The sequence below is a fragment of the Micromys minutus genome, assembly GCF_963924665.1.
Source record: "Micromys minutus genome assembly, chromosome: 27".
Classification (NCBI taxonomy): domain Eukaryota; kingdom Metazoa; phylum Chordata; class Mammalia; order Rodentia; family Muridae; genus Micromys; species Micromys minutus.
The window spans coordinates 23,131,736-23,420,093 of NC_137962.1; the positions used below are offsets into that span (position 1 = coordinate 23,131,736).

Below are 288,358 nucleotides of genomic sequence, written 5' to 3' on the forward strand. Positions count from 1 at the left end.
AGGACAGAGTCTCATATGCCCAACTGATAATCTCTCTGCCTACATTTTTCTCTCCTTATAGCCAGAACTGTAAACACAGAGATTTGAGGAAACTGTGTTTTACACAAACATCTGTAAAATAAGAGTTATCTGGGCTGGAGAGATGGCCCAGCGGTTAAGAGCTCTGACTGCTCTTCGAGAGATCCTTAGTTCAATTCCTAGCAACCACATGGTGGCTCACAACCATCTGTAATGGGATCTGATGCCCTCTTATGGTGTATCTAAAGACAGCTACAGTGTACTCACATATATATATGAGTTATCTGTCTGTTTAGAGTGATAAACAACTGTATAGAGGTATGCTCCAGGAGCCTGCAATATATCTAAATGATACTTTGTGATCAAGTAAACAAAGACTGTTTGAAGACCTGTACCCGTGTCTGGATGCGTTTTGTGGCCTTTTGCTTGTGTCTACAGCTACCTCGGGTGAACCTTCTGCTCCACATAGCTCAGGCTTTGGTTTTCTTATCCACACATGATAAATTGGGAGCATTTTGTCTGATATGATGCATGCTTTAAAGAGGCAGCATTTTGTCTTTCAGACGTCCTGATTTGTCATCCATAAAGACTACAGACAAGATAGTCTTTAGGAGACAGATGCTGCAGAATGAATTATTGATCAAAAAACCATGAACAAATTAGAAGATAAAATATGTTTACTAAATCCTTAAAAAATATGTTTCCTACCTCAAACTCAAGAGATCTGTCAACAGTAGAGGAAAATGTATACAGGTGAACAATGCTCAGGCTAATAGGAATATTCAATGGCCTTAAACTTTAGACAGTGGTTCCCAATTTTTCTAATACTGAGATCTCATTATGATTTCCAAATAGGCACTGTTAATAGTTCATTTATATCCCCTCCCCCATATATAGATGACTAACCACAGTCACCTATAATTGTCAATCATGGTGTCCTGCTAGGAGAAAAAGCATTTTCCAGACACTTTTACCCCTCCCTTTGGGCTATCAGACTTTTGAAATAATGGTCCCCAAGGAATTAAATTTCCCCCCAGAATCTCATCCTGGGAGAATGCTTTGCAGCAGTTTCTTCTGAGGGCAAAACCTTCCATCTTGGGAGGAAACTTCTTAAGACACAGGATGTGAAATGAGAAGTGAAACAAGAGCAGGTTTTAAGTCAGGTATAGGGAGTGAAACAACAGGGTGGTCGAAGGAGAGTCAAAACCCTCAATAAGATCGGAAGTCAACAATTCAAACAGCTTCAGGAAGTCCCCGAAACTGACCAAATTCACTAGGCTTCTCTCCTCCAGAGTATATAAGTAGCAAAGATTGTTCAAGTTACTCTCTGACAAGCTAAATTGCCTATAAGATCCCAGACAAGCAGAAGTGCCTAGAAGACACTCAGAGCAACTGAAATTTCTGCTCAGCACACCTCCATCCTCTTGATCTACCTGCAGGCTATGCAGTGTGCTCCATATTGCCAGCTTTCATGGGCTGTCACTCACGCAAGCATGGGCTTTGGTGATGGCAGCTGTCTGAATCATTTCTGCTTCTGTAAGTGTTTTAGTGTTCTATTGCTGTGAATAGACACAATGACCAAGGCAATGCTTATACAGGAAAGCATTTAATTAGGAATGGCTTACAGTTTCAGTGGCTTAGTTCATTTTCATCATGGCAGGGAGCCTGGTGGTACACAGGCAGGCATGGTGTCAGAGAAGTAACTGCAAGTTTTACATATTGATCCTCAGGCAGCAGACAGAGGTCTGGTGTGAGGTTTTGAAGCCTCAAAGTTCATCCCTAGCAATGCACCTCTTCCAACAAAGCCACCTTTTCTTTTCTAATCATCCCAAACAGTTCACTGGCCAAGTAGGCAACTATATGGAAGCCATTCTCATTCAAACTACCACAGCAACCTTAATAAACTCACTGGTTCACCAGGTTGGACTTTGGTGGTATCTTCACTTTGGATGGCCCTGTTAGGGGGTGAGTGGATATCTGTTCTAGCCTCCCTAAGAACAATGTCACGAAACATACTAGGAAAAGGCCGAGGCCTGTTGCCAGCCAGAGGATAAATTTGCCTCCCAGGAAGAGACTTCACACAGTTGACGACTTGTTGGACCAACTGGCAGGAGAGACGGAGGTGAGCTGGACCACACCTTGACTGGTTCTTGCTTAATTATTAGGACTTCATGAGTCTTACTTTAACTCAAATCTTCAAGAAGGATCTGAAGGCAGAGCACCTGTCATGAGTTCCCCTGGACCTATAGACTCCTGAAGGTTGTTCTCTGACTTCTCTGCCCCATCCCCGGTACCCATGTGCCAAATAATACATAGAAACTTCTATCTCAGATCAGTGTTCCATCCTTGGGTTGGGGAGGGTGTCCTAGATCTCCTTGTTTGCTTCTCTTCCTAACACGACCACACTGGGTACATCTCCTTTCTGTTGACTGGTGACTACATCTTTATTTGGCCTATTGAGGACAAGTGGTGGAGCCCAGCTTGTTAGGGCTGCTAGGACCTAGGCTTCAACTCCGTTCGGGTACAGAACGAGACAGCCAGAATTATTCCCCTGATGTATGAGAATTCCAGCTTAAACATAATTTGAGCTCAAGAGTTATTTTGGGTTTTGTTGTTGTTTTGTCTTTAGATGAAACCACCTTTAATTAGCAAAGACAGTTTTCCCTAGTGATGGGAAGATTGGGGTCTTGTGTATGTGGCTCAGTAGTGATGGCTAAGCATTTGTGAGACTTTGGGTTTAATTCATACCATCAAATGACCGAGAGTGACAATTCTGACATCCCTCAGTTTACTCCCCTGCTTGGCAGAATAATGGCTTTTCAAAAATGTCCCCTTTCCCACTCTCTCTCACTACCAGCAAGAAGGTTATCCCCTCATATGGCCCCTTCCCATTAGGCTAGAACCATGAGCCAGGATAAGCCATTTGCTTTTGTATGTTTCCAAGCACTTGGTTACTCTGTAACACACTTTTCTGTCCTACTTCTGAATTCTTGTTCACATATACCCTCATTAGGATGAGGCCACCACATGGCAGGAGAGGTCAACCTTGTCTGGTTTTGACAAGGCAGAGTCGCAACCTGTACTGTCCCTGCTTCTGCCCTTACACGTCAGCTTCCCCTCCCTTAGATCCAGGTACTGTTGTAGATATTTCTCTCACCCAGGGCCGTTCACTTTGTTGTCTGTATTAAAGGCAGTGTAGATCTCCTCCCCTTCTCCCCCCACCTTCGCCCTCTCCCTCCGTCCCTCTGTCCCTCCCTCTCTCCTTCTCTCCCTCCCTCCTTCTCTCCCTCCCTCCCTCTCTCCCTCCCTCCTTCCCTCCCTCACTCCCTCCCTCCCTCCCTCCCTCCCTCTCTCTCTCTCTCTCTCTCTCTCTCTCTCTCTCTCTCTCTCTAGGCACATACATATTTGGCAAGTGCTCTATCACTGAGCCATAATCCGAGACCTTTATTATATTCTAAACTCCTGACAAGGACCATCTTTGACTGAGCCCTAAATCTACAGGACTTGAGACAGTTTATTTCCTATGAACTTGACAAAGTCTTTTGTGCATGTGTACATATACATGTATGTGTGTATGTGTAGAAATCCAGAATAACCACATGCCTTCTTGTGAGAATAAGAGGATAAGAGAAAGAATACTGGAGTTGTTCTGCATCCCGTCATTGTCTTGGGGGGGGGGAGGGGACTGAGTACCAGAGCAGCGGCTGAGGTGACTGGAGAGGTGTATGTATCTGAACTGTGGAGAGCTGCAGCTCAGGAACCTCTTGGATCCTTTTGTTTGAGCTCTGGTCATGAAACACAGATGCAATATGTTCTATATTTTTTCTAGGCTCACGTTAGACCCTAACTTTCTGGAAAGAAACTAAGAGCAAAGCAAGCTGAAGTATCTAATGCTGCGTGCATACCTGCTTATGTAATGCAATTCAAGGCTTTTGTAGCTCTGTTCTTTCTGGGCCTTAATGCGGTTAGCAAGCTTCCGTGAATGCGGCTTGCTAAGGCAACTGCCCCGGCTGTCCTCTAGCCTCTCTAAAGTAAACATCTGACCTTAAAATCAGTGAAGGGCTCTAGCAGGTCTCAGCATGGCAGACATGGCTCTGGCAGGTCCTCCTCTTTCCTTTGCTAAGTCATTGATCCCATCCCTAAAGCTAGCCACGAAGCCACTAACCTGTCCAATCAAAATGAACCAACTCATCCTAACAGGGTTGCCCCTTTTCCCTTTATAAATGGAATTTGCTGATTGGCCAGTGCTGTCTCCTCTCTATCCAGAGGCGGTCCTTTGTTCCTCCAGGGCAAGTATCCTCTCCCAACCCTCCTGTTCCTTTTCCCTTCTCCCTGGTTCCCTGTCTCCTGTCTTTGTCCCTTATTCCTACTTCCTGGGGCAAAAAAATCTCCTTTGTGCTGAGACCTTGGTTTTGGTGACTGTTAAGCCAACTCAGGTCCACTTAGTAAACTGCCTTTTAAAGATGCTTCCTAGTCCAGGACACATTTGGTTGACCTTTTCTTTTTAGAATCTAGGAAAGACAAACCAGAGGTACTTTTAAAACTGGTTATATTTTAGTTGAATGAACCAGTTACTGTGTGCTCAGACACTATACTAAGTACTTTCCAGCTGTTATGCCATTTACAAGGAACAATGCCAGGCAGTAGACTTAATTTAAAGAGTTATTAGTTATTTTTTAAGATTTATTTATTATTTATAAGTACACTGTAGCTGTCTTCAGACACACCAGAAGAGGGCATCAGATCCCATTGCAGATGGTTGGAAGCCACCATGTGGTTGCTGGGATTTGAACTCAGGACCTCTGGAAGAGCAGTCAGTGCTCTTAACCAGTGAGCCATCTCTCCAGCCCGAGTTATTAGTTTTGAAACTGTGTGTCTTTGAGTGCAGGGAATCCAGAAGAGGACACAGGATCCCTGGAACTAGAGTTAAAGGAGGTGAGAGGCTCCTGAGGTAGGTGCTGGGAACCAAACTTGAGTCTTCCTCAAGAGAATTACTTATTCCTAGTGACGGAGCCATCTCTCTAGCCCTGGTACTGTCATTTTATAGTTTTGATGTCTGTGCTGGGTAATTTTATGTCAATTTGACACAAGCTAGAGTCATCTGAGTGGAGAAAGCCCCACTTGAGAAATGCCTCTATAAGATAAGGCTATAGGCAAGCCTATAGGGAATTTTCTGAATTAGTGATTGATGTGTGAGGACTCCATTGTGGGTGGGGCCATCGTGGGCTGGAGGTCCTGTGTTCTATGAGAATGTGAGCTGGGCTCTGTAGTCAGGGCTGGTTCTGAGCTGCCCATTCTCTTCCTTCCATCTCTTAAGTACTGTGATTTCCTTTGTTGTTTTCTTTTATGGCAAAAAATCTTGCTTGTAAATCCAGGCCACCCTGGAACTCAGCCTGTAGGCCAAGTGGATCTCAAAGTCCCTCTATAGCTGGTTCTTCCTCCCAAGTGCCAAGATGGCAGCAGACGGCACTAAGTCCAGCTCTGCAGATCTCTACAGCATTAACTGTATAGCAGTCACTGCTCAGGGCCCCTTCTGGTTGCTGGCATTATGATGAACTGAGGCCTAGTACAGTCTAATGAGCACTGTAGCACTGAACAGTGGTACCCACAACCGGCAGCCCCCAGCCTACAGGGCTGACGGTCTTGACTCAAAGTTCCTAACACCCAGAAGGGCTGGTTCTATCATTCTTCAAGTTTATAGATGATTTTATAAATCATTCTCCTAATGTATAAAATGAATCCAACAATGTTTTCAAAAAATAACTTTTTTTTAGTGTGTGTGCACCACAGTGCACATGTGAAGTAAGACAACGGTTTGCAGTTGTCAGTTCTCCCGTTCCAACATATGGAAGCAGGGGATTGAATTCAAGTCATCATGCTTACAGACAGATCACACCCTTTCCCATCGAATGCCCCCCACCACTACATTCATGTAGTATTTCATCCAACATTTGGAGAAAGGCATTATTACTATTTATAAAGTAAATGACATTACATGAAGTGAATACAAACTTTTACTTAATGTTTTAATGAGGCTTAGAATCAATTTATTCTTTGGTAAACTGTGAAGGTTTAGTGTGCTTTTTAGTCACCTGCCATGCAGGTTTCATCTCCTTATAATTCCTGTGAGAAGGTTCCAGACCTCAGTATTAAGAAATTACTTAGCAGCAGGGTGTGATAGCTCCCTTTTGGTGGAAGCAGAGACAGGAAGAATACTCAGAATCCTCCTTAGCTAACGGCTGAGCTTGAGGCTTGCTACATGAGCCTTGGTCTCAAAAACCCAAACCCAACCCAACCCAAAAGAAATCAAAGGAAAAACATAAAGAAATGTTTTAGTAAGGTAGACTCTTTTTCCCTCCTTCCTTAATATTCTTGTATAATGTAGGTTTCTTTTTTTTTTAATTATTTTATCGGATATTCTCTGTATTTACATTTCAAATGTTATTCCCTTCCCCTCCCACCCATGTAGGTTTCTTATCTAGACTTTATGAATCTGTATTTCTTTATATCTGTAGCCATGAGAATTAAATGTCTTTCTGGATACAAAATAATCTTTTTCAAAAATTGAGTTAACAAATATGCCTTTGCCAATAAACTTGTAGAAGACTAGCCCCAAGAGCTGGGCCTCCTGTAGGGCACATGACCTCAATGTATCAAGGCATTGAGAGATTGAGAGAGACATTGTCTTGTGTTTTCTTCTAGAAGTACAAGATTTCAACAGCCATGATAGTCACTAATCATGGGATCCTTTACTGGCTTCCACTTTGAAAAGTGACAGAAACCATTTTTGAGGGGGTGTCTTTCTTAGGGTTTTACTGCTATGAACAGACACCATGACCAAGGCAACTCTTATAAAGACAACATTTAATTGGGGCTGGCTTACAGGTTCACAGGTTCAGTCCATTATCTCCAAAGTGGGAGTATGGCAGCATCCAGGCAGGCATGGTGCAGGAGGATCTGAGAGTTCTACATCTTCATCTAAAGGCTGCTAGCAAAATACTGGCTTCCAGGCAGCTAGGATGAGGGTCTTAAAGTCCACACCCACAGTGACACACCTACTCCAACAAGGCTACACCTTCTAATCATACCATTCCCTAGGTTGAGCACATTCAAATCATCATCAGGGGAGAGGGCAGGATTTCAGATGCTGTCAGCATTGATGAGCACATTCAAATCATCATCAGGGGAGAGGGCAGGATTTCAGATGCTGTCAGCATTGATGCTGTTAGACACAGTATTAAACTTATGCTTATGTAGAAAAACACCCTTATTTACATACATTTATATATTTTATATTTTAGGAGGAGGGATGTTAAAAGAGGTGGTTTTGAGCATAGTCCTCTTCTGTGAACTGCCTAGATATCAAAATTCTAGGGTTCCACTCTGGAATTTAAGCTTGGGGTCTTGGGAAGGCCTTGTAACACACTAAATAATGTTGAGAACACTAGCATCAAAGGTGGTATAGATCGCTGACAGGGGTGGTCACTCTGGTGGTGAGACATCATTGCTGAGGTAGAATACACAACCAAAATTTACTTGGCAAGGAGCTAGAAAGACAGCTCAGTGGCTAAGAGTACTTATTGCTCTTGCAGAGAACCTAGGTTCGCTTCCCAGCAGCCACATGATGGCTCACAACCATCTGTGATGAGATCTGATGCCCTTTTCTGGTGTGTCTGATGACAGCTACAGTGTACTTATAAATAAATAAATCTTTAAAAAAAAGAAAGAAAATTTTAATTCTACAAAACAATGTGAAAAAAAAAAAAAAAAAAAAAAACTCAAAAAACCAAGTCCTGTATTGGCCAAGGCAGATGCTGATGAGAACATAATGGTACTGCCCCCAGAGCCCAGGTATGACAATCAAACCATATGGCTTTGCAGAGAAGCTCTGGGGTGCTCTTGGTTTTTTAAGATGAGCTTTGGCTGAGGACTGGAGTTCTACTCCTAAAACATGGTGTCCTGTGTTTAAAGAGGGCATTGCTGCTGACTGACAACTGCTTTAGAATGCTGTTCATTTTCACTTCCCAATACCATGTTCCGTTGTGATGCATCTTGGGATATTCTGTGACCCTGAACAGGTATCAAATGCCTGGGATACTGTGATGGTTTGGATATGCCTGGCCCAGGGAGTGGCACTATTTGGAGGTGTGGCCTTGTTGGTATCGGTGTGTCACTGTGGCATTGGGCTGAAGACCTAGGTGCCTGGAAGTCCCTGCCACTAGTGCCCTTTAGATGAAGATGTAGAACTCTCATCTTTGCTGCCTGCACCATGTCTGCCTAGATGTTTCCATGTTCCTACCTTGATGATAATAGACTGACCTCTGAACCTGTAAGCCAGCCCCAACTAAATGTTGTCCTTTATAAGACTTGCCTTGGTCATGGTATCTCTTCACAGCAGTACAACCTTTACTGAGACAGATACACACCACACTCTGGAAGCTGTTCTAGTAAAATCTGGCACATGGTCATGTTTGGATAGTGTAGGATACAAGAAGAATTTTTATCTTGGAATCATGGTGTATTAGCCAGGGTCCTCTAGAGAAATAGAACCAATAAAATGAATATATTACCTTCTTCTCAATTTCAAGCATCTGTCTACTCTAGCTTTCAGGGCAAATCTCCCATGCCTGACTATTTCCCAGAAATCTCCCCCTTGCTGAAACTCCCACCTTCTACTTCCTGCCTCAGCTCATTAGCCATAGGGTTTTTTGTTTTTGTTTTTGTTTTGGTGTGTGTGTTTTTGATTGACAGGTGATGCTTCCATACAGTGCAGAGAATTGCTTACAGGCTGAGGTCTAGCTAGTTCAACAATGGCTAGCTACCAAACAATGAAAGGTCAAGAATCCAGTAGATGTTCAGTCTACAAGGCTGACTGTCCCAGCTGGTCTTCAGTATACATTGGGATCCTGAAGAAGTGGGCTCTAATGTCGGCGAAGGAATGGAACTGCTAAAAAGCACATGAGCAAGATGGCAAAGAGAGCAAGCTTCCTCCTTCCACGTGCTTTATAGAGGCTGGAAGAATAAACTGTGGTTCGGATTAAAGAGAAGTCTTCCCGGGCTGGAGAGATGGCTCAGCAGTTAAGAGCACTGACTGCTCTTCCAGAGGTTCTGAGTTCAATTCCCAGCAACTAATGGTGGCACACAACCATCTGTAATGAGATCTGATGCCCTCTTCTGGTGTATCTGAAGACAGCAACAGTGTACCATATACATAAAATAAATAAATCTTTGAATGATTTAAGAGAAGAAAAAAAATCCCTCACAAGTACACCCAGCCACTTGAGTTGAAAATATAAGCAGATTGTAATTACACCAACATGATCTAACAATCCCATGTACAGTCACAAACACACTACATATTTTAGCACAGGTGGCAATGTCTCTTAAAGGACATCCTTCTACCCAAACTTTAATCATCACTGATATTTTCTTGATGTTTTATAATTCATGATAGGAGAAATTGAGGAAAAAAAAACACCTAATACCTATACAGGCACATTCTCAACAAAATATGGCAGAAACACTCCTGTCAATCAGTGTCCTTTGTCTGCAACTGGTCACGTGACCTTAGCTGCTATTTATCACTCCTTCCACCACTACCTATTCTGTATTCCTCCACCCACAGCCAACACCTCAGCAGGCCTTGGCTCTTTTCCTGGAGGAGGGACCCATACCTTCACTCCTGAAGGGTCCGAGCTCTTTGTCATCCTACCTGGATTAGGTTGTTGTAGTTTCCCCCTGGTTTTAATCACAGGCCATGGTGTTGTGGGGTAAAGATCCCAAGGACCGCCTGATAAAACCTGGGCCTGAATCTGAGAGTCTTTATTAAGCTGACCAGCAACTGCTTGGAAACAGATTCACAGATTGGTGAAGCTTTTAAAGACCGACACCACATCCTTGTTGGCTGTTGCAGAGAGAAATAGAGCAAGCAAGCTGTTTAACAGAAGCAAAAAGTGGCAGTTAGCTAGGGCATCTTGACTCTGAGTTGGACAGGTTTGGGTAATTTTCTAAGAGACTTTACCATAGCAGGGGTGTGAATAGGGGATGGGGTGAGATCTCAATCAGACCTTAGATGTCTGCAGCATGGGCAAGACAGAGTGATACTGACCTTTTCACAATAGTAGTAGTACCAACAGATGCCCTAAAGAATGTCCTGCGTTTCAGACACAGTGCTTTCTTATCTCTACTGTGGAGAAGCAATCCAATTTCCCCCTTAGTAATCTGGATCACTTGGTCCAATCAGCAAAATGTTGTCCATGTGGTAAACCAGTGTCTTATTTTGTGTAAGAAATCCCTTCTAAGTTAGGACATAGAGCTTGAGAGTTCATATCATATATCTCTGAGATAAAACTGTAAAGGCATACTGTTAACCTTGCCAACTGAGAGCGAATTGCTTCCAGTGGTCCTTTTGGACGGGTACCAAGAAAAGCCATTTGCTAGATCCCTATTAGCTGCACACCATATGCCAAATGAGCTGTTCTGTTCAAGTAAGGACACCGCATCTGGTACAGCAGCTGCAACTGGAATCTCTACTTAATTCAAGTTTTGAGAGTCAACTGTCATTATCATCCACAAACGTCTGACTTCTGTACTGGCTCAATAGGAAAATGGAAGGGAGATGAGGTGGGAACCCACCTTTTAACTCTTTACACATGCAACTCAACTATGTAACGTAGGGCGGACCAATACCTCTGTGTCCTTAGCAAAGAATCCATCATCACGTGTCTTTCATGAGCCTTCTTTAACAGAACGTCTTCTCCTGTGTCTGCTTCAGGGAAACATTCCTTCTGGAGTTTGCTGTAGACTTTCACCTGTATCAATGGGACTGGCTGGCCTCTGCCTCTGGGGCACTGGGATTAAAAGCATGGCTACCCTCCTGCCCTCCCCCCTCCCTTGGACTGTTCCCTGAGTCTCTGCCCCTCCATCCTGTTGGGGGGGGGGCAGAGTTTGCATGGCCAAAGGCCACACAAAAAAGACTTCTGGAATCCTGGCCTGGAGTTGCTAGGCTACCATCTATTTGGATGGAAGGTTCTTCCCAGAAAGCGCTGGCTGCGCCAGGCTGGCCGGGACCAGCAGTGTGGAGACCACAGGAGTCACTTGGAAGAGCGAGCAGAATGTGATACTGGTTTTGACTCACCGTTTTCCGTGATGAAGGCAGTAAATTTTAAGGCCCCAATTTAGCTTTTCAAACCATAGTAGTCTTTGTCCACAGGTCAGGGAACCAATGTGAGAATTCTGCCAATGTCTGAGTGTATCTGTATCCCAGTTCTGAATTCTGGGATTGAAGAAATAACTACAGGATAAGTTCATGGACACACAACCTACTGTGAGTCAGACTTCAGCCAAAATTCTGTTAACCGCCTGACCTCCCTAAGTCCCTGCTTTAACTGCAGGGTCATGATGCTTCTTGGGGTGGGGGGGAGGTCTCCTGGAATCAGCATCAATTCAGAACTAGTATCCAACTGACCCCCGATTGTTTCCCTCCCCTCGGTATACAGATACCTTGTAAAAGGACAAAGGTCCCCTTAATCCAACGGAGCAGTAGCATCTTCAACCCGAAGGTCTGGCTCAAGGAAAAGGGCAATAATAAAACTCTTCAAATGTGCTGGTGCCCCTCACCATTCTGTATCCTCTAGGATTCGTGAAGGGCAATGTCTTCTGGGACTGGAGGATTGTTTGTTTGTTTCTATGAATGCTCCAGTCAATCGAAAAACCTGTGACACCTTTTAAAAACTGGGTGAGCTTCCATAACATGTATGTAAATAAACCTCAGCCTGGTCCAGTCTTATGTTCCTCCCACCATTGTCCTACACCTTTAATGTCTATTCCCACACACGTCCCCCAGACCTCTGCTTGAATGAATTAGCCAACTCATTAAGCTCCTTAGTACATGGCTCACCTACCCAGGAGCTGCACTTTCATTCTCGTCTGCTTAGCCTTAAGTCTGGTCTCAAGTGGGCCCCAAGAGACATCAGATTGCCTTGCCTGGTATTTCCCTCAGAGAAGAAAACACTGCTGGTTTAGCCATCAATGTAGAATTAATGTCTTCAGTCAGGAAGATGAGTCAAAGGGCTGCAGAGATGCTTCAGCGGTTAAGAGCACTGGCTGCTCTTCCAGAGGTCCTGAGTTCAAATCCCAGCAACCACATGGTGGCTCACAACCATCTGTAATGGGATCCGGTGCCCTCTTCTGTGTGTCTGAAGACAGCAACACTGTACTCATATAATAAATAAAAAGTTTTTTGGTTTTGTTTTTTTGTATTTTTTAAAGACAAGGCAACAGGGGTGTTGGGGGAGTACAGTAACTTCTGCTGAGGTTGGAGAGACTACTTCCAGATCAGAAACTTATATTCCAGCCTCAAGATCAGGATCACAGGTGAGCCTTCCAATTCTGGATTGTAGTTCATTCCAGATATAGTCAAGATGACAACCAGGAATAGCCACTACACACACACACACACACACACACACACACACACACAAAGTGGATTTATTAGAATGGCTTACAGCCTGTGGTCCTGCTAGTCCAACAATGGCTGTCTACCCAGCTGACTAGGTTTTAGATAATTGCAGACATGGTTGAGTTGACAACTAAGAATAGCTGTCACACGCGTATTTCATATTTGTGACTCTCCAAGGTGTCAGACAGCATGGCTGTGTGGGAAAACACTACCCACAGTTGAGAAACAACTGTCAGTGACCGGCTGTGACCATTAATCCATAACTTAAGAATCTCATCCCCAGATCACCTCTCGGCACTGTATCCAGCAACTTAGTTCATCAGCGCAATGAGAGGAATGACGATCAATACTTACCAATTCAGCTCAGATACCCGAACACCAGTTTATTGGCTTACCCCTGAAAACTCGAAAGCTCAGCATGACTCAGATTGGAAGTTACATGCTGTTTGGGAAATACACCCAGAATCTAGGTCACTGAACACTGTGTGGGTTGATAGTGCCAACCCACTGCCTGTCACTGCCCCCTCCCCTCCTGAGTCTGAGACAGAATATCCTAACAAATTCTGATTTTTTTCACATTTCTAGGGTCCTCAAAGAGTGTTGCTTCAATGATACTCCACCAGACGTACTATACAGGTCTAACAGTTCTCGGGGTCTCTAGAAACTTGGGGTATAGTTATAACCACACCTTTGTAAAGCACATCTCAATATTCATCATGGGAGTGTTCGCTATTCCCAGGACCTCAGATACTGGGACCCCCTAAGGTAAAGACCTTTTCCTCCAAGAGTATGTTCTCTGGGGGACAGAGTGCTACTGTATATTTATGAAACCATTTGGTCTTGATTTCTGGTGTTATCATGAATTCAACTCTTGAGGAATAACCTTATTACATTTAGAGACCGTGGGACCAGGGACCTGCAAGCCTCAATAAGAAATCCCTGTCACTCAGATTTTACTCACATCTCAGTCGAGCATTTTATCTGAGAAGGGGCTTTGCACTTAAACACTTGGCGATTTATACTTACATATAGAATACTAGATGTGGCCATTTCTCAAAGCTGACCCCAAAAGGGCTCACAACTGGGAGGGAGTTCTTACAATCTGCAGCTTTATTTTACAATGGCAACTCACATTACTAAGTGTGGCTAACCTTTCCAATGTCCTCGCATCCAACAACCAGGACTAGTCAAGGGATCCCCAGGCAGAAGGTAAGCCTCCCCTCGAACATACATGGCTTGTTGCTCATCAAAGGACTTATCATGTCTGCCTCTGCTCTTCCCTTCCGGGGATGGCACGGCTGTTGTGAACTCAGTACTAAACTAGCAAAGTTAATGGAGGCTAAGGACATGGCTTACTTGGTAGAAGGCTTGCTTAGCATGCATGAAGCCCTGGAGTTTGATTCTCCGTATCCCATAAACCAGATGTGGTAGGACATGGCTTACTTGGTAGAAGGCTTGCTTAGCATGCATGAAGCCCTGGAGTTTGATTCTCCGTATCCCATAAACCAGATGTGGTAGTGCCTATGTGTAATCCCCAGAACCCCGGAAGCAGGTGGGTAAGTTCAAAGTCATGTTTATACCTTGAGACTGGTCTTACATGCCTGAGATCGATCTCTCTCTCTCTCTCTCTCTCTCTCTCTCTCTCACTCACTCACACACACACACACAATATAAATGGTAACAAGTACAGAGTAGGAAAGACTAGTAGTAGAGTACTTTGTTTGGATTTGGTTTTCTTGTTTTGCAAATGTTTTAACTTTTAACACGTTTAGCTTTTCTGGTTCTAAATGGAATGATTCTTTGAGAAAATGGAATCCTCTACACTGTCAACTGTTCTGAATAGCAGCTTTCAGAGCTACCCATTTAGTACATGCAGTCCTTGCTAAGAGCTAGTGCTTTAACAGCAAGGAGAGCCTGCCATTAAAAAGGAACACGAGTGCACACACACACACACACACACACACACCAGGCAGAACCACTTTTGGAAACAATTTCTGTATCTCAGGTTTTATTTTTACAAAAAGGCAACAGGAATTGCGCCTATACACAACACACACATATACACACAGGACAGGCAGAACCACTTTTGGAAACAATTTCTGTATTTCAATTTTATTTTTACAAAAAGGCAACAAGAACAGCGAGGGGGAGGTAGTAAGAATGCTTGCTTGGTCACTTAGGGTGAATAGATGGCCTCAGGCAGCAGGAGTGGGCCAGTCTGCTCTCCCCGATTGTTTCTAACAGCAAAAAAACAAAAAGAAGTCCGAGACAAGACTATCCAGGTTTAGATTAGCAAGGTTACTCACTGAATTAAACCAACAACGAGACAAAAAGACAGACGTCACGTGGCCCCATCCAGAGGTAAGGCTTGGTCAGAAGACTACTGGGGCCTTGACTCTAGGCAGGCGGGGGCGTGTTTTTGTGATCTCCTGGGCCTCTCTCTCCAAGGCGTATAGGGGCCACGAGCAAAATGCCTTGGGAAGCCCCTATGGACTACTGGGGCGTGGCGCTGATGACAGGGTGGGCGGAAGTTGGGCACAGGTGGCTGGGGATAAAAGCTAAAGTCGCCCTCAAAGGCATATCCAGTGTGGGTAGGCGAGGGGCTATCTGAATGGATATAGAATTCATCTGAGTGGAAAACGGGGTCTGAGGAAAAATAGGAAACTTGTGGATAGAGCGGTAATGGGGGCCTCGGCTGGGGTTGGGGGATGGGACATCCTAGTAGGGGTGGGGGCCTTGTGGGCAAGCCAGGGGATGGAAGCAGGGGAGGTGGCCTGGGAAAAGGACAATGTGGAGACATGGGAAACACCTGAGGACCTATGCTGTCTTGGGGCTGCCTTTCCTCTACCTGGCCTGAACTTTCCCATGCCTCAAAACCATGCTCCCATGGTTCTCGGTGGGGTAATTCCACACCCCATGCATCGGCCATGTGGGCCAGCAGCAGGTAGGAGAGCTTGCGGTGCGCATGCTCATTCCAGTGTACACCATCTCCCTGCAGGTGCTTTCTGGCTTGACGGAAGTGGAAATTTAAGTCCAGCACATCGAAATAGTGCTTTGTTGCTTCCGCATGGCTGTATAAATTGGCTTGGGTCACTTTCTTTTTCAGGGTGGCCACCGAGATCCGGGGGTACTGGCCCTTACACTTCTGTGGAAGGAAGGCCGCCTTAATCTTGTCACCCAAAGGCATAGCCGTGTTCCACACTAGCAGGCACGACTTGGGCAGCACCTGGTCCATGCGCCCAAACAAGTTCTCCAGGTTCTGCCTGTAGCTACTCAAGGAATTCCGCCCATACCTGGAGACGTCCCAGAGGCAAGAGTTCATAATGATCACATCTGGGGCGTGATGGCCAGACTGCAGCTCCTCTAGGACGCTCTCCATGTATTCAGAGTAGACCCGCGTGAGGAAGTAGAAACGCACCAGATGGTGGTCAGAGCAGAACTCGCGCACCTCGCGGTAGTCCGTGCGGTTGTGCAGGGTATCCAGCTCACCTCCCATCATCAGCTGGTCCTTTTCAAAGCTCAGCTCCCCCTTGGTTCTGAGCTGCTTGTTCGTGAGCAGGCAATCCTTCTGCAGCAGGAGCACCAGGTCCTTGTACACCGCCCTATGCACAGAGTCCCCAAGGACGACCACAAACTTGTTGTGGAGTAGCTGCTGTACTTCGGAGGCCAACAGGCGGACCATGATGCCCTGCGGTGTGACTCAACTCCCTCTTTTGCACAAGCTGGGTCTGGGAACTGCTAGAACAGAAGAGAGAGCGCTGGGAGGGACTCACCCTTAGGCAAGAGCAGCAAGCTTTAAAAAAGGTAGGGGAAGTAGAGTTTGGAGCTGTTGCCCGTGGGTGTGCCGCCACCCAAGGGGTGGGGGATGGGGGGAACTACTTATCAGGCTCCAGAAGGCTGAGCCTGAGGGTTGGGAGGAGTTAGGTAGGGAAGAGGGGGCGGGAGAAGAGGGAAGCCCTACTAGATATGCAATTTCATTGGACAGCTCTGGACTGCCCAGGCTCCGCCCAGCCAGGAGGTCACCAACATAAGACAAATTAAAGTGGAGATCCTGTGGGGCGTATATTTCCCGTCCCCTCCAATAGTGACCATTTCTTGAAGCTCAAACCATTTTTAGTATGTTAAAGATCCAAGCACTTGGTTCAGCGGGCAAAAAAATCAAGACCTGTGTATGCGAGAGGTTCTCTGCTCAAATTCCCAGTACAGACAAGCAGATCCCAGCTTACCTGTCAGCTTGCCTGGCCAAAATGGCAGGCTTCGGGTTCAGTAAGGGAACCTATCTCAAAAAACGAGGCGGGCAGCTGTGCCTGGTGACGGCTACCTTTAATCCTAGCATTTGGGAGGCTGAGGCAGGCAGAACCCTCAAAGGCTAGCCATGTCTACTGAATTCCAGATGGGCCAATGCTACATTGGGAAAGCTTGTCACAAACATGGGTGTGAAGGAGTGGAAACTCCTAAGGGGAAGACACACCTTTGCACCAGAAAGACAAATAATATATGTCCTCTAAAATAAATAAATAATCAGGAAGAGCCACAGGATTGTGCACAAACCACCCACACACCAATATCAATAAAAGGCTCTGGAGATGTATGCATTGCATATAGAAAGCTCTAGCTAAGTAGTTTATAACCAAAGGGAAACCTCTGATGACACAGTGTCTTGCCTTTCTCCCAAGTGTGGTGTGTTCTGTTGTTTGTTGGGCATGTAAATATCAAACTTGATTTTTCTTTGCTCCGGTCAATCTGCAAGTCCCCAGGGACAGAGCTAAGGACCGGAAAGGCTTTTGTTTTGCTAAACACTGTGGATGAAAAGCCAACAGACTCGGCTTTAGAACCCTCAAAATTAAAGTGAGATGGTGCACGCCTCTAATCCCAGGGTGGCAAAGGCAAGAGAACCTCTGGGAGTTAAACAGCCTTGGTTTCCATAGCCAGCTCCAGGTCGGCCATGGCTATGATGTGGGACTTTTGTCTCCAAACTCACAAAAACTGCAAGTTGCCTCCATTCAACCTGCCGATTAGGATTTTCTCCTATGAAAAGGCAGAGACACCATCCTACCAACAAACCAACACCCACTCAAGAGCCGTGGGATCCCATTCACTAAGCATGATACGCAGGCACGCGTGGGTAGCTGGCATGACACTGTAAATTGTCATTTTCTGAGGAAGGTTTGGCTGTATATTCTAGGCTGGCCTTGAACTCCTAATCTTCCCCTGTTGGCCTCTGGGTGCTGGTGTCAGAAGTATGCACCACTACATCTGAAGCTTTTTTTTTTTTTTAAACAGGGTCTTGCTACATAGGCCCTACTATCCTGGAATTCGCTATGTAGACTAGGCTGACCCTTAAAGAACTCAAAGAGATCAGCTGCCTCTGCCTCCCAAGCATTCAAGGAATGGGACCACCAGGCCCAACTAAAACATTAAAATGTTAAGGCTAAGCAGCTTGTGCTTTTAAGTGGTTTCAAGTATAAACTATGCAAACAGGGAGAACAGTGAGTTTGTATAGAACAGGTAAAAACACTATCTTGTCTTTACCCATTTTCACTTAAATATTGTGGTCAGAAAAATGTTTTGGGGGGCAGTAGTACGCCTTTGTTCCCAACACTTGGAAGGGACAGGCAGGGGTCTGTGAGTTAGAGGCCAGCTTGGTCTACTCAGTGAGCTCCGGGGACAACTAAGGTTACGCAATGAGACCCTGTCTCTGCAAAACCGAGAAGTTCAACAACAGCTCATCCTCACGATGCAGCAAAGGAGGCAGCATTCCATGACATCACACACACACACACACACACACACACACAGGGCTGCAGAAGCGGCTCAGTTCACAGAGCGCTCACCTAGCACACAGGGAGCCAGGAGCTGGACCCGTTTCCACATAACCAGGTGTGGTGGCACAAAGCTGCAACCCCGGTGCACTGGAGGGACAGAGGTAGGAAGGTAGCTCAGGGTCATCTGAGGTGATAGAGTCTGAGGCCAGCCTAGCGAACACAAGAGACCCTGTCTAAAAAAGACACAAGTGAGCAAGCAAACAAAGCAAACAAAAAGAAGAGAAAGAGGAAAAAAAGGAAGAAAAGGGAAAAGAAAAAAAAAACTGAGTTAAACATTATTTGTCCTCTGAGCTCACACACACTGATTAACTGGGCTTGGTAGTATAGGGCTATGCAATGCTAAGCCTCTTGGAGGCAGGGGAATAACCCCAAGCTCTAGGCCAGCCTGGTCTACATAGTAAGTTCTTGTCTCAAGTAAAAGGAGGGTAGGGAGAAGAACCTCACTGGCAACTGTAATATAAACCCAGTGTGGTGGTGCCAGCCTGTTATATCATACAGGGGTTCAAGGCCAGCCTTGGAGAAATCCACACAAAAATACTAGAGGACACTTCTTTGGAACCAAGATACCGTACAGGGTGGGACACTACTCTGTTTGCTTCAGCTAAGTTACTCAGCCTCTCTGTGAATAGAACCACAGCACTCACATCAATTTGCCGTGGGGGTGGAGTGTTGAGTGCTCAGATATTGCTCATTCCCCTCAGTCTGCCGGTCCTCACAGAGACCAGAGGGCCAGATCCCCTGGGGCTGGAGTTCCAGGCAGCTGTGAGCGGTCTGAGGTGGGTGGGTGCTGGGATTGCAACCTGAGCGAACTCTCCAGCCAGGATGTACAATGTGTATCAAGCTCTTCAGCATGGGTTAGTGATCACTGATTCTCCCTGAGCAAGCACAGAACAGCAGCTTAACCATGAGAGAGGAAACTGCTCATCTGCTGTCGGGGGTCTACAGGACCGAAGGAGACACCGGGCAAGGGTTTTGAATAGAATGCTGTTATGTACAGAGTGGCTCTTGGGTGACCCACTGAAAACATTCCCTCTGTTCCTATTCTGGAGAAAAGATAATAGGGAGGATGGAATTAAGATTTACTTGTTCTATTCCTGGGCAATTAACTAGCCAGGGTAGATAGGTGTGTGTACGGGGGGGGGGGGGTAGGTATGAATGAATATACTACAGTCATTCAGTGTCAAGCTTAAGACACAGATATTAAACCGGGTATCGTCGTAACCCAGGAAGACAAAGCGCTGGAAGTTGCGACTTCCCTGTGGGGAAAGTGTGGTTCTTGGTATCTTCACTAGGGAACCTTGGACCACACGCTGCTCCCAAGGCACAGGGCCAAGTCAAGCAGAACTGTCCACCAGAATTCTCCATTGTCCTCCAGGGGGGAAGAAGGTGCAGATAGCATCGGGGAGAAAGGGGAGGAGAAAAAGCAGCATTCCAGAGAGCAACTGCAACCAAAACTCGGAGAGGAGGAGGTAACAACCAGACGGACAAAGTCAGACACCCTCTGCACGCACCCGCCCTCCCCCCCCCCAGTCGTGAGAAAGAACATGCTATGCAAAGATGACACTCAACACAGGACAAAACCTAAATGCTGCTTTTAGTGGACCGAAGGAACAGTGAGAAAGGGTGAATCATCTCAGACGCTTAACTTCCGGTTCCGGGTCCTTACAAGAACTGAAACAGGAAGGATTTGCATACAGCCAGGTTGGAGAAATCTGCTAAGCTCCATTATTAACTTTTGGAAGCTATCTGAATGAGAAGGGAACACACTGGGTCAGCTGTTGTCTCAGCTGATGTGGCGGCCAAATACCTACAAGTCCAGCACAAGGGGCCAAGGATGGATTACTGCAAAAGCAAAACTAAAAGGAGTTGGCCTCTTCCCTCCAGGGGAGAGGAAAAAAAAAGGCTGCCAAGGACAGATAAGCGCGGAGCCAGCCGGGACGTGTGCACAAGTGCCCAAGGCTGTCCGAGGAGGGGGCAGGGCTAGAGACCGAGGGGCACAGGACTGTCATGGCCGTCTACGATTCTACTCTTAAAATGTGGCCCGATTCCCCAAATCCTAATTACTTTGGGTTTTGCTGCACGATCTGGGGCTGGTATGCTGCAGGAGGGATATGCATTAATAATGGTCACTGTGTTAAAAAAAATGGCTTTCAAGGAATTTGCTTGTATTTCTCAATTTGGGGATAATTAATTTTTCAGTAGCTTCATAAGGCATAAATTATAAATCTCTGACTATTACTTTATAGCTGTCCCATGCCAAACCCGGAGCACTTATTTTTCATTAATCAATGGTTTGTAGTAATTAGGTTAGTTTTGGAAGACTGACAACAAACTAGGCCAGTTGCCCTAGAGATGGGACAGAGGCCTTAAATCATACAGACAGATCTAACAATAGGATGCTGCCTGCCTGGACTTCTTGCAGGGAAAAAAAAAAAAGTGCAACCAGTTAAATGATTTCATGCATCTGACCAAATACCCATTGTAACACTATACTAGGACTATAAACAGCTTCTTTCTGTTTAAAGTCATTTTGGGAGAATCAAATTTATTGTCTGTCTGTCTATCTGCCCACCCACCCATCCATCCAGTTTCTTAAGACTGGGTCCAACTGGAACTCCATGATCTTTAAATCAGGTTGGCCCTGAACATGGGAGACCTGCCTGCCTCTGCATCCTAAATGCTGAGATTTAAACATGCCCATCTCAAAAAAAAAAAAATCAGTATTTTTTTTAATCTTTCCAAGATCTCCTTCAATTTTAAGGTACCGCATGTGTACAGACAAGAAAATACTTATTTCTAAGGGACTCACCTACCTGACCTTCCTATGTTCTGGTATTAGTTTAGCTCCCTAAGTCAACTAAATTTGTCAAAAATTACATGACCTGCAATGGGCCTAGGGTAGTTTGGACCGGTCCTACTAAGACAATTATGGATCTGAGGTCGGCCCCCAAAGCCTGCCTTCGAACCACTGGCTTACTGATAAACTGATATTCTGGGGGGACTCAATGAACTCTGAACTAGGAACTCACCATAGACTTTGATTTGAGGTAAGTTAACATCCACCAAAAGTGGTAGAAGTTAACATTTTAAAGGTGGTTTTAGGGTAACACCAAATACAAAAAAGAACTGTGGTTACGTGTGGCCTCATAGAAGCCTCTGCTGGGGAGTCTCTGGGAAGGACAAGTCTTCTCCCAGGCCAGGTGGCGCCACCTCCTTAACAGGCCTCAGGCCTTCGGCCTAATTAGTTCAGTGTAAAAAAAAAAAAAAGTTTCCAGCGTGTGTCAGGGCCTCAGTAGCTGTCACTGCACATTTAACTTGGTTGTGACTTGTGACATAAATGGAAATTTGAACCACAAAGATGCTCACCCTTCAAAGTGGGTTCCAGGAGATCGAAGGTCCTGCTTAGGCAGGAGACGGACATGAACTCGTGGGTTTGTGATCCCTCCCCACTAACGCCTAACGCTGCGATTCTTTTGGAAAAGTATCAATTACATGCTTAAAAATTACAAGCTTAAAAATCCCTTAAAGCAGTTCGAGGCCAGCCCAGACTACAGAGTGAGTTCCAGGATAGACAGGGTAACTCGGTGAAATCATCATTATCAACAACAACAACAAAACAAAAACCTTTCACATGGGCTATATAAAGAAATATAAGGAATAAATTTGAGAATGAAATGGAAGCCCCTAATACTTGCTATTGTCACTTTTTAGAGACAGATAATCTTTGGACAATTTGGAGTGTCTCTCTCGCTTTGTTTTTCGAGACAGGGCGTCTTCTCTGAGTAGCCCTGGCTGGCCTAATTGGCTCTGTAGACCAGGCTGGCCTGGAACTCGGAGAGAGTTCCTGCCTCTGCCTCCCGAGGACTGAGATTCCAGGTGTGCGCACCGCCGTGCGGCTCCCGATCGGATCTTTTAAACAATTCGTGAGGATTTCCTTCCAATCGCATACAGCTATGCGAATTTTAACCTTTCCACCTCGAGTCCTTACTTCAACTTCCCCTATAATCTAACAGGGGAAGGAAAATGCTCCAAGAAACATCATTCGGAGCCTCGGTTTCCCCTCCGGTAACAGAGGGGATGGGGAGACCCGGTGTCTCAAGGGCCTAGTCACGATTGCGGGACACCGGGCCCACTCAGCACAGCAAGGTGGCCCCACTCGGGATCTAGAGAAAACCCGAGGACCCGAAGCCCCCACCCCACCCCACCCCCACCCCGCGGTCCCCCCTTCCCACCGAGCGCAAAGGCAGACACGTACCTCCTGGGTCAGGTCAGCAGCCAAGTCGCGCCGGGAGCTTCCTACATCTCAAGCTACCTCCCCGAGGGCTGACCCTGCGCTCTGCACTCGAGTCACTAGTCCTAAGGTTAGCCCCCACCCTTCTAATTTCTCGCTGCTCCGGAAAAAAAGAAAGGTAACTTCGCTGGCTCCACCTCCAGGCCTGTCCTAGCGCCTGGCCTTCAAAGCCACGTTTTTTAAAGCGCTGTTTGCTCAGCCCGTGTCCGGTCCTCTCCCTCCCACTCACTCCTCCTTTGACTCTAAGTTGGCTCCCAATCGCATCAAACCCGAAGACGTTTGTCAGTAAATCACCACTGGCTTCTTGGCTTCCTTTCAAAGGCCGATTCTCGTCCTTCCCAGCTGCTGTTGAGCGGACTTCTGCAACGCCCTCCTGAGTCCGTGTCACCGGCCCCGCTGGGTCCTGGCCTCCCTGGAGCCTTTGCCGTACCTCTCTTCTCTCCTAGGACTCCCTCAAAGTTGGTCTTTCTCAAGGCCCTCCCCTCCGTTCTCCAGCCCTCTTCCACCTTGGTCTCAATCGCCCCCAAGCCTTGGAGCAGCCCCTATTTTACCCAGAAAGTCCTGGCTTTGGCCCGGGTCCCCAGCCAGATTGTAAATGGCTTCTTCCCTAGACCTGGGAGGAGGAGGAGGAGGAGGAGGACAAAGGACCACCCATCACCTTATCAATACTATTGGTATGCAGATAGCTCAGATTTAGGCAATAAAGCCACCAGGCTGGGAGGGACCCGCCCGGATTCGACCCTGAGGTGGGATCCAGCTGGAGTTCCCGGACTGATCTGCACCCTGCCTGCTTTAGGCCTTCCGGCCCAGTCTCGTGAGTAGAATTACTAGCGATTTCTTAACCTTGGAGGGCCAGCAAGATACTGCCACAGTTTAAACCAGCCCTTTCTCTACCCCGGACTGCTCCGGCTCCAGGCATTCAGGTGTGCAAAGTTCCTTCGTGGGGGAAGGGAGGGATAACAATACCTTTCCAGATACTTTGGGGTTCCTTATCCTCTCACCAAACTGACAGTTCCTAAGACAATTCCCTCTTGACCTTTGGACCGTCTTCCTCAAGGTAAACAGTGGCTGTGGCTTGGAAAGAAGACAGCCTGCTCTTGGTGTTTCGAACTTCACTTCCGGATGGAAGTGTACGTCTGGGTGGAAATAAACTCCATCCAAAAATCTGGCTGGGCTCATTTTTTATTTTCCATAAGTGGCTTTTAACACTAGTCTTGAAACATCCAAACCCTCTAAATGACAGCTCAACTCAACTATTCCTACCTTTCTGGGAGAGCTACGGATCCAACCCAAGGTCTGACTATTACTAGTCCTGACACGCGCATCTACACTATATATTTGTAACAGATTGCACGTTAATATACTATAATATACTAATCATACATACGAGATGATAAATGGGTATACATTCTGTCATATATGTAATGTGTCAGACACACATGCATATTGAAAACATGCTTTAGGATTCTGTGACATTTTTCAGAGGCTGATCAGTGTTCAGTTTTACTTCTGGTTTAGCATAGTTTCCATGACTAATTTTTGGTGTGTTTTGTGTGTGTGTGTGTGTGTGTGTGTGTGTGTGTGTGTGTGCGTGCGCGCGTGCACCCCTCGGTCATCCGTCTGGGGTCAAGCACAGGACTCTTCCGTTGTCCTTCAGACTGGTGTCCCCTTCCTCCTTACTCAGCCACAACAGGGCACTAGCCTTGTCCTCAAACACAGTTTCCTCCTGCCTCCACATCCCAACAGGTCTCAAGAGTCTGATCCTGGTGTCCTGGGTGTGCCCTCTCTCTCGCCATCCATCACTCCATGCCTCCTTACAGAGGACATTCAGGGAGACACTCTGGCCGGCCTGCTGGATCCTCACAGACCAGTCAGGTAAAAACTTGTTTCTATTTACAGAGAAAGCAACAGAGGCAAGCAGAGGTTATGTCAAACCGCCCAAGATTGCTCAGCCAGCAAAAGCCAGAAATGCTATGGATAGCAAGTCTGATGAATTAGACCAGCTTGGAGCTTAGGTTTCCTTTCTTTGGGAATATGTGTATATATATATATACACACACATACACACACACACACACATATATATAGTTTCAAAACCCCAGCTATAAATATTTGCTCAAATTAATATAAAATTATCTAGAAAATGTTGTTTCCCTCCTGGTTATTCTCTGCCGGGAAAAGTATTTTCCACGAGGAAACAAAGCAGGTACAGGGGTTTATCTGGTTTCATTTCCACCACCCAGGGTGTTAGTTAGCTTTATCACTAATTATCATTATTACTCGAGGTGAAATGGAGCATTCTGCTTGTTGGTTTAGCAACACCAATCAGGTAACATGGCTCTGGGCTCCTCCAGCGATCTCTACGGGTTTTACTTGCTTCTCTAAGCGTTCCTCTTAAGCCTAAGAAATAGGTGCTTTTCGGTTTTCTTCATTTACACATTCAAAAGTCAGGGTTGAAGATATGGGCTTCCCAGCCGCTGGCTTATGAAAAGCAGGGATGGGGTGCCAAGCCTCTGTGGTCAACCACAACAGGCGAGATTGCAATAGGCAATGAATAGATAAATGCCGCACCTCCTTTTCCCTTCAGCACCGAACTGACTCTTTTCCTGTACCTTTTTTTTTTTTAGAGAAGTTTAAGTGTTTACCAGTGTAGACCACATAACAGCTTGTCCTTTCGTGCTACCAAGTCTGGTGGCTGGAGTCCCCCATCCCCGCCCCCCACCTGCCCAGTGACTCCTTACAGTCGGGAAGCTGAGAAAAGATGATCAGAAAATTTAAATGTATATTTTAAAAAAAAAGCGGGAAGCAGGGCTCTGGAATCTCTCAAGGTCTTAATATCTCAGTTAAGTAGGGAGAGGGAGGAGGAGGAGGAGAGCCTGGGCTACTGGAGACCCATTAGCAAAAGAAAGAAAACAGAAAGCCGGGAGGTACTTACTTCTGGAAACCACGGTGATTTTTTTTTTTTAAAGGTGTCTCTGTAGATTCTAGATCCTTCCCTAGATAGAGTCCTTTCCTGGCTGTAGATCAGAATGACCCAGACTCTGTCTTTGGGGTAAATAAGTTCAGGGCTGGGTGCTGTAACTTTCAAAGCCAGTGTCTGGGGAGGTGATGCCATTTCCGGTGGCCTCTGAGGCAAATGACAGGATATACAGCATTTGCTCTCTTGCTTTAGGAAGAATGACTGACCGACCTTTAAGACAGCGTCGTTAATGTGGGTGGAACCTGACATGGTGCTTTGGCTCTGAATTCATTTTCAATGTTGCCTTTCTCAGTCATTTGAATGTGACCCTTCCTGTTCTTTAAGAGTTTGGTTCCTCCATTTTTCCTATCCCGGTATGGCGATTGCGAAGCAGAAAGAGTTAGGCATGGGGAGAAGTTGGGGGAAGAGATTTGGGGAGATAAGAGGGATTTCTCCCCTTATTTCTTACGTAGTAGGCCTGCTCCTGCGTGGGGGGAGGGGAGGGGAGGCTCTGTTATTACCCAGCCTCCCAACATCCCCCTCGGGTAGCAGTAGGTGGGAGGGAAGCCCCGCTGCTGGAGTCACAATATAGGCCCAAGGCAGCTCAGAAAAGGGCCGAGCTGTGAGGAGGAACCAGGTAAATGCGGTAAAGGTCAGAGCCTGCCAGGTCCCTTCTACTCCCTCTCCCGTACTCCCACCGGAAACTGTCAACTGCTCAGAAAGAAAAGGACCTCTGATTCCACAGATAAGCACCGGCCTTGGGTTCGGGGTGGGATGATCTCATTTGGGGGAGGGACTCTCCTACAAATAACAAGATGAAAGGAGGAGGAAATGAATCAGAAAAAAAAAAAAAAAAAAAATCAAAACCTGGGAGAAGAGAGTCTTTAAAAAAAAAAGCTTTAAAAAGAAAATAGTAACTCTTTCATAGGTGTTCTGAACACTTCAGCTTAAGTGTTAGAATGAAGACTACTGTTTCGTGTGTGTGTGTGTGTGTGTGTGTGTGTGTGTGTGTGTGTGTGTGTAAAACTCAGGCCCTGCCCTCTCTCCCTCTGAACTCCAGTCCCAGCCTCCAACTCCCAGCCCCAGAACACTAGGCAGGAGAGAAAAAGGGGTGGAGGGAAAAGGAGCCTACAAAATCCTTAGACTACTTTCTGCTGGTTAGGGGCATCGAGTTCCGTGGGGGCAAGTTTGATCTTCGATGTCTGATTTCTTCTTCTCCTCTCTTTGCATAAGCTACATAACGAACCAACAGTATCCAGCCGCCAGCCAACCAGCCCTTCTATCTGGACCCTTAAAAAATCCCTAGAATTCCAAATGTCACACACTAGCAAAAAAAAAAAAAAAAAAACTATCTTCAGCTGACAAAACCGCCCCCTCCCTGCCAGTGCATAAAATAAGTCATCGTCAGCAGCCCCGGATCCCATACCTAAACCAAAACACATTCTTATAATATTTCTGTGTTAATCAAAACCAAAACCAACCAAACCCAAATTCTCACTACACAGGCCAGCCTGAGCTATAAACAGAGACCCAGCTTCAGTAGAAACAGCAAAAATCCGAAGACCTCCCCCGGAGGCTTTGCTTCAAGTCTTGCTTTTTTCCGCTACAGCGTTATACGGTAGTCTAGGCTACAAAATCAGTTCACTGTCCTTTCTTAAAAACATTTTATCTCCTCAACTAACCCACGTGTGCCTTAAAGTTTGATCCCGCACCTTTGGTCTTCTTTTCATCTTGACTTAACTGTTTCCTGTTTCAATGAATTTGAAACAGGACTCTGCCCTGACCTGGTGCCAAGGGTTCTGCGCATGTGCAGATGTTCCCGAGGCCGGCGTTCCAGCAGGTCTGTGTGCTCTGAGCGCTAGATGGGGGAGGGCACCATGTTTTCTGTATTCACCAGAGAACAGAGGAGCAATGCTCTCTTTTCAGGACAGACATTGAGGCACACTCTCGTCACCTTCAATTTACAAATGGTGAAACTGAGGCTCTGCCAGAACGTAATGACTTGTTGCCGTGACGGGGCGGGACAGACGTTTTAGAGCCAGTCCTTCCAGGTGCACGGCGGCCATCTTTGCTGCCAGGTGGGATGCATACCTGTCATTCTTAAATTATTTTGCCTGTGCCAGGTGTGGTGGCGCATGTCTTTAATCCCAGCACTTGGGAGCCAGAGGCACCTGATCTCTGAATTTCCAAGGCCAGCCTTGTCTACAAACAAGAGTTCCTGGACAGCCAGGGTTACAATGAGAAACTCTGTCTTGAAAAACCCTAAATAAACAAGCAATCAAAGATTATGTTCTTTAGTTTTAGAAAGAATACAAAAGTTGCGGGGTGTGGCGCACTTGGTAGAGGGCTTGCCCGCATGCGGAGCAGAACGCCACGGGTTCTATTCTCCACATAAAACTGACTGGGCGTGGTACCACATTCCTGCAATCACAGCAATACCGAGGTAGAGGCGGGAGGAGTAGAAACTCAAGGTCAGCCTAGACGGTATGTGTGAGTCTGAAGTGAGCCTGAATTACATAAGACCCTGCCAGAAAGGGGCAGGGGAGAGAAGGGAGGGAGGAGAAGAATGTGTTTCCAAGTCTCTTCTCTAGAAACAACTCTACCTACTTTGTCAGAAACATGCTATACAGATATTCCATAGCTGAAGAGATTCTGTATTCTCAAGTCAGGATAGAAAGCAAGTAATCATCCTGCTGACAGAGTTAGGAGGCTCTGGGAATCACCAATAAAGCCAAAGTTGCCTACAGAGGTGTCACGTGCTTTCCTGAGACAGGTATGTCAAAGCCGATGAATAAACTATGCTTACACACTGCTAAAACAACCTGTTTTATATAGCAAAGGCTACGTATACAAGGCCTTTGCTCTCGATCCTAAAGGTGGTCAGTAACACTCCTGTGGATACTCTGCAGTTGTGCTTCTGAAAGGAAATTCTCTTAAGCCTAGCCGTGTGTTCTACCCTTTGAGCTACGCAAACCCCCAAACCCGCAGATCTTGTACATAGTCACTGTGGACACTAAAGGTCCACAGAGGTGTGGCTGAGTGGGTAAAGTGTCTGTGCTAAAAATCTCCATTAAAAAAATATATTGTCAGGCTGGAGAGACGGCTCAGCGGTTAGAGCACTGGCTGCTCTTCCAGAGGTCCTGAGTTCAATTCCCAGCAACCACATGGTGGCTCACAACCATCCGTAATGGGGTCTGATTCTTCTGATGTGTCTGAAGACAACTACTTATAGACATAAAATAAATAAAAGTAAATCTTTAAATATTTTTTTTTTGTCTTTTAATAAGCTTAACTCTACTTCATACCATCCTGTCTTGTTCTTTTCTACAAGCAAAGTGAAAAAAGTCTGGGTTTGTCTAAACTGAGGTCCCTAAGGCTCAAAGGTCCTGGCTGACAATACTGTTCAGTGGTAAAGCCTGTCAGACTAGTGGCCTGGAGCAATAGGCAGACAAAGCTATCCTGTGGTGACTCAGCCTGGACTTAGAGCATGTGACTTGAACATGTGACTGACCCTGGTCTAGGGTCTTCGTCTTCCAGTGTGGAGAGCTCTGAAACTTAGGCTCAAAAGTTACTTGGTGACTTCATGTCCTCTGGTGGTGTGGACGGAGAGCAAAGGTACCGTGTGGGTTAAGTGAACCTGAGATCTCTGGCTTTGGGGTCAACGGAATGGACTCCAATTTGCTTCCATACCTTGGTGGTCAGCGAAGTTCTCGGAATCTACTTTTTCATTTGTAAAATGGTGGCAATAATCTCCACTATGGGGGAGCAACTGAGTGAGAAAATTAACGTGGCACAATATGTCCATCAGAGTATTTAGGGAGGGCTGGAGAGATAGCTCAGTGGTTAGAGCACTGACTGCTCTTCCAGAGGTCCCGAGTTCAATTCCCAGTAACCACATGGTGGCTCACAACCATCAGTAATGAGATCTGATGCCCTCTTCTGGTGTGTCTGAAGACAGCTACAGTGTACTCATATGCGTAAAAAATAAATCTTTTTTTAAAGAGTATTTACATTTTTTCTCTATTTTTCTTTTTCCCCTCCCTTCTCTCTCTTCCCTTCTCTCTCTTCCCTCCTCCCCCTTCTTCTCTCCCTTCCCCTTCCCCCTCTCTCTTTCTGTCAGTTACAGCCACAGGCTTGTATGCTTTAGAGAACTGCCCAGTCACCAGGAGAAAGACGATACAAAGAAGAAGGGGAAAGTTGGCAGGCAGAGCCAAGTCCTTGCCCTGGCAAAGGGACAGGACATCAGAGAGCAGAGAGAGAGAAAGAGAGTCACAGACACACACACACACACACACAGAGAGAGAGTATGTGTATGTGTATGTAGCTGCAAGAAATAGAAAGTGAAACCCTCCCCCACCTTGAGGAAGAGACTGGCTGTACCTCCCAAGCAACACGCAGAGAGCTCACCAAAGCTGCCGGCTTGAGTTCTTTGGTTTTTCTCTGATCTGTCTCAGCAAGGTGGACACAGAACAGGCAAGGTGCATGTTTAATCAAGATTGGAGCTCAATCTTCTGTTTGAGACCGGGTCTCAATATGTAGCCCTGACTGACCCGGAACCCCCTATATAGATCAGGCTGGCCGAGAACTCATGGAGATCCTCCTGAGTGCTGGGATTGAAGTGCACCACTATTCTCAGCCATGTGTTTGTTCTGAGACAAGATGTCACTATGCACCTCTAGCTTGCCATTCTCCCTATGCAGACTAGGCTGGCCTCTGCCTGCCTCTGCTTCGAATTTAGAAGATTATTATGAGCTGGAGAGATGGCTCAGAGTTAAGAGCACTGGCTGTTCTTCCAAAGGTCCTGGGTTCAGTTCCCAGCAACCACATGGTGGCTCACGACCATCTGCAATGAGATCTGATGCCCTCTTCTGGTGTGTCTGAAGACAGCTACAGTGTACTTATATACATAAAATAAATACAACTTTTTAAAAAAGTAATATTATTATCATTATTACTTTACTGTGTGCACGTGTGGAGGTATGTGTTTTTGCACAGGAGAGGCCAGGGAAGGTTACCAGAGGCCCCAGTGCTTGAGTTCCAGGTGAAATTGATACAGGTGCTGGGAACCACACTCACGTTTTCTGCCGGAGCAGTGTGTGCTCTTAACTGCTGAGCTGCCTTTCCAGCTGTGGCCGTCTTTCCAGCTGTAGGCTTTGCCTTTCGTTTTTCATTCAAGTAGACTGATATTAAAAATTCAAAATTTACTTAAAGTTCTGGCTTACTTGAATCCAAGCACATAAAACCAATACTTTAACTCGACAGTGGAAAAATATTTTTAACGTAAGGGCAAAAATAATGCGCTCTACTCCCCCCCCCCCTTTTTGGTGGTGTTGGATATTGGATTTACAGTCTCATGGAAGCTTGGCAAATGCTGTACTCTGCCCAGTAATGTTCCTTCAACATCAACAACGCCTTATTAAGTTCCAGCCACAGAGAAATTAAAGCTTATCTGTTTCACCCACCTTCTCTGTTTGAAGGGACGGTCATTTTTTTTCTTCCTTTCTAGGAATTGAGCACTCTGAGTGGGACAGACAGACAGACAGACATCAGCCCATTCAATATTTACATACAGATGCATTTATTCAGCCGATGGATGTTTGCATTCAGACTTATGTTGGGCTACCTTTAAGTGGTGGGTGGATTTAGCAAATTGAAAAACATGCTTTTTTTTTCCTTTCTTTCCTTGTATGGATATAATGACCCGCCTGGTTTTGGTTATTTCTCTTTAAGAACTTGTGAGTTGTGCCTTCAAGCACATGAGTAAGTCAGCTGTGCACTACCAACCCAGTTAACTCAGCACTAGGAAGCTTAGGTACAAGGGTTGCTGAAAGTTTGAGGCCAGCCTGGTCTACATAAGAGTTTCAGGCTAGCCAAACCTGCATGTTTAGATTTTGACACACACACACACACACACACACACACACAAACAGAGAGAGGGAGAATAATAATGAATAATCTGTCTCTTCAGCTGTAGAACGTGTCTGGGGCCCTGGGTTCAAATCCCCAGTAATACATAACAAATCCCACCTTCCTTTCACATTTAAACCTAACATGTTAGTAGACTAGGTCGGCAGTTCCAGAACCCAGGGGTTCTGAAGGAGGGGGATCTCCATGAGTTTGAAACTGGCCCCGGACTACTTAGTGAGACCCTGTCTTAGAAAAACAAAACAGTAACAAAAACTTTTTTGAGGAGTCTGTATTGGCGGGTGGTTCTAATGTTTTGTCTTAATTTGGCTCCCAAAAGCACACAGGAATCTGCATGTCCAGACGATGATGAGGTTCCCAGCCCCCAACTGGTTAACCAATAAAGAGCCAGCGGCCAATGGCTGGGCAGAGTGAATGAGGCAGGACTTTTAGGACTTCTGTGAAAAAACTCAGGGGACAGGAAGAAGGTATTCCACCATGAGAGGGGCACAGGAGGACCACGCCATGATGAGGAAGCAGAGAGATCAGAATGAAGAGCCCTCCAACTCTTAAGAATCCAGAAAGTCACCCTAGGGGTCACTGCCTGGGGCCACTCCCCCGATTAAGTCTGAGGCAGCAGAGAGGAAATATCGATTTTAAAAGGTGTTAACTAAGAAACCCGGAGGGGAGTGTGTGCTAGCCATGAGGAGCTTCAGGGAGTACCTAGCCATTGAGCTAGTAAGGCATATTAAAAATAATGCTCTCTCTCTCTCTCTGTGTTGTGTTGTGTTTTCATTTGTGAATCTAGAGAGCTCTGCCTAGTAGTTAAAAGCACGACTCACCAGGACCACAGAGTGGATTAACAATTCACCTCTACAGGACTGAAGAAATGATTGAAGAAATGATGCTGCAGTGCTTAAGACTGTGCACTACTCTTAGCATTGGTTCCCAGAACTCTCTTCAGGTAGTTCACGACTCCAGCTTCGAGGGATTCCAATGTCTCTGGCTACTTGGGCACCTATACGCATGCATGCATGAACAATGTACACACATGGGCACACATGCACACATGCATGTACACACATGGGCACACATGCACACACAGACATGTCAAATAAATCTTTCTTAGAAAACCTAAGACTTTAGAAGCCAGGTGTGGTGGCAGACATCTGTAACCCTAGTTCTTGGAAACTTAGACCAAAAGGTCACGAGTTCTAACCCAGTCTGGACCATCTGGTAAGACCTTGCCTATTCACAAACAAAGCAAACTTTTGAGATCCAGATTAAAACATCTCATGAGTTCTGCTTTAGCGAGAGAAATAAATTTTGTACTGGAGACCCAAGACCCTAGTCTGTTGATACGCCTCAAGTCTGTCTCCAAGCTACCCTGGAATCCTTTTGTGCAAAGTCTGCGTGGGCATCGCAGGCCAAGCGAGTCCTTATCGCAAGAGCCATGCGGCTGGCTCAGGATGTCTGACTCTTCTAGACCCATTTCCGGTGTCAAAAACCGAACGTGTCGATTGAGCGGCACAGTTTCCAGTTTGCTTGGATAGTGGTATGTGCCAGGGTGCAGCCCCACACAAGTTTGCCTACTGGACAGTCCTGGCAGAGATCCCAAGCCCTATAGCAAACAAAGTTGTTAGAATAGTCAGCCGAGCGTGGTGTGCCAACCACTGATGCCCGGATTGTTCTTAACTGATATTTTGAGAAAGGACAAAACATCCCCGTTGGCCACAGCCCACCTCTGTGATGCTCATCACGGAGATACGGTCCTTGAGCTTTACAGTGTAGGGATCCTCCTGCCTTGCTGCTGTTCATCCTGTGCCCTAAGTCTCCGGTAAAGTATGATTTGTGCCATCTGGACTGTTGGCCCCTTCTCTTTGGTGCCTTAGGTCCCTTCTGTCTGTGGTCTCAACTCTAAACAACTGAGAGGGAGGTTTCAAAACAATATAGATGTCCATCCATGCCCTCCTCATACATAAGGTAATGCTTTGAATGATTAGCCACAGGTAAAACACAAAGGCTTGTAGGCGCCCTGCGTTATTGGCTGTCATGGTTTGTATATCCCTGGCCAGGGAGTGGCACTATTAGGAGGTATGGCCTTGTTGGAGTAGGTGTATCAGCATGGGCTTAAGACCCTCATCCTAGCTGCCTGGAAGTCAGTCTTCTAGCTGCCTTCAGGTGAAGATGCAGAACTCTCAGCTCTGCCTGTACTATGTTGCCTAGATGCCGCCTTGATGATAACAGACTGAACCTCTGAACCTGTAAGCCAGCCCCAATTAACTGTTGTCCTTATAAGAGTTGCCTTGGTCATGGTGTCTGTTCACAGCAGTAAAACCCTCACTAAGACATGGGACCAGCTCTGGGCTATCCTGAGAATATCCAGTAGGAAGAGACTGCAGGTGGGCAAGGATGATGTAGGCTGGGGAGACTGAACAGGGTTCCCTACCCCCACTCCAGTCAGGCCCAGCAGTGAGCCTGGACCATGCTGCAGGCTTTCTATGGCTCGTTATAATCACTGTAGTCCTTGGGCGACTCCAAGCCACTTGCTTAGTGTGTTCTGATTCCAGTTGAGAGGTTCATTTGTATTTGATGTCATATGGTTCTTTCTTATTATGCCGATCTGAACCTACACATTGCATTCCCTCTCCCTGAGGCCCTTCCTGTGGGGCCTCACATTGTTCTCAGCTCACCCTAGGAGCTCAAACACGCCTTGCTCTCAATAGCTTTCTGCTGTTCCCAAATGACTTGACTATTCCTCGATTACCTCAGCCTTTCTTCCGCAGTCCACCCACACTAGCTTTGTCCTAGCCAGGGGCCATGGCACACGCTTTGACCCCAGCACCCAGGAGTCAGAGGCAAGGCGGGAGGTCAGGAACAGCCTGGTTTACGTAATGAGTTCAAGATAATCTAGAGGCACATAGTGAGACCTTGTGTCAAAACCTCAAAAAACGAAGCCACTTCACTCTTAGACCTAAAGGAACACCCAGGAAGACACCGGCAACAGGAGCTAGTGAAGAACATTCCAATACTTTCACATTCCTAATTTGTACTTTAAACTTTTCTCCTAAAAATGTTTTGTTAGCTAAGCAGAGGCAGCACACACCTTTATTCCCAGGACTCAAGATGTAGAGGCAGGAAGTTCTCTGAGTTTGAGGCCAGCCTCGTCTACGGAGTGAGTTTGGGGGTAACCAGGGCTACAGGGAGAAACCCTATCTTGAAACAACAAACCAAACCAAGACTTTTAACTTCCATTTTCCTATTCAAGCCCTCTACTGACAGTTTTAAACGTCTGGATATTCAAAAGCGCAGCACTTTTAAGTGGCATTATTAATTAAGCCTACCGGCGGCAATGTCGTTTTTCCCAAAGCCAAAATGCTCAGCCTTGACTTACTGATCCCATACAACAGCATCACAAATGCAGTCGTTTTCAAAATCCTCAGAGTCTGGTAATACTGTCTTCCTATAGAAAAGCCTCCAGCATTTCCAAATGCTATTCACAGCTAAATCCCGGGATGGGAAGCTTCTCTGTTCAGGAAGGAGATAGCTTGTGTTCTATGATGCATACTGGTCTTCCTTTCTCCTACTAGATAAACATCCTCCCCAGGGCCTCTCACCTGCCACAGTGCTTGGCAGCAGCGTTTAAAAATACATGGTTAAAAAAAAAAAAAACAGCAAAGAACAAAGAAACGTTTCTTATAAACTCCGAATTTACAAGGACCTGACTTAAACGAATGATCTCATTTTCCAGGTCTGACGTCCACAACCACCAGACTGTCTCCAGTTTGAGGCCTCCAGTTCCTCTTAGCTCTTTCCTCCCAGCCACCTAGCACGGGCAGGGAGACCGTGTGACAAGCTGCTCTGACCAGTCTACTCTCTGGCCACTGCCTCTACCTCTGTTCAAAGCAGGAATCACGGTGTCCCTGACTTCCCTCCTCTCCAGTCTGTGTTCAAAGATGCACATTTTGCCATTTGACTGCGTTTCACAGACTGAGCGTGTGTGAACCTCAGTAGTGTCTGAAGACATCAGGCCTCTTAGCAACCTGGGAGCCACCCCGCTGAGAAGCCTGCAGGTCTCAGCCCACAGGACCTCCCTATTCTTTTAGGCTGCAATAGTCTTTCTGAATATTCTAGCTCGGGTGCCTCTGATCGACAGAATCAACTATTGCAGCAGCCCCGTTTCCTGTGAATGACGTCCAGACATCTTAAACCCACTGTTACCTTTAGTGCCACCTACAGACTAGGAAGGAGTGTCCGTGGAGGAAACTATTTCCCACAGGACCTCTGTTTATGTCACTTGCAAGGCTTGCCTCGAGTGGCATCTAGTAGGAAAACTGAACCCTACTCCATGCCCACAGTGATGTCTACAAAACTTGAAACACCACAGCAAAGATAAGAGGCTGTTTTGACTTTTGATTTGGAGGGGAACAGAGGCTGCCCTCGGTGACTGCCGTGGTTTCCGGTATGTCACGGGCCAGCATGTGTCTAGGGACAATGGGTTTAGAAATCCATGAAGGAATGGAGGACTCCCATCAGAATCAGAATGGTAGGAAACCTCATTTATTTAGGGCTGTCTTATGAGTACATTCCCGGGGGAACCCTACTAAACCCTGGGGACTTAGAGAGCGGTGTTAGCCGGTAACGTCTGGGGGAGAAACTGTCTCTTACAGAATTTGATTGACCACAGACTAATATTTTAGGAGGAAGTAGGCTAAGAAACTGTAACCCTGGCCCACTACAATGTTAGCAAAAATGAGAGCAGGTGCTTATCGCTCTGAATGGAAAGAGGCCCCGCTTGTGTGTGTGTGTGTGTGTGTGTGTGTGTGTGTGAGCTTCATGGTGGATAGCACAGGTCTGAGCCCCGCTTTGTAGGTGAGGGCTGTGCCTGGTGTGCGCCTGTCTGTCGTGGGGAGGGATGCATACTTACATGTCCGCGCAAGGAAGATCCTGGTGTCCAGTCCCTCCATCGCTGGGCGCCGAGAAGGAAAGAGGAAGGAAGGCAAGAGGAGAAAAAGGTGGTGATCTCCGCAGCGCCTCGCTCTCATTGCGGAGTCATCCTGGCCCTGTGGAGAGAATCAGCACTTCCTTCAGTGGCAGTGGGTGGTACGGCTCTGGGGCCACCGGGGGCAGCGGTGGGGCTTCTTTGGTGAAGTTCATAAGGTGCCACTTGGCTCTTCTCTGGACCACAGGATGAGCCTGGTGCCAGCTTCCCAGTTCATCTCAGTCAAGCCAAGGCTGGCCATGCCAACACAGATCAGAACCTGTTTTACACACGTGAGACGGAGACCTAAGCTAACTCAGTTCTCCAATCACCTACCTTCAGGCCAAGGCCGTTTTGTTTTCTAGGGGCCTGAACCATAGGCATCATTAAGGTCCCGCTGACCATTTGGGCTCTCCCACACTCCGGCCCTACTGAGAGGCCAGAGCCATCAGACTGCCAACAGCAGTTCCAGAGCCTGGCAGAGACCTCTGACACTGAAACCAGGGATACTGGCTCTCCAACTTCTCAGGGTGAGTCTGTGGGGTCTATCTATGATCATTACGAAGCAAGTGACTTCTGGGGTGAGCCGACTCCGGGTAAACCATCTAGGGTTCCTTTCTGTCGTTTATGGATGCCACCGTTTGGAGGCACGGAGGGGAAGGGTAAACTGGCGCACCATTTTGTCTACATCCTGTTTATTTCTTTTGCAACGCACAAGGTCAGTGCTTTAAATGGCTACGCTGTTTTTTCTTTCTTTCTCGTTTTGCTTGATTTTTGAGACAGGGTCTTACTACGTCGCCCTGGTTGGTCTGGGACAAACCATGTAGACTAAACTGGCTTCAAACGCAGAGATCCACATGCCTCTGCCTCCTGAATGCTGGGGTTAAGGCTGTGTCACTGGGCCTAGTCTCTTTCCTTTTGTGGTTGAGAACATTTTTGTTCCTCGGAGGACCGATTCCCAGCACCCACACTTCAGCTTCCAATCATCTATAACTCCCGTCCCATAGGGTCTAATAACGTCTCACTTCCATGGGTACCAGGCACACATGTGGCACACAGCCATACATGGGAAGGTCATATACATATAAAATAAATCCTTAAAATTTTAAAGGAACTATTTGTTTTTACTGTGTATAAACTCAAGTGAGCTTTGTCTTTCCATCACGTGCGTTCTCAGGACCAAACTCACATCTTCGGGTTTGGCAGCCAAGTGCTCTTACCCACCGAGCCATCTCTGCCACCCCCCCCCCCCCGAAGCTTACAGTTTTTATTGTACTGGCCCATGCTTGGTTCACACATGTTTCCAAGCAGTGTGGAGACCAAGGTAAGAGGACCATGAGTTCGAGGCTAGCCTGGCATATATGAGTTGCTGTCTCAAAACATCAACAAACCAAACCCTGATTGTCCCCACAGACAGAGTCTCATATGGTCCCCTGTGGAAGTCACTCAGTCGCCAAGCCTTGAATGCTGATCCTCCTGCCTCCATCGTCTGCCTCCCCTCTCCCTAGAGACAAGAGCCCAGATAGCTGATGTTGGTCTTAAACTTCTGATCCTCCCGTCTCCAAGCCTTGGGATTATAGTCTTGTACCAACTCACTCAGTTCAAAAATCTATCTCCCCTGAAGCCCCATGTACCAGCTTATTCTGCCCAGATAGCTATTCATCCTCGTCTCAATTTTGGTGGGGGTATGGATTCAAGACAGGGTTTTTCTTTGTATACCCCCACTCCCACCCCATGTCCTGGAATTTACTCTATGGGCCAGGCTGGCCTCAACTCTGCCTCTGGGACTGAGGGTGTGGGCCATTACCACCTGGCCAAATCTCTTATTTTGAAGTGACTGATTCTGATAAAGGAGGCTAAACAAAGGGGTGGGGGGGGACTTTTGCCTCATCCCATAAGGTAAGAAATATTGCAGCAGAGAAGTAAGCAAAGCACACCTGTCCTGACACTGACTAGGCACCGGCTGATGGCCACAGCCCTCCCCCCTTCTACTCCCTCCCTCCTCTCCCCTCTCCATCCCTTTCTTTCTTCTTTGTTTCTTTTTCCCTCTTTTAAGGTAATTGGTTAAATTAGTTCCTGGTTACACAGCCTTAAGGAATAGGAATTGGTCAGGGAGCAGCCCAGCCAGGGTGTTCTGTGCTTTTACACGAAGAACCGCGGTGCAGACAGATAATGGTTGTTATTGAATTAGCCGTGAACACGACGGCCCATGTGTAGACATCAGAAATCAGGACTGGCGTAGAGAGTGAGGAGGGCATTAAGCAATTAATTAAGAGCCGCCTGGAACCCTAACAGCCAGATGCACGGCAGGTAGGTTAGGAGGCAGCAAGCTAGAGCGGGAGTGAACCCAGAGTGTAACGCACACGCCAAGCGCACAGATACAGAAGAACAGACGTGGAGCTCGAAACGCTGTAGGGAGAGGAAAGGAGGCCATTGGTCAGTGGCTGGCCTCACGCTGCACACTCACTCCAAGAGTGATCCCTTGTCCCTTTAAACAGTTTCACGGGTAGCCCTGGCTGGCCTGGTATTCACTGTGTTGACTTGGAACTGCAATCTTTCCTTGGCCTCTTACGTGCAGGTATTACCTTGCCTGCCTTGATATGACGCTTATTAGTATCAAGGATGGAACCCAAGGTTTGCGCAGGCCAGGCAAGCATTCTACTACCGAGCTGTATCAGGGGCTGATTTCCTGCTTCGTATTTTGAGACAGATTCCACTTCGAACACACCCTCCTCTGGGTATATGAGTTTATGACCTGCTGCTACCACACCTGACTTCTTAACCTCACAGGTGGCCTGTCTTCCTCTCCCACTTCTCATCCAGAACGCTTCCTTTGTCCCAGGAAGGCACATGGGAGGGCAGTGCTGGTGAATGGAGCAGCAGGGAGCAGTCCCTGGCCTTGCTGGCACAAGAGGTCACGACAGTCTCACAAGACAGAACATGTGCCCCGTAAGCGGTAGAGTAGCATCAGATCTGTTGTGGTGATTACCTCATGAGATACAGCTTCAGTACCACCAGGTCTTACGGGGGAAAGGCTGAAGTTAAAGGTTTTATGAGAAATAATCTGATTTTTAAACATTGGCTAAACATTGGCTTCAAAACAAGCATTTAAAAAACACAAAGCAGCAAGCGCAGGTGAAAAACTAAACACTTAGAAGCTTTGCTGATACTGCTTTGTGTGTGTGTATATGTGCATGTGTGTGTGCGTGTGTCTATGTGCATGTGTGCATGCATGTGTGTATGTGCATGTGTCTATGTGCATGTGTATGCATATGTGTATATGCATGTGTGTATGTGCATGTATCTATGTGCATGTGTATATGCATGTGTGTATGTGCATGTGTGTGTATGTGCATGTGTTTGTGTGTGTGTGTGTGTATCTGTGTGTATGCATGTGTGTCTATGTGAGTGTGTGTCTGTGTTTCTGTATGTATGCATGTATACCTGTATGTATGTATATGTGCATGTGTTTGTGTGTGTGTCTGTGTGTGTTGTATGTGTCTGTATGTCCGTGTGTGTCTGTGTCTGCCTGTGTGTGTATGTGCATATCTGTGTGTGTCTGTGTATATATGTAAATATATGTGTGTATAAATAAAATAAATGTCTGTGTGTATGCATTTGTCTGTGTGTATGCACATGTGTGTATGTGCATATGTATGTCTGTGTGTCTGTCTGTCTATGTGTGTCTATGTGTGTGTGCATGTTTGTATGGGTATGTGTATGTGCATGTCTGTGTGTATGTCTGTATTTATGTGTGTATGTATGTATGCATGTGTGTATATGTATTATGTGTGTGTGTATTTGTGTCTGTGTATGTGTGTATGTATGTGTGTATGTATATATGTATATGCATGTGTGTGTGTACAAATAGTGGTCTGAACTATGCAGAATCAGATCAAACTGGAGCAGCAGATAGAAGAGAAGCAAGCAAGAGGCCTGTGAAGCTACCAAAGCCATTAAGAGAGGATTCTGAGATGGCCCTCCACTTACCATTGCTCTTCTTGCTAAAGCAAAACCCAATAATGGTTTCCTAGGTAACAGACAGAGTGGCACAGACTGACTGGAATCCCTCGTGCTTCTGCAGTACAGCATCAGTTTGACAGGTGAGTTTGAGCAGGATTTCTCAGGGTCCCCCCAGTGCAGGAATGGGTACTGACATGGGGTTACCTCCTAAATCGTGGCAAACTTTACACTTCTATCCAATATGCAGAGCCCTTAGTAAATGCTCATTTGACTTTGTAACGCACTGAAAGCATTTCTCCCAGGTACCTACCAAGTATACTTTACTATCTGTTAATCAATTTTATGTGTGGTGACTTTGGCGACTATAAATAATTGAGTGCTTGTAACACTAATATGGTGATCTGGTTATTGATCTTGTGGCTTTTAATTTTTGCAGCTGGGCAGAGCCTAGAGGTTTAGTTTCAAGTTGGTACTTGAAACTAAATATGTGGGTTTACTCATGTTAGTCTCTGAAGACGAACTTAAAATATTTTGCTTCCTGATGCTGGGGCAGAGAATCTTTTGAATTGAAGAAGTCTTGGCTATGGGGATAGAGAAAGAGCTCAGTGGTTAAGAGAACAGGAGTTTGATTCCCAGCATCCACATGCCAACCCACATCTGGCTGTAACTCCAATATCCAAAGATCTGACTCCCCTTTCTAGCCTCTGTGGCCATCACACAAACACGTGGCATATAAACAGACATATAGGTGAAACACTCATTAAATAAAATAAATGTAAATAAAAATGACACAAGAAGACTTCCTGGCTAGGTTGGGTAATGCATTAAGACCGTGTTTCAAAAACAAGGTTTATAACTTGAACAAGAAGGACAACAGAACGGTGTTAGGACAGTACCAATAACCCACACTTTCTATAGCTTTAGAGATCCAGGTTGACGTGACAACAATGTTCATTGTAACTACTATTCTGCCACCAGGGTGCCCCTGGCCTTCCCAAGCTTGAAGGACATATTATTAGCCAAAGATCAGAATTTACATTAGGATTCATGCTTTGCGCTAGCCCTGTGGTTCTCAATGTTCCTGTCACTGCAACCCTTTAATACAGTTACTCATGTTGTGGTGACCCCCAGCCGAAAAATTATTTCCATTGCTACTTCATAACTGTAATCTTGCTACTGCTATGAGTCACAATGTGTGTGTTTATAATATAAATAAATAAATAAATATATATATATATAAAATTTCTCTTCCTTTTGGGTAGATAGAAGTCTGTCAAAGGAGTCGAGACCCACAGGTTGAGAACCACAGTGTTGGAATAATTTCTTTTATAAATTGTCAGTCTGTGTGTTTTGTTATTTTTCTATTGCATCTAAGGATTAATAAACATTAGACAGATTAACCAGTTGGCCTGTTGTATACACTGAGAGTGATTCCCCCAACCCCCAACCCCAGCCTTTTTTCTGTCCAATCTCACATTTGAGATTAGAAATCTCCAATCATTTGTTTTTGAGAATAAGTTGAGGACCGGGCTGGAGAGATGGCTCAGAGGTTAAGAGCACTGACTGCTCTTCCAGAGGTCCTGAGTTCAATTCCCAGCAACCACATGGTGGCTCACAACCATGTATAATTAGATATGATGCCCTCTTCTGGCCTGCAGGAGCTGAGCTTACGGTCATTTATCTTCCGTGTGTGGATCTTCCCCCCTCTGCCCCCACCCTGGACAGCTGAGGTTCCTTTGGAGGTCCCTCCAGTGTTGCTGGCTCCCTGCATCAGGCTTAGCGTGTTGTCAGGGAGCCCTGTGTATATAATAAGAACAGTGGCCCACAGCAGAGAGCCTTCTGTCTACTCTGCCACAAGCCATCAACGGGAAGAACAAGGAAACATGGTAGGAATCTAATGGCTCTGACAGTGGCCCATAGACATGAAACTTGAAGTCTTTCTGTCCTTGGCAGCCAGGTATGCCTGAGAGATTGGGACCGGAACACTAACACGGGTTCTTACACCTCCAGAGCTGGTGCTGGGGTTCTACATAACGGGAATGGGGGTTCTAATTGGGCTGAATATGTGGAGAGGACCTACAGATGTGTCATAGGCTGGCTATTCTGGGGCCCTGCACATGAATCATTGAGGCTGAGCTTGTAGTGCCCCAGAGACACCCTGCAAACCGCTGAACACATACATGTACGACACGTGTGCTTTTCCTGAGGGGCCTCCCTGCCCGTTGGAGCACTAGGTACTGTATGCTGCAGCTGTCACGGATTTTAGGAAGTACTTGTAACATGAATGGTGAGTAAAGTTAGATGCTCAGAGAAGAAAGTGATAGATGATAAACTGATATCAGAGACTGCAGAAGCAAAGTTCAGTGGGTGGTGGGGTGGTGATGGGATGGTGGGGTGGTGGTGGGGTGGTGGTGGGTGGTAAGGTGCACAATTGGAAATCAGATGTGCAGAAATGGTGTGTGGGTCACAAAGGTGTCTTCATTTGCCCAAGCCCCACCACACGATGTAAGAGGCACAGAGCATCTAGGGCAGGGCTTCTCAACCTTCCCAATGCTGTGACCTCTAATAGTTTCTCATGTCGTGGTGACCCCCCCAACCATAAAATTGTTTTCATTGGCATTTCATGGCTGTAATTTTGCTGCTCTTATGCAGTCAGAATGCTGTGTACTTAATAAATAAATCTTAAGTAAAAAAAGGTAAGTTGAGGACCTTCTTTCAGATACATGTGAGGAGGGGCCAGGACTGGAAACCACTCATTTTGGGGCTGGGTCCCCAGCTCATGAATGCCACTGCTTCCTGGCAAAGTGTCAATCTTCTCCTTAGACACATGTGCCTGGTCATAAACATGCTCACAACCGAGATCATAGTGCTATATAAACCCATTTATCCAGAAAATGTATTTGGTATGCTATCTTGTTAAATTGATCTTACGGAACACTGGACAGACAGGATATTGGAAGATATGGAAAAACTATAAAGAAGGGATTTGAAAAAAAAAAAACCATGCAAACTTGGAAAAAAATAAATTGGATGTATTCCTTTTATTGTATGTGTATTTTACCTTGCACGTATGTCTGTGTACCACATGTGTGCCCGGCGCCTGAGAAGGTTTGAAGAGGGCACCAGACACTCTAGAATAGAAGTTGCTGGTGGTTGTGTAGAACGTGTGGGCACTTGGAATTGAACCCTGGTCCTCTGCAAGAGCAACAAATGCCCTTAACCACTGAGCCATCCCCCCATCCCCAGCAGATGTCTGAAGGGCGATTCCTGATTAAGTATTTCTTGAGCCTAGAGTGCTTTGAAGTTTCCGAGTTTTGGAGAACTAGCTTACGTGCGCATAATGAGATGTTAGAAGACAGGATTAGAGATTGGGTAAGAAATTCGTATGTGTAATATAGTCAAAGCCTAAAGGACATTTTATACAATATTTCTGATGATTTTGTACATGGAACAGATTCTGCAGTACTGTCTTGTCTACCGAGGCATCGTCTTAGTCTCCAAAGAAGTTCTCCAGTTTTAAGTTAATGACGCCTAATCTGCATCTACTTCCGGGAAAACAAAAAACAAACAAACAAACAAAAAAAGAAAGTAATTTTTAACAAAATCTTCCTGTAAGGCAACTTTCATGCTAAGCAGCGGTTACTATACACACAGGCACAGTAAAGTGAACAGTGACTATTTAAATATGCACACACACACCGTACTGACGATGAATGGAAAGAGAAACCAAGAATGGAAAAAAAAAATGAGACCAAAGAACCCGGTGTGGCAGTACATATTTAATACAGCGCTTGGGGGGTAGAGGCAGGAGGGTCAGAAAGACAAGGTCATTCATTTTCAGCAACATAGCAGGTTTGAGCTAGCCTGGGCTACCTAAGACCCTGTCTCCAAATAAATAAATAAAACACCCTTGTTGAGTCTAGTGGATGGAAGTCTATTTTCTTAGCTCTCTCTGCCTTGCCTCAGTATCTGACCATACTCTCACAGGGGCCGTGCTCTCACGGTAGCTACACTTCCCATAGTTCAGCCTCTACCACACTAGCAGAGGAGTCACTACCTCTGTGTGAATTCGGAGGATATCAGAAGAGGAAAGGCGGACGGCAAGAGAAACCGACTCACGGCCAACCTCACAGCCAACGATGGTGGTGATTTGAGTAGGAAACTTCCTTTTTTCTTTTTTAGATCCTCACTGGCTTTCTTGGGACCGAGCTCTAACTTTTGGAGCTATTTCTCAAGACGATCAGCAGGGGACTGAAACAGGCTTTCCCTTATAGGAACACGCTCTTCATTTAACAAGTTAAATATAGAACACGAATAAATAATTCACGGCACTCAAGCTGAATCCAATAACTTTAAACAGAATTTTCAAACAGGGCAAATGGCCAGCGTTGTTTCTGAACACAGCTCCATTTCCTGTCTTAACTTTTGCCACGTGGCCACCTTCCTTGTCCTCAATGAAAACCCTGGCCATACTGCACTGCTTCATCTTGTGTAAGGACTATTCTTTAAAAATAGTACACAGAACTCCCTTGCCAGGGAGAACTTCTTCTTGGCAGCTCATCTGAAAGTCTTCAGCAGAGAACTTTGTCCCAGGGTTCCCAGAAGAGCAGGAAATCTTAATATTCTGAGAAGTCTCATTGCTGAATCCAAGGAGTTTGCCCAAAAGAATTGGTTTTCTTTGCTCTGTAGAGGTTTGTGTGGGTAGGCATCCAGGGGTCATCTGTGGTTGACACTAGTTCTAATACGTGTAAAGAGACCCAGGCTCACCTACAAGACCCCAGGAGACACACCTATGTTGGCAGTAAGGGGTGGGGACTATAGGAAGGATTGTCACAGCCTACTGCAGGTAGCCCTGTCTGCAGGGACCAGTCCCTGCCTTGGAACTGAACCCAGGGTCTCACACCTGCCAGGCAAGTCCTCTAAGGCTGAGCTACACCCTCTGTCCCTCCCTCCTTTTATATCCGGTCTCCCTGTGCAGCTCAAGCTGACTTAGAATTTGGTTTGACTCCAAGGCCTGCACCACTAGGTCTGGCTCGCTGGGAAGTTTTAACACAACATGGCCACATGTTTCTACAAGAGGCAGGACAACAGCCCTGTGCACCAAGAGCACAGGGCTTATTCAAAGTCAGAGGCAGGGTTCCGACACAGGAAAGACATCGATCAGCAGGATCAAGACGGAAACAAGGAGGGGGAGACTGTGGTTGTCAGAACTGGGGCCAGCCTGGTACATCCTGAAATAAGCAGGTAAAGTGGTACCAAAGCAGACAAATACCAACAAAAACCAAACAGGGCCAGACTCTGGGAGACTCTCTGGCTGCCTAACGTGGTTGGTAGGGCTATAGTAACGTGTGCTCCTTAATCTGCAATTTATGTCCAAGGACAGAAATCCAACTTTCTAAGGAACAATGAATGAAGCTACTGTGGGCCAGGGGTGTGAGGTCTGTCTGTATCCTTAAGAAAAGTCAGAAATGCTTATACATAAAAGCCACCATTTTAATCTTTGGTTTTTCTGGGTCTGTCAATACTGCAGACTTTTCTAGCCATTGTATTGGTGATATGCCTGACACATGGGCTGGTGACAGTGGGGGTGGGAGACCAGGGGGACACAATGATGACAGAAGGGGGGGGGGTCCCCAGGCTAGAACTGGAAGCAGGGAGGCACATGAGTTCCACAGGTAGCTGCGGGGTGTAAAATATGGCTTCCTCGTCACTTTTCTCTGGGAATTGAGCCAATTGCTTAACCTTTCTGAGCTCTTATCTATAAAGCTGAGAAGAGGGTGACTTTACAAAGCTGCTGCACAAAGTCTAAATGAGGACTCGTGTAAAGGGTCACACCTTGACACATTAGCTCCTGACCGCGGACCCCTAGAGTAAGTGTGAGAGTAATACAATCAGTCAAACAGCTCTGGATAGTCTGTAAGCCAGGAGAGAAAACCCAGGACACAAGGGGGGGGGGCACCCAGTGTCAGGATGCCTCAGGTGTCAGAGTCGTCCCAAGGCATGAGAGCTACACGTACAGGTGGAGCCAGGGAGAGGTGTAAAGTGGAGGAGGGGAACGGATATCAGCTATAGCTAAACTGGTCCTCTTCCCACGGCACCCTCAAACACCCATCTCTCTGAGATTCAGTTTTCCCAGTTGGGGATGACGGCAGACATTCTCAAGGAATGGCTCTGAGGATTAAGTAAAACCCTATATGAAAAGTGTTCATATATTCTTGTGCCCACAGTTCTGGGCATATGTTGTCCTTGCAGAGGACCCTTGGGTCAGGGACCGCTGCAGGACTCGGTGACATCAGTGGTTAGTTATCCTGTGCTGCACAATCAAAATTGCACACTGTATTCATCTAGCCCCACTTCCTCCATGGAGCCTACACTGCGTGTTTTCAATGTGTAGGAGAGACTCCAGTGAGTCTTCCTGAAGGAAATTCTGAGTGAAAATGAGTTCAGTCCTAACAGACCCAGTTCCATAGAGCTAAGCAGCCCTCCACATTTAGTCACTTCATTGTTGTTCACTGAACAGCGCTGGCTCCTCTTGCCAGCTAAGTTAAATATTTCTCTCATTTCACCCCTGCAAATACTCTGTTTTTAGCAGTGTATTAAGGTTTATATCAAAGGAACGTGAAAGCAAAAAAAAAAAAAAAAAAAAACTTAAAAAATTAAGTTCTGGAAACACCCTGTTGTTCTTGCAGAGAACCCAATATCAATATTGTTGGGATTCTGTAAACCCCACCCCTCAGTTACCTAGCAACAGCCAGGTTTGCTCCGCCCCTGGCTGACACTATAAAAGGGGCTGCTTGCCCACTCCTCTCTCTCTAGTTCTCTTGTTCTTGCTCCCTTGCTCTTCCCCCTTGCCCCTCCTCTTCCCCTTACCCTCCCCCCTTCTTTCCACATGTTCATGGCCAGCCTCTACTCCTCTATTCCTCTCTTCTCTCTCTCCCTCTGCCTCTACTACCCTCTTAACTCCCCCATGACCTGGATAAACTCCATTCTGTACTATACCGTCATGTGGCTGCTCCCTCAGGGGGAAGGGATTCCCAACATGGGTCTCTCAGAGGCACCTCCCTTGCCCCCAGGCCTCGCCGCACCTCCATGAGCCATATCCAACCCCCCACCCACTCTCTTCATCCTTTTCCTAACATTGGTGCCGAAACCCGGGCCGTCATGCCGTCATTTTTTAACAACAAATGTGTGGTACCCATTCCTTGCAGCTCACAACTGCCTGTAACTCCAGCTCTAGGGAATCCAATACCTCTGGCCTCCTCGGATGGACACATGGATACACACACACACACACACACACACACACACACCACAACCCAAAAATATCTTTAAAAACAAAGAAAAACCCTAAGTTCTATTTGTAATCAACAAACCTCTCTACTGCAGGCCAGACAAGCAAATGAACTGGATCTAGGTAAAATGCAATGGCTCCTCTTCACTACAGTGCGGGGACTTTTCTCACGACGGTTAAATTGTGTTCTCCAGGGGTGAGCTAAGGAAGACAAGGAGGAGAGAGCATGCGTTTGTTAAGCTTCCTGCCGGGTGTTCTGTGCGGTGTCATGAGAGTCAGCTCGGGGAGACAGCATTAGTGTGAACTGGCAAAGAGAAAAGCAGGTGCTAGTTCTCACAGCATCCCCAGAACCTCATACAAACAAACACCCCCAAATTAAAACACCTATGCTCAGGCCCAGGGATGGTGCTGCAGTCCGAGGGATGTCACTTGATGAAGTTCCAAGCTCAGTCTAAGGTTCTAAGAGAACCTCTGCTTTGGGGCAAAGCTCAGACGGTGAATCTTAGCTAGTCCTGTAAGTTGAGAACGGCAGGCTTGGGCGTACTAAGGCACTGAGCTGTGGCTGTGTAACATGCCTGGGATAGATTAAGGGAAGGCTTGGGGGAGAAAGTCCTCCAAGGTCCCATAGCAGAGTTGCTGATGGCTAACGGTGGAATTCAGAAGTAAAAAGCAATCAGAGATTTTAGATTATGGCACCGAGAAGCTTTCAGGACATAGAAAAGAAGAATGAAAGCAGATAGCTCTGGGCTTTGGGGTTAGTGGGCTGCCCCTGGTGAGGTTCACCTCAGGCTGCACCTGTGAGGGGCACACTTCTCATGCCATCTCTGTGTCACAGAGATGCCCACCCTGCCACACACAGAGTAGCATGTGAGTTTACATCACTCTCCACATCGGGGGAAGGTAAGGGTTGGACGCGATTAGAGTACAGGCATCTCAGACTTAGGGTTTGGGTGTCTGCCTGTGAAGGGGGATTCTTCCAGAAACCAATGTAGACACAAAGGCCTGCATTGCTAGTACACAGAGAGAGTTTAGAACATTCCTTTCATCCTCAGCGTGCAGGGAGTTGGAAAAAGCACCACCTTAAAAGGGACCAGAGTTAAGGTTGGAAGCTTATTGCTGGAGACCAGAGCGGGAGGGAGGAACTCAGAATGGACAGAATTGGGGTGGGTCTGTATCTACTCTGAGACTGGGATGGATAATCCTTCACTTGTTCCCTTAAAACCAATTATTTGTGTGTGCAGGTGTGTGTGTGCATGCATGTGCATGAGAAAGCATGCATGCGCCACATATGTTCAGGTGCCCTCAGGGACCACAAAAGAGCACTTGACCCTTGAAGATGGAGCTGAAAGCCTCTTAGTTCTCGCCTCACAGGAGCAATAATTACTCAGGTAAAAAACATGGTAGGGTTGACAGCTTCAAGGATAACTTGAATTATTTTTTTTAAAGATTTATTTTGTGTATTAGAGTATGTGGTTGCTGTCTTCAAAGAGGGTATCAGATCCCACTACAGATGGTTGTGAGCCACCATGTGGTTGCTGGGATTTGAACTCAGGACCTCTGGAAGAGCAGTCAGTGCTCTTAACCACTGAGCCATCTCTCCAGCCCCCCTGTTTTTATATTTTAGATGGAAATTCCAACTCAGAACTACACAAACAAATACATCCCAAAACATTTTCTTAACAGTAAGAATATGTATGAATAAAATACTGTTCTTTTTCTCTGTAGAGCTGGTAAGGAGGGGGAGTGATGTTGGTCCAGGGATGTGCTGGATGGGCTATTGGAACTGACTTGAATCATACTTTAGCCTACAGCAATAGGAAGCTACACCCCCAGGAGTAGACAGCGATTCTGAGGCTAAGGTCCTGTTCCTCAATTGGTTCTTGATCTATCAATAAAGACACAAGGGACCAATTGCTGGGCAACAGGAAAGAAGCGGGACTTCTGGTCTCTGGAGGCAGGTGAAGGGACGCAGGAGAGGAAGAGGATTTTTTGACACACTTTGGAGTGGGAAAAGTCAATCATACATGTGAAATGGAGCGGAGCCGCCATAGGTTGTTTACCCAGAGAGGGAGATTAGAAGTACCCAGCTACTGAGCTAAGAAGGCAGGCTGAAATTGATCACTGTGTGTGTGTGTGTGTGTGTGTGTGTGTGTGTGTGTGTGTATTTCATCCATGGATCTGAGGGAGTCTGGGTGTGGGCTGGTAGTGCAGCCTGTTCCTGGAGCTTAAAGCAAGGTAGCAAAAGCTACATGAAACACCCAGGAGCTCACTAGATATCCCTGGAACATTTTGCTTTTAACCATCAAGGGTCTACTGAAGGGCTAGATGCAGTCGAAATGCCCAGCTGGAGAGGAGTAAAATATCAAGGGTCTGGCTCCAAATCCATGGTTAGGAATTGTTTGCCAAAATATAAAAGTGAGACAACAAGCAAGCATCACAAAGAAATGGCTTTGAAGATAAACCCACGGCACGTTGGATTTAATGCTCTTCACAGCGGAAGACAGCTGTGTAGCATTATGTGGTTTCTAAGGACCAGTAAGCCATTGAAAATCGAATAAACAGAACGGTGTTCAAGATCGCTGTTAAGAATTTTTAAATTGTGAAACACTTTGCGGGAGGTAATGAATTGTTTAAGCAAGGCCACAGGCTCTTCTCTAAACAGAGCACCTTTGGGCCAGGTGGGATATCCATGGCACAAGAAAGAGAGAGAGAGGGAGAGGGAGAGGGAGAGGGAGAGGGAGAGAGAGAGAGACTGCAGTCTGCCTTCCCTGTTTTCCAAGCCTGGCATGCTAGTGTGGAGCTGTATCTGTCCAGGTAAAGGGACTATTAGGAGTGGCACTATTAGGAGGTGTGGCCTTTTTGGAGTGGGCATGTCATTGTGGGTGTGGGCTTTAAGACCCTCATCCTAGCTGCCTGGAAGCCAATCTTCCACTAGCAGCTTTCTAATGAAGACATACAACTCTCAGCTCCTCCTGCACAATGCCATGCTCCCACTTTGAAGATAATGAACTGAACCTGTAAGTCAGCCCCATTTAAGTTTTGTCCTTAATAAGACTTGCCTTGGTCATGGTGTCTTTTCACAGCAGTAAAACCCTAACTAAGACAAATGAGTTCCACACGACTCACACAGACCAGGCCCCTCACAGGTCAGTGGCAGCACAGTTTCAGACGATCTACTAACAACAGCGCTGCTCATCTGCTTAGATGACTTCCTAGGGAGATTTCCAGACTCTGGGGTAGAAAACCAATCAGTGGGGAAAACAACAGAGACGCTGGAGGAACTGTAGGCAGGTGATGGAGTGGAAGCTGCCTCTCTGGGACTGAAGAGACCAAGCAAAGGGGTTGCTGTTGGGGACTGGGGTTGGTTCCCAGTGTGGGTGGCTCTCAATCACCTGCAAGTCTAGCTGCGGGGAATCTAATGCTCTCTTCAGGACTAAGTCAACAGTGGCCTGCCTAATTTACAGCAGAGATGAAAATGGAGTCTGGAAATGTATTTTTCAATAAAGGCATGAGGAAGGTGACATACAACACTCACGTGTCCGGGGCTGAGGAAGGTGCTCTATCACTAACCACACAGTTGTTCAAGGGCAGAACAAGTAATAGCTAAGGGTGAACCTCTGAATTCCTTTTCGTGACCATCCCAACCCCCTCTGCCCTCTGCCTGTCCCGGTGTCTTCACAGAGAAGACACAGCAGAGCCTTATACCCCACTGGGATGGCAAGAGCATCCTCCATTTCCTCTGCCAAGCTCCATCTCCACTCTTGGTTGCACCTTTCCCTTTCAGAAGCACACTCAGATTTCAACTCCCAACAAGCCACTTAGTCCTAAAGCAACCTAGGAAATGGCTCCGATCTCAGCTACTCAGGATGCTGAGGCAGGAGGACTGCTGTCTTGAGTAATGTTTTCCCCTCCATGCCGGATTCATTATCATGCTCACATGTCTCCTTAGCAGTGGGAAAATAAATACACGAAATACGCTAATGTAAAGGCGTGTGGCAGGAGGCTGAAATTTGTGAGTTCAAAGCCAGCCAGCCTGAGCTACAGTATGAGTCTCAGCTTCTCTCCCTCTCCCTCACCCTCTCTCTCTCTCTCTCTCTCTCTCTCTCTCTCTCTCTCTCACACACACACACACACACACACACACACACACACACGTGGGGCTGGAGAGGCTCAGTGGTTCAGAGCACCTGCTGTTCTTTCAACAGGCAAAACCTTGCTGCACACAGAGGAAAAACAATAACATTTAGGGGAAATTTTTTATCTGTTTTGATTTCACAGACTAAAGGTTAGGAATGTCTGCAAAACCTCCACCTCAGATTATGCAAATGCCACAGGTCTCTGAATCTGTCTGTCTGTCTGTCCATCCGTCCATCCATCCATTCAGTGCAGAGCCAGGAAGTCTGTCCTTGTGAGGATAGTGACTGAACCTCACTCACTGGGTGGCTCACTCAACTTGGTTTCTTACACAACCCAGGAATGACCATCTGTCCAGGGCGGTAACACCCACAGGTATGTACCCTCCCACAGCCATCGGTCAAGAAAACGCCCCCACAGACTTCCCTCTGGGCCAGTCTGCAGGAGGTACGTTTTCAACTGAGGTCCCCTCTTCCCAGGTGATCCCAGCCAGTGTCAAGGTGAAGAAAAGCAAACAACAGTCCTGCTAGGTAGCTTGGCTTGTCTGCCAACCCTAAGTCCTCCAGCCTCAGTCTCCAGACTGTTAGTATAACAGGTATGTGTCAGCTAAAATACCGTTTCTCTTATAAAAAGGTGATGTCCATGGATTGTAATTTGTTTTTTAGAGGGAAGGGGGGGGGTGGGGGCAGAAAAATCCTAGAAATCAGCTTTTCTCCAGTTTTTAAATGAACTTTTGCTCTGCTCTTGACATTCAGAGTTCTGTGTGGGGCAGAACATCTGCCGGACTCACCTTGAGGGACTAGTACAACGAACGCCTGGGCTGCTAGCAGCTGCCTGCAAGAGCGGATGGTTCAGTTTCCAGGAAGTGGCTGTGCTGCTGGAAATCTGATGTGGTGGGGGTATTTGCATCACGAAATCCACACATGTTAAAAAATACCCTCCTCCTGCTGCTGGCTGTTCACCAGAACTCTGCTGCAGTGAACCTGTATCCTCACACTAGGTGGGAGGCACTCAGGCGGCTCCTCCCACCACTCGGGGCCCACACAGAGGCTAATGCGGGCTCCACGCACGACGTATGAATGTATTCTGAAAATATCCTCGCGCTGCTGTCGAACCATGGATGGTCCATTTCCCTCAGGAAAATGTCTGCTCTGCCTCAGCAGGAACCGGGACTGCCTAGCGATGACGTATCTGCCATCGGCGCAGCACTGAGTGGGTGCAGGGTCCTTTCATCCTCCTAGGAGCCACTGCCGGAGATTCCATGGTCATCATACCCAGGGAAGGAAAAGCTATGAGAATATCAAATCATGAACGCAAGCCAACAGAGAGCCGAGACCACCTCCTTGCCTGGGCAAGAATGTCTAACGTAATAACTAACATAATAGACGTTGGGGGCTCGTGAATGTAACCTCAGCGCTAAGGAGGCTGGGGTGGAAAGGTAAAATGTTCAAGGTCATCTTCTATGCACCAAGTTTGAGGCTAGCCTGGGCTACAGAAGAGTCTGTCTTCAGAGCGGGAGGGGGAGCTGAGAACTTGGTCTTGGGCCTCCTGCGCCTGTTACTCTTTCTCTTCCTTCGGTTTCCTACCCTCCCCCACCCCTCTCCTTTCCTTCTCCCAGCCTCTCCAGTTCCCTTCCTAACTCCCACATGTGAACGGCCCTCCCCACTCTGACAGACTGTAGGTCTGAACTATGAACCCTACAAACCCTCCCTCCTCCCTGTCCTCATAGCAACAGAGAAACAGACAGACTGACAGACACAAAGGGTTCCCTAAGCTTTCGTCACTTCAACTGGTCTTTTCCAAGTAAAACATAAAATTAAATTAAAAGAAAAAAAACACAGTTGAAAATACCAACTCCCTGGAAACACTGATGTCTAGAAAGATGCATTTCTATGTATGTGTGTGTGTGTGTATGTGCATGTATGTGCACACACACACACACTCGTGCACATGAGATTACTTCACGAGGCAGTCACAGAGGGGCTTTCATTTCTGTTGTACTTTCCAAGTGCAAAATTATAGATGATTCTTCGCTTTTCAGAATTAACTTCACGGCTACTTCCGGGTTCTTTATGTCATGTGATGCCCTCTTCTGTCCCCAGTGTGAAGAGAGGTGGTTCTCAGACATGACGCTGTTCAGTTCACTGTAGTTTGGGGGTGTTTTCACCACTGTATGGTCTTTGCTCCTTTAGCTATTAAACCCTCTAACTGTGGCCACGTAAGCCTGCTGCTGTCAGCTGGCATCTTCGGTGGCAGCACCCCATCTTCTAAAGTAGGAATTTAGGGACTCCCCCCCGCTCCTAAACATTCACGCTGAGACCAGTGCGGGTACTACAGATTCTAGGCAGCATGAGGCCCATGGTCATGTGGACCATTAAGAAACGGATCTTTTATAGAGCCTTCTCCATCCCAGCTGGCCTTCATTCTATCTTGAGCTCATGAAAGTAACCCTGTCAGCATTACTCCCTGCCCAGAGCCTCCTAGGACATCAGTTAGGCACAGTGCCATAATTCCCGCCTGTCTTCCCTCCAGCTCTGTTCTATGTCTCATTCCTGAAGCAGAAGGCTGTACGTGCATTCACCGTCCCTAAGGTTAGGTGTGATGGTACCAGGAGTGCGGTGTGTGAACAGGGGCGAGCCTTAGTTCACACATCCATCCTCCTGCCTCGTGAGGACACAAAGAATGGATGACTCTTTTAGGACGATGTCCTTATGCAGCAAGGTGGGTCCAGCCTATCACTGGATGAGAGGGAAGGGTGGGTGGGGAAAAGTCTAGGAAGGAGGGAGGAAGAGGAGAAGAGAGAACAATCAAGATGGCAGCCGCCAATCATCTTTTATTTTTGCCACAACAGATCCTCAACTTACAAAAGGAAAATCATCCAGGTGAAGGCATAGTGAACTGAGATTCAGTCAAGGAAGAATGCGCCTAGCACAGTGGCCTCCAACATCCTATACCGGCCTACCTAGTACTTATTAGCACCTACCTAGCTCACAAGAGCGCCACACACCAGCCAACACCTACCTAACATACTAGGGTACGGCATGGTGTGTACATCCGTTCCTTACACTCACCAAAGCCACCCGTAGAAAGATACAGCTGTCTCTTGCTTTCCTCATCACCAAATAAGAACCTGGTGTTCTATCACTAACCTGGGAAGAGGATTGAGTATTAGCTTCTGCCAAATTTGTGTCAACCTCACGTCAGCAGAAAACTAAACGAATGAATGAATGAATGAGTGAGTGAGTGAGTGAATGAAAGGAATTGCATTAATTAGACCCCACACCCATCGTGGGGACCATTTGTAAGTCCTTCGGTACATCTGTTATCCAGGTAGGCCCTGCCTGCCTACCCATGCCTGTGGCTAGTGAGCCCTCCTTAGCATTTCCTCCCAAGACCCTAGATGACTGTGGTGGTTAGGTACCCCAAATCATGTTTTACCCCAGTATCCCCTTTGGCATCTGAACATGTCTCCAGCTGTTCGAGCTACCCCAAAGGGACAGCCACCTCCCCTTCTTTCTTACCCAGCCACCATTTTCCTGCTTGCTGATCTCATGGGAGCGTGTTTGATTCTTGCTTAGGGAACAGAACGATCTGTTTTTCCTCCCATGTTCCTTGCTCTCAAGCTTCTGTGAACAGATTCGCGAGTTTCCCAACACCAGGCGGCTGCTCTCCAACTTAATTCTGACACAGGGGTGGTGTGTCAGGGCTACTTGTCAATCACGAGGAGAGGGGTCTCAGACTGCCCACAGCTTCTGTCCAACATGGCTATAAATCCGAGGCTCCCACAACTTGCTACTTGGGCTCCATAATTTCCTAGAGGGCTCAGAAAAAGGATTTGCTTCCAGCTGCTTATTTTGTATTTGTGCATCCACGTGTGCGAGCGTATTGATGTGAGTTGCAAGTGTCACGGTGCACGTGTGGAGGTCAGAGGACAACCTCAGTCTGTCTCAAGCACCGAACTCTGATTGTCAGAAAGACTCTTTACCTGCTGAGTCATCTCACCAGCCCTTGGTTGTCAGCTTACTACAAAGGATCTTTTAGATTTTTAATCGCATGTATACGTGTGTGGATATGTGCACACAGAAAGAGGTGTCAGATCTCCTGTGAGCTGCCATGCGGGTGCTGGGAATTGAACTCAGGACCTCTGGAAGAGCAGCCAGTGCTCTTAACCGCTGAGCCGTCTCTCCAGCCCCTGCTACAAAGGAAAGGCAGATAGAAGAGAGGCACATAGCAAGCTATGGGGGTGGGGCATGGGCCTTCCATCTTTTTTTCTGGACAGCTGCCCTCAGTAGCCTTTACGTGTTTAGTAACGGTGCTGGTTAGTTTTCTGTCATCTGGGCACAGCTAGAATCATCAGAGACTATGTTTTCCTCAATCAGGAAAATGTCTCCATCCCACCGGCCTGCACATTCTGCCTTGACTCCCCTTGGTGATGGACCGAGAGCTGGGGTGTGTAGGTCAAATAGGCCCGTTCCTTTCCAGGTTTCTTCTTTTGGTTGTGGTTTTTATCGCCTAGAAAGCCCAGTGGCCAGATATCAGGATGTATTGACAGTGAGAGATTTTTATGGAGGCTTCATCATGCAAACATGATTATTGAGTCAGTCCCTGCTCCTCCCACTCAGAGGATGGGGTAGAGCTAGCTGCAGTCTTTCTGGTGACCAGCCCCACCAGGGAGCCACCAAGGGTTGCCCCACGAGAACAGAGGCACTCCCATCGCCTAGAAAATCTGTGTCAGGACCCACAACCAAAGGAGCATTCAGCACCTCAAATGCTCAGCGAGATACAGGGACTTAGGAACAGTACACTGGGGACAAGAAAGAAAGATGAACACATGTTTCCTGTCCACCCAACATCACACTTTACTTCCTCATATGGTTTCCTTTTAGCTGATCCTAAATCCAGTTACTTTAAAATTTTTTTATCTTTATTATTTTAAAGCGGTGTGTGTGTGAGTGTGTGTGTGTGTGTGTGTGTGTGTGAGTGTGTGTGTGTGTGTGTATTCGAGTGAGTGCATCCATGTGACTATTGCGTGAGAGCACAGGTGCCTACGGAGACTGGATCCACCTCATGTGGGTGCGGGACACTGAACTCAGGTTCTCTGAAAGTGCTCTTAACCACTGAGCCATCCTTCCAGCCCCAAGTCACTCTTAAGTGAAGGATCAATTAGTTAATATTGAAAGAAATGCTGAGGCTCTACACCAATAATGGGAGGAACAGGCAAGTACATCTCTAAATTCCAGAATGGGAGGCTTCATATTCGAAGGAGCTGATTCTAATTCCTCAGCACAGCGGGCGAGTGTTGCTCACAACGAGCCTTACACATTTTAGAAAAAAAACAAAACAAAACAAAACAAAACAAAAAAAACCAAAAGGCACCAAACAGAAACAAAGGATGAGGTGTTTGACGAAGAGTACACTGTTTTTTTTTTTCTCCTGGTTTGTTTGTTTTGTTTTGTTTTTGCAGAGCTTAATAATATATGCCAGGGAAGTTCTCTATCAATCATCCACATCCTAGCACTAATCATCCTAATTTATATGCGTTGACGGAGCACAGTGAACCCCACAAATATGACAAAATTATTGTAGAAATTTCTGTGATGTGACTTTAAAAAAATCATAATAGTTGAGGTGATAACGTAATAACATTTATGATAAGCCGTGGCTCCTCTGGAGAAAGCCTCGAATAAATGTAACACACGGATATGAAAATACAGTGCAAATGGATACTGGTTTCCCAACTTGAGTAGACACGAGAGCCCAGGAGAAAACTTGTTTGTATTTATTGTTTGCATCCGGATAGAATGATAGTGCTTTGTGTCTAAGATAATATGATATTAAAAATATTCTGTCTATATTTCCTGCATGAAACTCCTACCATATCTTTACCACAATATTTTACTTAGCCAGAAATTCAGTTTTCTACCATACAATTCAATTTACATACATGAAAAGCCAAAAGGACAGAATGACAGATTGGAGGATGATTAGAAAAAAAGAATATCAGAGAGCTTTTAAGAACAGAATGGACATTAAAATTGCACGTGTGTGTGTCTCTCTGTGTGTGTGTCTCTGTGTGTGTATCTGTGTATGTGTGTGTCTGTGTATGTGTCTATGTGTGTGTGTTTCTATGTGTGTGTGTCTCTGTGTGTGTCTGTGTATGTGTGTCTATGTGTGTGTCTGTGTGTGTTTCTATGTGTGTGTGTTTCTATGTGTGTGTGTCTATGTGTGTGTGTCTGTGTGTGTGTGTCTGTGTATGTCTATGTGTGTGTGTCTATGTGTGTGTGTGTCCCTGTGTGTGTGTCTGTGTGTCTGTGTGAGTATGTAGGTATGAGAGACTGAGCTAGGTTGTCAGGCTTGGTGGCCAAGTCCCTTTACCACTGAGCCATCTCATTACTCCAGGTTTGCCCATTCTTCAAAGTTCCCACGTTTATCTTCTTCCTAGTAGGCCTTCCCAGGGCTAGTTCCAGTTTCTACTGTCCTCCAAAGTACCTGAAGAGGTGCTCCTTGGCCCTCATTTTATAAGTCCTTCTGTGGCTCCCTCTCCTGTGTTGGATGCTCCCCGACAGGTAGGCCTGGAGAACTGGGGCAGAACATTGAGCTCACTTGGTTAAACCCAGAAATCTGGCTACCGGCATGGGGAGTTTGTCCTATGATCCGAATCATGGCTGACTGCTAGATCTGTAGATTTCTAGTGGCAACAGATGGCACCCGCATATGTGGGTATCCTGAGAAGGCATTTTGCTCTTCTTTTTACAGAAGACGTGCCAAGTTGGCCTTGGTCTTTGTGGCCAAGAGGACCATCAGAACAGGGAGAACCTTCCCATACCGGGAGCCTGCAATGTGCTGGACTTACCGAACACTACCCATCTACCTGACTAGCCTAGCTTGGTAGGACAGCCGGTATCCAGATTTGGATCTAAACAACATCGTTCACTGTTCTACAACCCAGCAGTGCCTCACCAAGACTGGCTTGAAAAATATTCAATCATCTCCCATGCCATCTTAGGAAAATCAGACGGGCGGGGTAGGTGGGGCTAGTATCTGCCTCTAAGGCAGAGGTTCTCAATGTGTGGGCCATGACCTCTTGGGGTCGAATGACCCTTTCACAGAGGTTGCCTATGGGACATCCTGCATACCAGATAAATATATCTGCAATCCATGACAGTGGCGAGGTTACAATTATGAAGTAGCCTCAAAATAACTTTATGGCTGCGGGTGGGGTGGTGTCACCACAAGACAAGGAGCTGTGTTAAAGGGTCACACCACCAGGAACTATTATTGTTCTAAAGTGGGACACTTATGCCCCTCCCTGGAGTATCAGACCATTGAGACAATGGTTCCCAAGAAATTGGAACTTCCTGTGGAATCTCATGCTGGGAGAGGGGAAAGACTGGGAGCCCTGGTGCCAGCCAGGGTGGGATTCATCTCTCAGGAAGGGAGTCCACACAGTCTGGCAGTTTGTCAGATCACGTGGCAGAGGGGACTGAAGCTAAGACAATGAAGGGCCAGATAGGAGCAAGGGCCCACCTTGACCAGGACTGCCCAGTTTAGCATACCAGCCCTTCTCAATGTGAACCTAAACCCTCCATCAGTAGCCTGAAGCTGGACTTGGAATGAGGAGAGCGGAGTGGTACTGCTTCATTTTCCCCATGTAGCCACACTGAATAAATCTCTGTTCTCTGCTTTCACAGTTACTGTTCTCTGTGATTGGACTATGAAGAATGGACAGGCTGACCTAGCCTGTTAGAACTGGCTCCAAACGATGCTGTCCAGTCAGCCAGGTGTGCGTCACCAGGACTGGGTCAAAAATAGTAAACCAGCTTCCGTTCTGTCTTAGGAAAATCAGAGTGGAAGGGCAGGTGATAACGCTCAAAGGTGGTGGGCTCTTAAATGAATCGATGCTAATGGGCGGGAGTGTACCATAGCTAAGTAGATAGGTCTTCAGCAATAGGAAGTTGCTGGTCTAGCTCTTGAAGGTGTCTGGGGGTGGGGAGGAAGGGATTTGTGCTATTTGTGCAGAGTAAGCCAGGTCTTGTGAGAGGGGATTTTCACATAAAGAGCAAGACTCGTGTCTTGGGGTTTCACTGCTGTGAACAGACACCAAACCAAGGCAACTCTTATAAGAACAACATTCCATTGGGGCTGGCTTACAGGTTCAGAGGTTCAGTCCATTATCAAGACAGGAGCATGGCAGCGTCCAGGCAGGCCTGTTACAGGAGTAGCTGAGAGTTCTACATCTTCATCTGAAGGCTATTAGATGAATACTGGTTTCCAGGCAGCTAGGGTCTCATAGCCCATGTCCACGGAGACACACCTACTCCAACAAGGCTACACCTACTCTAATAAGGCCACACCTACTCCAAGGCCACACCTATTCCAACAAGGCCACACCTATTCCAACAAGGCCAGACCTACTCCAGCAAGGCCACACCCACTCCAACAAGGTCACACCCACTCCAACAAGGCCACACCCACTCCAACAAGGCCACACCTCCAAACAGTGCAACTCCCTGGGCCAAGCATATACAAACCACCACAACTAGTCTCTGGACTCGTGTTACCATAGAACCCCTCACTCTCTCAGCTGCCCCTATGGATGCTTGAGTGCCTGTACTGGCTGGTGTGTGTCAACTTGACACAGGCTGGAGTTATCACAGAGAAAGGAGCCTCAGTTGTGGAAATCCATGAGCCTCCATGATATCCAGCTGTAAGGTATTTTCTCAACTAGTGATCAAGGGGGGAGGGCCCAGCCCAATGTGGGTGGAGCCATCCCTGGGTAATGGTGGGGGAGGGGATGGTATTGGCAGTGGTGGGGTGGGTGAAAACAGACCCTGTCCCCTCTTGCCCACTGCTCTGACCTTAAGTCCCCTTTGCAGAATCACAGTCCAGAACATTTCATTCTGCATCAGACATAGCAGGGAAACAATAGTTTATGTCTTCCAGTCTTGACACCATTTCCTCATGAAGGCTTCTGCAGAGGTATATAATAGTGTTAATAACTGTGTGGGCTCTCCTTTTGTTCTCTGTTTTTTGCTCTGAGGGCCTCAGCCAACAACTTAAAACTGGAGGAGGGAAAGGTACTTTTTCCTCCTATTTTAAACTGCAAGTTCTTAGAAAGTACCAAGTAGAAAATATTCATACTTTCTGTACGCTCAGGCAACATGATGAAATTCAGTCATAGTCCCCATTACGAAAAACAAAAGAATGATTTTTCTTAAAGTCAGATGCTGTAGACGAGGCTTGCTGACAGATATGAAAAGGACTCAGGGTCAGTTCCCAGCATCCGCACAGCAGCTTACAACCATCTGTGACTCCAGTTCCGGGTGATCTGATGCCCTCTTCTGAACTCGGTGAGCACTGGGTATGCACGTGGTGCATATACATGCTTGTAGGCAAAACACTCAGATGTATACGATCAAAATTAAAGCAAGATTGGAGCAAAAAATTGGCCAAACTGTAATCAGTGTTTGTTTCTTAATTTCCTCAAAATTAAGCTGATGTTCCAGGTGCTGGCTACCTCGTAACAGTGCTCTCTCTCTCTCTCTCTCTCTCTCTCTCTCTCTCTCTCTTAGGTAGAAAAAGAAAAAAAATTAAAGTTAAATAAAGCAAAATTTATGAACAGAAAAGCAATGAGGCGAGTACAGTAGTAGAAAGGTAAACCAACAGGAGCTTGGCGAAGGAAAACACGGGAGATGGAGGATGAGCCAGGAAGCGCTAGAAGCAGCTCCTAGACTTAATGCCAACATGTCTGAAAACCTACAAGTCCTTACTATTTCCTGCAACAGACAAACTAACAAAACCCACGAAAGATGTCTCTACAGTGTTCTAACTGCTGTGACGAGATGCCACCACCGCAGTACCGCATAACCAAGCATTTCCCATGACCACAGTACCTTATAAACAGGCATTCAATTGGGCTTTAGAGTTTCAGAGTGCCAGTCCATGACCATGACCAGGAAGCATGGCAGCAGGCCGGCAGGCAGGCCGGAGTGGCCCTGGAGCAGTAGCTGAGACTTTACCCCTGATCCGCAAGCTGGAGGCAGTGGGGAAGGCAGACTGGGCCTGGTGGGGGATTTGAAAGGAAGTCCATGCCCTGGGACACATCTCCTGACCCTTCTAAAACAGTTCCACCAACAGGGACCAAGCATTCAAACACATGAGCCTATGCGGGCCATTGCCATTCAAACCACCACAAACAGATAAAGCGAACAGTTAAAATGCACAGAAGGAACTGAGAGGGAGTTTAACGTCGAAGGCCAACCAACCAGGTGGTTCAAATATAGACCTTTCCAGACAGAGCAAATGGAAGGTCCATTCTAACTCTCTACCTTTTACTAACCTGAGACTACTACCCCACTTCATCCCTAACACACACAAACACACACAGAGACACATACACACATACACACTCTCACAAATACACATACTCACACAGACACATACATACACAGAGACATATACACACAGACACATATACACATACACACTCTCACACACATGCACACACAACACACATACACACACACAATCACCAAATGCTGAATTCTTGGCTTCAAGGTGGCTTCTCCTTACCCTCTCCCCAACCACTTTTCCTCTTAAAAATTTAACCTCCCTCTGTGAGCATGACCAACCCCCCCCCCCCCCAAGGTGGCTTTCTTGAGCCATGAGGTCTCTCTTTCCTTCTTAAAGGGTACAAACTCCCTCAGGGCTGTATCTGCTATTAGAGACCTTGACAGAATCCCACATAGAATCTTTTCTCAGTTAAGATGGTTTTGGCTTCTAGTTAGAATCCCAATTCACAGTATTGCTCTCAATGGTGGCAAGCTGTCAGAATGAGTGATTCCGGGCCACCCTTCCTTAACACTGTGGTTAGGATGACTCCCAAGTTCTCCTCTGGCTAGTGTTCCCCACTGTTCTCACAAGGCCACCAGCACAGCCAGGACCTCCAGCAACCACATAGCACACACCAGTCCCGTGCCAGGCAGGGCACCAAGGGTGTTGACAATCGGAGCAGAGTCGCATAGAGCAGCCTACTGATGGTCTACATCTGGATTCCCATCTTCCTTTGTGATCAGCCTGGAAAGCCAGCTGGGGTCTCCCTGGATGCCCACAGAGAAGAAGGTGACTATTGCCTGAAGCTTCTCATCCCATGGTGCACCTTTGAATGGAGAGGCAGCAGGAAAATCTCTCCCCACAGCTTTCTTATGAAGGAAGTTCTTTTATTGCTTTGACTTTACATGTACTTGTGTTTCTCCCACAGGTATGTCTGTGAGGGTGCCAATCAGGTACAATCCCCTGGGACTGGAGTTACCCAGAGTTGTGAGCTGCTATGTAGGTGTTGGGAATTGAACCCTGGACATCTGGAGAGGAGTCAGTGATCTTAACCACCGAGCCATCTCTTCAGTGCCTTGTGGTCCTTTATAACTCCCCGATCTTAGCAGAGAAGGTAGGTGATAACTTTCTCTTTCTCACCATTCTGGAACTTGCCTTTCCTGCCTAGAAGCCCAAGCTACTCTTTGTTTAGCCTAATATGGTGCACCGGGCTCAATCATGTGGCTGAACCAGCAGGCCACATTTTCTCCTTGAATTCATAGGTAAGCACGTAGGTGGGTGGATAACTTAAAGCGTTTCTTTTTTCTTTCTTTTTTCCTTCCTTCCTTTTTTTCATCTTTCATCCATTTGATCTGTGGGCTCTAGTCGTGAGCTTAAAGTGGGGTCCAGAAAAAATTCACACCTACCTTAAGGCATTCTACAAGGCTGGCTGACTAAAATTTCAGTGATGGGCCCAAGAGAGATGGCCCAGAGGTTAAGAGTATGCAATTGCTCTTGCTCAAGACCCAGATTTGGTTCCTGGCACACACATGGTGGTCCACTATGCCCTCTTGTGGCCTGTGTGGGTACCACACATGCACAGGGTGCTCACACACAAAGGCATATATCACACATGAAGTAAATGCATCTTTTTTAAAAACTTTTTTTAAAGTGAAAATTGTAATGCTTCTGATCTAGAACGAAATTATCTTGGGTTAACTTAGCTTTTTTTTTTTTTTTTGCCCCCTGTATATGTGAACCAATATCCTTGTGACCACTCAGTATGCCTAGCTTCCACAATCGCAAAGGCTGAATGTGTCATTGGAAAGTGTATGAGGCCCAGTAACAAATTTCCTGTTTCCATCTTGCATTTGAGAAGTGCCTGTCTTAGGGCTCTCTTTGCCTTGTTCACTACAAACTCTGTGAAACTGTTTGGACGTTGGAACACAGTATTCAGGTAAACTGCAGCTGAGTTTCTGGTTCATGGTCCCTCAGCTTTGGCTCCAGAAGAAACCATTTCTTGATTCTTTGAAGTGACAGCTGGGTTTTCTTGTTGATAACGGGAAAGTGGGCTGAAGGTAGGGGCTGGAGAGATGGCTCAGTGGTTAAGAGCACCGACTCTCAGAGGTCCTGAGTTCAAATCCCAGCAACCACATGGTGGCTCACAACCATCTGTAATGGGATCTGACGCCCTCTTCTGGTGTGTCTGAAGACAGCGACAGTGTACTCGTATACATAAAGTAAATAAATAAATAAATAAATCTTAAAAAAAAAAACATGCTGATCTTTCAGGCCGATTAGAGGCGGTAAAAGCTGCTGAAGATTTCTTTCATACTGCACCCTCTTCCCCTGTCCCTTCCCTGACTAACACACCTTGGTTTCCTTATCTTTTTCTGTTCCTGGGACTGAATCCAGGGCCTCACACATGCCAGATAAGCACTCCACTACTGGGCTATCCTACCCCATGATAATGACACTTGTAAGTCATAGCACATGCACATGGGCACATAGCTGGCTTTGGGTGGCTCTGAGTGAACTATCTGGAGTGACTTTTTTTTTTAATGAAGGAACAAAATTTTTGTGAGCGCATAACACAAATAATTAACTTTTATCCAACTTTATGTGTTGATCAAAGCATCAAGAATGCAGTCATAAAAGCCTCCGCTCACCAACCCTTGAAGATGGAAACATAAGCTGAGACTGACTGTTCAGCCCTGTGGACTTTTTTCCCCTAGTTTAGAAAAAGTATCAAAGCAGTCAACGATCCCTGTTCTCTCCGGAGCTGCTGAAAGGCTGTGTGTCAAATGAGTTGCAGAACATCCCTGGAAATACGTGCTTGAAGATGTAAAAACCTCCACGAAGCTGACAAAGATGAAAAGCAATTTTGGTAAAATGCCCATCATGCAAGTAACACTGAGGACAATGGCGTCCTCTCTGCAGTCCTGAGCAGCCCGCGTGGAACAATACTCTGGGGCATGGGGTGGTTTTCTACATTGTACTCCTCTGGTGAGGTTACTTCAGTATGATATGTTGAAAGACCAAGAATGGGGAAAAAACCATCTTATTACAGACTGTAATTGGGCTTGGAAGATGTCAGTAGATCATGATAATGAGATTTGTAGACTCAGAACCAAATATTTGGTCCCTGGCATGCAGAAAGCATTTGGGCAATGTATGTAGATGGAGTTTTTAAGATGTATATTTTAGTCACGTGCAAACAAAATGTTTCAGATACTGAGCAATAGTTATGTTTTAACTGGTGAGGTTGCCACTGTATCAGTATTTTCTTTTTAAAGGGATGGCAAGAGAAAGAGCTGTTAGATTGCTCAGTTACAAAGAAGCCAAGTTGATGCCTCCCTCCCCCTCTGACTCTCAGACAGACCAACACAATTTTATAGGATGATTCCAGTGCTAAAGCTCCCCTGGGAAGATGTAGCTGAGCTGAAGACAGAAGCAAGAAGATCAGTAGGGTGACTCCTACGCTTTTGCCATTAGGTTTACAGCCTTCAAAGTCAAAGCTGATTTAAACCTCATTTAGCACAGGGCTTAATTTTGTTTATTTGGTTTCTATGCCAATGAGCTAGCAGGACTATACAACACTAATTCCCCAGGGTAGACTCTTGAAACAATCAGGCTTTACGAACTGCTAGATCCTACACTGGAACTTTGAGGCTGTTTCCTTCTAACCCGGTCTTATCTCTGTGCTTCTCCCTGGATCCCCAGCTGATGCCTTTGCCTGGTTGTTTGTGTATCTCGCTTACCACGCCTTATTAATATTTATATTTCTCTTTGCTTCAAAATCTTCCCCGAAATCTTTGAAGTCTAGGCAGAGAGCGATGCTAGTTGAACACAATGAATCAAAAATTGGGGGTTCGGAGGAGCCGATGGTCTGTGGAGGCTGACCATGTGGGAAGAGTCGGACATCAAAGGCTCAGCACGAAGAAAACCACTGGCCACCCGGGACCTTCAGAGCAAGGACAAAGAGGCTCCTAGAAAGAGCCACAGAGGGCTGCTCAGAAGACTGTGCCCAACTACCAGAAAGGCTTAAATGATGTGCTGCAAGATCGGTTTACACAGGGAGGGGGAAAATGCTTAATCTACAAGTGGGCAACGAGGTTTCCGAAAGAGAAAACCCAGCATAAGCGCACGTCAGAACGGCTGTGTTCATAAGTTGTGGAAGATGCTGGACATGGAAGACACTTGGGACCAAGATTCTATGATGGTGACAGTCACACCAGTAAAGGAGGACCTCACAGATGGTAAACGTCACAAGCTCTCAGGAGGGATGCCAGCGCAGGGTTTCGCCTTTGGCGGCAGGGCTGGAGTGTTTCTGAGCGGTCACTGGTGGTACCACAACAGTCAGATCTACATGAAGATAGGAAAGGAGGGTCCCCCAGGCTGATGGCATCGAGCGTGAGGTCCAGTGACCTTCTCACAAGGAGCTCAAGGTGGAGCTTCAGCTCCTCACCGCTTTGCAGGGTTCCTACTAAGGCCCAGTCCTGTCAGAATTAATGCCTAACAAAGGGTGACTGGCTAAGAAAGAGGTACCAAGATGTGTGCCACAAAGATTGCTGTGTTAACCTTAGTATACATTAAGAAAATGCCAAACAATGTGAAAGGATCTGACCTCTCAGTATGTATAGTTTGTAAGGAAACAGAATCAATACACCTCCCCCACTCCAAGTTTAACAAAATCTCTGGACATAATGCGCTCCCCCCTCCTCTTCTTAAACTTTTCTACTCCGCCCCCTCCCCCCCAGAAAAAAAAAAACCTTAGGAAGAAACATTTCCTAATTCATCATAGCCTGATGGAAGACCCACAAGGAAAACAAAGGGCAATGCTTGTTCATAAATATCAGTGCAAATGCCTTGGAAGCTGAGAGAGGCTTGTGAAGGACTCATCAGCATCACGCCAGGCCTCTCAGCAAGAGTCCCCATGGACAGGACCAGTGACTGACACACTTGACACACTTGGAGCCCTATGAAGAAATACCGAAGCTACACTATTCAACACAGCTTTTTTTTTTTTTTTTAATGATAGAAAAGTAAAGTTAGTACAAATAAAAGCAACTTGGGGCCACCAACCCAGCACTGCAGAAGACACTCAGAAGGAATGTTATGCACAGATAGGGGTGGGGTGGGGTGGGAACCAACCACAATCCTGACAGACAGTCAGAGGAGACGCCTCATACACCTCATAAGAGGAACGGATGAACAAGAGAGGACTAGGAAGGAAACACACCCAGTTCAGCAACTCAGCAAATCCTTCACACGACCAAGGAAGGAAGGTTAGAACAGCAGAAAACCAGTTCAAGTGACACACAGTAACTCTAAATGTAAATGATCTTGAGCGTGAACTGAAAGAACGACCAGCAGGTTGGATGAAAATACAAGACCCAAGTGACTGTTCGACGTCAGCAACACAAACACCTGAGCAGCAAAGACCCAACACCGACTGTAAGAGAGGAGAGAGAAGAGCATTCTGGGAAATGAGATCCGAGAGCCAGGGGCAGAAGGTAAGACTCCCATCCCGCACAACCGAACCCAAGCCAGACGGAAAAGAAAGCTCCTGTATTAAAACAGAGAAAGCAACCCACCAAGGGGTCTCGATCGTCAGAACATAGTTATCAGACACTGGGCTAGTTAAAGTCCAATTTCACAAACTAGACAGAGTAAAGGGTCAGAGAAATCCAGATACATTAGCAATGAGAGATTTGAACACCCCATACAAATTAACAGACAGATCGTCCATACTCAGGCGTACAAGATTAACTAAGAAACTTCAGAGTTAAACTCTACCATAAATCAAAAGGACTCGAACATCAACAGACAACTGTAGCATTCCTGTTCTCTGTTGGCCATGAAACTGACTTCAAATCCTTACATTTTAGGCCGTGATATAGGCCTTTTATTTACTTGAGGCAGAGTCTCATATATCTTAAACTGGCTTTGAACCTGCTACATAGCTGAGGATGACTGAACTTCTGACCCTCCTGCTCCTGTCTTGTGGGATTTCCCACGTCTTCTACAACACCTGACTTTTTTTTTTTTTTTTTTTTTTTTTAAGGGCTGGCGGTAACTTCCTATGTGCCAGGTAACCCCTCTACCAACCAAGGTATACTCACAGTACCATTCTAAATTGTGTCTTATCAGATCATTATAGAATGAAACTAAAACTCAAACGCAAGAAGAGAAAGAACTACAGGAAATATACAAAAAGATGGAGAGATTCAGTAGTATTGTTTTGAGTGCCCAGCGAGCGGGTCACTGAGACAGTCAGAGGGGAGATCTAAAAAATTCCTAAAACAAAATTGAAACAGCACTTACCAAGATCTGTGGGACACAGCAAAGACAATTCTAAGAGTTTACAACCGTGAGCGTCTACATTAAAAACTCAAAAGATTTCAAATAAATGACATAATTGTGTAGTTCGAGGTTTAGAAAGGCATGCTAGGCTAGGATGGTCAGTCTTGGCTAGATCTGAAATTAACCTTGAGAAACACCTTATAAGCAGGTCTCTGAGGGCATTGGGAAGGACCCTCCCACAAATTGAGTAGTACTTGCCAGCAACAGTTCAGACAAGAAGGGGTCCGATGGAGAAGCAGTGTTGGTTTTGCCTGTCTGACTTTACTACTTGTCTGTGAGTGCATCTAACTTGCTGTTGCTGCGGCCACCAACTTCCACTGTTAACACAACTCAGCAGATCAATATCCTTGATAAGCTAAGATGTAAAAAAAAAAAACCTCACAGAAATACTTGAAAGTAGAAATCAAATATCACACCACAATTAACCTGATTTCATACTAAAATTGTAATCATGGCTTGACATGTGAAAATCAGCAAACCTATAATAATACATACAAAAGAATCAAGGACAAAAAAAAAATCACATGATCATTTTAACAGATGCAGTGAAAATCCTTTGGCAAAAATACCACACAAAATGATAGAGAAACTGAGATTGAAGCAATCAGACCTCCAAATAACATAAACCACATCCAACAAAACGAGTCACCAGTTAAATGGGGGAAAGCTAAAAGCATTTCCCCTAAAATCGGAAAGAGACGGGTCTTTATTTACTCTCATGATTCTCCTTCAGTCTCGAGCCTGAACTCCTGGCTGGAGGGATAAAAACAAGACAAAGACATCAAAGAGAAGCAGACAGCAATGGGAGAGTCAAACTATCCCTGTTTATAGGTGGCACAATATTATACTTAAAGGCCCTGACATTTTACCAGAGCACTCTTGGATCTGATAAGCACGCTTAGCCAGATAGCAGGATACAAAACCAGAGCACAGAATAAATCAACAGTGCTCAACTCGGTAAGGAGGAAGCCGGGAAAACAACCTCATTCCAAAGAGTCTCAAAATAAACCCCCAAAGCTCTCAGCATAGACTCAACCAAAACTGTTAAAGGTCTAGGCACTGAAAACAATAACAAAACACAGTATATGTGTGAAGACATGGTGCTACATGAAATAAGCCCATCACCAGATGACAGGCACTCTATAATCCCACCCACAGAGCTTAAAAATAGTTGTGGGGACGGATGGATGTGGTGGTGGTTGTATTCTGTGGGTTAATCTATGACTAGAGCTGCAAAGTTACTGTGATCAATCTTATGCTAGGTCCATTGTATTATAATAAAAGGTTTGGGGCTGGAGAGATGGCTCAGTGGTTAAGAGCACTGACTGCTCTTCCAGAGGTCCTGAGTTCAAATCCCAGCAACCACATGGTGGCTCACAACCATCTGTAATGGGATCTGATGCCCTCTTCTGGTGTGTCTGAAGACAGCTACAGTGTACTCGCATAAAATAAATCTTTAAAAAAAAACTACAGTGTATTCACATAAAATAAATCTTTAAACAAAAAAGGTTTGAAGAGTTAATTTAGACTATCTCGATGTGATATGAACAGATACATAGACAGAGGCAGGGGTGAGAGGACACACACCTATGGCATCACAAGTGGTTTTCCTTTCTATAATTTATAAAATGTTAATCAAAGGATATGAATTACTTTTTCAATCAAGAAAGGCTCTTCTCTTGTCTGTGTTAAGGATACACATTACCTATTGGAGAATTCACTTGACTATGGAAACCCATTTCTCAACCACTGTGTGTTAGGGATTCAGGGACAGTTAGTCCTCTTATGCCCAATGTCAGGATCTGAGTTCCCCAAAATCAAAGACAAGGCCCTGGAACATGGGCTGAGTACACACTGGGCTGCTTTTCAGTGTGAGCGACACCTTGAATCCCGCGACTGCAGTGCAGTAGATGACATCACCTTACACAGAGGAAGCTGATGCTGACAGATGCTCGGGGCTTGTCTCACACGAGCGTCTGAAACACAGCAGCACAGACAACCCACGCAGGTGGCCCTTTCTCTCCTTCCCAAGAACGCCTAGGACAACTATAACGACGGAGCCGTTTGCCAAGGCAGAGGTGAACACAGGGTGCTGTGTTCAACACACACACACACACACACACACACACACACACACACACACACACACACACACAGCCAGCTCTGCGTGGTAGGCTCTCTGGAGAAGATGGAGTCTCCACAGAATGGAATGTGGATGGGCACTAACCAGTGTTGAGGCACAAGCAACTGCATGTGCCTGTGTTCAGAGCAGAGAATCAAGAGACGGGACAGTATGGGTTGGAGGCTGTGATGCAGAGCCTGGAGCAAAGTTGGACCCCTCATCAAAGAGGCTTTTGTCTTACCCAGCAGTATTATGCAAATGAAAACCTTCCCATGTCTTCAACACGGTGTGGGTAGAAAAAGGGTTAAGTTTTAAACCTCCCATTCCAGTTTGACTGACTACTGCCATGGTAACCCAGCAGCCGCATCCTGTGTCCGGGCGCTTCCTATGGGCACAGTTATAAACAGTGATAAAACATTACCTCGGGGCTTTATACTTTTGCCATCAGCTAGAATCCTGCTCTTGGCTACGGTGAAGACTTAATAGAAAAAGCAAAGTGCTTCTTCCCCCGGAAAGGTAAAAACCTCTGCACCTCGCAGCAGAGGCACAAACCATTAGCTCCGAGTCTGCAATGATTTCTGCGGAGAGAGCGGCCACCCCCTCGCTGCTCCCTTTCTGTATGCTAGAAGAGATGAGCAGTCTCACAATTACTGCTGTGTGACGGCTGCGTGATGGGTGAGAACTTGTTTCCTAAAACAATCCACAAATATTTAGATGTAGTACCGCTCTCAGAACCACGCTCAACTCGGGCAACTCCTTCAAAAGCGAGCGATTCCTAGAGTAGCTTCGAGGGGGATTCAGCTGGGTTCAGATCTCAGGAGCTCCGCTTGGCTGTGTGAAGGGGGATTTTATACCGACCTCTTACAGCCTGTCTGACAAGGCCTGAAGCAACGAAGGCAAATGTGCCAGGCACCCATTATGTGTTCAACAGCTGGTAGCAATTGTCCTCGTTTACCCATGGTCACAGACATAAAAGATAACCAAGATCAGGAAGCTAGTGAACGGAATGGCTCAAGAAAATAAAAAATCGATCCCCAACTTACACTTTGTGGTGGTTGAATGAGGAACACCCCCATAGTCTTATGCATTTGAACACTCGTTCCCAGTTTGGGGGCACAGCTTGGGGAGGTTTGGAAGGGGAGTGGCTTTCCTGGAGGAAATACGTCACTGGGGGCGGGCTTTGTGGATTTAAGGACTCCCGCCACACCCAGGATCAGTTTGCCCTCCATGCTTTGTCCCTGTTGCTCAAGAGGTTAAGTTCTCAGCTGCTGCTACTCCAACTGTCATATGTGCTGCCCGCTGCCTTTTGTTCCCACTATCACAGCCTCTCTGCAGCCATAAGCCCAAATAAAACTATTTTGTCCGGAAGTTGCCTTGGTCACAGTATTTTATCCCAGCAACAGAAAAGTAACCAAGACATCATCCGTCATCAAGTCTAAAACACAGTGCCAGGTTTTTATATCTCCGGATGTGGGACGTGTCTTGCAACGGATGCTTTCCCATCGCTGATTAGACGGCATCTTTTCTCTCTTCATCGATCCTAAAATAATGAAGCATCTTACAACGGAGGGACTCATGGAGCAGAGAGCCTGGGGTAGCTTCTTCCATCAACCAGAACACTAGGCTCTGGCTGCAGACCGACATTTAAAAGAAAGAGCTAAGATCCTATTCCTAGCCAATTCATCTTTGACAGAAAAGATAAGGCTCCTGTCAGGTCCCCATCTCATCTTTCCAGACTGTCACAGCCTGGCAGCACACCTGTTCACGAGAGCCAGTGGGTCAAAATCATTCACCTACTCGGGTCCTACTGTGCCATCTGCGTGTGTCACCTGGGGCCACCTTTCATGCCTCCTCAACCTCTCCTTGCTACATGGGTTCCTTCTAAAACAAGGTAGACGAAACAAAAAAACACGTGTGCTTTTCAAAGTTATTTCTAGAACAGAAACAGGAAAGAATGTAATGAATGTAATTTTTGAGGCTTGTAGAAACCTGCTGGTGTTCGGAGAGGAAAGAGGAAGGTATTGAGGGAAGGGAGGGAGTGGTGAACCCAGAGTTGCTGGTATCACTTGCTTGTGAACAAAACACTCTCTCTCTCTCACTCTCTCTCTCTCTCTCTCTCTCTCTCTCTCTCTCTCTCTCTCTCTCTCTCTCTCTCTCTATGACACAGACAGCAGAATCTGATTATAAAGCAGGCTAGAAGGCACTTGCCTGGGGACCTCATCTCTAAGAGCACTGAAATATCAAATCCATAAATCAGAAATACAGTGCCAGCCAACAGTTTCTGAAAACACTTCTCTGTGGTGGCTGAGACAGGGGTTGGTTTTGTTCCCATTAAAGGAGACACTGACCTTTTTGAAAAGTAGTTTAAAACCAAACAAAATAAAACCCCAACTCCCTAGGCCTATTTCAAGTGAGTTTTCTGCAGTGCTTGTAAGCATCACATAGTGTGTGCCCAGGGGAGAGGCCACAGGTCCTAAAACCTGGACCTGAAACCCACAGTCATGGTCTGAAAAGGGTTGTGAGCATCTGCCCAGGACCTAAGCTCTGCCTTGATGTCAAACTAACAGGATGTCTGGCAGGAGCACAGATATTGGTAGAAGACGTAAGTCCTTGTTAGACGGTTTAGAACCAGGTACTATCAACACTTTGGTTACACCATCTGCAGAAATGTAAGGAAGCCTAGAGAACTGTATGCCAGCAGTGAGGTCCTATGTTGAGCTCATGTGTTAAAGTAGTTGTGATCTCCACTTTACTGGAGCCGCACACAGAAGCACATATAGAAGAAACACAGTAAACAGGGTCCCACTCCAACCTGCAGCACTGTGTGTTTATTCCTGGCTTGAACTGAAAGCTCAACTCAGAGAAGGAGATGGGAAAAAAGAAATGAGGAATAGCTTTTTTTTCTTTGTCTGGTGAAATAAATATTCGGTACTTCGTAATTCGGAGGTGAGAATAAAATTGGATGTTTAAATGGAGTTGGAAAAATCTTTCCCTAAAGGCATTCTAAGAGTTCAAGATTTAGTTATGGAGAGTGGGCCCCCTTCCCCATCCACTCCTATTTCTGCACAGAGACCCTCCCTTTTGCTTTTGGCTATGATCTCAAACCACCTTCTCCATATACTTCAAAGTATTCAACAGTTACCAGATCTCATATGAATAGAACTTGATGCATTTTGAATTTAAACCGATTGGGAACATTTTGCATAAAGTGTGTAATTCAGATAACTTGAATTTCTCAGTCTTTAGATTTGGAAACAGTCTTCTTTTTGCTTTTTACAATGTTATATTAAACTTCATAACTGTATTCATTGGCAGGGGAGTCTATTTTAGAAAGTAACATCAACACAATACTACTAACCAATTTTATACTTTGTGAATCTGTCTGGTTTAGTCTAGGGTCTTCCATTGAGTACAACTTTGTGACGTCTCAGACTCTTCCATTAGGAAGATTTCTTAGTCTTTATGTTTTACAACTTTGGTTTTTGAAAAGATCCTTTAACTGGGATTTGTTTGTTATTTTCTTGTGACTAATACTGAGCATCTGTTGAATTAACCTGATTCATATTTCTTTAAGAAATATCTTAGATGTTTTAGATGTCAATGGGAAGTGTTGGCTGATAAAAAGCCACAGGCACGTGGACTGCCAATCTGTACTGTCCCTTGCTTCTGTATGACAGTGCCAGCAAGCACAGAGTATGACTCAGTCTAATCATGACAATGTTTGCCTGCAACATGCTCCCTACACCTGCTCCGATGGCTGCGAGCTCTTACGTACAGGGCACTTGTCTCATTCCTCCTAAACCCTCTACAATGAGTATCAGTTTCATAACCAGAGAAAAAGCAAAAACCGTTAAGCAACAAGTTCACACCTTAGAGTATAACCAGGCGCCCACTGTGAGTTACTAGGATACTGATCCCATACCGTGTCCTCTCGAGGGGGTTTCCACATCAACAGGCTCCAGAATCAGCTTTTAAAGCATCTCCTTGAGAAATATTTCAAGGCGTATTTGTACCCACAAATAGGCCATGTGTTCTTATGTAAGCCAATCTCAAAAGGAAGTTATACCAAGTCACTTAACAGGGGAGGTGGATGGAAATGAAAACAGCAAAAAGCGCTCATTCTTGGTAAGATTTTGATAACGAATGGCAAGGCTCTTTCTACATTTAAACCCGAGGACAGATTGAAGGACAGGAATGAAGTACTTCAACACGTGACATGCATCGGCCGCAGGTTAGAGATGGAAGACAGGCACAGAAGTTACAGACAAAGCTATGAGGGCAACCGAGGAACGCCTACGCTGAGAGATAATAGCTAGAAAGTTGCTTCTGCCAGAGCGTTTCTTATTCCTGCTGATTGAAAAGACTGAGAGTAGCCGAAGGGATTTTTAGATTAATGGATGGTATCCCAGTGAATTGGCTGGGGAGAAGCCTGGGCAGTCAGTGCCACAGAATGTCACAGTGGAGGAGGAAATGGGCCCCGGGCAGGGGTGGGGAGGGTGGGGAGGGTGGGGAGGGTGGGGAGGGTGGGGAGGGTGGTTGAATGAGAGCACTAAGCAAAATGTGGAGAGATGGAGCTTCTGTGAACATCAAACACTGTTCTTCAGGCCTTTGTTTTTGTGTCCTGGGAGCCATTTATTTACTCTAGGGAGCCCAGGCATCAACAACCCCCCACCCCTGCACCCCTGAGGACTAGAAGTTTCCCAGCATGGTGGTGAATTCCTATGAATGCACGGCGGTTGGCATCCTGGTTCCTGCTTGGTCTCTTTGAAGAGCGGCACATTATTTTTAGTATCTATTCCAAGGTTTCTAGGAAACCACAGACCTTAGGAACCCCCACCCCACTGCCATGCCCAGTGTTGATCCGTGACTGTACTGCCCAGTGGTCAATGTTTCTTCCCCATGAACATCTTGACAAGAACAGTTCCGGCCATTCGGACTGGGATGAAACTCCTAGGGGAGGCTTCTGGGAAGGGTGTGTGTAGTGGCTATTCCTGGTTGTCAACTTGACTATATCTGGAATGAACCACAATCCAGAATTGGGAGGCTCACCTGTGATCCTGATCTTGAGGCATAGAGGCTATGAATCTTAGGACTAAGGCAAGGAGATCTCTGAGCTCAAGGTCATCTGGGATAAAGCAAGTCCCAGATCCAGGCATGATGGTTCACATCTTTAATCTGGAACATACATTCTGCTGGAGACCTACATAAGGACATTGGATGAAGGAAGGCCCTCTTTGCCTGCTTGCCTTGTGGGACTGAGTAACTGCTAGATCCTTGAACTTCACAGTTGGGGAGTTGGACTGTAAGTCACCAACAAATTCCCTTACTATATAGAGACTACTCATAAACTCTATGACTCTAGAGAGCCCCGACTAATACAGCATCCTTGCTATTTAAAAAAAAAGGAAGAAACAGAAGAAAAATCTCTTTTTCTATGTCTTTGTTTCCTGTATAGGGAAAATGAAGACAACAATTCCTGCATTTTTTTTAACCACAGGGAAAAGCTGCCACCCTTGGGGGCTTCGACCTGAATGGTAGTGACCCCACCCCACATGTCATATTTGAAACACTGCCCTAAGATGAAGGTGATGAGGTTAAGTCGTGAGGTCACCGCCCTCCTGAAAGGGACCAGTGCCCCAGGGATCCTTGCCATTTCAGCAGGGAGTGTACACAGCAGGAAAGCCCACCTTGCCTGTGAAGCAAACAGGCTGACTCACAAGGATGCCTGGCTCTGCTAACAGGAGAGTAACCGAAAAGCAACGAGTCAAATCTCGAGCTTAGTTTTTGAGCTCAGATGCTTCCAGAGCTCTTGAAGATGTCCAAGGTCTATGCTTGCGTGGGCTGTAAAGGGTGAGTTAGCAGATCTGGGTGCTTCAACCTTGCACATTCCAAAGACAATTCTGACACTTGCATGGATCCCTAGAGACAGCATCTGAATGTCCTGAGGCCTCAGGCCACGGCAGATTAAAGCAGCTAAACACAACTCCTGGCAGCTGCTACTTAATTGCCAACACCTAGAGCCAAGCTACAGTGTTTTGTTCTGAAGATACCTAAACAGAGCAGTTAGGCCAGCCAGTCAGTTGTAGCACCTCTTCCCGACTGACCCTCAGAAATGGCTCTCAACATCAAAGCGTCCTACTTGGTGACCGTATCTTGAATGTGGTCTCACACTTGCTCCTGGGGATTAGCACTTACTTATGGAACTATCCCTCCCTGGTGGGCAGTCTTGTGCCTGGACTCTCCTAGACTTTGCCCTGTGCACTTTTGCCAGTTTGAATCTGACTCCCATCACTGCTATAAGTCTTAAGAGTGTGTTTCAGGCTTTCTGCATCTGGTGAGCCCTTTGGGGATCACTGAATGTGGCAGTAGTCTTGGGCTCCCAATGTGGCTCCTACAGGGCAGCCTGTTGAGTCACATGAGTTTTATGCATAAAAGCCCTTTTTATCATACCTGAAGTTTGCCAGTATTGACTCATGTCCTGGGCATCTTATTTTGTTTGATGTACAAAAGATAATAGCTTGATACCGTTCCAGCTGTTTATTTTTGTTGGTTGTCTACACTTTAGGTACTGTATTTTTTAAAAGCATTACAAGGGGCTGTGGAGGTGGCTCAGTGGGTAAGAGCACTAGCTGCTCTTCCAGAAGATATGGGTTCAATGCCCAGCATCCACTTAGAGGCTCACAAATGCACCCAACTCTAGTTCCAGGAGAACTGGTGTCCTCTTTTGGCCTCACTGGAAGGATTTCTGACTGGGAATTCCACTTTCTGCCCCCAGCCTAATATGGCTGCCTGCCAGTTACCAGGTTGTCTCTGGTCTTTGTTGGATGCTCTCTCCCTGCATGATAGAGACTCTGGTAGGATGAGGAAGATGAAGGCCTCCTGAGACTCTGGGGATGAGAAAGATCTGCTTGTAATTTCCTTAACTTGTTAATATTCTCTTTGAAACGGTCCCAGTAGAGTCTAATCCAAGAAAAGCAGCCAGCTGAGTGTGGTGGTTCTAGCACTCAGGAGGCAGAAGTGGGCAGATCTCTGTGAGTTCAAGTCCAGCCTGGCCTACATACTGAGTTCCAGTACAGCGAGGAATACATAGTAAGACCCTGTCTCAAATGTAAATAATTAATAGCCAATTTTGATCTTGTCATTCACCTGGAATTGTTAGGAACAGACACTTCATCTCAGCTTTCCAGACCCTGGTCACACACCTCCCTCCTCTTCTTCCTCCTCCTCCTCCTCCTACTCTTCTTCTTCTTCCTCCTCTTCTTCTTCATAGGTCTCATATGGCCTCAAGTTCAAACCATGCACTCCTGACCCTCCCGCCTTTACCTCCAGTGCTGGGTCTGCAGGTTCGAGGCCTGCACCCGTCAGTTACTTTGGCTCCTTCTCTGTGGAGAGCTCAACTAACTTATTTCCTTCCTCTTCGGCTCCTTCTCTCACAGGTATATGGCTTATCGTTTTTCTGTTCTGATTCTTTCCTTGCTAGCACAGGGATGGACACCGTTTTGCACTCAAGATGATGTTGCACTAATATGCCCAGGCAGACCTTGCAGATGCTCCTCCGCAGTCCAAGTAAGCAGCGAATGTGTGATCTTCCTCCTCAGCCTGTGTATCTGGGAGTACAGGCTTGTACCAGTAGCCTTGGCTTGCAGGATCTAGAATTGTTCCAAGGCTTATTAAATAAATAAATAAATGTTTATATAAAAATTATTTATTAATATTATATATTATATAGAAATTGTTTATTAATATTATATAATGTATATATAAGTATATTTGTTTATTCCTTTGATTCTGTTAATATTTGCTTCTCCTATCTAGATTCTATAGCATTGAACATATGTTTCCACTTATTATTATACTCTCTATTTGAGATACAGGATCCCACTATATAGTCCTGGCCATCCTAGAACTCAGTGTTGTGAAGATTTGGCCTCGAACCCACAGCAATATGACTGCTTCTGACTTCCAGTAGCTGAGATTAAAGGTCTAATGTCACCATGTTCAGCCTACAGATTCTTGGAAGTTATGGGATGGTAAGATCAGACACTTCCCCCTTTACTGTCTAGTTCTCTGTATCTTGAATGGACCATCAGCGAGGAGGAAATTAAGCAACTTTCTCTAGGCCAGTGTTTCTCAACCTGTGGGTCATGACCCCTTGTTCAAGATTGGGGGGTCATGTGACCTTTTCACAGGGGTTGCCTAAGACCATCTGCATATCAGCTCTTTGCACTATGATTCACGACACCAGCAAAATGGCGCTTAGGAAGTAACAAGGATAACAACTCTTTCGGAAGGTTGAGAATCGCAGGCCTTGGCTCTGCAGCTGCTAAGGAGCAAGGCTGGGACTCAGTGACTGATTGGCCACTACTGACGTAGTCCACCTTTCATTTTGTACTTCTGTGAGTTTGGCATCTTACATGCGAAAGCTCTGAGAGAGAGGTGTGTTCTGCCAGCTGGAAGTCCTGAGTTCTAGAGTCTTGGAAACGGACCTCGTCTTGAGGCCACTTAGGGAAACACTCACCTCGTGTTCTGTGTTGGTTTTGTTCAGGATATTTAGGGGCAAACCAAACAACAGCCCTAAAAAGAGAGGGGCTCACTCCCTTGCTGGGTTGTCACATTTGCATTTTATAGATTTCCTTTTTTTTTTTTTTTCTGTTTCACACACCCAGCGGGCTAGAGAGAAATCTATTGTCCTTTGCTTTCTTCCGAGATAATGAAACCTCGGTGGCAGAGCAAAGCTACACATTTCAGCCTCGGTCGCTTTCTCTATGTGGGTCAACGAGGATGTGATGTGTCATCTCCTGTCACTGAGGCAGAGGGCTTAGGTACAGATATTAATGCAGAAAATAAGGGTGACAGTGACAACATATTTTTCTGTCCTTGACACTTTGGTACACATTCCTTGGCAGCCTCAGGTGCCAGGGGCATAAGAGACTTAAAAATAAAAAACAAAGATCAAGAATCCTCGGTTTCCCAAATGGCACAGATTTTAAAACGGTGCACTTCTTTAAAGTGTGTTTTCGATTTGTTTCAGTATCAGCGCGTTGTTGCTTTCTGCTTGGCAATGCTGAAACATACTGAATCTGTGGTGCTGATGAGTGTTGGAGATGATGTATTTTAGAAGGCATCAATCCATTATTTAAAGACCTAGAGCAGCCAATAGCAAAACCCCTTGTGAGTGTGCATCAGCACGCATAAGGTGGTCTTTAAATTTGGGAAGACTGTTCTGCAGGAAATCGTCACAAATTGAACATTTCTTTTCTTTTTTCCTTCTTTCCAAGCTCCAGTTTTTGATCCCTCCCTTATCAAATCACTCCAAGGAGCCAGCACAGAGTTTAGATTCTCCTCTGAAAAATCAGTTCCTGATGCTGCCTGCAGTGATCTTAACACCTTGGGACACTAAGTTCTCCGAGAGAGTAATAATCCATCTACAACTGGGAGCCAGGTTTCTGAGAGCTGTCGGCAGGAAGTCAAAAGTTCAGCACTAGGCAGGACCAAAGTCAGATTTCCCCGTCTACAAAATGTACAAATTCTACTCCGTCTCCAAAGGCAAGAGTCTGTAGATACACGGTGAGGAGGAGGTTTGCAGTGTGGCCAAGAGAAGCAGACAGGATCCGAAGGAAAAAGAAATGCTGGAGAACAACATCTCCCAAGGAAACAGCCCACCGGGCTCCCAGTGCCCTGAGTGTCTTTTTCTTTGGCATTCTGTCCATGAAGCAGGCACCAAAGTGAAGTCTCTCGCTCTTTTAGCAGGTTTATTTTAGAGTCTTCTGCTCCTGTGTGAGGGCACTTTCTTAAATCACTGAAATAATTGATCTGCACTCAGATCATAATGCCCTCTTCAGAGTCAAGGTCAAACGTCTGCAGTGCTTTGATGTGAACACCTCTGGAGACTGACTGGGTTTGGGGGTTCCACAGCCCCTACTTGTAAGCCTCAAAACTATTCCTCCTACCAGGGAAAGAAGCATTTGGGTGAGGAAATGCATCTTCTAGATCTTAATTTTTTAAGTGCAATTCTCTCTCTCTCTCTCTCTCTCTCTCTCTCTCTCTCTCTGTGTGTGTGTGTGTGTGTGTGTGTGTACAGGAACACATGCATCTGGCGACCAGAGATTCCCCTCCATTGCTTTCCACCTTAGTTTTTGAGGCAGGATCTCCCACTGACTCTGAAGCTCCCCATTTGAGCTACACTGGTTGGCCAGTGAGCTCCAGAGATCTGTCTCTACACCCACCCACAATGGGAGGGTTACAGGTGCCTTCAGGCGTTCCTGGCTTTTATGTGGGAACGGGGTATTTGAAGTCAGGTACCCTGTTCTCACAGCAAGCTCTCTACCCATTCGGCCACCTTCCCAGCCCAGAGAGTTTACTTTATAACACTTTCATATTTTATTTCCCATAACACAAATCATTTTTTTTTTGTCAAGGATTGCTTTGGGTCCCTGGACGATTCCAATTCTGCACATTGTTATATTTGACAACACGTACACACTGAACGTGGCCAAAACTGACAAACTTGCACATCTTATCAAAAGTGGGTTACTAGCCATTCAAATATCCAAGATATAAAGTGCAACCAGAGGCGTCATTGTACACGTCTTGTGGAGAGTTTTACTTCCAGTGTTGTTGTGATCATTAAAATCTTTCCACAGGGCCCTGAAGCCACCACTGGGTGTAAGCACTAGACATCTTAGTTCTCAGCTACCACAGTGACTGGGAGAGGTCTACGGGTAGCATGCTGCCTTACTTTAGTTCTTATAAGGAGCAAAGCAATCCAGTTAATGGGTAGAAAAGTTACCACATTTTCATTTTACTGATGAAAAGTTAAGGTACAAAGAACTTGAAGGAGTCAGCCAAGGTTACCTGTTAAGAAAATGTCATAGACACATTTAGAACCTAGTAGCCCCAAGAGTTGTCCAGCAGCCCTAAAGAGCACAGTGGCCTCTCTGGCTGATCCCAACTCCCTTGCATACGCCGATATCCTTTACATTTAAAGACCCGGTCACTGTTACTTCACCGTGATGTCAGATGCTCACAGTGCGTCTCTGTCAGCGGCATCACCTCACGTCTGGAGGATTCAGAATGTTTGAACGACATTAGAAAGTTCCCTAAAGGAGCCAGCCTTCCTGAGCTCTGATACGCATGTCCACACAGATGATAAAGGCACGGACTTTGGTTTCTTTCCCAAGCGCGCTCACTTCCATTTTGCTTGGGAACATCATGTTGCCTTCTTTCTATTCACTTGCCTTCCAAAGCAGGGGGTAGCTTGGCTCTTATTCTCTCCTGCATCTCGTTTTTTAAATAGAATTGGGCTGAAAATCTTTGTACAAAAGGTCTTAATAATCCCATCTGTTGAGATGAAGGGACGAGAATAATTGATTTCAACCATCACAAACCTCTGACAGATGGACACCTCACTCTTTTCTTTTTAATTTACAAAGATCTCATTCAAATCACTTAACAAGTGAGCAAATCAATACGAGAAAGGGGGGTGGGTGGGACAAGAGGTATTGATCAATGGCTCCATGTACAAAGGAAAAATAGCAAATAGATAAAAGACGCTTTTAGTAGAAAGAAAGTCGATAGGAAAAGATGAGGTTTCTATCCACTTGGCAAGAAGAATGAGGAAAAGGAAGAAGAGGATGAAAGGAGAGAGGGGAGGAGGAGGAGAGAGAAGGGAGAAGGGAAAGGTGGAGGGAGAAGGGGGAGGAAGAGGAAGAGGGGAGAAGGGGAAGGGGGAGGGATAAAGAAGGGGGAGGAGGAGGGAGAAGAGGAGGGAGAGGAGAGGAGGCTCACAGTTGGAGAAGATGTGGATAAATGAATGGTAATTAGTGTTGGTGAAGGTATGAAGGGTCGGCTCTTACACCCAGCTGGTGGACATAGAGACCAATTTATTCCTGTGTATAAAAACCATAATTGTGTGTATCCCTTGCAGAAGCAGACTTCCTGTATAAAACTTACTGTGTGGACACAGCAATGGAAGTTCACCCAGATCTATGGCTATGGGACACCAAATCCATTAACAACAAACCGCATTATTTGTAATGGCGAGCAAACGTCATCACCGATTCCAGTCAGCAGGAACTAGCAAATCAAACAGGGAAAACCTGCAAGCGGAGAACACGGCAGCACGGAGGCGTTTGTTCCTTACTAGTGTAATCATGGAGATTTGGGCTGAGTGGTGTGCAAGCCTCTCCTGGCTCCCTCTAACCCAAAGCGGGAAGGTAAGAGGCGGGGCCTCCCACCCCATGGCCTCACTTTATACCCAGGGGTATATGGCAGACCCTCTTTTCTATCTAATGGAGACTAGTGCCTTTCCAGAGCCCACGCTGGGGCTGATGCATTGCCATCCTGACAAAATAAAGACTGCATTCAAGCTCTGAATTATAAGTCTCTCTTCAAGACATTTTATTCTCCCATAGCCTTGTCATGCTGATTTATTTCGGAGAACAATTCCTATGAAAATGATATTAGAGCTTCATTTTCTGTTTGAATAAATAGGACCAAAGCTTCAGACTGTTAAATGTAAGAACGCACACGAATAAAAATTAATACAATGTTTTATGGGGGGATATATCTGCCATAATTATGTTTATGTGCACCTACTTTAATAAATCGAGGCGCTATCTCAAGCTGCTGGTTTAGACGTTCGCTTGTAAATGTGAGAGTTCACAAAAAGGAAGGCGAGAGTGAACTACCTATTAGTATGAGTCCTAATAGCCAGGCACGGTTTCTTTGTTTCTTTTTGAGACTTTAAGACATATCTACTGTATATATATATATCTTTTCTATACCCCTCTTTCTCCTTCAACTCTTCCCATGAAGCCTACTCCCTCTTTACTCAGTGTGTGCATGCATGTGTGGTTTATGTGTAAGAGTGTTTTGCCTGCATGTATGTCTGTGTGCCACATGTGTGTAGTGCCCATGGAGACTCAAGGAAAGACAACAGAGCCCCTAGAATTGGAGTTACAGACAGTTGTGAGCTGCTACGTAGGTGCTGGGACCTGAACCTAGGTCCTCTGCAAGAGCAGCAAGTGCCCTTAACATGTGAGCCATCCCTTCTGCCCTTAAAATAATTTGATTTTAATGGTGCTTTTACAGAGGTATGCCACCCTGATGTGGCAGTATCCCACAGCTGCCTTTATGTTATCTTAACCTTTATGGATTAACTGTTAATCATAGCAATCAGACATCTATCAATCAATCTATTAATCATAGCATGAAACCCAGGCGTCTGAGCATAGCAGACGAGTGCTGGACTTCTGAGCTATGGCCCAGCCCAAGAACCACCCTGTTTTAAAAAGTTTTCCAAGCAAAAGCTTTTCTGTTCCTTTAGCTCTGCGACCTGCAGGCTCTTGTGAGTGGTGTACTGCTATCTTTAAGTGGAATTTCATTTGAAAGTCTAATGCCCACAAATGAATGATAGGAAACTGCTGTGGCTGAAGGGAGCACATAGAGTGCAGAGCTGGCCTTACGCCGGGCACAGTGCAGCACACGATACAGCAGCTCTCTGTGATGCTAAGCAAGTCCCACAAATGTAGGCTATACCACTAAGGGCTGCCTAGTTTTATGTCAACTTGACATAAGCTAGAGTCATCTGAGAGGAAAGGAACCTCAAATGAGAAAATGCCTCTATAAAGTCAGGCTGTAGGCAGGCCTGTAGGACATTTTCTTAATTAGTGATTGATCAGGGAGGGCCCAGCCCACCGCGGGTGGTGTCATCCCTAGGCCTATGGTCCTGGGTACTATAAGAAAGCAGGCTGAGCAAATTATGGGAATCAAGCCAGTAAGCAACATTCCTCCACGACCTCTGCATCAGTTCCTGTCTCCAGGTTCCTATTTTGCTTGAGTTCCTGTCCTGACTCCGTTCAGTCATGAACAGCGATATGGAAGTATAAGCCGAAGAAACATGTTCTTCCTGAGCTTGCTTTTGAGTATAGTGTTTCATCACAGCAACAGAAACCCTAAGCATCACACTGCCATACCGCTGAAAACACAGACCCGCATCCCAGGACCGCTGGGGGCACCACCCTGTACGGACAGACTGACGGGACCAGGATGGACATTTGATTTGCTGAAGCTTTCTATAAATGACCAAGTCGCATTCTGGAAACACAGCATGAAAATTCCTCCCCGAGAGGCGCATTCTGGAAGGTCGAGTTCCTCGGTGGGAAATGCGGACTTGAAACACACACAGAGAAAAAATAAACGAGGAGATACGCAGAAGGAAGGCAGAGAGCGGAAGCCTTGGGTGAGGAGAAGAAAAGCGGAGAGCAACGGAGTCAAAATGGCGGGGCCGGGCACCCGAGAAAGGAGAGTGACGGGCTGCTCCCCGATTATTAATTATTAATTAATTAATAAACACAGATTATTGACAAGCCTCAAAGATAATTCCAAGGTGGCTTCCTGCACCTCCCCGGTTTCCATGTCCTTATCCAAGTGAACTCAACATTCTCAGTCGGGCTAACTCCGGAGAAGCCTCACTGACGCCACCACACAGTTTTCCTGAGTTCTCAAATATGCAGTCCAGCTGAGCAGTTATCACAGGAACGCAGGTTTGAATATAAGATTGTTCTATAATCTTAAGGCCAGACAGACATTGGTAACTGAACATCCTTTTTATTCTGCTAATAAGACAGCAACCAACTTCAGAGAGAGAGAAAAAAAAAATCCAACTGTTCCCTAGGCAGTTTGCCCATCCATATTGTTAACACGGGGTTGAAATTGATTTACTAGTCTACTTCAGAAAGTATCTGGAACTGGGTCATCTTTCTCTTTGAACTTAGCAGACTATGTGGGGAAACCGAGGGTCTGCTGTGTCCTTCGTGGGTTGTTAAGTCTTTGGCTGGGATTTGGCAGACATGGCCTTTGGGAGGAAAATGAGCTGGTAGGACTCAGGTAAAGATGACTTTGCTCCAACCTTTATGTCTGAAACACTTTTTTGAACCTCTAAGACATTCTCGTCTGTTACATGTGCTAGAGTCTGGTCAGACGGAACTTAGCAAATGTTCCTGCAGCTACACAGTAAGGAAGGCAGACTCACTAACATTGTCACGGCACTTGGAACACTGTGCTCTGTCCTCTAAATCATTTCAGACTGAGTTCTCAGTTCCAGAGCCAAGCACTGTTTTTCACTGATGAAGGAGGCACTTAGGAAGCAATAAGACATCTTCCTGATGACATTTACAGCATCTTTCTCCTCCCAAGTGTTAATGAAGCACAAAAAAGGTATCACGGGAGCAAAAATACATGTACTATCTATCCCATAATGATCGAACTGGACAAGCTAAAGAGCAACAAGAACACTGAGGCCTCGAACGGTACTAACAGCCAAATTGATTCATGTAATTCACCTAAAACCAGGAGAATGTGCGTTATTTTCAGGCCTTAAGCCAGGTACACAATATTCCAAGCCATAACATGCATCAAGTTTTTGAAAGGACTTAAATCATGAAATGTATTCCTTTATTGTCAACTGAACTCAACCGTCACTGAATACAAATCAGCAACAAGAAGATAGCTACAAAGTTCCCAAATACTTAAAAATTAAATCGCTTAAATCTATACCTGGTAACTGAAGAAATCACAGTGAAATTAAATTACAGAGTATCTTAAACTAGATGCAAGCAAAACACAATAATCTGTGGATCAGAGATAATGCACTTCTTAAAATACTCCTTTCTGCAGTAAAGAAAATGAATTAGAAGCTAAAATCTGCACACCAAAGTCCTAGCTCAAATGACTTCTCTGGTAAATCAGACCAAATATAAATTCCCAAAAATTCTTCAAGGAAGTTACCTGCTCAGGATAGCATTATCCCAATATTGAAACCAAAGGTTTTCCAAGAAGAGAAAATCTACACAGCAGTGTGATCTGACGCCAGTAGACTCTAACACAGATAATGAAATAATACTTCATAACAAGTTGGGTTCATCTCATGATCCCAGGGTTGTCATCACATTAGAAAACGAATCAACACAACTCACTGTGTTATCAGAACAAAACGAGAATCTTGTCATCGTCCCAAAGATGAAGACAGTAAAGTCCAAATTCCTTCCTTATACAAACTCACAGTGAACTAGGAATCGAAGAGAGCGCATTCAACCTGAAAGGGGGACTTTAAAGAAAACCTCACAGTTACCACCACCTCTCATGATGAAGGTGCACAATATTGTTCCCGTAAGACTGACATCAAAGCAGAAATGTCAGCTCTCGTCAATTCTATTAGACATCATACTAGAGCTTCAACTATGCAACATTACTTTTTATATTTTATAATATGAAAAAGAGTTTGTTTTCTCCAAAAGATTGTTTGAAAAGACTGAAACAGAAAAACGAACCTACTAGGAGACGCAGTGACTGTCTATACAGAAAGTACCAGGAGATTTGCTTTTAAAAGTTATTAGGACTAGTGAATACCTGTAGAAAAGCAGAATGCCACACAATTGTGCAAAGGCCTGTCACATTGCCACACACACACTAGGAATGATCTGTCAGAAAGTAAAAGAATAGCATTTACAATACCATTAAAGTAAAATGGGTAAGATGGTAAAAATCACTATAAACCACAAAAAACATAATTTAAAAATATAAATATAAAAAATAGTGGAGGGGGAAAAAAGTCAAAAGCTAAATAAATAAGTGAAAATATGCACTGTATACACATATCAGAACATCACAGTGTCAAACAAAATTTCACAAGTTCTCCCTTCCCCGAAATGCTTTTGTTCAAAATCAGCCAACAGATCCAGTTGATAGAGAAAGTCAAAAGACATAGAATGGCTCCAAAAATACCAAGAAAAGTCTTGTCCCCAGCTGTGGTGCAGAGCCCAGAAACCTTACAAGAACAGGTCCTGAAAACTGCAATATAGAAGAAGTACAAGACAAATGAATAAAGAAATTTATGAAAACATCAACAGTGTAAGGAAGTGAATAAACCAGATCAATACCTGGAAGAAGAAATAAACAAAACCCAAACTGAAGGAAATCTGAAAAGGGAAAATTTAGAAACTTGAGCAGGAATCTCACAGGTAAGTCTAACCAATAGAATACAAGGGATGGAAGAGAGAATCTCAGGCATTAAATAAACAACAAAAGAAATACATAACTCTGTCAAAGAAAATGTTAAACCTAAAAAACTAGCACAAAACATCTGGGAAATTTGGGATTACTATAAAAAGACCAAGTCTAAGAATAACAGTGTATTGGCTGGTTTGGTGTCAACTTGACACAAGCTGGAGTTATCACAGAAAAAGGAGCTTCAGTTGAGGAAATTCATCCATGAGATCCAGCTGTAAGGTATTTTCTCAACTAGTGATCAAGGGGGGAGGACCCAGCCCATAGTGGGTGTTGCCATCCCTGGGCTGGTAGACCTGGGTTCTATAAGAAAGCAGGCTGAGCAAGCTGAAGGAAGCAAGCCAGTAAGTGACATCCCTCCATGGCCTCTGCATCAACTTCTGCTTCCTGACCTGCTTGAGTTCCAGTCCTGACTTCCTTTGGTGATGAACACCATTGTGGAAGTGTAAGCTGAATAAACCTCTTCCTCCCCAGCTTGCTTCTTGGTCATGATGTTTTGTGCAGGAATAGAAACCCTGACTAAGACAAATAGAAATAAAGAAAGAAGAAGAAACCCGGGTCAAAAACAGAAAAAAAAAATTCAACAAAATTATAGAAGAAAAATTTCCTAACTTAAAAGAGATGCCTATCAAGGAACAAAAAGGATATCAAACAGCAAATAGACTGGGACAGAAAATAAATCCCCTAGGAATATAATAATTAAAATAATTAACATACAAAACAAAGAATATTAGGAGCCACAAGGGGGAAAAGAGCATATAACACACAAAGGCAGACCTATTAGATTAAATACCTGACTTCTCAATGGAGACACTAAAAGCCAGAAGGACCTGGCCAGATGTGCTGTAGGCTCTAAGAGACCACAGATGCTAGCCCAGACTAGTATACCCAGTAAAACTTTCTATCACAATTGATAGAGAAAATAAAACACTCAATGATTAAACTAAATTTAAGCAATATCTATCTGTAAATTCAGCCCTATAGAAGGCACTAGAAGGAAAACTCCAGCCTGAATAGGTTAACCATAGCCAAGAAAACACAAGGAATAAATAATCCGAGAATAGCAATCAGAAGGGAAAAATACTAAAACACAAACACACCACCAGTGCCACCACAACAACAAAATAAGAGAAATCAACAAACCCTGCTTGTTGTTATCTCTCAACATCATGGTCTCAACCCCCCAATAAAAAAGATACAGACAATAACAGAATGGATGTGAAAACAAGATTCATCCTTCTGCGGCATCCAGGAAACACACCTCAACATCAAGGATAGACATCACCTCATGGTAAAACATTGAAAAAAAGATATTCCAAGGAAATGGATCGTTAAAAAGCAAGCTGGCGGGCTGGAGAGATGGCTCAGCGGTTACGAGCACTGACTGCTCTTCCAGCGGTCCTGAGTTCAATTCCCAGCAACCACATGGTGGCTCACAACCATCTGTAATGGGGCTAACGTCCTCTTCTGGTGTGTCTAAAGACAGCTACAATGTACTCATATACATAAAATAAATAAATATTTAAAAAAAAGCAAGCTGGCATGGCCATTTTACTATCTGATAAAATAAACTCTGAAGCAAAACTATTCAGAGGAGAAAGGGAGGACACTACATACTAATCAAAGAAAACCCCACCAAAAGACATTGCAATTCTTAACATCTATGCACCAAACAAGATCACCCAAGTTCATAAACATCCCTACAGCTTAAACCACATACTGACTCTCACATACTGATATTGGGAGACTCTTGCCAATAGGCAGGCCATCCAGGGAAAAACTAAATAGAGAAATGCTAAAGCTAACTGACATTTTAAATCAAATAACCTGCCAGATCTTTACAAACAATTTGACCAAACACAAAAGAATAAACCTTCTTCTCCATACCTTATGGAGTTTTCTCCAAAATTGATCACATACTCAGATACAAAGCAGGTCTTAACATATCCAAGAAAACTAAATACCCTCAACCCTATCAGATCACTATGTTAAAGCTGGATATCAACCACAACAGAAACCACAGAAAGCTTACAAGCTCACACAAACTGAACAGCTCCCTGCCAAGTGAAAATTGGTCAGGTTGTGAATTAAGAAATTAAATACTTTCTAGAACTGAATGAAAATAAAAACACAACATGCTCAAACCAAATTGTAGAGATATTATATGAACTTAACAGTATACCTGAAATCTCTAGAACAAAAGAAGAAATCACACATAAAAGGAATAGATAGCAAGAAATAAACTCATTAATAAAACTTATTAATAAGCTTACCAAGGAAATCAATAAAATGGAAACAAACAACAACAATACTCAATGAAATAAATACTCAATGAAACAAAGAATCAATCAGAACAAATATGATTCTTTGAGAAAATCAGTAAGACTGACAAACCCTTACCCAAATTAACTAAATGGCAGAGATAGGCAGAGAGCAAGGGGATGAGAGAGAGAGAGGGAGAGAGAGAGAGAGAGAGAGAGAGAAAGAAAGAGAGAGAGAGAGAGAGAGAGAGAGAGAGAGAGAGAGAGAGAGAGAATCCAAGTTAACAAAAGTAGAAATGAGAAGAAGGATATAACAACAGAAACTGGGGAAATCCAGGGAATCCTAAAAACCTCTACTCCAAATTGGAGATCTAAAAGAAATAGATAATTTTCTCAATAGATAACATATACCAAAGTTAAATCTAGAACAGAGAAGAAATTTAAACAAACCTATAACCCCCTATTTAAAAAGAAGCAGTCATTAAAAGTCTAACAACAACAAAAAAAAAAAAAAAAAAAAAACTAAAAAGAATTTTCCCAGACTTTAAAAGAACTGTTGATGCCAATACTCCTCAAATCATTCCACAAACTTGAGACATCGCTCAATTCATTCTATAGAGCCATAGTTACCCTGATACTCAAACCAAATAGAGACTCAGCAAAGAGAGAGAATTACAGACCAAGTTCCCTTATAAACACTGATACAAAAATTATCAACAAAATACTTGCAAACTGAATCCAAGAACACATAAAAAAAAAACCATTCACCACGATCAAGCAGATCTCATCCCAGAGATGCAAGGATGGTTCAACATGTATAAATCTGGAAATGTAACCCATCATATAAACAAACTAGAGGACCAAAAGTATGTGATCATCTCATCAGATGCACAAAAAGCCTTTGACAAAAATCCAACATCCCACTGTGATAGAAGTCCTGAAGAGATTAGGGATACAAAAGACCTACTAAATACAAGAACGGAGGTTTACAGAAAGCTCATAGCCAACATTAATGTAAATGGAGAGAAACTCAATGCAATTTCACTAAACCAAGAACAAAACAAGGTTGTCCACTCTCTCCATATTTATTCAACAGTCTTAGCTAAAGCAGTAAAACAACTGAAGTAGGTCAAGGAGATACAAATTGTAAAAGAAGAAGTTAAAGTATCTTCTTTTAAAGATGATAGGATAGTATGTGTAGGTGACCTTAAAACTTCCAGGAGACCAAGAAAACAAAGCCCTGTAAATCAGCATGACCCAAGCTCATGCGAACTCAGAGAGACAGAGGCAAGCACGCACAGTTCCTGCACAGGTCTGTACCACATGGGGCCCTAGAAAGGAAAAAAGATTTAAGTATAGCCTCCATCCCTAATCCAGAAGCTAACTCTCATTGATAACCACTTGCAATTGAACATTTAGTTTTCTCCAAGGGAGTATCATTGAGGAAATGAGCTACCCAGCAGTGGGTGGACAACAGACAAAGAACTCAGTGGCACCTTTGTGGTTTCTTGTCTCATAACATCCTCTCAGAACTTTCCCTATCTATCTATCTATCTATCTATCTATCTACCTATCTATCCACATACTACACAAACACACACACACACACACACTTGTGTATATATTATGGCTTCCACTTTACTGTTTCTATGAGATTTCTCCATATATATTTGTTTGTTGTGCCTTTTTGGGCTCTTTTTCTTCTGTTTATTTGTTTTGTTGAATTTCTAATGTATTAGTTTTTCTTTTATCTTATTATATTTTTATTGGATGTTCTCTGCATTTACATTTCAGATGTTATCCCCTTCCACTTATTATATTATATTAATGTGATGGCTTGTATATGCTCAGCCCTAGGAGTGGCACTATTGGAAGGTGTGGCCCTGTTAGTATAGGTGTGTCACTGTGGGTGGGGTTTAATACCCTAGACCTATCTGCATGGAAGTGAGTATTCTGCTAGCAGCCTTCAGATGAAGATGTAGAACTCTCAGCTCCTCCTGCACCATGTCTGCCTGGATGCTGCTATGTTCCTGCCTTCATAATAATGGGCTGAACCTCCGAACCTGTAAGCCAGCCCTAGTTAAATGTTGTCCTTGTAAGAGTTGCTTTGGTCATGGTGTCTGTTCACAGCAGTTAAACCTAATTATATTATCTTATTATCCCTTAGAAGCTTGTCTGTTTTCTAATGAGAAGCTGAAAGGGGGAGAATCAGGACATACGGAGAAGTGGGGAGGAATTTGAAGGATTAGAAGGAAGAGAAAACATAATATTATGTGAGAAAAAATTCATTTTCAGTAAAAGGGGGGAAAGGGTGAGACAGGAAAAGGCTGCAGCTAAACAAACAAATAAAAAAGAAAACAAGAGAGAAAAAAGTAGATCACTGATCAAAATAGCAAATTCCCAAGTCCAGATCTTCGAGCGCACTCGTGCACGTGTGTGTATATGTGTGTGTGCTTGTGTGTGTAAGTATGTGTGTATGTGTGTGCATGTGTGTTTGTGTAAGTATGTGTGTGTGTGCATGTGTTTGTAAGTATGTGTGTATGTGTGTGTATGTGTGTGTAAGTATGTATGTGTGTGTGCATGTGTGTGTAACTGCACATGTGTGTGTGTCACATGCACATTGTCAACTGATAGAAAGGCAATCCACTAGCAAAGAAGCTCTTGAAAACATTGCTGACACAATCTTGCTTATGTGCCAAGAAAGAGTAAAAAAGACAAGCTAATTTGGCCTTCAAAGAATGCAAAATGACACAAAATGGATTATGATTTATAACTGTATTTTTGAGACAAGGTCTTGCTATGTAGCCCAGGCTAGCTTGGAACTGAAATTCTCTTCCCTGTCCTCCAATGCTCTGAAAGTAAAACACAGAGCTGCAAGTCTGTAAATCACATGTTCAGGGTCCAAACATTCTGTCCCTCCCAAATTCTTATCCTCCAGACCGGAAGGACTTTACTACAGGAAGCAGAGAAGTTTCTCAATGCTGTGGGGGAGATGTTCATACTTGAGAGGGAAATGTCAGGTGCTGAGAGTAAAGGCTGAAGAGAGGTGGGCTCCATCGCCCCAATTTCCCCAGCTACATCTTCTGGTTAAAAAATGAAGCCACTGTAAAATGTCTGAGGATTTTTTAAAATTACTTTCCATACATAGAAATTACGGCATCAGATACACCAGGATGATGAGAAATGCCAAACTGGAAAGCAAAGAGCACGCGTGGGTTCACCGGTCTCTGCGTGGCAATGGAGAATGATACCGTGGGCAATTAAAACTCAAGCAACTTTTCTGTAGGGTGAACACTTAAGTCGTCGATGAATCTCTGGTGGTGCTTCACTGAGTCCTTTGGCTGGACTTTATGACAGCACACTCCTTTGGTCCCGTGATGAGCGCCACCAGCCACAACCATGCTGAGCACTTAAGCGTGACCACTCACTAGATGTGAGGTTCATTTCGTTATCCCTGTGAATGCTTTTTAAAAATCCTTTCCCAAGGACAGGACTATGGGTACGCCCAATCGCCAGGTGAAGGGAAGGGAACCGGTCCCTCTCACGACTGCACATCCTGACAGCCCGAACAGAGCCAGAGTCTCCTGTGGGCTTACCGACGTTTCTGCCACCTGTCTCGACAGTTTCCTCAGGGAAGCTTTCTAACCTCAGAACATACATAAAACGCTGCCTGGCATTTCATTAAAATTTTATCTTGATAAAAAATGGGAGAACTCGTTAAATAGGCATTCTTGTTCTTACACACCAGAGAAAAATTGTCAAGATCTCTGCTTTATAATAAAAAGCTACTGGGACTGGGGAAGTAGCTCAGTAGATAAAGATCTTGTGGAGGCGTGGGAACTGGGGTTCAGCTCCCCAGAACCCACATACATGCCAGGTGGGTGTGGCAGTCAACCTATAGTCCCAGAGCTTCAAACACAGACAAAGGGGATCCCCAGAATAGTGTTCAGCTAGACAAGACACAGTGGTGAGCTCAACTGAGAGACCCCACCTCAAATAATAAGGTGAAGAACGATTCGAGAAAATTTCTGATGTCATTCTTGCACACAGACAGACACACATATACATGGATATTCACTCACATGTGTACACTACACACACAAAGCATAGGTTAGAAGAATCATACGTATACATGCAGGCACACATGCATGCACATACATGCATGAGTATATACATGCATGTGAACATCTATCTACGTATGTATACCACACATACAAAGCACGGGTAAGAAAACACACACACACACACATGCACCTGAACAAGCATGTAGACTTTCATGCACAAATGTACAACACACAAACACACATCTGCACACACACTATCCTGTTAGAATAAGCCACGTGCTGCTTGTTCAGGTGTGCACACTTGTAATTCCAGCATTTGGGAGCCTGAGGGAGGAAGGGTATGAGTTTGAGGCTAACCTGGGCTACAGAGAAGACACTGCCCCCAAAACAAATGAACAGCTTTTAAAAATATTCATGGCTGATACCGTTCAGGATCTCTTTTCTCTGATCTTGTCAGTAAATGTGAATATTAGCATTTAGATGCTTAAACAGTTTGACTCAGATTAACTAGTTACCCATTAAAACTTTACACTAATCCAGTAGCAAACTATTACAAGGGGCTGTGCAGCCTCCTATGTTGAGCACAGAACTTAGCAAATTTAGAAACTGGAAAAATACTTAATAAAAACCAATCTATACTTTTCTTTTTTAAACCACAAATCAAAACTAGCCTTCCACCCTTTTGAGAATAAAGATGTCCCCTTTGGTTGAACTGTCACCCGCAGAGCCTTTGCAGTATTAGATTGACATTTGGAGATGAAAAATGACTCATGGGCTTTGACAGGCTTTGCACATCTTGAAGGGACAAACGGTTATTGGTGCAGACAGAGGTTATCAGAACCTCTTCTGGAGTCGAGGCGCCAAGGGTGTGTCTGTAAGTATGTATGTCATAGGTGCTGTAATTGTGTTCTGGAAACTTGGCACTGTGTAGGAACCACGGAGTAACCTAGTACTAAGGGTCATTTTAAAGAGAAACTCGAGAAAATAAATGATATTTTGAGACAAAATACCATAGAAATGTCCTGGCGGAAATCGTAACGGTTGGGAATGTCCTTCAGTTGTGGAGAGACTACCTAGCACACAGGAGGCCCCGGATCTAAGTTCCAGAGATTAGGAATGGCAGCCAAACACATAAGACCAGCCCCTGGAAGGTGCAGGAGGAACAAAGTTCCAGGTCATCCTCGTTTATATATGAGTTTGAGGCCAGCCTGGGCTACGTGAGAGGCCCTGCTTCAAATCTTCAAAATGACCAATTCTGGAATCTTTTCTTTGTGGACATTCTTCGTATATCATTTGTTTGTTTACTAGTTCTGTATTATTTATTGTTTTGCTTTGTTTTCCAAGATATGGTCACTCTCTGTACCCTTGGCTGACTTGGAACTCACTCTGTGGATCAGGCTGGTCGCTTACCTTCGCCTCCCAAGATCCGGGATTAAAAGCCGCCACTGCCCATTCCTATTTTATTTTATAATTTTCACTATGCTTGTGAACATGGACTTTTAATAAACTGAACTGAAGGAACAGATGTTGACCGATGTGAAAGAAAAAGCCCCGCTACTCTCAGAGGCCGAAAGACAGTCCACACAACTTCACAGCGCCGGAGCCTCAGCCAGAGGCTGACACTGCTGTACCCCAGGCTTTCTGCATGCACAGAAGGCACATACGAAGGCCTGCCTATGGAAGGACTATGTGAGGATCCAAGAGAGAGATCTAAGGGTGATTCCAGCAACCACTGGTTTGCTGCATGCGTAGAGAACAGAGGGCTCACCGGTGACTGAGGGACCTGGCGTCTCTGGAGAACCCACAAGAGCCGATACACGGATCCGACTGTTTTCTTATTTAAAATGTTTCTAGAAGGAGAGGAAGGAAACTGGGGACACTGAGTGTTCACAGCCTCCTCTACAAAAGCAGGTTCTAGTTGTCCCCACTAGCATGGCTGTCTCTTTATGTCCAAGCGTCCTGTACTTGTCTTTGAAAACATAAAAAGTGGGAGGCTTAGAAAGACTGGAAACATCAGGACCGGCAGGAAGACAGGAAAGCATCCACCCAGCATGAACCACACGCAGAGAAGACACTGCTGACTGTTCCCTTCCGATGTCACAACCATAAGGAGAGCACAGAGAAGCCAGCAACTCTTCCACTTAAACGGGGTCCTAAGACCATTTACTTACCCATCATAAAGCGTTTTCTCCCCATAACCTACGTGTCATGCTTTGAATGACAACCTTACAATGCGTTTATAGCATTGCGTTTCATCAGACCATAGTGAAGTACCCTGGAATTTAATTAATATGCTGCTAGACTTTCTCCCTGATATTTTTTGGAGTTTAACTGCTAATGTGATGGTCTGTATATGCTCTGCCCAGAGAGTGGCACTATTAGGGGGATGTGGCCCTGTTGGAGAAGGTGTGTCACTGTGGGTGTAGACCCTTATCTAGTTGCCTTGGTAGTCAGTGTTCTGATAGCAGCCTTCAGATGAAGGTGTAGAACTCTCAGCTCCTCCTGCACCATGCCTGCTTGGATGCTGCCATGTTCCCACCTTGATAATGATGGGCTGAACCTCTGAACCTGTAAGCCAGCCCTGATTAAATGCTGTCTTTTTAAGAGTTGCCTTGGTCACGGCATCTATTCACAGCAGTAAAATACTATGGAAGACACCTCTTCTTCTCCCCACCTCTGCGTCCCTCATTAAGTCTTGCTCAGCAGCAACCATGGAGGCAGGACTTCCCCAAAAGCGTGCCATGTCAAGGAGTAAGACAGTATGACTAAAGCCAGATGCAACCTCTATGAGGCTCACTCCGGGCTCTGGGTGTTGGTGGCAGTGTAGGAGGCTGAGATTTCCCACCTCTTCTGCAGCTGGAGGGTGTGGTGACAGCAGCCCTGCGCTTCCGGGATGGAACACATGCTTATTCCAGAGAAAGACGGTGCTACTACACACGGGGTAGGGAATGGCAAGAGGGGCGGGGGTGGGGGTTGGGGAAAGGCAGCTGTGAATAGCCCAGGGCAGCAGACTTGTGAGCTGGAAATGAAGTGTGCTTTGAAAAGGTTATATGGAGCAGTCACAGGCCTGACCCAGGGGAATGTTCCCTAGATACTTCCCAGAGTGCTAAGGTGACAGACCAGAGCATGAGAAAGCAGGGTTTCCAGGATGGAAAGCCAGATTTTAAGGAGCTGCAATGTCTTTCCTCAGAGCTAAGTGAGCGAGACTCGGAGGCAGAGGCAGAGGGCCTGGGCTTGAATCTAAGCTCCTGCAGTTACAGCCTTTCTCGTCCACGGGATCTGTCAGCATTGCAGCTTTTTCTGCCCGGCCGGATGGCAGAAGTTGAGTTTCAGCTGCAGTGTGTGAACAAACGGCAAACACAGGAGCTGAGTTCTGACAGCCGGTCTCTCTGCACAAGTGAGCCTCTCGGAACTGCTCTGCATCTCTCCCTTGTCCCAGAAAACCTTTAACACATCTCTAGAGACTCAAACTTCAGTGTGTGTTTCTGCCTCCCCATCGGGAACTGCAGAAGGGGAAAGGAATTAGCAAAACATACAAAAGGCTTCCCCAGTGTGCACCTCTGGCTAGATTCTGTGATTTGCAAAGCCACAGTCTTTAAGAATACATAAGAGGGTAATATTTCTCTATACACATGTCATAGAAACTTGGAGTACAAACTTGAAGTTAGTTCAAGTCTGGTAACGGTGGGCTGGATCTTTCCCATCTGTCTCTTTTGGGTGTGGATGGGGTAGAACAAGGGAACCAATGAGTTGTGAAGCTGCCGGGCTCAGCACAATGGACTAGAGTAATCAGTGTATGATGGTGAGCACAGAGACATAGAAAAGCCCCCTGCTCACTTCTACACAAGGAGGAGAAACATCTCACCATGCCGGAGTGTTGAACTAGACCGTGTGAGCTGCTGACTCAGTGCCCATACCTAGTGTGCCTGCAGGAAAGTCTGGGCACCGAGACTCACCTGTGATTTCTAAATCCAGAGGATGGCCCACCCTGCGACTTCCCACAGCTGTCTGTCAACCACATGTCTACATCTTGGATTGTGAGGCTCTCCCCCGCTTCACAGGGATTCCCTGGTGTGGCTGGGCATGAGTCCTAACCCGATTCCCTACACTCCAGGGGAATGAGACATTTCCACAGCTGAGAGGGCGTGTGTGTTCTTAAGGAAAACTCTGGTGCCCAGTTCCAGATATCAGACAAAGAGTGCAGGCATACAGGTGACCCATCGTTACATCAGCAGGGCAGTCACCTCTCTGAGGGCCGGGTCATCAGCCTCTCCCTGTGCATGACAAATTGAGACTCTTTGCTGCTGAGGGACACCTCCATCCACTAGCTGAAGGGAAAAAGATGCACCTAAATAATACCAATGCTTCCTAGAGCCCAACGGAGGAGAGCAGAGCTGTTTAAAGGATACAGGAATAAAACAAGTATAGCAGAGACAATCACTATGACGACATACATTTCTGTTACATTATTAATCTGATTTCACACGTGTCCATTATGGGATCATAATATTTGAAGGCTGTGCTGATCTGTCGATCTGACACAAACCTAATCGTATCTGTGAGGAGGGATTCTTAAACGACAAAATACCACCATAGGGCCGGTCTGTAGGTACATCTGTGGGGCATTTTCTTCATTAATTACTGCTGTTTGGAGAGTCCAGACAACTCCTTGAGGTGCTAGCCCTAGGTAGGTGTTACTGGGTGTATAAGGAACAAACTGGGCAAGCCATGGTGAGCAAGCCAGTAAGTAGCACTCCTCCATGGCTTCTGCTTTCATTCCCAAGTTACTGCCTTGAGTTACTACCTTGGCTTCTCTCAATAGACTATGATCCAGGAGCATCAGCCAAATTAACCTTTGCTTCCTGAAATTCCCTTTGGTCATAATGATTTATCATGGTGTACTGGCTGGTTTGGTGTGTCAACTTGACACAAGCTGGAGTTATCACAGAGAAAGGAGCCTCAGTTGAGGAAATGCCTCCATGAGATCCAGCTGTAAGGCATTTTCTCAACTAGTGATTAAGGGGGGAGGGCCCAGCCCATTGTGGATGGAGCCATCCCTGGGCTGGTAGACCTGGGTTCTATAAGAAAGCAGGCTGAGCAAGCCAGGGGAAGCAAGCCAGTAAGTAACATCCCTCCATGGCCTCTGCATCAGCTCCTGCTTCCTGACCTGCTTGGGCTCCAGTCCTGACTTCCTCAGGTGATGAGCAGCAATGTGGAAGTGTAAGCTGAATAAACCCTTTCCTCCCCAACTTGCTTCCTGGTCATGATGTTTGTGCAGGAATAGAAACCCTGACTAAAACACATAGTATTAAAAACCCAGTTAAGAAAAGCACATTTTGGTGAAGCACACTGTACTTTGGATGCTTCCTAGGGAGAAACACTCAGATTTTCGTATACTGAGGTGCAAAACATAGACTGTGACAGAAATCACAAGCAAACCTTCAGCTGAAACCAGTCTTGTGAACAGAAACAGCCAGGGTCACGGATGGGATATAAAGGTACGTATTTTCCTCCAAGAAAAAAAAATGATGAAATGTACAGAAATTTGCCTAAAGACTCCTAGGGAAATGGCACTTACTTCAAACAAGAAAACTTCATGGCCTTTCAAACAACCAAGCCATCTCTAAAACACATTAGGAAAAGAAGCTGCCCTTGGGTGGCCTGGAAAGATGTCCCTGAAGCCAGTTTGTGAGAAGCGTCCCTTGAAGAACAGGGAGCAATATCGGATGATCCCAGGTCTGATGCTACACTGCTGCAGTTCAAGCCGCGTGATAAGTGTTAAATAAAATAACAGCACACGTGACTCGGAGGGTCTGAGTCTCCCGTTCTTACCCACATACCAGATGGCAGCACACACCCATAATCAAGCACAGAGCCCCTGTGGGCTGGGGGCTGGCGTCAGCTGAGTCAGACTGGCCTCTGTGGAGGAGCTGATCCACCCCCACAATGGGCTTTTTTGTGCTGTGAATTTTCTGTCTGTCTCTCTCTCTGTCTCCCCCTTCTTTCTTTGACAGAGTCCCACTATGTAGACCAGGCCAGTCTTAAATTTATAATCCCCTGCCTCAGCCTGAAGGGACAGTACGGATGCTCTGGGGGGCTAATGGTGCCCACGGATGGGGTCTGAGCACCTGTGGATGGTTTTTCCTCACTGCTATATGCAAAATTACATCCTGTCAGAATTGAGAGGCTGCGCAGAGACAATGAAGCATCTTAGGTTGGACAGGCACAGCTGGCCACACAGTAATCTTAGCTCTTTAAAAATGTCTCCTTTAGGCTAATGTGCTGAGTGAAGGAAGGCAGTCAAGGCAGACACCGAATGACCAGGTCAATTTAGAGGCAGGAAGTAGAGTGGAGCTGTTGGGTATAGGGGGAGGGAAAACGGTGAATGGAAGGTTTCTAGTTGGTGTATTTAGAGTCTCAATTTTGCAAGGTGAGTGAGCTCTGCAGGTGATGGGACAGTCACACATCAATGGGAAAGCCTCAATTCCTACTCTTAAAATTAAGATGCATGCTGAGGTCTGAGATGAAAGGGTCAGGGGAGTTCAAGGCCACCCCAGCCTACATGAGACCCTGTCTCAAACACAGAGCATATTTTGCCTTCATATATTTGTGGTAGTTTATGTTTGACCCAGGGAGTGGCACTCTTAGCAAGCATGGCCTGTGGAGGAGGTGTGTCGCAGTGGGGGAGGGCTTGGAAATGCTCCTCCTAGCTGCCTAGAAGAGAGTCTTCTGTTTGCCATTGGGATGAAGATGTAGAACTCTCCTCCCGTGCTGTATCTGCCTGAGCACTGTCCTGTTTCCCACCTTGATGATAATGGACTGAACCTCTGAACCTGTAAACCAACCCCAACTAAACGTTGCCCTTATAAGAGTTGCCTTGGTCATGGTGTCTGTTCCCAACAATGAAAATTCTAACTAAGACAATATTTGAGTACAGTTAAAAATACATTAGTGAAAAATATGTAGAGAGAAGTCTGGAAATTATTTCCTCTGAGGTGAGAGAGGCCCTCGTCACACTCTTACTGTGCCAGAGTCTGTCTTCCAAACTGTCTTTCAATAAGTTACAGATTCCCCTGCATCAAGATGATACCATCTTTGTGAAGGCCCAGGACTCTATTATTAACAAAACGGAAACGTTAAGTGGGTTTTTTCAGTTCTAACAAAAATCAGTTAAAAAAAAAAATCCTTCTAAAGCAACCACAGTCAGTGGGAGGAGGAACTCATTTCTCTGAGAAACTCGAAGTTATGGAAGAACTTCAAAGAACCCAGCCCATTCCACCTGTGACCTGGGAGATCAGACTTCACAATGGGCCAGCCCTCTCTGCCCAGTATGGACTCAACAGAAAAGGGGCTGATGGGAAACACATGCTGGTTGGATCTGAAACACAAAACCCGTGTTTCAATAATCAGAACAGCTTCTCAGGGAACCTTGGGGTTTGGGTCCCTGAAGGGAGACCCAGGGAGGTCTCAAACACTGCACACTGCCATTCAAGTGAGACGATGTCCCTTGCACTTTAGGTCTTGGTCATACACATAAGGAAATATGCAGCATCTTTGTCCCATCAGGAATCTTACCTTCTCAGAAATGGCCTATGTCCCATCTTCAGCAGAAGTGCTGTATTTTATTAATAAACTCAGGACACACTAAGGCAATTACATTGTTCTTGTCAATCGCAAACTGGCACGGAACCTGTCCTAATGGGAACAGATTGGATATATTTATCTTATGTATATGAATGTTTTGCCCACAGGTATGGAGGTGAAGGGAACACTGAATCCCCTGGAGCTATTTATGGCTCTGAGCTTCCATGGAAATCAAACCCAGGTACCCTGCAAGAACAACTCACTGCCCTTAAAACAAGAACTATCCCCACAGCCCCAATTTGTTGTTTGTTTAAAATGTGTTTATTTGTTTAGGCAGGGAAGTGCCTTGGCACATGTGTAGAGGTCAAAGGGCAACTTGCAGAAGTGTATTCTTTCCTTCTACGGTGTCAGCCCAGAAATCAACTGTAAGGAACCGAATTTGGGTGCTCAGCTTGGCAGCAGACATCTATCTATATTCAGGGAGCTATCTCAGCCAGCCTGGAAATACATTTACAGTCCACTGATTTCCTAGTAGCCGACTGAGTAAACAATCATTCAGGAATGTGGTTCTTCTGTAACCCTACTGTGCCTGCATTCTTGAAGGTAACAAACTACAAAGCTCGCTTCACACCTAAATATACTTTAAATTTATCTCTAAAGTGGAGATCGGAGGAGAAGAGGTTGCTGCTTGGGATTAGTGAGTCACCTGACCAATCACCAAGCATTAATTCACTCTGCTCTGATCAGCTACTTTTTGGGTCAACAAAAAAAGCTCACAGTAACATTTCATCCACGGACCATCATGGGAGTAGAAGAAGCAGGGAGGTTTATAAATGATTTCAGCCTCTAGCAAGCATTTCCAGGTCAGGCGCTGAGCCCGGTTATCAATTCCATTACACCACGTGGGAAAACAGAAACTCGGCTTCACAGGTTAAAAGATCACAGAAGAGCTCGGCCTACTGTCCAGATTTAACAGATTTTCGAATCTTAGTGATGACTGTAGAAGGAATATCAAAGACCATCACACGCAGCAAAGCTCCTTCCTGCTGCACATGAGGACCATCTGTGAAGTTTCTTTCTTAAGTATCAATATATAATTCCTACTCATAGGGACTTTGATTTAGCAGATTTGAGTTGCCCTTTTTCTTCCTTCTAGAGAAAATCTAATAGCGTCTTTAAAAAGTTTTTCAGGTCTTTCCAGTGTGTAGTTAGGGCTGACCATCACTGACATGGCCCAGTTGCTTCCATGTCCCCATCCATGAAGGACAAACCACAGCAGGATGGCTGGTGGAAGGATGCAGCAGGGATGTCTAGAATTCCAAACATCCTGAACCTTCCTTCTTCCAAAGCCGGCCACACATGGCTGCTCTTTAGGCAGAGCAGAAACACAATCTCACTTGAGCCAGAGCAGTCTTGAGCTGAGCTGGATGGCAAATGATAAAGTTTAATATTTCACGTCTAGATCTGAATCACAATGACTGCAGAAGATGAAAGAGTTCTACCTAATGTAAGGACTCTCCTGAAAGAAGACAGCCTAAATGTGTGTATGCACCATGAGACACTGCACAGCTGTAAAGTTAAACAGACGAACTAACTAACCAACCAACTAACCAATAAACTAACCAACTAACCAACCAACTAACCAAACAAACTAACCAACCAACCAACCAACTAACCAACTAACCAACCAACCAACTAACCAACAAACAAACTAACCAACCAATTAACCAACAAACTAACTAACCAACCAACCAACCAACTAACCAACCAACCAACTAACCAACCAACCAACTAACTAACCAACCAACTAGCCAAACAACCAACTAACCAACAAACCAACCAACTAACTAACCAACCGACTAACTAACTAGCAAACCAACCAACTAACTAACTAACTAACTAATAAACTAACGTGAAGTTCAAAGGAAACTAAAAGAAATGAAGAATGGCCACGATGAACAGGAGGTCCTGAACCAACTCGTAAGATGATTTTGTTTTGTTCGGTAACAAATCTTAGGAGAACATGCAGCTGGGTGATAAACACAGGTGAAGATGTTCAATCTCATTGGAGACTGGGACACAGGAAATAAACTACAATTTATTGGATTAACAGAAAGTAAAATATTGATCACCCACCTAAACAAACATGTGAGAAAAGAGGGTGATCTGGGGTACATTTGGGAATTGTGTTGTTTTGAAATCTGGGCATCAGGAATGTGTAGGTACAAAGGATTCTGGGAGAGGAAGTTGAAAGAAAACACTTCTCTCCTTCATCGCCCCTACAATCGACTTTCCCTTGACACTGCTGAGCCAACAGCTAGGTCCTTGTTTAGTGCATACCAGTTCTGGGGAGCCCTGCAGCACTTGCGCTGTTCCCCTTGTTCTTTGCCCTTGCTCTTCCCCAGAGCACACTCCAAGAGCACACTCCATGGTCCTCAAGCTAGAGACCACAAAGCTTATCTACCCACCACCCCTGGCAGCAAGGTCCTGGCCAGTTTGGTTGCTAGACATTACAACATTCTGAATGCTCACTGTCCAAACAGCTTCTCATTTTCTTATATTGGTTTTGTCCCCAAGCAACCCTAGAAGGTGATTATTATTTTTGTCTTCAGAGTAAAAATACAGTTTTCTAACAGTTTCCCTTCCTAGGAGACTGACCCTAAACAGATGTCTGAGGAACTGCCTAAGGGCTGGAGGCTAGCCCAGACCAGGGGATTCTGTTTTGATGCATTGCCAGGACACTGTCGGTCTACCTGCTTGTTGGGTCTTCTGCCACCCTGGTGTACATTACTGGAGGGAGAAGGTCTTGCTCCCAGCGATCCTGCCTACTAGGATTCAGCAGACACTGGGCTCATGTCAGGGGCCCTCTGTAATAGTTCATGACTGTCAACTTGACAGGATCTAGGAGAAGAGAGGAGCCTCTGGCCTATTGATGGAGGAATAGATTGACTAGGTTAACTGAGGTGGGGAGGCCCTTCTATTCTGTGGGCTCTGGTCCTAAAAAGGGGAAAGACACCTGAGCAGCAGCATCTCTGTCACCTGAGCTTGGATGCAACATGACCAGCCACCCCAAGCTCCTGCCCTCATGGCTTCCTTGCCAGGATGAGTAAACCCTCAAACCATGGACCAAAATAACGCCCCTTCTTTAAGTGGCTTTTATCAGCTATTTTGTTATCTTCCCCCATGTTCTGAATTTGGCTCACTGTCTTTTGATTCTTCTGAGAAACTGAGAAAACCCTGAACAAGTTCACCTCGGTTTTCCCTTATAAATGTGGACCTTTCAGGCTGCCTTCTATCAGAGGACCCGCAGAAGGAAGAGCCTCCTCTCACTTCTGGCAGAGTGTATCGTGGACCTTGCCACAGACTAGTCTGGAAAGGCAACATGGTCGTCCACAGAGATGAGTAAGTCTGACTCCACCAAGATTCTAGCTTCTTGATCCAATCAATCACAGCTGCATCTTCACAAGTGACCCAGGACCCAAGCATTGATCAATCCGAATGTTAGAGCCTTTCAATAACATGAATTGATCATGAAAAATATGAAGGCTGTCACTTACTGTCCCTAAATTAAAAACAAAGACTCCGGGTACAAGGTATAGCTGAGAATTACCTCAAGGAAATTAACCAAGAAAACAAGAGCCTGGTGGATCTGGTTTAAGAATTTTCCAGGCAGCTCTGCCACTGGCAAGTTCTCTATCACGAGAAACATTTATACTCACATGCCTGATTTCTGTGTTGATGTGGAGTTGCCATTAGCAAATAACAGTAATGACTCAAAGTTGCTACAGTGGGTATAAGAATTTAAAGTCTCCTATACCTCATCTGCAGAAAAAGCCACAGAGGGCTGGTCCAGGGGACGCCTGAGGCTGGAGTACCTGCTTCAGGAGTCTCTGTATTGGTCTCTCTTCTCTGCCTCTCTTTGCCTATTGCTTCGTTCTGAGTTGAGGAGTTGGGGAACGAGGATTAGCCTAGCAACAGCAGGCTGGACTTTAAAGTTTTCTAACCCACAGTCAACAACTTCTCAGCAGACCTGGTAGGAAAATTCTGGAGGAGTCAAATGTGCTTCTTCTGAACAACATGACCTTCTCTGATAACTGAAGTAGGCTTTGTTAACGTTGAAACCAGGGAGAACTGGGGCTAGGGAATGCAGCTCGTTGTCAGAGTGCTCACCAGCACTTGCACAGCCGTGGTTTCTATCCACAGCACTCATAAAATAAGTGTAGCTGTGGCTGGCTCATACTGGTGATCCCAGGACTCGAGAGGCAGAGGTACGAGGACCAGAAGCTCAAGGCCATATTATGTAGTATGTACTGTGTACTGTGTGCTGAGTACTGTGTACTATGTAGTGTGTAGTATGTACTGTGCACTGTGTACTGTGTAGTATGTACTGTGTACTGTGTACTATGCACTGTGTACAATGTACTGTGTACTGTGTACTGTGCACTGTGCGCTGAGTACTGTGTACTATGTACGGTGTACAATGTACTATGTACTGGGTACTGTGTACAATATACTATGTACTGTGTACTATGTAGTATGTAAGATACATGAGTCCCAGTCTCAAAAGGAGAGAGTAGTAGTCAGTAAGAATATACGCAGAGAATGAAAAGCATATATTATAATGTTACTTCCCAGTGTCTGTTCAGGATTCACCACAATACTGGAGCAGAGCTGGTATCCAGCATCTCCTTTCAAGTAACTGGAAACAAAATACAACATGCTAAACCCAATAAAAGTGAGCACCGGGAGGTCATGACACTAGAACTATAAATTAGGAAACACCGTAACACCATCAGGAAGAAAAAGAAGGAAATAAGGAAGTAGGAAAACCCAACTGGCTCTGCTAACGGGCATCCGAGGAATGCGTGCGGAGAACCAGTGATTTCAAAGGATGAGGCTGATGGGCAAGCATTAAAAACTGAAGGTGTCATGGTGTGAACTGGGTCTAGCTAATTCTAAAGTGCTGAACGTTTGCAGGAAGACCTGACAGGAATATGACATGAAGGGCAGAACCAAGCTTGGAAAACTTACTACCCACCACTGCATTTGTCTGATCCAATTTCAAGATGGTGAGACCATCGGGGCAGACATCCAGACAGACCTCTTAAGTGGTCTATGCTTAATAAAACAGGGGTCGAATGAGAATCGCGCTGCATGAGTACTTTCTGGCTCGTGCTAAATAAAACCTTCCACCTTTCAGAGACTGTCAGTTGCACACATCCTTGCTTTGTGCGCATTTTACCGGGCATCTGGGGGCAGGCACACAAAGCCCGGCCTAGATGTTTGCCGGAAGTAGAGCCAAGCTATTGACCGAGAAGTGTGTTGACAGAGAAGGAAAGGGCTGGGTCTTTATAGAGTGGATTCTTTTCTCCTGTAGCTTTATGTGGGCAGGGCAGGAGAACTGTGTGGAGCGGTGTGTTCCACAGTCTTCTGTGGATGTGCAAGTGCTCAAGAGAAACTACTTAGAGGAGAAAATATTTATTTGTATTCACAGTCTCAGTCCAGGGCAGGAAATCACAGCAGTAGAGTATGACAGATTGCTCACCTAATGGTGACCAGGGAGAGAGGGTGGAGGAGGAGATGGGGGAGTTCTGGGGGAGGGGGAGTGGAGATACAGAGAGACAGAGACAAGAGAGGCAAGGTACCAGGTAAGTTATAATCCCAGTGACCTATTTTCTACAGTTCAGCCTTACCTCTTAAGCTTCCAGAACCTGCCAAAAAAAACATCACTAGCCACGGAGCCAGGCCTTCAACACACAAAACTATGGTAGCATGGAGAACCCAACGAAGGCTGATGGGCCCTCAAAGACTGGGAAGGGATTCGGGGGGCTGGGGACAGGGGCTGCTGGACTCTCTGGATGTAAGCGCCCTGTCTCCAGAGAGCAGCATTTGCTGACACTTTTGCATCGGATCCACTCAACCCTTAACAGCACTAAGGTTGGGGGGCGGGTGCTCCCCGGGTTCTACATTTTCCCAAATAGCTAATTCTACAAACAGAAGTGTAATGCTTACAACAAGGGAAGATGCAATGAACACACCCGTTTACTAAGTTTTTTTTTTTTCTTTTCTTTACGTCATCTCTCCTATTTTGGTCACCGGTCATCCAGGACTCTCTCGAGTCCCAGGCTCTTACCTTCTAGCGGCGAATCAAACCCGAGGCTCTGGGTGGAGGCTTTCTGCGCCCGTCCTGTTCACTCCTCTGAAACATGATACAGTGAAATCGGAGTTGTCCGGGTTTGGTTCTCTCGCGGTGATATACACCGCTCAACTGAAAAATCATAAAACTTTCCAACTCTAACCATGCAATGCTTTCCAGAGACTAGGAGCCTTTCCACCCACGGCTGAGGAAATGAGGTCGCTATGAGACCCGCCCCTGTGTGCGCGCCTCTGAAAGGCGTTTTGGCCCCTTTCTGTTACTGCTGCTCTCCTCCCCTCGGCCACTCATCCTTGTAGGAACAGTTTCTAGATGCTGTTTCCCAGACTCTCTGGTAAAGGAGCAGCATGTTTCTCCTACAAAAGCCCAAGGTTGAGCCTTTTGAGTAGAATAATGAATGATACAGCAAAATCTGAGATTCAGTTCTGAGCGATAATGGCCGCGTTTTTTCCATATAATCAACGACCTACTCCAACGTGACTTCTCAGTCTGCATTACCAGGGGCCTGGCTCCCTTCTTCCTGTTAAATTATCTCAGCCACTCTAGTAACCATGGCACTGTGCACTTAGGATTTTTTTTTCCCCTTTTTTTTCTTTTAGAAAATCTGCTTTTGCTCTCGGTCATCCATAATGACTGACATCAGGATAAATCCCAAGACCATGTTCCAACCCCTAGACCTCTTCCCACTGGCCAATCTGAGTGCTCCTAGCCACGATCACGCCCCCTCTGGACACAGTGCTTATGTCCGCACACTTCCGCTTTCCGCTGTCAGTCAAATCTCTAGTCTTTTAGACTCAGCCTAGACCCGCCCTTTCCTTTAGAGAAGGTTCTAAGTCTTCACTCTCAGCAAATGAAAGGAACTAAGACACCACGATGTTTCCTTGTTTCGGTGTGGAACTAGGACCAGGGCTTTCTCAACAAGGTTGAGTAGACTGTTAGTTTGAACGAGCTTAAGAACCCTCAAAAAAAGTCAGATGAGACAGGAGTAGGCTTCCTGTAATAATGAAAAGTGAAGAGGGGGCTTCAGTGATGGATAGAGTCTGGCAGGGATCCCAATCATGCCCTGAAAGCTGATGTGGGTGGCTTTGTCTCCCCTCCACAAGGTGGCCTTGTGGGGTCACATCTACCCTCTTTTTATTTCCTGTTGCTTCAACCTCTTATCATAACTGAAAGGCTTGGTAGAAGTTGGATTTCCTAACACCCAAGAGATTGGGGTTTTTATCCAAGGCTTAAGATAACTCACCCTTAGCCTTTAGCCCTGTGAGTCAAAGGAAACTTGAACATCCTGCAAATGAACACTTGGCTGGGGCCTGCAACCACACTGCTCAGTTCATTTGTCTGCATCACCATGAGGCTGTTAGGTGGCATGTACCAATCGCTGACTGTGTTAGGCAAAGTTTATTGACTCTGCACTTAAAGCTTTCTACACCTCTGCATATATGGATGTTCATACAGCCTGAGAGACCCAGTATGTCAAACGTTCACTGCTCTTACGGTTTGAATACAGAATGCCCCTACCCAAGGCTCATGTGGTGGTTTCAAACTGCTTGACCCAGGGAGTGGCACTATTAAATGGTATGGCTTTGTTGGACTGGGTATGTCACTGTGGACATGGGCTTTAAGAACCTCATCCTAGCTGCCTAGAAGCCAGTATTCTGCTAGCAGCCTACAGATGAAGGTGTAGAACTCTCAGCTCCTTCTGAACCATGCCTGCCTGGATGCTGCCATGTTCCTGCCTTCATGATAATGGGCTGAACCTCTGAACTTGTAAGCCAGCCCCAATTAAATGTTGTCCTTATAAGAGTTGCCTTGTGCACTGGCAGGTTTGTGTGTCAACCTGACACAAGCTGGAGCTATCACAGAGAAAGGAGCCTCCCTTGAGGAGATGCCTCCACAAGATTCAGCTATAAGGCAGTTTCTCAACTAGTGATCAAGGGAGGAGGGCCCAGCCCATTGTGGGTGGAGCCATCCCTGGCCCAGCCCACTATGGGTGGTGCCATCCCTGGGCTGGTAGACCTGGGTTCTATAAGAAAGCAGGCTGAGCAAGCCAGGGGAAGCAAGCCAGTAAGTAACATCCCTCCATGGCCTCTGCATCAGCTCCTGCTTCCTGACCTGCTTGGGTTCCAGTCCTGACTTCCTCTGGTGATGAACAGTGTGGAAGTGTAAGCTGAATAAACCCTTTCCTCCCCAACTTGCTTCCTGGTCATGATGTTTTGTGCAGGAATAGAAACCCTGACTAAGACACAAGTAAACCCTCAGCTCCTCGAGTTGCTTTTGCTGGGTCTTTTGGTCCCGGCGGTCTCTGAGAGTTAGAGGCCAGTTTGTTCACAGATCATCTGGTTTCAGTTTAGACAAAGTACGTTAGTGGATGCATTTTCACTGTAAGAGACTAAACTGAAACTCACTTGTTTGCTGGAGACCGGGTCTTCAGCACAATCCTGACTTCTCTTAGGGTGTCCTCTGGGATCTGAGGGCCTCTCCTTACCTAAAATATGAAAATGGTACATGTTTAATTATTCATTTTCTATCACCCTTAATGAGGGGATTAACTGCAGCATGAAACAAAAGGAAATAGTCCGACCTTCAGGCTGTCAGGAAGCGATAATTAACTAAAACCTCAGGTCCCTTTAAACAGATAAATGAAAGGGCTTTACTGATCACGATCTAAATGAGTCATGGGGTCACTAATTGAAGCCACATAATGAAGCATCGACCATGAGACAATCAACATGTGCTAAATATACGATTTCTTAATTATGCACACCTGATGTTTTATGTGCAGGGGATATAATGTCGCTCTCACTGTGGACAGAGAGGGATAGGGAAGGAGGGGGGCTGCTTGGCAGGGTGTGGGAATCAGTTTGATCTCTGAAACAGAACAGCAGTGAGGTAGAGCTAACTCGGAGATGTGCTAACCACGGTACCCGTGCTAAGGGCCTGGATTTCCCCGACTTGGTTTGTTAGTCTGACCAAACATTGCCATGGCAATGATTCCTGGACACATTCTGCTGTGCGGCATGTAAACACAGCCTTCTAACATAGGCCTTCACAGTATGATGGTCATAAATAGCTTCGAATTACTAATTGTCCAGCCTGGGACTGTATCACAGCTTCCGGCCAAGCAGACGGGGCCGTGTTCCAGGCTTTGCATTAGTACCTGTCCTCCCCAGAGCCTGAATGAGCACACCGTGGTAGGTGTGCCTCACATGACAGAGTGTACCTTCCTCACCCCGTTCTCTCCCAGGACAACACATGAAGCCTTGAAAGTCTTCATACACCAAAACTGAGACAACAACAACACACACGCACACACGTACATATATACTCAAAATATGACAGATCAAGTCACTATTAATACCTCAAACAATCATGGGGATCCAGTCAGTGCAATTCCTTTGCCAAAAGTTCAGAATGTTTGCTCAGTACTTTTGATTTTTTTTCTTTTTAAAATCTGTTCTTGGTTTGCTTCAGTACATTTCCTATGTAGATCCTTTACAGACTTTATCTGTGCCCTTACTAGGACAAACCAGTGAGTACGAGAATGGCAGGCCTTCAAGGCCTTGGGGTTTTTTAAATTGTGCTTGCCAAACAAACGTTTCCCACTTCTCCATAGCAACCATCCTCTTTGCCATATATGCAGAAATGGCCGGAGGAAAAGCAAAAGAGCTCTACTTCATTTTTGGTTGGTAACAGTACGCTATTATTAACGCTTTCCTGAATATCTAACACTCCCTGACCCAGCATATCTAGGTGTAATTGATAACCACCTTGTCAATGCCACACAGCATGCGGTATTCTGATTTCACAAACCAAGGCTTGGCTGTTAAGACTCCACCCCATAGCTGTGGAGTTCAGGCAAGAATTCAACACTAAGGCTCTTCAGCTTGAGCCACGGGAAACTGCCAGGAGCCCATTATTTCTCACCCAAACTGACAACTTTACGGTTCGACCTAATAATGTGATATGTTGACCTTAAAAGGAAACCCATAATCTCCTGACACCACAGAGTCCTTCTCAGCTGTCGGTGTGTGGATTGGGGAAACCATTTCTGACAGTATTGGGGTGGGGAGGAGGCAATGGGAATGGAACCTACCCTGTCTCTGCAGTGTCAAAAGCCCTTTTTGATACATTCTATCTGGAAACCTCCTCCTGGAATCATGCGCATTTGAGTTTTCTAAGCACCAAATTGATTTTAAGTATTCAAAGCTAATGATTCAAAAACATTATTTTGGTAGGCCACTGAGCTAGTAGGGTATGAGCAGGTGTGTGGTCAAACGATACATTGCAAAGACAGATTTAACTCCACAATAACCACGTGGGAGTCAATACTGGGGTACTTTAGAATGAAGAGACAAATATTTTCTGAGTTCTCCTTTTGGGAATAATGAGTAATAAGTTCAGGTTTCTATTCAACCCACAGTTTCTGCTATTGACAGAGTCAGGATGAAAGAAGTCAAGGGAAGGGGATCCATGACGATTGCGCTGGATATACAATAGCGTCTAAGCAATCGGCTGTAAAATGAATCAAGACTGGGATTTTGTGTGTGTGTGTGTTGCCTGTCTTTCATCAAACAAGTCACAAAGGCAGTCAAGGAGAATTAAAGTGGACTATGAAGCCCAGGAGAATCTTTTACTGAAAGAAAAGAATCACAAGAGCTTCTCATCAGTGACAACTACTTAAAATGCTGGTACAATCATGGTGACCAACGCCACTTCTTGAGTCTAGGCCCAGTGCGCATGCCTAGGCGTCAATGCCAGCCAATCAGTGCCCACGCCTACTGCCCACACCAGCCAATCAGTGCCCATGCCTAGGCGCCAACGCCAGCCAATCAGAGTCCACTTCCAGTAATTTTCCCCCTCTATTACCTATATGTATTTTCCTGGAAAAGAATATACATAATAAACACATGTGCCCTAAAATTAACAATAAAATATCCTAAATAGCTATATTTAAGAATCTCCTTATCTGAAACAAATTTGTCAAAGAACTTAAAGCCAACATTTACTTAAATACCAAGCAAAGAGGAAGCGGATTCATCAGTGCAGCCCACACGTGTTCTCTCCTACCCTCCCTTCCTAAGCTTATCTCCCATTTGGAAGGCACTTGATTGGCACAGTGGTAGACTGCGCATGACTCAAGTTTACAAATCAACACTTTTCATAGGATAATAGCAACTACACTTTATTACTTGCGAACCAAACAGAACTGAAGTGAAGGTGTTTTAAATAGGAGACTGTCTGGTATCCTTTTTAATATAATGATGAGTATATGAAAAGAAGAGGAAAATAAGGACAATGACTGAAGGAAGAAGGATAGATGGATGAATAGATGCCTCGATAGAAGAAAGGATGGTTTGATGGATGGATGGATGGATGGATGGATGGATGGATGGATGACTCATCTGATTCCCAACATCCACGGTGACTCATTCTGCAAAGCTGGAATGTTTAGAAAATAAATCCTACTATTGTACAGAAAAGACAAGGACATAATATGGTAGAGAACGAAAGCATGCCAAAAACATCATTTTTCTTTTGCTTCTATGTGAGTTGCCAAGTGTTCGGAATAGTTCTCTTGCCTCTAATGATACAGAAAATAGAAATAAAAGAGTAATAATAGTCTGTTAGGAGAAGAAGTTCTTTATGAATGAAAGCATTTCTAAACAGTGCTTAAAACCTTTTAAGATATATTCATTTATGTGTGTCACTCTATGGAAGTCAGAGGACAATCTGGCAGGGTCAGTTTTCTTCTTCCACCACGTAGACTCAGGGAGAGCACTCAGGTTGTCGGGCAGGTGACCCCACCCACTGAGCCATCTTATCCTTAAAACAGTGTGTTTGGATAGTCCTCCATTTCAACTGATGTTCTCTGCACAGATCTTTTAAATTGTACTTCCCCCTGTTGCTCTTAGGTGGAATGTGTGCAATGGACCCTTTCCCAGTGAAAGCTATACCTTTCACATGACCGACCTTCAGGACCACTGTGTTAATATACTTAAATCTACACCAATGCCGATGTGCTGTGTGCTACTGGATTTTCACTGGAAAGCTTCTTTGTGACTGGCTTAGAGTGGATTCTGGCCTGAGGCACTACAGTAACCAGATGGCAGGTAATGCTGGCTTAAATAGGCCTTTCTAGTGCTTGACAATGGCTTCCTTAGTCAATATATCGTAAATGAGGTCTAGCCAATTCCAGGTTTTTCATTTCCCTCCCTCTCTCCTTCCCCTTTGTCCAAGAAAAAAACTAATAATGATTTCCTGTCTCCCTGATGCACTTTAAACAATTCTAACAGGACTCAACATTCAAGAACGGTGACAGTCCAGAGATTGTGGCAGGAAAAAGTGACAGGCATGCTTTGGGATGACAGGCATGTTTCCGAACATCAGGCTCAGAGGTGCGCACAAGCAGTCAGATTACACCGTGTGTACGGCAGGCATCAACAAAAGAACGCTGAGCCTCGTAGGTGTCATATTAAGGTGCAAAGTCCATGACAGACACCAGTCCTTATTGGCGTTTCTATAGTGATCACAGAGGAGTTTGTATGCTGAGCGGAGAAGCAACGGAAGGGTCCAAGCAGGGTGGAAATCAGCCTTTTGTGGCAGGGCGTAGGGCTGGCTGCTCAAACAGTAAGCAAGGTGAGCCTCTTACCCTGCATGTCAAAACAGGTGACTGTTGGTCCCCTTCCCACACCCTGCTCCTCTGTAAGGCTTCCAGAAGCCTGTGACAGCAGGATCTCTTTCCTGACAGGAGAGAGAGCAGTGCTGCGCCAACAGACCTGGGTGGCCGAGAGAAGGGACTGTCCCTTAACCAGAGGCTGCTGGTTGCTAGGAATCAACTCTAGTTCTGAGTAACTGAAGTCGAAACGATGAGTTTACTGGGAAGATAAAGCCAATGAGATCACAGAGCTCCACAAGCAAGAGGCAAAGTCCAGCCGAGCTCCATGGCCACCCGAGGTGGGAAAGAGGTCCTTCACTCAAACTGCACTCTGACTCATTCGCTTCCGTCTTTGGTTTTTTTTTTTTTTTTTTTTTTTTTTTTTTTTTTTTTTTTTTTTTTTTGATTGTACCAGTTTTGTTCTTTAAAAACACGTCAGTTTTCTTCTCTCCATAAACTTCGAATTCCTCTAGTTACAAGGGAGAAACGCTAAAAGGATTTCTAGTTTTTACCTGACTCTGGCTTGCTCTGATGCTAGCTAGCACTCCCCAAGCATGAGGCCATCAAGGTTTCCACAGCCTGGCCTTGCCTTTATACCCTGCCTCAAAATCCTGACAGCCTCTGAAGGTGGACGTCCACAGGTCTACCCCAGTGGTAAAGGGTGGGTCAGGGCTGCCTAGTCTATACTTTCGGAGACAATGAAAGGCAGGCATCCTCACAGAAGGAAGCAGAGAAGGTCGAATAGATGTCCCAGTACACATGAACCACTCTCTCAGACCAAGTGTCCCATCCTCACCTGTGGCGTGCATGGCATTGGGCTGGCTGGTTACGCTATCTTCTCCATGAGAGAGTTACACTATCTTCTCCATGGGGCATAATGTGCAATGATATTTGGAATATGCATGAATATTTGGTGTCTGTTTCTCTACTCCTCTTCTACTATCTACTATAAATGTTTCACACACACACACACACACACACAGAGAGAGAGAGAGAGAGAGAGAGAGAGAGAGAGAGAGAGAGAGAGAGGTAGAGGGAGAGGGAGAGGGAGAGGGAGAGAGAGAGAGAGGGAGAGAGAGAGGGAGAGAGAGAGAGAGAGAGAAGGAGAGAGAGAGGGAGAGAGAGAGAGAGAGAGGGAGAGAGAGAGAGAGAGAGAGAGAGAGAGAGAGAGAGAGAGAGAGAGAGAGGGAGAGGGAGAGGGAGAGGGAGAGAGAGAGAGAGAGAGAGAGAGAGAGAGAGAGGGAGAGAGAGGTAGAGGGAGAGGGAGAGGGAGAGAGGGAGAGAGAGAGAGAGAGAGAGAGAGAGAGAGAGAGAGAGAGAGAGAGAGAGAACGAGCACTGTTGTAACAGGGAAGCAGCCACTTCTACAGAGATGGGTAAGAGAAGCCACAGACACGGTGAGGAGCCCTGGACTAAGGTCTTCTGCATCCATTTATTCACTAATACAGTGAGAGTCCTTTGCTATCACCTAATCTCACAACCTGGGCAAGAACAGCTCTGTGCCCACCCCCAGAAGCCCTCTACCAATCACTGTCTGGTGGGCCATTAATGAGCTTTCCACAGAACCACATTTTAAATGCCCAAATATTCCTGAAATCTAGTGCTCCTAAAAAATGTCCATATGCAGAGCCTTAATAAATTTAGATAAACAATGATAACTCCAGGCTTTAGACTTCAGTTCAGCACCTAGAAACAAGATCCAAGCAGGAGGGCTAAAATAAACATCACAATAGGAGTCTTTGCTTTTCTTCTCCATATGGCTTACAGGAAGCTCACTGTTTGCCTTTGGCAGATGTTTACCTGCTTGGTTGTTTAAAATCTAATGATTTGAAATTGTACAGAAAAGAAATTAGTTATGTAGGAGATTGTAATTAAGCTGTGTGCTTAGAAGGATGTGTTCTCCATATGCACCTTCATCCTGGGAGACACACAGTTATTTGAGGTAGTTTTACTGGATACAGATAGGCCACTGAACCAGGCAGCTCAGAACTTGAGTTCAGGTTTTGACTTTGACAATCAAGGGCATGCAAAGGTGAGTCAGCTCCTTGATCCCATGATCCTCCACTGCTCTGTGCTCTTTATCTATCAGGTTAAGGAGTTAGCCAAGAGGATGAATACTATCATTCTACAGAAACTATAACTTTTTTCCCTGTGTCTACTTGATACTAAGGAACCTCAACTGAGAAGATGCCATCAGAATATCCTGTGGGCAAGCCTGTGAGCCATTTTCTTGATTGATGATTGATACATGAAAGCCCAGCTCACTATGGGCAGCAGCACCCCTGGATGGGTGGTCCTGGGTTCCATAAAAAAGCAGGCTGAGCAAGCCATGGGGAGCAAGTCAGTGAGCAGCACCCATCCATGGTCTCGACTTCTGTTCCTGTCTCCAGATTTCTGTCCTGTTCCTGGCTTAGCTTCCTTCCATGATGGACCGTGATGGGTAGTGTAAGCCAAATAATCCCTTTCCTTACCATGTCAAGGTGCCTTTGTCATAGTGACAGAAAAATAACTAAAGCAAGCACATAGCAAGTGCTTGAGTGAGTACACATTTTTTAAAGGTAGGATTTAACTAAATTTCAACTCAAATAATCTTTTTAAGGTATAATTTTAAGTTCTTATGAGTGTGTATCTGTGCACAGGTGTCCTCAGAGGCCAGAGGGGTTAGAACCCCTGGAGCTGGAGTTTGGGTCTGGTGAAAGAGCAGCCTGTGCTCTGAAGAGATAGCCTTCTCTCCTTCAAAGCTCCTTTACACAATAGGTAGGTTACACGTTTATTTTCTAAAGTACGCAGGAGGATAAATTAAAATAATCCTTAAGAAGCAGATATATCCAAAACGGACAACTAAGCAATAAAACTAGAAATGGTTACATTTCTAAATTTCCATTTGTAAAATGTATGCTTTAAAAATGAACAAACAAACAAACAAAAAACCCGAGGGATTAAATCTAGGGCCTCATGCATGCTAGGCAAGTGGTCCATTCCTGAATCATAACAACAGCCCCCAAGTCTGATTTAAAATACTCATCTTTCCTAAAGCAAGAACAGACTTTGCAATTCACCCTGACCCACAGACTAAGTCCATGGTGTGTGAGGGGTAGGGCAAAGAGCTTCAGAGGCTGACAAGACACAAGCAGACTGGCTCTCTTTCCAAGGATTGAAGAGAGAATAAGATAAAGGGTAAGTTCAGTAAATACAGGTGAATTAATTTCTCTGACTATATATAGATTTATATATACCATGTTATATTAATATAGATATAGACTAACAGATAATTCTTTAGTTATAAAGATAAAGTATAACAACTTTAAAGGTAAGCAGATTGTTGAAATGAATTAGCCCAATTAATAAGGCTTGTTTACATTCCCAAGTCATGCTAATCCAGCATACAATATAGGGTAGAGTCTCTAATCAACAGGGAGGTAGGTTTTTAGAAGGCAGGAGTGAGAACACAGATCACGTGCTGAGACCTCGGTGACACCGGAGCACTGACTCTTGGCTTCTCTTGCCCAACATGAGATACAGTCTTGCTAAAATAACAGCTGCTACCAAATGAGACCCTGCGCTGTGGGCATCCTCTCCCAGTGAGGTTAAATACGGGCAGCCCACAGTTATCCCTGGTCAAGCATAAGGCTGTGGAACACACACAACAGGGGACTCAACTTCGAGGGGCTGGAGAGATGGCTTGGCAGATAAGAGCACTGGCAGTTCCTACAGAGGACATGGGTTTATTTCCCAGTGCTCACATCATAACCACCTTTAACTCTAGCTCCTGGAGATCTGACTCCTTTTGTCCTCCTCAGACACCCATACACAAGGTGCACACAGAGACAAGCAAGCAAAAACAGATGCACATAAGGAAAATAAACAAGAAATTTAAAAATGGCCTCTCTTCAAGGAAGGTAGGAGGGAGGAAGGGAAGGAAGAAGGGAAGAAGAGAGGCAGAAAAGTACTTTGGGGCTGTCAAGACAGTTTATTGGGTAAAGCACTTCAGTTTGATTCCTGGAGCTCACAGAAAGATGAAGAACGGACTCCATAAAGCTATCCCCTGGCTTCCATGTGACTCCCAAGGTACATGCATTCCTGCACACACACATACACACATACACACACACACACACATACACACACACACACATACACACACACACACACACACACACACACACACTAAATAAGTAAAATTAAAAACCTAAGTTTCTTAGCTGTCTAACTCACAGATGAGCTAAGAATGAGTTTCCAGAAAAGGAAGGCAAAATGCGTGTGATAAATATGACAAACAATATAACCAGTTAACGAAAGGGCACTTTCTCTAGAGATAATGTTTTGAAAACGTTAAATGATCATCCGAGGGCTCTAAGCATCTCAAAAAAAAAAATATCTGAAATGAAGGAACGAATCAGTTATTCAGCAGGTTGGACACAAGCTGTGTCTGAGAGCTAGGATTCCGTCGGCAGAAAGCTCATGGAAGCAACAGACACGAGAGACCAGAAGCAACAGCCTGAGACTTGCCACGTGGAATGGTTCATATTCATATGTGACTGCAGTTCCAAACGCCAGAGAGAATAAACAAAACAAGAACACCAACGTGCAGATTCAAAAAAACAAGATAAACACTCGGAAAAATGCAAGCCACGACGTCATAGTCAAAACAATGCAAACCAAAAATTTGCAAAAGTCCTGAAGCTAGCCAAAAGAATACAAAAGAGATGCTATCTTCAAAGAAGCAACACTAAGAGTTACAGTTATGAACAGAGATAACAGATTCCAGAAGACAACACTGTCAACTTTAATGGCTCAAAGAAAGTAGATGCCGGCCTAGATTATATCTTGAGAAACCATCTTTCATAAACGAAAGAGGAATAAAAATGTTTTTTGGAGAAACTGAAAGATGTTCTTCAATGCAGAAGAAAGATAATATCGGGGAACTTGCAAGAAGGAAAAGGAAAGCACAGGAAAACACACAGATAAATAGATATTTATACCTTACTGTTGTCCAAACAAAACAGTAATTGTGATGCACTTGGAAGTTTACTATATATGTGGAAGCAAGCTGCATTCCAAGAACGCAGTACTCATGGGGATAAATGGTTTGAAAGGTCTTACAAAGGTCAGGAGTACAAATGAATTGTATAATTCTATGTAATGGTCTGAATGTTTCTGCGTTCCCCAAATCCATCTGCAAGAACTCTGACCCGTGAGGTGATGGTAAAATGAGACCTGGGATTCTTCGCAGGCGGTGGTGTAGTCATATTAATTGTCAGTGTGAGACAATCTAGACTCCCCTGGGAAGAGAGGCTCAGGGAGGAAGTGTCTGGATTAGGTTGGCCTGTGAGCATTTTCTTAATCAGGTCGGTTAACTGGGGCTGAAGACCACTCAGATTCGGGCGGCAGCATTCCGTAGGCTGGGCCTTGGGCTGCGTGAAGAGGGGTGTGTAGGCTGAGCACTGGCAAGCATCCTCCCAGCACGTGACTGTGGGCGTGAGGAGACGCTTCAAGTCCCTGTCACCTGTGGCTTCCCTGTTAGAGCCGTTAACCTGGAGCTGTGGGGTAAAATACTTTCTGCTCCAAGTTGATTCTGTCCGGTTATTTTATCCCAGTGACAGGAAATAAAACTAGAATGTTGGATTATGAAGCTGGACCTTTCACAGATGGCACACGGTCCTCATAAAAACAGCCAGAGAAGTATCTTTCGCTGGAAGGCACGGTGAGGACAGGGCTGGGTCTGCTGCCCTGTGACCAGGGACTCTCCAGTCTCCTAAGCATAAGAAACAACTCTGTGTAAGCTATGCAACTTAGTGTGTTTTGTTACAGCATCCCGAATAGGCTAAGACATTCTGTGGCAAGTCAAGGCTGTATGCTACAGGCCTTTCTAGGATAATTACTTTAAAATAATAAAGTCGTACATAACCTGCAAGCTACTAGAATGCAAACAGTAAATAATATTTTTAGTAGAAAAGAGGCAAGGAAAACTGACAGTAGAAACCAGAAATAACAGAGAATGAAGAGAGGATCACTGCAAACCCAAAACATTAGCTCTTATACGGAACATAACAGAGTCAACCTGGAAAAAAAAAGGTGAAGACTATCCCTCAGTAAAAAATAAAATAAAATAAAATAAAATAATCCAATTATATGCTATAAACACAACAAATGTTTGATGTAAAGGGAAAGAGAAACAAGCCCTTCCCAAAACTAATCAGAAAGAAAATATGAAAGCGGGACCTACACTTTTAGCAACCTGAAGTTTGAACAGGATGATATTACGGGACCCAAGCATCTACGCAATTAGTAGCCTAGAGAAAGGAATCTTTAAAGGATCTAAAACGGCAGCTCCGTTGAGAAGGATGAACATATCTTTAGTAACCGGCAGAAAGGCAAAAAGGAAAACCCAGCCAGTGCCTAGAACACAGGAGCAGAATAACGCCTGAGATGAGCCCTGTAGATACAAAACTCGCGGCTTCGAGTGGCCCGTTAACATTCACTTCATACACATATACACAAACGAAAAGGCACATCCTATGACAGACCCTCAACAATTTCAAAATATTAATATAAAATTGAGAGCACCTTCTTATAATCTCCGTCCCACCGAGACTGGAGGAACCCCACTCCTCGACCCAGCTGTATGACATAAACCCCGCCTCCTGTTTATCCCCAACGTGCCACCTCCCGTTCCGCTGCGCGCACCAACCCTGGCTCCCTGCTCAACTGTATGTAAGAAGCACATGCATTTCCAGGGTACCGAGGTTCTACATCACAGAGCCCATTCTACCTGACCACGTTTTTTTTTTTTTTTTTTTTTTTTTTTTTTTTTTTTTCTGTGTCCTTCTGTCTGTCTCTTCTTCATTCTCTAAGAGCCCCTAGTCAGGCCAAATACACGGAAGCCCTGAGTTGGGCTCAGCAGCCACCCATTTTAACATATAGAATGTGTGTGTGCATTTGTATGTGGGATGGCCATGCTAGGCAGAGTTATGACTGGGTTACTGTTTTTGTTTGGAAATTAAACATATTATTAAGGAGCTGGTGGGCTTGGGATGTCTAACCTTCGCTGCCAATTTGACTACATCTAGAATGCACTAACACCCAAGCAGCTGGGCGTGTCTGTGAGGGGCTTTCTTGATTGGATCATTTGAAGTGAGAAGACCCGCCCTAATCCTGGGCCCCACGCCTTCTAGTAACAGCTCGCACACAGGGACCAGGAAGAAGGGAGCCTCTGCTTTCTGCCTGCTTGTCCTCACTCACGCTGGCGAGCTCACGCCTCCCATGGCTGCCCAGTCCTCTGCTGGTAGGAAAAAAAAAAAACAAAAACCCTGCTTCTTCAAGATGGAGACTGAAGACCAGCAGCCATCTAGAAATTCCCTGGGACTCCCACACCAGACTGGACTGCTGAGACACCCACACTGCACAATTACCAGATTCTTGGAGGTTTTGTCAGTAGACAGCCATTGTTGGACTATGCCGGACCACAGCTGCTCCGATAAGTTCTGTACACAAGAGCTCATGGAGACCGAACTGCCAACCAGAGAGCATGCACGGCATGGACCTAGGTCCTCTGCACAGACGCAACAGTGGTGTAGCTGGGTCTTCATGTGGGACTCCTGAAGCGGGAGCAGGGGACTGTCTCTGACTACACTGCTTGCCTTTGGATCCCTTTCTCCTAACTGGGCTGCCCTGTTTAACACCAATAGAAGAAGATTCACCATATCTTATGGCACCTTGATATGCCAAGGCTGGTTGATATCCGGGGGGAGGTCTCCCTTTTTCTGAGAAGGAAAGGAAGGGTGGTTAGGGGAGGGGTGAGGTGAGAGGGTGAGACAGGGAGGAGAGGACAGAGCGGGGGGAACGAAAAACATGTAAAATGAACAAATAAATTACATATATATTAATATATTCATTATATGTGTGTATGCACACACGTATATATATATATATATATAATTTATTTATATATTTCCTATCAATTCTGTTCCCCTAGGAACCCTGACTAATACAGGTAGAGAGCAATGAAAGAGTCTCATTGTGGATCACACAAATACAAAACAAATGTTGAGAGGAAAGAATAACTTTATGCAGAGGAATCTCATAATGTGGATAAAGTGGTTGATCCAAAAACTAAGCCTACTGAAGCTGACAGAGGCAGACAGAAAATACGACTATTTCAGTAATGTACTGTAAGTGAGTCCTAGGGTTAGTGAGAAGGCTCAGTGGGTGAAGGCACTTTCCACCAAACACCCAAACCAAATGAGTCACGGGGACTCCCATGCTGAAAGGGGACAACTCACTCTTACAGGCTGTCCTCAGACTTTACCTATGTGCTGTGCACACACTACACACACAACACACACATACACATACTACTAACAACAACAACGATGATGATGATGATGATGATAAATGTAAAAAATTACATGTAGCCGACAATTAAATAGAAATTTCTCCCTAAAGAAAATCCAGGCCAAGATAGCTTACCAGTGAGTTCTTCCAAACATTTTGAAAAGAATCATTACCTGTGTTCTAGAGTTCTTTACAAGTATTAAAATCACACAATGTGATGTAAGAACTGGGAAAAGCACTATGATGAAAGAAATCACACTTGTCTCCTTTTTCAGAAACGTTTCAAAAATATGTTAACAACGTACTAGGAAACCACTGAGTTTAGTTCAGCTTACGTATGTAAGGAAGGACTGCAGTTCAAAATCGGTTCTTCATCCACACACCTCTTCCTCACCTGTACCTTATTTACAGCAGGGCTCTTCCTCCTCTGCTAAGGTATTGATAAGGCAAAGGAGGAAAGATCAGTCTAAAGAGCAACAGCGATTGTTTTTTTCAGCAGGGCAAGATCAGGGGCCATTGTATTTCTTGTGTAATGGGGTTCACTGGGGCTGAGGGCACAGCTCAGTTGGTGCCCTGCCTAGCAGGCACAAAACCAGCCCTGCAAGACAGGGAGTGGTGGGTGGCCTGCTCCTCAACTTCAGCTTTGTGAGCACAAACAGGCTCAGATATCCTGCAGCATCTTCACTTACATATTTAGTTCAAGGCTGTGCTGGGATACCCAAGACCCAGCTCCAACCAACTAACCAACCAATGAACCACCGCCACCTACCACTAGTACTACCAATAATAAACCCAGTTTATTGAAAAATAGGCTTGTTCTCCCTAACACAAGGGTCGCAAGTTTAAAGACAGTGTTTCAATAAATGCAAAAGATTTCAACCATTACGTGTGGGGTCCGCACATGTGGGGTCTGTCTTGTGTCATTAAGACTATAATATCTTGATACACCAAGGCCAAACCTACTCTTATGGCTTCCATCTTAAAAAAAAAAAAAAAAAAAAAAAAGCCTGAGAATTTGGCCTGTACTCTCCAGGCCTGTCCTTGGCCAGAGTTCCTCCCTAGCTACTTCCTAGCAATCAAAGATTAGTCGGATTGTTTCAGAGGTACTTCCAGACTGTTTATGACTGTATACGGTCTTGCTTCTTACAATGTCATTTAGTTAGCTACCTGACAGGCTGGATCCCCCCCTCAATCCCTTTACTTCCATTTTCTATAAAACCTTGTCCAGGGTTCGGGGCTGCCTCACCAAAAGACGTCCTGTGGGTCAGCGGTAAACCCAAACTCGAGATTATAATAAAGAGACCTTAATGTGATTACATTGGTCTTTTGGGGTTCACGAATGCTTCCTGGCACAACAATACCACTAAAATTTAACATAACCAAAAAGACCTTCTATTTCACACTAAACACACTCATGTGTATCACTTGGCTTTCTTTCAGGCACGACGTCCAGCCAGACGGAAATTGAGTTCTGATCCAGTGAACTCTTGCTATGAGTGGACAGGTAGATATTCACTGGGTTCTAGTTTACATTCTTCTCCATGGATGAAAGATGCCCAGAATACGAAGTGTCTAGTTTTGCAGGTAGGAGCTATGCTGACACTCCTGATCCGGCCCCACCTGGCCCACACTGCCACGCTGGCGAACACATTCACCACTCACTGATTCAACAGCCAAGAAGCCCAGACTCCTCCGGCAAATGGCCGCCTCAATACACACAACTGAGCCGTGGAGAGTCTTAGTTCGAGGCAAATGTGGACAAGTGCCACAGTAATGTGCTCTCCTCAGCCTGCTTCCACAGAGCAGGAGTGTCAGCGAGCACGCGCTGGCAGCCTGTCCGCTTCTGCTCAGCAGCGGCCAAGAAAGCCCACACCTTCCACCGGTGATTGCCCTCCGAAGTGTAGGAGGCAAGGGGCGGCGAGTCAAACTCTTCTCCAGAGTGATGGTTTGTTTGTTTGTTTGACTTTCATATTTCTATAATGCCCTTTGGGTATTTTCCATTGAACATGAACAACTCCTTCTTATTCCTAACTAAAGGCCTCCACCAAAGAATTCACCCCCATCAGTCTCCAGGGTTTCTGAGCAGCCCAGGCTGACTTCTGTCATCTGCAACAGAAAGCAAGGTGGGCTGAGAAACCAGGACCTGCTGTACTCTGGTAGACCAGGGCTCGAGGGAGACACATAATTGGCATAAACATACTGCGGGGAGCCACCTCTTCAGCTCCATTTATACAGAAACCTTGCCATTAGGTCCAACAAACAATTATTAAACATCTGTGCTACATCAAACCACAGCTAAGGCCAAGGGCAATAAGACAAAAATACTCTTTTATAGTGTTATATGTCTCTGAGTCCTATTCACCTGTCTCAACTTTGCAAAACCAAATCGCCTCTCTGTTACATCATACCGGAAAGCTGGAATCTGGAAGGCTGACATCTTACTAAAGATCACATAGCCGAGAAATAGCACTCGGGGCCCGAATCCAGGGATTTGACTATTCTGTGGCCCATCTTGCCATATCACCCCATTTCTATAGGCCGCCATCTGGCGCTTAATTACAGGGTGTTTCCGGACCCACCGTGCAGACTATGAGATACATTTCCTTTGCTTATAAATCTTTGGGGTTAATGTCATGGAGAAGAGGATTTTTATGGTTTCTTAATCCCTTTTGTTGTCAACTGAGTCTGAGTCAGTATCTTAGGAAGCCCAGGCTAACCCTAAACTTGCTACATAGCCAAGGCTAGTCTTGAACAACTAACCTTCTTGGGTCCACCTCCCAAGAATCACAATTACAAGCATGGGTCGCTGTGTCCTACGTGGTCACTTAGTACTGACAGCATTGATCATCTCTGGTTACTACTAGTTTATCCCAAATGATGTTTTAACTCAGATACTCGTCACTTTGTTGAACTGGGTTTTTTTTTTTTGTCAGCCCAGTAAGTAAGAGCTAAAGTTCTGCATCTTTCTGGGGCGAGCCTTTCGGCTCCGGCTTGGAGTTGCATTCTCCGTGCTGTGTCTTTGCTGGTATTTATTCCTAATCACAATACAGATTCCTAGAAGAGAGCAGCCACATTATAGCTCTGGGAGTGTGGCCAGGACTAACAATATTTGCTCAATGGAATTTAAATCACGGCTGGCCCTGCTACTCCCTAAATGGGAAGCATTAGCACCAAGGGTTCAGCTTGCAACCGGGGTAAGAAAGGCCGGGGTAAGGGAGCAGGCTCTACCTCCGATCTTAGGTCAGTCAGTTCATAACTAAGCTCTGTAGCTCTTGTTAGGATTGATTTGTTTTTTTGTTTTTTGAAGATTTATTTATTTACTATATATAAGTACACTGTAGCTGTCCTTAGACGCACCAGAAGAGGGCATCAGATTCCATCACAGATGGTTGTGAGCCACCATGTGGTTGCTGGGAATTGAACTCAGGACCTCTGGAAGAGCAGTCAGTGCTCTTAACCACTGAGCCATCTCTCCAGTTGGAAATGGGGGAGGGGGAGGGGGTTAACAGCCACTTCCTAGGGTCCTTGTAGCAGTTTAGTGGGAAGATAGTCCAGAGTGCCATCTAGACGGAGTGCTGTCTAGACCGTGTGAGTGCACTTAGGACCACTTCCTGTGATCTTCCCAGAAGTCCTCCTGGGGACTGTGATGTCACACTTCACTACTGCAAGTGAAAAGGTCAGAGTCCCATGGCAAATTATCCACAGAGCACCAAACATAGAAGCCTGTGTTTGTCGCAAGTTACTGATGGACTGTGGTCCTGCTGGCGGCCGAGAAACAGTGAGGCTTCTCTTTCTCCCTAGTTCCGTCTTATCCCATTGGTGTTACCGTTCGCCGGTCAATGATGTTTGCTTCAAATTGGACGTTACTTTGAATGATCACATTTACCTTTTTAAGACTGCAGTAATTAATGCTACATGAAATTCTCGAACCTGGGAGTTCTAAATGTTATCAGTGTGTATCGGAATGACAGTGGTGACTCCAGTTTTGAGGCTGTAATAGCATTTAGGAATTAAATTAGATGATTCCTCCAGGCTAGTAACTCGAAAAATGAAAATTAGATTCCTACCATCTATGCTCTAGACCCTAAGAGGTAACCATAATAATTACAAATATTGTTTTGGCACACTTGAGTTTTTAAAACTGTATTTTTTTTCGGTTGTGTGCATGCATGCTGTGTTTATGTGTGTGTACATATGTTTGCAGGGTGTTTACCCATGCATACATTTGTGAGGACCAGAGGTTGATGCCAAACATATTTAATAGCTCTTTGTCCTTTATTTTATTTGAGCCCAAAGCCTTCTGTTTTCCCTAAACTGGCTAGCCCGTGAGCCCCTGGGATCCAACTAACTCCAGAGGGCAATGGGATTACAGGCCTGGGGGGGGGGGGAGTTGTCTGGTTTTGCATGTGGGTTGTGCACATTTGAACTCATGTCCTCATACCTGAGCAGTAAACTAACGCACTGAGCCATGTGTTATTATATATAATAATATCCATGCATCATTATATATAATAAATAATACCAGCCCCACAGGTCTTCAGAAGCAAATTCTTACCTGCGTACTTCATCCCGTAGGCTGAATTTGGAATATGAGAGAAAATGGGCAGGTTTTTATTTTCATAAATGTATTTATGTGCACTTCTATAAATTCAGCGTTTGGAAGGCAGAGGCAGGGAGATGGTAGTTTTGAGGCCAGGCTGGGGGTTACATAGCAACTAAAAGAGAAGAAAGAGGAGAAGGAAGAGGAGGAAGGGGGAGGGGAGTTGTAGGAGGTAGAGAGCAGGAAGGGGAGGAGCAGAAGTAGGGGAGGGGGAGTTTGAAGTGGAGAGCAGGAGTTCTGTTTCTAACAATGGAAGACTGTGACAGAGAATCATTGTACTGACTTGTTTCTCACTCCAATGGACTTACTCTCTGAGCAGAAACTTTAATTTACCAGTGAGATTATGAATGGCAATTCTCTGATGACTCTATTTTTCCTCCACCTTCCTTTTTTTTTTTTTTTTTTTTTTTTTTTTTTTTTTTCTGAAGGAAGCACACAGCATTTTCAGGATTAAAGGGAAAGTCATTTTTTACATTTCCCATTGAGAACCAAATGGTCATGTGGGCAGGGGGAGCATGTGACCTTCTCAAAGACTGGCCTTGGGAGGGCTCAGTGTTTTGCAGTAAAATTCAACAAAAGATGTTGAGTCCTGACCTGAAGCTGGGAAGGCAGGAAATCTGTTTCTCCCAAGTGCCTCATCTTCATGGTGCTGTCCCACTGTGTGCCTCATCTTCATGGTGCTGTCCCACTGTGTGCCTCATCTTCATGGTGCTGTCCCACTGTGTTCCTCATCTTCATGGTGCTGTCCCACTGTGTGCCTCATCTGCGCGGTGCTGTCATGGCTGCCTGATCAGTTACACATCACTGTAATCATCTAAGGGTACCCTGCACACTTAGGAGCTTAGTAAGTGATGGACACCTGTCACGGGTGGCAGTTGTGTCTCCATCACGCTCCACCTGAGGGGTTATGTCACTGCCTGATGAAGAGGTACAGGAAGGCCGGGCTCTCTGAGACTAAAGTGGGTTTTAAATTAAATGAGAGTCCCGACTAACCAGAAGCTAACCAGCTAGAGTTCTCTGTTGTGCTTTTCTCACCATAAACTATTGTAGAATACCAGAGCATCAAGATAAGGAAAGAAAGGGGGTATCCTAAAAACCACATAATTTGTTCACATAATGTATATATAGCCTATAATTCATATATTTATATACATAATGTGTGTGTTATAAGAATCATAATTGTACCTTTGTACATTTTGTAACTTTGATGTCCTCAGATTGCACCCTTCAATATTATTTTAGATAGCAATATAGCATGATTTCTTAAGCTTTCCCATTCATGACCCATTATTGCCCTATAACTTTTTACAAGACGACTGATTGTGTGTGTGTGTGTCATAGCTATATAAACTGAAAACATGCTGGAATCAACATTTGTTATATAATTTTACTATTTATTGGCGATGAACACAAACTTGCATTGTGATGTAATAAAGGTGGTTGCTCTTTTTACAGACCGGCTGAGTTCGATCTTGGGGTTGGAGGGACAGCTCATCGGTAAAGACTAGGTGACGTTCTGGCAGAGGACCAGAGACCAGGGATCAGTTCCCGGTACTCAGACTAGATGGCTCACAACTGTCATAACTCCATCACCAGGGAATCCAATGCCCTGTTCTGGGCTTCGGAGATACTTGATCTTGCCCATGAATTCATGATCATACCCACACATACACACATACTCGATTTAAACAATAACTAAATCTTCAAACCATGGCAAGTGTTTGACACTAAAGGACACTGTCACAGAGCACTATCAATGTTTTTTTTTTCCCTTTGAGTTGATTGATATTTTGATTTTATAATCACCAATGATGATAACAACTCTGCATATATAATAACACAAAATGGCAAAAGTATGTATCAACTATTTTAGGAATTCTATCCTAAACCTAAGTCAACATTTTGCTTAATGATTGTTTTTTAATGAAACATCAGCCTGTCGTTCAAACAATAATATTTAGAAACAAACTAACACAACAGAATCCAAACATACTAACTCAGTATCTGTGTGCTGAGAAACTATAGTAGGGGAATATTAAATGTTTTCCCTTTTCATAATTAGACCATTACATTTCTATATAAGAGGAAAGCCTTGTATATGCAGAGAAAAACCACTGCAGTTCATAGCACTGGCTCTAAGCTAGGGTGTCTCGGCAGCTTTCAAGGGTGCTGCACAGTATGACAGCAGAAGTGTGCACAGTGTGATGTCACACACTGCAGCACCGGTGAGCCCTGTCACACTCCTCAGGTACGCTCTAATTCTGAATTAACTCCTGGTCTTTGTTCAGAAACCAACCCTGACATCCGCTTATTTTCCCTCAGCCACAACCCACAGTCGAAGAGACAATAAAGAACGTGATGCTGGCTGTGTGCAGGAGAAGATGTTTACCACATGCCTGTGCACACGAATGTGCTTACCCACATGCCAGCCACATTAAGAACATGGCCCTCTTTTTCTGTTAGAAAAGGTGTTGTCATGAACCTTTGCTATCCAGCCACAGCTTACTGCCTAAGCCATGTCTGCTGACACATCTCTAGCCCCAATATTCAGAAGGCTGAGACAGGAGGATCTGGAGTTTGGGGCTTATCTGGGCCACAATAGTGAGGTCCCCACCAACCTGAGCTACATACCTAGACCCTGTTTCAACAAAACAACCCCACCCCCCAAAAAACAAGAAAACCCAAAAATCTCAACAAACTCACCAAATAAATAAAAAATTACACACTTGATAAAACAATCTGTCAACTGTTAACAAATGCCTTACATCACTTCGGTCGAAAGAGCAATAGACGGGCACCAACCACCCCGGAAACTGAGAAGGCTATGTGCTCGGTGCAACAGCATACGAAAAGTTATGTCCGGACCTGTTCCAATTTCTTAGAACCTGCTGTTGACAGTCAGTGTCCCAGGCTTGAACAACAGAGGACAGACATACTGCTGCCCCAAACCCAGGATAAAATAACTTAAGACAACCGTGTCTGTCACATCCCCACTGAATCCATGGGGGATTACGGGCAAGTTAGGGAAATCTGCCGGACCCTTGATCTTCAACCTCATGGCACTGTGATCACCCAGTGGTCTCAGAGTTTTGGAGTTCAAACCTCTGAACGAATGGGACTGTACCCCGTCCCTGTTTTACGTCCAAGTACAGCTAAACCAACCAGGGACTTCAACAGGCTGGTTCCTATGCCACTCAAACTTTACAAAGGCTAATCGAGCTATGCTGTACGATGAAGGCTACACACCGCAAGAATCCTTCTGTGCTGGAAAAGGCAAATCCCCAGAGACAGGAAGTGAGATGAACCTTGAAAGGGCTGGGAAAGGTAGAGTAGCTACTTTTCTTGTGGCTGTAAAGAAATGCCTTACAGGAAGTAAGAGAGAGGGTTCCTTGGCTTACAATTTAAGGCTGTACACCTCATCCTGTTGGAGAGGCACCATGGCAGGAGTATGCCCCTTCAGTATACCACTTCCTCTAGCTAAACCCCACTTCAGGGCCTACACCAAGCAGGGGACCAGCTGTTCAAACACACGAGCCTCTCAGGAGACAGTTCACATCCAGCCTTCAAAAGAGAGGAACAGGCACAACCTACTTAGTGCATATTGGCTTAGTGGTACTTGGTGCAAACCACCGTGAGCATACTAAAATATGAACTTGCAATTTAGGACAAGCTAAATTTGACAGTTCGAATGTTTAAAATGCTGACTTTTCTCTCCACTGACTACCAACAGCAACCTGGAAAGAAGAGGAAGCCCAGGGAGTGGAAGTGCCTTCAGAACTGACCACCTGGGCTCTCCCTGGGCAGGGATGTGGCCCCTGCACCATTTCCAAACAAGCAGAGGGAGCTTCCAGAAAAGCGCAGCATCCAAGCTGGAGTCTGAGTCTTTCCTGAAAAGACATCTCCAATAGTAAGAGTCACGGGACAGGGTGCTGCCACCCTAGCAGACACTGAACAATGTAAACAAACCTGCAGGGGCCGGCCAAGACTAGGAACGGTTGCTAAAGGTGGGTGCACTTCTGGGGCTGCTGGGCAAAGCCACACATTTCCCTTGGGTCAACACTTGAGAAAAATAAATAAACAAATAAATAAATAAACCAATTATAGCATGAACTAAAGGTTAGGGATAAAAGGGGTATCAGAGGTGTTAGCTAAGCAAGCCAAGGAGATGAGAGGAAGGTGAGGCCCTGAGCCAGTTCTGGCAGGCAGCTGGCTCCCCAAAAGACCCTCCTCCTGGAGGAATGTGCACAAGGTACTGTTGCCTCCCGAATATTCCTATTTCTAATGTAGCCAGTTATAACAGGTTTCACTGGGGGGGGGGGCGGTTCTAAGAACGCCTCCACCTGTTCCACACCCTGTACATGGGAGAGAGATATGAAGTCACCGAGGAAAACGGCAGGTCTATCTTTGTAATCACAAGAGTGGTTAGCTCCCACCACGGCGAGACTGCAGGTTGATCATGGAAGCAGGAGAACAAAGAGAGAAGAGAATAGGTGATGGCTAGCAGACCCCACCGGGGTCCAAGACCACACACACCCCCTGTAATACCAGCTGCAGCAGCCAGGGTGAGGGGCCAAGAGACCATCAAGGTCAACAACAAACAAACAAGTCAGAGATGAAGAGGGGGCTTCAAATCGTGATCATTCCCCTGAGAGAGCCTCAGGTGTGCAGCCTGTGAGCCCTGCTGGACAGGCACAGAGTGTGGGTCTCCACTTGTGAGACACTCGAGATAAACCAATCACAGCAGAAACGTCTTCTGTCTTTCTTTAGCTTCTGCCATCCTATAAAAAGCCCCAGACAAACAGTTTAGTGTGTTATCCCCTCCCTTGGAACCTCTTCCGAGCTCTGCTTTCTGCAATAGATCTTTAATCTCCTTCAGGCTGTATCTCTTAGAATAAAAGGCTCCCTCCTAAGGGTGCCCTTCTTGTCCGTGAATTTCTTCTCTGAGCTTCTGAGACAAGGACCCAAAGTAGAGTCACTGACTCCCTGGTGTGACCCTTAGTGTCCGGTGCTCTAACTCCTGAATAATGTATACCTAATCTAAGAAAACTCGCCCTGAAGGACCCTCCTTTTCACAGTCTAATTATGAATGCTACCTGGCAATGAGGTATGCACGTGCAGACACTCACACACACATTCACACACACACTCACATACACACACATACACACATACACACATACTCACACAACACACATACACACATACTCACACAACACACACACACTCACATACACACACATACACACATACTCACACAACACACACACACACTCTCACACACACTCACATACACACATACTCACATACACACATACTCATAGAACACACTCATATACACACACACTCACATACACACATACTCACACAACACACACACACACTCACACACACTCACATACACACACTCACATACACACATACTCATACAACACACTCTCATATACACATACACTCACATACACACACACTCACACGAGGGGGGAAGATTTCAGTGGATCACAGAAAACTTGCTAGACTCGAAAGAAATAAAGAACATGAAAACCACACACAGGCTAGAAAACCCCGTTGAGTGTTGGTATTAGCAAAAGCTATTGGTTATGGTTAATCTTGCTTGTCAGATGAACTGGATCTGGAATCAACTGAAAGGACAGCATGCTGGGCAAACCTGTGAGGGGTTTGTTTTCTCGACCAGGTTATTTGAGATGAGAAGACCGAGCCTGGATGTGGGCGCCTCCCCCTGGCAGCACAGATGAAAACTTAGTGTTTTGCCTGCTGGCTCTTGCTCACAGTGGCAAGGTCATCTACCTCACTGCTGCCACCACCACCGTATTCCTTTGTTAATACCAGAATCCAAGGTCTCCAGGCTCCCAACAACAGGCTGAAGACTGGTTAAACAGGAAACTCTCTAAACCTTCAGAGCCAGGCCGGGTCTGCTGAGGCATCCAACCTCACAGACTACCATGTCCTCAGCCTCTCCAGTATGAAAACAGCTAATGATATATCACTAAGACAGTAGCACGGGCCAAGCTGGTAAATCCCCTTTTCATATATGGATTCATTGTTATCAGTTCTGTTACCCTGGAGAAGTCTAATACTTTTGCTGTAATAATGTCTTGCCTTTGATCTCTAATTCTTCAAGGTTTTAAAATATAACCTGAGAAATTAGGAACCACAAAGCCAGAACCCGAGACCCTCATCTCAAATCACGGCCTCCTTCAAGTCTTTAAACATAGCCTGAGAAATTGGGAACCACGGAGCTAGAACCCGAAACCTCAATCATCACCTCCAGACGGGAGAGCCTTCCAAGACCGGGAAGGTGGACGTGACCACACACATCTCTGCACACTAGCTTCAAAATCAAACCACATCCTGAAGCCACTTCCTACTATCCACCAGAGTCACCATCAAACGGTCAGAAATACCAGGAGAAAATACCACTGGGACGAGACCAGAGGACCAGCCATCTGTCTTGGAGCTCATTCCAAGTTGGAGGAAGAAACTTCTCTGTTCCGTTCAACTTAAAACTCTTCAAGCAGAGCCTCAAGACCATTTCAACACATCCCACTTTCAGACAACTTGGAGCGCAGCTGTTGGTCATCTGGGTCAAGGGGCAGTGTCAGGCTGGAGGGAGATACTGTATACAAGCTCAGCTCAGTCTGGCACAAAAGAGCGCACAGACAGCTCATACCTCCCCTGAACGCATCTGGACTAGGTCAGTCACAAGGGATAAGAGCACAAGGCAGAACAGTGTAGCCAAAACAAAGAGAGCAGTAGAGAACACAGTTAAATGAGAACATTTTGCGGCTTTCAGGCATGGCTGGATCCAGGATCCAGGATGCTAATGCTGACCAGTTCCATACTTCCAGACAAGCTTTATGAAATGTAAAGAACCAGCCGACTGAGACCATCACAATCCGGAAGAGGCATTCTGTTAGTCGGTTTCATTCATCAAAATGTTACAAAATACCAACCAAGTGTCAGCTGTGACCATGACAGAGAAAACAGGAATCTTCCTTATAGTGGAGAAGGGGTGTTATGGTTTGAATATGATTTGAGTGTGTCCCTCCAAAATCCACTTGCTAGAAGCCTGGTCATATGTGACAGTATTAGGATTCGAAACTTCCAGGAGGTGGGGTCTAATATCAAGTCAACAATTCATGGAGGCTCACCCATGGATGGGATTAATGAAGGTCTCAAGGGACCACAGGTGCTAAAGTTATAAAAAGAACAATGTGGCTTCTGAACCTCTCTGGCACGCTGGGCCCCTATGTGCTTGCTTCCTCTCTTCCTCTTCTACTATCTGCCCTGCTGTGAGTATCGTGGGTTCATCTCTAGAGGTAGGACTGAGCAAGAGGCATGACCTTGGACAGCCAGTTTCTGTAACTGTGGACGCAATTACAGTTCTCTGAAAAAGGCACCCCGATTAGGTATTTTGTTATAGCAACAGAATGGGGAATCCGTTAGATGATAAAGATCAACAAACTTCTGAAAAATAAAAATATTATCTTCCGCAAAGTAAGGCCATACGTTTTGCTATTATTAAAGTCAGCTTTCTTGTCTGCATGCTTGTAAATGCACACCTTTCGTGCCGCTCTTGCCTTTGACATACGTGGGAGCCCAGAGATCTGGTCTCAAATAGACCTGAGTTTGTGTACTGCGGGGGTGATTATGCCGTGGGGTGATAGGATGCCCCCTGGTATAGCCTAACTTCCACTCTCCGTTTCTGAAAAACACCCATTTTCGATCATTTTGTGCTAAGCACGGGTTTAATGGCCTTCCTGATTTCCTTCAATCCGTATGTTAGTAAACTACTGCAAAACGCATCAGTTCCTGGTCATTTAAGTAGTATTCCTTTGATTAGCTGATTTCGTTTCTAGGTTACCGGTCAGCTTTGTGACTTTGACCGCTTTAAACCTGAGGGTGTTTTTGGTTTTTGTTGTTGGTGTTTTTTTTTTTTTTTTTTTTTTTTTTTTTTTTTTTTTTTTTGAGAAGCCAGGGGGTGTGGTCTAACAGAAAATCTTAACCTATTTCTCTGGGGAAGTGAAGAATGCGCTCTTGGAGCACACTGGATGCCTAGGGTAAAAGTCAATCTTTAGCGAAAGTGAAACTAACAGGAAGCAAGTTGCCCTCCCTTGAAAACCCTGAAATCACAGGGCTATTCTGGAACCCGGCCACATTAACTCGCAACACACAGGTCCCTCAGATCATACCCAAAACTTACTCAGGAAGTTTTCGCTAAATTTAAGGGTGCCTGGGAGGTGGGGTGATCACTTTGGTTTTTAACGTTGTATTCATGTTCTCTGCCCTCACTATCTCCCCAATTTAGTCTGCCTTTCATTGGTTCCCTATCCAATCTACTGTAGTTAGCATGCTTTTTAGGGACAGTCATTTCTTTCTTTTAATCCGAACACAGCGGCCAAATGGATCACTTGGCTCAGTCAAATCCCATCGTTTAAGCCTCAAACAAAAATGGATTTTTAATCAAAAAGCCCACCAGCCTCAAGCTCTCTACCTCATTTTCACATGGCCTTGTCCTGCTTGTGCCTTCCCAGAATGCTATCTCAGTCCACCGGAGCCCCGGTGGCTGCACGGCCTCTAGGGGACAAGTCCTTCTGCGTAGCCACCCCTACCGAATTAATCCTAGTCCCATAGCCGCCAGCACGACTCTGGGTTTTTTTGTTTGTTTATTTTTTTTTTTTTTAAGGCTAATGCCCTTATCTGTGCATTCCAACCGGAAGCCTCCTTTCCTGCCCCTTTGCTTCTAGAACTGGGCCCGGTGCCTCCGGCCGCCATCCCTGAGTTAGGAAAAGGGCTCGAACTTTCCCAGGGAACCGGGGGGCGTCCCCGCGGCGCCTCCGCACCCCCTCCCCCCGCAAAGCCCCGGTGGTGCCAGAGGAAACGCGCCGCGGCCCTCACTCCTATCCTCCTCCTCCAAACCCGGGCGGAGACCCCAGCAAGCACCCGGTGCACAGCGCCCGCCAGGCCCCTCGCCCCAGCCCCTAAGCCAGGATCCGAGATCGGGGTGGGGTGCCACCTGCGGGCCACCGCGCGCGGGCTCCGGTGCGCGGCACCCCGGCACCCTGGGCGGCTCCCTACCGGGCTGGGCGGCTCCCCCGCGGGCGCGGGGCGAGGGGCGCGGGGCCTGGGGGTGCAGAGTCGCAGGCCTCGCTGCGGTCCCACCCGGCCGAGAGGCGGCGCGGAGCCCGCACGGGGCCGCCTCTGCGATTGGCTGTGCGCCCCCCCTCCCCTGCTCCGCCCGCCGCGGCGCCCGAGGAGCGAGGACGCGGGGACCCGCCTCCCGCCCGCTCCCGACCCCGGGCGCGCGGGATAAAAGGCGGGCGGCGGGCGCGGGAGCCCGGGCCCTTGCAGCCTGCGAGCGCCACCGGCGGGCCGGCTTCCCCCGCCGCCCACCCCGCTCACGGCGCAGCCGAGCTCCGGCGGTACCTGCAGCCGAGCGAGAGAGCCGGGGAGCCCGCGCCGCCGCCTCGAAACTCGCCAAAGTTGAGAGGCTGCCGCCCTCCGGGAGCCGGAGGGAAGGTGCGAGCGCGCGGGGCGCGAACCGGCGGCGGACGCGCGGACCTCCCGAGCGCACCGCCGACGGCGGCCTCTCCCGAGCTGCTGCGGCTTCCCCGCGCTGTGAGTGGTCGGCTAGACCGACGGCTGGCTAAGTATTTCCGTTCAATTGTTTATGGGATGCGATTGTGTATTTGTGTGTATGTGTGTGTGTGTGTGTGTGTGTCGGTGGAGGGAGTTAAGGCAGAATGCATCCTTAAAAACAACAACAACAACAAAAAACCCAGAACAACTGAGTTTCTGAGAGTGAGGCTGTTGCATTGAGAAGGTACCTGAAAATCTTATGAGTTAGAGTAATCTAAGCAAAAAAAAAAATGCATTTAACAGGTTCTTAAAAAAAAAAGCCGCCCCCCCCCCGTTGGAGATGGAACCCATTTCAAAAGTTAATTAGAACGAAAGCAATTACAGAATGGCTCTAAAGGGTTAACCAGTGGCAGTTAACTTGTACTTTTCTCCCGTTTTAAATGTTGTTACCAGATTGGTGGGAGGCTGAGCTGGTGAGAAGCGACTGGCAAGAGACTCAGAGGCAACCATAATGTCGCTAACGTTCCACACAGTACCCACCCTGCCTAGGGCTCTCAAACCGGGTTGCAGAGAGCTGCTGTATCTGTTGGTGATCGCAGTGATGGTGAGTCCCAGCGCCTCAGGAATGTGCCCTACTGCTTGCATTTGTGCCACCGACATTGTCAGCTGCACCAACAAAAACCTGTCTAAGGTGCCTGGAAACCTTTTCAGACTGATTAAAAGACTGGATCTGAGCTATAACAGAATCGGACTTCTGGATGCCGACTGGGTTCCAGTGTCGTTTGTCAAGCTGAGCACCCTAATTATCCGGCACAACAACATCACCAGCATTTCCACGGGCAGTTTCTCCACAACTCCAAATTTAAAGTGTCTTGACTTGTCATCCAATAGGCTGAGGTCGGTGAAGAGCGCCATGTTCCAGGAGCTGAAGGTTCTGGAAGTACTTCTGCTGCACAACAACCACATTTCCTACCTGGACCCGGCTGCATTCGGGGGGCTCTCCCACCTGCAGAAACTCTACTTGAGTGGGAACTTCCTCACACAGTTCCCTATGGATTTATATGTTGGGAGGTTCAAGCTGGCCGATCTGATGTTTTTAGATGTCTCATATAATCGAATCTCCTCCATACCAATGCACCATATAAATTTAGTGCCGGGAAAACAGCTGAGAGGCATCTACCTTCACGGGAACCCGTTTGTCTGTGATTGTTCCCTGTACTCGTTGCTGATCTTCTGGTACCGTCGGCATTTTAGCTCTGTGATGGATTTTAAGAATGACTACACCTGTCGCCTGTGGTCTGACTCCAGGCATCCCCACCAGCTCTTGCTGCTCCAGGATAGCTTTCTGAACTGTTCTCACAGCGTCATCAACGGCTCCTTCCACGCACTTGGCTTTATCCACGAGGCTCAGGTTGGGGAGAGGGCGATTGTCCACTGCGACAGCAAAACCGGTAATGGGAATACTGATTTCGTCTGGGTGGGTCCGGACAACAGACTGTTGGAGCCAGATAAAGACACCGGGAACTTTCGTGTGTTTTACAACGGAAGTCTGGTTATAGAGAACCCTGGTTTTGAGGATGCCGGAGTTTATTCTTGCATTGCAATGAACAGGCAGCGTCTGTTAAACGAGACCGTGGATATCATGATTAACGTGAGCAATTTCACCATAAACAGACCCCATGCCCACGAGGCATTTAACACGGCTTTCACCACCCTGGCCGCCTGCGTGGCCAGCATAGTGCTAGTGTTACTGTATCTGTACCTGACGCCGTGCCCGTGCAAATGTAAGGCCAAGAGACAGAAAAACATGCTGAACCAAAACAACCCACATTCGTCCATCCTCAGCCCTGGCCCCGCTAGTGATACCTTTGCTGACGACCGGAAGGCAGGTAAACGAGTGGTGTTTTTGGAGCCCCTGAAGGATACGGCGGCAGCGGGACAGAACGGAAAAGTCAAGCTTTTCCCCAGTGAGACCGTTATAGCCGAGGGCATCTTAAAGTCCACCAGGGCAAAATCTGACTCAGACTCAGTCAATTCTGTGTTCTCGGACACACCCTTTGTGGCTTCCACTTAACTGTGCGCCTGTGTTCGTCCGGTGTCCTGATCTAATCTTTCCCCCGCTTTATCTTTGGTCCACAAAATTAAGAGCAGAACAGAAAACCTTTTTGTCTTTTTGGGATGAATCCAAACGGCATCTTGAAGATGGTTGCTAGGAAGTGGGGCAGCAAAGCACACTGGTTGCTTCTTGTGATGGGTAAAGATGCAGTTGATGGTGAGAGTTTAGGATCCCGAGAACAGCATCTTAGCTTTCAGTATTGCTGAGGATTTCAATCTGGCTTGAAGGCAGTGGGACCAGCCACTGTCTCTTTATTTGGTTATCTTGAAGGGGAAAAAAAAACATAGCTACGTGTTAGCATTCTTTAAAAATAGAATCTTTTAACTTGCTAGAACCAAAGTTGAGCTGAGCTTTTTTTTTTTTTAAGAAAAACATGAGTGGCCACTTTTTTCTGTTTAAAAGGAAGAATTGGTTATTTATAAAACATAAAGTTAGCATAGAGGGTTTTTAGCCAAAAAAATCATTTCAGACCAGAATAGACAGACTAATAACACCCACAGGATTGTGCCACGCCCCGTGTAGTGCAAAGGGGCATATTAGCTGTTTAGCTGTCTTCTCCGTAATCTGTATGCCATTTCCTGGTACAAAAGATCTCACTGAAAAAATGAAAGGTGTCATTATTTGTTGCCAAGAATATGTGTCCGTACCAAAATGTCTGAGAAACTCCCTACTCCTCCGTCGTAGCGGACTCAGGTCTGTCCGTCTGCCTGTGTATATGTAAGACCTTAAGTTATATGAACGACCTAATAGACCCTAATGTACTGTGTTTCAGGGATTGAAGTCAGCATAAATTCATGTGCTTTGTGACTTGATGCTTTAGTTGCCTATTTACCACTGTACTCTGAGATGTCTGGTGTAACAGAGCCTATGCTGCCTATGTAAAGCACCATCACATGGTGCCCAGCTTACAGCAAACGCCTCTCCGAAATTCTTGCCATTGCAACGGGGACTCTTCCTTTTAGAGGGAGAGAGGACAGCTTTAGTACGTTCTAGTCGGAGCTGCACCCTCTGCGTCACAGTCTACTCTGACACCACGCATTCCAGCCAGGGCTGGGAGACCCTGACGTTCTAGTTTTAGGACAAGTGAGTCTCTGGGGGACCCGATTCTTCTTCTGTCTCTGAGAGTTAATCGTGTGCCTCTCTGGTACCAGAGTGGGGGGTTCAGAGCAGTTGGTGTATCAAGTTCCTTTTGTATAGAATCTGGTTTCTCGTGACACCCAGCACAGAGTCACACTGGCCTTCTAACCTGTACCACATCCTGAAGGAACGTAGCCCCGGGGTGAGGATGAACTAGAACAGCACCATAGCTCACAGGTGTTTCAGTGGAGGAGGCTCAGAGAGAATCATGGGTGGCGTATGACCAAACGGTGAATGACAGGAACAAAGGGGGTGAGGAGAGCCCAGGCTTGGCATGCTCCCCAGAGAAAAATAAAAAGTTGGATGTGGAGAAGGCTTGCAATCAAGAGTGACCAAAGGCTGAGGAGAATCGGGCGGGCGTCTTCCTGGGGAAAGTTGAGTACGGTCAACAGCGGCACCTCAGAGAGAGGTAGAGGATGGAGAATTGGCTGTGACAGGGGTGGCTTACTGGCCACGTGGTTGGTCATAGTGGACGTGTGGCAGCTCTCTCAAGGCTGTCTGGCATTCTCTTGCAGCCACTGGTCAGCAGGGAGCTAAGGGGCAGGTAGCCCGAAGGACCCTCCCTAGGGAACAGGACGCAGAACCGGGGCTCAGGACTGTGAACACCATCACCCGGTGTTAGAAATGACCACAGTGCTTCATAAATCCCTCACCCTGTACGGAGTCCTCCAGAGTCATGTTACCAGCCAACAGTTTATTGGACCTGCAGCCTTTTAAGTGCCAGAAGATGTGTGGAGCTGAATCTTCTCTTCTTCCTTCATATTTAGAGAAACTCAGACTTGGAGATGCTGTGGTTAATTAGGATCACAGCAGCCTCGATGGTGAGGGAGGGCCTGGCTGTGCTGCCTCTGGGGTGTGATAGGGCTGGCACCACACTCAGCAACGAAATCGAAGAGGGTCCCTAAACAGTATCTCAGTCTGCATGAGATCCCTAAAGCCTTCCAGCTGCTGATCCCTGAGAAATAAGTGTTTGGCTTCGCAGACAGCTGGGGCCAGTACTGGGAGATGGGTGGCAATGGTGTCCAACCACAGATGCTTCTCATGCCCAGATGCCTAGTCAGGGCAGGATAGACTTCGGTAGAAACCAAGGTGTTTTAAATCAGAATCAAAAAGTCTGGAGTATTCAAAAACTCTGTGTCTGAGCAAACATAGGAACCCAAAAGATGGTGTTAAGTCCCGGGACTGAATGTCGTGGTGAGGCATCCTAAGTGTCTAGGAATATCCATTTTTTGTGGGAACCTGATTTCATGTATTTTAAATATAAATGCAGAATTAATGTGTGCTTTGTAAGTTTGTCAAACGCAAAACTTTTACATATTTTTCCTTCTAACCAGTAACATGGACTTATGCAACTGGGTTGCTCTCTTAAGCCGGTGGGGGAAAGATGGAAACCCAGAGACCAAGTGGCAGGCTCAGGTGTGCCCTTCCTTTTCTTTCTGAAAGATTTATATTCTCTCCCCCCCCCCCCCCCGCCTCTCTCTCTCTCCCTTTCTCTTCGACCCGCCCCCCTCCTTCCCCGGACACAGATATGTACATGTGTGAGAGTGTTTGTGTGTGTGAGAGAGAGGACCACAGGTGCCTGGAGTTGGAATTACAGGAGTTGTAAGCTGCTCGACTCCGGTGCCAGGAAACAAATCTCATCGTCTGTAAAAAGCAGTGCATACTTTTAACCATTGAACTACCTCTCTAGTCCTGATATGAATTTTCCTTGGGTTTAGAGCATTTTCACTGAAATCAAGACCCCAGATTCACACACAGACACACACAGAGTAATTCTAATTTTAAGATAAACATTTTAGGTCTCGGGGGGGGGGGGTTCAATAGGTAAAAGCCAAGCCTGATAACCTGAGTTAGGATCCTCAGAACCCAGGTAAGGAACTGTACACTGCAGCTAACTGTCAGTTATCCAGAGCATCTCTAGAGGCAAGATAGGAGCTGGAGAGAGGAGACTCTCCAAGAGCTGGAAGGCAGCAAGCCTGGCTTACACCACAGGAAAGAGACACTCACACAAGGTGCAGTGCCGGCTAAGGCCAGTGTGAGGTTTATTCTCTGATTTCTACACACCAATGAGTCATGCACACCCATTCTCCCCAAGTGCACGAATACACAAAAACCCATATAAGTATACCCAGAAACAAACACAAGTACACATACATACAGAAACACAAGTATACACACACAAATACACAAACAACTCAATTACAAGTGCACACACAAAAGTATACAAGCACACACAAGTGCAGACAAGCACAAATTCAAGTTCACACAAGAACACATATACACATGCACATACAATTACACACAGATCCACAAGTATACACATAACAAGCACACACAAACACACAAGTATACACACATGAGTATGCAAATACAAGAACTCAAGTACACAAGTATACAAGCACATATAAGTACACACAAGCACAAACAAGTATATACACACACATGCACACACAATTATAGACAGATGTATACACAAAACAACCCAAGTACACAAGTGCAGACACATAAGTATACAGGTACAAACACAAGTGAACAAGCACACTTAAGTATATACAGAAGCAGAAACACAAGTGTACACACACACAAGTATGCAAGCAAGCACACACACACTATTTTTTAAAAAATAACTTCCAAGACTAGCATCCTGTAAGGATGGCCTAAAAAGACTTGGAATGTAGACTTGGCTTCTGCACTGTACCTCACTGCTGCCCAGTTCAAAAAATTTTAAATTTTGCTTGATTAAGCATAGAAAAAAAAGGGGCTTATTTTTCCAAATAAACTTTCTTCTTCCCCAAAACACTAATTAAAAAAAGGAACAGAGGATGTTTATGAAGGTAGGAAATGAGAGGAACCGGCAGATAGACTCTCAGTGCAAGACCTGAGAAGACGGGGTGGGGAATCCTACTAAGTGTTGTTGAAATGGGCTCCGGCCTCCGCACCACCACCCTTCTCTTGGCTGTGGCTGATTCCTGCCACCCTCCACCATCCACTGACTTACTGAGAGGCTAAGCAGTAAACAGAAAACCAGGCTTTCCCATAAGTTTTTCAGGGAAAGGAAGATAAGCAGAGTGCTCCCACTCCTAGCGGGAGAGTCTATCTTGGGAAGTTTAGGATGGAACCTGCCAATCATATTTAAATTTTTTTTCTTAATCATGTGATTCACATTTGATGTGAATTTGATTTGATGAAACATAGGCCAAGAGGGACCATAGCAGAATTCATGTGCCCAGGCCCTTCCAAAATACAGTATTACTTGTTAATGGATTTATTAATAAAAATAAATCTTAGTCCCGTAAAATAGACTAATAAAAAACGAAAAACAAACAAACAAAACCCAAGATGTTGGTATGCTGACTCTATATGGACCCCTAAATAAAGCACTGGCTGGAACTTAGAGCTTGTGTTTTTATAAATTATGAAATCCAAAATTACTTTGGTATGGCAACATCCCCGATTCTTTCATTTTTAAGCTATTTTTAGTCAGGAGGCAGCTCCAAGAGATCAGGGCTGTAACAATGATCGCCAAAGCTTTCAGAGTCACTCATAGCACTGTCTGCATATGTACCACGGATTCTGCGTGCAGGCTCCATCCGCGGAGAAATGTCAGACCAACATACTAGAACATTCTTTTAAAAACCCACTAGGTCTTTCCCAGGCTCCCTCCTTCCTCCCCAAGGACAGCTCCAGGTCTGAGTTTCTATTTCTCATCATGGTCTATGTGGGGACAAGGTTATTGGTTTGCCACAAAAGGTAATTAGATTGTATCACAGTGGTCACTGAAAAAGGATCTCTTTAAATACTCATCTGTACAGGTGTTTTCCTAGAATGGCTTTGTGAGGCATGGGTTGCACATAAGCTTTCCCTGGGTCCTAGTCTTCTTTCTGTTTCCTTGATAACAATGTGACCAGAAGCAAGTTGGGGAGGGAAGGCTTTATCTGTTTTACACATCCTGATGCAATACATCACTGAAGAAAGTCCGGGCAAAACCATAGAGGAATGCTGCCCACGGGCTTGCTTGCTCTTCAAGACTTGCTTGGCCTATTTTCTTATGCATCCCAAGATACCTATGTAGGCGTGGGGCTGCCCACTGTGACTGGGCCTCCTGCATCAGTTGTCAATCAAAGAAACGCCCCCAAGACATGCACATAGGCCTGTCTGATAGAGGCAGTGCCTTTTTTGAAATGAACGCTTCTCAGGTCTGTCAAATTGATAAAAACTAACCAGTAATGCCCTTGTATACGTCCTGAATAATCGAGACTGTCGCCTATGGGTCATTGCGGATGGATTACAGGGAAGGCAGCCCTTTTATAGTAAGAAAATGGATAAACAAAATGTCAAACGGACACCTTAGAATGAAAAAAATGGCATTTATATTAGATTCTTGTATTAAGCACCGACTGAAAAGCAAGCATACAATGAGAAGGAATAGAGGTTTGCTGCCATGCCAACAGTCTGGGACAGACGGGAAGTCTAGCAAATGGGGAAAGAGGCTCACAGCAGAAAAGGTAAGTTTTCCAGGTGACCCAGTTAATAACTGGTTTTAAATCATATAACCACTAAAACAAACAAAAAACTCATATTCTCACACATGTACACTATAAGCGACTTTGGAAGTCATGAGTCATAAGTAAGCGTTCAGTGAGAGTTAAGAAGGTAGAGGAGGCCCGGCAAGACAGCTCAGGTAGCAGGGAGCTTTCTGCACAAGCACCAGGGCCTGAGCTGTGATCTCCAGAACCCGAATAAAAAGCTGAGCTCAATGGCTTGCACCTGTTTCCCAACACTAGGGATGGGAGAGTTGGGGTGGTGTAAACAGATCCCTGGAGCTCCCATCTACCCAACTGGTGAGTTCTCGGGTTGGTGAGAGATGATTTCAGACAAGAAGCTGAGAAGACCCAGCTTTGATCTCAGGCACCAACACATAGGTGTCAAACACACACACACACAGACACACACACACACACACACACACACACACACTATGCAAAGTAACTGATATTCAGGGAGAGCGTGGAGGAGATGCAGAGGAAGGCACACATTATAATAAAATCGGACGTGATTTTGGAAACAAATGGCTGCACTAGTAGCCAAACTGGGAATCCACTGAGGAAGTGTAGATCAGGCTTAGTTACTGACGAACAAAAAACAACTATAACCAAGGCACGTATACATGAGAGCTTTGAACTCACACGCTCTGGGCAGAGGAGAGACACAGAGAGATGGGGGGAGAGACATAAAGGGGGGGAGGGAAAGAGGCGAGAGAGTGAGGGAGAGAGAGGGAGGGAGGAAGGGGGAAAGGGAGGGAGGGAGGGAGGGAGAGAGGGAGAGAGGGGGGAAGGGGGAGAGAGAGAGGATGCTAACTGGGAATGGCTTAGGCTTTGAAATCTCCATAATATACCTGTTCCAAAAACACTACAGCATCTAATCCTTCCCAAACACTTTGACCAAGTGGGGACCAAACATTCAAATACAGGAGCCTTGTAGGGACCATTTTTATTTAAACCACCATGGTAGCCCAGGCTCCCCCAATTTACTGGTTCATTAATCTGTTTCTACTTCTCTATGCAATCACCTAAGATGCAAAATAAATCTCCACTGTGTCACTGTAAACTATATATCAACGCATTCAAATGAGCAAGGGATTAATGTCAGCATTCTGAGAATTTTGAATCATCCATGATTTCTAAAGTAAAAGTTTTGTTTGAGGGAGAGCAGAAAATTTCTTTTAAATTTGCAGGAAAGTAGTGTGGGCAATTCAAACCCTTTTAGGGATTTCCCAAACTAACTTTAAAACGGGGTTTCTTGAGATAATTGTAAAAAGTAATTTAAAGGTCCCACTGCTAGCTTACCTTATTAAAAAAATTTTATTAGCTAATATTCCTGCTGAGCACCGCATTTAGTTTCAGAAAAAATTGTACCATCCGTAGCATTTTTGTCTCATAGAGTGACAGGACATTGGCCTCCACATTAGTAATGACAACGTTCCTAAACGTCGCCAGTGCTGTGGGCCATAAGTAATGCACGGTAACTGTGCTGTCTCACTCAAAGACATTGTGGAGCAGTCTTAGCTTGCTGTCGGTTGCTATGATAAAACATTTGACTAAAACCAACGTGGAGAGGAAAGGGTGTATTTGGCTCACATATGTCAGGTCGCAGTCCATGTAGAGAAGCCAAGGCAGGAACTGAAGCTGAAGCTATTGGCCCCTCATAGCTGACTCAGTGCACGTTCTTACGCCACCCCTACCCTGGGGCGGTGTGCCACCTACAGGCAACCTGGTGTAAACACTCTTAATTGAATTTTCCCTCTTCCCGGAAAGTCTAAGTTTATATCAAGGTGGTAAGATCGCAGGAGCCCAGAGGATAATCGAATAAACGTAAAGCGATTCAAGAGTGATCTAGAGTTGCCTGCTAGTGGCCATAACAGCCAATGGGAGGTAAAACGGGAATGTGACCGACAGACACCTTGATTTAGCCACCTGTTCAGTAGTCTTAGATCACTGTCTCTTACCCTGAGGGTCGCGACCCCATTTGGGAGTCGGATATCAGATATTTACATTATGATTCACAGCAGTAGTAAAATCACAGTCATAGAGTAGCTACGGAACAACTTTATGGTTGTGGGTCACCGCAACGTGAACTATATCGAAGGTCGCAGCGTTAGGAGCGGGTCCTCACCTACCGATGGCTTACAGAGGTAAGGCAGGCTAGTTGGAAGTGACCGGAAACGAGCGTCAGAGATCTCACTTCAAGCTGTATTGCCTGTGGCTTATTCCCACCCATGATCCAAGGGGAGGCCATGCTAGCCCATTGTCTACACTCAAAGCCCCAAGCCTCATCACCACCCACTGCAGGAGAGTTTTCTAAACGTGTGCTGGCCCCGTCATGAGAAAAATAACAGCAATAATTATTTCCTGCGCGTTAGGCTCCACGCTATATCATGCCTTGTTTTGGACGTACCTTCTTTTAGAAGGTAAGCTCCAAAGTGTTTGGGGATCTGGACCTCGGGGTCTGGACCCAGAACACCGTCTGCTGTAGACAGTGCACAGTGGTTTTCAACCTTCCTAATGCGGCCCTTTAATACGGTGCCTCCTGCTCTGGTGACCCCGGTAACTTTAAGGTTTTTTTTTTTTCTTTTCAAATTCTGGTTTTAATGATGGTTCTTAAATGCTTTAATCTCCCTTTAGCCAGCACCCACCCACCGGACGTAGTTGAAAAGAAAGGCTATGGGGTGTGGGGAACTGGACCTTGTTAGGAAGGTTCTTTGGCTGGAAACCGGCAGTTCGGTGCAGAGGTCAGCGGCGGCGGCTCTGTCGGCTCACAAACACTTCACGGACACACCAGCAGTCCGGTTTGGTAGAGCCGGGTTAGCAACAGCGATGACACGACCCAGCAGAGACAGCCAGGCCTCGGCCTTGGCTCGAGTCAGCAGGAGGGACCCGGAGGGACACCAGAACTTCTCAGCTGTGCCTCAAAGGAGCGAAGATGCGAGCGAGACCCACGAGCGCTGCACAGCCCGCTGTACCAGCCAAGCTCTGAATCTGTCACTCCGTGGAGTCCTATTTATACCCTCCAGCATCCCGTGTCCTCCACGTGCTTTGCCTCAGCACCGTCTTGCCTCAGCTCGTGCAACCAGAGTCCGAACAAATGCAGCTCAACTATAATGTATGGTGGACCAATACATGCGTGTTGTTAGCAAAGAATCCTTCATCAGGTGTCCTTTCGCGTGTTTGCTTTAGCAGAACATCCTCTCTCCTGTGTCTGCTTCAGCCAAACGTTCCTTCCCGAGTCTGCCTTAGCCTTTCACCTGTGTCCACTTCAGGAAAACACCCCTCCTCGAGTTTGCCCCAGCAAAACGCCATCCAACACAACTTTCCAAAGAGCCCTTAAGTTTCCACTTCAGTCCCTCCCAGCGATAAAATTATTTTCATTACTACTTCGTAACGGCACTTTTGCTACTATTGTGACTCATCATGTGTCTGATACGCAGGATATTGACCCAGGGGGTGAGAACCGCGACCGTAGCACATTAGCCTGCAGTATCTTCCATCTCCACAAGGGGGCCCTGCTGTTGCTGCACTTCCATATGGAGGCTGCCTTCCCTTCAGTGGTCCAGCCATGTTTTCCAGCCTTGCAGAGACTGCCCCTCCCTCCAGCCCCCCGCTGAGCCTGCCTTCCACCACTGTGGCCTCTCCTCTCCTCTTTATGTCCCCCTTTTCCTGGCTCGGTCCTCGTCCTGTCATCTTGAGCCAAAGACGTAGCACATGACAGACCTTTCAGTTTCATTCACCCACTCATCCAAGAAACACTGAAAACTCAGTGTGTACCATCCTCTCATTGTCAACCCGGACATCACCACCAATCAAACCACCCCCAGGCTCTGAAGAAATAGAGCTGTACTGTGAAGTAAATGTCCCATCACTGAAATGATCTGACAGGGAGGTCAAAGAATTCCTGGCGGAAATAATGCCTGGGTGCCCATCCCGATCAGAAGGCTAGAAGTGTGGATCAGACTTATGGTGAGCCCCATCAGTTGTGGGGGTCACTATCCCCTTGGACGGGGTGCAGTGTAAAGACCCTCCTCACTCCGCAGTCCCCTGCCCCTCTGTTCTGGAGATGTAGCCTCACGGACTGCCTCATAGGTCTTCAGGGAAAGCCTGCTAAAGTGGCTCACATAGATCCCTCTGTCTTGTTAGGCTGAAAAAGAGCTCGGAGTGTTAGCTTCTCATTGGAAGCTGGGTTGTGATGAAGTAATGCTACTGAATTCGGCTGTCACTCTATAGACCAAGTAACATGTCTCAGAGCCAATGTTTACCCAAGTCCCATTGTAATTAAATTTACATCGCTAGCCCACATATTGACTGGATTAAACCAGTTTTGTAAGAGTGGATGCCTTGGGGTGGGAAGGGACAGAGAAGTGTGGCCTTTAAGGGTAGACTAATATCCGACTAACCTGCATAATGTGTGTGTGTGTGTGTGTGTGTGTGTGTGTGTGTGTGTATACTTTGCTCCAACTCTGCCTGCTGAAAAGCCTCTCCAGAGTGTTTGTGCTTGAGCCCCACTTCCTCAAGCCATGCCTTAAAAGAACTGCACAATAAAAGAATCAGTTTTGCATTGTACTTCTTTTTCCAGAGAACTTATCTTGCCTGGAGAGAAGAATACAATGAAATATCTATGAGGAGAGAGCTTAAAAGAAGTTGGTTGGTGGTTTTGGTTTTTTTAAATTTGTTCTCAGGTTTTTAATATTCATAGTTAATTACAACCTTAGGGATGTCTTCAGTTTTCAGTCTGACCTACTTCAAATCAGCGGAGAAAATAGCAAACATTTCCCCCTTAGCAACCATTTATAATAACTTTGACTTTCTCCCAAAACCCAGAGGAAACACACTGCTTGATCCTGGGCCAAGTCTGTCAGGAGCTGTTTGTGCTGTAAATCTTAGGCATCCTAGCATCTGACTGGAAGAGTACAGCATTGATTGTTACATATAATTTCAATAAGGACCATGCTCACTTATGATATGTAGTGGCTGGAAGGACAGGACATTACTGGGGATCTTGTTTTTTTGTTTTGCTTTCTCACGTAAATGTTCGGCAGAAAACAGCTTAGGAACGAGGCAGGGATTTTGAAGATAAAAGCATACATACACTGCCCCACACAGGGTCTTGGATTTCCATAAAGAACCAAGCTGTTGTTACATCAACTTTTGCAATCATGTGGCTGGTTGTTTGTCTCATGGCCTGTTGGGTTTTAAGCACCACACACTGGGAGGTAGGAATGTCTCTTCCTGTGACAGTGACACCTTTGTCCAGTGGGTGTAAGGATTCAGAGCAGTAGGCAGAGACATTTCTAGGTTTCCTGGCTGACACCTTCATCTCTTCTCATCCTAGAATGTAAGAGCTAAGTACTTAGCTGCCATCAAACCACCTTAAAGATACTTAGCTACACTTGTCCTCTTGCTCCCCCCAATCTCTTGGAGCATTTAGAGAGTGCTCTTGGCCTGAGGGCATTGCCCTACTAGGGTTTATGTTGATCTGAAAATGGCTTCTCAGTTCTACTCTTGTCCTTTCTTGTAGAGGGATTTTAATCCAGCAGCACCGCTGCTCTGTGGAGGAATCACATCCAAAGACCTTCTAGGTTTATGTTTTCTGGCTGGAATGCAAACACGCCCTTAGTACACACCTTCAATCCATAACAACTAAGGTAAGGTTAGTTTGTAGAGGGAAGCAGCCATGTTTGAAAGTGATGTCTAATTGAGTGGCAGACAAAGTGAGGAATCAGAGAAAGCTTTGACAGGATGAGTCAAAGAGATAGGATATGCTCAACTCTCTCTCATCTCAGTCAAATGGCAACTCCATCCTTTCCATAACCCAGGCCCCAAGCCATCTCGGATGAGGCCCTTGCTCTTTCATCTTATACCTGACCTGCGGGAACATTCCCTAGGCTCCATCTGCAAATTACCTTTGGCATCTGACCACTCTTTGCTACCACCATCTCATTCTTCCTTCACTGGCTGCACGGCTTCCACATTTGCCCTACCCGGGTCAGTTTTTAACACTACACACCAGGCTGAAGAGATGGCTCAGTGGTTAAGAGCACTGACAGCTCTTCCAGAGGTCCTGAGTTCAAATCCCAGCAACCACATGGTGGCTTACAAACATCTATCATGAGATCTGATGCCTTCTTCTGGTGTGTCTGAAGACAGCTACAGTGTACTTATATATAATAAATAAATACATATTTAAACAAATACTACATATACCACAGGGCTCACCTGAAGTAGGGGGGAGTTGGCCTCATCCTCAGCTTCCTTGTCTCTTCCTTGCTTGCTATGCACTGAAAACCTGTACAACAGGATGCCAGGAGCATTCCCAGGGCTGGGGTCCACACAAGAGACTCACTTGACTGAAAAATCTTGCAGTCAATTTGTAAAGGGCAGCCAACCTCAAGTCCATCCCACAGCCTGCCGGCCCTCGCTCCCCAGCCCCACTCCCTGGCCAGCTTTCTGAGAACCAGACTCTACTGTCTCTGTGTGTTCCAAACAGTGATCTCCTTATTCAGGACCTTTGTGCTCCTCTCCCCTCTTCCTAAACGCTTTGCTAATGAGGTTGGTCTCCTTAGCTCCTCACAGGAAGGCTTCTAATCAGACCTGACTCACTAGGTCCCACTTTGACTGCTGCCTCACCCTATCTGCCCTTGTGGGTTGGAGGCAAGGTGGTGCAGAGTCAACTCCAGGAGAAACAGTGCAGTTGCTACAAGTTTCTTTCATACCTCCTACTGGTGCCCTGCTGGTTCCAAGAAAGTGTCTCTTCTAAACAGCAGTACCTGATTGGCTATCCTTGGTCTCTTAGGCAGTCCTCCTCAATTAGGTCCTCCTGTAGGAGATGCTTTTGTGGCTACAAAGCTCCTGGTGTTTGCCTAGATGTGGCCCTGCCATTCTTGCTACAGTTTGATCTTTCTCCACTACATTATCACAATCAGACACACATGTGCCATGCATGTTACCTATCATGTGTCTTAGTTGGGCTTTTATTGCTCTAAAGAGGCAACCAAGTGTAGCCATAAATCTTTTGCAGCTTATTTTAATAAATGTTCAAACTCTCCTCTTGCCTACCACCTGAGATAGGAGAAGAGAAAGTTCTTAGGATATGGGGATGTCTTAGCAATATTTCCTTGGGGGTGAGCTCTATCTTCTTTGTCAGCAGTCCGGTAGCAAACACCAAATACGAACCAACAGCTGCAGACCAGTCGTTTCTGCAGGCAGACACCAGGCAGGAACCTGCAGCTGTAGGTCAATCCTGAAGAAACTGTAAGGCTCACGCCAATCAGCCTGGGTGATTGCCACAGGAACCTCACAGCAGTTCTTGGGTGAGTTTCTCTCTGGTATCACAAGTTTAACTCAACAAGGCTATGTAAGGTGGACTAATACATGCCTGTCGTTAGAAAAGATTATCGAGGTGGAGCAAACCAAACCAATGCTCCAGCTCCCACTGACTGTGGGGTCAGATTTATTCTCCATCATGCATCCTTTCACCTGTGTGCCCTGGCAAAGCAGCATTTGATGTAACTAACTTTGCAAAGAAACTAGAAGTCTCCGCTTCAACCATGACCACAGCAACTCTTATAAAGGAAAACAGTTAGTTGGGGCTGGCTTACAGTTCAGAGATTTAGTTCATTATTGTCATGGTGGGAAAAAGCACGACGGCACACAGGCAGACATGGTGCTAGAGAAAAAACTGAGAGTTCTTGATTGGCAGACAGCAGGAGAAGACTGTGACACACTGGCCAGGTTTGAGCTTCTGAAGCCTTAAAGTCGTACTGTTTAGTGACACCCCTCCTTTAAACAAAGCCACACCCACTCCAACAAGTCCATGCCCAATCCAACAAGACCACGCCCACTTCAATAAGGCCACACCCATTCCAACAAGGCCACACCCACTCCAAGGCCACACCTTTTAGTAACACCACTCCCTGAGTCTCTGGGGCCATCTTTATGGCTACCAAACCATGGAAGTTCTACAAGAGTGACATTGCTTATTTGTTTTGTTTATCATTTTATTCCCTACACCGAGAACAGAGTCTGGGCCAGCAAATTATAAATATTTATTAGCAAATGAGTGAGTGCATGGATTTCCAGAAGGAGCCATCTGACTGCCCACTGATGTCAACCTGAGGGGTGGCCATCGACATGTTCTGTTTACCACACAGTTGACTTCCACTTTGACTCCTTTTCCATTGCACCCCACAGTTTGTGACATTTTTCCTCCTTGTCCCTGAAAAGAGCACACGATGAGTCTTGCCACATTTGTGGATGAATAAGCTGTCTAAATACATCTAAGTACCAATTTGGTGCTTCTGAGACAATGGCGCGCTGAGTATAGGAGAGGCAGGAAGCTGGCCCTGTCTCCTCTCGGGGTCTGTAACGGAATCGTGCCAATTAACATGTGTCAGGGAGCCCGGAAGGAATCGGACTGGACTGAAAAGGCATCAGGCCGTAGGCCTGACACACAGTTAATAAACTGTCTCCTACCTTTCCAGCGGCTTTTCAGCATCTCGTCCTGTCAGGAGGATTCCGACACACCAACTGGCGTGTTTACTTAGTCCCGGAAGGCCGGCTGTCAGAGATGACCTCTGTGGGGGTGTGCAGTCTGACAGGCCAATTAACTGCTCTCCTGTCAATATGTGGTAGCTTCCTGGTACTGCCATGGCAACGTGCTTTCTGAGCTAGACCCTGGTAGGAGGAGAAATCGGCATCATCACAGAAAGAAACTGAGCCAAAGAAGGGGCCAAGTGGAATGTGGGGTGTAGCATAGGGCTGAGCCCTCGGGATATCTGCCCCTCCAATGGGGCACCTGGGGAGAGGGAGGTTGGGATGATAGCCAGGGCTGTGGGAACTCTGAGGTGTGAGGCGTAGATGATCTTCGAGGATAGTTCCTGGAACAGTTTGGGCGGGAAGTCTGTCAGACCACAAACTGTGTCCTTTAGAGTCCCCGCAGCTTCTCCCAACCACTGCCCCTCTGCTGTGTGGTGCCAAGCCCAAGTGGGGTAGCATGTCACTTTTAGCAGGTCAGACTTCTCAGAGGGTTACACAGACATTTTGTTTTTCACATTTGTGCCATTGTCATAGGCCGGTTCCGGGCTAGTGATGAAACTAAAGAAAACAGCCTCAAATCCAAGAAAACCAAGCAACGGTGATCGAGCATTTTCCACACTGCCAACCACTGTGCTTGCTTACCACTGAGCTCACCATTGTAATTTTCACAACAACTTAGAGTTAAAATTAGGGCAAACACGGGGCATGATGGGAAGGCAGGAGACAAGGGAGAAATGTGCCCAGGATCACACCACTGCCAAGTGGTAGATGATGCGTCACATAAATCCAACAACACTTCTGAGTAAATACTGCCAGTCCATCGACATCAAGAAGATGCAGAGAAATTAGTGACTTATGGCTTGTGGCGGCTAAGTAGGGAGTTAAGGTCAGAATCCAGGTTTGTTTGACTTCAACACCTAAGGCTGTGTGTGCCTTTTAAGACAAACTCTTATTGATTATTGACATTCTGTGTTCAGAATTACCACAACAAATACTGCTGGAAGCAGGCATCCAGATGTCACCCACTGGGGTTGAAGATCCTAGAACTTTCAGGGTTATTTACAAAACTAAAGATGTTTGGCTGGAGCTCCGCTGTTGCCGAGCATGTGGGAGGCCTGGTGTTCTGTGGTCTCCTAAGGGCTGTGGACAAATGGCTGCTCACCCTGGATAGGATACTGTCTTAATTAGGGTTTTACTGCTGTGAACAGACACCGTGACCAAGGCAACTCTTATAAGGACAGCATTTAATCTGGGCTGGCTTACAGGTTCAGAGGTTCAGTCCATTATCGTCAAGGCAGGAACATGGCAGCGTCCAGACAGGCATGGTGCAGGAGGAGCTGAGAGGTCTACATCTTCATCTGAAGGCTATGTTTGCATCAGCATCACAGATGGGAAAGTGATTCTCTGCCTCCTTCATTTGGCGTCTCAGGGATGCTGCTGTACCAGCCATGAAGAAGACTCTGGCAATGGAAGGTACCCACCACCAATCTGACATTTCTAAGAGCATGTCCCGTGTATAGGTCCGGTAGCATCTTGACACGGAGGCCATAAAGGAAGACACTAAGCCATTTGTCCCGCCGGCTCCCGTTTCTGCCTGCACCCCAATAAGGTTAGCAGCCTCTTCCTAGTTCTCAGCGCTTAGTTTGTTCGACTTCTAGAGACTTCTGGAAAGTATTTATCAGCAGATGCATTGGCAGCTGGGTGTTTTCAGTAAGTTTCGTGTGTGTCTGTGTGAGTCTATGTGTATGCCTCCTTGTATGTGTCTCTCTGTGTATGCCTATGTGTGTGACTATGTGTATGTTTGTTTATGTGTGTGTCTCTCTCTCTGTGTGTATGTGTGTCTGTATGTGTGTGTGTCTCTGTGTGTCTCTGGGTGTGTCTCTCTGTGTATGTGTCTGTGTGTATGTGTCTCTCTGTGTGAGTATGTGTGTGTCTGTGTGTGTATGTGTCTGTGTGTGTTTGTGTGTGTTTATGTGTTTCGTTTTTGCAGCTCTGGGAAAGAAACCCAAGACCTCCTCCATCATGTTAGTGCGCCATGGAGATATTTTCCTCAGCCCCCAACAAAATATGTTCAAAGTGGCAGGGCTTATATACCAATTCAGGGTCTCCTGATATGTTCCACGGGAATGAATCAGGTCAGTTGGAGGGTTCTCAGCAAGACTAAGACAAGTTTGTATGAAGAAATCAGACTTTTTATACAGGTATCAAAGCAGAATACAGTGGAGGTTACAGGCTAGGTGGGGCACGTGAGTGGGTGGGGATGTGAGATTAACATCCAAGACTAACTGTATGGCCTCGCTTCTACACACCCCACCAACTGCAGGTTCACATAGGTGACCTCTAAGCATCCTCAGTGCCAGGGAGGGCCTTGGTTTCTCAGGAACTGAAAAGCACACACAGTACCCTGGGAATCATGGGATCCAACCTCAAAAACCATGGGGCACGCCTCTCAAGTCAGCTGGGCCAAGCCAACCCCATGGTTCCGTGCATGGCTGAATTTGGCAACAATCACCGAGTCTGTTCTCTCTTCTTATGAATTTATCTCCCTCCCCCCTCAACCACTGCATTCTCTTCTATTTCTCCCCCCCTCTCTCCTTTCTCTCTTAGTTATTACTGGCTGTTTTATTATAATTTTAGTGCTGGAAAAATTTGGAAACTTTTGATTTCTGTCTACACAAGCTTCAGGGCTCCCTTCATAAACTGAATTTTTTAAAATTATCCCAAGCTTGGAATTTGCAAAGATGTTTCATTCATAGTCTAATAACATGTTCCTCTTTAAGATTCTCCTCAGTTTCTGACATCCCACTCAAACCATTCCCTTCCATCTATGTCCACTGGTGCTGAGCCAGCAGGGAGTCTTTTCCTGTGTACCTCCTTGGGCCAATTCTATTTCAATAAAACTCCTGTTGGTGGGAGGAAGATGACCCTACCCAACCACCGAAGCTCCATCAAATGTTATATTGTGTATAAAATAGTCCAATATACTACTATAGCTCACAACCGGTAGAATTAATATCGCTGTCAAAAATAAGTATGTCTTTCTCATCTGGGTCTTCCACAGAGGATGTATCTCATTAATACTATGATTTTTTAAGTTGTCAGATATCTTAGTGAACTTTCTGTCATTTTACTAGAATATCTGATATAAGCAACTTGTTAGGAAAAGGGGTTCTTTTGGCCTTATTGCTTCAGAGGGCTTCCAGCCCATGCTAGGCTATTGTTAATACTTCGGGCCTATATCGAGACAGCATACTGTGGGAAGAATATCTGATAAAGCAAAAATGTTCCTCTTTATGGTTTCACAATCGTGCCCCCAGTAACTTACAAGGTCACCCCTTGGGGCACATTCTTCAACATCCCACCATTTCTTGACAGTGGTAATCTGGAAACAACCGTTAACACACAGACAGGTTTTAAATCCTCAACTCATGGTAAAATGCCAGTCACTGGAGGTCTGGGGATTCAGCCCAGACATTCCCATTTTCTATTCTTGATGCTAAAAAGTCTTTTAAGATAATAGCAGGGTTGGAGAGATGGCTCAGTCGTTAAGAGCACTGACTGCTCTTCGAGAGGTCCTGAGTTCAAATCCCAGCAACCACATGGTGACTCACAGCCATCTGTAATGCGATCTGATGCTCTTTTCTAGTGTGTGTGAAGACAGCTACAGTGTATTTACATATAATAAATAAATAAATCTTTTAAAAAACCAAGATAATAGCAAAACTGGTGTGCATTCATTCTTGTCCAGTTCCCAAGAATTGAAAGTTAAAAAACACATTTTAAGTTATCACCCCGTCAAAGTGATTCATACCATTCATTACCTCATTTCCTACACAAAATTTTCTGGTGCCAAGCAGTTTTTTTTGTGTCGAGCAAGAAAACAAACAAACAAACAAACAAATAAAACCAAACCAAAAACCTTCCTTCCTACAGTATTTGAGTTCTGCCCTGAGATTCTGCACACCAGGCCATATTTGAAACAGCCTGTCACCTTCTCTGCAGAAAGAAAAAGTGCCTGTCTTAGTCAGGGTTTCCATTCCTGCACAAACACCATGACCAAGAAGCAAGTTGGGGAGAAAAGGGTTTATTCAGCTTACACTTCCACACTGCTGTTCATCACCAGAGGAAGTCAGGACTGGAACCCAAGCAGGTCAGGAAGCAGGAGCTGATGCAGAGGCCATGGAGGGATGTTACTTACTGGCTTGTTTCCCCTGGCTTGTTCAGCCTGCTTTCTCATAGAACCCAGGTCTACCAGCCCAGGGATGGCACCACTCACAATGGGCTGGGCCAGGGATGGCTCCACCCACAATGGGCTGGGCCCTCCACCCTTGATCACCAATTGAGAAAATGCCTTCCAGCTGGATCTCATGGAGGCATTTCCTCAAGGGAGGCTTCTTTCTCTGTGATAACTCCAACTTGTGTCAAGTTGAGATGAAACCAGCCAGTGCAGTGACCATAAAATATTTTGTCTTCCTATAGTTTTTAAAAATTAAATTTATCTATTGCAGATATACATATATACACACATAGGCAGAAGCCAGAGGACATTGTGTAGGAATCAGTTCTCTCCTTTCATCCTGTAGGTCGAATACAGGTCTGACTTGGTGGCAAGGACCTTTACCTTCTGGCCCATTTAACTGACCCTTTTTCTCTTTCATTTTAACTTTTGTTACTCTTTTCCTAAAACTTCTTGCTGCTATTGTTGTCTGTTAATTAATAGTTATGTAGTTTTCCTGTGTGTAGGATTATTTTTGAATAGCAAATGGATCCAGAATGTGCTGTCCCCAAATTTGGGATTGATCAATATTGAGACAGCAGTCATCTTCGGGTTTTACTGCTGTGAACAGACACCATGACCAAGACAACTCTTACAAGCACAGCATTTAGTTGGGGCTGGCTTATAGGTTCAGAGGTTCAGTTCATTATCATCAAGGCAGGAAACATGGCAGCGTCCAGGCAGGCATGGTGCAGGAGGAGTTGAGGGTTTTATATCTTCATCTGAAGGCTGCTAGTGAAATACTGGCTTCCAGGAAGCTGAGGTGTGACACATCTACTCCAACAAGGCCACACCTCCAAATAATATCACTCCCTGGGCCTGGCATATACAAATCATCACAGCAGGTTAAAGGTCAGCCACTCCCACACCTTGGAAGTACATCATCTGAGAACTCTTCCTCACTCTGTCTCTGAAGACCAAGGGGGCACAGAAAGGAATCTGAACAACTGGCTCTGGTAAGTGCCCCCCGCCCCCTCCGTCTACTATCATTGAATCATAGTCCTTGGTTCCTCAGGCTTCTTTGTGACTAGCAACCTCCTCATCAAGCCTGGGCCATAGGTGGCAACAGCTTACCTTCTGGTCTTCATTTCTGAAGGTCTTCATGTAATATAAAAGCATATCAAATAAAACTTTTCTCTGTCTTTTTTTCTCCCCCTCCTTTACTCCACCCCCTTATAAAACTTCTTGAGACTGTATATTTATTTTATGTTTATGAGCATTTGTCAATATGTGTTCCTGTGTACCAGCTATACAAAGTGCCACTGCGGTCCCAGATTGTTGTGAGCAACCATGGTTGCTAGGAATTAAACCTAGGTCTTCCAGAAGAGCAACTGCTGAGCCATCTCTCGGCACACTTTTTTCTTTTTCCTTTCTTTTCTCCCCCCCCCCTTTTTTTCTTTTTCTGGCAGTGTTAAGGAGCCATCCGGCTAGAGAAACATGCTAGTACTGTCTTCACTCACAAACCAGCATGTCTGTGGTTAGTGTGTCTGCCCTCTGTGATGGGGACCTTCCACCTCTTATAAAGTATCTATAAGAGATTTTCATCCCTCACAAAGTATATGTGTGTACAGTTCCATCCCTTATAGAATACATGTGAAAAATTTTTATCCCTTGTAAAGTGTATATGGGAACAAATTGGACTGAGCTTCTTCATTAGACCCTAACAGACAGAACCAAAATGGTGTCATTCATGCTGAAATTCCATGAAGGTGAAATTGATTAACTTCCTTCAAAATGTGGAAGGGGGAAGAGAGACAGAGAAGGAGGGAGGAAGAAGGGAGGGAGGAGAGATATAGATAGATAGATAGATAGATAGATAGATAGATAGATAGATAGATAGATAGAACTAAATCCCCAATAGGCCCTATAGTAAGGAATTCACTTCCTTTAACCTTAGAAGAAAAGTAACTTTGAAACAACCCACCTGCTTTTACCCCTTCTTACTGCTGTTTGTTTGTTTGTTTAGTTTTCTGTCTGTGGTGCTCTCTCAATCCTTCCCTGGTCCCCAGGGATGCCTGGTTTGTGAGCCATTCTTTGCTAAAACTGTTAAGTTTATTTTATCTGAAGCCTTTCTCTCTCTTTCTTTCTTTCTTTCTTTCTTTCTTGTCTTGTCTTTTCTTTTCTTCTTTTTTTTTGTTAAATAGCATGAACACACACTTTAAAAATTAAGTAATTACTTTGGTTAGATACTACAGTCACTAGTGGTTTTCTTTTTAAAAAGATTTCCAGGTCAATCAATCTATATTCCAGTTATTTCCATGTCAGGATGTTAAAGTGATAAGTCTTTGTTGTGAGCTTGTATCTCCTAGTAAGTTCAGAAGCTACACAGGAAGGGGGAGGGGAGCTCATAAGGCCTCCTCACCACTTCACAAAGAACTACAGGCAACAGAGGCAGGGGAGGTGACACTTCACACCACCCCCCAGGAAAAGCACACTGATTGGTTATCCAGTATTCAGCATGGAAAACATACATCTGAGTAACATTATATCAACCCATCAGGTTATATTAGGAATATATATGTATAGACAAATACATATATACACACAATAACAATGGATGGAAAGAGAGGGTGAATCTGAAGAAGGGGGGAGGGTTCCATGAGCCAGTGTGGAGGGAAGAAAGGGAAGGGAGAAACATTGTGATTAAAGTACAACCCCCAAAACAAACGAGAGCATAAAGATAGGTCTTAAGACGGTGCCTGTGTAACCCACTTAGCTCCTCTCGTTCAGTGTCTCTCCTGAATGCTTTTGACACTGCTGTCTTTGCAGTTATGATCCTTTGGGACGCTGTCTGTGATCTGCCACTTCAGAAACATTTCTTCTCTAGCAACTCCGCCCCATGTGTTAGTCTCAAGTAGGGGACTTAGGTGCAGAGCCAGATTTCATCCTGGGAAAACACACAAAACGACTCAGATCTTGAGTGTCAGGTTGAAAATTCTTTGTATTGGCTCATAGCTTCTCTGGTACTCCAGCCATCCATCACTTAAAAGCCCTTTCCAGTCTGACGTATACAGACCCTTGAAGGAGGTTCTCTCTGGAACAAATCATCTTAAGAGGGGAATGCTCGCTTATGTGTAGTCCAGCATTCAGGAGGTGGAAACAGGACTGTGGGGAGTTGTGGGTCACCTTAGCTATAGTGGGTTCCAGACTAGCCTGGAATTCATAGTGAGACCCTGTCTTAAAACGAACAAGGGGCTAGAGAGATAGCTTAGTGGTTAAGATACAGAAGCTCTGGAGAATTATGACCACTGACTTGCTCTTCATGGCTTCTTCATCCCATTTTCTTAAAACACCCAGGACTACCAACCCTGGCATGGCACACTGCCCACAGTGAGCTAGACCCTTCCATATAATTCATCAACTAGGGAAATGTACCCTATAGGCCAATTTGCTTAGGGCAAATTGGAGTTCCCTCTCCCCGAATGACTCTATCTTGTGTCAAGTTGGCATCAAACTGGCCGGTCAAACACCACCACCATGTCGTTTTAGACCTAATGTGAAAGTTGTGGAATCCTGTGGTGGATTCCAGCAGCTGGAGTGATGTACAAAGGAGTCAGCATTCTAGAGAGGGGTTTCTAGTGCAGTAAAAGGAACAGAAAATTCAGGGAGTTCTAAGTAATCTCAAAAGAAATGGTGCAGGCTTGAACCAGATGTGGTAACAGAGGTGGGAACTGGACACATATCAGAGAAGCCTTGGGGTGCTAGAGTTGACCAGACCCTTGCCTGAGTGCGTGGAAGGAGCAGAAAAAAAAAAAAAAAAAAAAAAAAAAAAAAAAAAACAAGACTAGATGTCTGGCTCATCGTGTGAGCCACACAGTAAAGGATGGTGTTATTGTCCCAAAGGAGAATATGTTTGAGAGAGAAGAAAGTGAGTTTTATGTTAGATGTGTTGCCTTTAAACGGACTGCGAGGCACCGGCGAAGAATTGTCCAGCACAAAGAGAGATGAAGATGCTTGGAGCTCAGAAAAAAAAACACTGTACCAGAGATGTGGATTCCTGCCGTTGGCGTTTAGTGAGGTCCAAGCCCTGGGAGTGGGTACAATAAATCAGAGCGTATGTAACAGGCAAAAGAAAAGGAAAAGAGCGGAGATATCGATATTTCAGTGACTGGAAAGCCAGAAGGTTGGGGTCAGTGGGGGTCATGTAGGTAAGGGAACAGGGCAGAGCTGGAGTAGAGGCCCTTTGAAGACAGAGGAGAGGAAGGTGGAACTCAGTAGAGACATTTCAAGGACGAGAAAGCCTGGGATGGTCCTTAGATTTGGAGCAGGTGACCCTGCCAAAGTAATTAAGTGGAGGAGGAAGCCAGATGGTGGTGGGCTGAGGAATGTTCCAGAAAGAAGTGCGGGCATGCCTTTCAGAATTTCAATTGGAAGGAAAGAAAACAGGAGGATGCCCTAACTCTGGAATTGCAGAATGTGGGCGGTCCAATGACATCCAACAGGGTTGGGCACAGCTAATATTTGGGGTCATTGGAAATTAGTAATTTTTAGTGTCAGAAAAGAAACACACAACTAAAGTGAAAGGTACCCGTCCCCCCAAGGCAACCGTCCTCAGTCAGCAGGCAGAAGTTAGAGTGGCCAAGATGGCCCCGTCCTTTATCTCCTTGCCCGAGACTCAGCCTCTCAGTTTATCACAGATTGACTGGCTAATTTAGAAAGCAAGGAAAGAGGGAGGGAATCCAGGGAGAACGCAGAACTCAATGCACCCAGACTTTTAAATGTTTCAGGGATCCCACAGCAAGTTATGCCTGATCTAACAAGTTTATCAGACCAAGGATTAACAAAGGAGACTCTGGGAGAGGGTCTGACATGGTGAGTAGGCACACAGCCAGTAACCTGCCTGGAAGAAAAGAGGTGGGTTTACAGAGAAGCCAGTGGAGGGCGGGGAATGAAGGCCTCCCTATGGGAGTGCATGCGCAGTGGACACAGTGAAGGGCAGGGAATGAAGGCCTCCTTATGGGAGGGCATGCACAGTGGACACAGTGAAGCAGAGGAGTGACAGGCAAGAAAGCAGGAACCGTCTGGGAAGTGGGTAGGTCTGGACACAGCCAGAATCTGAAGACAGAGAGGCACCAGAGGGATTTCCTTGAAAAAAAAAAAATCACGACTCAGCTGCCAATCAGAAGAGGGGTCATTTAATAGAAGTCTTAAAAAGCAGCAATAAAATGAGAGAGGGGCTTAGGGCAGCGGTTCTCAATCTGTAGGTCGCGACCCCAAAGACCATCAGAAAACATGGGTGCTTACATCACAGTTCCTAACAGAAGCAAAATTACAGTTATGAAGTAACAACAAAGATACTTTTATGGTTGGGGGTCACCACAGCATGAACCGTATCAAAGGGTCACAGCATTAGGAAGGTTGAAAACCACAGTACCAGAGGGAGTGACTTTGATTTAGCTATGGCTGGGAAACAAAGAAAAGAGGATAAAGAAGTATAATGGGTAAACATTGCTTTTGTTTGTCTGATGTGACTGTTGTCTCTAATGATTACTATTGAATAAGCTCATCCTTTCTAGTTCTTTCTGAACTCGGGCTGGCTGGTTCAACTCAGCTGTTCTGGCTCACACTCCTCTCCAAGCTGACTGATTCAATCTTGCTTCTCTCTGCTTCTCACTGAATTGCTCTGCTTGACCTCAAGCTAACTGGCAATTTGTTTTAATTATCTGGTTCCTTGTTACTCTCTGGCTTTAACTGCCTCTGCCGACTTGCATTGAACTGCATGAACTCACAAATAAACCCAACTCTACTGCACTGTACTCACTAGATTGACCCCAACTGACTCCACCCCCAACTGACTCCACCCCCAACTGACTCCACCCCCAGATGGCTCCATCCCCAACTTACTCCACCCCCAGATGACCCCACCCCCAACTGACTCCTTTGCTGCTCTCTTAAGTATCCTCCCTTTCCTGTCTGTTCTCCTGAGAGTTGGATGTATCCTACCTCTGACTCATTCTGTCAAAACTTTCTCTGATTCATCACTTTGCCTGTTCCTCAGCTAGATGTCATTGTTTGAGATTAAAAGTATGTACTAAGAGTGTGTCTGTATTCCAACCAGAGGACTAAAGGTGTATGGTATGTCTGCATTCCAGCTGGATCACACAGACCTAGAAGGCCTTTGGATATAATCAGAGCAGCCATATTGCTAGAGTAAAATTTCTCTATAGCAATGGTCCTAGATTCTTTCTTCCTTGGTAGTAGGTATGGAAGTAGAAGCCCCAAGGGAGTTCTCCTAGGGAGTAGAGACCCAGGGAAGGTCTGTAATTTGAGTTTCTCCAGAGTGGTATGATAGGAGAAGGGGTTGCCAAGAGGCTGCAGGGTACTCCTGTGAACTCCTGGGCAGGGAAGGCCAAAAAGGATGAGGGGGGTTGGTAGAAAAGCATCATCAGGCTGAAGAGCAAATACACCTGGGAAATTCTGGGGAATGGGCCGGAAGAAGAGAAGCTAGAAGCTTAGTAAAGTTGGAAGGAGATGTGAGGTGTGGACATTTGAAGTGTCATCCACTTGGTGACATGCATGCATGAGTCAGAAAAAGCAATACTTGGTGCTGTACCAGGAATCCACATCCCAAGACTGCTTCGTTTCTCGTTTGTGCACGTCACTGGCCAGCTTGGGTTGGCCAGTGTGTTCCGGGCAGGCGCTCAGACATTCAGAATTTGAGGCTTCTCCTTTCCACAACTCCCTACCATCTTATTTGTTTCTGAGGTTACCTTAAAACAAAGACTTGGGGGAAAGAAAATACCAACTCGGGTATATGGATGCAAACATTTAAATAAAATGTCAGCAGTTATAAAAAGAGGGGGGAAAAGATACAGCATGACCCAGTTCTGTTTACTTTAGGTGGGAAGGAAAAAGGTTATGCCTACGTGGGCCTGGCGGGCTGGACGGAATGGAAACATTTACTTTGCTCCACGTTCCGAAGCTCATCCAAACACCCATGTATCACAAGGTCAGAGCTGTTGGCCTTGTACTTCCACAACCAACAATGAGATAAATCTCCTTGACACTCTGTAAATCAAAAGGTTCACGGCGGGAGTGGGGGAATTTCTGTGCACAGCTCCTCTATTCTGTCCTGTGGGTATTTAAGGGGTATATAGAACAAGAGGTTGAAGGCGTGTCATGGTTTCCTCTTTCCAGTCCTTAGCACCTGGTTGGGAAAGGTGAGCTGTGAAGTTAGGAAAAGAACATGTAAGATGTGATGGCTCAACAGACAAGGGATGTGCGTGTTTGGAGGTGAGACAGTCTCCTGGGAATACGAGGGAGGGATTGTAGAGCATTTCAAGTTTTAGAATGTGAAGGCCACTGTCAAAGACCCAGCACTCAACTTCTAGGGAGCTAAGTGACCCATCCAGGGCTTTGGGAGCAGAACCGGAGTCTGTGTCCTAGGGTCTGAAATTCTCAGTTCCTAGAACAGAGATCTTTATAGTCATTCTCCAACTCCCTACCCACAAGTTCTATTCTTCTCGGCCTTATGTGTAAGAGATAGAAATCGTTCAGACATTGCTCTCAGGGGAACTTAGCAAAATGGATTAAAGAGCTTCCTGAGGTCCCTGCTTGCACTGTTAGGACTGCACGTCATTCTTTCCTTTCCTTTGTTGGCCATCAAATGAAAGTACAAAAGACCGAAGAGTCTGACATTTTGTTTTATCTCCAAACTAACCTGCAAGTCAGCCATGACCCCTGGTTTCTGTGGAAGGCATAAGACTCCTGCAAAGGTATGAAGGGTTAGTTTATTGTGCAGCAAAAATAATCCAATGCCTTTTTTTTCCCTAAGGGTTCCAAGTCTCAATAGCCAATGGGCACTATAGGAAAGTCAACAGGTGATGTGTGTCCGTCAGAGGGCTGGCTTGAGGGAAAAGTTGATCTGAATCTTTCATGACAGACGGCGATCGTACCTGGTCTTTGCTGTTTTCATCCCATCATGCTGTACCTGACAGAGCCCTACCTGGTTTCGCTCCGGAGAGAGTCCCTGTCTCTCTTTACCAAGGTTGTTTTGCACACACAAACATCCTTGAAAAGACAGCCCATAACAACAGGCAGGCAATCAACATTTCTGCAAATAGCCCAAATATCGAGAGACTCATAGAAAATTTTCTCCCAACAGCATGATTCTGTGAAAACCAGCCCTCTCCAGGTCATCAATGAGGGGCTATTTTTATATTTTGAGAGTACTTACGGTAAGAAAACTACTTGAAAATTCAGACACTGGTTTAGAATTGTTTCAGTAAGCCTTCCAACAAAAAATCTGATTTAAAAAAAAAAATTCACTCCAGCTAGAATAACTCAAAACCAAAAAGAACAATGCAATGCTAAAAACAAGAGAGATGGGCATTTCCTAAGTGCTCCTTTTTTCTAGAAAGGAGGATGTTTTTTAAATATACAAATGCATGGGAACTGCTTTCTTGTTTGGTGAAATGGAAAGGTGGGCAGCACAGCAACTCCCCCTCTCCCTCCCCTTTCTTCTCTCTCTCTCTCTCTCTCTCTCTCTGTGTGTGTGTGTGTGTGTGTGTGTGTGTGAGTGTGTGTGTGAATGTGTGTGTGCACACAGCACACACACATTCACACACTCACTGGGAGGTGCTTCTACCTGGATATATGCAAATCGCTAACAGGATAGGATCTTTACCTCTTTATAGTAAGAGAAAGAAATTATTTAGAATCTTCAAACCATGTGCATCCTCTGGAAACATGTTTAACGGTTAGAATGTTTTACCATGTATGTAGCAATTTCTTCCCCTCACTCATTGATAATATCAGCCATAACTTTTTCTGTGCCCCATGTTCAGGCACTGTCAAGGTTTGAGCTAAAATGTTCTCAACTGGCTTTTATCTTTAAATCCCAGCTGCTGGTGTTATTTTAGAAGGTTGAGGAGTTTGGGGGGTGGCTAGCTGGAGGAAGTGACCCACAAGGGGGCTCACAAGCTGAAGAGTTATTATCCATCCCTGGAGTCTCTCTCTGCCCTCTGGTATGCAGAGATACGAACAAGCAATTCTATGCTCCCACTGCTATGGGGTACCGCCATGATGGAGCTATACCCTCTCATATTGTAAGAATAAATCCTTCCTCCATCGAACGACAGCCTGTATTCTTCAGCGTCTCCTGCAGACTTTCTTAGTATTTTCTGACTCCGTGCTTCCTAGGTAGGAAACCCCGTGCCTTAGTCATTGTTCTATTGCTCTGAAGAGGCACCAGGACCACGGCAACTCTTATAAAGGACATTTAACTGGGGCTGACTTACAGTTTCAGAGGTCCAGTCCATTATTGTCATGGCCGGAAGCATGGTAATGCACGTAGACATGGTTCTGGAGAAGGAGCCTAGAGTTCTACATTTAAAGTGGCAGGCAGCAGGAAGAAAAAAATGACGCTAGGCCTGTCTTGGGCATCTGAGACCTCAGAGCCCACGCTCAGTGACACACTTCCTTCAACAAGGCCATAGCTTCTAACAGCACATATATTTCCCTAACAGTATTTTTTAGTATCTACTCTCTTCTACTCAAGAAATCTGGGGTGGAGGGGGGCAGGAGTTGATTCAAAGAAACACAGAGCAAAGGACCATAACCTAGGAGGTTCTCTTTATACTTTTAAACATTGCCAAAATTAGAATATGATAGTCCTGTCTCAAGTTCCAATTAAATAAAAATCATGCTATGAGACACTAAACGATTTGCAACCGAAATGGTTTGAAGCTGATGGAGGGAAACGCTTTGGAAGATATCAAAGCTAACGGCTCGGCAGAGGCCAAGCTCTGCAGTTTGAGCATGCTCGTCCCAGCTGCACCTGCTGGATGCTTAATTCTCGGTGATGGTACAGGGGGCATGGCCTGCTGGGAACTGGAGGGCTCCGACTTCATGAACGAGTTAATGCCTCAACAGAAAGGCCCCACAGGAACAGGCTGTTTCGTCTTCTGCCCTTCGAAGAATAGTTGTCCTGTACCCCCAGAGCGCACTGACTTCAAGCCACTCTTCCCTCCGTAACAGAAGTAAGCCCCTCCCCCCTCATCAGACTGCACTCTGATCTGGGAATTAACTTCTAAATCAAGCGACAAAGTTCTGATTTGCTTGTTTTACTTTGGTTTTTATGCTAGGAATCAAACTCAGGGTCTCACCTGCTGGGAGCCGTCTCCGACTGCTTAATGTCTTGTTTTGGTTTATTTTTTGATTACTTGGTTTCCAGTATTGGCGTACAATGGACTAAAGGGTCCAATATTGAACAATTATTGGGGAAGCAATTAAAATACTGTGGAGAGCCGGGTGTGGTGCTGGATAACTTTAATCCCAGGAGACAGAAGCACATGAGTCTCTGAGTTCAAGGCCAGCCTGGTCTACAGAGCTAGTTTCAGGATAGCCAGGGCTACACAGAGAAACCATGTCTCAAAAACTCAAAGTCAGTAAATAAAATACTCTGTGGAGATGTTCTCAGTTGTATTTATATTTGTGCGATATTATAGGCGATCGTAATAGCAGTTCTGACACGCACTTTTCTTTCCTAAAGGCAGCACTGATGGCTCTCAGTGATCTCTCTCTGCTGATCTATCTACTTTTGTTATGGGTGGTTGGAGTCTGAGCTGGGCATTTCCAGGTTCTTGACCTTTGGCTAAAGAATGAAATATAAAAGCCCACACATTGCAAAACAGCAAGGAAGGCTTATATAAAGTGAAGTGAAAGAGTCAGAATATACCACAAGAGAGCAGCAGGACTTCCTCTCCGTCTCTCTATCTGTCTCTCTTTCTGTCTCTCTGTTTGTCTGTCTCTTTCTGTCTGTCTGTCTCTATGTCTGTCTCTCTCTGTCTCTGTCACTGTCTCTGTCTCTGTGTCTCTCTCTGTCTCTCTCTGTCTCTGTCTCTGTCTCTCTCTCTCTCTCTTTCACACACACACACACACACACACACACACACACACACACACACACGAAGAAACTCAATGGCCCCTGATCACAGCTCAGGCCTTTCTTTTATGAGGCTAAAGAGAAGGAAGTGTTTGTGTAGACTTAGATCTTTTTCAAAGCCTACTTCATTTAGGGTTCTTTAATGCTTTAACCTTCCTTCTAGCTCACTGACCATAGTTCTGAATCACATGACATATCCAGAAACTTCCACTTTAAGAGGTAGGGGGAAATGAAGGTTAATAAGAAAAGGGGGTTGTGGACCTGTTTAGGAGTGCCTGGGAGTAATTATACTCTTTTTTTGCCAGGAGACCTACAGCCCACTCCAATAGCGAACAGCAAACACGAATCTGTAGTGGTGACGCAATCCAGCAGAAACCGCAAGGCTCAGCCAAATTGGCACAAGTCAGTAGAAGCGGCAAGAATCAGCAGAAACACCACGAGAAGTGGAGACCAGCAAAGCATTGCTCAGCAGCAGCTTGCAATCTAAGATACCTTGAACACCACGTATCCTCTCCCGTGTCGGCTTCAGCAAGACAGCTTCCAGAAAAACATCACCTGACCTCTCACAAGACAGCTATGTGTCACATCATGTTTCCCAACTAAGTTTTTTTTTTTTTTAAGAAACCAGAAATTTATACTCCAGGTTTGGTTCCTAGGGACGTAGTGTGGTTTCTCTATTTTGTTTGATAGATTGGATGACGTCATGTATCTTAGTCAGTGTTACCATTGCTGTGATGGAACACCATGACCAAAGCTGCTTGTGAAGGAAAGGGTTTATTTAGCTTATGCCTCTATATCCCTGTTCATTACTGAAGGAAGACATCAGGACAGGAACTCACACAGGCCAGGAACATGGAGGCAGAAGCCATGGAGGAATGCTGCTTACTGGCTTGCTCACCATGCCTTGCTCAGCCTGCCTTCTCATAGAACCCAGGACCACCAGCCCAGAGATGGCGCTACCCACAGTGGGCTGGACCCTCCCACATCAGTCACTGATTGAGAAAATATTGTACTGGCTTGCCCCCAGCCCAGTCTTATGGGGCACTTCCTCAGCTGAGGCTTCCTCCTCTCTGGTGACTCCAGGTTGTGTCTAGATGATGTAAACTTAGCTAGCACATTATGTCTGCCTTCCACAATGGTCTGGCTTTAACCGTCTGTACGCCCAGCTTTGCATGGACATTTGATGGTAAATAGGGGATTCTCATTACAAGTTCACTCGAGGATAATTTTCCTTTATTGTACATATATCTTAAACCAGTTTAGGCTCTATGGGATTTGGCTTGGGTTTGTTTTTGTTTTTGTTTTTTTTTAATCTACATAAGGAGAATATAATTGAATGGAACCTATGTCTGGTGATCGTCGAAAGGAGCAGAGATGTACTCAAGAAATTTGTTCAAGGAGGGATGTGTGTGCAGCCTGATTCAGGTGGGAGTCCTGTGTTGTCAGACGGTTGCTAGGCTCATTGTCCAGAATAGAGTGTGTATGTACAGCATACTCACATAAGAGTCTCAGGTTTCCAAGGGCATTAGTACAGAAAAGGAGTGTGCATATGGCCTAGACCAAGTGGAGTCCTGGATCACTCAACTATTCCCTATGCTTGTCTGTCTCATTTCTTTTTAAAACCCAGTATATTTTTAAAAAAGATTTATTTATTTTTTACATATAAATACACTGCAGCTGTCTTCAGATACACTAGAAGAGGGCACCAGATCTCATTACAGATGGTTGTGAGCCACCATGTGGTTGCTGGGATTTGAACTCAGGACCTCTGGAAGAGCAGTCAGTGCTCTTAACCACTGAGCCATCTCCCCAGCCCCTAAAATCCAGTATATTTTAAAGTCCTTGGCTACCTCTAATTTAGAGCAAAGTGCCAAGCAATTCAAAAACCTCTTTTAGGAGGTTTTGTTTTCGTTTATTTGTTGTACATTTTTTTTTATACTTTATTGGTCCTGCATCCAACAACGAAAACCTTCATCTCACGAGGGGAGAACAGAGGGGCACGGGAAGGAAGGAGGTATAAAGACAGAGGCAGAAATCGGAATCCTGTAGCCACAACGCAGTGAAGGCAGAAACGCACCAGTGCTGCCCAACAGTAGAAGAAAGTAGAAACAGCAAAGGAGCTATCTTTGTTCTGGTTTTGGATTTTAGTTCCAAAACTTCAAGAGAATACATAGGTTTAGCTTATTCACTCCCGTCTCCTCTCGTGTGTGTGTGTGTGTGTGTGTGTGTGTGTGTTTGTGTGTATGTGTGTGTGTCTTTGTGTGTGTTTGTGTGTATGTGTGTGTGTCTTTGTGTGTGTGTTTGTGTGTATGTGTGTATGTGTGTGTGTCTTTGTGTGTGTGTCTTTGGGTGTATGTGTGTGTGTCTTTGTGTGTGTGTCTTTGTGTGTATGTGTGTGTCTTTGTGTGTGTGTTTGTATGTGTGTGTGTTTGTGTGTGTGTGTTTGTGTGTGTGTTTGTGTGTATGTGTGTGTGTCTTTGTTTGTGTGTTTGTTTGTGTGTATGTGTGTGTGTGTTTGTGTGTGTGTGTTTGTGTGTATGTGTGTATGTGTGTGTGTGTCTTTGTGTGTGTGTCTTTGCGTGTATGTGTGTGTGTCTTTGTGTGTATGTGTGTGTCTTTGTGTGTGTGTTTGTGTGTATGTGTGTATGTTTGTGTGTGTGTGTGTTTGTGTGTATGTGTGTATGTGTGTGTGTGTTTGTGTGTATGTGTGTGTGTCTTTGTGTGTATGTGTGTATGTGTGTGTGTTTGTGTGTATGTGTGTGTGTTTGTGTGTGTGTGTTTGTGTGTGTGTCTGTGTTCATGTACACGTGAGCACATGCTCCATGCATGCACATAGAGGTCAGAGACCACACTGTGCTGTCAGTCGTTTCCTCCCATCTTTACGTGGGAACTGAAGTGGCCAGGCTTAGGGGACAAGCACCTTTTATCCACCGAGCCAGCTCACTGGCTGCTTTCTGTTATTTTTAAATTACCCAGTTTGAAGTAAGTTGTTATGGCAATCCGAGGAAACTAAAATAGCAATGCAAAGCCATCTAAGAGAATGGGAATCGTGTTTATCAGTGAGTGGTATGCTAAGTAATCAAGGTAGGTTGAGGAGGAGGAAGGACTGCCTAGAAGATGTTACCAGACCTGCACATAGGCCGCTACCACTGCTTTAACTCAGAAAGGTTTTCCTTGTTGAATGCCCCGTGAATGCCAAGAGGCTGCGTGTCCTGTTGTCTTTGTTATCCTCACAATAAGGACTCCACAGCATGACTTGCCATCCTCGCTGGGCATTAAGGACCCTTTGGGTCCCCAGTCAAGGCGCTGTGTTCCACGGGGGCTAGACAGATGGCTCAGCAGGAAAGCACAAGACAGCCCAGGGTTGATTCAAGCGCTCACATGGTGGTTTACAACGGTCTAGGATTCCAGTTCCTAGAGACCTGATGCTTCCGTCTGGCCTCACTAGGTACAGGGCATGCACTTCATACACCAATGAACATGTAGAGAAAACTCCCATATATACAAAAAATAAAACTTATATTTAAAAAAATCCTCCGTGTTCTAGCATGTGGCCTTATCAACAAAGGGAAAGGAGAAGAGAGAAGGGGGGAAGAGGAGAGGAGAGAGGAGAGGAAGAGAGAGAGAGAGAGAGAGAGAGAGAGAGAGAGAGAGAGAGAGAGAGAGAGAGAGGGTGGGGGGGAAGAAAGGGAAAGACCGTGAGAGCTAACTGGGAATGGCTTGGGCTTTTGAAACCTCCATGACATATCTCTGCCTTCCTGACCTAATTAATAATAGTGTCTTCCTTCATTTTCAAAGTGTCTGAATCTCAATGCTAGACGGTGTTGTCATCACACTGACAGACATCCGTCACATGTGTGAAGAAGGCATCAAACTGGTCTGTGGAGAAGGGGCGCCTTTGAGTGAGAAGGGGACATCTTCATCTCAGAATTTCGGGTGCCCATGTGAACAGGGTCACACAAAACTTCCACTGAGTCAATGAAAAAATGGAATTCAGAGACAAGAAAGGATCGCTGGAAAGCGTTTTGTAATAGAGAGAAAACATGGGGAAGGGTTTAAAGATTTCTAAAAGAAAGTTGAGCTCCATGGGAAGCCCAAAGGTGGAGGGTTCAGGGAAGTTGTGTGGTTGGGCTTTTTTCAGAACCTGTGGCAGAAACTGAACCAAGACTGAGGTTGTTTGTGCTGAGATTGGCTAATTCTCTGAGCATAGCACAAGCCAAGCTCATTGCGAAGAACCACACTCTGTGAGTTTTTCTCTGTCCAAGCAGGGAGATGGTTGCCTATTGTGGTACAACTAAAAAATGATCAGCGGCTACCATTTCCCACCGGTTCTCACTCACCGCGCATCCTCATGGAGCCCTAGGCCACTGAGCCGGAACCGCTCGCCCGGCTGCTTCTCTGCCACGTGGTCCACTAGCCGTCCTCTCCTGGATCTAGATCCTCCTTCTCTGGCTCCATCTTGATTCTCCTCTGCTCCTCCTCCTCCTCTTCTCTTCCTAGACTTTTCCCCGCTCACCTTCTTTCTCATCCAATGATAGGCTGGATCCACCTTGCTGCGTAATGACACCGTCCTACAGTTACCTGCTATTCACTGATGCTCATTCAGCTAGGACCATGGTCACGCTTGAAGCCTGCTGTTCATCTTCGGTTTGTTTGTTCCTGGTTGACCCTGACTATTGGCAGTTCGCCGTGGCTGCTGTTGCTACTGTTGGCCTTGTCGCTGTTGCTGTCTTGGACCCTGGTAGACTTCTTGTCATTACTTACCCTGTGCTTTTCCTCCACATGCCAGCATGTAGTTTCGCCATGTGGAGAGCTATCACAGTTTCCAAGGAATAGCTGTTTTCCTTGGTTACTTTATATCTAACTCCGGGTCTGCAGGGCAGCCCGGGTAAGTCTTCTTCCTGGAATAGGTGAAAACCTCTGCTTAGAAGCAGTCCTTATCCACAATGCTCAGCAATTAGAAGCAAGTGTCTGTGAACCGCAACAGAGTTCCATGGAAGTTGAAGCCAGCCAACCAGCCAGCAGACTCCTGAGTGTTTCTCTCAGAGCTTTGTCCTTCCTCTTAACCTAGCGTCGTTATCTCAGATCCAGCAGAAAACCCTTTTATTTCCCAACCTAAGTTTTATCGTTGTGTTTTTAACTCTAACATTTTTACTAGCCCCAACCTCTGTTTCCAAGGAGAATCTCTGCCTCTTGGTAATTTTCCTTTGTGATGGGATCAGTTACTGCAGTCAGTCACACTTCGAAAACGTGCGTGGAAAAATCCCAGAAGTGACAGTTGATAAGGTTGAATACAGCACCATGAGATATTTCAAGAGAACATTCCCGTAGCTTTTATTACAGTATACTGTTATCATTTTTATTTTACCATTGGTGGTAACCTTACACTATGCCTAATTCTCAAATTAAGCTTTATTATAAATATATGTTTAGGAAAAATTCTACTATGTGTTTTATCGTCTACTGGGTGGTGGTAGAACGTACCCCTTCGATGATAAGGGGTGTGGAGGAGAAACACTGCCTTGCTGTTCTGGGTCTATCATTTGACCTAATGCGTTTCTTGCTTACTTGTTTTTAACCATAAAAATCTCTGCATGCATTAATTCATCCAGAGTCATCCTATTAACACACATCAGATTGCATCATGTTTTTCTTTTCCTTGCTCAATCCATCCTGTCCTTTCCCACGTTGTTGGAAGCAGTCAGCAGGTCTGTGCAGTGGCCTATGAGATACCACTAAGAAACAATACAGGGTCACACTAAAAGCAGTGAAGTAAAGGAAACAGTGTATTTTGAGTTCATGAAGTTTATAACCTGCAGAAATGATTTATACAAAGCGGTCATTTTTCTGTGTTTCTAGTTGTTAGTATTTTCCTGCCCTTTTAAAAAAGATAGGGTGGTTTTAAGTAGCCCAGAGTGCCCTTAAACTTGCTGGGTAGCAGAGGCTGGTCTTGAACTCCCGATCCTGCTGCCTCTAATTTCCAGACACTGGGATTACAGAACACACCCAGCTGAAAGTGGCCATTTGAAGGGTTGGAAAATTCTATCACAGAAGCATAAACAAACAACAGGACATAAAAGGTCCATTAAGATCATGAAGACTACAGAGTAACCAAAGCAATGATAACAACAATTATGAAAACATGGGTGAAATAGTTTAAGAAAAAGGTAAGTAATAAGTAGGTAACGCTGGACCAAGGTATCAGTTACTTTCCATCACAAGCATTGAATTCAGAGATTCTTATTAGTGAATAATGGATCGTCCTTCTTTTTCATAAACTGTTATGGAAAGTTTAATTTGTTTTTATGTATTGTATAATTTTCATAGCCAAATGAGAGAAAATAGCAGAGGTATACTTCAGGAGACTATTTATAAAGCCTGTGCCCATTTTAGGGGGGCTGATGGCTCTCAGGACAGGGCTCACTCTGAAAGCATGGCATCCTGAGTTTGATCCCCAGGATCTGTGTTTAAAAGTGGGACATGGTGGTGCACTCTGCCATTTAAATTATGTATGTATATGTGTATGTGTATATATATGTATATGTATATATGTGTATGTGTATATATGTATGTGTATGTGTGTATGTGTATATAGGTATGTGTATGTGTGTATGTGTATATAGGTATGTGTATGTGTGTATGTGAATATAATGTATATGTACATGATGTATATGTGTATATATGTATATATATGAGTACTCTGTGTGCATTGATGGTGCACACCAGAAGAGGGCATCAGATCCCATTACAGATGGTTGTGATGGGTATGTATGGTAGGGGCATGGGTTGTATGGTACAGATGGAGTGGGTATGTGGGGAATTGAACTCAGGACCTCTAGAAGAGCAGTCATCTCTTCAGCAGTGGTACACTATAATCTCAGCACCAGGGAGGCAGAGACAGGAGGATCCCTGGGCTTTGTTGGCCAGTGAGTGTAACTGAATAGTGAGCTTCAGATCCAGTGAGAGACTCATCTGTAAGGTGAAGGGCTGGGTAGCTGACTCAGCAGATAAAGTGCTTGTTATACAAGTGTGAGGACCAGAGTCCAGATATCCACAACTCACATAAAGCTGGTGCTTGAGGCAGCCCTCTTTCAATCCTGTCGTGTGCACGGTGGAGACAGAGAATCCTGGTGCAAGCTGTCAAGGCTAACCCAGCCAGCCAAACCTGGGTTCATTCAGAGCTGTCGCAGTATGTAAAGTGAAGGGGGAAGAAGGTCGAAGCATGATGCCATCTTCATGCAGACACATGCATTTTCATCATGGACACATATACCCACAGACATATGCACACATGCATGCCACAGACATATGCACACATGCATGCCACAGACATATGCACACATGCATGCCACAGACATATGCAAAAATAAACATGGAGAGCAATTGAGAAGGGCTGGCCACAGCATTCATGCATACACATATGTATCCACACATACAGGAACACACACACACACACACACACACACACACACACACACACAAGTGCCCACAGATATTTGCTAGTCGGATTGGGCAATTTAAAAAAAAAAAAAAACACAGTAAGTGGTTCAGCCCTAGAAATGCATTGATATAAAATTGCTGACAGTGTTGTAGGGAGAACATTTATGTGTTAACCTTAGCGTGTGCAAGAAAAAAAGCATTAAATTCGGCACTGGTGAGCTGTAAGAAAAATCATCTGGTGGCTAAAGAACGATTTCTAGTAAGTGTTTAATAAACAATGCCAATTTTATGAAAACCTTTAGATCATAGAAAAAGAGGAACATTCCCCCAATTACTCAATAAGTTTAATACAAACACTAATAGCAGAACAAGACAAAACAATGGGCAAAAGAGAGTTTACAGACCAATGCCACTCGTGCACATAGATATGAAGAGACTAGAAGACTTACACAATGCATAATTTATTCACCGAGTATATAGCTGATAATTAAACCTGTGCTTTGACTCTGGGAAATGATCTAGCCCTTGGAGCGTCAGGCTTGTCCCGATCTGAGAGACCTGGATCTATCAACATGATTTAAGGTGGGACTTACCTACACCCAAAGACAAAGAATAAAGCTCAGTGTGAGCGTCCTTGGGTCCTTCCTGGAGGGGCTGGAGACCGAATGACAACACCGACCATTTGGATGGTCAGCTATTCCCACCTCAGGGCGCGGCATGCCGTGTGAGGTCACACAGGCTCAAGGCAGCCCTGCAGTGGCAATCTGAGTTGATCGTCACACGTTGATACGGAGACAGTATTGTGCCAGTGTGTCTGTGGGAAGCAAACAGCAGCAGCTCCATGTCTGGGTTTACCGTCTTCCCCTATAATAACCTCTAAAGCAGCTTAAGAACTCCCAGCGCCTTCCTCGAGTCTCTTCTCACAAATTACTAAAGCCCAGGTGGCTGTGGGAAGCCCCTCGGCTTGCGCTACCGGGAGTGGAAATGATCTTGTGTGGATTGCGTTCTTTTAACACTATGAGGAGAGCAACACTGTGGGTATCTGAACAGATTTGTTGTGAAACACTCTCCTGAGGGTACAGAATGCTCATAGTCTTCCAGTCGGACCAGTTCTGATCCCCTTCTCAAGACTCACTCACAAGACTGAGCCTTTTTAACATCCCCTTATAAAGGGCTTGAGGAAGGGAAAAGCAACCTGCTGGCTGATGACTTCAGGGAAAATGTGGGGGAGATTTGTGTCAGGCTTGAGGCCCTAGGGGAAGCCGCAGACAGCCAACTGACGCCATTCTTGCGAACTGAGCAGCACCCGGGAAATCTCAGTCACAAACTCATTTTAAAGTTTATAGGAAAGAGCAAAGTTTCAGTGATCACTTGGGGTTTTCCAGAGGACAAACAGATTTTGCACAGTTTTGTATCAAGACTTATTACAAAGCTATCATCATAACGCTTTGTCTGGGGCTGGGCTTTGTCCATGGATAAAGTGCTTGTCACCACAAGCATTCAGATCAGAGGCAGGAAGGACTCCCGTGAGCTCAGGATTCAGGGGTGGAGGCAGTGAATCCCTGAAGCAAGCTGACTAAACTATCTGGAATTGGGAGAGACAGAGGAAGAACCCTTTCATCCACTTCCACCCTCCACATGCAAGCGCATGGATACACACGAATGCTTATGCACATGTGAACACATACACACACTCATACACATCACACACAAATGTACACCAAAAGACCAAGCTCTCACTTGTACCACATAGGTTTATCAATGAAACAACAGCGATCTTAGAAATAGAGTTGTCTATATAGTGCCAAAAATAAATGTGAAAGAAAAATAGTCAAAGGAGAAATGAAACATGATTGAAGGAAATGCTTGGCTCTGAAGCTGGCTAGCAAGACTAGACACATTGGTGAGCTCTGGGTTTGATTGAGAGTCCCTGCTTCAATGAATAAAGTGGAAGAACCATCAAGGATGACTTCCAACATCTAGCTCTGGCCTCCAAATGTCTGTACAAACATGTGCATGCATGCCCATATACATGTGCCCACACACATGCATATACACATATGCATACCACAAACAGGAAAAATGGAAAAAGAGACAACTCTTTAATCTTTAAAAATGGGCAATGGTGATTTTATTCACATTTAAAATATGTTTAAGATACGTTTGCAAAAGGATGTGTGGAAATATGTCAGATTAAGAGATTAGAGAGATTTGGCTGCTCTTGCAGAAGACCCAGTTTGGTTCCTAGCGTGTAATTATAGTTGACTAACTACCAGTTCCAGGGGCTCTGAAGCCCTTTTCTGGTGTTGCTGGGAATCAGGTGTGCACACAGTACATCAGATCCATGGAGGCAAAACATTCAATACACAAAAGTAGAAGTCAATAAATCTTAAATAAACTCTATCAAGAACACTAAAGAACATTTATAACTTACTATCCAGGTTAAGATATACAAGTATATATGTAAATGAAAACATATGCATATATATATTATATACTATAAGCAGACTCTATACAGGTGTCTTTCACTAGAACTGCAGTTTCTTTGCAGGAACAATCGCTAGTTTGGTTTTCTTCCCCACACTTTATTAATGATGTCTTTGTTTTTCTTTATTTCTTTCTGAAACATCTCTGTGACCAAATACTACATTGTTTGATTTGGGCTCATGTAAACTCAATATAAAGAGAATCCCCCCTAATTGTTCTTCTGTGGGTTGAGGGTGTTGATAGTTCATTTCCAGCCTCCGCCTCGAGGTGCATTTCATTATAAGAATCAAGCACTATTTAGTGGCCCATTTCTAATGCTAATGGACACTCGGGTGTTGGGGTATTTCCTGATCACTAACTTTTGGTAGTTTAATCAGACCTAAGTTTTGCACTCTGGTAGCTGAGAAATAGTATACTGTTGGGGTGACTTTTTTTTCTTTTACTTCTTATAATGGTATGTCCCTGTATTGTCAACTGTTAATTCTGTACGAATAGAGAACTAAGTGCTGGCAAAATTTTGGTATTGTCATTTCTACGGGTCATCACTGTTTTTTTCTATTTTGTAAATGTCCATCCTTCCTCAACCACCTGGGGGCATTCTAGAGAGGATCAAAGATTGTCTCATTGCTGATTGGTTATAATAAAAAGTTGGCAGCCAATAGTTGGGGCAGGAAGAAGGGGGCGGGACTTCCGGGCAGAGGAATACCAGGGCAAAAGATGGAAACCAGAGAACTGAGATCAGATGTAGAAGGGAAGAGACGTGGACAGGAGCAGAGAAAGGTACAGAGCTGGCCACATGGAGGGTCATAGACTTGGTATTTGGCTTAAGTTTAGCCGGTAGCTGGGAAATTGTCCAGAAAAAGGCCTGAACTTTAAACATTGCTAGCAGCCTCCTTGTCTTATTTAAACCACTGGCAGGTCCGAGGAAAAGTCCCAAAAGATAGTCCGAGGGTGGCCAAGCTTGTATCTTGCTGATTACAGCTCGGCTGAAGTGCTTTCCAAATGTTTATGAAGCTTCTGTGTCTTCTATCCAATACCTGCTGTGTCTTCTGTTAAATGAAGATAATACTTGGCAAAAGTCAAGGTTTGTGGGGGGGGGCTTTTTTTTTTTTTTGGAATATTTAGGAGAGGTGGTGTAAATTGTCCTTGTAAGTAACAGTTTCGCTGTCATATTAAGGAAGACCAGCACCATGGCTGGGTTGGCGGTAGAGCGCTCGCCACAGGAAGAAAGGAGAGGAACAGCGGGTGGGCAGGAGAGGAGAGGAGGGGAAAGGGGAAAAAGAGTGGGAGGAGCAAAGGAGAGGAGGAGAAAGGGGAAGAAGAGTGGGAGGAGCAAAGGAAGGAAGGGGGAGATGCACAGTCCTGGGGTCCGCAGGACTTCCAGTTAAAAAACATTGCTAGGAACTTAAACGTAGAAAAGTTGAAACCAAGTGGTGGCCCATATCGATCTGTAATGCCAGCCCTCAGGGGGACGGTCATGAACGTGAAGCCAACCTGGGCTACGTAGATTCCGAGCCAGTGTGGGCTACAGAGAGAAAGCATTTCTAAACAAAACAAAATCCAACAGAACAAAACCACAACAACAAAAAACCTGGGGGGGGGGGAGGCAAAACAAAATCAACCAATAAAACAACAGCAACAACAAAAACAAACAAACAAAAAACAAAAAAACCCCAATAACAGCAAAACCCAGAAACAAACACAAAACCCCAATGGGTTAAAACCAAAAGAAGTTGGAGACAGTGGCAGGAGATCCAAATGCTGCCTCTCGAGTCCTTAGGTTGTGTATCAAGGACAAATAATTCTATTTCCTCCTTTGCTCAGATGCGCTGCGCTGCTGTAATACACAAGATTCCCCCTGAGAAAGCCACAGCGTCCAGCCCGATTGTGAGAATTTAGGTGAGTGCTTCTTAACTGTTCTATTTGTGGCTCTCGTGTGGCATTCCTTCACCAAAACCCTTTACACGGCAACGCTGGTTTTAGTTTAGGTTGCCTTGGTCTCTCTCTCTCTCTCTCTCTCTCTCTCTCTCTCTCTCTCTCTCTCTCGATGTCAAATACAATGACTAAATCAATGGTCAAGGCAAGGTTAGTGTGGTACATTAATGTGAGTATTTGTTATAATGCATAAAAATCGATCTTCTGTAATAGAGTTCAGCAGAACCACCCTTAGAATTGGTTCTCATGATTTTTTTTTAAAAAACCGCTCTATTTAAATATTCAGAAAAGATATTTCCGGACACACACACAAATGAACAGCACCAGCTTCCACGACTAAGTTTGGATTTTTGAAAGAACAACTGGATGCCCTTTATTTAAAATTACAACAGGCCCAGTGGTTACTCCCCAGTCGGCTTTCTGTACCCACGCAGGGTTAGACCTGCACTGGATGCAGGTGTGTGGGAGTTACCTGTACACACAGCGCCTCTGAGGCTCCTTGGAATGAAATCTATGGCACAGATAAAATTTCCCACAGAGACCCATTCACCCCAAAGAATTCGCACGCAGAGCATCTTCAGAGTGGGAGTCTATGAATGACTATAAACTATAATTACCCCACCCCATCCCCCTTTTTTTTAAGCAGAGAAAATGTCATAGAAGGTTTCAGATAAAATGTTTCTGCGTGGCTTCTCCCTGGATGTGAAGCTACAGGCTATCGCTGAAGGAGTTAAAGGTGTATGTGGGGGTAGCCAGTGCTTGCTCCTTTTATTGTCTGTCTGTCTGAACTCCTGAGATTTGCAGCGCTTGCTGAGGATTTACTGAGCTCTGTCCTGAGCCCTCCTTCCCAATTTAATTCTGAAACAGGACCTTGCTATGCTACTCAAGCTGGCCTTGAGCCAGCTCAGCGGGCACGCAGCGCGGCAGTCCTTAACCTTGTCATCCTCCTGCCTCACCCTCTCGAATAGCTGGGATTTCGGGCTTGTGCCACTGGGCCCAGCTAAGCAAGTTGTAGATGCCCATTACTGTGGGTGGATTTATTTGAGGGCATTGTGACAGACTTCCTGAAAACGTGCGTCAATAGTCTTCGCCTCAAGAAAAAGTCAATTTGTAATTTATACTTTCCACGGTTCTGTTTCTCGAGCTGGTGAATCAGTGGGCGATCCACCCGCAGCGCATTGGGGTGGGGGTGGGGTGGCAGATAGAGAAGCTTCCTTAAGTTTTTCTCACGGTTCTTACTCCACCGTGGCCACCGAGGACCGGCTAATGGCTAGAAGGACAAGCTGGAGCAAGGGAACCGGACTATGCTGAAATCCAAGTTTTTGACAAAGTTCCCCTGAGCCTTTCCATTTCCCTGTGCTAAGGTGTTGACGCTGTAGCCCCACAGTTTTGAGAATCAGAAATCCATTGAACTCCGAAGACCGCTGGAAACCGAGGCACCTTCCGATAGCACTGGTTGGACTTGGAAGATGGCTCAGGGGTTGCTGCTTTTTTAGGGGACTCAAATTCAGTTCCCAGCGTCCCTTTTTAGTGGCTAACAACCACCTGGAATTCAAGCTCCAGGAGACCCTGTGTTTTCTTCTGCTTCCCACAGACTCCTGCATGTATCAACCCCCCCACACACATATATAATATAGAGTAAAATATAGAAACTTTAAAAATAATTTTAAAATTCGCTTAAGTTACATTTGTAACCCTAAGCGTTCAGGGGGAAGCAAAAGGCTGCAGAGTTTAAAACAAGCTGGTACTGCACCATAAGACCCTCTCTCAAAAAACAGGAAAAAACAATAAAACATTGAAAGCTCCTCTTTACTAACTAGAGCCCACATTCTTGAGCTAGCATAGTCTCATGAGCCTCTAGACTTTCCTCCCTCCCGACGCTGTGTCTTCCTGAGGCCATATTCTGGGTGCTGTAGGGCTGGAGTTTATTGGCCATTTGCATGGTTCCTCCTTCTTCCTCCTCTCTCTCCTTCCTTTATCCTCTTCCTCTTCTTTCTCCACTTTTTTCTCCCCCTCCTCCTTCCTTCCTTGTCTTTTTTATCTTTGTCTCCTCTTCCCCCTCGGCATCTGCTCCTCCTCTTCATTCTCCTCCTCCTTCCTGAGCGGGGTGAACATGGCTGTATGAAGGAGAGAGAACTCCTGGGGAGGAATGGGCAGACCATCTCTTTAGGAGAACAACTGTAGAGTCCCCCACAGTGGGGAAGGACCACCCACTTTGTACACTATTCACTCTGGGCTCCTTCCATTCTGAAGGTTGAGTACTGCCAAGCAGACACAGCCCAGGTCCCCTGAGTTGAATGTGTGAGTTGTGCTTTTTGGGGATGCTTTAGAGTTGGTGTCTCTCTCTCTCTTTTAAGATTTATGTATTTATTTTATATGAGTACACTGTAGCTATCTTCAGACACACCAGAAGAGGGCGTCGGATCCCATTATAGATGATTATGAGCCACCATGTGGCTGTTGGGATTTGAACTCAGGACCTCTGGAAGCATAGTCAGTGCTCTTAACCACAGAGCCATCTCTCCAACCTGAGTTGGTGTCTCTTATATTCTATTTAAATATTTAAAATTATGAAGCTACTTTTCTGCCATATTTTCTTAGTTCTTTCATTTCTCTTCACATTTTTACTTTTAAGATTTTTCTGATTGTATTTGTTTTTATCTTATATGTATGAGTGGTATATGTATATGTGTATGTGTATATGTATATGTGTATGTGTATATGTATATGTATGTGTATGTGTATGTGTGTGTGTGTGTATGTGTATGTATATGTATATGTATATGTATATGTATATGTATATGCATCATGTGCACTCTTGGTACCTGCATGGATTAGAAGGGTACATCAGGCACCCGAAACCGGAGTTAGAGACAATTCTGAGCTGCCATGTGGGTGGTGGGAATTGAACCCAGGTCGTCTGGAAGGCCAGCCACATTGCCCTCCACTGCTCTGTAACTGGACCTTTCTCATGGACCAAAGGTCTGTGTGGTTCTCCATGTGGTTCCCCTTTCTCTTTGCCTCTTGCTCTATCCATCTAATTACGGTGCCAATGTCCTTATACTGTAGTTCGATGGCCTTGGTCATCAGAAGTCCAGCTTTAAAACACTGCCTGCATCTTCCTACCCCTTAAAATTTCTAAGTGAGTTTAGATACAGTTCGTCAGGGTATATTTATGAAAAAACAAACAACATAACCAATGTTGCTTCTATGAAATATTTAGATACATTGAAAGACAAACAATATAACTAATGTTGCTTCTATTAAATATTTAGATGCGTTCAGAAAGAATTATGCCCCAGGGAAGGGAGATGCTGGTGGGGATGAGGTGGGAGTGAGGGATAGGCAGCACCCTCTCAGATGCAAGGGGGAGAAGGGATGGGACGAAGAACTTGGGGAGCGGGGGCCAGGAAGGAGGCAACATTTGGAATGTAAATAAAATAAAATACAATAACAGGAAATACAAAATAATCGTTGTTTTGATATCTTTGCAGCATGAATTCATTTCCCATCAGATTTTAGGCCTTGCTGCGTTTATGTTAATAATGATTTCCCCATTTTCTACTACATAGCAGTTTGGTATGTTTTTATAGGTCTTTTTTTCTTTAATTATTATTTCATGCATATGCTAGCTAATTTTATGTCAACTTGACACACGGCAGAGCCATGTCTTTTTGAGCCGTACAGGGACACTCATTCAGTAGCTCCATTAGACTGACGTACAGGGAAGTCTGCAGCACATTTTCGTGACTGGTGGGGGTGGGCTCAGCCTGGGAGGGGAGGTGCAAACCCTGGCCAGGTGGTCCTGAGGTGTGTAAGAACGCAGGCTGAGCCAGTGAGGAGCAAGTTTGCAAGCCGAGTTCACTCCTTCAAGGCCTCTGTGCCAGCCCCTGCCTCCTGGTCCCTGCCCTGACTTCAACAGTGAACTATCACCTTGAAGTAGAAGCTGAAAGAAAGCCTGTCTTCTCCAGCTTGCTTTCAGTCACGGTGGTGGGTCATAGCAACCGAAACCCTAAGAAAGACAACGTGCGAAGGTGTTTTGTCTGCGTGTAAGTCAGTATACCTTACCGGTGCCTGATACCCAAGGAGGCCAGAAAAGGAAAGGGTTCAGGATACCAGTCCTGCCTTCAAATTCACTTATTAATTCTTTCATGTTGACTGTAAGTTCGTCTTCATTGTCTACATACATGATCGTAACATCTGTAAATAATATTTTTACTTTTACAATAATTATACCGTGTATCCATTCTTCTTTTCATGTTGCTCTGGGTTAGGCCCCTCAGTGCCATATGTATATATATAGTATATACAAATTATATGTATAAATTATACTTATATATTTTCTTTCTGAGACAGAGGCTTGTATGGCCTGAAATTTACCATATAGACCATGCTAACATTGAGCTCACAAAGATCTTCCAGTCTCCGGGTGCTGGAATTAAAGGCAGGCTCTCCATACCCAGGTAATATTATCTGCCTGTCTATCAATCTAACGATCCTGTTTGTTTGTTTATCCTTTTCAGACAGGATTTCTCTGTGTAACAGCCCTGGCTGTTCTGGAACTCCATTTGTAGACGAGCCTCTAACTCATGGAGATCTTCCTGCCTTTGCCTCCTGAGTGCCAGGACTATGCTCAGCACAATGTTTGTATGTATGTATGTATGTATGTATGTAAGTATGTTTCTATCTACCTATCTACCTATCTATCATCTATCTATCTATTTATCTATCTATCTATCTATCTATGTGTTCCTCCTGTGTGTGTACTAAAAGAGCATGCTTGACTTGCAGTCTCAAAAAAGAAACTGCATTTTATCATTAAGTATAGTGTTAACCAAAGACTGTTTTGTTTAATAAATATTGCTAATTACGTCAAGAACGTTCTTTGTGAAGACTTGTGTTTTTGGGAAACTTATAACGGCATATTGAATCTTATCAAAACTTTCTCCCAGATGTTGAGATACAATTTGTGTCTCTTATTCTGTTAATGTGATGAGTTTATTCACATAAAATCAAACTCGAATCTGCGTTTCTCAGACTGAATTCAGTGTGGCATAAAATAGTCTTGCTTTTTACTTTTTAAAAATACTACAATTTATGGTGATAGAACCAACTTTTTTAAAAAGATTTACTTATTCAATGTATATGACTGACTACATCGTAGCTGTCTTCAGACATACCAGAAGAGGGCATCAGATCCCATTACAGATGGTTGTGAGCCACCATGTGGTTACTGGGAATCGAACTCAGGACCTCTGGAAGAGCAGTCAGTGCTCTTAACCACTGAGCCATCTCTCCAGCCCCTAGAACCAACATTTAAGAAGACAAGTTTGCATTGCCGCTGCATCTCTTGGCGATTGTTGAGTGAATGGTTAATCTCTCCGGATCATGTCAGTTTGTTCTTTGAGCTGAGCTAGCTGGCTTGAAGCTGGTTTTCCTGCCTGGGCGGGGTTTCCTAAGACTCGGGGCCCCTTCGCAGAGCGCATGCCCAGAACCTCTAGTCTCCCCTATGCATCCTGTCTGACTCCCCACCAAGGTGGTGAGAAACCCTGTATTCTATACCCAAGATTTTTCAGGGATCACTTAACCCTGTGAAATGGGTACAAGCGTCTAGGGCAGGGAGACAAGGCTGAGAGACCGGGCAGCAGTTTTTCCTCGACCCAGAAGCCAATGTCTCAAAGCTCATGTCCTGGCAAGAGCTCTGTTCCCTGAAGCGGGCCTGCGTACGGACTAAGAGTTGATGTCTGTGCCTTGTGTCTGCACTCTTGAAATGAGGACGTAGGCCAACGAGTATTTGTCAGATAAACAGATACTTACCTTGTTCCCTCCGTCCAAAGCATGAGGAATGCCTTGGAGCATCAAGCAATTTATCGCCAAACATGTTGAAGTTAATGAGGACAAAAAACGTCCTTCTTCCTAAATGCTCAGCGGACCGTGGCGTTAAGCTGCCGCGGAACAAAGTGGAAAGGACGCGTGGCACGGTCTCATTATTAGAAATTCACGATTCTACTTGCAATTCGCAAACGAAACACTCAGCTTCAGTTATCTCAGAAGGCCGCAGCTCTTCTTAACTCCCCGGACCACATCTTTCGGCTCCTACAACTTCTGCCCTGAACGTTTCATCTTTCATTCCTATTCTCTGTTGAGCCCAGGTCCCTATCAGCCCCATGTTTTAACCAGTACGAACCCCGCAGAGGGCTTCACTATTACCTCTCCTAGAAGCCTTTTCTGACCTGCTCCCCACGGAACCTCCTCCAGTAGGATTCACCTGTCTGTGGCTCCATGATTCACTGTTTTGTTTCCTTTGTTTTAGAGTTTCATGGTGCTGTTTTAGGTCAGCCTGCGTTTATGCCTGTGTATCATGGGCAAGCCTGGTGCCTGTGAGTGTCAGAAAAGAGATCAGATCTCCTAGAGTGAACAGGTATGTCTTTTGAAGGTTTATTATATATATATATAGATCTGAAGAGGGCATCAGATCTCATTACAGATGGTTGTGAACTACCATGTAGTTACTGGGATTTGAACTCAGGACCTCTGGAAGAGCAGTCAGTGCTCTTAACCACTGAGCCATCTCTCCAGCCTAGGATTGTCTATTAAAAACAAACTCCCTCTAGTTCTTCATCTTACTCCAGCCAACTCCACTGAAAGACCAGTGGTCACAGACATACCCGGAGCCCTGCCCAAGCCTTCCCTGCCAGGGCTCACAAGACCTAGGCTCGAAAACGTTTCGTGAGTGGGTGAAAGAAAGCCTTGGAGATATCTTAGAGTGCCCCACACTGTGGAGCAGCTGGCAGGATTCTGATCCCAAGACCCCTCTTACCAGCCGAGTACCAGCCAAGGTGGCCCCATAACAAAATTCTGACAGATTAGATGTAAGCTAGTGACCACCTCCTGTGTTCCCTGGGAATGTTTTGCATTATTTATTTTGGAAAGGAGAGGGACCGAGGGAGGGAGGGGGAGGCGTGGCTAGCATGAATGACTTTCCTCCTTCTTCATCCTCCTTCCTGTCACATTGCATGACTGCCATCTTGCAATCATAAAGGAAACAGGTGTGATCACAAATGCTTCCAAGCCGTGAGGAAGAGAAAAGCCCAGGTTGGTTTTCATCCAGTGGATGCATGTGTCTTGGGCTGCCCACCTGCCCTTTGTAGACACACAGAAGGGACACTGTTGGGGTGCCTGCTGTTTGAGTTTCCTAGCCTTTGCATGGACCCCTGACTAAGGAACGTGCACATAGCCCAAAGTTTAACACTGCAGTGTGTATGAGCATTGGCTCTCTCTCTGCCCCGCTGGGTCTCTGTTCCTTGTGGGTGGGGCTCTAGGCTTGCTCATCTCCATAGCATCAGCGTACAGCGGCATCCCACAGACGCCTGATGAGTGAAGCATCCCTGTTGTCCGAGATACACTGTGATTGATGAGATTGTCACTGCTGCTGCTGCTATCTCCAAGTGCCAGTGTGACTGTCTTGCCAGGAATGGGGACATCCAGGGAGACATCGTGCCCCTCCCTTTGGCTCGCTGGTAGGTTTGGAGCTCTCCTCACATTGGAGCTTCCCTAGGGTCTCGTGCTGAGAGCAGGAAAAGTCCCAATGGTTGGTGCCAACTGGAGGGAGGGTGGGTCTCCCAGGAAGAGATCTCAGAGTTCTGACAACTTGTCAGACCAGACTCTCCCCTGAGAGACTGGAGTGAAGGCAGTGATGGACAGGACCAGGCCTGGACCAGAGCTCCTTCATTATGCATACATCACTGGTCAACACAGTTGTTGATTATGCACGTCCTTTTTTGCACTTCACTCCTTATGGCTCATCCCGGTGTGTTCACACTGCCAGGGCCCGGGGTGTGAGCCTAACAGTCTGGTGTTGTTTGGTTTTGTCCGTGTGATACGCAGCTAACCTGGTACTTACGCTTCTGGGCAGAGGTAAAGTCCCGAGCCACAAGCGGTCTCTAGGCCCTTCGTTTCTGCATGCATCATAAGGACAAGCAAAGCCTTTCAACAGGCAGACAAACTCGGGCTTTTCTGTGGGAGACAATGTAGCTTTACTGAAACACGGAATTAGCCTCCATCAGAGAAGAGTGGGGTGGTAGGAAGGACCCAGCAAAGGGCTACCGGATGGACGGTTTTTCTCCCTGACTCCTCAGGACTGACTACCTTTCCTTGTCTGCCTCCTCCACTGCCCACGGCGGTTTCCACGTTCTTCAGCTTGACTGCCTACCAAGCCAATTTACCCAAAGCCTTTCTGTCATCTGCGGCAGCGTTCCTTGTTCCTCTGCAGTTTCTGTGTCGCATAAGCATTTTAATGCTTACACGACAACCTTAGGTCTGTCGGGGTCTCTGGACCTCAGAAGATTGTAATATAATGTCTTGAATTCTCCTCTTGTGCCCTGTGGAAAAGCTGACACCTTCTTCAAGATTTCTTCTGATTCCCGGCAGACTTTCCTCTGGCCGGGGAAAGGGGGGGGGGAATAGGGAGGATACAACATGGACAGGGTACCCCCAGTGTCTACTTCCTTCTAAGAAGTCTCTTGCCAGTTGTGTGCTGAGAACCCTTTGCAACATTGTGTTCACAGGATCAAGGCCCCAACCACCTCATTCATTTGTATCTCTGTCAATTAGACAGTTTACAGCACTGACCAGAAGTAATATGTCAACACTTTCACACCGCCCCGGTTGGTAGTGTGTGTTAAGCATTTATTCTCTGCTGGGCTTTGTCAGGCAAAGGATGCTTGAGTGACTTACTGTAGTAGTGATGGAGACAGAAGTTGAAACCGGAGAGCCGTGGTCCATACCTCTATAGTACTGGCAGGTGTGGCGATGCTGTGTGGAGGGCCACAGGAGAGGGACACACTGTACTGTGTAGGCACAGGTTCTGAAAGGATCCACGTGCCATTGCTTCTTATGCTGATGAACAGAGACCCTTCCTTCACAAGGCCTTCCTCTGTCACCGAGGCCTGGTCAGAAGTCCCCCTAATTTCATCCGCACTGGAAACAAGCAACTTGTGCATTTGCACTAGGAAAAGCCACCTGGGTTGAGGAGAAGCTGATGATGTCCCCATGTAATCCTAGGAAGGGAAAGCCACGGCCCTGAGGGCTAAAGTTCATTCGTCCTGTTGAACAGGTAAGTAATCTGTACCAGACCTTGTGCCTTTTCAGTTTTCCCCCTAGATCTCACACATTAGCAGATGGTTAGATTTCTTTTTTCTGCTATGGGTCTGCTTATAGGGTGTGTGTGTGTGTGTGTGTGTGTGTGTGTGTGTGTGTAAGGTGAGCTTTACTGCCATCTAGTGGCACTTTTTTTCTTGCAGTTTTTTGAGTATAAAAATAACTAAAAGTTATCATTAAACAAAGGAAAGAAAATAAATCCCATTTTGAAAATTGATCCAAAGCCACCTTTGAGAGGTATCCGGTTTCCTGACATCCAAGACTGCCCCCCAGCATTTGAACGTTCTGTGTTACCCAATTTTGAAGGAAATCGGCCTATGGCTGACATTCCATGTCCAGGGGCATCTGATGATTCTAAGCTACACTTAAGGCTTCTCTCAGTGAAAGCCTCCTGAGCCAGCGCAAGCGGACTCTCCCGGATATCAACAGCACAGCCTGCTGACTAGACAAGCGGTTTGATGCTCATCTCAAGGCTTTGGTACCCTCTCGGTGAAGGGTAAGGCAGATGCTGGAGATGCCGAGAATTGGATGTGAGAGGAGATTTCAGCTGGGCTTTTCAAAAAGAAGGCTCTGGATTGGGTAAGAATCAGAGTAGAGAAGTCCAAGGTTGGTGAAAATATCAAGGCACGGGACTTCAAGGCCTTGAGGTGAAAACTGCCAGATGACAGTGTCTTTCGAACTGATGGTTTGTTGGGAAGAAGTGGTGGTTTGTTGGGAAGCCTCCGGAAATAAACAGCCCAGTCCAGGGAGGCTTGCAGAGAAGCAAATGTCACCAGCAGGATAGCACCAGACAGTTCTGTTAATACAGGGGTGTGGCCATAGCTCTTATTCTCCAGGCTGAGTATCAGGAGTGAACATTTCTGTTCTTAGTGGCCACCCACAGTTAAGATACCAGCATGACATCAGACAGTGTTAAACATGGAAAAGTCACCATAAACTGTCACAAGCAAGGCTGGGGATGTGGCTCAGTGGCAGAGCACTTGCTGTGTGTGTGTGTGTGTGTGTGTGTGTGTGTGTGTGTTTAATCTCTGACACTACAAAAAAAAGTAAGCTAAGTGTGCCCAGGTGTCAGGGGCTGGAGAGATGGCTCAGCTTTGAATAGAATAGAATAGTGATGTCAGGCTGAGGAGATAACTCAGTCTGTAAAGCTTCTGCCACACCAGCATGAAGACTTGAACTCAGATTCCCAGCACCCGTGGAAAAGCCAGATGCCGAAGCTTCTGGCTATAATCCACCACCAGGACAGATGGACACACGTGCACACACAATTAGAAATGAAATAAATCTTAACAACATGAGGTGGAAAACAGTTAACCCATGCTGACCCTGACTTTGCATGTATACACAAGTACACATGCACCCACCCCACTCAATAAGGTACTCTGATCCCTATGTGCACACACACACACACACACATGTGCACAAACATGTACACATGAACACACATACACACAGTAAGAACATGAAATTGGCACATGAGCAGAGGTTCAGGGATCTGGAACTGCTGGTTGAATACATTTGATTTCCAAACTGAACCTCTGGTGCTAAGGAATGTTGAGAAGAGGGAGTAAGATACGAACTCGTGTCCTCAGTGCCAGCCTCTGCTCTCAGAGATTCTGGGTAGCTTAACCCTAAAGTGCACGGTGGCACCGCTCACGGGACTGTGACTCTGGTGTGGCGACCTCACTCTGGCCTCCTGGTTCCCTTTCTGCGGCTCACATTCTTTCGCAGTCTTAAGTGTGCTTGTGCTTTTGAGAAGGAAAGAGTGCAACACGTCAAAGAGAACTGTTGTAAACACTTTTAAACATGGCGGGGCAGGCTTCCTCCGAGCTCGGTCAGCCCAGGAAAGATCCGTCAGAGCTTCGCTTCTGGCCAGGTACCCATGCCTTCAGCTAGCTGCCCTGCTTCCCACCACGATAGATGTTTTGTTGGTCTTATTTTTTGAGACAGGGTTTCTCTGTGTATTCCTGGTTATCCTGGAACTTGTTCTGTAGACCAGGCTAACCTCAACGATGCCTGCCCCCGCCTCTGCCCCGCCCCTGCCCCGCCCCTGCCCCGCCCCTGCCCCGCCCCTGCCCCGCCCTATCCCCACCTCCCCAGGTGCTGGGATTAATCCAGCTAGAAAAATGTGAATGAGGCCACAGCAGAGTTCAAGGTATTCAAAGAGGCCTTATGGGGGAGGAGAGAGAGAGGTGGGTATGGGGGAGGGGAGATGGTAGCAATGCGAAGAGACACCGAAGATTCTTAAATAAATGATGGCCCAGTTAGAGAGCCACCGCATGACCACGGCCAAGCTCGGCAGCAGATTGAGATGACAGAGAAACATACGATGCAGAATGTGGAGGCGAAGTGCAGGAGCGATCTGGATGGATGGATGGATGGACAGACGGACGGACAAAAGTGCAGATGGAAGCTTGAGCGGGCTGTGTCCAGCAGTGGCATCTGTTGTACCCTAGGTTGGCTTTATGTTTTTAGTTAGCTCTGGGCTTAGTGTGTTTTTAGCACGCGCTCACGTGTTCCCAGTCTACTTTGGTGCCCCCTATACGAACACTCTTTTTCTTTCTGCTAGGAATGAGCTCCCTTTATTCTGAGCCTCACGGGTGATGCTGGACACAGGGTGGCTTCTAGGTAGGTGCACAGAGAGGTGCGTCCTGCCTTTGTGTCTGCACTCAAAATGGAGTCTCTCCGGGCAAGGTACAGCAGGAAGGCTACTGTTATACACACTAGGGAGTGACTTAGAGCAGGGCACAGCCTGAAGAAATGTTTAAAAACTTGATAAAGTGGAAGGAGGGGACAAAGATTCAGTGGCGGAAGGGGGGAGGCAGGGGGATGTGAGGAAAGAGCAGGGTGTGTGTGTGTGTATGTGAGTGTGTGAGAGAGACAGAGACAGAGACACAGAGAGAGACAAGTGTCAGCCAGACAAAATGAAGTATTATGAATTTGCCACAGGGAAACTTGCTACCTCATGAGCTTATTAAAACCCAACGAAATAGAAGAGATGGTAATCGGTACAATTAATTTATACTAATAAAATATTTTAAAAATGAGATTATTTGGCATGTGACGTTAGATAAAATTGTGTGTGTGTGTGCACATGTGTATGTGCGTGTGCACATTTGTGTTAATTGTAATCCTGTTGGGGATGACTTATGTAGGTCACGGCCCCACGTGAAATACCAATACTTCCATCTTTGGCTGCAACAGGACTGTCGATGCTTAAGAAGCCGACAACCCAGTGAAGAGTACAGTCTGCTGTGCTGTCTTAGAGACAACTGACGGAGTTAGGTGACAAAGGAGACAGTTGTAAAAACTCACTTTAATTCAAGTTTGGGGTCCCTTGACTCTGCTCACGGATTTCGCTTTCTCATAAGGTCTAAACATACCGAAAGACAGACATTTCTTGTCAGTTTCCCCAGCTCCCAATTATGTGCCTTTCCTCTTATCTTTGTCTAATCCCAAGAAAGGTGAGTGTTAAAACAAGTCATCAATCAGCCTCTGAAAGCAGCTGACTGTCACACATGGTAGCGCAGAGCCACGGCCCTGGCACAGGCAGTGAGGAGCACGCTGGTGCTGGTTAAGGACAGCAGACACGTGTGTCTAGTTCTCTGACGTGGGCCGCAGGAGAAGGAAGTGTGACGCATGCATTGACCAGTCAGAGTTGCTCCGCCCCCTACGTGATTTTACTTACCAGCATGCTTTCAATTGATTGAACATCAAGGATTCTTCTGCTTTTTGTTGTTGTTGTTTTGTTTTCCAGTCTTTACTAAGTGTTTTCGGGTGACAGGATGGGACAACAAGGTTTGGACCTCTGGAGAAGTCAAGTGGCTTTGAATGTTGCATCAATACAAAGAACAAGTACAACTGTATAGAAGCGCTTATCTTTACCAGTTTGGATTTCCAAAGACGACCAAAACCATACATCTCATATATAGTCCGATCTAATAAATAAAACCAAGTAACCGAAAGCACACAATCAGCAACTCCAGAAATGGACCTTTCTGTCCTAGAGTGGAATTCAGAGTCAGCATCTCCTGAGAGACCCTGTCCTTTCGCAGCTGATCTTTGCCGTGATGCTCTGAGTCAGGGTCACAAATGTCTGCTGTGTTCTCGGGGCCTTTGACATAGGCAGAAACGGTAGAGGGAGACAAAGCATTTGTTCTTTGGTTTTATCCACGTTAACCAGGAAGCAAACTTTTTGTTTGTTTATTATTTGGCTGCTTGGTTTTAGGGTTTTTTTTTTTTTTTTTTTTTGCTCATGTTGCATATTGCCACCCAATAGCCTCCATTGGCCATGGTTTCTCCCAGATTAAGGTAAACAAGAATGCCAGAGGGCTTAGATCAGTGACAACCCATCCCTGGCCCCAGGGTTGGTGTCTGCCTGCCCAGGGAGGAAGAGACTCGAGCAGCTAGCTTCTTGCAAGGATCTGATCTTCAGAATACTTTCAACAGACTCTACCCAGTTATGCTCTGGCCGTGATGCATCAGTGCATTCTGAGATGTTTATAATCTTTTAAAGTAAATTTATAATTTAAATAGAACCTAAGTCTTAGCCTCGTGGTGAGCTAGTGTATAGCTTAGAAAAGCAGCAGTACAAAGAACACGTCTTATTTTATTTTTAAGATTTCTTTATTTATTATATATAAGTACACTGTCGCTGTCTTCAGACACACCAGAAGAGGGCATCAGATCCCATTACAGATGGTTGTGAGCCACCATGTGGTTGCTGGGATTTGAACTCAGGACCTCTGGAAGAGCAGTCAGTGCTCTAACCACTGAGCCATCTCTCCAGCCCACAAACACATTTTATGATACACGATCACAGCATAGAACTTTACCCTTGGGCTCTGTAAAAGCAGGGCTATACACGTTATGAGACATTCTGAATGGAATCCTAATGTTGGTCATTTGGAGGAAACCTGAAAGAATGAATATGCCCAAGTGGTGATATCTGCATCCTTTAAAAGCCCTGGCAAAGTTTTGATCTACCTCAGCATTCAGTGATCACGTTCCCCCAGTGATTGTAAGCCTGGCTTCTGCCACATGGCAGGTCCACCATGACTGCCCCATCGATAGCCTGCCCAGGTTGACTGCTGTGGATGCTCTGCCCACCTGATCGCTTCATTACAGCAGTTAGGAAAGCCCGCATGGCCCCCAGCTCCTGAGTGTGCTTCGTGGAGAATTACAGTGTGTGTGTGCACCCCGTACGTGGCTTTAAGGTACTTTTGGCCACATCTGTGAACAGGGCCTTCAGAATCAGATACTTGGGTCTTACTCAGGAGTGGGTCTTACTTAACTCCAGATGGGTCACTTGCCAAAGGCTCTTGGCCAGGTTTCTGGCAAGATCAAAAGAGGCCAAGTAGCAGGGAGCTTCCCCCAGATTAAGAATGTAAGTGACAGACACATCTCCATCCCCCCCCCCATCTACTTAAAGGTGATTCCCCTGCATCAGTTGAATAGGTGACAATGGTTCCTTTAATAATCACAATTGCAGCTCTTGTCATAGTAAGAGCAGCACAGTGTCCTCTCTGTGCTGGGGCAAACATGGGACAAGCCAGTCTTAGGCCTCTTCTCTGTACTATCTTTACATGGTCGGTGCGTGTGATTTTGCGGTTTTGTCCTTCCATGCAGCCAGTACGCCTTCCCGCGTACATTGTCTGCGAAAGCGTATGGAACTGTGAAAGGAAGCCCCTCCCCCTTGACGTAAGAACGAGGGCTGTAGCTAAGAAGCACAAGCCGCTCTCTTTGATCTCTCTGTCTTTACTGAATATTCCGTCTGGAGTCAATATATCCGAGCATGTGGATGCGCGCATAGCTCCACAAAGGGTCAGTTAACGTGACAAAGGTGCTGTCCTTCACACCGGGCGCCTTGACATATACAAAATCATCATTTTAAATTTTAAATTGAAGCAAGCAGAACGCTCAGAGACACAACTTGATACTTTACAACTGAGCATATCTATTCAAAGCGGAGATCTGTGGGTACGTAAAAGTATCTTCTCATATCAAGAAATAAAACTATAATCTACCTGTAGTGTCAAAGACATGTTACTGTATTTAGGCTCTGGGTAAACTGTTGCCGTACATTTGTGTATTTTGTTTGATCACTGAACAAATGTGTTGACTTGTTCTGATGTATTCATTCTTTAATTGTATCGACTAAAGGATTTTTGTAGGCTCTCTCTCTCTCTCTCTCTCTCTCTCTCTCTCTCTCTCTCTCTCTCTCTCGTAAAGTTTTTGGTGGCCCAAATATTGTCACTGTCTGTATTATACAACAGTCTGATTCCTGTGTCCTTCCAAAGAGAGCACATCGGACCTTGGCATGTGCCAACCATTGAAAGCCTTTTCTACAGCAGCAAAGCCTAAGAAGAAAAACTAATTAAATCTTGCAAGATACCCACTAGATGGCGCACTAACAACAGCGATTCTCTAGAATGAGGAAACAAAATCACATTTTTGAAATCTACAGAAAATTAAAACAGTAGAGTGAAGTTTTTATGTTTTTTTAAATTATTTTCTAAAATGTGGTTTATGTGTATGAGTGTGTGTGTGTGTGTGTGTGTGCATTTGTATGTGTTCTAAACTCAGCTTACTGTTTGCCCCACAAACATTTTAATGACAAAGCCCCAGCTCTAACATCCTTATTACTGAGCAAATGTAAGTAGGGCCTGCAAGATTATGACCCAGAAGGTAAAGGCGCTCACCTCCAAGACTGACAACCTGAATTCCATGTTCAGAACCCACAAGCCGAAACACGAACACGCACACACACAACAGAATTAAAGATTAAAGTTGACTGTAGATGTGAATTTCTATGACGCAAATTTCCTTTTTCCATTGATTCCTATTATAAAGTCAAAGATTCCCCCACCCCTGAATATAGGGAATGTTGATGAAGGAGATGTTGTTGGGATTCTGTAAACCCCACCCCTCAGCTACCTGGCAATAGCAAGGTATGCTCCACCCCAGTGACCTGACACTATAGAAGGGGCTGCTTGCCCCCTCCTCTCTCTCTTGCCCTCTTACTCTCTTGTTCTCCCCCCTTATACTCCCTCTTCCCCCTCCTTTCCCCCCTCTTTCCACGTGCTCATGGCCAGCCTCTACTCCTCTCCCCCCCCCCTGCCTTTATTACCCTCTTAACTCCCCCATGATCTGAATAAACTCTATTCTGTACTATACTGTTGTGTGGCTGGTCCCTCATGGGGAGGGATTCCCAACCTGGATCCCCCAGAAGCCTTCCCCTTGCCCCCAGGCCTCCCTCGCCGCACCTCCGTGGCCATATACCCCCCCCCCCCCACTCTCTTCATCCTTTTCCTAACATCGGTGCCAAAACCCAGGACATCATCTTTTTCTTTTTTATATACACATCATTGGTGCCCTGTGTGAGGAAAATTAGATTTCCTCACGAACAGACATCTCTCTTTTTCCTTTCAGACGGGACCGAAGAAAGGCAGTGGGAGAGCGGGAGAGGCAGAAGAGAAGGGAGAGATGGGTAGAGGAGAACTTCTTTAAATGGCTGCTGATAAACCCACAGTGGGGAATGTGTTAGGTTTTATAAACAATGTTGGACACAAAAGATTTTTTTCAAAGGTTTGTGTGGAGAGCATTTGGGACCACCTTCTAGGTATTTGGCAGGAATATGACATCGGCGTAGCACAAGGAAGCAGGCTCAAGATGAATACCGCTGTGTTCTTTGTACTTTGACAGGCTTGTCAAGACCCCGAATGCAGTAATCATGGGACCTTTGTCAATGCTTTGTTTGTTCCTTAACTGCTCTGTTGATGCCTTAGGACTGACCATATTCTTTGTATTGCCTAGAATGGCATAAAAGCAGCCTGGAAAAAAAATAAACCCACTTCAGCTTCAGAGCGAGCTGGGGTCATGTCGTAGTGTTGTCTTTTTCTTTTCAATCCTCACCCCCTCCCTGGAGACCCCATTGGCTGACTGAGCTGCTTGGTCAGGTTTGTTTTTACTTTCATGTGTGTGTCTGTTTATACACCGTGTGTGCCCTTTGGGAGCCCAGAGGGTGTTCGATTCCCCGGAGTAGTGGGTGCTGGGAACCAAACTCATGTCATCTGGTAAAACACCAAGCACTCTTAAACTCCGAGCCATCTCTCCAGCCCCTAATTTGTTTTTGTTTTTTTAACACACATCCCTACCAGGTGAAATGATATTTAAATTATTTTCTTCCTTTCTACTCTCAGGTCTCCACACCAGCCCTCTACATCCAGATCTGTTTTAGATTTTTGCATTGTGTTCCAATGTACATCTGTTTAAAACACACTTTCTTCTACAAATACCATTCTAAGAGTAGATTCTTTGAGCTCAGGAGAGATTATACTTGAAAGAAGCAGAAATTTGGGTCTCTCTGGAGAACTTTCTAGACTCCCTTTGTGTCTAATATGGACCCCATGTCTGTTCTGCAAAGCTGTGTGTCCCCACTGTGGGGTTAACATAGGCAAAGAAGCAAGCTCATTGTCACGTTCAAATTTAGATAAAGACATCAGATTCCTTGGGTCTCCAATTTTTGGGGGCAAACCTCATCTCAGTTAAAACTAGTGCTGCACAGGATAGCGCAGGCCTTTAACCCTAGCTCTGGGGAGGGAGAGGCCAGCCTGGTCTACCTAGGAAGTTCTAGGATAGCCAGGGCTACCTAGTGGGACCCTATCACCCCCATCCCACACCCAAAAAAGAGAAAGAAAGGGGAACAGAATTAGGAAGAGACATGTTGACTTGAAAGGGCTGTGTCTCTAAGTGGTTAGGGTGCTCCCCCAGAAGTGGAAAATTCCATCATTCCCAGTATGTTTTCTGGCCATCTCCTTTGGGTCTAATGTGACTGAAAAATGCCGAGCAGAAAATTGCAAACAGTGGGCTCACAAGGCCTGAAAGAATTCCCAGGCATCCCGTGGGTTTATCAAGCCACTCTCTGAACAATGAAGGGACGTGGGCCTCACAGAGGACGCCTTACAGAGCCTAGCTGTTCAACCCTGAGCTGGCTTCTGTTCAGTGTTGACACACTTGAAAATTCGTGATATCGGGTCATCTCCAGCTAAAGAGGGGACACTGAGTTATCTCCGCCGGACACTGTTTTCCCACTTCATCTCTGCTCAGAGTGACCCAGGCTTTCTTGTGAAGAGCAGGGAACAGTAAGACTGAATAAGGCTCCCATGTTGTAAGTGTACCAAGAGGCTAACAGTCTCTCATCCAACCTTCACATGAGACTTAGAAACAGGGGAATCATGGTTTTCCTTTACAGACAGACCTACCTATGAAGTAAGCAGCTCACTCTGTGGTTAGAAATTATATTTCTGTATCTGTAGCGTATCCATGGGAGTGGTCTTCAGGATGCTTCCTTAGTTTTCTTGAGAGAGAAAAGCAAAACAACAGAAAATATAAATATCAGTTGTGTGAGCATACACACACACACACACACACACACACGAAACAAAGTTCCAAACGAGCTATCTTCGGAAGGTTCGTGACTTATTTCTTTATTTAGAAATGGAGAGGGGTTCTCAACCTGTGGCTCTCCATCCCTTGGGTAAGCCTCTTATCTCCAAAAATATCTTCATTACAATTCCTAACGGTATCAAAATTACAGTTAGGAAGTAGCAATGGAAACAATTTTACTGCTGAAGGTCACCACACATGAAGAACTGTATTAAGGGGTCACAGCGTTAGGAAGGTCGAGAACCACAGATACAGAAAAATGCAGGGCCATGCATGCGTTAGCCACGCCTGGTTATGGAATCAGTAAGTGCTTCGGATCAATACTTTTTAAGATCAGCGCTTTTAGATAAACGAACACTTTTAAACAATCACCCTCGTGAGGGGCCCCGAATCGGTGTCATCATGGCGCCCTGAATCATTGTCCGGAGTAGCCGACAAGGCCTTTTCAAGCAGGTGGGAGGTGAACCGAGGGGATGAGGCAGAAACGTGCAGAGATGGCAAAACCATGCCAGCGTGTGGGACATCGGGGCACAAATGTGACCTGTGGGGAAGTCACACAAAGAGTAGGAGCCAAGGCACAGCTATGCAGCTAAGAACCGCCAAGGTTCCCATGGCTCCGAGACCCCTGTGAACAGCTGGCGAATGTCAGCGCTGAGCCGATTCCTGAGCCGCTCGCCCTCCCTCGGTGGTCAGGGAATTTACCCAGGGAAAGGGAAACCGGATACCCAGGGAGCACAGCCGTGGGAATTATGCCTGTGAACGGTCCTGTTAAGTCTGGTCTGATGGTGACTCTTAATGTGTTTGTTGAGCCGAGTGTCATCTGTTTATTCCCAGGGAACATACTTCTCAGTTTACGAGCTGATAAAGATTATTCGCTTCCTGAATTGAAACTATGTAAACCGTGACACAGTTGTCGAGTTCTTTGGGACGAACGCGTGATAGCTGTATGGAACCAGGAAATAGGCTGCCAGATTCGAGTTCTCCCAACAGCGTCTGTCGGCTGATCGCTGAGCCTGCATAAGCGAGGAGTTTGCGTACGCCGTTCATTACGCACGGCCGTTCCACACAGGAGGAAAACCAAAGTGCAGAGAATTTAGCTGATAGTCCAAGAAACCACCACATTTCAAATTCAGACGTGGCTGACGCCTAAGCCGAGAAACCCCACTCTTCTCATTCTTTCATTTTCTTTTCCCCAGACAGGCTCTTGCTATAGCATCCCTGCTTCCCTTGCCTCTGGAGTGCGGGCGCCCCACCTCTAGCTCATGACCTTGCTGTTCTTGATATGTCATTGTCCTGCACTTCATTGATGATGTAAAAGATTAAACTGCCACTTATAAAACTCAAGACCCTGAAAGGCAGCAATCATCAGAATCAATGAGAAAAATTAAAAGCACAAATACTCATAGAAACTGGGGGTGCAGAGGTCTGCTGTTGCAGCTTGAGGATGAGCAGGGTTGAGTAATGAGACCCCAGGCGTACATTCACCCTCTGAGCTATTGAAGCTGTCAACATGACCTATTTTGGAAATCTTTGAAGATATACTAAGCATCTCAAGATCAGCTCTTCCTGGTCATCTGTGTGGATAACCACCACAGTAACAAGTGCGCTTACCAAGAGACACAGAACAGAGGGTTAGGAGATGGGTCGAGTGACACCTTGCGTGAGTGTCGTAGTGGGAGGAAGGAGCCCTGGGGAAAAGTACAACCAGGAAACAATTGAGGAAGCATCCATGTGAGCCGGCCAGTGTCCGATGTGTACAGCTGGACTGGTCAGTGCTTTGAGTAGCCATGGCAACTGCAGGCTGGTCAGTACCTTGGGTAGCCATGACAACTGAGCAGCTCTCTCCTACAGTCCTCCTCTACGTGCTCCTCTAACCCCACCTCACTGCACAGTGGTTTAAAGCATCCTATCGACATGTATGTAGCATATATAGGACACAGAAGTCAAAAATACATAAAACAAACAAGCAAAAGCCAACACCTCAACCAGTAATGTCCCAGCTCCAGCCTTTGGGTAAGAATTCCCTAGCACCCTGCCAGCATGATAAACAGCTTCCTAGTAAAAGGACCTTCGGGGTCCTGACTCCGATCGGAAAGCCTGCAGCACGTGGTCCTGAGTTTGGGTCCTCAGATCACACATAGAAAACAGATGTACCCACAGTCCCGACTCTGGGGCGGCAGAGACAGGAAGGCCTCCAGAGCTCCCCGGCAACTCTGGATGAACCGATGAGCTTTTTCAGTGACAAACTCAGCCTCAAGACATAAGGTAGAGAGCCGTAGAGTAAACACCTTGTAGCTTGATGTCAAGGCGATAGGTGATTGGACAGTAGAGAGTGGGGTGGAGACAAAGTTTTTGTTAGGTGGGAGAGAGGAGGAAGGAGGGATAATCAAGATGGAGCTGGGGGAGGAGGATCTAGATCCAGGTGGTCTTAATTGGCAATAGATAGATATGAATATTTTAAGGGTTTCTCTAAGTCAATTTGTCTTATCTAGGTGGGCGGTTTATAATTTTGTCAACAGGTTGCAAGCTTATTGTGTGGATCGAATGTGGATTGAGAATTTAACTCAAATCTGATTGATAAATTATTGATTATTGATTCATGATTTTACTGGACTGTGGGGAATGTGAGCAAAGTTCCCGACTGGCAGACAGACGGCTGAGAGAGGGTGGCTCTCGGACCCTGTGGTAGAGAGGATCTGGCTCTGTGGCCCGCACGCTGTGAGAAAGTAGCCGCCAATTTTTTTTTTTTTTTTTACCACAACAACACCTGATTGTCTTCTACAGGTCACTTCTACAGGCCGCCTGTACACAGGTGTGCACACATGGAAGCATACATATGCACACACAGAACAGAGAGAGGCAGAGCATAAGGGCCCTCTGCTGGGAGGAGTGTTGCTGTGCGGTGGAAGCAGTGCGGGGGGGGGGGGCGCGGGGGGACCCTAGCATTCTCTTCTGTCCCCTGTGCTCATCCCTCTCACGAGCGGGCATCTCATTCTCCAGAAAGACAAACAATGGAAGCCAACCAGGAATGCTTCTACAGTTACCATGGTGACTAAAGCCAGGAGCGAGAGCCACTCTACCATGGCCGTGCTGAACGCCATATTAATTCTTCTTTCCTTGTTGCTTTCTTTTCATATCAGGTCATCCCGTAGAAGGCTCGGAATGGGATCTGAATTGTTCTACAGGCTGAGTTCATTAAACAAACAAAAAAAGGTTAAACCTAAGTCTGACTTTATTGCGGGCTAGGAAAATATTCACGTTAGGTTGAACTGACTCAATTCTCACTATAAATGGGGCCTTTAGAGGTCATCCTTCCACATGGCCTTATACGTATGTTCGTCTGATTTCTTTCGAATTTATATTTCTAGCCACAATCACATGTCTGAGTTCCAGACTGGAGACTCTTACGTTCCGTACAGGGTCACTTGCCATCCCGTCTGGACAACCGAGACAGACCTTCACTTTCCTTCCCTGGACTTGTCCCTCCTCCACTCTCTCTGCCGACAGTGCTCCCACTTGTCCACTTGACCAAGTCAGGAACCAGAAACCTTTGGTCCACACAGTCACCTTCCCAAAGTCACTGGCGACACAGCCTTCTGAGAGAGCCCTGTGTTTGTTGACGCGGAACCACCTCTCATCTCAAAGGGAGTAAGAGAGACTTTGCTCTGGAAGGAAAAAAATAAATACACATGACCACAACTCGGGATGTGGTGCTTGGTCACCTCGGGCCGATGAACCAGGGCAGGAATACTTCCATGTTTCAGAGAAGCAGAAGAAAGCCACAAATAAGGCGATTTAAAAATGCACCTGTGGGGGCATCAGAAAGGCTGCTTGCAGCTGGGCAGATGAGCCAGCTGTAATTTTTTTAATATTTATTTTTATTTTATGTGCATCGACATTTTGCTTGCATGCGTACCTGTGTGAAGGTGTCAGAACTCTTGCAGCTAGAATTACCGATGGTGGTGAACTGCCATGTAGGTGGTAGGATTGAACCCTGGTCCTCTGGAAGAACAGGCAATGTTCTTAACCTCTGAGCCATCGCTCCAGCCTCTCTGAGGTTATTTTTAACCACCCGATTGATGGAGATCAGGATTTTCTTACTGCGTTCTAAGGGTTTTAATGTTTGCAAGGGTGCTAGGTTCAGCTTTATCCACTAATTCCAAGATCTGACAGGGGTGGGCAAGGAACAGCTGTTTTGTAGCTAAAGAGCACCCAAGAGAAACTGCGGTTTGAGTCTGAAGTTGCAACATGCCAACTTCTGCACATTCACTGCAGGTTTTTGCAGACACAGTCTCCCTCCAGGAAGTTTGGTTTGCAGACCCTACCATTTCGGTCCTGCTCGGCCTGCCCCCATCATTCACCGTTGATTTCACGTAATCTCACCGGTTCGACTTGAGCCTCCGTTTATCCTCAACCCAGGAATTGGAGTTCTAACATTAAACCTCCTGATGGTCCTAGACTATTTTTATGAAACATGTGGGTCTTTTTTTTTTTTTTTTTTTTTTTCTATCAGAAGGAGCTTGCCCTCCATGGGCTTGTACCCCACAAATCTCTCCAGTTTGTGAAAGTCTTTATTCCTCCCCCCCCCCCCCCCCGTAAAATTCTGTTTGTACAGAGCCCTCCTCCAGAATTTCCAGAACTTGATTGCTTGGAGCAACCAACCTCTTCTCCCTTTTCTTGATCTCCTTTGCCCTGGTTCCTTCAAAACTCCCCGGATGAAGAAAGCTTCCAATACAGGCAATGGGGAAAAAGATACAGTTGCTATCTGCATTCGAATAGAAACCCGGTGAACTCCGGGTCGCTGTGCTTGCTGGCCTGGTTTGAGTCTTGTTACTCTCACCCTTTTTTTTTTTTCCACAAAAAGAAATTGCCATGCCAAACTACTTTCGTTTTGTTTGTGTGTTCCTTTGCTTAACACTGAGATGATTCTTTGTTTCTTTCTAGTGTTTAGCATATGGCCAACTGCTGGCACCAAAACCTGAAGCATCTGACCATTTAACAAAGAAGAGACTACAATCTGGATGAGTCAGGGAATCAGGCTACCCCTAGTCTACCAGGCTACCCCTACTCTAGTCTACTAGTGTATCCCTAGTCTACCAGGCTTCCCCTAGTCCACATTCCACCGTGCATGATACTTGTCCATCTTCTACATGGTCCCAGATGGCTCAAACCACCCCCCCTCCCGCTTTCATATCACAAGTCTCATTCCTCCTCACAGTAATTCACTCCTGAAAATGTACAACTCATTTTTGGTCACCTCCTAATGGAAAGGAGCGAATTGCATCATCACGCCCATTTTTAAGGGAGGGTTAGAAATACAGTCCTTACATTTTATCACATGCTGAACTAAAGTTAAGGTTCACTGTAGCTGCAAAACAAGGAATCTTACAGAAGACGTCATGTTGACTAGAACCGAGTAGGTTATAATCCAACAAAATGGAATTTAATTTGGGGATGAGCGAACTCATTTTCGGCCAGTCTTTCTTCAGTGTGGCGTAAGGACTGCAGAGCCACCTTTAGTATATTAATTTGAAGATCTCACTGTTTCTATTCCTAAGAGCATGAAAGGAACAATAGCCCAGAGGTACACGGGGTGATCTTATTGTCCAGACCCAGAAGCAAACAGGATCTCTTTCCATCAGCTGGTCAATCTCACCACATGTAATGCTCTGAAATCTGGTTTGGCCACAGGCCCAGGCAAGAGGGAGCAGAGCCCTGGATTCCCACCTCACACAGCACCCCAAAGCTTTCCCACGAGTTTGCTGACTCAGGCTCTGCCTCATTGCTTTCTCTGTCCCAAGCTGTCAGACTTTATTTTCACCCCCAGGGTCTTTGCCTTTCCTGCTTTTCTCCTGATTGGCCCTCAGTGAATTCTGTGCTAAGAAGGTCCGTCTACACCAGTGTGTCTACACCTTCCTATCACCCTGGTCTTTCCTGAGCACAGTCAGGTCGTTTAGGTGTCATTTTCTTCTAAGATCCACCTCCCTCCCACCCCCCACCCCCGTTTGCCAGTTTACTTCTTCTTTGAAGAAAGAGAAGCACCCACTTGCCACATTTGCCTAAAAAAAAAAAAAAAACTGGTCACAGCAGGCATCCAGTAACTACTGGTGGGTTTAGTTAACCGTCCAGGGTAGAAACTGCCTTGGTTCCCATTCTTACAGACTGTGTTTCTGGAGGAATGCTTCCCAGACGCCAGATGTCTACCTCCCTGATGCACAGTCTAAGGGTGATTTTGTGCCCATTTCCTAAAGTCATTAGGACTGGTGAGGTAGTGTAAGTTTTCATGCACAGAGTGTGCAAAACATGGACGGTACCTTCTGATACACGTGAACTGTTGTGGGTCACACCCAACATGCTGTTACCCACCTTTGCCTGTTAAGAACTCTTCCGGCAAGAACATGGTCTTCAAACATTCTTTAATTTTTAAGTTTAATATACCGTGTGTGTCTGTGTACATGTGTTATTTATTTGTGCCTGTGTATGTCTGTGTGTGTGTATGTGAATCTGTGTTTCTGTGTGTGCATCTGTGTGTGTATGTGTGTCTGTGTGTCTCCATGCATGTCTTTGTCTCTCTGTGTCTCTGTGTGTCTGTATGCATGTCTCTCTGTGTATGTGCATCTGTGTATGTCTCTGTGTGTTTGTGTGTATTTGTCTGTGTGTCTCTCTGTGTGTGTCTGTCTGTGTCTCTGTGTGACTGTGTGTATGCCTGTGTGTGTATGTTTGTATGCAAAACTGTATGAGTCTGTGTGTCTTGTCGTATGTGTCCATGTGTCTCTGTCTGTGTGTGTGTCTCTGTGTCTGTGTATCTGTGTGTGTAAACTGTACACTGTAGCTGCTGTTGCCACAGCCGTAAAGTAAGCATGGTCACGTTCTAACCGCTTTCCATTCATAGGGAACATCAGACCCCGGACCTCTGCGGCACTAGTTTGATTGCCCTAATAGAACAGCTTAGAAAATTACAGCCATTCTTCCAACATGACGTATTGAGAGAGAGAGCAGGACAAAGCCCTCTGGTAACAGCCCGTGCCTGTGCTGTGTCTAATGCATTATGGAATAGGACAGGGATTTCCACTTGGCTTTTACTTTCAAATTAAGAATGCATTCCATCACACGGTTGACAAATTACCTCTGCAGCTCTCCAGTGGACGGGGCCTATCAAAGGTGATGTAGTTAAGCTGGTTAATCTAGTATATAGGGGAATCACTGTGAAAAGCTACAATCGAAATAACCCTAAGCAGAAATCAACCAGGAAATGGCTCTAGAATACCAACCCAGCCTCGGAATTTTCCATTAGTAAAGATGTTGAAGCAATTGCTTCATAAATAAAGGCTTATTCTATTTGCACTTGAAGTGGTGATTTGAAAAATAAACCCTCCCTTGAGTCTTCAGTATAAATATCTTGTTCTAGAATGCTATAAACTAATTTCATTGGTGGAGATTGAGTTACCCAGAGGTAAGGGAAGTGTTATGGCCTCAGACTTCTTCACTGCATACTTGAGGACTGTTCCTGTTTCCTGTCTGAACTCTCCATAGAAGGGTACAGGCTACGTGTACAATGCTTCAGACACAGCATCTGCAGGAAGGCGGTGAGATTTCTGACATCTGCACACTGGGAGCTCCAGGAAACTGTATCCAGGGAGGACACAGAGTTCCACTCTTCCTCAGCACTAGTTAAACTGCTTCCAGGCCCCACTGGCATCTGGCTGACTGCTAACTGGGGGGCATTGTCTCCGAATGATCATAGAAATAGAGCTGCTGATTGGGAAGAAGAGGAGAGGTTAGGATGTTGGCTGCCCCTGATGCTGAGCCTCACTTCAGCTGCTCTTCCCCATCAACACTACTGGAGTTCTGGAGTTTAAAGCATTGCAGGGTGTGGGGAGCAGGTCAGTCTTAATCTTGGTTAGGGTTGTTGCTGCTGGTCTGTTTTGAACAATCAAGTGTGTCATCCTGGAACCTGTTTCTCCATCATTTTCAGTCAGTGGAAAGTCCATCTGAACTTTGACCTATCTCTTTAGCTTATGGTATCAGGGCCACTTTTTATCTTTTTGCATACTCTCGAGAGCATTTTAATAAGAAGTTAGAAGGAGGGACTGGAGGGAGGGCTCAGCAGTTAAGAGCACTTACCAGGATCTGATTTGGTTCTCAGCACCCACATGGTGGCTCTTACAAGTACCTCTAACCTCAGTTCCAAGAGATCTGACACCAGTTTCTGACCTCCATGGTCACAAGGCATCCAAGCAGAATGCATGTATACTTGCAGGCAAAATGCTCACACACATAAAAGTCATAAACAAACAAACAAACAAATAAGAGAAAACAGAAGGGTGTATATCAAGATGGCTGTTTTGTCCAGCTTGGAAGGTTAATCTGCTCGACGGTATTTATTATTACAAATGGTCCATGTCTTAGTCAGGGTTTCTATTCCTGCACAAAACATCATGATCAAGAAGCAAGTTGTGGAGGAAAGGGTTTATTCAGTTTACACTTCCATTATTACTGTTCATCACCAAAGGAAGTCAGGACTGGAACTCAAGCAGGTCAGGAAGCAGGAGCTGATGCAGAGGCCATGGAGGGATGTCACTTACTGGCTTGCTTCCCCTGGCTTGCTCAGCCTGCTTTCTTATAGAACCCAGGTCTACCAGCCCAGGGATGGCACCACCCACAATGGGCTGGCCCCCTCCTGTCACTAGTTGAGAAAATGTCTTACAGCTGGATCTCATGGAGGCATTTCCTCAAGGGAGGCTCCTTTCTCTGTGATAACTCCAGCTTGTGTCATGTTGACACAAACCAGCCAGTACAGTCCATTAAGCGGAATATTTTCAATCCAGCTGAATGGAACCAACCTAATGGCATAAGAAACAACTTCAAGTGCACAGTCTCTTCAACTATGGAAGAGAAAGGAATTAAGTTGTTATCAGTTTAAACCCCCACTTTAGTTTAGATGTGATTCTGTAGAGACCTGATTCACCTAAAGACTAATCAGGAGATTGGGGAGCTGAGCAGGTACCCCTATCCACTGGTTAATATAAATCTACATCTCAGACTTGTCATTATAGGCATGGAAGGGTTGGGAAAACTCCACCTATTTCTTAGGGCTCAGACTCACAGCAGACGCATCAAATACATCTCTCTTCATCCCGAGCTATTGAACTCCCGCTTTGTTATTTTCATGCTGGTCAAGAATGTGTCTTTTTATCAAACCAGGGATTTTGATCTCCTGAGACCAGGTGTTTCTGTCCCGGATAGCTCCTGGGAAATACTTTGAGGGAGGTAGGAGATCACTTTAGGAACTCTGAGCTAACAGAAAGACTGGATAAAGGGGTGAGACTCTGCTCTCCTTGACCCCCCAGAGCACACACATGTCAAGCCTTTGATCCCTGCCTGTCAGATTCTCCACAGGATGACCATTAACCAACACTGCCTGTCACTACCAGGCTTCCTCTTTCTATGACTCATGCCAGCTAACCCGTTTGGTCCATGAAGTCTGCATCCAGATGCGTGAGTAAGGCTGACTAGATACCCCCCCCCAACACACACACACTGAGGTCCTTGCACCAAAGCCTTGACTGGAAGAGTTTCGACTGTTGTTATGATTGATGCCCCTGAGAACCAGTTCAACTCCTTTCATGGAGGTGTGGCTGCTTTTTCCCTTCTAGAGGACATATCTTCTTGTCTCTTTCCAAAACTCAGGCATAAATTAAAGTTTATTTGTTACTCCCAAATACTTATCGTGATGGTGAAATTGCGTGGTGGGGTGAATTTACATTATACTGTCTATGAGAAGAGAGCTTGTGAGAACACCTTACCCAGAGTACTTCTTGCTTATGGTTGAGTGAATGTCCTAGAATCTATGGCTTCAATCAAGAACCCAGAAACCTGAAGCATGACCCAGAAGTTGCTCCACAAACTCAGTTTGGCTGACCATTTTAGACAGCCAGATGCCTAGCCACACACATTTAAATGCAACCTTCCAAGTTTAACTGTTTTCTCCAAAGCTTTTTTTTTTTTTTTTTTTTTTTTGTCTTGTTTTTCTTGGAGAGATGTTTAACTGAAGATTCCTACAGGTTTGTGGGGCAAGCTACATGGGGGTTGAGACCAAAGTCAGACAGACAGACAAGAGCTAAAGTTTGGATCCTGTGACCAGATGAACTCAGGCTAAAGATGGGAGTCGTGAGGTCAAGAGCAGAGAAGTCCTAACTGCCAAGTGGATGTGGCTCTGTGTTACCCACACATATTAGACAAAATTTCCAGGCATTCATTACATTAAGTAAAGAACCAGAGGTGAGACCTCAGTGCTGGTCTCGTTGAGAAAGGAAGGCTATCCAGGGATAACCCGAGCTTCTTTCTGTTCCACAGAGCACAGACCGCCTCGCAACCTCTTTAAACGTTCTAGAAGGTTCTTTGCCACAGAGACCTTGCCAGAGTTGTATGTAAAATGCTCCAGACACCAGGAAGCTTTGAGACCATCTTGGCGAAGCAAGGCTATATTTCTGATTAACCACACGCTCTAAAGACTTCTGTGGAGAGTTGAGAGGCAATTTATTTCCTGAATCTTGCTCTTTCCCTCAGTCTTCTATTCTAGGGAAGGGGAAGAACAAGTCACTAGGAGCTGATGCAGCTTCCCCTTCCTCCTTTCCCTTTCACCTCTGAACTCAGTAGCCACCCAGGTTGAGCTTTAAGGGCAGTTGTCCACCAAGCCTGGGGACATAGCCTGCTGCTAAGACAGACAGTTCTCCATTGATAAGTCCATTAGCTGATCAGCTTTTACTGACATATCAGGAAAAAAAGGGGGAGCAATGATTGCACAATGCTGAGACTGGGGAGTCTTAAAATAATCATGACAATTTTATGTCCGGATTTTAACGGGATATGCAAGGGACACAAAAATCAGCATTTGAAAAATGCAAGGATAATCTTTACACAGTGCACAGAAACATTATGCCCACATAACCCAGCGATGTCTTTGCTTCAGAGCAGGATCCTTGTCAGACAGAAATGCACACTTAACACTTTACAGTGAAAAAATATTTAAGGTGATCCTGGGAAAGGGGAGAGGATGGCAAAGATGCTGGAGTCAAACTGAGTCTGGGTTGACTGTTGATAATTGAAAGCGGGTGTCAGGCAGATGGGGGTTATTACATCTTCACCCCACTTTCATGTGTGGTTTTAATTTTTCAAGCTAAAGCTCTAAAAAGGAAGTGACTATCTACCCAAAATGGCAACTTCCTGAACACGAGGTGATTTTACAGGCAAAGCTGTGGTGTAGCTGTAAATTGTTAAACCACTCTGAGCCCTGTATTCATGAATGAAAAGACACACACACACACACACACACACACACACCCTCTATTTAATTTTCCTTAACTTGCTCAATGGTTGGCCACTTCCAAACCTCCCTGCAGCTAGCACACACACACTCCACTCCCATATTCCTGAGCCAACACTTTCTAAATCTGTATTTCATCCTTGCTGCCCTGTTCCCTTCGGGGAGCCTTCCCATGGGGCAGCTTTCCCTCTGCATCTACATCGTCTCCTGCTGCTTCATGGGGTGCTCCATCCTGCACCCCTCTCATGGCAGAATTCCTTTATCCTCCCTTCCTCCCTTGCCTGGGAATCCTAACAGTCCCACTGGTCTCTCTGCCCAGCCACGAACCATCGACAGCTGTATTTCCCAGTCAGAGCCAACAGGGGGCAGGCTTCCTTTAGCCCACATAACCAGGCGGTTTAAGGACCATGTTTGGGGAGCAAGTCAGACTGCACGAATTTGGGGGTAGTATTGGTGAGGAAGACAATATATATGGGTGTCTGTTTTAAGCAGGACAAAGAAGAGGGAATTTGTGTTTAAAACAGACATTCCCCATAAGCTAGAAATAATGAAAACGGTTGTAAAACTAAACAGAAGAAAGTCATCAGAGAGGCAGAAGTAACCCAGCAGGAAAACAGGCCAGGAAGGAGTGACATCCGGGGAGACAGGGGTGGCAGGGGGAGAGACAGGGTTCTAAGGTAGTGACAGGAACTTAGAAATAGATGTTGTGGACCACATAAAGGTTAGATGTTGTATCACGTCCATTTGGCGCATCTGTCTGTCTGTCCCAGCAGCTGACTTGTAGCTTGTGTGGAGTTCATCTGTCACAAGGCTGTTCTGCAAACCTGTACCAGTTCGGGGTGGAGCCCAAGGCAGGGAAAACTCCTGTGTTGCTCTGGCTCTTTTCCAATAAGTCTTCCTACAAGTACTTTGTTGGAAAAGGCTCTCTCCATATTTCCCCCAGAAAATAATCTATAGCGTCACAAGTCAAACTATGAACATCCCAGACTGTGACAAGTCCCCAAAGCAGCAGTGGACCAATCACATGTGCCAGGCAGAGTGTGAAGAAAACAATATTTCACAGGGTGCATTTGGATATATTGAAATTGTATCTCAAGGGGCTGGAGAGATGGCTCATTGGTAAAGAACATTTGCTGCTCTTCCAGAGAAACCAAGTTCGAGTCTCAGCCCCTCCATGGGAGCCCACAAACATCTGTAACTGCAGTTCCAAGGAACCTGGCGCCCTCTTCTGGCCTCCTTAGACACTGCACACAGGGTGCACAGAAAAACACACAGATAACACCTAGACAAATATAATAAAAATAAATAAATTAAATTAAATAAAAAACCTTGATCATCGGATGAAAATATGTCTGTTCCTTTTACTCTAATTCATGAACTATTTGAAGACGGAAGGTTGGTTCTCTTGCCCTAAAACAGGGAGGAACTGAGGGATGCTAAAGACCCGGTCCGCTTTGATTTGTTAAATAGGCCCCTCAGCTATTTGGCCAGCTTTGAAACTTAACCCCGCTGGACAACATAAAAGCCTTCGGCCTCCATCCCAACCTTCATGCAAGCTCCCTTTTCACTGCGAAGGTTAGAGGAGCCATCTGAGCCATCTGCCGCCAGAGAGAACTGCGAGCCGAGAGTAAACCCCAGATAAAAAAAATAAATAAATAACAGAAGACTGTGCGAGGACCAGGAAGGCTCCTCAATGTTGTTTACATTGTATGTTAAACAGAGAAAGCTAAGTGGGTTGCAAACCTCTTAGCAAACGACTGTGAAGTTCTAATAATACAGCAGCAGCCCTTGGCAGGGAGACAGCCCTGGCTGCCTGGTGGAATCCCTCCCTGAGGAGCCAGGCTCCCCAGCTGAGCACCTGCCAGCTCTCAGTTCACGGAAACGGACTGTGTTGCCACACTGGACACTTGACAGGAGCCCGATGTCCTTACCAAGTTCAGAGTGCTAATTTAGGACCCTGACTGTGCTGCTAAAGGATCCACAGGGGTCATCTTGATGGCTCCAGAGGCCAAAGGCTTCCCAAGAAGTTAAGGTGGCCTGGCTGCTCTGGGACAAAGGCCAACTGACCTAGGGCTCAGCCCGGGTTCCCTGCACGCTTCAGAACCCCGAAGTTCCAGGCCCACTTCCTATTTGAACCGGGCCGTTGCAAGACCTGAATACGCGACAGGCGGAGGAGAACGCAACATATGCAGGACACGCTAACCACCACAACCCAAACAGGAAAAAAAAAACACTCTGGAGATTGTGGAGAGGGCGCAGCACCTGTGTCTTTCATCGCTCTAAATGGCAGACTTTAACCGGGCTTTACATCTACAGAGGACAGGCAGGCTTGCCTTCAGAGCCTGTCTTGGGCAACAACACACAGGAAACGGCCTATCTCTGCTGAGAATCTCTAGACTCTCCATGGTACTCCATGCTTCCAGAGCATGCGGCTTGCATATTCGTGTGCGTGTTGCCCAGAGTGCATGCTGGGAGTTGGGCACGGGTGCACCTATTAAATATGAGTCACCTACTATTTCCGTAAAGGCAGGCCCTGCGTGCTGTTCTCCGATGACCTTCAGCTAGAAGCGTCTGTCACGTAGTCAGCATGTGCTAAAGGACAGCTGTTACTACAACAAAAATACCCAACCCCACCCCCACTCCGCCAATCACCCCCCCCCCTGCACCCCGCACATCACGGTTTCTCTGTCACTTCTGCACACACAAACTCGAGCGCTTCCGGAAGAGATGACCTTATGTAACTTCATTACTGCAGGCCGGCATTAGTCACAAAGAACAATCTTTCTAACCAAAACAAACAAACAAACAACACTAACCCAAAACAAAACAAAAACCTCTGGACCCAATTATTGCACAATCCAAATGAGACAATAAAGTTTGAATACAGGTTAGGTTTGTTGGTTTGTTTTTGCTGGAAATACGTCTATATTTATGGTTGTTAAAAACTAAAACTAGAGTGGGCCCTTCAATATTGCTTCCGCCGACATTTTTTGAAAGCTTGGGATAATTTTTAAATGACTTCAAGCTTTGGTTTCCTCCCCCAGAGCGAACCATAGGTCAGCTAGGGAATCCTGTCATAAACCCAGCTTTCTTAAATAGGCTTCCTGGAACAGCTCTGAGCCAGAGCTCCTGCCTAGGCTGACTTTCAAAGGCCATTTCGCAGAATTGCTGAGATGCTGGCCCGTGAAAGGGTCTCACAGTGGGGCATAACTTCCTGCGGAGTGACAGAGAGCCATCTAGGATATAAGTGGGACAAAAATGTCACAGAGGCTGCATGTCATCTTGGCCCACGTGGCTTCAGGATGAAACCAAGGAAGACACTTAGAGCTAAGTCATTTCAGTCTCACGGAAGGCAAAGACACAAGTTCCCAGAACACCCCAAACTCACCTTCTTATCAAATATAACCCCCACATGTTTCGTGACGCAGTGGAAGCCGAGAACCACAGTACAAACCTCCGCCTTGGAGACAGTTCCTAAACTCACTTGCTGAGTGACGCTGATTGGTTGATTGTACCAGTCAGCCACTGACCCTCAGGAGGTAATGGGGAAGTTTCTCTTGGGCAGTGAGGAAAGGGGGTGGGATGGGGATAAAGGGGAAACCTGGTGAGATAAGCCACCTCGCAGAACGTGTTAAAGCTCTATTTGGAGAACTTAGAACCCTATGGACCTGGATGGTAACAGGGATTCCCACCAGCTGGTTCTCAGCGCCCTAACAGCAACCATGGGCAACCTTTGACCACACAGGACTCAGGCAGCTGCGCAATCCAGCGTATTTCAAAAAGGGTCACTGTGCACGTGGAGAGTTATCTTCACCTCCACTTCCCCCTCTCCACCGCTTCTTTATGTTGACATACAGGAAAAGAAAACAAAAACAAACAAACAAGAACAACAAAAACCAAAACCAAACAAAACCAAAAGCAGAACACGTACAAGGTCATTGTAGATATTAAAGTGAATAGTTCATGAATTAGGGTAAAAGGAACAGGCATATTTTCATCTGATGCTCAAGATATTTTATTTTTATTTAATTTCATGTGTCTAGGTGTTATCTGTGTGTTTTTCTGTGCACCCTGTGTGCAGTGTCTGAGAAGGCCAGAAGAGGGCGCCAGGTTCATTGGAACTGCAGTTACAGATGTTTGTTGGCTCCCATGTAGGGGCTGAGACTCGAACTTGGTTTCTCTGGAAGAGCAGCAAATGTTCTTTACCAATGAGCCATCAATCCAGCCCCTTGAGATACAATTTCAATATATCCAAATGCACCCTGTGAATGAAGCCTTTGTATTCTTCACACTCTGCCTGGCACGTGTGATTGGTTCTCCCTTAGACACCACTGGCTGACAGCAAGAGCTGGTTCTAGACTGGGAGTCACACACAAAAGACAACAGGAGAGCCAAATGTGGTGCCTGCCTTTAATCCCAGCACCGGGAGACAGGAAGGTGAATCTTTGTGAGTTCAAGGCCATTCTGGACTACCTAGTGAGTTCCAGAACAGCCAGAACTATGCAAAGAGACCCTGTATCAAAAACTAGACAGACAGATGGACAGAGAGACAGACAGACAGAGACAGAGAGAAGCAGAGAGAGAGAGAGGCAGAAAGACAGAGAAACAGAACAGGAAACTGGATGATAGTTCCTTCTGCTTATAAGAGAGGGAGCAACACCTCTGATCTCCACCCAAGATGCATCTTGAGAAGGCATGTTGAGAAGGATGATGAGTGAGCCAGGTGTCCAGAACCAAAACTTTGCACGTTTTATGACAACAATACGGTGTACGGGTTGTTGCTAAGTTCTGTCAGTGAGCACACAGTGGGAACCTAGTTACAACCAACTCATTGGAGCAGCTTGTGTTCTGCCTTTAACCGTGTGTGCGCATGAGCGCGTGTGCACGCAGGTGACCTTGGAAGGCGAGAGAGACGTTAGATCCCTTTGAACTAAAGTTGCAGTGGTCGTGAACCTCTGCATGGTGCCAGTGCTCCGGTTGAACTGAGTTGCTCTGCAAGAGCAGAAAGTGTTCCCCACCCCCCTCTTCCCCACCCCCTATCCCCCATCTTCTATCCCCCACCCCCAAATTCTCTCCCCCACCTCTCTTCTCTTGCCTCTCCTCTATCCATTCTCTATTGTTCATCTCCAAGGAGTCGAGCAGGGGGCTGTGTGTTCATCATGGTTTGTGAACTTCTGAACATGACCACAGGCTTTCTGAGAGAGAAAAAGCTGGTAATTCCAAAATTGTCTCCTGGTAGGATTGTTTGAGTAGGCATTCAGGCATATGACACATGTCTCAGGGCTGGAGAGATGGCTCAGTGGTTAGAGCACTGACTGCTCTTCCAGAGGTCCTGAGTTCAAATCCCAGCAACCACATGGTGGCTCACAACCATCTGTAATGGGATCTGATGCCCTCTTCTGGTGTGTCTGAAGACAGCAACAGAACTCATATACATAAAATAGATGAATAAATCTTAAACAAGAAGACACATGTCTCCTCTAGAGGAAAAACTGATGTTAATTTTCTTTGTTCTTTGAAGTAAAACATTTTTCAAATCATTCTGAAGACCATCCCATAAGGGCTTATACTAATCAGAACAATACTTGGGCTGTCATTTGTGAATCCTCAGGTAAGCAGCAGCTTAGGCCACAGGTCTTATCCATCTGGAATGATCACCACTCCCACCCCCACCACCACCATCACCACCACCACCACCACCACCATCACCACCACCAACACCACCACCACCACCACCACCACCACCACCACCACCACCATCACCACCACCATCACCACCACCATCACCACCACCATCACCACCACCATCACCACCACAGCAAATCTCATGTCAAAGGCTCTGAACAACTCTATCCTCCTAGATCCCCTGCCCTTTACAAACTTTAATTCACAGTTTTCTGTCTTCCTGATCCCAAAGCATCGTTGAGAATGTTTTCGCACGTGTTGATGTGTGTGCACGAACACACATGTGCATGTGCTGTGTGTAGTATGTACTCAAATATCTTGATTACTTCTGAAAATTTATTCTTATTCTGCATCAGTTTTATCTTCCCATGTAAAGCCATCAAAGGCTCCTTTCCCAGGTGAGCCTGTGGCAGTGTGACCTGTAGGGCCCCTCAGTGAAGATGCCGGAAGCGGAAGGCTTTACTTCTATTTCAAGTTACACATTGTCTCTGTTGTTGAGACGTTGGGGCATCTACCTGGCATGTGCCAGGTGAGCCACAGAAAGTATCTGGGATGTAAGGGGACATCGGTGTCAACTCCAGCTCACCCTTGCTGGCCCTGGGACACACACTGAGTTTTAGGTGCTTCAGTGCCCTCCCCTGGATGTCGTCACGGTTCGTGGGGCCCATGAATCTGCTTTTTGAGGCAGAGACATCATCTGTTAGCACAGAAAGAAGAGCTGCCTTGCAGCAGCAGGTTTAAGCAAGCTGAGGCAGGGGCCTGGAAAGATGGCTCAGTGGTCAAGAGGGCTTGTTCTTAAGATTTGAGTAGTTCCCAGCACTCACACTAGGTGGCGCCCAAGGGTATGTAACTTCTCTCCCGGAGGCTGAGGCAGGAGGATAATCGTGAGTTAAAGGCTAGCCGGGGTGCACACACACACTCACTCTTTCTTAACAAGCAAACAAGGAAGATGCTGCCTTCTGGCCTTGAAACTACATGAGAATCAAGTACGTGAAAGATGCCTCAGCCTTTCTCACCCTGATTAAACTCCATTGACAAGGCAGAGACCCCATGGGAAAGACATCTTCTAGCTTTAGAACTGAATTTAAATGTTGATACACATGTAGATTCTCCCAGAGCCTGTGGCTTTATTATTTTTTTAAAAATCAAATTCTATGAACAAGTTCTGCAAAATTTATTTAGGACCATGTCTTTATTCTAGCCACCACATAACTTACATGTGAGGTCATTAAACGAATTTACCTACTTATGTTCTGATGAATATAAAAGAGCATAGGCTTTTAAAAATAGAAAATCATCAGCAATTGCAACAATTATTTTGGTTACAGCACCACTGGTACATTTTTTTCCTGCTTTGTTGCTCATTTCTTTATTTCTTCCTCAGTGTGACATGGGGACACTTGGGTCCCCCTCAGCTCTTTCCTTACTGTCAGCTGCCTGCCTCCTCACATTTCATGAGCAGCTGACTCAGGCCATTGCCGATCTTCCCTGGAATGTAGCTTCTGCGGACACGTTCAGTGTGGCTATTTTAATAAGACAAATCGTCCCACCAAGTCTTGAGCGCTGACCCGGTAGTGAGTGGCGCTGCGCTCCGAGGAGGGGCCACTAGTCCGCGACTCCTGAGAAACTGAGCCACTCTTTTGAGGAAATAGTGGGAAAGACTCTGATGCTGGAGATTTCTTTGTTTGATAGCAGGAAAAGCCAACACTAACGTCTTTACGCGTTGCTTTTTTTTCCTTCCTTCGTTTGTCTGTGCTAACCACTGAGCATCCCAGAAGAGATGGGCTCACAGAAACGCTTGCTCGGCGTTCCAACCCCCAGAGAAGAGCGAAATATGACCTTCCAGGGTGGGCAGACCTCCGTGGCACTGGAAGCTGTGTGCCTAGTTGTCGCTGGGCTCTGTGAACACTGTTTTCTGCAAAATGCTGGCAGACCTCCCATGCAGGCCACGGCAGATGGCCAGAAACGCAGCCTAAGTTCCTCAGGCTGAACAGTACCCTCCCAGGGCTTGAACAGTTGTGGATCTGCATAGATGAGCTTTGCAACTTTAAAGTGTTACAAAGTAATTTTATTTGGATTTGGGAGAGTTAACGTTTCTATAAATATCTCCCACCTTTACCCTAAAATGAATCATTTTGGTAATCAAGGCCAACCTTACAATCATGACTTAAAGGACAGTTAATGATTGATTGATGGGTCAGGAATAGCTCAGAGATTTTAAAGCCAGGAAACGCGCTGTATAAGAAAATTCTGCTGCACTTGACCTACACACCTAGTAGGTGACCTCCACCTCTAGGCCTCTTTATTTTAAAAGTATTTAAATTTAAAACATAACTTTAAAAAAACATTAAAATATTTTAAAATTTTTACTGTAGATAAACACGCTCCTCTTTTAAATCCTAACAACCGCACTGAGCTCCATTAACATAAGTTACCAAGTCATACAAAACATACACGTTTGTCAACTCCAGACTCTGAAATCTGGCACTAATATAAACTTTCGACGCTTTGAAATATTTCCTAGTCAAGTGGAAAACGCTGAAAGGCAGGACCAAAATTTCAAGTGAAATAAAGACAATTCACTAAGGTTCCTGTGGCCCCGCAGAGTCGACTTTCTTAGCTCTGGAGATGAATTTGGTGTGACAGCTACGGAATTGCATTAGCCAGGAAAGCCTGGGGGTTATGGAGGGAAAGTCTTGAGGTTGGTAGTTCTTTGAGATAAAGCAGCCAAAGCAAGCAGGTCAGATTATTATCCATCCGTGAAACTGGCCAGGAGAAGGTTGTTTATGCCTAAATACTGTCCGAGAAGACTGCTATGGGCCTCACTCGACGCTTCCCCCTTTTTCTGCTCCCTAGGCATTCTGTTGAAATATAAAATCTGCTGCTGTGTGGTACTCTGGGGTTGCCCAGACTGAGCTGAGCCCCTACAGATGTTAGCAGACAAGGAATGAAAACTTGCCCCGTAGAAGAGAGAGCAGGTGACGAGGGCTGATTTTCTGGTTCACAGTGGCCCCTTCTCTTGGTGCCCATATCCACTTGGTGGGAGGCTGGCCACATCTTTGCTTTCTCTTTCCCACAACCCATGGCCCACTCCCTCCCTTTAAGACAGATTCTTACCTTTGAGCTCAGCTGACTTTGAACTAATTCTCTTCTTGCATCAGCTAAATTCTGGGATTATAGTCCTGGGCCACAATGCCTGATCTTGGCGCTCTCTCTCTCTCTCTCTCTCTCTCTCTCTCTATCTATCTATCTATCTATCTATCTATCTATCTCTATCTATCTCTCTATCTCTCGTTCTCTCTCTCTCCCCCTCCCTCTTTCATTCTCTCTCCCCTCCTCTTTCTCTTGCTCTCTCTCCCTTTTTCCCTCACTCTCTCAATTGCCCACTATCTCTTTCTTGCTTTATCTTGCTCTCTCTCACTCTTTCTTGCTCTCTTTCACTCTCTCTTGCTCTCTTTGTCTCTCTCTCTCTCTCTCTCTCTCTCTCTCTCTCTCTTTCCCTCTCCCCCGCACCTTGCTCTTTCTTGCTCTCTCTTGTTCTCTCTCCCTCTCCCCCCTCTCTCTGCACTCTGCATTTGACTGTGAGTGTGTATGTGTATGTGCATGCAAATACTGTATATATGTGTGTGCATGTTGTATGCTGGTACATGCAAACTGTGTTCATATGTAGAGGCTAGAGAGACACTCTAGCTTACTCTCTTGAGATTATCTCACTGTATCTGGGGCTGGATGTAGTGGTCTCTTTTTTAAAGAGGGCTCTTCCTCCACCATGTAATCAGTTTCTAACCATTCACCAACCAGCATTCTCTGAACTTAGAAACTCTACCTTGTGCTAACAGAAATTTCAACAAAGGACTGTGATACAAGAAACACAGAACGGCAATCTTGTGAGTTTCAAAGAAAATAGAAATGACAAGGAGACCTCACACTGAAGTCAGTCTGACCAGTGCACAGTTCATATTTACCCTGGAGACCAGGGAAGAACAGGCAGAGCCAACCACATGGTTGGGATGTGTGACACCGGTGCAGACGGCCTGCCTCTCTGATCTGCTGAAGAGGACACACTGGGCAGGTTGGATGGACAATCTTCTTCTGGACATGGCTTGCAAGTGCATAGCCCAGACTCATGTGGCCCACTAAAAATGATCATCAGAGAGAGATGCTCTCCAAAGGGAAGCGAGTGACAGAGTTTTGTGGTCAGGGGACAAGTACCTTGAAGAAGAGCCGGAGGGGTCGACCCAGAGGGCCAAAAGAACATAGGGGTTCAAAGGCCAAATGAGGAAGGTTACAGAAATGACCTGCTAGTCAGGGTTCTGTTCAGGAACAGAACTGAGAGAATGAAGAAATGTGGAAGAGAGTTTATCAGGTTGGTTTATATGATATGGTTGAATAGTCCTACAATGGCCGCCCTGTACCAGGCAGGCTGACAACCTAGTAGTTGTTCCATCCACAGGGCTGAATCCATCATCATCATCATCATCTTCTTCTTCTTCATCATCATCAGCATCAGCACCAGTGAAATGAACTCATTTGTTAGAGTAAAGACTAAAAAACGAAACAACGAAGTTTTCTTCTTCCATGGCCTTTTTCTGGTTCCCTATGAGAAGCAGCTACCTACTCAGTGTAGGTCTTTCACCTCAGTTGACACCAGGACAGTACCCCACAGATGTACCCACAGGACAGTACCCCACAGACATACCCACAGGACAGTACCCCACAGACATACCCACAGGACAGTACCCCACAGACATACCCACAGGACAGTACCCCACAGACATACCCACAAGACAGTACCCCACAGACGTACCCACAGGAATATCTGATCTGAAGAATTCCTAGTTAAGACTCTCCTTCTGGGTGGGCTGGAGAGATGGCTCAGCAGTTAAAAGCACCAATTGCTCTTCCAGAGGTCCTGAGTTCAAATCCTAGCAACCACATGGTGGCTCACAACCATCTGCAATGAGATCTGAGGTACTTATATATAATAAATATAAATAAATCATTTTAAAAAAGGACTCTCCTTCTGGGTGATTGTGTCAAGTTGAGAGTTACAAGTTACAAGCTTGAGCTGCTTTGTAACAATTATCGCTGGTGTAAGTATTAGTGACAAGGGTGACTTCAGTCCAAGCTTGAAAGGCAATTCCTGGCAGATAGCTACAAAGCTGGATCTCTGTAAGCACAGCTCATTGTGAAAGCCTGTGGTGGTCCTGCAAGCTTGAAGCATGGCAGTCTTCTCCTGTCCGGGCCTGTGTGTGCACAAGATGTCTTCCTTCACAAATGCCTCCCTCCATCTTTTTCATTATTGTTTCATCTAAGTGACTCCATTTTTATTCTGACAGCGTTCAGCATTCTACTCTGATTTAGACATCACAGTCTTAATTCTCTTAAAGAGCAATCTTCCTCCCCTTGTTTCCAGTTCTTAGCAACTGTCTTAGATCTTCTCGGGCAGTGAACAAGATGTGTGGTTACCAAAGATGCAGAACACTAAGGACTGTGGGATACTCTGCCACAGCATCAAACCCCCAAAGACCAGAGCCGTGGACCAATATGGCGGATAGCATGCGTGTGCTTGGTCCAGAAGTGATTCTCACCGTGGAGGCAAATCCTGTGAGGACTTGGTCTCTCTGCGTTCCTCCCTGTGACTCAGTGGAACTTCAGGCACATACTGTTTGCTGCTATTTATAGCCACGGTCACACAGGATTGTTTGCACCCTTCCCTGGGTACCTCTTCCTTGACTGGAGCTGAAGCTAGGTGCTTAGGTAAGCCTAGGGGAACATTTTAAATTAGGATGCTCTTTCTTCCCAGCCTAGGAGCTGAAGTGGCTATTTATGCAGTTTTATAAATACAAAAATAAATTGTTTTTAACATTCTGATCACACTAGAGCTAACCTGGCAGGAGAGGAGACATTTTAAAGAGCTACATATGCCACGTGAAATTACTGGGGAAAAAAATGGACGCAAAAAATTAACATTTCTGAGGAATCTCATTCAGAGGAAAGTGTTGTAAAAAATATTTGATCCCAAGCCAGGCTTTCTACCCCCCCCCCTTTGATAATTTAGTTTCCAGATAAAAGACACCCCTCCACATATATATAAAGAGTTATTTATTTTATTTATATAGGTACACTGTCGCTGTCTTCAGACACACCAGAAGAGGGCATCAGATCCCATTACAGATGGTTGTGAGCCACCATGTGGTTGCTGGGAATTGAACTCAGGACCTCTGGAAGAGCAGTCAGTGCTCTAACCACTGAGCAATCTCTCCAGCCCCCAATTTTTGTATTTATAATAAGCCGTTATCAGCACTAAGTTGGGCAAATGTCTACCTTCTATGCTATTAAAATCTATTTCCTAATGATAACCCTGTGTTACTACTTACTGTGTTTCATCTAGGCCGCTTTTAGCTCCAATTGGCCAGCCCTCGGCACCATGCTTTCTTGACTCTTAACCCATGGCGTCTTTATTCTCTCTTCACCTCCTTCCCTTTCCCCTCCTGGTCTCCTCAGACACCAATGCTGGGAACCCCAAACCCTGCCTATCTCAGTCTGCCCAGTTATTGGCTGTTGGTATCTTTATTCGCCAATCAGAAATAACTTGGAGGCAAAGTCACTGCAAGCACATTCTTTCATCCCTGGGGCTGCCAGGTCTTGGGGGCTTGCACTTAGCATTATAGTACAAAGTTACAGACCAAACCTCAGCAGGGAAGGGAAAGGCTGACATCCTTATGGTAGCCGGGGGAGGAATTCGACATTCAGGTAAAGATCTCACAAAGCTCTGACCACTTTCAGGAGAGAGTAAAGCCAAGGCAGAGCTGGGCAGAGATGTCCCTCGGCCTGAATGACTTGCTCATGCATATCTCGGTCTCCCTTAAAGAGCTCTTTGTTTCTCTCCCAGTGTGTCCACACTGAATAAATCTGTCTTTGCTTGTTAATACTGGGCTTTTTTTTGGGGGGGGGGAGGGCTGTCCTGAAGCTGTTCGTATTTTAATGTTAATTTCACTTCCCCATGAAGGGCTGCCTAGTTACTTACTCATGAGGTGACTTCATCTGAACCTTTCCATTTTAATTAGTAAAATAAAGGAAAGCCAGTGACTGGGCAGGGGTAAGGGAGGGGGGGAGAGAAGACCTGGTAGAGAGGTCAGAGGACAAGGTTGGAGGTCACAACATGAAGTCCACAAAGACCAGCTAGATCCAGGTGGGATTAATCGGCGTTAAATAGCTATGAACATTTAAGGATTTTATAGGTCTAATATCTCATATAGAAGGGCAGTTTGTATCTTTGTCTATTTGATGAAATCTTGTTGTGCAGAGGGTTTGTGGATTGAGAATTGAATGCGTAAACCTGTATGAAAAGCTATTGGGCTATAGAGTTGTGTTTGTATTGAGTTTTGGGGTAAATGAATACCCTGGGATGGAGATGGAAAACAGGCGGTGGAAAGCCGCCAGGGAAAAAAGTCTCTCGGGTGGTGGCTCGGACCAAGTGACAGAGGTGCGCATGGTTCTGCACTAAAACTGGGCCTGAGGAGTGAGAACTCGGGGCCAATAAAGAAATAAACCCATTTTATTTTTTTAATATTTGCAGCAACCTTTTTTCCCCTCAATGGATCTGTATATATTTGTTTGTTTGTTGTCTTGTCATTTATTTTAAGACCGGGTGGTCTCACTATGCAGTCCTGTAGCCTGGAACTTGCTGTATATATGGGACTCTCAGAGATCCACCTACCTCTGCCTCCCAAGTGCTAGGATTAAGCCATGCACTTCCACATTGGCCTCTACAGTTTATTTTTCCTGGTTTCTCATTGAACCTGGAGCTCATCAGTAACTGTCCTGGCTGCTAGGCAACCTGCCTCCTAATTCTTTATATGGTCCTGGCATTGAGTTCTGGTCCTCATGTCTTGCTCAGCTTACAGTGCACCAAGTGAGCCATCTATTCAATCTATTGCCTTTTTTTAATGTTGTGTTGTGAGCAAGTTGCCAGATCTAGCCTGTTGGGGGCCAGAGCCCAGACTCTGAGCCCAGAATTATCAGTCCAAACTGGAGGACATTGATTCGGTAGGAAGATATTCTAGTATAAATTAATTCTAGTATAAATTAAACCAAAAGTAGCGAGTGTCTTTTCCTTAGACGTGCTGTAGGCGTTCTGCCAACAGTTTCAGCCTTTCTCGGTGATTAGGGCAGTCTATGTGCTTCTCCCTGCTTGAGGAAAACATGATTCCAGTTCAACTAGTACACACCACTATGATGACCTACTGGATGTCTTTAAGGTGAGCCATGGTGGCATGTGTTTGGAAACACTGAGGCTGTGTTTTCATATCTCATCCCCAGTTAGAGAAAGTGAGCAGCCACGCCTCAGGAACTGCAGCTCTGCAGGAACACGTGGCCGGACATGTTCTTGGCCATACCTGCTGGCTGCCTTAGAGCATCAGTCGGCCTTCCCAGCGTAAGCCAACGGGGAAAAAGCAGCCTGCCTTCTACCCGAGCCTGCTTTTATTCTTCACAACTTCAGTCCATGAACACGGTTACCTTGACGAGACCTACCCAGAACTTCTGCTGACTTTTAATTAATTCTTTGTCCTGCAGCTTTTCTGAGTGCAAGCTCTTAACTTGGTCATTCGTTACTTACTTCCTGTCAGCACAGACATCTCTACTAATTGGTTCGTTTGTTTTTAACCGGAAGGGCTCTGTTTGGCAGTCTGCTTTTGATGTAAGCCAGATGCGTTGTGGAATTTTAAAATGTAAACCGTATAGCACTTAATTGCTATCCTACAACACTACTACAACCGATGCATTTTAAAATGTTTATAAGAAGGGTCAAACTAGAGAAACGTAATTGGAAAACAAGAAAACCTTGGCTGCTCTAGAAATCAACAGGGGGCCTGTGGTGGCCTGTCCCATGTAGCAGCTGCTAGCTACGGGATTTTTAGACCACTGGTGTCCTTATGCTGGACCTCAAGTTCTCTTCCTGAAGAGGAAGAGGAGAAGGAAGAAGAGGAGGAGGAAAAAGAAGGAAGAGGAGGAAGAAAGGAAGAGAAAGAGGAGGCAGCGGCTTGATATTCGTTTGAGCCACAGCCCAATCCATGAATTCTCAGACCTTGAAGACAGAGGTGAGGTTGGATTCTCTGGAGCTTAAGAAACATCCACAGTGGACATCATCTAGCTACTATTTGCAAATGGAAACATTTTTACCTAGAGTGTGGAAGGAGAGTTATGGCTCCTTCCTGACCCACAAGCTCAGAACACGAAAGAAATGAAAGTTCCAAGACCAGGGCTGTACAACATTGCTGGGATAGTCTTTGGGAGCTAACTGACTGCAAGCTGGGCTGCAGTTTTCTGGTGCTGGGGCAGGGCTTCCAGTGATGCCCGGATGGAAGCGAGTCCCCCCACCCGTGCTAAAGTGGGACTTTTGTTAGTATGGCTGTGGTATTGCTGCTCAAGCTCCTGTGAGTGACCCAGTAAACTCACTTACCCTAGAGTAGACTTGGGTGGAGTCTTTTCTTATCTGGGTTGCATAGTTGTTCTGTCTTCCCACGAAAGCCCCCTGCCTTGCCTCTCGTTCCCAGGGGATGGGGTAGTGGTCCCCCATTTAACTCACGTGCCATAAACTCATGGAACCGTGGATAATTTATGAATATATCAAGTCTTCGCCCAACTTAAAGTGAACCAGCAAGACAACCTGCGCTCGCTGAGGAGGGGAAACCCTGTGCTTGTGTTTGGTCCACAGGTGTGGCTTTGCGTGTAAAACGTTTAGTAGTCTGCTTGGTAACTGACACCCAGAGATGCTGACTATTCCCTGGGAGCCCCAACACCACTCCAGACATTAGCCTTTCAGGTTGTACACCACAGAGTAAAGAGAGGCTCCTGGGGGATGTGTTGGGTTGCTGAGGAAGGTATCACTTGTCCAGCAGTTTGGGACTAGCATATTCAACATCCTAGGCCAAAAAGCTCAATCCAAAAATGCTACAAACACCCCGAACTGGTGAGGCGCTGGCATTATGCTGGTGGTGGAAATTTTCATGCTGTGAAACTTTGCTTCATTCATTAAGAGGATGTTATACAGAGTTACCTTCCAGTTCTGTGTACTAGGTGTGTAGAAAACATAAACAAACCAGATGCAGTGCCAGCAGACTTACTGGCAGGATTGCCCCAAGTTTGAGGTCAGCCTGAGCTACATCATAAATCTCAGGCCAAGCTGCAGTACATAGATACGAGCTGATTCAATAACCCAAGTAAGAACAAGGACACCAAAATACTGTTCAGACAAAAATAAGTGTCTGCAAAGACATCGTATAATTATACAAACATTCCAAAATATGAAAAAAAAGGAGGTCTAAAAACAATCTGGTAACAGCATTTTGGATGAATTTTAGAACAATCTAAAATTTAATTAATTTAATTAATCTAAATTTTAGAACAATTTAATCACTAATATTTATATAAACATCATGACCACACCGGAACAGGGAGCTCTCTTCCCTGAACCTAGCAACTTTGCTGGGTTGTATTTTTGTTTTTGTTTTTGTGTTTTGTTTGTTTTTTTTTTGGTTTTTTTTTTTTTTTTTGGTTTTTTTTTTTTTTTTTTTTTTTTTTTTGATAGCCAGGGAAACTATTTAAAGCAGGTGTTCTCAACCTTCCTAACACTGGGACCCTTTAATTCGGTTCCTCATGTTGTGCTGACCCCCACCCATAAAGTTAGTTTCTTTGCTACTTCATAACTGTACCTTTGCTACTGCTTTGAATTGTAATGTAAATTCCTGTGCTTTCTGATGGTGTGAGGCGGTTTCCGTGAAAGGCTTGCTAACTCCAATGGAGCCACAACCCACAGAATGAGAGTCTCAGGTCTAAAGACACACCAGCCTTGTCCCAAATGGTATCCTGTTAAACAGACTCGCACCGTAGCTTCCTCCCATTCCTCCATTGCTCTCATTTCTAGGCTCTAAGGAGAAACGAAAACAAACATTACGGTGACCAGGACAAAGGCAAAACAGAATGAGTTTGGAAACAACTGAGCTGGGGCTGTGTGTTCTGCTGCAGGATAAGGAAGTGAACTTTGCATCTCTGGCCTCCGTTGTCCACTCATGAAAGTGGAGACAATAATTGCCTTCCTGCCATGCAGGGTTGTTGGGATTGCCTGGGCAGGGGAGGAGTTATGGCTTGCACGTTGTTCAAGATTCCTGTCGAGGTCTGGTCTTCAGGAGGCAGGATTATGGGTAGGGCTCTGTCTTAGGGTTTTACTGCTGTGAACAGACACCATGACAAAGGCAACTCTTATAAGGACAACATTATCGGCACTGGCTTACAGGTTCAGAGGTTCAGTCCATTATCATCAAGGTGGGCGCATGGCAGCATCCAGACAGGCCTGGTGCAGAAGCTGAGAGTTCTGCATCTGCATCTGAAGGAAGCCAGGAACAGAATGAGCGTCCTCAGACAGCTAGGAGGATGTCTCCAAGCCCACCCCCAGAGTGACACACTTCCTCCAACAAGGCCACACTTTCTAAGAGTGCCACTCCCTGGACCGAGCATATGCCAACCATCATAGGTGTTGTCTTGTTACAATACAAAAGGGACCCAGACATACTATGGTCACCAATAACTGGTGTTGTTGGAGCTTTGGCTGACACGGTACGAAAGGCCTTGAAGCTGGACAAGGAAAAGATGTGGAGAGAGTGAACAGGTTATTACATGTCTGTCATGGAAATGGGGCACTAGGCTCAACTCCGAAAAGGTCTCGGAGAACAGAAAGACCAGGGAAGCCTGGAACGTCTTGGAGATGATGTTGGTGACTTTGAAAAGATGCAGATAGAACTTGGGACAGTAAAGGGAATTCCCATGAGGTCTCAGGTGGTAAGCCCACCTGTGTCTTCCTGGGCATTAGATGAAAGGCCATTAGGGTGATGTAATGAAGGCCTTATGTTCATGCCCAGGGTTCTGTAGAAAGCAAGCCTCAATGGTGGCAATCTAGGATGTCTTGTGAGAGACACATCCAAGCAGCCGCAGCAGCAGCCGCAGCAGCAGCCGCAGCAGCAGCCGCAGCAGCAGCCGCAGCAGCAGCCGCAGCAGCAGCCGCAGCAGCACCACCACCAGCAGCACCCAAGAGACTGTGTGGTTATTCCTCAGTTTGTGCTAATATCCTAGAGCGAAGCAATCAACTACCCGAAGGTGAAATGCACTGCTAAGGGGAAGCTGAGCTTTAGAAAGGAAAAGATTCTCAGCCTAGCTACATAAGGACTGAAAAACCCTAAAGAGTGTTGCCCACCGCAGGTCACTGGGAAGACTGGCACTGTTAGGGTATCGGGCAGCTGTCGTCAAGAACTGTGGGTGCGCCTGGGTGCCTAGCTGTGGCTGTGTGCATGTGCACACATTAGACTGTACCTGCCACCCAAGCCTTGGGGCATGATGACCTCCACCCATATTTCAAGGGATACGTCTCGATGGTGTGTGTCTGGGTGGACATCCCACCTCCCGTACCCTGAGCCCCATAGGCTTTGCTTTGGCAGGGACCCCAACTAGCGCTGCTTTGCAGTATTGTTTTTCCTGGGCTCCCCGGGCTTCCTTTGCTCTTGGGTTTTCAAGCACCCAGTGCTGTAAGCCAAATGGATTGAGTTCCTGATAGAAGCAGGTGGAGAAAAGATTCGTTCACGGAGCCGGTTCTCCTGGTTGGTGTACCCCTCTTCCTCCTCTTCCCTTTCCTGCATGGCTGGAGTTGAACTTGGGGTCTTACCCCAACCTGGTGTCCCAGCCTGACCCTCTCCTACTGTTTTTAGAGTCTTTTCTGGTGGTGGCCACAACCCATCTTTCTCTCACAAAGAGAAATACATGAAAACAACTTCAAACCAAACAACAACAACAACAACACAAATAAATAGAAACAAAACCAAAGCAAGATGGAGAAAAAAATTATTTTAGATTTGCTTCAACTCAGGCTTTATGAAATTTACGTAAAATTTAATGACAGGTTTTGCTCATTCATTCTGGTATTTTATTTTATTTTTGTAAAGACATTTTCCGGGAAGCAGGGTGTGGCTTATCAGGCTTCCCCGGGATTTGATGGATATTCTATCTAGTTCGTCACAAAAGATGCAGCAGTCTCTTAACATCTCCCTTGTTTGGAAATGTGCTTTTCTTATGATGACTGGTTAGGTGCTTGTTCCAATATGCTGCCTAGCTCAGAGACAGTTCTGCTGATATGCAGCTCATGAAAGCAAAATGCTTCTACAAACACAGCATTCCTCAGCGAGGGGATTATCTCCTAAGAGGCTTAAAAGCCCAGCAGATAAACTACAAATGGCTAGACAGAATGGAAGCTCAGGAGCCTAAGAACCACAGACATCCCGCGGCGGATAGTACACAATCATTCATTTCGGCTCCAGGTCACATGTTGGCCTGAGGTTGCATGAAGTCTCCTTTCCGGCTTACTCTGTGGGAGAGGAGGGCTGCTCTTTTAGCCCAGCAATCAGCGATGAACGTGATGGATTTTTAATATATGTTGAGTCTCCAAAGCGCCGCTCCTAGAAAATGAAGAAAAAAAATGGGGAGAGGAGGTTTTATTTATTCCCAAGTCCAACCAAGAAATACCCACCGTGCAACAGCTTTAAAATGGCATGGAAATGGGCTGTCGGTACTTGCTTCTCATTAAGATGCGTTTCAGAATGTCTCCTATTGTTCTCTGGGCACTAATGAATCCCTATCTGAAACCCACGTGCAAAAGCATCTCGCGCGCTTGCTTCTGAGACAATGACTGTGAAATGCGCTATTCTGTGCTTTGCCTAAGTGGAGTACGATTATCACCAAGCTGCGCAGCCTTTCTATCTATACCAACGCTGCAGGAAATCTCACTGTGTATGTGACCTGAATACATACTGCCTAGTGGAAAATTCCGGGAGAGCATCCCAGAGCACCCAACTGCTCCTTCTTGTCTGCTTCGTCCCATCCCCCCACCCCCCCACCCCCGCCCCGGCCCCCGCCCCGGCCCACCCATCCTCCAACACTGCAGCCATCAGGCACAAGGGGACTGCGGCGGGGGGGGGGGGGGGGGAGCGTGTTCCAAATCACTGGGTCTCTTCACAGTGCTCTGTCGTTTTCACCTGCCAGCACGGATTCTTAGACAGCATCATTCAATTGCTATGGTTCATCGCTTACTGAAGTGATTGTGAGACTGTATTTTCCAATGGCGCACACCGAAATGCGGAACTGGATGTCAGATGCTGACGTCACAAAGTCGCCAAGTAAGAAAGTCCTTAATAGGCTAAATCAGAGCTCACAATCCAGGACTGCAAGGATCTTTGACTCAGAAGCAGTTGGCCTAGGAAGGGTGCTCAGGTTGCTCTCTCGCCTCTCAGGACAGGCAGTTGGAGGAAGGAGAAAAAAAGGTGCCGTCTGCAGATGGTTGGAGGAGATAATGCGTCCAACTAGGATCCTGTTGAGGATTCAAGAACGACTTAGGAAGTCATCCTCACACACAGCTGTCAGGAACTTGCAGATGTGGGGGTGAGACGATTCCGATTCCGCAGTTAAGACCACTCGCTGCTCTTAGTTGGCCTGGATTCTGTTCCCTGCACCCACACGAGCCTCAACTGCCTGTTAACTCTAGATCCGGGGGATCTGATGCCCTCTTCTGGCTTCTGCAGACACTGCATGCATGAGGTACACATCATACAGGTGGGCAAAATGTTCATACGCATAAAATAAAAATAAATCTTTTTAAAAATTAAAGACCTTCTAGGCGACAAAACTCGCTGTTACCTATAAATCAACCAGGATCTGCCTTGTTCTCTTTCTTCTTTGGCTTCATTCCTACAAACATGCTCACTCCCAAATCTTCCCGAACATTCCACTCCTTTAAGTTTGAATAAACACTAACTTTACATTAGATACGGCCCAGTCATAGTGTAAATGAAAAACTTTCCTCATAGTGTAAGCCACTTGCTTTTTTTTGGTCTTCAGTGACTGACACCGTTAGGGGAGGTTTAGGAGGTGTGGCCTTGCTGGAGGAGGTACGCCACTGGGAGTGAGCTTTGGAAATAAAACCCTTCACATATTTCCAGTTTGCTGTCTGCTCTGTGCTTGCTGTCTAAGATGTGAGAGCTGGGGCTGGAGAGGTGGCTCAGCGGTTAGAGCACCAACTGCTCTTCCAGAGGTCCTGAGTTCAAATCCCAGCGACCACATGGCGACTCAAAACCATCAGATGTGAACGTTCAAGCTTCTGTTCCCACCACCATGCCTTCACTTTGCTAATGTGGACTCTTAACCCCTCTGGAGATGTTAGCCAAAAATTAGTGATATGTTTCACAAGCTGACATTAGTTATGACATTTTTTATCACAGCAACAGAAAAGTAACTAAGCCAGTCCGTAATTCCATCCTAAATTCTATCCATTTTAAAATTTATAGTCTTAGATTAAAAAAAAAAAAAAAAAGAATCTTCCAGTCTAATGGCTTTGAGCAGAAGTGTGTATCACCTTGAATGTGGTCTCGTTTATGCATAATTGGGGGTTTTGAAGCAGCCTCAGACTCAATTAGATACAATCAATGCAGTTGCTTTCCTCATTTGCATAATTTGTCCTTGAAGAGGAGACTCGTAGGTTTGTGGCGGGGAGGAGATGCTAGTAGGGGAAAAGACTGACAGAAGAGATTGGGATGGCTTAGTGAGAATGCTCCTGCCCGATGTGTAAGCACTGAGGACCCAGGTTCGAATTCAAGAGCTCTCAGTTAAAAAGATGAGCATGCATGTGTGCGTGAGACCCTGGTGCTACTGGGGGTAGAGGCAGGAGGATGGTTGGGTTTGCCGCTGCCAGCCTAGCTCCACATTCAGTGAGAGACCCTACCTCGGGGGTATCAGGTGGAAAGGCACCCAGTGTCCTCCTCTGGCCCTGATGTACGTGAATGGGCATGTACACCTGCACCGCATACAAACACAAACGCCACACACACCAAACCAAAAAATCCGTGTGTGTGTGTGTGTGTGTGTGTGTGTGTGTGTGTGTGTGTGTGGTAACAGGCAAAGAGACTCGAGATCTAATAGCAACTTTGATGCTAACATTATGTCAGGCTGAATACACGCCACCAGACACTGTGGACAGTTCTCCTGCAGAGCTACCTGGCATCCAGCCTTAAGCATCCAGTCAGCTGGTGCTGAGATTTCTTGGTCTGCCCGCAGCAGGAAGTGAATTGGTCTGAGTTTCTGAGGCTGCAAAGCCCACCCTCTAGTGACATACTCCAACAAGGCCACACCCAAATAGTGCCACTACTTATTGGCCTATGGGAGCCATTTTTTTTTCAAACCACCACAGTGTGTATTAGTTCAGAAAGTGCAGGTCAGCATGGAATTACGCTCCCAGAGGCTTTATTAATGGGAGAACTGGGTTCAAGAGGTGACAACAGTTGAAACTGCTCACTGCTCTTCCGAAGGACCGTAGTTTGAGACTCCTATTTATTTATTGACTGATGTTGTTTCTTTTTCGGGGGACTCGGTCTCTCTATCTAGTCCGAGCTCTCCCGGAGCACACTGTGTAGACCAGATTGGCCCCAGACTCACGGCGATCTGTCTGACTCTGCCTCCGAGGGCGTGAGAGCAGGGAAGCACTCAGGCTGACCAGCTCAGATACCTCTCAGGCTCAGATCCAGGGCTCCGAACTGGCCCCACCCCAACATCTACCCCACTGATGAGCTGCTGCACATGACAGGTGCAGTCCTACAGGTCCAAAACTACAGGGTCTCCACGCCGCAGGGCAACCACGGGACATCTGAGAGGTGTCCCAGCGAGGGCCCAGTGTTGATAGTGAGGCAGAAACCAGAGGCCTCAAACCAGAACAACCACTCATCGCAGTGAACATTTGCACGCAAAGAGGTGTGGGCAAAGGTGTAGACTGTGTGACACACTGTGACACTACAACTTCCAAAATGTTGTTTTTTTTTTTTCCCCTTCGTTGGTGGGGAGCTGGCAAGTGTGGAGGGCAGGTGTGAGGGGACAGGGAGATGAGTGGGACTAGGGTGCACGATGTGCAATTCATAAAAACAAACAAGGTGTGAGCCGCCACACCCAGCCCACAATGTATACTGTGTTATCCATTGTGACCAAATGGATCAGTTGTTTTAAAAAACTACATTATACAAGGTCCAGAAGAGGTAGAAGAAACCATGGAAACTAGTCTCCAAATATGAGCCAAGAACTGTTGTCTGGTTAATGCAGACCCTGAGAAGAATTTCCTAGCTCTCCCATGGCTTATGTATGAGTTGTTTTTTTAAAAAAGTCTCTGTCAGTTTAATAGGTGTAAGTTAATCACCTGAAAAGACTTTGGCTTAATGGCTCCCCTTATAGTATTTTTTTTTAAAAGAAGCTTTAATTTATTTTATGTATGTGAGAACACTGTAGCTGTTTTCAGACACACCAGAAGAGGGCATCAGATTTCATTACAGATGGTTGTGAGCCACCATGTGGTTGCTGGGAATTGAACTCAGGCCCTCTGGAAGAGCAGCCAGTGCTCTAACCACTGAGCCATCTCTCCGTTGATTTATTTATAATGGGGGAAGAGAGAGACAGTTGCTAGAGACTTTGCTATGCTCAACGCACTATGGGACGAATGTTAGCTCTTTGAGAACAAATATCCCACAGCTCTGAGCTTTACCTCAGATAACTCCGAGAGGAAGGTGACCACACATTGACGCCCCTGTCCTAGGTCAGAGACTTGGATAAAAAGGAAGGGAGCTTTTGCTGGTACTTCTTGCTCATGCACGCGTGTGCACTCGCGCGCGCACACACACACACACACACACACACACACATACACATACACACACACACACACAAACACACACATATAAACACAAACACAAACTTACATATATATGTATACATACATATGGAATCCCATCCTATGGGATCCCAATAGTGACTCTCTTTCCAGTCCATCTCTTTCTCTTGGATGAATACAAGTTCTTTAAGATTTGTTACCATAAGCCTGGAGAAACTCCCACAAGCTGAGTAAATTCAACTGAACATCTCTCTGTCTCTCTCTGTCTCTCTCTCATACACACACACACACACACACACACACACACACAGACAGACACACACACAGCACTCAGCACTTCCAAAATAAATGCTAGAGTGCATGCAAGATAACAGAGCTTTGGTTAAAAGTGAAGGAATGAAGGAGAATTCTGATCTCTGGTTTTGCCTGTGAACAGCTTAGAGGCCATTTTCTAACCTGTCCAAGTGAAAGGCTGTACAACCTGAAAACTCAAGTCTCCTGAAATCTCTTAGAAAACGAGCCTACAGCACAAACTCCTGTCCTGAGACTGTACAGAACCTCAGCTTGCTGAAGCAGAGATCTCCATGGAAACCGTGCTGTGGTAGAAAGACCACAGCTATGGTTAATACTTTGTTGGAGACTTGGTGTGGATAGGTTTGAGGCTATGAGGGGACTGTAGGGGTAGAGGGGTTGTGAGTTGTACCTACGGGAGCACATCCTAGTTCCATAATGCATATCGCAAGGAAATTGTGATTCCTTTCAATCTAGGGCATAGGAAAGGGAGCCATTCTCCATGCATCCAAGGGCTCTGGCTTAACAAGGCCCTCTTTCAGAGGAGAGCGCCAAAGCCCAACCCAGTTTTCTGTTTGGAAAGAGAGACAGGGTTCAATACTTCCTGTCAAGGTCACAGCCTCAGGCCCAATGCTCTCTTAAAGACTTATTCATTTACTTTATGTAAGTGAGCACTCTGCCGCTGTGTTCAGACACACCAGAAGAGGGCATCAGATCTCATTACAGATGGTTGTGAGCCACCATGTGGTTGCTGGGAATTGAACTCAGGACCTCTGGAAGAGCAGTCAGTGCTCTTAACCGCTGAGCCATCTCTTCAGCCCCAGGCCCATGCTCTCTTCAAGGCAGGCTTATTCACAGAACTACAGCTTCTCTCTTACCACCACACTCCTAGGTAAGGTCAAAAGGGCCTACATATGGCTGTCCCATTATCCCAGCACATCATGCTCAGCTATAAAGAGTAAAATCCACAAGGCACACCAAAGCATAAAGCATGATTTGGAGAGACAGCAGGCGTGAGAACCAGGCAGAGCAGGGAGGTTGGACCTATCAGGCCAGGAATGTAAAACAACTAAAATTAATGTGATGAGGGCTCTCATGGATAAAGCCGACAGACATAGCTGGGTGTCTCGGGCATTGAAATACAAGTCTCAGGAGAGAGCCAAGCACTAATTCCAAAGAATGAGGAGGAGGAGGAGAACAAGAAGAAGGACAAGAACAAGGAAGAGGAGGAAGAAGAACAACAAGATGGAGAAGAGGAGGAGGACGATGAAGACGATCTGTGACAGAAATGAACAGTACTGTGATGCGCCTGTCCGTCAGCTGGACAGAGCCAAGCACAGCGCCTGAATTCACAGAGCTGTCAGCAGAAGCACCAACGCCACACAGAGACAAGGGGGACCAAGGAAACTGATAGGCTGCCTAAGAGCTTCGGGGAAACAGTGAACGGTGCAATCCACACACTATCAGCGCCATAAAGGAGACAGCGGAGTAAAAATAACGTTTGAAGCAACGATGCCTGAGAATCTACGTCAGACCCCATGGCGTGGCACAGGCTCTCAAAAATGAACTTGCTTACTTGAAATAAACGTATATTTAGGTTTATAGTGAGATTCAAGGATATAAACCATGTAAACTTGGAGAAAATAGATTGGATCCCAACTCCCCACCCTAACCAAAGCAAGCCACAGAAACACACTATAGGAAATGATGAGGGGAAATGAAAATAAGAGAAAAATTATTATCAAAGGAGGAAAACACTCGCACCTTACCTATAAGTGTGCCAAGGCGGGAACATATCAACGTCTCCGTGTGCACAGGAAGTGGGGTGACATATCAAGGGTTGAGAGCGAAATCCAGCATTAACCTGGAATCCTACATCTTTCAAAAGCATCTACTGAGAAAGCAGTGAGTAATGGAGGCCTCATCAGCGCAGGAAAGCTGAATGTGCTGCCTGTAGATCTGACCCGAGAAGTGTTACATGAAGGTCTTTGGTTGCTGGGGACATAGCTCAGCTAGTTAAGGGCTTGCCTCGTATGCACAAAGCCGCAGGTTCAAACCCTCACAGCACGTAAACTGGGCATGGTGGCCCCTGTCTGTAATCACTCCCAACACTTGGGAGGTGAAGGCAGGAAGGTCAGAAGCTCAAGGTCACCCTTGGCTACATAACAAGTTTGAGGCTAGCCTGGGCTACAGAAGACCCCATCTTCCATGCTAGGAGAGGTATCAGGATAGATGGGAAAGAAATGACATCCGTTAGAAATGTATAGATATGTAAAGGAAGAGCATGAAAAAGAATGAAGACTTAATTTTTTTTATATTTTATTAAGTAAAAGTTAATTTTATATCTTATAAATATACACTTTTTATATAAATTTAATTACACATAAATATATTTTATATTTGTAAAATTAAAAAAATTAGGGTGTGCTTAAAACTTTTTTAATTTTACTTTTTCCAAAAGTTATTTTACTATTGGTTGAAACAGTTAACTATTTGAAATCATAACAACAGGTATAACATTATGTGTATATCATATATATGTTTACACATAGAACGCTTATGTGTAAGTGAAATGAGCTATAAACATGACTTAAGGACAGAGAGAGGAATTAATATTCTATTGTTATAAGGTCATTGTGGTAGTTTGGATATGCTTGGCCCATAGGAAGGTGCTGTTAGTAGGTATGGCCTTGTTAGAGGAAGTATGTCACTGTGGAGGCGGGGCTTTGAGGTCTCACATATATGTTTAAGTCTGGCCAGTGTGTTCTAAGTTTTCTCCTGGCTGCCTTCAGGTGAAGATGTAGAACTCTCAGCTCTGCCTGTACCATGCCTGCCTGGATGCGGCCGTGTTTTCAGCCATGATGATAATGGACTGAACCTCAGAACCTGTAAGCCAGCCCCAGTGAAATGTTGTTCTTATAAGAGTTGCTTTGGTTATGGTGTCTCTTCACAGCAACAGAAACCCTAACCAAGACAGTCATTAAATAGCATGACATGGTACAGTCTCACTTGAAAATGGAACTATGGCTTACTTGTTGTGTATTCCAGTGCACACATTTAAAAGGTGTAGTGGTGGGGTGTGTATAAAATGATATATTAAGAAAACAAAGAAAATACATGTATGTAAAATGTTCAGTTAAAACATAATGCCAGGAATGCACACTGGTAATTCCAGTCCTCGGGAGGCAGAGGCAGGGGGATTCCAGCAGGTTCTGGATACTATGATTTATCTGGCAAGTTCTAGGTGGTTTTGAGCTTTGTTTAAAATTTAAAAAGTCAGAGTGGAGCAAAGGGGGGAGGGAGTGGACTTAAGCAAAATCACATTGTAGGCATGTATAAGATTCTCAAATATAAAAGGCCATCTGTCAGATATGGTAGAACCTTAGTTATGGGAGGGGCTGGGGGAAGGGAGTGGATATGTTAAAGACATTGTAAGACATTCTCAGAGAATAAAAACAGTGTTTACAATTAGAAACAAACAGTACGGCTAACATCTTGACTAACACGTGAGAACCTAGGTGCTTCCCACACAGTTCAAAAGCAAGGAAAGGATTTCCTGGCTAACAGCACCCCTTCTCAGCATCATATGGGAGTTTTTAGCTTACTCACTGGGACAACAAATCAGTGAAAGGCACAGGTACTGGAAAGGAAAAACAGCCACTCACAGAAGACATGGCATCCGCATAGAAAAGTCAAGGCATGGGGTATTGGAACTCAGCGGAAGAAGCTTGTCTATACACAAAAGACCATGGTCTCAGTCCTCAACACAAACAAACAAAAAAACACAACCAACAAAACAATGGGAGGAGAAGGAGAAGGAGGTGGGGGGAAAAAGGGAGGAGAAGGAAAAGAGAAAGAAAAGGAAAAGAGAATCCCAGGAGGGGCTTTTCTATTGAATTTGAGGGGTATCACTAACCCTGATACCTCCACTATGGACAATGAGATACTGTTAGCTCATCAAGCATCTTCTAAAATCAGCACTCTCTAATCAAAACCAGCTAGATGAGCCAAGGAAGTCAATTTCTGGGGGGCTTCTTTGATGATCAGATGGAATCTGCGGAGTAACTTATTCTACTTCATGGCGGGCAAGCTCGATGGTAACTGAGAACGTGGGAAATGCCGAGAATAGGGCTACGGATTTGTGATGCTTTGGATCAGAATGACTCCCATAGGCTTATATACTTGAATACTTAGTCACCAGGGAGTGGCACTCTGAAAAAATTAGAAGGTATAGCCTTGTTGGAGGAAGTATGTCACTGTGGGTATGCTTTGGGGTTTCAAACGTCATGGCAGGTTCCTTCTGTCTGTCTGTCTGTCTGTCTGTCTGTCTCTCCCTCCCCTATCCCATGTGCTCTCTTCACAGCAAGAGGACTGTGACTAAGACGGTCTTATCAAGAGTCCTAGCAAGGGCAGCTTATTTACTAAGGAAGCCGAGATTACTGAGGGTGGAAGGAGCCTTAGAAAGACTCGGGTCTAACATTGGTGGAGCAGGGCGCCAAGGAATTTTATCCAGCAACATGACTGCTCTGGTCACATGCAAAGACCTAGGTCTGTGTGATCCGTTGGAATACAGACAAGCCACGCACATTTAAGCCCTCTGACTGGAATACAGACATGCCCTTATTACACACCATTAAGGTAAAGTTAGTTTACAGAAGGAAGCAGCCATGTTCAAAAGTGATGTCTAATCGAGGGGCAGACAAGGTGATGGATCAGAGAAGGATTTGACAGTGTGAGTTAGAAGAAGGATACGGCCATCTCTCGTGAGATCAGCACAGGAAAGAGGTAGCTTAAGAGGGTAGAGTGGAAAAGAGGGGAGAGAGGTGGTTTTTACTGGGACAGTTTTACAGAGACAGGTTGCACATGAAGACAGAATGAGCCAGAGAATGAAAAGGAGCCAGAAAATTAGAACAAATGGCCAGAGTTAGTTGGAGGCCAAGCAGAGCAGTTTAGCGAGGAGCCAAGAGAAGCCAGATTGAATCAGTCAAGGAGAAAAAAAGTTTGCGCCAGAGCAGCTGAATTGAACCAGCCAGCTATAATTTGGAGGGCGAACTTATTCATCAATAAGCCTCTAAGATGACAATTACACCAGGGATATAAAATTTTCCTTTGCAGCAGGAGTTTGAGTCTGGCACTTGATGCCCGGATCCCTGTTCGTAAGCCTGACGTGCACGGCTTCACCACAGTAGAAGAAGCCCAGCGAATACGCAAATATTCTCCATCATGTATGCAAAGCTTTTTATTCCAATGACCATCAAACGGTCCCGTGAAAAACATGCTTCTTTGTGTTACTGTGAACCGTGGGTTCCAGAAATGCCGGCCTGGAAGCGCAGTACACTCAAGTGTTCTGGTGACACCTCTATGCACAAAAGGGGTCCCGATGATCCCACTGTGAAGAACCTACACCTTCAAGTTTGTTCTGCTCCCATAACCTGTTCGAAAATGACTCCCACTTGAAGTACTTGAATTACTTGGAAAAATTCAGAAGTTTTAGGGAAAAGCGATGGACTAATCTGCCCCAAGCAGATTTGAAAACAAAGGGAATAGAATGTGCTTTCCTTCCCTTTGCATTTACATTTAAATCTGTGGCCAATTTTGAATTTCTTCCTTCCTTCCTTCCTTCCTTCCTTTCTTCCTTCCTTCCTTTCTTTCTTTCTTTCTTTTTACACTTCTCTCTTCCCATATTCCCGAGTGTTCTTTTGAGATAAGGTCTCCTCCTGTACCCTAGGCTGGCTTAGACCTCATTATGTTGTCAAGATTGGCCTTGAAATCATGGTAATACCCCTGCCTCAGTCTCCCAAGTCCTAAGAGTCATCAGCCAGCTCAGGGGAGTTCTTTATTTTGGGAGAAGGCACAGTCCTGCACAAATCTTAGAAACGAGTTGCCTTAATTAGAGTTTTACTGCTGTGAACACACAACACTTATAAGGACAACATTTAATTGGGGCTGGTTTACAGATTCAGAAGTTCAGTCCGTTATCATCAAGGCAAGAGCATGGCAGCATCCAGGCAGGCATGGTGCAGGAGGAGCCAAGAGTTCTACATTTTCATCTGAAGGCTGCTAGCATAATACTGACTTCCAGGAAAAGAGAGTGAGGGTCTTATAGCTTATACCCACAGTGACACACCTACTCCAACAGGGCCACACCTCCTCCAAAAGGGTCACAACTGCTCCAAAGAGCCCACATCTCCTCCATCAGGGCCACACCTTCTAGTAGTGCCACCCCCAGGCACAAGCATATACAAACCATAACACAAGTATATTGTTTACAGATTCGTAACTGATCAGGAAAGGGAGGTTCAGTGCAGGAGGAAGAAGACGACTGTAAAACTAACTAGAGCCATTGCTGGAGGGTCGGGAGGGGTGGCTGTTGGGGTAATATTGTGCACTATGTAAATACTGTCTTTCTATTATTCAAATGCTGATTTTTCTGTTGGTGGAGAGCTAGGTACAAGCTGACTTTGGTATTATCATTAATATGGCTACAACAATAGTTTGTAGATGCTCCCTTTCTCACTTTCTGATTGCCTTATCACAAAGCTGATGGCCTGTAACAAAGGCCGAAAGTAGAAGGTGGGACTTCCTGGAAGAGCGGAACTCTGGGAGAGAGACCAGGGAGGGATTCATCAGGAAGATGGAGGAAAAAGAAGCAGGCCGGGAAGGAAGGAGATTCCTCTACATGGTGAAACTTAAATTAGTATAAATGGCCTGAGCTAGCTGGGAACTAGGTATTCATAAGTAAATAAAAGTCTCCGTGTTTCCATGTTGTTATTTGGAAGCATAATAACAATTGCATGCCCTACGGAGCCCTTAACTAGGGTGTGCGTGTTTCCATTTGATTGCTAGGCGGCATTCTGGGTCGCTTCCCAACAGCCTAGGTGACAGCTCTTCACGGGACACCTGAATAACTGTGAGGAGATAAACTGTGAGACCTCACGTGATACACAGCCTTTAAAATAGGCCGTGTGACATAATGCACCAGCTAAGACCCAGGTTGTGGCGGAAAAGTATCTAGAGAGGAAAACTAAAATTAAGATGGCCGAACGATAGCCAGTTTAGAATCTGGACTGGGGTAGGGAAGACCAAGGTCAAGGAAGCTTTCTACACCCACCCCTGACGCCCATAACCATTCCGAAGCCCCTCAGGGCTCTGTACGGTGCCAGGGACAGAGAGCAATACAAGATAGAAGGAACCAGGGTTTGCTAAAAGACATCAGAGCCCCAGGAAATCTCCTGGTTGAGGAGCTGGACATCTCTCTTGACATTTATCCTCCGTCTCGATAATCTTCCACGTTTATCTCAAACGTTTCGGTGATTGCCTTGCCCTCCTTTTCAGGACAATAGGCCGAGCTTTCCAGAGATCCTGACCAGCAACTTGGCTGCCTTTCCAAAACGAATGCGTGGAAACGCAACTTATACCCTCTCCCAACAGCAGGTGGCAGCACTAACCTTGTTCATTCTGTTCCCACGTCTGTCTGAGGAAGCCGAATTTGCACAAAGGCAACTGTTTAAGGACAAACCTTTTATTTAAAATGTTATTTCTAAAAAAATGTAGGCAAGTAGGTGAGTAACTTAAAAACCTGACTAATCTCCTGTCAATTAAGAGACTGGAGAAACTGCCCACATTTAGACACGTTGAAATATGAAGCAAAAACCTCACTCATTTATATTAATTTTTCTTTTTCACTGAAGTCTCAGGCAAAGCTAATTAGTAGGGCATTTCTGAAGAAAATATGTGAAGAAGTCAGAAAATTCTTACTTTAATGTGAAATTTACATCTCAACATTTAAAAATTACATTTATTTATTTATTTATTTATTTATTTATTTATTTATTTATTTTATTGTGTGTGTGTGTGTGCATGGGGTGGGGAAGTGCATTCATGTGGAGGCCAGAGGACAACTTTCAGAAATGGGTTCTCGCCTTTCACCGGGTGTATTAGAAACTGACTTTAGGTTGTCAGCCTTGGTGGCAAGCACCTTTACCCACTGAGCCCCCGAACTGCTTCTGAAAAATCTGCCCAGTTGGAGGACCCTCCCTCTGCCCGGTCCTCCCATACTGACTAAACACATTCCTTCAGCTAGATAGTACATTTCTATGATGCGGGAACCCGGTTCCCAGGATTTCTCTCTACCTTTCACCAAACACACACAAGTGATTGGAATCAGGAGAGACATTCAGGGAATGCTAAGCTATGTTGGGAGGTTGAAAACTTGCATTTTTTCCTGCTAGGGCTAAGGGTAGTTTCATGAACAGGGTAGACAAGACTCATTCTCAATACAGTTGCTCCAGATCTTTTAACCGCTCTACCCACACCTCTGCCTCTGCGTACCACAGTATGCCACCTCACGTTTTGAGGACGCACGTATTCTGGACAGTTTACACAACATGAGGGTTATACACTTCATAACTCCATAAAGTAAATGCTTTCCTAAGGTGTACTAGGCCAGTAACTTTCCGCTAACCTGACATCCTTTAGGGAACTCACTGTGTTTTCCTTTGACATTTTGTTACTTGTTTCATGATCCCACCCACTGAAGCTGCAACAGGTCTGTCTAATCAAAAGTAGAGGCCTAAACTCACATTTAGTTCACGTTGTTACATTCCTGGAGCAAACCAGGACAGAAACACCTCACCCCAGTTTTAAAAAAAAAAAAAAAAATCTCACATCTTGGCTACTGTGATTTAACAAGAATTTAATTTGGGTCTTTGTCCTGTATATTCTCTATTTCCATTTTCAGAGCATAGCTTCTAAAACTTGACCTTTTTTGGAAACAGGAAGTGTCTCTATGTACAATACTGAAGCCATTGATAGATGAGCCCCGGATGGTTTCTGTGTAGGGGCTGGTTAGCCAGGGTGGTGGCCTGAATTGGAATGTCCCCTTTAGGCTATGTAGGGGGTGGGGCTGATGCTAAGGTCCTGTTCCCCAATTGGTTCTTGATCTATCAGTAAAGATGCCAAGGGCCAATTGCTAGGCAGAAGAAAGGAGGCGGGACTTCCTGGTCCCAACAGGGACAATGAGATACAAGGGAGGAGTGGAAATTTCACCATGCTTCAAAGTAGCAAAAGGGGACTAGCCATGTGGGACCTCAGGTGGAGAGACCTTAAACTGCCTCTCGAGGCAGGGGATTAGGGTGTTGGGCTGGGACTGTAGGTGGCTGAGCAACTGAAGTTGGGTGCAGATTTAGGGTGCTGAGCTAAGAGTATTGGGAAGGGTACGCTAGCCGGGGTAGATTGGAGGCGCCTAGCCGTTGAGCCAAGAAGGCAGGTTGAAATTGAACAATGCACGTGTCTGTGTTTTTTATCCGCAGATCCAAATATTCTCTGGGCAGGGTCTGGTAGCGCAGCCTGTCCCAGAGCTTAAAGTGGGGATCGCAAAAGCTACATGCCATAAAACAACTTGATCCCCAGTTGGCGGCGCAGTTTGGGAAGGCATAGGAGGCGTGGCCTTGTCCTAGAAGGTTATTTCACTGCGGAGACAGGCTCTGAGAGTTTAAAGACACTTGCCAGTTTGAATTTACTCTCTTTGCTTCATGCTTGCTGTTCAGGATGTGGACTCTCATCCTCTGTTCCTGCCGCCAGGCCGGCCTGCTGCCCTGCTTGCCCGCCATGATGACAATGGACGCATATCCTTCTGAAACTATAAGGATGCTTTGGTGGTGGCATTTTATCACAGCAATAGAAAAGTAACCAAGACACCAGGGAGCCAAGTATCTGATTAGAGGTTCCCCTGACACGAAGGAGCTGAGGTTAAATGGATTAGTTGATGGAACGTCACCTGTGATTTGATCAGTCGTGATTATGCGGTGATGTCTCTATAAATACCTCCCCCCAAAGGAGGTGGGCATAGAGAGCTTCCGGATTGCCAAGAACATGGAAGGGGGTGTACCCCAAAGGACACGGAGACTTTGTGCCCATTTCCTCGTATCTTGCCACTGGCACCTCTTCTATCCGGATGGTGTATCCCTTTATAATAAATGGGGAAGTATAAGTAAACTGTTCGCTCAGTTCCGTGGGCCGTTCTAGAAGGCATCTGAACCCGAGGCCGGGGTCATGAGAAGTCTTAGTATGGTTGGCTGGTTAGAGGTTCTGAAATCCTAAACTAGCGAGTAGCGTTTGAAATATAGAACAGCCTTGAGCCTTTAAACTGTGAGGTCTGACTCTAACTCCAAGTAGATATGCTAAAGTCTAAATTATCTGGCACCCTGCTGGGGGAGAACGGTCTACTGTGTAGAATTGTTCGCCGTGTAGGAATACCACCTTGCACTTGTGTCAGGACAGAAGTGCCAAGTGTTAAGATACCTGTGTGAGACAAGGAAAAGTCTATTTTTTCTATTAGTACGGATAATTGGCTTCTAACAACCATTTTTGGCTTGAGCCATGAGCCCCACTTTTCTTACTGCTAGATTGTTCCAGAAGGAAAGAGACAAACACCATACGCTTTTGTGTAAATGGAGATAAGGTGGACTTAAAGAATTCCAGAACGCTCTGGCAGCCCCTGCGTGTGGCCCGTCCCTCTCTGAGTCACAGCCGGCTCTGCTCTGGTGGCTTCCATTTCTAAGCGTGGACGGTTTGCTCTCTGACCTAGTCAGCTAAACTGAAATGCTCTTAAATCCCCCACTAGCTCCACGCATGCGTGCGGCCAATCTCTTCTAGTTTAGGATCCCGGAAGTCCGTCTTGAAAATATTCCTTTCCGGTTCCTCAATCTGCAGCTAACCGGGAGCCTTTCATTCATGGCCAATTATAAGTTAATTAAACTTTAATAATTTGATTTTTCAAAATCTTTTTTTCATAAAATGAATAAGAACTCAATAAGAGAAACAGTGTCTTCTTTTCCTTCTATTATCTACAGCTTCCTTTTAGAGGAGTTTCTGAAATATGAAAACTACTTGTTTCCTTGTTTTGCGAAGTTGCAAAGGGCTTTTCAAAGCACTAATGCAGTTCTATTCTGAGCCATTTTAGGCTGTTCATTTAAATCTCACAAATATTCACTGAATTCCACTGTAGAATCCTAGCAAGGGGCCTCACTAAGATTCCAGCAAGCATGCAGTTTCTGACACTGAGTTGATTAATTCATGAAACGGGAGGTCATCCACACAAAAGGTCTAGGGAACAGAATCTGTTGAAAATGTTTAAAATATAGCATCTGCCGCAGGAGACGCCATATTGAGGGGAAAGTTACAGTTGGCTGGAGCATGCGTGTGGTAGATTAGAGAAGAGGTAGCGAGGAAGGAAGCAAGGGAAGAGAGACGGGTGAGGGGAGAGAAGGCATTTTAGTAGACAGAACAATGCCACCAGAGGACTGGAGTGGGAGAGAGAGGACCCCTCAGAGAACCTGGCCAAGCTATGCGTTGGATGGTGTGGGGGAGATGACTGGGCCTGCCATTTGGCTTCCATCTTGAGTATACTGTGCTCATGACAAATCACATGTACCTGACCCTACAGTCTGTGGAGCCACAGGGACCTTCTGCACTGGGACACCAGTGTCAGTATGACGCTCAGAGAGACTTCCCGGTCGGTACCACTTCCCCGTGGTTACCAGGCTGTCCTCACTCATAAGGGCATTAGCAGGGGGCAGGCAGTGGACCAAATGCAGCCCCTCTCTGAGGAATGAATGCTCTCTACATTTTAAGCGGTTGAAATTTCCAGAAGAGGAGTCGTGTTCTGTGGCGTTTAAAAATTATGCGAGACTCAAATAACAGCACGTGGCGCAAATATTGAGCGGTTCTGGTGTGCCAAGCACCAGTTTAGGCTAATGTGATACATAAAAAAAGATCCCCAAATTCTCTGTTCAATCTCACAGTGATGGCTGTCTTTGTTCTTCTCCTATCTGCCCTGGTTTTAATCTGCGGGCTCTCCCTACGCTTTGGGAAATTACTGTGGTTCAACTCAGTGACAACAATCTTACCTTGGAGTTATTTACTAAGTCCAGAAATTGTCCTCTGGCATGACACTTCCTCCCAGTCAACCCAGTAAGCTTGGCTGCAGCTAATGGTTATCACTGACTGTATTGACTTTAGGGAAGGGAAGCAGGCAATCGCGTTTCTGGTAACAATCGATCAATTTTGTCCAAATTTGTCTACAGATTTCAGCCATGGGCAATGTCAGGATTCTTTCCCAGGTGCAGAGAGTTCTAACTTCTTTGGCCAGTAGCAGAATTATGCTCTCTATAAATCCTGACGGGTCCTCCGTAAGGGAGCCCCAAGCTCACATTGTAAGATTGTGACGCACGGTAAAAAGCTACATAGGCAGACATCCTGAAACACTTTCATGAAGGCCACAGACAGAACCATGTCTGCTCAAGCCTGATTTCAGTCGAACTCCAAACTATTCTTATTATTTCTTCATTCATTTTTCCAAGTGATCAAAGTAACGGGGCTTATGGCATCATCCCCCGCAACACGTATATGATTCTTGGTACAAGTACTTCATAGTTTTTGAGTTTGGAGATTGCTTTCTGTCGTGTCTTCTTCCTTGGCTTAAAAATATGAAGTGCGTCCCCTCGGAGAGGAATGGACCAAGAGCACACAAGGTAGAGATGGATCTCAGAACTATCGTATGCCATCCCCCAGTGAGCTGAGACACAGCTCGGTGTTAAATTTAGATTGTGGTTGTGATGTTTTTGAGAGGGTCTCTGGGGTGCTAGGAGAGAGCTGTTCATCGGGGAGGGAGAAAGGCTGTACACGTGGGTGTGAATGACAAGAGTGTGAATGATTTTCCCCACACGGGGCAGGCAGAGGGAGGAGAGAAAAAAAGGGCTAAGCATGTAAGAGAAGGAAAGGGAGGGATTCTTGGATCATGGCCAAAGAAGACGCTGTATGTTTGGAAGAAAGCTGAAAGCTTGACATTAAAGTCAACGTGTGAGAGAATGTTGAAGGGCAAGCCCAGGGCCTCGAGGGTCCTTCCTGAGATCTGACACAGGGAGGCCTGAGGAGGTGTCCTCAGGATGAGCAGAGAAGGGCTCGCCGCCACACTGGCCAGCAGCATTTACACTGGCAGGCTCACGCGGCCAGAGCAGTGAGTGGGAAGGGAGGAGGCAGATGCCGTGGTGTCAGGGCACAGGCTTCCCACATACCTGTTACGTCACAGGCGTGAGAGAGAAGCAGGCAAGCTCAAGAAGGTGATGCTAAGGCAAGCTGAAGGTTTCCAGAGGTAGGCATGTGAGGAGAATATTTAAAAGATGGGAAACGACCCAGTTAGAGGTGTAACTGGGACAGTGGGTTTTGGTCTGCATTTTAGAAAAATTAGGCATAAGTTTAGCCAAGGCACCCAAGAAAGGGAACTCTGGAAACAGGAAACTTGAAGATGGAGTTCTGGTTCAGTGATTCAGTGTGCTTCCTTGTGGTTTAAAGGTTTTCCAGTCTGTCTTGTCCTCAGAGCCCTTAACAGCACCACAATACAAACCCGTCAACCGAATTCTGATTATGTTGAAATGCTTCCGTGCATGAGCCCCGATCTTGTCGAAACTCCTTGGGAAAGTCTGCCCATGTATTTACCCCAGCCTCTATGAACTTGCCTTTCCATGAGACACGGGCAGCGAGATGCATGTGTCTATTTGTGTGTGTGCACATGTGTGTGTATGTGCGTGTGTGTTCGTGTGTGTGTATGTATGTGATATTCCTGACTGTAAAGCTGAACATAGATTTACATGCACACACATAAAAGTACTCCATGCACTGGGCAAGGTGGCACACACCTTTAATCACAGGGGCAGAAGCAGGCAGATATCCGAGACCTGTTCTACAGGGAGTCTCAGGACAACCAGGGCTACATAGAGAAGCCCTGTCTTTGCGTGGCTTCTGAGGTAGCTCTTTGGTCTTCTGTAACAAAGTATTTCAGACTATGTGGCCTATGAGCAAGAGACCTTTATTTCTCAAAATTCTAGAGGCCATGGAGTCTGAATTCATAGAGGGCTTATTTCTTAGATAAATGTGTCTTTGCTGCCCTGTCTTGCTGGAGAGGCACACTACCTCCGTGGTGCCTCTTAGTAGGCCATTTATCCCACCTATGAGGGCATGATCTTCTAACTCACTGATTGCCTGAGGTCCTCACCATGAACTTCAGGATTTCAGCATATGATTTTCAGTGTGTTCAGTCTGTCATGTTCTTCCTGGGATCCCCAAACTCCATGTTTTTGCCCCAGTAGCCACAAAAGAATTAACTCATTCTAACATTAGATCAAATTCCAAAGACCACGGTCTCTGATACCATCTCGGTCAGACGTGAGTGGATCAAATGGGGGTTTGGTTCGGAACCGAAGCACATGTCAGCTATGGGCATGTGAGATCAGAGGCTCTGCCCATTTCCAAAACAATGACAGGAAAGGTGGAGGAAACGAAGTCCCATTCACAACCAGGAAGAACAGAGGGGGCCAAAGCCCCTGAAGACCAGACCTCACTTTTACGAGGCATCTTGTTTGGCTCTGTGCTCTGTTTTCCAGTCCCCTGGGGCCTGTGATGTCCCTGTGTTATTTCCTTGTCACATGGCTGGTGTCCTGCAGCAGCTGGGCCAGGTTCTCATGAATTAGCAGGACGTGTATGCTTCGGGCTATATGATCCCTGTGCATTATTCATTCACTGTAAACTTTGTCTAGAATATCTGTGGTGGTCTCACTCTTCAGGCTACAGAACTGTACAATAACACATTCTCCACTCAACACTATCTGTGGGACAAGCAGCCACTGTTTTCTGAACTCCCTCTGGTCATTCTAAGTTGTATTCTGTCTTCCATTGTCATGATTAATCTTATTAGAAGGTCTTTCAATCAGGCTTTCTCCCCCCCCCCCCACTTATTTTCCATCCTGACTACAGACTTACTCTACTATTCACAAAGGTGGTCAAGGTGTTCTTTCAATACTTAGCCATTTCTTCAACCAAATATTCAATTTAGTGGCTCAGAAGTTCTACCTTTTATAAAAGGTTAGAACGTGAATATATTTCAGCCAATGAAAAAAACAAACAAACCTTCCATCTGTGGCCTCCTCATATCATCTATGTAACATGTACTTATTTAATGTGTTTTAGTATTTTGTCTGCTTGTGTTCCTGTGTACCACATGTGTGCCTGATGTCCAAGGTGGCCAGAAGTGGGTGTTGGATCCCCCAAGAACTGAGTTACAGTTGATTGATAGCTACCATATGGGCGCTGGGATTTGAACTCGGGTCCTCTGGATGATCATCCGGTGCTCTTAAGTTCTGAACCATCCCTCTAATTCCTCCACATTTCTTTAAAGCAGTGTTTTTCAAACTCTTGGTTACAACACCTTTTATGGGGTCAAATGACTCTTTCATCAGGGTCATTTAAGACTGTCTGTATGGGCTGGGGAGATGGCTCAGCAGTTAAGAGCACTGGCTGCTCTTCCAGAGGTCTGGAGTTCAAATCCCAGCAACCACATGGTGGCTCACAACCATCTGTGATGGGATCTGATGCTCTCTTCTGGTGTGTCTGAAGACAGCTACAGTGTGCTCATATACATAAAATAAATCTTTTTTTAAAAAAGAATGTCTGCGTATCAGATACATTACAATTCATAACAGTAGCAAAATTACAGTTATGAAGAAGTAATGAAAGTAATTTTATGACTGAGGGTCATACAGCGTGAGGAACTGTGTTGAAGGGTCACAGCACTGGGACGGTTGAGAGCCTCTGCTTTAGAGACTTTCAAAGGTGTTCTCTAAGAAGACTAAAGGTTTCTCTATGATTTCTTCTCCACACTCTTTTCTTCCTTTCTCACTTCATTTCTTTCTTCCCTCCTAAATCTGACTAAAATTGCCCTTCATTCAAGGCACTGTAGACTTTAACACACACCAAAGACATTTCCAGGCTTCACCATTACCAAGTTTGTTCTACAGCCACCTCCACATCTGTAATCTCAGTACATTCTTGGTTGTACTTTCCTTCTCAATCTGTGTGAGTTGCTACACAAAATTGACTCAAAAAGCCGACAGGCAGTATCAGTATCTCTTACAGGTCTAGAGGCTGGGAAGTCCAAGCTGTAGAGTTGGTACCTGGTGAGGAGATCTTTTCATTGCCCTCACAGAGCGGAAGGCTGAGGGGTTCTTTGGTCATGACATCACCCACATGACTTCATCACTTTTCGAAGGCCCCGCCTTCCTATTCCATTATCTTGGAAGTTTAGACTTTTGCATGGATTGGGGGAAGGGTATATACGTAGAGGTGATATCAGTTGGGGAAATTGAGATCACAGGTCTCTTGCCCTATTTTAAAAGAATTATTGTATGAGTACACTGTCGCTGTCTTCAGGCACACCAGAAGAGAGCACTGGATTTCATTACAGATGGTTGTGAGCCACCATGTGGGTGCTGGGATTTGAACTCGGGACCTCTGGAAGAGCAGTCAGTGTTCTTAACCACTGAGCCATCTCTCCAGCCTGTTGCACACAACCTTAAGCAAGCTCCGCGGTTACCAGCCAAGGCTGCTCTGAAACCCAATCAGTTTAGAAACACTTTTGTTGTTGTTCATTCTTGAATGAACAGTGTGACAGAGTTTTATGTGCCCGGTAGTCAACCAACTCCATTCAAGGGTCTAATTTATGAATGTCTGCATGTGGAGTGTGTGTGTGCTTGCACACACATGTAACGTTTGGTCCTGAGTCAATTACCATAAAGTATAACTTGTGCTTGAAGGCTGAGCCTTGCCAAATTCTCTGCATCTGTAATAACAAGGCTTGGAATGCTCTGTTAAGCCTTCGGGCCCACTCCTCCCAACCTCTCCAATCCCTCACCACGTCAGTGGATGACTCTGTCCCAGTGTCTCATTTTTACTTGCCCACCAGGTCCTGGCTTTTACCGCTTCTGTGAGGAGAAGACTTCTGTGCGGTCTCCCATTCTTCCGGATCTGCTGTACACTGATTCCCTGTGCACCTTTCCAAAACGCGGTACCGAGCGTCACATTAAAGCGTTGTCCGTAGGACTGGAGAGATGGCTCAGCAGGTAACAGCAGTGCTTGCTGCTTGAACATGAGGACCTGGGTTTACATCCTAGCACGATGTATAAAGCAAGGCGTGGCTGAGTGCTTGTCACCCAAGAGCCTTGTGGGGGTGGGGGAAATTTGGGAGGGTCATCAGAGCTCACTGGCGGTGACCAGTCTAGTTCCAGGTTTAGTGACAAACCCTGTCTCAAAGAAATAAGGCAGAGAGAGACAGAGGTAGACACTGCCCTCTGCATGTGCTCACAGGTCCACACATGTGTACAGACACTGCACACACACACACACACACACACTCACACACACATTTTCTAACAAAACTCAGTGCTGTTCTGTTTGGATGGTTTCACTGAATCCTGTTTTCTTCCTGTGCCTCTTTGGTCTTGTTCACCATAAACACATAGCATCCCATGTGATCTGGAGCATTCTCAGCCCCTGTTCCTGCTCCTGCTGCTGAGCTCTTCTTGGTTGTGCTGGTGCAAGAGCTGAAAGGTTCTACCGGAGCTCTCCTGTTGGTCAGTACCAGCTATACCTTGAATATCTGTCCCGTCCAAACAAAACACTTGTTGAAATTTAATTGTCAGTGTGAGAGTAATGGGTGGAGACAAGAGAATGTGGGTCAGACCTCGCCATGTGTTTAATGTTATAAAGGGTTCAAGATACCCAGGGTTGTTCATATTCTCTCTCTGTCTGTCTCTCTGTCTCTCTGTCTCTGTCTCTCTGTCTCTGTCTCTGTCTCTGTCTCTCTCTCTCTCTCTCTCTCTCTCTCTCTCTCTCTCTCTCTCTTTCCCCTTCCATTGTGCTGATGCAGAATAAAGGCTTTTGCCAGGTGCTGATGTCTCAATCTTTTTAGCCTCTAGAGCTGAGAGGAAATGAATTTCTGTCCTTTATAAATCACCCAGTTTCTGCCCTTAAAGAAAAAAAATTAGTAGCAGCTCTGAATAGATTCTGACAGTGGCTAACATGTGTTCCAGATTTGTCCAAAGACCTCTCCAACCCCTTTCCTGACTCTGCCAGCCTTACTCCCATATCTGGGAGAATGGCTGCCTCTTCTTACGTGGTTCCCTAAGATTTTTCACTTCGCAGGATAGCCTACATTTGCACGGCCCACCAGACAGCACCTAGCACACATAGCAGTTGCCCCACAGATGCTGTGGGTGGGTAGTGGGAACTTGTAGCAAAATAAGTAAAAACATCTTGAAACAGCTACACTGCTAACGCTTACCACTTCTACCTTCTGACCCGCTCTGTTTCCCTTTCTACCGTTTCCTCTCCACATCCTTGTCCAACCCTGCCCCTCCCCCCCGCCAAACACCACCACCAGCTTGATGCTGGAGGGTCTTGGGTTACTCCCACAATGCACTTGGGATCTGCCGAAAGAAATCCGTTCCTGTTGTATATACTTAAAAAGAACACAGCTCCCTCGGTTCTTTCTCCTGTGCCAGGTCTCTAACAAGCCCACATGGTGCTGAGGAGAGATGGGATGTGGGCATGATTTGCGCAGGTAGCTGGGTCCCCAGTGTGGCAGGGGTGGGGTGCGGATGCTTCCCGAGGTGGAGCCCACAGGTAGGACTATAGTTGATTGGCAGAGCACTTGTCCAGCAACGTCTGCTACGTAAGCCCAGTGAGGGAAGGGGCTAGACCATGAGGGCTCTACTCTGTTAAACGTGCTGTGCCTTTTCTTGGGTTCTTAAAAAACAAAAAACAAACAAACAAAAAAAAAAATAAAATAAAAACCAAAAACCAAAAACAGAACAAAGCAGACCTGACTCCTCCCTCTGTAACGTCTGGTCTTCTGTGTTGGTCCATATCTCCCTTGTGCTCACTAGCATTGTTTCCACTTCTCTGCAGGGAAACGCAACCAAGAAAGGCTCACCCAACACGCCCCCATGCTGTTTGGAGTTCTCAGACATCATAACCGCACAAACCTCTCTGCTTTATAAAGCACGCAGCGTCTGGAGTGTATAGTCCGCAGCACAGACTCAGCGAGCCAGAGAACTGCGTGTAATCGGTCAGGCTCCTTTTCACGTTGGGAAAGACGCACAGTGAGGTTCCATTGGTAGACGATTTGGCACACTTTACTGGAATGCCTTTCCTGGTTGTAAAAGCTCAGAGAGGGGATTCTTATTTCTCATAGAACATGTTTCTCGAGAGCAGAAACCTCTGCCCTTGGATGTCAAAGGAGTCAATAAAAAGGGTGGCCTGGGCCTGAAGACCTATAATCCAGCTACCTGAGGAGCTGAGGCAGGAAGAAGTTTAAGGCTAGCCTGGGCTACAGAGCAATCGCAAAATCAGTCAGGGCTGATTTTGTTGTTGTTGTTGATGTTAGTGAATTAAAACAGAGACAAAAACCAAGCAAATGGGACGGAGAGTGTTTACCTAGTTCCTGCACACTCTTCAATCCTGAGCAACAACAGGATCCATGGAGCCTGAAATGAGGGACTCCCACTACACACACACACACACACACACACACACACACACACGGAGAAAGAGAGGGAGAGGTGGGGGGAGGGAAGTATTGGAACTCTCAGTCTATCCCTGTCTAACTTGTGGCAATGGTTTTTGTAATAATACGACAAATCCCCGTATCTGTAAAATCTCCAACAAGTTGCCTGTGCGCGCAGTGTTTCCCCCCCGCCCCCCCAGAGCTCTGCTTCCTTTAATGGATTTAAAAAGAAAAAAAAAAGTTCTCCAAAAGCAATATCTGCCACTTCCACATCTCACACACACTGCTTCTTCTTCGTCCATTTTGTGTCTCATTTTCGCTGCTGTTCTTCATGGTGGAGGCTTTGTATAGGTCTTGAATTGTGTAGGACAGTCCATCTTCTTTAAAAAAGAAATCAGCGTTATTAAGCTCTACTTCATATACCATGAAATCTACCCATTAAAGTATCCGCAGCAATAGTTTGTGGTTATAGTCTCAGAGTTGTTCATCATTATTATAATAAACCTTAAATCAACTCACAGCATTTTGTTCCTTTTCATTGTTAAATAATATTCTACTGAATGGACCTACCACATTTCTACAGATATTTGAAGTGTTTCTACTCTTTGACTATTTTAGAAATAGCTCTTGTGAACATTCGCGTGCTGGTATTTATGCAGGAATACTTTTTCATCTTTCAGGGATTTGTATCAGGAGGGGAATTGGTGGGTACTAACTTTCTACATAGCTTTCCAAGGAACTTCCAGAGAGATTTTTCTAAGTGTTGAAGGTTATGACCTACCCACAGACATTTTTAACTGTCCCACACTCTTGCCAATAGCTCTCATCTTCTGTTGTTGCTGTTGTAGCTGCAGGAGAGGATAGGAAATGGTGTTCTTTGTGGTTTCGATAAGCATTTCCCTAGTGGGTAAAATGTGTGCAAAACAACCATGTGTTCGTTCTTTTTGAGGGAACATCTCCATATACAATCTTTTGTCGAATTTTAATTGGGCTATTCATCTTATTACTATAAAGCTGTAAATATTTTAATACTTTTAAAATACAAGTTCTTAATCGAGATATATGATTACAAGCATGCTCTCTGTGTGGGTTGTTTGTCTTTTAATTTTCTGAGCCTTTGACACACACTAACTTATCAAGCGTGCACGTGTGTGTGTGTGTGTGTGTGTGTGTACCCACTCACACACATGTGTACATGAACATGTATTTTCCATGTTCCCTATTTAGAAAAAGGTTCTCCTAACCGGACATTGAAAAGATTGAATTTTGCATATTTTTCCGTAAACGTTAGAGTTGCATTTGGATGCGTTTTTAATTTCTCCATGTATACAGCATAAAGACAGGACCTGACCTCATTCTCTTGCAGGCAGATGTCCAGTTGTCCATCTGTTGAAAAGACTTCAATCCACGGAAGCACATTGTGCGCCGAGGAGGATGCTGGGTAACTGGCAGAGTTTATACTCAGATACTGACAGTGAGCTAACCTTTTCTCTAACTCCATGAAACCGTAACGCTCAAAGGTAAGTCACTGGTTTCAACCCTATGGCTTTACTCCCCATATCTGCTCTCAATATTTGTCAAAGATTTAGCATATAGTCATTTGGGGGGAAATAAACATAGGTGGCCAGGGAAAGACTGCCACCCATCCACGTGGTAAGAGACCTGTTCAACCATCACAAACAGATTTGACTTCTTGACATATCCTCACCATGGTGCGGTCACATCCTGGGACTTGGAGTTTTTCTTCCCCGTGTTTCCTGCAGTGGGCCTCCTGCTCTGCCATCCTACCAGGCTAATTCCTGCCCACGTGTCTGCTCTCAGCATCCGAAGATGCTCGGAGAGCTTCATTTACTAGAAAACATATTCATTCCTTTCTGGTTTGGGTCATTTGTTATTTTAATGGTGTCCGGGAACCATGGCTGTGTGGCGGATGTCACATTTAGGAGTATGTTTCTCTTCAGTTCTAACTGTGCACAGCTTCAAAGGGACCCAGCTGCACAGAGACAGATATGGTGGCTTGGCAGAAGGGAATTCTGTCTTGGTAAATATACATCCACAGTTAAGGGCAGTTGAGTAACAGGAAACGTCGGTGATAAATCCGAGCCCATCTATCAACATTTACATCCCTGATGGCAGGCACCCGGTGTCGTTTCCTGTTGATTTCCCAGAGCTTGGTACAGCATCCTCTGAGTAAATGCTTGGCAAATGAAGAGAAAGATTTAACAGGCAGCTATGACGCTGTGACGCTAATTCCTTCAGCACTCCAGTGCTAATTTAACTCGGTTCTGTGTCCTGACTTGGGAGAGGTAGGTAAAATACTGCTTTTCTTTCAACCATTGCTCCAAAGCTAAATTTATATGTTACTCATACCCACACGTCACCACAGGCAAATTAGATGTAAGAATTTACTCCCAGTTCAAAGAAATTTGACTTCAAAGCAAAGCTGAACTCGCTTTTAAATCAATCATCTCAGATTCTCCCTTCCACCAACAGAAAAGGATGAAGTGTGATTGTTCGCCAGCATGGTACTAAGTCAGTCTAGCCAATTCAACCCATCCGGGTGATCACGAAAGATAACTTCATTTGCAAGGGATATTGGTATGTTACATCGATGTTATCTTCTTTAGAAAGCTTCATTTATGTATTTGTCTATGCACCACATGCATGCCTGGTACCCAAGGAGGATAGAAGGAGGCATCGAATCCCCTGGAACTGGAATTTCAGACAGTTGTATGGGGGTGTTGGTAACTGAACCCAACCCTCTGCAAGAGCAACAAGTGTCCTTAGCTAATGAGCCATCATCTCTTTAGCCCCTCTCCCCAAATTATTTAAGTATGCAGCAATGTGTGAGGTGACAAGAATGCCTCTTTTGACTTTGGATCTCTCTGATCACTGTGATACACCACAGCTTCCGTGGTGAGGATAAGAAGCCACCAGTATAGTGTGATGAGTGAAATAAATCACTAACACCAGAGGAGGGAGAAAGAGGCTGAGGTCGTCATAATATTATGGTACAGTGTCGAGCAGGTCTGCTAGGCATTTACAGCCACGTGATTTGATGCACCGGTAAAAATCAGGAAACAGAAGATGCCAAGGAGGAGACAGTGGTTTGCCTGACTTCTCAAGATGCCTAGTTTGCAGAGAATTCATTCTGTAAGGATGGTTAAGTTGGTCTCAGTCGCTGTCTGTGTCTTGGATGGTTGCCTGGCGATCTCTCAGGATTTCTGGAAGGTGTTGCTACCTGTCTTTTCAAGAATAGTTGAGACTTGATCAAGAAGAGAACACACTCCCATTATTCTGAAGAGAAAAAAAAAAAGTCAAACTGAAGTGTTTCTTTCCAAAGCGAGAACAGATTGTTTGATCTGAGCTCAGCTCAGCTCAGTAATTACAAGGCATTTTGTCTGGTGTTAACTTAAATCACTTTCTAACTACTGACATGTATTAATTTTCTCTGTTAGCATCCAGTAGCTTTGTTTCAAAAGTAGATGACCATGGTTTTTAAACTTCTTAGATAATCATAGTAATCTGAAAGGCTGTGCCTAATACTGTCATTATGTAAATATTTAATGCATAAAGCCAAATACTGAGCTTAGAGGGAGAAAGCGAAGTGAGGGTTTTTATTATTATTTATAGAAAACTGGAGAGTCTTGGAAGCACCAGGCTACAAGATTCACTTTAACTTCATTCTAGAATATTTACTCTCTGAGTTATACCTAAATAATGACATTTTAAAAGATTTATTTATTTATTTCATATATACAGGTGCTATCACTGTCTTCAGACACACCAGAAGAGGGCATTAGATCCCATTACAGATGGTTGTGAGCCACCATGTGGTTGCTGGGAATTGAACTCAGGACCTCTGGAAGAGCAGTCAGTGCTTTTAACCTCTGAGCCATCTCTCCGGCCTAATAACGATATTTCTTGCATCTTAAGTTATCTGTTTTTTGTGTGGGGGGTGGTGTGCACACGTGTGTGTATGGCTATGCCTGTGAGGGTGAGGAGGCAATCTGGGGTGCTATTTCTCAAGAGCAGCGTACCACCTTGTTTTTGTTTGGCTGTGTATTAGTTTGCTTGATCTAGGGCATCTCTAGGTGGGGCCTGGACCTCATCAGTTAGGCTAGTCTGGATTCCTAGTGAGCCTCATAGACCTGCCTGTGTCCACCTCCCCAAACACTGGGAGTACAAGTATGCATCACCATGCCTTGCTTATACATTGGCTCTTAGGATGAAACTCGGGTCATCATGTTGCATGGTGGACTGAGCCATCTCTTTTATTTCTTCTTACTCCATGGATTCAAATGCTATTTTTTTTCCTCCCTGCCCATATGCCTAATTAAAGCATTCTTTCAAAAATATTCATTTACAATTTTTATTTGTATGCATGTGTGTGCACATGCGTGCGGTGTTTTAGAGTTGGGTACTCTGTCACTGGTGTTGCAGGTGGTTGTGAACCCCCTCCACACACACACACTGGTGTTGAGAGGTGAAATAGGTCTTCAGGAAGAGCATTAAGTGCTCTTTAACTAGTGAGCCATCTCTGCAGCCCCCTGAGAGAAGAACTCTTAGATGCCAAGCTGACATTTGTCTACATCGTTATAATGTTGCTATATTATATAAAAACATCTGCTGTTCACCTGCTTCCCAGGCTCTGTATGCAGGCTTCAACTTTTCTTTAAAAACAAACAAAACAAAAAAAGTTTGGAGTGGGGGGGGTCACATGCCCCAGCTTTCGTGTGGAGCTCAGTGGACAACTTTGTGGCGTTGCTTCTCTCTTACCAGCCTCTGCTTTCTTAAATCTACACTTCTAAAAGTTTATAAGCACTCACCTAGATTTTTAAAGTCTTTCTTGGAACCTGTCTATTGAGTGTAGCTTTTTGCTACCCAGCCTTAGTTCAGGGAACGGACCACACATTAAAGCCCCCACCCAACTTCTCTTGAATCCACGGGTAAAAGGCACGTCACATGATTGTTCATTTTCAACGTGCCTTCAGGGCACAATTGCTGGGCGCTACTACCTCCCACCTGGAAAAGTGTGCTGATACTACTCCCTCGCCTCCCACCTGCCCTAACTTTAATCACTCAGTTAACTCTAGTCCCTGCTAAACTCCCTTGACCTGGGGGAGCAGCCTGGCCTGTGTGTGCCACACCATTTCAAAATCTCATGTGACTGGTCAACTTTTCTTCATCCATTATATGGTGAAGACTCCTCCCCTCCCTTGCATCTGTTTGCCTTTTCCTCCAGGGACCCAGAAGTCCCGCCTATCCCTTCCGCACAGCAATTGGCCCATGGCTTTCTGTACGGACAGATCAAGAACCAATTGGGGAATAGGAGCTTAGCATCAGAACTGCCCCTACACCGATTATGAACTTTTCTCTACTTGATAGTTTCCGTTCTTATTTCTCAGTTACTTCCTTCTTCTGTCCATCTGCTTCCTTCTCCTTAGGTACAGGCTGGACCTTCTGAATAGGATCTCCTTGTCTTTGATCACGTGTGTGCGTGTGTACGTGCGTGTATGTGCTGTGTGTTTCCTTGTTGAAGTGTGAGTGCACATGTACACAATGCCGTAGTGCCCACGTGGAGTTCGGAGGTCAGTCACAGCTTTCTTGGTCTTCAACTTCCACTTTGTTTGCGACTGAGTCTCTTGTTCACCACTGTATATTTTAGACTAGCTGGCCCCTGAACCTCTGGGGATTCCCTGTCTCCCCATCCCGTGTTACCATAGGAACCCTGGGATTGTAGATGTGAGCTAATGCATCCAGCTTTTCTTGGTGTCTGGAGGCTAGAACTCCAGTCATTGTCACTGAGTTGTCCTCCCAGTTCCTTGGTCTCCTACTCTTTCACTAGCTGAAGCAGAATACTAATCCTGAGGCGAATCTCTTGGGTCAGATTCTGTGGGTTTGAATGACGGCGGGTCTCTCATCAGCTGCACCATGTTGACATTTCTGGGAACTTTTTTCCTACATATACGTTGCTAGTTAGTTCTCTGTTGGAAGGGTGTGTGTAGGATAATGCAGTCGCTACAGTTGCTCATGCCCCAACTAGCGAGGAGGCTGGGGTTGTGTGTAGAGAATGCTCTCATAATTGCCCCATTTCCTTCTCTGTGGACTCGCCGTACATTGTTCTATGAGTTAATTCCTATAATCATTTTGCGTAGTAATCCAATTAGTGTTCAGTAAATGTACTTAATGATAATTCCCACATAAAAATTATTACATGGGAAACTATATCCAGCAGCAAACCTTTTCTTATTCATTGGTTGCTCTGTTTTCATTTGCAATGCAAACTCTGGGTTTCTGATATCAATTCTAATATATTTATTTATTTTGTATGTGTATGCATATGGGGCCTATGTGGGGACATCAGAGGATAACTTGTGGAAGTGGGTTATCTTTTTCTACATCCTCAGGATTGAACTCAGGTCCCTGGGCTTGGCAGCAAGCACCTTGATTCACTGAACCATGTTGGTGACTCCTGATGTTAAATTTAACTGTAAACGTTATTATAGTTCACCAAATGCTCCATTCTCTAGGGCTGGTGTTGCTTCCTGGCTGTAGTCTTTTGGAGTGCTGCTTTTCCTCCTATTCTGGTGACTTGGTTTCTTCCTCATGTTGCTGAAAGGCACACAGTCACTTGTCCCAGAGTTGTCTTCAGTCAGACCTCATTCCCTCAGTTAAACATCATTATCAAAAGCGGTCCAAAGAGAAAAATGGAAACCACACTAGGTATCCATCATGAAAATGGTTCGATTTGTTTCCTGGCTCCAAGTGTGAACTCGGTCCATGCTACACAAAATGCTTTCCCACGGAACCGTGCCCCTGTCCCCCGAGCAGGTCAAGTTCAATGAGCAGGTTCTTTAGAAGGCTCTGGGAGATTCCCGTGGAACAAACAGTAAAGATAAAAATAAAACAAATAAAACTATGGGAGACATGTGGGGGGGGGCAAGGAGGCACATTTAAGCAGACAGACAGATGGAGTGTACTGCTGATGTTGAAGCTTGAGTTTGGGAGCCCAGGAATTTTATCTAGTGGATTAGCATTGACAGCTGCAAACAGCTGCCTCCAGAGCTGGGAAGCCTGGTGCTCAGGGAAGCAGGTGGGCTGAGGTGTTCAGACTACAAGAGCGGGAGCAATGAATTGCTGGTGAGCAGGGTTTCTCACAAAGCCACACACCCTTGGCTGTACAGATGTCAGTGGGCTTCACAGATCCGCCAGTCTCCACAAATGCTGGTTTTGCAGGCATGCGCCTCCATGCCTGGCTTTTTATGTAGTTTCTGGCAATCCAAATTCAGGTCCACAGGCGTGTGTGGCACGTCCTTCTTCTACACCTCTTCCCTAGCTCACAAGTTCAGTTTTATTCTTACGGTTGCCATGAGCGATCAGTAACCCGACTTTATCTTCCTGTTCTAACTATATCCCAGAAGACTTTGGTCATGCTGATCTAAGTATTTTGTGTTTCCGTTGCATTCTCTGAGGCAGACAACAATAATAATTTCACTCTCTTTAACGTTTCATTTTCTGTTATCTACAGAGCTGCCAAACATGGACTAGAGTATCTTGGTGACTTGGATGCTATCCAGACACGAGTATCATTTTTCAGACCATAAAAGGAGCCTAAGAGTTTTTGGCAACCAGAGTAGAGCTGACTCAACCTCTGAAGGGCTAACTTTATGCTGTTGGGAGCAACAGAGAAATGGGACAAGAAGCAGAGGGGCAGCCATGGATCCCAGTTTTCAGGCACACTTCACCAACACTCACGTTCACCCCTGTATCATAGTACCTCTTTACAAGGTCAGAAGTTGGTGAGAAGCTTCAGATCTCACAAAACTATCAACAAACGGGAAATTTCAAGACCTGTCCATCTCCCAATAATGTGTTGAACGCATTATAATTTTCTGTACTAACATGTTGAAATATATTGAAGCTTTGTATATTTCACTGGCTGGCAGAGCAAATAAAGTAGCTGTCTTCCAGTTTTACATGAACTTGAGTAGCTGCAGGGACAAGCCAGGCTTGGCTGGTCTCCTGCCAGTCCTGTTCCACAAATAGAGCAGCAGTGTGTTGTCTGCCTGTGGTTAGTACTACACACACACTGGTACGCACGCCCCGAGCTTACTGCTTCTCTGAATGTTGACAGCCCCATCTCAAACCATAGCTAGGAATAGAAAAAGGCCAAGACACCAAATACCGCTCTCACATTTCAGAACCCTCACAAGAGCAGTGTAGACTTCAACAGGAAACTGAAAGTCAGTTATGGAGCAGAAGAGTTCACGTGTTCGAGGGGACTGTTCATGAGGTGGCTTCTGCTCTGGTCCTAGGTCAGAGGCTTGTGAAAGCTGGGCCCTTGGCTCTCATGTCTGAATTCCTTCTTAGACCACGGTGTTTGCTCATTTATGAACACACAATGGGTACTGCTGAATACTGCTGACTGCCATTTAATGCCAACTGTGGGCTTTCTTCCTTGCTTGCTTTCTGATCAATCAGTTGGTTAATCAGTGCAGTGCTGCTGTTAAGGAGCCAATTAATCTGGCTGTCTGAGTTTGCAGATGAGGCCCGAGATGGAGGCTAATATACACTATCCCACAGGAACTACACTCCAACCTTCCCTTTCTCACATCCTGTTTTTAATTGAAGTACATACCTGGGATGTGGGGGCCTCTTCTGTCTGATGACTGGGGGGGTTCTGTCTGATGATGGGGGGCTCTTCTGTCTGATGACAGGGGCTCTTCTGTCTGATGACTGGGGGGGTTCTTCTGTCTGATGACAGGGGATACAAACATCCTGTCTCCCTCACATCCTCTCTGGTCCTCTCTCTCTGAGCCACTTGTCCTCAAACTTCATCATGCATGGCAGCGTCTGATGTGCCTGTTGAGAAACAGGTGGCTGGTGCCCCAGCCTAAGGACACCCCTTTCCCTCATTTCCAGGATTGAGCCCAAAGCCTATGTTCCTAGCATTCACCTCTGTGATGCCAAAGCAAAGCATGACACTCTCTTCAAAGACTTGCCTTTGCCAGCCAAAGACACCCAGGGCTTTGTGAGTAAAACCCAGGTGCCCTGGAATAAGCCCCTGATTTAGAGCTTCTGAATGGCTCCTAGGCCAATGATCAGCATCATTTGAGGACCTGAGGGGGCTGCGACTCTCAGGCCACACCTAGGCCCCAGCAGGATGCTGATAATGGAGCCCCAGAAGGCCCCAGTAATAAAATGTGGGAACCATTGCTTTAGGCCTCTGCTCACACAACAGAGAGACAACCACCCAACACACACACACACACACACACACACACACACACACACACACACACACCTGAACTTATGACCACCATAGATCACATCAACAAGAATGAACAGAGGCAGGATCTCTATCTCCCTTGCCCAGTGTGTGTAAGCTCTTAGCCCTACACGGTCTTACCACCCAGACAACTCCATGTCTACAGCACCAACCAGGTTCCCACACTATAATGATCCTTCAATTTGTTCTTTACAAAGACACCCATCTTCCCTGCTTCCAAGGCCACACTCTTGTCATTTGCACCAGCAGCACTGACTGCTAATCTGCTTTCCACTTCTAAAACTGTTGTCATCTGAACAACGTTGTGTGGTATAGTTGGGGAGATGGATAACTCAGAGGGTAAAGTACTCTCTACACCAGCTTAAGGACCTAAGTGTAGATGCCTAGAGCCCAAGTCAAAGCCCTGTGTAGCAGCGTGTTGTAACTATTGTAACTAAGGGTAAGAATGAGGAGGGAATGGGTCACCCTGGGGTCACCACTTCTGAGTTGCATCCCTTAGGCCCATCCTTCTAATTTGATTATTTTGTGATGGCTTTGAAATTTCTTCATAGATTTTCAACATTAACCCATTTGGTCTGGGGTTTGCAAATGTTTCCTTATGGTTTGTGGCTTTTTGTCACCTGCACACCTTTTAGATAAAATGTTCAACTTATTGATGGTTCTCCTTTGTAGAAAAATGATACATAGTAACTCAAACAAACATAGCAACAAAGGCTAGATGAAAGTGACAGCCCACACTTTCCCAGAGTAGTCAGTACAATACAAGTCAAGGCAACATTGTTTCCATCTCTAAAACATCTTAGGGCTTCCCACTCCCTCCAAACTCAAAGTGCCCTTAGCCTGTCTTTAGCCTGCCCTTAGCCTTGCTCTAGGCCATTCTTCCCCGCTTTCCCACAAACAAAATGGTTCTGAGTTTCTGGAAAGACACTAGAAAGGCTAAGCCATCTATCTTCAGGGTACTTCCTGCCCCATAAATCTCTTCCGGGTTTTGCTGCATTTCTGTGCTTCCCCTTCCATTTACTACCCCACGCTGACATCTCTAAGCTTGAAGCACCGCGTGTGGTGAAATTAGTGCCAATCTTTTCTTGCCATAGCCTATCAAAATGTCCACCTCATAGGCAGTCCACACTTGCCTCCCTGGCTTCTGACCCACAGCCTTCTCACAGTACCACCCTCAAGGAAAGAAAACAAAACCAGTTTGAAAAGTTAACTTGAAAATTACTGTCACTCACAGGATTTCTGATAGGCTTCAAAAGATCCTACAGTTACAGAGAGGCCTTTATTATCCAGTCCTGTGTGGCCAGTCTTCAGGCAAAATGTGTTGTAATTAAGCTCATCAATTGTTTCTCTAACTCCTTAATGAGAAACATTTTCCCTGTCTTAGAGATGAGGGAACCAAGCCCAGATAGGTCAGAAACCACATCAAAAAATCACCGGGAAGTCTCCTTGGCTTTGGCTCTGCTGTACAACACACTGGCATTGGTAATTTTCCCTTAAGCTGGACGGCATTGAGAGAGCATCATCTAGCGCAGTGTGTTGGCCCATGAACAGTTGAATAATTATCATTCCAGATGTCTGTTCAATGCAAGGCCCAAGCACATGCATCCCTGCGTTAGTGCTGAGTCTAAAGAGTAGCCCTTGCACAGAGCAAGCTCACAGCAGAGTCTCTGACCAATGGAAGAAACTCAGCTGGTTCCCACAGCCTCTCATATGGCAAGTAGGTGAAACTCATTGCAAACAACACTAGTTAATTCCCCCTTTGCGTAAGTTGATCTGGGTCTCTTTCTCTGCTCCCTGAGAAACCTTTGGCTCTGGTTTCATTCTGTTGCTCTGTTCAAACACTGACCAAAGCAGCTCAGGGGAGAAAAAGATTTATTTGATTCTTGGACCTTCTTGGACCAAAACTATTGCTGGATCTCCTTCTATTCTTGCTCCCTTCTCCAGTCGGCCATAGACCTTCCGAGTCACAGTCCATCATAGAGAAAAGTCAGCAGGAACTTAAGAGAAGCCAGAAGGCTTCTGTGTACTGGCTCTCTTAGGCTCCTGTTTAGTAGACTTTGTTATGTAGCCCAAGACCATGTGTTTAGATATGGTAGCACCCATTTGGGCTAGGTCCTCCTGTCATAATTAGTAATCAAGACAAACTCTTTGATCCAGGCAGCTCCTCAATAGCAACTTTGCCTTCTGATGACTAGACTATGTCAAACTGACAATGACAGTGAATTAAAACAGCACTCTAACTTTCTCATGTTGTCAGTGACTTTGCTCTCTAATAGTATGGCCTGGAATAAAAAGCAGAAGGACCCACTAAAAGGGAAGAGTGGACACAGGGAAAATTTAGGAAGATGGATCTCACCAATATAATTTCAACAACTCCTCCTCCTCCTCCTTTTGCTTGTAAGGCAGTATAGTCTTAGTGTATATGATCTCCATTGAAGAGATGTGATTTGAAGATATTATAGAGTTAGGATACTTTCTTGGACCAAGACTGTTGCTGGATTTCCACCCATCCTTGTCCAGTGGGCTACTGACCTACCCATGACCTATCACTAACTTTTCTGAGTGGACTAGTAACTGTGTCCTTTAGCTGGCAGAGTCATAGTGGATGCACCATGGCCCCAGAGTCCCTAAGGTAAACAGGAATGTTCTTAAACACTGGGACAGCCATAACAAAAGTGCATCTCACAGGCTCGTGCTGCTGGGAGCTTGATCACCAAGGTATCCACTGGATGCACTGGGACTTACAGTGGTGAGCCTGGGGCCAAGCTTCTGCTGGGTTTTTTCTTGCAGGGGGTGTGGCAGCAGACATAATGGAAGTGCTTGAGTAGATTCTGTAAAGAAAGGGAGAAAAGGAGGGAAGGAGAGAGGAGTGGGGGAAAAGAAGGAAAGGAGAGGAAGGGAGAAAGGGGGGAGAAAGGGAGGGAGAAAGGAAAGGAGAGAAGAAGGAAGGAGAAGAAGGTAGAAAGGAAGAAAGGAAGGGATGGAAGGAGGAGAGGAGAAAGGGTTGTAGGGAGGGAGGGAAAGAGGGTTAGGCTTCTGTCTTTAGTTTAAGAGCTTCTTCATCGCTCCAGAATTTAAATGTTCTTTCACTCTGGCTCTGACAGCTCTTCCATCCAGCCCCAGTTCCTTCTCTGTCCCTTTCACCTAGATAATCCCTCTACGAAAATTCTCACAGACTTGGCATCTGTTTCTCATGGACCCAGACCAGAGCATGAACCTCATATCAGTTTGCACCATCAAGCTGTAACTCACTGTCACCGATTCCAGGAACTCCCCCATTTCCCACACTAATCCCATAATTACACAGGAGGTCAATGCTACAAAGAAAAAGAGCCAGATACTCACTGAACAAGTAAGAATCTGTGGCATGAGGGACTGTCACCCACAGAGAAGCTGCATTTCGACTGGAGTTTAAAGAATAACAAATATCACTCCAGACCACCCAGCACACAGGCTGACCACAGACCCTCACCTCTCCCTTAGCAACTCCAAGTCCAATTCCCAAGCCTCCTCCTCAGCTCAGCAGCAGCCTCCCTTCCCCACTTGTCCCTTAATGAGTAGATCATAGGGATTCCCCCACCCCCACCCATTGCTCTATCCCCATCTACAAATCCAGCGAGCACTCCCTAGGAACCCACAGGCTCCATAACCAGAAACAAGACTAGCCTAACCATAGACTTTCACTTATTTCTCCTCCCCTCCAAATTTCATCCCCTAGTCTCATCCTCAGCTCTGACGCCAACCACCTGCTGAGACTCCTTTTCCTCCTGATACCACCTCCAGTAGATCACATACACCTACCCCCCAACTTCCATTTCTCCCCTTACTATTTTTATCCTAAAAGCCCCAACTCCCTCCAGTAGACCCCCCTCAGCACCCACTCTTAGTTCTTCCCCATTCCAAACCCTCAGCTCCTAATACTTAGATGCACATTTTACCTGGACCCCGGCCCCCAGGGACCACACCTATCAGGATCCTAGAAAAATTTCCTATAGGTAACCCACAGCCGCCACACTCTCTAAAACCAAAGAGGTTAAAGGAAACCAAGGAACAAAACGCCCACCCAACAAAGACAAAATCAGATATCAACACTTAGAATTACAATCTTCTCAAACCCAGATGCCTACACACAAGCATAAAAACACAACCAATAACAGTCAGGACAATATGTCACCACTAGAACCCAGCAACCCTACCACAGCAGGCTTAAGAATGGACACACAGCTGAAGCACAAGGCAAAGACCTTAAGATGGCCTTTATGACAATAATAAAGATTTCTCACAGAAGAAATGAATAAATACCTTAAAGACACCCATAAAAGCACAAAAAACATCAAGGGGAATGTATAAAGTAGTTCAAGACCTAAAAGTGAAAAATAGTATCAACACAAAAACCTAACCTGAGGTCAATCTAGAAATGAAAAGTTTAGGAACTTAAACAGGAATCTCAGGGGTCACCAACAGAATGCAAGAGGTAAAACAGAGAATCTCAGGCATTGAAGACCTGATAGGAAAAAAAAAAGATATTTCAGTCAGGAAAATACTCCTTGACCAAAACACCCAGGAAATTTGAGACACTATGAAAAGATCAAAACTAAGAATAATATAAATAAAGGGAGGAGAAGAAATCCAGGTCAAAGGCATAGAAAATATCTTCAAAAAATTCAGAGAAGAAAAATTTCTAACCTAAAGGAGATTCCCATCAAAATCCAAGAAGCATCCAAAACACCAAATAGTCTTAATCATAAAAGAAAGACACTTAAACACATAACAATCAGAACACTAAATGTACAGAACAAAGAAAAAATATTAAAAGCCGCAAGGAAAAAAGACTAAGTAACATATAAAGGCAGACCTATTAGACTAATCCTTGACTTTTCAAAAGAGACTCTAAAAGCCAGAAGGGCCTACACAGATGTGCTACAGAATCTAAGAGACCACAGGTGGCAGCTTAGACTACTATACCCAACAAAACTTTCAGTCACAGTACAGATGGAGAAATTAATCCATGATGCAATATCTATTTACAAATCCAGCTCTACAGAAGGTACCCACAGGGAGTAGAGCACCCACCCACAGGGAGTGGAGCACCCATGGGGCTTGGGGGTATCTGACATGGCTATTTTCTCCTGTATCGTGTGTGATGCTCTGCCCTCTTACTATGGTTGTGGTTCTATGAGCCTTGCTACAGGTAGTAAGATGTGTAAGAACGCTGAAGCAATAAGAAGTGGAATGTTGTGGAAGCAGAGGGGGCGAAGCAGGGGCGGGGATTCTAGGGTAACCCTCTTCTTCTATTGTAAGGTATGGAGTGAAACTTCTTAGTGAATGGAATCCAGCTGTGACCATGAGAACACCCTTGACGACAGTTAGTGCAAAATGAATACATAGTCTTATCGTTTTGATACTGTTCAAGACCCAAAGTCTTCTGAAATATAAGACAATGGTTTAATAGTGAGGTCCTGTAAAATTAACAAATAAAAGACAAATCCTGGGCTTCTGATGTACAATGACACATCCCTGTTCCAAAGGAGAGAAAAGGGAACACAGAGAAAGATCAGACTAAACAAGACTGCAACAGAGCAAAGCAAACACCAGACTGTATAGCTCCAGTATCAAGGTCCAGTAGCATCATCCAGGCACTGGGGTTGGTGGATCTTCATTGTCAACCTGACTACATTTAGATTTACCTAAGAGATTCCTTCTGGATGCGTCTGTAAGGGTGTGTTCAGAGAGGTTTTAATTAAGGAGAGATGGCTTACCCTGTGTCTTAGGTTTCTATTGTTGTGATAAAACACCAGGACCAAAAAAAGACTTGGGGGAAGTATTTTACACTTTCATGTTCAGTTCATCACTGAAGAAGAAAAACAGAGCAGGAGCCCAGAGGCAGGAGCTGATGCAGAAGCCATGGAGGAATGCTGTTTACTGGCTTGCTCCCTCTCTCAGGCTGAGTAGAACCAGCTTTCCCCAGGTGGCACCACCCACAGTGGTCTGGTTCCTCCCACACAGATCACTAATTTAAAAAATGTGTCACAGTCTTGTCCACAGGCCAGTCTTGGGGTGGGGGGGTGTGGCTTTCTCAACTGAGGTTTCCTATCCCCAAATGTCTCTAGCTCCTGTCAAGTTGGCATAAAACTAGACAGGCAGCAGACCCCAGTATGGGTGGTACCACCCATAAGCTGGAGTCTGTTGAGCAAATTTCCTGAGATTGCAACATTTTATCCTTCAGGGAAGCTTCTTAAACAGAAAATCGGGTGATTAACTCAACATAGCCTCAGGGAGGCCTTGAAGCAGACAAGATTCAATAGGCCCCTCTCTGCCACAAGAGAAAAGCCAAGCTACAAAGGAGACTCTGAGATGAGACCAGCTTCCTGGAAGAAGCAGAAGCCAGCTAAGCTGCCCAGGGGTTTAAGATCAGCTTTGTGAGATGCTGGGGTGGCCTTCGGTGATGCAGCTCTCTGTGAGTCATTCTGCTGCTGTAGGTCACCCCTCACCCACACTCCTGTAAATAACCTCAATTATCCTTGATTCATCATGTTAGATTTTGGTGATGTCCATACTTGGGTCTGTCATGGGCTCCTTATCTGGGGTAGTAGACAACACAGGTAGCATCTCCTCATAAAAAGTTTTGTATACTACAGAGTCCCGGAATAAATGTGAGGAAAGAAAGGGAGAAAGGCGGGAGAACATCAGCATGGACTAGCTGCCTCATGGCTTAACCACCATGAGGTACTGTGTGTTCAAACTGTGAGCCAACATGAACTCGTCTTGTCTTAATTTGATTTCATTATGTACTTTGTCACCGCAGTAAGAAGAGCGATGGGTGAACACAAATAACAAAGAAAGACCAGACCAAAGACCAGCACCCAGCAGAAAAAACACCAAACCCTGAAAGTCCAAGTCAAACACCAGGGATGGCAGTGGTATTGCCTAGGCGCACATCATCAAGGGCATCAAAGGCATATATGGACTCTTTCTTCATGTCCTGATTTGCTTTCTACTGCTGTGGTCAAAAATAACAACCCAAAGCAACTTGGGGAAGAAACGGGTTTTTGGCATATGCTTCCATATCTCAAACTGTTATTAAGGAAAGCCAGGGCAAGAGTTCAAGATAGGAACCTGGAGGCAGGAACTGAAGCAGAAGGCAATGGAAAACACTGGTACAGGTCTGCTCCATGCGGCTTGCTCAGCTGGCTATCTCGTACCACACAGGAGTACCTGGCCAAGGGTGACACTGCCCATTGTGGGCTGAAACCTCTGACATCAGTCATTAACCAGTGCCCCCTGCAGGCCAGGTCTGAGACAATCCCTGAGCTAAGGTTCCCTCTGTCCATATAATTCTAGCTTGTGTAAAGGTGACAAAACCCAACCAGCACAGTTAGGCTGACTTTATTAAGTCCCTGCAGCTTTTCCCTGTGACAGTCACATTTGTGGCATCTCTCATCTCCTCGGGTTCTCTGTAAAACTTCAACTTCACCATAACAGCTTCACCAAGCCCACTCCAGAACTCTGTGTAGGTAGAGCTCCTGACCCTGGTACACATTGCTTGGCCTCAGAAGCTTTCTGCATCTTTTATATAAGTCTCCATACTTTATAGCTCTTATATTTTGCATGTTTGCAAAGCCCAAACTATATAGATGACACCTGGCTGTCCTGTCAGCTTGAGATGTTATATTGGCTCCCGTGGGCCGAGTCTATAAAATCAGTCCCCTGGGCAGCCAGTCTCTATCAGGGTACTGAAAGATTCTATATTTTCAAGACTCTATTTTCCTATCTTCTCCTTTCAAATCAGTTCAGTTGTTACCCTCTAGAGCTCTGGACTGGGAAGGATTCACCCAAGGTTCTCGTTAAAACTCAAGTTACCTTTCCTGCTGTCTCCGTGCAAGTGTAGGTTTTCCTCTTTAATAGCTCTCATCTCTCACAATTGCTGATGCCTCGTCTGTAGCCCCTGACCCACACTGTGCCTGTTCGCTGCATCTCTGAACCTGCTCCGGCTTCTTTTTCTGCCAAACAGAACAATTTTTTTCCACCGTCTGGCTCTGCTTTCTGTTCTCTTTCACTGTAAACATGGCTAAGAGCAGTGCACAGTAACCGTGCCACAACCTACCCGTTGTATCATCCTCATTAGACGCCATCAAACAATTTAGCTCACTCTTTTAAAATTCAACAATACTCAGATTTCCAGAACACTGAACGCACAGAATGAAGCCAGTTTCTTTGCTACAGTGTAGCACACACAGCATCTGTCTGGGTCCCAGTACTATCCCTGTTCCCTTCTGGAACTTCATGAGCCTGGCCTTCATTACCCACATTTCTATCATCATTTTTGGCCTTTTAAACTTCCACGAGAATGGCTCATTACAGTCCACTTACAGCATCCTAAGGACTCTGTAGCCCACAGGTCCGGACTCTCTGACAGTTTTTCTGTGAACCAGCTCTGGAGGCTTAGGGACTATAGCCACATGGTCAGGTATCTCCAAGCCTTGGCAACAGTTCTACATTGAATTGGCAACAGTCCTACATTGAATTGGCAACAGTCCTACATTGAATTGGCAACAGTCCTACTTTAAATTGGCAACAGTGCCAACTCATGGTAAAAGTGCTGCCTTCTCTGTGCCCTTTCACCACGACTGACCATGAGCCAAGGTCAACCCATCCTTCTTTAAATTGCTTCTTGGAAGATGTATGGTCACAGATAGAAGAGAAAATGCTCATGCAACAAAAACTGGTGCTGAAGAGTAGGTAGAGTCACTACTGTGGCCTAGAGATACCTGACCATATGTGGCAGAGGGAGCAAACCGCTGTTTCCCTCCCTTTGAGATAACCAGGAAGCAAAGAAAGGGACAGAAACAGCGCTAAGCCGAGAACCTCAAACTCTCCCGCCCCAAGGCTCCACTTCCTAAAGGTTTCACATACAACCTACCCAAATAGTACAATCATCTGTGGACCAAATGTTGAAACACAGGAGTCTTTGGAGGAGCATCTTAGATCCCTTTGGCTACCAAGATATCACCATGTGCACGGGAGATGTCAGGAAGCAATTCATTTCAGATGAAAGTCTTAGACCTGAGTAGCTTTGGCTTAATGTCACATGGTTGAACCTGGACTGGGAGTGTCCCTGCTGCTTGCTGTGTCTGTCTCTGATGGATCATCTTTGTGCCCTGTCCGTATATGAAATCCCTTTCTTTTCATTGTGCTTCTGTTTTCTTATTTTGAATTATCTTCTACATCTTTTCCTCCCTCCTCCAGGACCGGCTACCATAGCAACACCTATATGAACCATCAGTTTCATGTCCTTGTTCTGGGCTCAATTTAAATGAATTCAATAAATATTTATTATTTGCCTAGTGGGTGTACAGAACATCCCAGTTGTTATTAAAAAAAAATCATCCACAAATCTTTTCTCCTATCTCCTTCCTCACAACTCAGTATTCATCAAGCTGTGCCAATAAGATCCTTGATAAAAAAATAATAATAAAGCGTTAAATGAATGGGGGGAGGCAAGCCGCATACAAAACACATAACTTGAAGTCGTCTTGAAAACATGAGCAAAATATTCTTGTCATAGCTCTTGTTATTTCTTCATACCCAAAGATGTCTTTATTTTTACTGTGCAGTCCAGCAGAAAACTCTTAAATGCAATTGGGATTCTATGTGGAGAAGGTAGAATCATAGGACAAGCCATACATTTGAAAAAAATATTACATACTTTTAAAGCTCTTCTTTAATGTCCGCATATATATTCTTATAAAAAAATTTGTGTCACTCTAAGAGATGTGCCTTTGCAATTAAAAGGTTTCCAAGTTCTGAGATATTTAACTGAGATGCGATTGTTTAAATATGCCAGAAGCCATCTATTGGTTCAAATATAGTTCAGATACTTAGATTGGGCTCGGATGCCTAAACCCTTGGGAGGCACAGGCCCAGAGCTTATTAAAACTCAATGGGCAGGCTCAATGACTCTGATAAATACCATGTTAAAAAACTCGTTAGGGTATTCGGAACTTTATGGCTAATATCCATTTATAAGTGAGTACATGCTACACATGTCATTTTGGTTCTGGGTTACCTCACTCAGGATAATATTTTCTAGTTCCACCCATTCACCTGCAAAATTCATTATGACTTTGTTTTTAATAGTCGATCGGCATCACATTATGTAAATGAACCACATTTCCTGTATCCATTCTTCAGTCAAGAGACATCCAAGGTCGTGTCCAGTTTCTGGCTATTATGAATGAAGCTTCTATGAACATAGTGGAGCAATCCACAGACCCAAAGAACCTCAACAAGAAGAATGACCCAAGCAAGGATGTTTGAATCTCGCTTAGAAGGAGGAATAAGATGGCCATAGGTGGCAGAGAGAGGAAGGAAACTGGGTGGGAGAGAGTATAGGGGAATTGGGGAGCAGGATTAGGAGTGGGGAGAGACAGGAGAAAGGACCAGGGGGCCAGGAGAATGAATGGGATTCATTCTCTGGAGTCACCAGAGACTTGGGAAGTCTCTCAGGGTAACTTTCACTGAGACTCTTAGCAGTAAGAGAATGCAGACTGAAGTGGCCACTTCCTGTGGTCAGGCAGGACTCTCAGTGGCGTAATAAAAAACCAACCCACCCACAAAATTTATCCTGTCTACAAGAAACGCAAGGAGAAAGCTGGAGCAGAGACAGAGGGAATGGCCAAGCAATAATTGGTCCAATTTAAGACCCATCCCATGGGCAAGGACTGATCCTTGACACTATTAATGACACCCTGTTGTGCTTGCAGACAGGAGTCTAGCATGTCTGTCTCTCAGAGGTTCGAGCCAGCAGCTGACTGAAACAGGTAGAGACCCAGAGCCAAACACTGGATGGAGCCTTGGGGAAGGTTTGAGGGACCAGGAGGAAATAGGAACTCCATGCGAAGATCAACAATTAACTAATCTGGACCCTTGGGGGCTGTCAGAGACTGAACCACCAACCAAAGAGCAAGCTGGACACATACATAGCAGGTGTCCAGCTGTGTCTTTGTGCAAGCCAACTGGAGCAGGAAATGTCTCTAAATCTGTTGTCTGACTGTGGGTTTCATTCCTCTCACTGAGCCGCCCTGTCTGTCCTCCTGTAGGAGAGGATGCCCCTAATCCTGCAGAGACTTGATGTACCAGGATGGGGTGATACCCAGGGGTGGAAGGGGTCCACCTTCTCAGAGCAGAAGAGAAGGAGGGATGTGGGGAGGGACTGTGTGTATGTGTGTGTGTGGGGGGGGAATCAAGGGAGCAGCGATCAGGATGTAAAGTTTATAAATAAATAAATAAATGGGGGAAAAATCTCATGGCTCAGCAGTTAAGAGCACTGACTGCTCTTCCAGAGGTCCTGAGTTCAGTTCCCAGCAGCCACGTGGTGGCTCACAACCATCTGTAGTGGGATCTAATGCCCTCTTCTGGCAGGCAGGTATATATGCAAATAGAGCACTCATCCATTAAAACAAGATAAATACCATAACATAAAAATCCCACAGTTGTAGCTTTTAATCCAGATTTACCTTCTCAGTCCCCAGGACACGGATGAGCAATCCCTGGTATCACTGGGTCAAATGGAAGACCTTTTTGCAGAAGATGGTTGGGGAGCAGTGAGCCCGTGAGAGGCATCACTCAGCATTGTAAAGAACAAGCACGTGTCACACACGGCCAGCTTGAAATTGAGTTCTGGGGTTTTTGCATTTGAAGACATTGAAGAGTGTGTGTAATCTAGTTTGGCTTATATAATTGTGTTTAGTCTGGTCTCTCCTTCTTTGCAGCCATCTTTCCCACAAACATTAATCCTCTCCAGATTCTTACCTTTTGGTGAGCCCAGGTGTGTCTAGGGCAGAAAGCTCCCAGAGTCCCAGCTTCATAAATAGGGGTGTAACTCTCCTGCTAATATCGCCACACAGTTAGAGATGGACCTAGGGATATCTGTTCTCAGGGGTGTGCTTTTCCTGGGCTCAAAAGGTAAGGAAACCCACTGGGTTCTCCGATTTGTAATTATTTGAAAAGGAGAGCTTTGTTTTAGTGTTATGTATTATTGTGGCAAAGGCCTCTGAATGCACCACATTCTATTAAAGGGAATGAGAAGTCTGCAATGGCCCTGCCTCCCCTTACTTGGCACCAAGCCTGTCGCTTTGACCTCCACTAACCCAGTTTAGAAGTGACCCTGCCTTCCCTTGTGCCCTGGTTTTCAACATCTCGCTGTGATCTCCTCTGGGACTCATCTCTTTGCATGGGCAATCAGGGAAGAAGCTTGGCAGGACGGTTCCTGTTAGTGGCCAAAATGTGGCAACAGCTGAGTGTGGCAGTATGGTCAGGGAAGGCAATGGCCGGAAGACGTGCCAGGGGCACTGAATTGGCCACAGGTTCTTAAGGCCAAATGCATGCTCAAAAAAAGCAAGTGGCAAAGCAAAGGGCAGCTGGAGCAGAGGTGGGGTCAAGTATGCAGAGGCAAGGCCAGCAGCAGGCAGGCTGGGGCTGTAAGTGTTTGCAGAGGGTTGGGGGAGGGGGTGGGTAGTGGGTAGGAGGAATGGGGTGTTGGGGGATGGGGATTCTGCTGTGGAGCACACCAGTGGGCCAGCAAGGGAGAGTGAGAACTTGAGCTGTGTTGCGCACACACTCCCTGTCAAGTGTGGCAACTATCCCCTCTCTTCTGAGCCCTTCCTCAGACTGTGAGTAGTTCTCAGTCCACCAAGAAAGGAAACTAAAGAAACAAGAAAACCATCTGCAACCTCAGCGGCTTCCATTTCAATTTAGACCAATCTCTGTACCGTCGCCAGGCTCACCCCAATCCCACCCTCACCCCCACCGCCGATTATTTTTCTGTGGGGCTGGGGACTGAATCCATAACTGTGTGTGTGCTCAGCAAGTGCCCCGCCGTGGCACCCCCCCATTCCCAATGGATATATGTATATAAGCTCTGGTATCTGCTGTTCACCCCCCACTCACTGCCCCAAGCCCCTCCCCCAGCCTCCCACAATCCCCTCAGTACTGTCCTTGCACATAGGTAAGTGTTTTCATAGCCACCTCTTCCTAGGGGTCTGGCCAGCATGCCTTTCGGCTGGTTCCGGTCTCACTGAGGCTTATCCGTTCATTAATTTTGTGAGACTGTGTCCCCCACTCAGTGTCTGGCCATCAGCCAGCACGGATTGGTGGCTAGCTGGTTACAAGTGTCTTCCTTGTCCTCATTCTGTCATCATCTGCCTTCCTGGCATGGGGTTTTAAAGCCAAGCCTGGTTAGGATTATTGCCCAGGGTTTCTCTAACATCTAACCTATTCCTACCCAGATTACCCCCCCTGCCTCCTTTTTAAACTTGGTTTAGGATGTGAAACCATCTTTGTTGGCTCCTGTATCGTATGTTGACAGCAACCATCCACGGGGTGCTTTCTGTCTGCTGTTACTTGCTGGATATTTTATTTCTATTTATTTGTTTGTTCGGATTCATTTTGGTTTGTAGGTGTTTCTTGTCGTGGTTGAGGCACTGTGACTATATAAGAAGAGAATATATAATTATTTCACAGACAATGGAGCCAGAGCTTGGTTTTATCCTCCAGTGCCATAATGGTTGAGAATACACAAGAGATAGACAAGAAATATGGTTCACAGCTCTTCTTATTTCTTTAAGACACATTCAGAAAACACCCTTATCTTTCATCAGGCGTCTTTGCCAGGAGCTTCCCCACCCTTTATCTCATTGCGCCAAATCAGACCAGGAGGCTGTGGCTCAATGCTAGACTAGAAACACAGGAGGGAGAGATATTCATAGCAATGAAAACCCAGAATTCCACAACTATGTTATCAGCGGTATCAAACACGTTCCCACATGATTCCAATAAGGCTATCCATAAATCATATAGCTTGAGGTTTGCTCGTTTATTTGCCATTTTATGGAGTTCATAATTAGTAGTAGGGTGTGGGATTTAAGATATTCCTTTATATCTGCAAACAGTATCATAGAAAGAGAGAGAGAGAGACAGAGAGACTATAGTTGCATAAGAACTGGTAAAAAGTGATTCTGACCCAGAGTAAAGGATCAGGAGAGGTTCCCTAAAAAAAAAAAAAAAATTATGTGGTAGAGCACACCTTTAATCCCAATACTCCAGGGTCAGAGGCAGATGAGTCTCTGAGTTCAAGGCCAGCCTGTTCTACAGAGTGAGTTCCAGGACAGCTAGGGCTACACCTAGAAAGCCTATCTCAAAAACAAACAAACAAACAAAGGAAAAGAAACAGCTTGTGAGCTGAGACCTCAGTGATCGGTAGACACCAGCCCCATGAGAAAGGAAGGAAATCTTGGTTTGTGTTTTGGAAAGTTTAATCTGACTTCGATGTGGTGAATGTGTTGGGGGGATCCGGAGGGGCTGAATGGAGAATAGTTCAGAAGCTGTTCTGATGTCTGAGAGATGTGATAGTGGCCTTGCTGGTATGGTACTCAGAGAGGAAGAGAAAAACAGGAAGGTACCAGTCACCTTTGGAGGCAGAAGTAAGTGGAAATGGGAGAAGTCACAGGTGTTAAACTGAAAGATTTGTGGCAGGAGACAATGAGCCCTATGTACCAAACTGGAACTCCAAGGAGACACCCAGGCTGAAGGTGGCACTTAGGAGTTACCATTATGAAGTAATAATTCAACCCTAAACATGGAGGAGACTAGGCAGGGAGGACAGAGGACTGAGGAGAGGCCCATGACTGAGCTATGCCGCCATCTGAGGGACTCTCTCCAGCCCTTTAAAAAGCAAATTCCTTTCTGAGGAAATGCACCGCACTTCTTAAAGCATGTCATCGCTTAGTCTTCTTAGCTCAGGGACACTTTAAAAGTCTTTTACTTATTTGTAACCCTTTTCTGACTTCAGGACAAAGCCTGCTACTCTGTATTTTCTGGGGCTGACACAGTTGGGGGTCCCTGACAGGTCTCTAGGCTTTGTGCATGAATGAAACATATCACAATGGAGCAAGAAGAGCAACAGCAACAAAAGCATCAGGGAGTAAAGTCTAAGCTAGGAAAACATCAGAACAGAACCTTAGATGCCACAGGCAGTTAAGGTAAAAAACAAAGAGGTGAAGGAGTCGAAAACCAGCCTCTTGGCCCCGGTATGAGAGGTTTTATTTTTATCCCTGCTCGAGAACATGGGACAAAGAACTGACAGCATTGGAGGGTGGGACTTTTTTTTTTTCTTCGACTTTCAATTTGAATGCTTGGTTATATTGAGCATAAGAGCAACACTGAGACACATAAGGCGGGGCATATGAATAATGCATTATGGGGCTAAGGTTGAGGGCAAATACACCCTCCCACACACACACACACATATGTATATGTATATATGCGCCTGCTCCTATAGATTATTCTTAGTTCAGAGGTAAAGACATCACCCCTGGCAACCTTTTCCCATTCATGTCAGGTGTATCCTCCATCTGGGTCTTGTTGGTGCTACCATTGATGATCAGTTTGAGAAGCAGAGGACAACTGGGAGGGTGGAAAGCAAAGACCTTTGTGATAATTCTAGCTTCCAGTCCTAAAGGCAAAATAATTTCCTAGCATGTGAGTGAAACAAAGACATTTGTTACACAGCCCTAAGTGCAAAGGCCTTTCCTTCTGGGCTCTAGATCTTCTGTAGAGTCAGTTAGTGCTCACTGTGCAGCGATGTTCAGTTTCTTGCATGCTATCCTGAGCAGACACTTAAGGGTCTACATCCTTGAGTGCCTTTCACTTTAAGGTTTTTGTTTGTTGTGGTTGATAGGCAGGCGAGGGCAGGCACAAGATAAGGCAAGGCCTGTGATTGGACAGTGAAAAGTAAGGTGGGTTCAGAGGTTTTGAGAGGCAGGAGAGATAGGAGAGGAGAGAAAGCCAAGATGGAAGGAGGAGGATGGCCCATTCCCATGTGGCTTTAAATAGCCACAGGTAGCTATGAATATCGTATAAGGGATGGATTATTACAGGACAATTTGTCTTATCTCGTAGCAGTATCAATTGGCTCTGTGTTTATTGTGTGGATGTTTTGTGGAGTGGGAATTTATTGATATTAATCTGATTGGTAAATTAGAAGTTTCTAGAGTTTTGATCTTGTTGGGCTAGTGGGAATTGTGACAATAACCACAGTGGGCAGTTGCTGGGAATGTGAGCTGAGTTTGCAGCAGAGAGCCAGCCGGGAGAGGGTGGCCGAGACATGTGGCTAGAAATGGGGGCAGAGAGACCGCCGGGGACAGAGAATAGCTGGGGGTATCGTGGCATGGTTTCATGGGTCTTTTGATGATTTTTAAAATATTTACCACTATAGTTTGTTTGTTTGTTTAAAGAGCCAGTGGTTTTCTAGAGGAGAGAAAGTCACCATGGTTCCTGGTCTCCTCAGGATAGCTCCTGCTCAGACTGTAATGGCAGCTGAGTTTGGCCATTTTCTGAGGAAAAAAGCAGAAAGCAGATGGAAGCCATCTTTCCATTTTGCCACCAATCACCACACACACACACACACACACACACACACACACACACACACTCACACACTCACACACTATACACCCTTCATTTACACACACCACATTCACATACACTCATTCTCTCACACTCAAATACTTTTACAAACACATTCTCTCTCCCACACTCGCACACACTCTTGCACACACAATCTAGTGCACACATTTATTCTCTCTCACGCACACACACTGAATTTTGCTACCTCCCACTTTGTGACTTATGCTTACTCTCAGGACCAAGTTGTCGAGGCAGAGGTAAGTACATGTAATCTGGCATCACTTTCTCTTCACAGCTACTTCTAATATCGACTTTAAGGTGATAATTTTTGACAATACATTCATTTCTATTTTTTTTGTGTATCATAAATTTTGAGTTTAATTCATTCTTGGATGGGTAAGTACTTGGATGTGTGTGTGTGTGTGTGTGTGTGTGTGTGTGTGTAAGAGAGAGAGAGGGAGGGAGGGAGAGGGAGAGGGAGGTCTGTAGCTTCATTTTACACTCAGCAGTTAGTTCTCATCCACACTGACTATCTTTTTAACATAGTCACATTCATAGGTTACCAGTGTATAGAGCTTGTTTGAAGAATCCCCATCCCCGCTCTGTTTTCTGAACAAATGTATAGGACACGATATGTGATGGTGGAGTTGCAGTTGTGGTGCTATGAGTGGGAATTTGTGTGTGAACACTAAAGGCCCTGTTCCCCATTGGTTCTTCTTTTTTTCCCCCTTAAGATCTATGTATCTATTTTATGTATATGAATACACTGTAGCTGTCTTCAGACACACCAGAAGAGGGCATCAGATCTCATTACAGATGGTTGTGAGCTACCACATGGTTTCTGGGATTTGAATTCAGGACCTCTGGAAGATCAGCCAGTGCTCTAACCACTGAGCCATCTCCCCAGTTCCCCCCAACCCCAGTTGGTTCTTGACCGATCAATAAACATGCCAGCAACTAATGGCCAGGCAGAAGAAGCAGGATTTGCAGGTTCCCGCAGGCAGGCTAGAGTGAGAGAGCGCCGTCAGCCATGGGGAAATCTTGTGGGGTAGTGGTCACTGGCTGCTTTCCCAATTGGGTTTGGGGTAGCAGGCGGGAAGTTAAAACACAACTGAGTGGAGTGCAGATTTAGGGTACTAGGTAACTAAGGGGAAGAGCACACTGGACATGGGAAGCTTAGAAAAGGCTAGCCACTGAGCTGTAGGGCAGGTTAAAAATGAGCAAGTGTGTGTGTGTGTGTGTGTGTGTGTGTGTGTGTGTGTGTGTGTGTGTCTGTGTGTGTGTATTTCATCTGTGGACCCAACGGAACCAGGGTGGTGGCTGGTTGCATGATCTGCCCAGAACTTAAAGCAAGGTAGAAGGCTACAACGATGTAGAACATTCCTTTGGCCTAGACTGGCTGGTATTAGTGCACACACTTACAGTCCCCCATTTGCTTCATCACAGCTCCACGTTCTTTGGACTGCCCACTTGCAGCCTACTCAGTGGATGCACTTGTGAATGTTGATTGTGCATTCTCTGCTCATCTTTGTCGGTGGCAGGGATGGCCCTTTTTCTTACTAATTTTCTTTACTGTTGACATTCTGTCTGGCCAAAGTTGGAAAGGGACCAACTTTGTTTTTATTCTTAATACATGTTTATTTGTTCTTTGAGAATTTCCTATACTACATTTTGATCATATTCAGCCCCCACTCCTCCTCCTAATTCCTCCTAGATTCCTTCCCCCCACCCACTCACCCACCCACAATTTGTTAAAAGAAAAAAAACCTCAACTGAGTTCAGTCTGGGTTGCATATAGTCATGAATATAGGGACATAGCAGTGAATGGCCCCCCTATCAGGGGCCACACCCTTAATGAAAACTGACTCTCCTTCCCTCAGAAGCCACCAGCTGTCAAGCATGACTAAGTTAGAGGTGGAGTTCGTGAGCTCTTTCCCACTCCGTGCTGGAATGTTCCATGGCTTGTTCTTGTGAAGGTCTTATGCAGACAGTCACAGGGGCTGAGAGTTCATGAACGTGGTGACCCTGTCCTGTCCAGTGTCCTCCCAATGCCTGGCTCTTACCATCTTTACACACACCACTCTCCTGTGAGCGTCCTCCAGCTTCGGGCATAGGCTGTGATAAAGATGTCACACTTTATCAGTAAATGTTGTCAGTACTGGGCTGACATATATTCTCTGCTCTTTGATTAGCTGTGAGTTTCTCAGTCAACCCCAAGGAAGTCTCTGAAATGAGGACCCCATAGTTGTACCGTGGGCAGAGAGATGCGTTTACATGGCAGTTTGATACTGTGTTCATTTATCAGAGTAACAGCAGTAAGTTCACTCCCTGGGCCTCCTGAGGGACCCAACCCTGGGCTCTCAGCCAGATTTGCAGTACTGCACATGTTTCTTCTTGCGGAACTGGCTCAACATCAGAAAGCAGTTGGTTTCCCCCGCCCCCCATAACATTCATGTGAGCATTGAGTCCTTGGACATATCTTGCTATGCTGGCCATTTTTGTAGTTCACAGGGTTCACTGCTAGCTGAGACCGTTGATGGCCTCATCCGAACAACTGGAATTGTACCTTCCAGTGCAGTGAGAACTAGCCAGCAGGGAGGAAGCTTTCTGGCCAGTACCCACTGGATTTTTTTCATATCCTATAACCGAAGTATATGGTGTTTACAGCGATTGGGTCTTGCCACCAAGTTCTGGTGGCTATCCAAGAACCATAGCAGTGGTTTGTACTGTTTTAGGGGTGTCTGGGAAATCCTTGACTAGCAACTTGAAGGGAGGTACCACATAACTGACATGGGAATTTTTATTTGGCAATTTATGGCTTCTAGAAAGAGATTATCCCTCATGTAGGTTAACTCCCAATAAACTCTTTAATGTGAATATGTACATATATTATATACTAATATGTATTAGAATAGATAAGTATGTTCTGCTTTTTCAAATATCTGTTAGTTATACCTTCTCCTCTACCCTCTCTTCTTCCTGTAGTGACAATTTGGGAAGTTGGTTTCTTTGAAAAAACACAGAAATATTATAAGACTATGTTTTCATTTTAATCCTAGGGGTGGGATAGGGGGCTGCTTCAGATTGTCCATAGCAGCTGACTATGATTTGCTTCATGATCTAGTAAGGGTATTATTTTTCCACTTGCAGATAATTTCTGCAATTGTGTGACATTTGGAATTCTGGGGACTTTTTTTTTTTTAAAGAGAATATATAAATGCTAGGGCTCTGAGAGGCAGGGTGGGATGTTTTAAATTGGTTGTTGGTCAGGGTTTGTTAAATAGTCATGCATATAGAAAGGAAGGAAGAAGAAATTAGGTATCCTGATAGCAAAGGTCAAACTTGCCCCAAGGAACTTGACACCCCTAACCAGCAGGAAGTAGTCTAATGATAACATCTCCCCCTTCCCCCCTATCCTCCTCTCTCCCTTATCTAGTGTTAGGGAGTTGAAAGGGTAGGAAAAGGGGTGGGAAAGGGTGAAAGAAAGAAGAGCCTATGAGGCCCTGAGAGCCAGCCAGGATGAGAGTATCTAAAACTACAGGAGCCACAACAAATAAAACCTTGGCCTGGGAGTCAGATGGCAAAATTTTCTCTGGCTGTGCAGAAAGCTGATATATCGGCAGAAGAAGCAGATGTACTTTGCACTGTGCCTACACAGGAACACAATTTAAAATGTGGGGTCACACTTTGCTTCAAAGAAGAGTCATCAGAACCGACTTTGGTGGCACAACCAGATAAGGAAACCACCCCGGCTGTGCCCAGGACCTGCTGCTACCGGCCCTATAGTCTTGTCCTCCACCTCCCTGAAGGGATGATTTAGGAGCCCTCGTCATCTAAGATCCTGATACATAGGACTCAGTAGAGGACACTTTCTCTTGGTATGGGGGGATACAAACCACAGATTCTGAGAGCATCTCACTAAGAGAACTGCCAACAGTTAGAGCTGGGGCAGAGTTTCAGCTCGCAAAGGTGGGGTTAGTTCAGAGGGACTGGGCATGGGGAGAAACCTGTTCTGCCTGGCTGAGGCTTTCAAGCCCACTTGAAGTCCTTCTGTTGAAGGATGTGAAATATTTTAGATTTAGGAAAATAATTCATAAGGACTGGGTCCTAGTCAACATCCTGGTAGACATTTCCTAGGGTCCCAAGCAGGACTACCAGAGGGATAGGTGCCTGTAATGGTTTGAGACATCTCATGGGCTCATGAATATGAAATATGTGGCTTAAGTTCCCATGAGACATGTAGTACAGTGGGTTTAATTTCTTTTTACTTTTTAAAGATCTATTTATTTTATAGGCATACACTGTAGCTGTCTTCAGACATACCAGAAGAGGGCCTCGGACCCCGTTGCAGATGATGGTGACTCAGAACCTCTGGAAGAAGAGTCAGTGCTTTTAACCACTGAGCCATCTCTAGCCCCAGGTTTAATTTCTTAAAGACTCTTTGACATATAGCTGCTTTCTCCTTAGATTCTATAGCTCTTATTGTTGCCAGAATCTCAACAAAGTATGATTAACTACTTATTTTGTGTAGTGGTAATATGAATTGGCCCCCCAAATGGAAGCATTCACGCATCTCCTACAGTGGATTTATTACCTCTCTCCAAGAACTCATGCCAACCATAAGCCTTGAGACGTGATCATAGATGTGATCATAGATGTGATCATAGACGTGATCATAGATGTGATCATAGATGTGATCATAGATGTGATCATCTATTTGTATAGATGGCGATTAAGGAGAATGTCTCTAGACATATGAGTGTGTGGGTCCTGAATCTGAAGGCAATGTCCTTTTACAGGACAGAAAATGGCAGGAGATAGAGACAAAGAGACCACCTTGTGACCATGGAAGAAGGGATGGGAGAGACCCCAGTGTGGTGGTTTGAATGAGCTGCCTTCCCGCTCCCACAATCTAGGGTATCTGAATACTTGGTGGTGGTGTTTGGGGAGGTTAGGGATATGTGGCGCTTTGCTGGAGAAAGTATATCACTTAGAGAAAGGTGGCCTTTGAGGTCTCAAAAGTCACATACCATTTCCAGGTTTTTCTGTTTCCTGTTTGTGGTGTGAGATGTGTGCTCTCAGCTTGAAGTCGCTAGGTCCAGGGGCCATGCCTACATGCCGCCATGCTTCCACCGTGATGGAGACTGTCCCTTACCCCTTAGAACTAACTGTAAGCCCAGATATGCCCCCTCTTTTTCACATCGCCAGGGTGATTTTGTCACAACAGAAAAGTAATTAGGATGCACAGTCATGACCAAGGAAGGCGACTGATGCAGCTCGGTGAGGAGGTGGACGTAGGCAGGTTCCAGCCCTTCTAAAGAACCGACCCTGCACTGAATGAGATTTAGGGACCCAACAGTCTGCTATTGTACTGATCTTTGGTCTTCCCAGCTCCCCCCACCCCCCATTCTATCATCCCCCCCTCGTCAGTCATCTCTGCTGCTCCTTATAGTCCCAAACTCAGATGCCAGTCACTTGAGAAAGTGCAGCCACCACCCCTCCCTTGAGTTGGTTTGTTAGGAGGGTTGTAGCAAGCACCACAGAGGGGTGACCTGCTGTGTCAGCCATCTGCTCTGAAAGCCAGGATCAAGATGCCAGCAGGGTCACTGTCCACCAAAGACCTACTGGTAACAGCCTGTCTGATCTTTACTGGAACCTTTAAAGCCGTACCTGAGAAGCAGGGGCAGGTGCATTGTTTGGGAGGGATACTGGTAGAGCAGAAGCCACAACCAAAAGGTGACTTTGGTGAAAACAGATCCAACAGCCCAGCCCAAGGGACAGACTCACATTGCACAACTTAGTTCTGGTTTTGCTAAGACAATGACTTTTTCCAACGGGCCAAGCCAGCAGTGTAGAGTAAGTCCCTTGGTTCAGAAGGCTGTATATGATTGGACACTATCTTGAAAAGGAGTCTAGTGTTTATAACTGAGCTATCGGGCTGGAGAGGTGGCTCAGAGGTCAGGCTAAGAGCACTGGCTGCTCTTCTAGAGGTCCTGAGTTCAATTCCCAGCAACTACATGGCGGCTCTCAACCATCTGTAATGTGATCTGTGTCTGAAGACTACAGTGGTACTCGTATATACCTTAAATAAATATTTATTTATAAGTACATTTAAATAATATACATTTAATAATGTTACATGTACATTTAAATAATATATTTAAATAATTAACATTTAATAATAAGCATGTACATTTAAATAATTTAAATACATATACATTTATATTATATTTTTTAAAAAACCTGAGCTATCTTAGGGTCCTGAGCAGAGGGAACAGTCATAAATCGAAAAATCCTGATTTCAATCTGTGGGAGACAATTATGGAGACCAGGAAACTGGACACTGCTTCAAAACCCAAAAATGAGGTGGCAGGTGACTTAACTCAGCCAGTGACTTATTCGGGAGGCAAAGTCTACTGGTGTCTGGAAACCGATTCCATCAACTAAGAACAACTCTGGAGTAGCTCAGCCTCTGGAATCCGCTGTGCACCCCAGGTTCACGGCTGATACCTGACAATCCAGTGGAGACCACAGTCATATCCTTCCATCGGGTTATTATTGTCCCTTGGGTTTTGAAAGAGCAAAGACAGGCCCATCTGCGCGGAGGTGCTGTGGTGTGGGAGCCCCTCCACTCCCAACACACAGGGGAGCATTCCCATAGCAGAACACCAGCTGCACCTCCCCCCAGGATACAAACCGAGGACACGCAGGGGAGTGGAAAATCCAGGACACAACCTATGAAGCTAAGTGTGGCTGGCAGAGCATCCCGTGCTCAAGGAAACAAAAATTCACAGTGAAGACAACCGTGGCAGACACCAGAAACGGATCTAGTGCAGCCTCAGCACCGGCAGAACTCGGGACATACCGGAGCGCACAGACTCCAATGGTTCACCTTTCACCCACTTACATACACTAGGCCGTCTCCAGCTCTAAGACACGGAAGGGGCTGCACTTACACGTACGTCATCATCTTCTAGTTGTTTTTGCCCCTGCAATGTCCCCTTTCCTATGAGTATAATAGCATCTTAATGCTACCAAACTCTCAACTGTGGCTTTTAGTTTTTTTGTTTTTGGTTTTTTTTTTTTTTTTTTTTTTTTTTTTTTTTTTTTAGCTATTGGTCAGTTTTTTCCTTTTCCGTTTTTACTACTCTTTTGGCACCCAGTGTTTCTCCTGTTTGGCTACCTGTTATAATTTTTTACAATATCTTCATTTTAAATAATTTCTAAGCCTTTATGCTTTGGCTGTTTAGAACTCCTTTGTATGACTTGACAGGACTGAGCTCACCTAGGAAGAGAGTTTTTGGACACATCTGTGAAGAATGAGTTACCTATGAGGTGACTGTGAAGAATGAGTTAACCTCTGGGCACACCTGTGAGGAGTAATTTTCCCCTCCAAACACCCCTATGATTTTAACTTCTGGGCACAGCTGTAGGGGATGGTTGTAACCCCCCCACACACACACACACCTGTGAGGGTTGTTTTTTATTTTTTTGTTTTTTAAACTTGGGTAGCAGCTGTGAGAGATAATTTTCTCCCTCAGGCACACCTGTGAGGAATCTTTTTTTTTTTTTTTTTTTTTTAAACTTTGGGCACACAGCTGTGAGAGATAATTTCCCCCTCAGGCACACCTGTGAGGGTTTTTTTTTTTTTTTTAATAAACTTCTGGGTGCACACCTGTGCGGAAATTTTTTTTAAGCTTCTGGGCACAGCTGTGAGGGATGTTTTAACCTCTGAGCACACCTGTGAAGAATGGTGGTGGCTAGGTTAACTGAAGTAGACAGAACCAGTAAAGGTAGACAGAAGCCTTCCCTGGGCTTAGAGCTCAGCCCGTATAAAAAGGAGCAATAGTTCTCTTTGCCCCATCTACTGCAAGAATGAAGACCATTTTCAGCAATCAGGAGGTCGACATTCCAGAAAATGTCAACATCACTCTGAAGGGGCGCACAGTCATTGCGAAGGGCCCATCAGTGTAGAGCTGAGCCTTGGAAAGAAAAAGGCTCTGTGTTGACAAATGGTGGGGTGACAGAAAGGAGCTGACCACTGTCAGAACCCTCTGCAGTCATGATCAGAACATGGTCAAGGGTGTCACACTGGGCTTCTGTTACAAGATGAGGTCTGTGGATGCTCACTTCCCCATCAATGTCGTTATTCAGGAGAAGGGGTCTTTGGTTGGAATCTGGAATTTCTTGGGTGAAAAATACATCCGCAGGGTTTAGATGAGGACAGGTGTTGCTTGTTCGGTCTCTCAAGCCCAAAAGGATGAGTTAATCCTTGAAGGAAATGATGTTGAACTTGTTTCAAATTCGGCAGCTCTGATTCAGCAAGCCACACAGTTAAACACAAGGACATCAGAAAGTTTTTGGATGGCATCTGTGTGTCTGAGAAGGGAACCGTGCAGCAGGCTGACGAGTGAGACCTCAGTTTCCTAGATCCAGAGACAAGATCCTGGTCACAATTACAATCTGGGGACAATAAAAGATTTAGATATTGCAAAGACAAAAAAAAGGGGCAACAGGGTTGAGCAGATGTCCAGTGCGCTCTGCTTCTTGATGGTGAATGACATTCACGCAGCCGCCACCAGCTCTGCTGCAGAGACCTCCCCAATCAGGAAGAGGTGTAACACTGAACTGTGGGCTAACCTAAGTCTGTCCTTCCTTCCTTCCTTCCTTCCTTCCTTCTTCCCTTCCTTGAATTGCTTTTTTTAGTTTTGGTTTTTGTTTCCTTTTTCACAGCAACAGGACATGGAACTGAGACAGAAAAGTGGTACTGAGAAGGGGCCATTGCTACAAAAATCATGGAGTGTTGATGTGTTTTAGGATATGTTTTGTGGGGCCCTGTGTTGTGTTGGGAGAGGGTACCTCAGCGAGCCCGAGTTGAGGCACCCCTTCCCCAGAGGTACCGATGGGTCTAGTATAGAATAGAGTTTATTTAGGGGCATGGGAAGGAGAGTTAAGAAAGGAGTAGAGGCAGGGAAAGAGGGGGTGGGGTGAGAGGGAGAGAAAGAAAGAGAGGGAGAAAGAAGGGGAGGGAGAGAGAGAGAAGAGGGCAGCCAGGAACATGTGGAGAGAGAGGGGGAAGGGAAGAAAGTGGTCAGAAAGAGCTAGGAGGGACCTAACAGTCCTTTTACAGCAAGCCAGGCTGATCTGGCTGTTGAGCAGAGTGTAGAAGGAACTCTAACACATGTGGCTCTTAGGCCTTTGCAACTGATATGAAGGAGGAATGTGACAGAGTTTGGAACTACGGGGCAGAA

The 288,358-nt window shown here is 45.5% G+C and overlaps 2 protein-coding genes and 1 pseudogene across 4 annotated transcripts; 2 read left to right on the forward strand and 1 right to left on the reverse strand.

Annotated features, from left to right (window-relative positions):
- Nucleotides 1-14,676: 14,676 nt before the first annotated feature.
- PCED1B (PC-esterase domain containing 1B) lies at nt 14,677-136,499 on the reverse strand. Of its 2 annotated transcripts, none has more exons than XM_080939002.1 (4): nt 136,440-136,499; nt 110,161-110,240; nt 36,385-36,520; nt 14,677-16,213 (listed from the first exon to the last, which is right to left on the reverse strand). In XM_080939002.1, exon 4 carries the CDS (start codon nt 16,158-16,160, stop codon nt 14,859-14,861), a length of 1,302 nt encoding a protein of 433 aa, XP_080795128.1. In that variant the 5' UTR covers nt 16,161-16,213; nt 36,385-36,520; nt 110,161-110,240; nt 136,440-136,499; the 3' UTR covers nt 14,677-14,858. The 2 variants fall into 2 exon arrangements, with proteins under 2 accessions (XP_080795128.1, XP_080795127.1); XM_080939001.1 differs by lacking the exon at nt 136,440-136,499 and adding an exon at nt 107,735-107,800 and having other exon boundaries at nt 110,161-110,279.
- A 929-nt stretch (nt 136,500-137,428) lies between these two features.
- AMIGO2 (adhesion molecule with Ig like domain 2) lies at nt 137,429-139,717 on the forward strand. The gene has a single exon (XM_080939215.1). The coding sequence runs from the start codon at nt 137,452-137,454 to the stop codon at nt 139,012-139,014; it is 1,563 nt and encodes a 520-aa protein (XP_080795341.1). The 5' UTR covers nt 137,429-137,451; the 3' UTR covers nt 139,015-139,717.
- Nucleotides 139,718-286,982: 147,265 nt separating this feature from the next.
- Nucleotides 286,983-287,521, forward strand: LOC308438430 (large ribosomal subunit protein uL6-like; annotated as a pseudogene). The gene has a single exon. The product of its transcript is annotated as a large ribosomal subunit protein uL6-like (transcript).
- The last annotated feature ends 837 nt before the right edge of the window (nt 287,522-288,358 follow it).

Excerpts from the sequence above, each read along its gene's own strand:
- PCED1B (XM_080939002.1), bottom strand. The coding sequence starts at position 16,160 with ATGGTCCGCCTGTTGGCCTCCGAAGTACAGCAGCTACTCCACAACAAG.
- AMIGO2 (XM_080939215.1), top strand. The coding sequence starts at position 137,452 with ATGTCGCTAACGTTCCACACAGTACCCACCCTGCCTAGGGCTCTCAAA.